The sequence below is a fragment of the Dermacentor variabilis genome, chromosome 8 (genome assembly GCF_050947875.1).
Source record: "Dermacentor variabilis isolate Ectoservices chromosome 8, ASM5094787v1, whole genome shotgun sequence".
NCBI lineage: Eukaryota > Metazoa > Arthropoda > Arachnida > Ixodida > Ixodidae > Dermacentor > Dermacentor variabilis.
In genome coordinates this window covers 9,257,209-9,537,591 of record NC_134575.1, presented here as the reverse complement: position 1 = coordinate 9,537,591, position 280,383 = coordinate 9,257,209, and the positions used below count along the sequence as shown (strand labels likewise).

At 45.3% G+C, this 280,383-nt stretch overlaps 6 protein-coding genes across 17 annotated transcripts; 3 read left to right on the top strand and 3 right to left on the bottom strand.

The window, feature by feature from the left end:
* Nucleotides 1–91,968: 91,968 nt before the first annotated feature.
* Nucleotides 91,969–125,300, bottom strand: LOC142589605 (DNA topoisomerase 2-alpha-like). The gene is made up of 10 exons (XM_075701104.1): nt 124,473–125,300; nt 122,394–122,582; nt 121,042–121,290; nt 118,603–118,797; nt 106,663–107,010; nt 105,810–106,100; nt 101,659–102,201; nt 99,063–99,380; nt 96,017–96,399; nt 91,969–94,925 (listed from the first exon to the last, which is right to left on the bottom strand). The coding sequence occupies exons 1-10, from the start codon at nt 125,076–125,078 to the stop codon at nt 93,206–93,208; spliced, it is 4,842 nt and encodes a 1,613-aa protein (XP_075557219.1). The 5' UTR covers nt 125,079–125,300; the 3' UTR covers nt 91,969–93,205.
* A 275-nt stretch (nt 125,301–125,575) lies between these two features.
* Pop4 (ribonuclease P/MRP subunit POP4) lies at nt 125,576–127,577 on the top strand. Its single transcript, XM_075701103.1, has one exon. It carries the CDS (start codon nt 125,692–125,694, stop codon nt 126,346–126,348), a length of 657 nt encoding a protein of 218 aa, XP_075557218.1. The 5' UTR covers nt 125,576–125,691; the 3' UTR covers nt 126,349–127,577.
* Nucleotides 127,578–132,021: 4,444 nt separating this feature from the next.
* On the bottom strand, nt 132,022–198,132 carry MICAL-like (protein). Of its 6 annotated transcripts, none has more exons than XM_075701098.1 (11): nt 197,862–198,129; nt 161,254–161,588; nt 160,811–160,911; nt 151,082–151,267; nt 149,129–150,529; nt 144,913–145,075; nt 140,619–140,721; nt 138,221–138,294; nt 135,377–135,491; nt 134,402–134,451; nt 132,022–132,453 (listed from the first exon to the last, which is right to left on the bottom strand). In XM_075701098.1, exons 2-11 carry the CDS (start codon nt 161,585–161,587, stop codon nt 132,281–132,283), a joined length of 2,700 nt encoding a protein of 899 aa, XP_075557213.1. In that variant the 5' UTR covers nt 161,588; nt 197,862–198,129; the 3' UTR covers nt 132,022–132,280. The 6 variants fall into 6 exon arrangements, with proteins under 6 accessions (XP_075557213.1, XP_075557214.1, XP_075557212.1 ...); XM_075701099.1 differs by lacking the exon at nt 197,862–198,129 and adding an exon at nt 167,399–167,630; XM_075701097.1 differs by lacking the exon at nt 197,862–198,129 and adding an exon at nt 166,831–167,311.
* A 440-nt stretch (nt 198,133–198,572) lies between these two features.
* Mrm2 (Mitochondrial rRNA methyltransferase 2) lies at nt 198,573–199,866 on the top strand. Its single transcript, XM_075701096.1, has 2 exons — nt 198,573–198,943; nt 199,436–199,866. Exons 1-2 carry the CDS (start codon nt 198,616–198,618, stop codon nt 199,864–199,866), a joined length of 759 nt encoding a protein of 252 aa, XP_075557211.1. The 5' UTR covers nt 198,573–198,615.
* Nucleotides 199,867–199,971: 105 nt separating this feature from the next.
* Nucleotides 199,972–201,125, top strand: LOC142589600 (zinc finger HIT domain-containing protein 2). Its single transcript, XM_075701095.1, has one exon. The coding sequence runs from the start codon at nt 199,972–199,974 to the stop codon at nt 201,046–201,048; it is 1,077 nt and encodes a 358-aa protein (XP_075557210.1). The 3' UTR covers nt 201,049–201,125.
* A 1,041-nt stretch (nt 201,126–202,166) lies between these two features.
* raptor (regulatory associated protein of MTOR complex 1) lies at nt 202,167–271,808 on the bottom strand. Of its 7 annotated transcripts, none has more exons than XM_075701090.1 (28): nt 271,419–271,808; nt 269,459–269,561; nt 267,273–267,433; nt 265,593–265,673; nt 262,341–262,568; nt 258,960–259,457; nt 254,220–254,366; nt 252,835–252,945; nt 252,683–252,757; nt 252,549–252,614; nt 251,499–251,690; nt 251,234–251,377; nt 249,637–249,781; nt 248,457–248,528; nt 246,763–247,028; nt 241,050–241,141; nt 239,974–240,115; nt 237,840–237,950; nt 229,002–229,070; nt 226,815–226,926; nt 222,106–222,223; nt 220,383–220,504; nt 219,219–219,335; nt 216,965–217,071; nt 212,150–212,277; nt 208,204–208,404; nt 206,154–206,283; nt 202,167–206,090 (listed from the first exon to the last, which is right to left on the bottom strand). In XM_075701090.1, the coding sequence occupies exons 1-28, from the start codon at nt 271,563–271,565 to the stop codon at nt 206,025–206,027; spliced, it is 3,951 nt and encodes a 1,316-aa protein (XP_075557205.1). In that variant the 5' UTR covers nt 271,566–271,808; the 3' UTR covers nt 202,167–206,024. The 7 variants fall into 7 exon arrangements, with proteins under 7 accessions (XP_075557205.1, XP_075557203.1, XP_075557204.1 ...); XM_075701088.1 differs by having other exon boundaries at nt 239,974–240,118; nt 271,419–271,805; XM_075701089.1 differs by having other exon boundaries at nt 226,815–226,923; nt 239,974–240,118; nt 271,419–271,805.
* Nucleotides 271,809–280,383: the final 8,575 nt, after the last annotated feature.

Sequence of the window (280,383 nt, the reverse complement as noted above, 5' to 3'; positions counted from 1 at the left end):
GTTGTTTAGTGCCAGTTCAAAACCCGTTGTAATACAGCGAATGTGCATTGCGGTTTTCCTACTTTTCACTTGTTTGCTCTTGGTACTGTCTTCTGGTCCTCGCTGAAATGTCTCTTCTAACAAAAAATCTGCAAAACTACAAAAACTAGCGTCTCGCACCACTCTTATAAACAAACGGGTTTTGTGTTTGAATGGCTCATTTTCTATTTGATCATAACGGAATTTGACGTCATTGTTCATGAAGAACAGTAAGCGTGACGAAAACATTTTGATGTGGTGAGACTCATTTAGTTCTATTGAGCTGTGACATTGAATATCTAGATTTTCTTCTTGCCAACTGCTTGCTCACTGAATCGTGACAGTCTCCTCCGGCATATTTTCCTTACACAGCAAGCGCCTGTAAACGCGAGACCATTAATTTCTTACATCCCACCCTTCACATTGATGACTGGCGTTTGTGGTGATCATAAGTGGCGCGTAACTGAGGCATCAGCCTGAAGTTAAGGTTTCAACATGGTCACTAGTCTTCATCAACGCAACAACGGCTTCCCTTTTTCCTCTATGCCAAAGGTCAGGAGTCGGTGCGATAGAGTAACATGAGGGCTGAGCAAATGAAATGAAAATGTTCAAAAGGAACGCTTAGTTGCGGAATGACTTGTGGCAGCGAGGGAACGTGGGCTACTTGCTAGTTTCTTTTTCCTCCCCCATTTGAGGATTTCCCGTTCCCCTTACCCAGTCCTCACCCTATTATTTCGTACCTGCTAATGTTATTTGCTCCTGGGGGGAGAGTCAGTTACATAGACATGGGCAAGAAAAGCAGTCGTTCCCCTAAAACTATCTCAAAGGGGGACACCTCTGGTCAAAACGTTCACTCCAGGCTGGAACGGCACCCTTTGAACCACTTCTGGGTCAACTTGATTCTTTATCCTCCCGTGCACCGTTTGTCCTGCATAGACGTGCCCGTTGTCCTGATTACCGTAGCATTTGTAAATAAGCATAAGCATGCAATAAGTATACCGGTTGAGCCTTTGATGCTCGTGACGTCTTGTACTTTCCTTTGTCCTTGTGTTTGGCGCGCTACCCAAAGTAGATGAATATCAATAGGTACCAACTCGCTCGGCTTTCAGTCCTTCCGCAGGATTACAGGTTACGAGCCGCAATGGAAGAAGCTCATTGTGCAATGTGCACCACTGTATTCTAATTGATGAAGCAAGAAGTCACTAATTTGCGCTTTAAATATTTTATTTATTTATTGGTTACCTGCACCATAGGACATTACAGTAGGGAGGTTACAGACTTAACTAAGTACTCGAACAAATTATTTCAGTGCGTGGAAAAAAGCACCATTTAATGCGATATGTACAATGCTCGATGGCACGCTGTTCCAGTTTCGAGCAGTTCAAAAAGAAAAGGAATAACACAAGACGTCACCCCTACAAGAAAATTGCCTTACCTTCAGACAGTGGTCTAGTAGCTTTCATATAGTGTGTGGTGCCGGTATATATTGTTGGGAGTTTATGCCTGTTACAGAATAATATATTTTGTAGAAAAATTTTATTCTGACGTGCCTTATACGGTCCTTGAACTCTTGCAATTTAAGTTTACGTTTGCTTTCTGTCATGCTATGCGGCCGGCTATAGTTACCGAGAGCAAATATAATTTCCCTATTTATTTACCTTTTTCGCAATAAAAAAATTTATAATTTATTTGTAAGCTCAGATGTACGAGCGTACATGGGTCCCAACGAGCATAACCATGTTCAAGCATATGTGTACATGAATGAAATATTGCTGCTTCTTTAAGTTCCCCGGTAAATGACTCAAATTCCGCCGCAATAATTCCGAAACTGATGCTACCTTATTTCCAATATAGTTAACATAGTTTTGTTCCATCGTAAGTCAGAAGTGAAAAAGACGCCTACATATTCAAATTCCTTGCTTATGTTTAGAGTAAAATCATGAATTCTATACGAGTACGGATGATTAGCACGTTTTCTTGTGAAGGCGACGTCAACAGTTTAATTCATATTTAATGACATATTCCAACGCACACAGCAATCTTCTATAGTATTTAAATCAGCTTGCAGGACTTGCGAATCATAAATGGCATAACATAATCTACCACTCCGTAAGAAACACAATCATCGGTAAACATCCTAAATGGAGACTGTATAGCAACTGCAATATCATTAATATGCAGCAAAAAACAATAGTGGTCCCAACACTGAGCTTTGGGGAACTCCCGCCATAACTGGTGCATATTGTGAAGATATACGTTCAGAACAATAGCCTGTCTCTGCAATGACAAATATTCGGCAATCAACTCTATTATTTTACCATCGAAGTTATAATATTTTAATTTGGAGAACAGCAGAAAGTGGCGATTACATCAAATGCTTTGCGGAAATCTAAAAAAAAACGCAACTCCACAACTTGCTGCTTATCGATTGCCGAGGTTAAGTCGTGCATAAACTCTACCAACTGTGTATTGCAACATAAACCACGCCTGAAACTGTGTTGGCTGGGGCTTATGAGATTATGTTTGGTTAAATGGGCCATAACGCAACTATATATTACATGCTCCATAATTCTGTAGGTTATACTACTTAAGGAAACGGGTCTGTAATTCTGAACGGAGTTTCGCACGCCACTCTTATGTGAGCACGACTCGCACAAACTTTCAATCGTCACGCATTTCTTTATTTATTTATTTATTTATTTATTTATTTATTTATTTATTTATTTATTTATTTATTTATTTCGCATACCTTCAAGTGTCAACGCATTATAGAGGGGAGTGGGGTACATGCGAAAAAAATAAGCACGATTACTACACGTGTACATAATGCAAGCGACATGTGCAGGGGACGTAATCATTTAGAACTCAAATAACAAGAATGCTATGCACGTGTACATAATGCAAGCGACATGTGCAGGGGACGTAATCATTTAGAACTCAAATAACAAGAATGCTATGACATTCAAATTATATAAGCCTAGCGACATCTGAACTGGACAAAATGAATATAGGGCGTGACAGCGCTTGCGCAAATACAGCGCATGTGGCCACGTGCATGGTCGCAGTTGAAAAGATGCAAACAAGGTTCGGCGCATGACAGATAAGTAGGTGCTAGAATGAGCTCACTGCTAAGGATATGATGATGAAATACTTTATAAAATAGGCATAAGCGAAAAGCCTTTCTGCGCAGTGATAAATATGGTAGACACTAGTTGCTTTTCATAAAAGTTATGCTAGAAGTACGATAGCAGTTTGAGTGAAGGAAAGAAGTGGAATCATTCTGAACCATTTCGAGCGAATTAACAAGAGTAGCCTTGTATGGGTCCGAAATAGTAGCGTATTCCAACTTACATCAAACTATTGTTTTATGCAATATTAGTTTCATTGATGAAGGGGATTTGCTAAAGTTTCACCGCAAGTAGCCTAACATACGATTTGCGTTATTGATTATGGAGTCCATGTGACATTTCAAAGATAATTCAGACGATATAGTTACACTTAAATAACCGTGGCATTAAACTTGTTCTAGCTGGACGTGGTTAAGCACATATGCAGGCACACACATGTCGCGTCTTGTAACAGTCATTAGCTTGCACTTCTTGGGGTTTAGTTCCATGAGCCAGTTTCTACACTGAGCGGCGATGTTATTTAAATCTGTGTGTAGTATTTCCTGGTCCTTATCATCATGAATCTCACGATACAGTACACAGTCAATGGCGTATATATGAACTGAAGATGACGCACAATCGGGCAAGTCGTTAATGTCTATTATAAAAAGTAATGGACCTAAAACAGAGCCCCCGGAACTCCTGATGCTACGCTAATTAAGGGTTAACAAAAAATATTGTCGGCGATGGATTAGGAAGTATTCAAGGCAGATCAGTACATTATGGTCAAGGTTTAAAGAGGAAAGTTTCTGCATAAGCAGCACATGAGTAACCTTATCAAAAGCCTTCGAGAAGTCTAGAAAGGCTCAATAGATTCGGGAATTCTTGTCTGTTATAGAGTGAAAGCGGTGAATAAAAATAAATAATTGAGTTTCACAAGAAAACGAACGCCTGAAGCCGTGTTTGATGACGTAAAGAAATAATTTGATTCCAAAAAGTTAAAGATATGACTGTACAATACGGGCTCCATCAGTTTGCAAGGGATACTTGTTAGCGATATGGGTCGATAATTTAATGGAGAATGTTTGTTGCCGGATTTATGAACAACAACCACCGTCCCAATCTTCCAATCAAAAGGAAACATACCATGATCAAGCGGCTGCTGGAAGAGTTTAGCCAAAAACAAAGATGAGTAATGTTTAGTCTCTTTACAATTTAGAGGCGATATTGTCAGTTCCACAAGACGAAGAAAGCTTTAGCGAGTCGATTTATGTCGATTTCATTGAGGGGGTTTTGGAACAACTGGGTGAAATAAAAGCATAGCGTGTCATAGCGCACAATTCTTTATGAAAGCGGCAGAACCGTGATCAGGGCCTCATGCCTTAGCCTAGTTCACATATTTTCATAATTTACGGATACCATCGATACAAAAGGTGATTTCCGGCATGGAGTCTATTTGAACAGGTAATGCAAAACGGTCAGTATGTGATCTAGACGGCAAGAACACAGACTGAAAAATTACGGCTAGAAATTTCAAGTTTACACTCAATATCATGAATTATGGTTTCAGCATGTTTCAAACCTAGTACTGATCTATTCTCCTTGCCATATCGCTTCACATACCTCCGAAATTCTTTGATATCTCGGCAAGTCTTTCTCCTAGATTCGAAAAATACTGAAGGAGAACGGCATATATGGTGGTTTCCATAATGTTTAAAACAGTGCTAACGATGCTGGACACCAGAAAAGAAGATGGGACACACACAGCGCTGACTTACAACTGCGTTTATTGGAAAAACACGATTGCTCTATGAAGCCTTCCATGAAGCTTGCGCACATGCTCAATGTCAATAAAAGCACTTGTCATTTCCAAAACGTTTCTCTGTTCAATTAAGCCTATTTCTTTCGCAGATAAAGCTACGGAAGGCTGACTAGCATAGCCCCTACCTTTTCCTATTATGTGAAATGCTTCCGCCACTTCACTCGTACTGCTATAGGTAAGGCGTAGCCAGATAGCGAACTGTGTACAAGCCACGCGATGGCAATGGGGCTTTCAGCCTGCCGATCTTCATCGTCACATTACCATTTTGGAACACATCTCTTTAATCGTTTTTCTCACTTCCTCAAAACTTCACTATCTGCCTTATACTGTTACCTATGCCTGCAGCGGATCCGGTCGTATGAATCTCTACCCTGAATCTTTTTCTACCAATACTCTAAACGTTTCTTGCTTATCTCGACTACGGACTGATCGATGCTTCCTTCCACTTTAAATCCAAGCGCTTCTGTAAGGTGTACCTTAGCAACAGGTCTCGCTGGGTGAATTCCTACGCATTCCATTAGGATGGGCTGGATGGACTACCGATTTTGCTGCACACACATGCATCCTCTAGTTCGAGTATTTGCTCCGGCATGTTTTTGTCTTTGGGCAACCACCTGGAGCCTCAAAAGCAAGGCATTTCCCTTCGTGTTATTGTGCATATTCTCTTGTCTAATTTCTTTCTTCTCATACTCGTAAATCTCCATGATCTTTTTTTTTGTTTCTGTGCAGTGTGGGGGGTGTGTCCACTAGTGAGAGACAGTTTCTCCACATCATCTACCGCCTTTTCAGTCCCCAACCTTCGATAGAGCTTCTACCCTCCTTTCCATCTCGGAATTTACGACTTTAGCTTGAGCTGGGGTTGCCGAGCTGTTTGGCGAGGTTAGCTGAGGTTAAAAGAGCTGTACAATGCTCATAAGCACGTCAGAGTTATCATTGCAATGACGCAGCATGCACACACACGATATTTAATTGGCAGCAGGCATGCTCGTAGGCGATGTGAAGGAGTGAACGAAGGAAAACGAAAACACAGCTGCTGGACAGCTGTGAGCCCGCAGCAGCAAAGGTCGTTCAAGGAAGAACGAGCAGAAATGAGCATTCAGAAGGAGCTAAAATATCTCAGTGCGAGTGAAATATAACCAGCTAAAGGCTAGGCCGCTAAAAAAAAAAACCCTAAAAAATATTTTTTCAAAATTTATGTAAACTAGAATTCAGCGTCTTAATTGCAGTAAATGTATTTGTACTAAATGCACGGATCCAAAGACGTGAAACGTAGCGCTGAAAAAATTTTAAGCATCATTAGAGAGAACAAAGTTGTTTTTCTGAGGAACTCATCATAATCAGTGCATTGTGAAGCTTGAATTGTCTTCGTTATTTATTTAACTTGCACACAGGTTGGGTAAATTGTCCGAAGCAAAAAATCGGCGCATCATTGTGAGCTTCAATTCCTTTAAAGAGCGCCAAGTTGTGCTTGCAAAAGCATTCAAGTATATCTGAGAAATTTTCCCGTACTGCCCGTGATAAGCGAAAGAAATTTTAGGCTTAAGCCAAACAAAACACAGGAGAAGGCTCGAAATCAGTTCTGAAATTTGATACGCTTAACTTGGGGAGCAGGCACTTTCAATGGGGCAGTGAAGCCGCGGTATACTGAAGCAATAAAGAAATATTGTTAACACTGCGATGTGCCGGGTCAGTGTTTTGTTAATCAATTGCGGCAATATAAAAATGAAGTTGTGATTTTCACTGTTTTTCTTCGTACCATCCAAACGACCATTGGTTTGGGCACAGAATCTCGTCTTGACCCGACTATCTGAAGCACTGAAATATTTTCTTGCACGTACGAGTGTTTTCATCGAGACCGCTGTGCACGTGGCAGTGGGTTGCTTATTCTTGTCTATAGTAGCATCCGAAGCATCCAAATGGAATTTCCCGATAGTGAAACTGAGTATATGTTTTGTAAAGTAAGGCGGCTGAATGGGAAAGCAATGGTTTTTGAGTCATCTTATAGAGTTCTTGTGCCTTCTGTAGAACCACTAGTTGACGTATCTAATTTTTTTGAAAGTATTAAGAATGAATGCCCTGCTCAGGGGGGGGGGGGGGGGGGGTAGGGGGGATGTGGACTATAATATTCCGGATAATGAGTGGCCAGCTGGGAAGGCAAGAATTTGCTCGAGGGATTCTACACTCAACTTTATTTATATTGTGGATCAGAACACTTTCTATTAGTATGTGTGCGACCGATCGCGCACTGACGGAACAGGCCATGTACTCGACCTTTTGCTCTGTAACGTACCGGATGTTGCATACAACGTATGGGTGTTGCCAGGTTTGAGTGACCACAATGTTGTTCTAGCAGATTTATCAGTTGTGTATGCGAAGGTTGCAAAAACACCTAGCCGAAATATTTATATGCCTACAGCAGAGCCAACTACGAGTCGATTAGCGCTGCCTTCGAGCCGTTATTTGGAACTTTCTATGCACTCGCGGATAATCTAAACATCGAACAACTGCGCAAAACTCTTAAACTCAAGATGTTTAAACTACGTAAACCCCTTGTCACATTACGAGTTATATTAATCGGGAGAGCTCGAGATGAACCCTACTTTAGCATAGTTACGTGCCCTATAGTTCGAAGACAGCGACAAACTTATCAAATTGACAAGGCGTCTAATTCGCCAGAGTATTTGGCGTTGCTGAAAGCAATAAAGATTGATTTTAGACAAAAGTCTGACATTGCTAATTACAGGTTGTGCCAGTCAAAACTTGTAAAAACTGGCATAGTTGCCGGCTGCTTGGGTATGGCAGTCAAGAAGTCTTGTCCTCATAAGACGAACAATATTCTCATGGCTCAAGTACATCGATGCAGGGATGCCGGTTACAAGGACTCAGTCCTTGTCTCATGTGCGGGTAAAATCCTCAGGAAGTTAAAATCCTCCAAAAGCGACTTGGAGCAGCTAATGATTTCCGGTTTAAAGGAGTAAAGAAGTAGCGGCAATGCCCTACGTTCATTCTCTCTCGCACAGATTTAGAAAAGTAGGGATACCAAAAGTAGTGGTGCCAATGTTTTGTTTTCAGCTCCTAATAACATTGGCAAGGTACGAGCAGCTTTCCAAAGAAAGAGAAAAGGAATAGGAAGGAACACACGCTGTAATATAAACCATAGAAAAAAGCCCGTCCCCTGTAGGATTATTGCTGCCTACCGAATCTCTTTGGCCTGCGGCCTTAGGTACATTGGGCAGACAGGCCGATGCTATAATGTGAGGATATCGGAGCACCGGAATTCTTTAGACAAGAAATCAACAAACTTGGCAAAGCACTGTTTCAAATGCGAGTGTAAACCGTTATTTGATGACGCAAAAAATCCTGTCTGTGCACATTTATATACACGGGTGTACGTGCATTTTGATCACATTGAAATGCGACCACCGCGGCCGGAATTTGATTCCGGGACCTCGTGCTTAGCAGCGCAACACAACGAAGCTAAGTCATCGCGGCGGGTTTTGCCCAATGGTGTCGAGGAAGAAATCAGGCGCGTTGAATGAGCTTCGGATAACTATAAACCCCGGCGCACACAATATCACTTAGCACGCTGGAGCAATTCGGTCCAGCGTGTTAAAAATTGCTACGCACGACTACCTTAATAAAAGCTTAGCCATATTTTACGAAACACTACCATGTGCCACGTTTTATGCGCAATGACAAAATAATAGTTGTTGTTTTTCTCTCAACATGCTTGCAGCCAACAGTTATCATGTGCGCGGGCTTTCAGCCGGTGAACCAATCCTTCTTATGAAAAGCATCCCATGGGGTTGACCGTATGCTACACATGACACTTTATTTCCGTGATTATGCGGACTCATTAAAGAGTGCAAAATTCATCATCCTAACACTTTTACCTTCGCTGATTGCAATCTGCAGAGCTTTCGAATAAAATTGCATTACTTTGACGCACTATTGGGCAGTCCATCATAATTAGTGACAGCAGGAGATCTATAACTGTTATCGAACTGGTTCACAGTGTCGATTTAGCTCAACGTTCTCTATGCACAGTGCGCATGGATAAATAAAATAACTTGGAGTGGAATCACCATAAGAAAAGCTGAAGGCCCCACCTTTGAAGAATATCTGTATGACCTTTAAAGAATACCAAACTCCCGTGCTTCAGACTACACGTATTCCTTGCTGACGTGTGAGAGCTCATGATTAACTCCTGATCATGTGAACAAAAAAAAAGAAAAGAACAAGTGCTGCTAGCTTTATACTGGCTCAAACAACTACGTGCGATTTAAAATATCACCACAAAGGTCTGGCTCATAGGCCAGGCTTTCATATCTGAAAGTCGTGCTGACCGCCGGAAAATTCGACGCCCTTTCACTCGCATCCTAAAAGCAAAAGCTCCGACGATACAAATACCTACAGGTGGGTGTAAATAGCCCAGTGAGGATCTTATTTGTTCTCGCACGCAGAAAACGACACCCGCCACCGCATCTACAGAGTTACATAAACATTAGAGCAATATCGGCGATGCGCAACCACGCGTGTGGCGTTCGCATGTGAATGAGAAACAAGAGAGCGGAGAAGCGTCGGTTAAGCTTCTGGAAGAAACTTTCGCGTCGAACTTGCACCTCAGCCATAGTAGTTCTGTCGCCTAGGCTGTGACAAACACATGGTTCTGGCCTCGATTTCAATTTGACATCATGCTCACAGTATCATGTACAAGTAGGTTGAGCTGAATATTAGCAACTGCTATGAACTGCATGTGAGCGCCACAATTTTGACCTCAACATCATGTGTAAATCTCGGGTTAAGTCGGGTCCAATGATCGGGAATATCCAAATTTGAGACCAGATATCTCCGGAGTTGTCTAGGTGCTTATCCGCTTCTCTAGAACAAAGGAGTACATGATATTTAAGATGCCTCGTTCCTATGTAAAGTTTCGTATCATTATTTCCGACATTTAGGTACGTCTGCAAATGTATGTCCTACGAACGTATGCATGCAGATGACTACAAATGTCTACATTTAGAACTTTTTAAAATTAATTCAGCGGTTTTGCGTGCCTAACCCACGATATGATTATGAGGCCCGCTGTAGTGGGGACTGCGGATGCATTCTGACCACGTGGGGTTCCTTAACGCCTACCCAAATAGACGGTATAGAGGCGTTCTTGCATTTCGGTCCTGTCGAAGTGCGGCCGCCGTGGCAGGGCTTGATCCCGCGTCCTCGCGCATTGTCGCGCAACGCCAAAGCCGATACACCACCATGGCGGGTACATTTAGGTATCGCTAGGGGTGCGAGATAGCCATTCATACTGCAATGCAATGCGCTAGAAGACAACGAGTAAGTGACGCACGCTCGCTCCCGTATCGTTGTTTTTGCGTCATTAAATGGTCTTCTCGCTCATCCCGGCACAGCATGAATTACCTGCTGCATAAGGCGCCTTGACTTTGCATGTTCCGCAGCCGAAGCGTACTACTGTTAACACGCTGTTTCTAAAAAAGTATCACATTTAAATTGTATTATGTTTTCTGAGCCATCCGGTATCAGAGGCATCATACAATGTTGCTGAGCAGACCATAAAAATGATCCCTTTCGCGCAAACAAGGAAGGACGGAAGAGAACAACGGAAGCGTCAAGGAACAAGAACGCCAAGGGAACAAGAGGATTCGCCTTCTGTCCTTCCTTCTTTATGATCACGCCAAAGCGTTCATTGTTATGGTCTACTCAGCAATATGAACCGACTAGTCCAGTAACATGTACTTCTGGATCATGCATCGTGTTGGGAAAGCTTATTCGTAAGAACGCAATAAAGTAGGCACGTTAGGCATCGATTGCCCGACCCGACCTCGTATATTGGCCACCTTCAAGACCACACATCACCCTCAATAATGAGGGTGACATGAGATAAGCGTGAGTTCACTCTGGGCCTCTTTAAGTCAAGATGTGTACTCTGAAAGCGCCTCATCCTCTTGGCATGTGGTTCCGGTTGAGTTGTATCGTCAAATGTAATCGAATTCTCCTGAGGTCGTTTTCCCACCTTTGGTGACATAAATTTATTGAAATAGGGTGACTTTATGAGTTCAAATGAATTTCTGGTAACAGAGGACGCAGCGCCCGTAAGAATGCAGAGGCGACACGTCGCGTCGCTGTCCAGTTTAGACAGAGATGGTGATGCCGGCATCGCGACGGCAAGGAGGCTCCTGCAGGTTGGTCTCATCTTACACAGTAATGGCGGCCGTAAAGTGTGTGAATGGGTGATAAGAGCAGGAGTGGGCACTTACCATGGAGGTGGGAATAAACTAGGAGGCAGCACAACGTCACAAAGCCAACTTTGGCAAGCCGACTCTCCGTGGAGCCAATCCTTTCGCATTTTCCCTCAACATGGCGACCGAACACGTGGCCTCTGCGACTCGGCGTGTTGGCCGAGAATGTTTCGTTCCCGGTAAATTTTAATCGATGCTCGCTTGTTCAGCTGGTCTGTCGATGCTCTGCCTGCAAAGGTGGTGCTCTGAGGGGACGATAACGTGTTGGACCGACTCATTTCACTTCTTGCTTGTTGTGCAATTTTGCCTGCTAATTATTTCATTCCTGCATGGCAGTTCAGTTTGCTACCCTACACTGGTCGATGGAGTAAGGGCAGCTACAAAAATAAGAGAAAAGGGGAGGCAGTTACAGGGCACACACACACGACCACAATCGGTAACAATCATCGCACGCAATCACTGCACGTGATCACGTGATGCACATAAGCGCCACAGCGAACATCAGTTAAGGCTAAAACCGTTTTGGTAGGTTTGTTGTTCTTAAGAATTGTGGCCATGTTTTTGTCGCCCACTGCTGCGATGGCCTACGAGGTCGGCATATTTCAAAATGATTTATCCCGATAATGGTCTGCAAGCAACCTCTAGCTAGCATAGTGGCGAGTGATCCTCGCTACAGAGAACAATCATAGTCTGAAAATGTGCAGCGCTGGAAGCAGGTTCAATGGAAAAAAGAAGGACGGTGATTATATCATATCGACAACGGCAGCCGCAGAGCAAGTTGTGGCATGAAGAGTCCATTAAAATCAAAATGCGTGACTGTGTGACTGCGGAAGATTGAAGTGAGTCACCAGTTGTACATTTCCTGCACAAAGTGGGCGTCAATATTAATTTATGTTTTTCTCGCTCTGTTTCCCAACTACTCTTGTAAAATTTGGAGCCCTGAATAACGCTTTGACTTCCACCCGTGAGTTCAACATTTTATTTCTTAGATCCAAGACTTTTTTATGTAAAACAATTCCTCAGTGGCCATGACGCTGTGCTGCTGAGCACGCGTTCTCACGCTCGATTCCCGGACGCACCGGCGGCATCTTGTAGTAGGCGAAATTCAATAACACTCGTGAACCTTGCACGTTGAAGAATTCCGGACGGTCAAAACTAATTCAGGGCGTTCCCCTACGGCGTCTCGAAAAACCCCAGAGTCATCTCAGGCGGCTAAATGAATCCAGTGAATAAATTATTAATGCCAGTTCCCACCGAGCTCAAGCTTTCGTCTTAAATTATCACGACGCTATCATCAGTGCTGAAAGTCACGTAAAATCTATGAGAAAATTAATTAAAGTAAGCGCAGAGAGTTGCGAGAGTCACCACCTTGAAGTTCAAGACAACCCTCCGGACGACATAGACATCCGCGGAGCTTGGTGCTCTTCGCAGTGCACTTCGCATAATTCGAGAGGAACTACCTCTCGCATAATTCGAGAGTAACTATATAAGGCTTCTGTACATTGCTTGCTTTCTGCCTTGTGAAGTGGATGGATGGATGGATGGATTGATCGATGGATGGATGGATAAAAAGCTTTATTAGGGTCCTTTAGGGCGCGCACTAGCACGCAGCGATCCGCTCCGACGTTGAGACAGAGGCCGAGCCTCTCCGCCGCGTCGCGGGCCCGTTGAAGAGCCCATAACTGTTCTTCGAGGTTTGGGCTGTGTAGGTCCGCATCCCAACGTGAAGAAGTGTTGCTTTCATCGCCGCGTAACGCGGGACATCGCCAGAGCATGTGAGGTAAGTTCGCTAAGTCCTTGCATAGTGCACATGTATTTGTTGTCTGAATTTCGGGGTACGGGGGTTTCGAAGAAGTAGGGGGTTTCGGAATGCGCCCGTCTGTAGAAGCCTTAGTGTCAAAGTCTGAGGTCTATTGAGTTTGCAATGTGGGAGGGGGTAGATCCTCCGAGCCAAGTAAAAGTGCTTAGTAATTTCGGTGTTCGAAGAAGGAGAGTCCCGATTATTAGTACCCCCAGCGTCACGCTGCCCGGTAGCTACTCGGTTGATGATCCCTCTCGCGCAGCTCCGTGTGCCGACTCATTGAGGTTGGGCGGGGCACCCTCGATCTGTCCCATGTGGGCTGGAAACCAGATCAATCTGTGTGGCTTGATCTCCTTGCTCCCTATTATCCCTAGGGCCAGCTCGGATATGGTTCTTTTGGCAAATCCCCTAACAGCTGATATCGAGTCACTGTGATTGATGTCCTCTTGTGGTCCAATAAGGCGGTCACTATTGCAGCCTGCTCTGCGATCTCAGAGGGCGTCGTCCGAATCGAGAATGCGTTCGTTATTTGCCTTTCATGAACTGCGCTATCTACAGCGAAGACCTGTCCGTCGGCGTAGCGCGCTGCGTCTACGAAACTGTTCTCCGAAGCCCGTTGACGAGCCTTTTCCAGGAGAGCCTTCGCACGCGCCCGACGTCTTCCCAAGTTGTGTTCTGGATGGACAGTTCGTGGGATCGGGGCGACAGTGATGCGGTCCCGCTGCTCTCGAGGCATGCTGCAGAACTCTGTTTTGATTACTGCGGGGGGAACGCCCAGCTCCTGTAAGATGTGTTTTCCAGCTTGTGTTGTAGATAGACTGAAGAACTGGGCCCTCTCCTGTGCTTCCGCTATTTACTCTAGCGTGTTATGCATGCCAAGTTGAAGTAAGCGTTCCGTGTGAGTGTATATTGGGAGGCCGAGAGCTCTCTTGATTGCCTTCCTGATTAATGCGTTGAGCTTATCCCGCTCCGATCTTTGCCAGTTGTGCATGGCCGCGACGCAAGTGAAAATATACATTACGAAAGCATGTACCAATCTCACGAGGTTATCTTTTCCGAGGCCTTGCTGCCGGTTGGCCACTCTTCTGATTAGTCTGATGGCATTGTCCGTCTTCTTAGTGAGTCGCAGCACTGTCTGGTTGTTTGAACCACTCGACTCTACCATCATGCCGAGAATCCGGATAGCATCCACCCTCGGAGTATAGCCCCCGTCGTTTGTGCGCAGTTTTATGTCATATTCCGCGAGTGGCTTCCATCCCTTTGGTTTCGGGCCTCTGCGCTTGGGTCGATAAAGTGGCAGTTCCGACTTGTGCGGTGCGCACCGAAGGCCCGTGGACTCAAGGTATCTCTCGGTAGCATCAATCGCCTCTTGCAGGGTCTTCTCTACCTGTCCGTCATTACCTCCCGTACATCAGATGGTAACGTTGTCTGCGTATATGGTATGACTAATACCATCGATAGCAGAGAGTGTCCTGGATAGACCAATCATGACGAGATTAAAGAGGGTTGGGGATATGACTGCCCCTTGTGGCGTCCCCTTAGACCCCAGCTTGATCATGTATGAAGTCAGGTCGCCGATCTTAAGGGTGGCTTCTCTGTCTGACAAGAAAGATCTCGTGTAGGAATGAAAGTGCTTCCCCAGGTTAAGGCTCGAGATTGTGTTTAAAACGAACGAATAAAGAATGTTATCAAAGGCCTTTTCCAGATCTATACCTAGTGTGACTGTCGTGTACCGCGTATTACAGTCGATAATGTGATGCGTGATGAGCTTCATCGCGTCCTGCGTCGAGAGTCCGACCCTGAAGCCAATCATGTGTGGGTAAATGTCGTGGTCCTCCAGGTAGCGTGAAAGCCTGTTTAGGATTGCGTGCTCAGCAACCTTCCTCACGCACAATTTGAGCGAAATTGGGCGGAGGTTATCCAGGCTGGGCAGCTTGCCTGGCTTGGGGATGAGAATGCTATTGACCGATTTCCACATTTCCGGAACCTTACCACTGCTCCATGCTTGGTTAATGATGTCCGTTAGGTATTCGATGGACTTCTCGTCCGGGTTCCGTAGAGCTTTTGTTTGTTATCTTGTCCGGACCCGGAGCCGATCTGCCGTTGAGGGCATGGAGCGCCTGTCTGATCTCCTCAATCCCGAATTCTGCGTCGAGCTCGGGGTTCATCGAGCCTTCGTAATCAGGGTAAGGTGGTGTAGGGCCCGATGCGACTGATCGGTGCTTCTTCACGAGTTTGGATAAAATTTCCTTGCTCGAATATTCTCGCTTGGCTGTCTGTAGAGTGCGTGGCAGTGTGTTGCATTGGTTGGTTTTAGTGTTCCTCTCGTCGAGGAGATGCTTTAGGAGGTTCCAGGTGCCCCCGTTGAGCATCTGCCCGTCGATTGAGTTACACACCTCATCCCTTTGCTGTTTAGAGAGGGCTCTGCAGTGTTCCTCTATAGTTCTATTGATTTCCGATATCTTCTTTCTGAGCCTGCGGTTGAGTCGTTGTCCTTTCCATCTGGCGAGGAGGGACTGCTTGGCCTCCAACAGGTGAGCCAGACGGCTGTCGATCTGTTTCACTGGGAGGTCGGTACAAACCTCTTTGGTGGTGGCTTTGATATCGTGTCTAACCTGTACAACCCATTGTTCGAGGCTAGTCTTGTCCTCACTCTCCGTTCGCTATTCCCTAATTTTGCGAAATTTGTCCCAGTCTATGTACTGAAACATGCGCTGTCTCTTCTGCTCGGCTTGGAGGTGCGTGGCCAAGATATAATGGCCGCTACAAAGTCTACCCCAAGGTTCGTCCACTTGACCGCTGCAATGCTCCTGACAAAGGTGAGATCCGGTGTCGTGTCACGGCTCGACGATGTGCCGCATCTGGTGGGGAACGCTGGGTCCGTGACTAGCATCAAGTTTAGGTTTATAGCCTCACGCCAGAAGTCCTCCTCCTTGTTAGTGTTATATGGGTAGCGCCAGGTGTGGTACGGTGCGTTGAAGTCACCAGCTATGATCAAAGGGGAGTCGCGTGCTAGTTGCGTGGCCTTAGTGATTAGGGCATTGAAGCGTTGTCTTGGAGCTTTGGGACTACTGTAGACATTCAGGATGAATATACTTTCGCGGTTCGTTGGGCTAGGGATGATCTTCATCATCATGTATTCGACTTTACTTGCGGTCATCTTAAGGTCGTGAGTGATGTGAGTCAGCTTGTTGCCAACCAGTGGACCCTACGAACAAATAGTTCTACAAATCCGAGAGCTCCTTCACCGCCCCGTTGGACAAAAACACGATGTCATATCTGAGTGGCTCCCCAGCCAATGTGGCGTAATGGAGGACCTGAAGGACCAAATTGGTTGTGTAATAAATGTTCTCCGCAGAACCGCAGGAACGAAGTGGGGTGGAGCAACTCTATCCCTGCTTAACCTTCACGCAGCACTTGTCCGTCACAGAATTGCTTACCCCGCCACTGTATTGCACAAATTATCGGCGACGTCCCTCCACTGTCTACAGGTGTTGCAGACTCGGAGTTTGCGAGTGTGTCTAGGAGTCCTGCAAGCTACATCCAGTCTACTCACTACTGCAGAAGCGCGGGAACCACATTTCACCGTAATTCGCAGTCTGGAAACATGCCGACATCTTTTCAGAATTTCTACCCGGCATTCTGCTCACCCACTTCTCTCTCTGACAGAGAACCATCCGGGTGCACACATACAAGCCATGTTTCAAGAGCATAAATCACGATTTCCACGATCATATTTTCGGCACTCAAACCCCTGCTACCCACCATAGCTCCTGCAGGCGCTGAAAATAGAAACGTCAATCGAAGGGATTAAAATAACAGCGACGCTTCCACATTACCAGCAAAATAATTAGCGTTACGTCACCCATTTAACAAGTGCCAGGAATCTATTCACGTCTACTCGGACGGTCCTGTAATAAAAAAACTGCGAGTGCAGCATATATTATACCATCCTTACCGGTAGAGTACGCTTGTCTACTAGGACGCACGTCGTCACCAACAATAGCGGAAGTAGTGACTATTATTCAGACCACTTACCTTATCAAAACATATGAGGCACCAACAAAGGTAATTTGTACGGACTGCTTATCGGCTTTAGCATCTTTTGAAAATATTGATAACAGACAACCACACGCACGAATACCATACGCAGTACTGAACAGTTTAACTCGGGCTAAGCAAAGAAAACATGAAGTGATATTACAGTGGGCCCCGGCACACGCTGGTATAGAGGGCAACGGACTCGTAGCCGTATTCATCTATGCAGATGACAGGAGCTTATTTTTTACAAGAGCAAACCTAGATTGGTTGATTTAAGTAACTAATGAAACTTTACACAAATTATCCGAATGGTCTTGTCGTAATTCGTTACAAATTAGCTCTAAAACCAAGGCCGTTCTTTTCCGCGCGGAAAGAACGGCTTGCAAGTACTCGCATAAACTGCTACTAAATGATTTTGAAATTGAACTTTCAGAGACTGCCAAAACATTAGGTATTATCTTTCATCAACATATGCTGTGGGATTCTCACATTGAAGAATTGTGTATTAAGCTAAGAAAAGCCCTAGGTATGCTAACGAGGTGTCAGTCGTTTCTGCCGGTTCCCCAAAAACTTCATATTCCTAATGCGCTTTTTAGTTCCCACCTATGCTACTGCCAGTTGGTATGGGCATCTGGAACTCAAACATCAAAGAAAAAGATATATACACTTCAGAAGTGTGCCTTGCGGGCTGTTGCAAATTTAGGCTATAGAGATCATACATCTCACTTATTTATGAAGTTTAAGGTCTTGAAATTCATTGTTGCCTATTAACATCAATTGTTGTTGTCGTTAAGGTCTTAAATTCGCTGAAATAGCCTAAACTTAACAGGTTTGGCGCATTTACAGCCGAACATTTCATTGCGTCCAATCAGAAATTCTGCACACTGGCACACTACCCGAACACGAACGAATCATGGTCTCCAAATGTTAAAATTCACCATTCCACCCGTACTCAATACGTTCAAACTTACAGAAGATCACTTGCATGTCCTTTCAGGCAGGGAGCTATTCAACATGTTCAAATAATCCGCTACAAGCCTAGAAATATTCTGTCGAAATAAAGCACTCCTTTCTGTTTACAGTATGTCTTACTGTTAGGTTACCTTGCAATAATTTTCTTGTCATTGGTTTTTTTTTGTGCGTGAATGATTGATGTACTTTTAGGCACCTAAGGGCGCATATGTCTGTCTATTTGATAATTATCGTACGCGTTTTATTTATTTTTTTGTTTCTTTTTCTGTCATTCTTTACGACTATATGAAGTTTGATGCGTTGTCGTTCTGCTACCTTGTACGGATGGGAGGTGGGGCTAGTCAAGCTGCATCAGCGCAGCTTCTTTCCCACTTTCCACGCCACAGCTGTTCTGTGTACAACACACTGTACTGTAGGTGGTGAAAATAAACTTCAACTTCAGCTTCAATTAGCGGACTCGTTGGCAAAATCGGCCCATGAAGATGCAGAAACTACACTCATTCCTTGTCACCAAAGGCATGAAACGCATATTGAGAGTATTAAGACGAAGCTTTAGCTCGGGCCCAACTCCGACGCGGCCTATTCAAATACATGTAAACAGCAAATGCGTTTTTCTGAGAAAAACCCTCGACCAATTTTAAATAAATTTGATGCATTTGAGAGAGAAAGGCAAATTCTAGTGACAGTTGGATGCGGAATTTCGATTTAGGGCGCGAATTTTGTTACAACAATTTTCAAAACTTTGAAGGATTGAAAAAAATAGAAGCACGAAGTTTACAAATTCATAGCTCCGCATCAAGAACAGGTATCGTGGTTTGTAATCAGCATCCATAAAAACATTGAAAGCGGACAAATTCGATATGTCACTTTAGATCTTACGTGAATTAATTACGTAGTTTACACGGGTTCTGCAAGAGTTGTATTTCCATATTGCTAATTATTTTTTAATTCATGTGTAACATATCAATTTTTTCCGCTTCAAATGCACCATTAGATGCAATTTACAGAATTGTATTATCATCTTTAGTTGCTGAGTTGTTGTAAAGTTGTAAACTTGATAGTTTTGTTTTTTGAAAATTTTCGATTTTACCAATTTTTTAAAAAGAAATTACAATCAATATTAAAAATTCGCAACCAACAGTCACTAGATTTTAAGCTTTTCTTTTAAATGGAGGAAACTTCGTCAAATTTGGTACGGTGGTTGCCGAAGAAAACGAATTGTCCCTTTACATGTATTTAGATACGAGCACCCGAGCTAAAGCTTCCTCTTAAAGGAAGACTTTTCTATGTCAACCTGGTCAAATGAAAATACTAAGGAATCAATTGTTCACGAAGTGGACTTTAAACTCAGGTTCCAGCTGGGTGTAGAACTTTCAAAAAGTACCGAAACAAATTCATCGACTGCGCCTTGGGAGAATCCACATCAAACATTTCCTATATAGCATAAAACAGGCTTCTTCCCCTGCTTGCTTTTGTGGCCACGACGATGAGGATGTTCGCCATCAATTCCTCAAATCCCCCAAATACGCGACGCAATGGCGGCAGCTAGACGATAGCTACACTACATTGTCCATCACCGACCTCTCTCCTCGCAAAATTCGGGTCCATTGCCATCGAAAATAGCACAGCGAAAAGCATTGCACGCAATCCAATATTTTCGTGAAGACGCAGAAGTCCTTAACAAATACTACATATCGAATTGAATAGTCACACAATCTTTCTATAACGTGCATCTATATCTAATTATTAGCACTTTTATATTACGTGTTGTACTGGTTTTTGTATTGTGTGCGTGCATTATTTCCGCTCTCTGTAATTCCTCATTTGTTTTTATGCTCATCGCAGGCAAGATCACGGCCGCGTGTGTGCATTTGTGACTTTGTTCAGAAACTCATTGCGGTGCAACTTGCATTTGCCTCTCATATCTATATGTTCATGAGTTTATAGCACTGTGTGCAGTGGATTGCTGATCCTATGACGTGGTTTCTTTACATTTTCTTATATATGTTCTTTTTAAATATTGTTGTTTCTGCTGCGCGAAACGAAGTAGCCGTCACCATTATAAAGTAACTACGTCTCTTTCTTTTATTTTGGATTCAATGAAAAAAAGCCTGCCATTGAAGCTGCTCAATCTGCTCATGAAGATGGCGTGCAGGAAGCAATCCCGCTGTCAGAAACAGATGCAACAGCGAAACTTGGAGTGCTTGCAAACGACGTCATACAATCGTTGTAGAACACACCTAGTTTCCAGCACCCACGTTTTATCAACTGGACCCCTGTCTTCAACTTCGTCCTCCGCCTGAACTGTCCCGTCGACTCACAATATAGAAGTACGATTATCGGCTTGAACTCTGTCCGCGTCTAGCCCATCAACAGATGCAGTTTCAGAAACTTCGATCTATTGACGATGATATCGTGTTAAAACTTATCTATATCAAATTTCGGCTTCTCGCAACCAGGAAATTTTGGCGTTCTCTCTCATACATAACAAATTTCTTTCAGATTATTCTCTAATAGAAGTATTTATTCGTTTCCAATGAACTTCAGTAGGAAGTATTTGAGATTTGTAAGAGAAATGTCAGCTCTGAACACTTCTGTTCAAACATTTATTAAACGCAGAAATGTCCTGAAGCGATTTGAATGAGAACTGTTGCAGTTAAAACAGGCGTTGCAGTGTTGGCAAACATTCAGTCTGAATATATTATTGAATTTCTTTTCCACAATGTCACATCAAAACCAGATTTTTTTTCTTGGTCCCAGCAGGAAACATTCAACTCCAGATGGCAAGATATCTTGTCTCCTGAATTAGTGCATCTCATTCAATTCTAAAAGTAAGCCAGCAAGCTCCTTCAGGAAAAATGCTCCCTCTGTTTCATGATGTCTGCAAAATTGTTATTCAGGAAGTTGCAGAATGTCGTAGGTCCCCATTAATATCACGATTTTGTCCGCTCATGAATAGCTTTGAGGTCTGCCTTCCACAATAACCATGCTTGCTTTTTTGCTCAGCATTGCAGAGCTGTAGCTGCTCTAAAAGTTTGCTTTCATTTGCAGCTTGCTTAATATTTAGCCTATTAGAAACGGCTGCTCTCATAGTTGAAAAATGTAGTTTTTTTGTGCTTAGATGGAGTAGCATATGCCTGTGGTTATGCTAGCCTTTGCTAATACCATTAACACTTCTCTTTCTGCCCTATGTGGATATGCTATACACCTACACCGTGACAATGGAAATGCGTGACTGAGCGACTGGCAGAAGATTGAAGTGAACGTCACCACTTGTACATTTTCTGCACAAAGTGGGCGTAAAGTTTAATTTTATCTTTTTCTCCCACTGTTTCCCAGCTTTTCTTGCAAAATTTTGAGCCCTGAATAGCGCTTTTGCTTCCGTCCGTGGGTTGAACATATTTCGTAAATGCCACACTTTCTTTATGTAAAGCGATTCAGTGCTTGTCTAACGACAGCCTTCTTACCCGCCCCAGTTGTTCAGTGGCCATGACGCAGTGCTGCTGAGCACGAGGTCTCGCGCTCGATTCCTGGCCATGCCGGCCGCATTTTGCAGGAGGCGAAATTCAGAAACGGTCGTGAACCATGCTCGGTAAAGAATTCCGGTTGGTCGAAATAACCCGAGCCGTCTTAGAAGACTAAATGAATCCAATGAATCAATTATTAATGCCAGTTTTCAGTGTTTCATACGCCTTAGTATGGAGAAATCCCAGTTCCCCCCGAGCTCAAGGTTTCATCTTAAATAGCCACGACGCAATCATCTATGCTGAAATTCACGTAAGACGTATGAGAAAATCAATTAATGTAAGCGCAGAGAGTTCGGACTAATTTTCGCATAACTTTCCTTGCGCTGCCTATAATCAGTGTCTACTAATGTTAACCACGGAGTAGCCTTGCCCCACAACATTTATGACGTCATCTATAGCGGTTCTTTATGCGTATGTACGATAAATCTAAATTGCAATAAACGGTTTTGCAGCAACCCTCAGTTAGGCAGAAAATTTCACGATGTGCGTCACAGCACGAGTTCCAGCAGCTGCCACATTCTGGTCGTCAGAGCGCAAGCTGCTCGTCGCTTTATACTTTCTACAAATGCGTAAGCGTTTCTATGTGACCTATCGAGGAAAATCGCCGCTGACGCATGACGCTCAGAGGCCGAGTGTCCTACCAAACGGGGTGAACACCCACGCTTGCAGAAGGCGAATATATCTGAACCCTATCAATGTGTCGTTCGGCGTTTTCAGCGTTGTCGAGTAGCACAGGCAGATAAGCTGCAAAAGAGTTATTAAGGATGATAAGGAGTTATGAGGGGTTATATTAGTCTGATTGCGGTTGACAATCGTTCGACGCGGATGAATCAGGTGCTAAAGAGCGACAAGGGTTTATAACGGTGAGATCAATTCTGATCAGGTTAGTAAGGAATGATAAGGGTTGAAAGGACCGAATGTAGTCCGGTAAGGTTGATGAGGACCGCTAAGGGTTCATAAGAGTCTGATCATATTCGATAACACTGATAAGGACATATGATAAAGGTCGGGATGATTCCGATAAGGTTGATAACGACGGATAAGCGTTGATAAAGTCCGATCGAGTCCGACAAGGTTGATAATGAATAGAAAGGTCGATAAAGGTTGGATCATGTGCGTTGATGTTGATAAGAACAGATAATTGTACATAAGGGCCAGAGTGGCTCCGATATCTTTGATTCCGACTGATAAAAGTCGATAAGGGTTAATAAGCATTGAATCGAGTCCGATAGGGTTGATCTTCATCAGTCTATATTTAAGTTCATTGCAGGGCGAACGGCTCCCTTTTCGATCTCCAATTACGCCTATCTTGCGCTAGCTCATTCCATCTTGTGCCTGCAAGTTTTCTCATTTCATCATACCACGTAGTTTTTTGTCGTCTTTTACTTCGCTTCCCTTCCCTTGGCAACCATACTGTAACTCTAATGGTACAAACAACGCATTACATTACCTGCCCAGCTAAAGTTGGTGACGAACAACAAAGGTTGATAACGGTTATATCGAGTCCGATCAGGTTTATAACGACCGATAAGAATTAATGAAGGTTTATACTGGTCAGATAAAGTGCCATAACAGATTACACAGCGAATAAAGCGTAGATTTAACAAACCGTGTAATGCCTCGTCAATCGCGGTAAACAACACACGTCGCGTCGTATGCCTGGAGATAAGCAAGGGGCACAACGCTTACACAGATAACTCCAGTGGACTTTCAGCGTAATTGTTTTCTTCTACGAAGCCAAACATGTGTTATCCTGGCGGAATACAGACACGCTACAACTGCATTGGTATGGATGCCATTTTTCTGGCCAAATGCACTATGTAAATATTTGTTAATAGAAGCCGTTTCTGTGTGGACTATCGTCGCCTCAACAAGATTACACGAAAAGATGTCTATCCTCTACGCGCATAGATGACGCCCTGGATTGTCTACATGCTACTGAATTCTGTTCTTCTTTGGACTTGCGATCGGGCTATTGGCAGGTGCCAGTGGATGAATCCGACCGCTCAGACAGCTTTCATTAAGCCTGATGGCCTGTATGAGTTTACAGTAATGCCATTCGGCCTCTGCAATGCACCCGCGACATTCGAAAGGATGATGGATAACATTCTGCGAGGCCTCAAATGGAAGACGCGCCTGTGTTATTTAGACGACGTGGTAGTTTTCTCCCCTGATTTCACCACTCACCTCACCTCGTCTACGCGAAGTCCTTACTTGCCTTGCCACCGACAGCCTTCAACTTAACTTGAAGAAGTGCCGCTTCGGAGCCCGCCAGCTGACCATACTTGGCCATGTAGTTTCCAAAAACGGCGTCCTTCCCGACCCTGACAAACTTCGTGCTGTCGCAGAATTTTCACGGCCGACTACACTGAAAGAGCTCCGAAGTTTGGTCGGCCTCTGCTCTTATTTTTGACGCTTTGTGCGCAATTTTGCCTGCATCATCGCTCCCCTGACGAAGCTGCTGGCTGGCCCTGGTGACCTTCGCGATTGGACTCCGGCATGTGACCAAGCCTTCACCACTTTGCGTCGCCTGCTTACCTCACCGCCTGTTCTACGCCACTATGACCCTACTGCACCGACCGAAGTTCATACGGACACCAGCGGCGTTGGTCTTGGAGCAGTCCTTGCGCAACGCAAGCCTGGCGTTCCGGAATATGTGGTTGCGTATGTGAGTCGTGCCCTCACGAAGGCAGAAACCAATTATTCTGTCACAGAAAAAGAATGTTTGGCTATTGTTTGGGCGTTAAATAAATTTCGCCCTTACTTGTATGGCCATCCGTTCGATGTTGTGACAGACCACGACGCACTCTGCTGGCTTGCGTCACTGTAAGATCCGTCAGGCCGTCTTGGACGTTGGGCTCTTCGGCTCCAAGAATTTGGCATTGGCGTCATCTATCGATCCGGGCGCCAACATTCTGTTGCAGATGCACTCTCCCGATCGCCCATGCGATCCGACGAAACGCCACCCTCATCCATAGAGTGCCCGGTTGCTACACTTGCTGTTACTGACATGCCGTCTGAACAGAGGAAAGATCCGTGGATTGTGTCTCTCATTGATATTCTTCACAGTTCTTCAACGGCTACATGCCCTCGAGCCCTTCGTCGCCAAGCCACCCATTTCGTGCTACGGGACGCCATCTTGTACCGCCGAAACTATCAGCCGGACGGTCGCAAATGGCTGCTAGTCATCCCTCGCCATTTGCGCTCCGACATATGCACGTATTTCCACGCCGACCCACAACAAGCTCATGCTGGCGTCCTGAAAACCTACGAGCGGCTCCGCCAGCGCTACTACTGGCGCGGCATGTATTCTTATGTCCGCAAATACATTCGGTCGTGTGTAGCCTGTCACCGACGCAAGACATCTCCTCATACAACAGGCCCTCTGCAACATTTACCGTGTCCTGCACGTCCTTTTGATCGGATTGGCATTGACCTTTATGGGCCTCTTCCATGCACTGCTAAAGGAAATCATTGGATAATTATCGCAGTAGACCACCTTACAAGATATGCCGAAAGTGCTGCGCTTGCTTCGGCTGCTGCTCGCGACATCACCGCATTCATGTTACGGCATTTCATCTTACGGCATGGCGCACCGCGAGAACTGCTCAGCGACAGAGGCCGTGTCTTCTTGTCCATAGTTATTAATGAGCTGCTCGCCGCTTTCCGCACTATTCACCGCATCACTACGGCGTATCACCCACAGACTAACGGTCTAACGGAACGCTTCAACCACACTCTTGGTGACATGCTCACTATATATGTTGCGTCTAATCATTCCAATTGGGACGATGTCCTCCCTTTTGTGACGTATAATATCGCCGTTCAGGCTACCACAGGCTTCTCACCATTTTTCCTTCTTTATGGACGTGAACCATCCACTACCCTCGACACCGTGCCACCATATCATTCGGATGCCTCTGAATTCACCCCTCTTTCCGAAGTTGCTCGCCATGCTGAAGAGTGCCGCCAACTGGCTCGCTCGTTCACTTCGGCTACCCAAGGAATTCAAAAAGATCGCCACGACAACGGGCAGCCCACACAGTCCTTCGCCGTGGACTCTCGCGTCTGGCTTCAGCTGCCTTTCCGATCTCCAGGCCTTAGCCCAAAGCTTGCTCCGAAATATCAGGGTCCGTACCGGGTCGTCGCGTGTACATCGCCTGTGAATTAGGTGGTCGAACCGGTGACGCCATCTTCGGACAAACGCCGCCGTGGCCGCGAGACGGTTCACGTCAGCCGCCTGAAGCCGCACCACGATCCCCTTATCATGCCATCCCCTTAGGTCGCCAGGATGGCTCCTCTTCGCCGCGGGGGCAATTGTAGTGGGCAATATGCATGTGGCGTTGTGCGGACTGCCACCGCCGCGGCGCGAGACCCGAGCTCGAGCTGCTGATGTGAACGCCTAGGACTCGCGATCATTATGAATATAAAAACCCGCTTGTGTGACAAAAAGTGCCTGTTTCTTTATCACGGTGATCAACTCGAGATGACAGATAAGTCGGTGCTAGAATGAGCTCACTGCTAAGGATATGATGATGAAATATTTTATAAAATAGGCATAAGCGAAAAGGCTTTCTGCGCAGTGATAAAGATGGTAGACACTAGTTGCTTTTCATAAAAGTTATGCTAGAAGTACGATAGCAGTTTGAGTGAACGAAAGAAGTGGAATCATTCTGAACCATTTCAAGCGAATTAACAAGAGTAGCATTGTATGGGTTTGAAATAGCAGCGTATTCCAACTTATATCGAACTATTGTTTTATGCAATATTAGTTTCATTGATGAAGGGGATTTGCTAAAGTTTCGCCGCAAGTAGCCTAGCATACGATTTGCGTTATTGATTTTGGAGTCCATGTGACATTTGCCAGGTAAGTCAGATGATATAGTTACACCTAAATAACGGTGGCATTAATCTTGTTCTAGCTGGACTTGGTTAAGCACATATGCAGGCACACACATGTCGCGTCTTGTAACAGTCATTAGCTTGCATTTCTTGGGGTTTAGTTCCATGAGCCAGTTTCTACACTAAGCGGCGATGTTATTTAAATCTGTCTGTAGTATTTCCTGGTCCTTATCATCATGAATCTCACGATACAGTACACAGTCCACGGCGTATAGGTGAACTGAAGATGACGCACAATCGGGCAAGTCGTTAATGTCTATTAGAAAAAGTGATGGACCTAAAACAGAGCCCCCGGAACCCCTGATGCTACGTTAATTAAAGGTTAACAAAAACATACTGTCGGCGATGGATTAGGAAGTATTCAAGCCAGATCATTACATTATGGTGAAGGTTTAAAGAGGAAAGTTTCTGCATAAGCAGCACTTAAGTAACCTTATCAAAAGCCTTCGAGAAGTCTAGAAAGCCGCAATCGATTATGGAATTCTTGTCTGTTATAGAGTGCAAGCGGTGAGTGAAAAGAAATAATTGAGTTTCACAAGAAAACGAACGCCTGAAGCCGTGTTTGATGACGTAAACAAATAATTTGATGACAAAACGTTAAAGATATGACTGTAGAATACGTGCTCCATCAGTTTCTAAGGGATACTTGTTAGCGAAATGGGTCGATTATTTAATGGAGAATGTTCGTTGCCTGATTTATGAACAGGAATCACTTCCCAATCTTCCAATCAAAAGGAAGGATACCATGATCAAGTGACTGCTAAAGAGTTTCGCCATAAACCAAGATGAGTAATGTTTAGTAATGTTTTTGAAATTTCGAGTTATACTGGGGGGGGGGGGGAGGTCAGTTCCACAAGACCAAGAAAGCTTTAGCGAGTCGATTAATGTCGATTTCATTGAGGAGCTTCTGGAACAACCGGGTGAAATAAAAGCATAACGTGTCATAACGCACAGTTCCTTATGATAATGTCTGCAACGTCATCAGGGCCGCATGCCTTAGCCTAGTTCACATCTTTTCATAATTTACGGATTCCACCGACAGAAATGGTGACTTCCGGCATGGAGCTTATTTCAACAGATAATGCAAAACGGTCAGTACCTGAGCTTGAGGGAAAAAACACAGATAAAAAACAAAGGCTAAAAACTTCCACTTTACACTCATTATGATGAATGTTGGTTTCGTCATGTTTCAAAGCTACAACTGACCGGTTGTACTTGCCATATCGCTTCACATACCTCCGAAATTCTTTGATATCTCTGGCAAGTCTTTCGCCTAGATCCAAAAAATACTGAAGAATGGCAGACTTGGTGGTTTTCCATAATGTTTAGAACAGTGCTAACGACACAGGACAACAGAAAAAAAAAGATGGGGCACACACGGCGCTAACTTACAACTGCGTTTATCGAAAAAACGCGATTGCTTTATGAAGCCTTACATCAAGCGTTCGCGCATGCTCAATGTCAATAAAAGCACTTGTCATTCCCAAGATATTGCTCTGTGCAATAAGCCCATTTCTTTCGAAGATAAGGCTACGGAAGGCTGACTAACACAGCCACTACCTTTTCCTATTATGTGAAATGCTTCCGCCACTTATACTGCTATCACTGTGCAGACAGAATTTTTTCTGTCATAAAATGACAGTTTACATTCGCATTCGAAACAGTGCTTTGCCAGGTTTCTTGATTCCTGTCTGAAGCTTTCTGGTGCTCCGATAGTCTCACATTAATGCATCGGCCTGTCTCCCCAATGTACGTAAGGCCGCAGGACAAAGCGATTTGGTAGGCAGCAACAATCCTACAGGAGACGGGCTTTTTTCCGTTGTATATTTTAAAGCGTCTGTTCTTTCCTATAGATTCTGTCTTTTTTTCGACAGGTGATCCCACCTTGCCAATTTTATTAGGAGCTGAAAACAATACTTTTTCATTGTATTTGGTCCTTACTTTACTAAATCTCTGCGAGAGAGAATGAACGTGGGGCATTACCGTTACTTCTTTACTCCTTTAAACCGTAAATCATACGTTGCTCCAAGCTGCGTTTGGAGGGTTTTAACTTCCTGAGGATTTTACCTGCACTTGAGACAAGGACTGAGTCCTTGAAAACGGCCTCCCTTCATCGATGTACTTGTGCCTCCAGACTACTGCTCATCTTATAACTACAAGACTTCTTGAATGCCATAACCAAGCAGCCGGCAACCACCCCATTTTTTCAAGTTTTGACTGGCACGACCTGGAATTAGCAATGTCAGATGTTGTCTAAAATCAATCCTTACTGCTTTCAGCAACGTCAACTACTTTGGCAGATAATAGGCCTTGTTAATTTGTCAAGTTTGTCGCTGTCTTCGAACTAGGGCACGTAAATCTGTGATAAAGCAGGGTTTATCTCGAGCTCTCCTTTTTCATGTAACTCGAAATGTGACAACAGTTTCACATAGTTCAAACATATTCAGTTTAAAAGTATTCCGCAGTTGTTCGATATTTAGATTATCCGCGAGTACAGCAAAAGTTAGAAACAACGGCTCGAAAACAGTGCTAATCGACTCGTAGTTGGCTCTACTGTAGCCAAAAATCTTTCAGCTAGGTGTTTTTGCAACCTTCGCCTACAGAACTGATAAATCTGCGAGAACAACATTGTGGTTGCTCAAACCTGGCAACACTCATACATTGTATGTAACATCAGGTACATTACAGAACAAATGGCCGAGTACATGACCTGTTCCGTCAGTGCGCCATCGGTCACCCAGACACTAATAGACAAGTGTTCTCATTTACAATATAAAAAAGTTCATTGTAAAGTCCTTCGAGCAATCTCTTGGCTCCCCAGCTGACTAGTCATAATCCGGAAGATTAAAGTCCGCCCCCACCCCCTACAGAAGGCATTCATTTCTAATAGTTTCAAGAAAATTGGGTAAATTAACCAGTCGCTCTACAGAAGGACCAACAAATCTATAACTATGACTTAAATGCCATTGCTTTACCATTTTGCAGCCTTACTTGACAAAACGTATATTCAGTTTCACTATCGGGACATTCCATTTGGATGCTTGGTGGATGCTTGGGATACTAGCATAGACAGCGCTCTCCAAGAAAACACTCCTACGTGTCAGCAAATATCTCACCCCTTGAGGTAGTCTGGTCAAGCCGAGATTCTGTGACCAAACCAATGGACGTTTGGTTGGTAGGAAGAAAGAGAGTGAAAATCACAACTTTATTTTTTTTATATTGCAGCAATTGATTATCAAAACGCTGACCCGGCACATCGCAGCGTTAACAGTATTTTGTCATTGCTTCTGTTCAACGCCGGCTTCGCTGCCCGATTGAAAATGCCTGCTCCCCAATTTGAGCGTACCAAATTTCAGAATTGGTTTCGAGGCTTCTTCGGTGTCCTCTTTGGCTTAAGGCTATACTTCCTTTCGCTTATCACGAACAGTGCTGGAGAAATATTCAGAAATTCTTGAATGCTTTTCCAAGAATAACTTGGCGCTCCTTAAAAGAATTGAAGCTCGCAATGATGGGCCGAGTTTTTTCTTTGGATAATTTACCCAGCCTGTGTGCATGGCAAATAAATACCAGACAATTCAAGCTTCACAGTGCACTTACTTATGATGACTTTTTCAGAAAAACAACTTTGTTCTCTATAAAGATGCTTAAAAAATTTTCAGTGCTACGTTTCACGTCTTTTGATCCCTGCATTTAGTACAAATACATTTACTGGAACTCAGTCGCTGAACTCTAGTTTACATAAATTTTGAAGAAACAATTTTTAGTTTTTTTTCCTTTAACGGGCTAGCCTTTCGATAGTTATATTTCACTCGCACTGAGATATTTTAGCTCCTTCTAAATCCTCATTTCTGTTCGTTCTTCGGTAAAACACCTTTGCTGCCGCGGGCTCACAGTTGCCCAGCAACTGAGTTTTCGTTTTTCTCCTTTCATTCCTTTACGTCGCCTACCAGCATGCCGGCTGCCTATGAAATCTCGTGCGTTTGTATGCTGCGTCACTCCAATGATAACTCAAACTTGCTGATGAGCAATGTACAGCTCTTTCAAAATACTGCGGGCATTCTTCGGGAAGTTATGGGGTGTTTTCATTACGTTCCACCGATAATTTCTGAGCTTTTAGCCCCAACTTCGAGTGCTCTGATGCACAGCAAGAAAACGGAAGGGAACTAGAGGTCTGTTGAAGAGTGGTCACACGGCACCAATTATTTCGATTGTTCGTGCTGCCCCCAGCAGTAACAACTTAGTAAATGCAAACCACATAAAACACATTATCACTTCCTCTGTTTCTGGCGCTCTTTGGCCGTTGTAGCCCTTGGACCATAAAACACTATTAATGAATCACTTCCTCTGTTTGATTTCGTTGTACATGTTCTTTTGTTTCCTCTTGACGTCTGATTGTTGACTAATGCCCCTCTCAAAAAAGTACAGACTCAGCTTCACTTCACCTCTACGGAATGCATGTCATTGTAGATGTAGATGTCATCGTAGATGTCATCTTTTGGTTTAGGGAGGAGGACATTGAAAGCGTTTATCGGTATGTGCGCCACTTTGGGGCCTTCTTTTTTAAACATTCGGCTGAGCACTTCGCTGGTATCTCTGACGTACGGGATGGGCACTCGTTTCTGGGGTTAGCGAGAAGTCAATGGCTGAAGGTCCCACAGTTTTTTTCTTGTATTTTGTTGTCGAGTTGTTTTTCGAATGAAGTCATTTGTGTAGCCATTCCTTTTAAGTTCGTTTTAAGATCCTATTCCGATAAGGAATGAACTTCGTATGTTTTGAATAAAGAATTTACAACAGCCGTTTTGTGATTTGCCGGATGGTCGGATTGAAAGTGAAGGTAGCGGCCCGTGTGGGTTGGTTTTCGGTAGCCTGAAAATTTTAGAATGCCGTCTGTTCGTGTAACTTGTACATCTAAGAATGAGAGCGATCCGTTCTGTTCGCGCTCCTATGTGAACTGTATATCCGGGTGCATGGAGTTTAAGTGTCTCGGGAGGTTTTCGACTTGCCCCATCATCTTGACTTGGCTTTGCAAGCTCCGCAGCCGAAGGGTGCTACTGTTAATAAGCTGTTTCTAAAGAAAGTATCACATTTAAATTGCATTACTTTTTCTCAGCCATCTAGTATCAGACGCATCATTCAACGTTGCTGAGTAGACTATAAAAATGATCGCTTTGGCGAAAGCAAGAGACGACGGAAGAGAACAAGGGAAGCGCGAAGGAAGAGGGACGCCAAGTGACGCCAAGGGAATAAGAGGAGTTCCGTTGTGTCCTTCCCTGTTTGCGCCAAAGAGGTCATTTTTAAGGTCTACTGAGGTATATGAACCGACTGCACCAGCAGCATGTACTTCTGGATCATGTAGCGTGTTTGCAAGGCTTATTCGTAAGAACGCGAAAACATAGGTATGTTAGACATCGAGTGCCCGACCCGATGTCGTATACTGGCCACCTTCAAGACCACAACTCAGCCCCAATAATGAGGTTGAGAAGAGATAAGCGTGAGATGAGATAAGCGTGAGATAAGCGATGTGTACTCTGAAAGCGCCTCGTCGTCTCGGCATGAGGATTAGGTTGGGTAAAATCGGGAAATATAATCGGACGTTGTCGTGAGGTCGATTCTTGTGAGGTGGTTTTCCCACCTTTGGTGACATAAATAAATGGAAATCAGGGGACTGCATGAGTTCAAGTGAATTTGCGGTAACAGAGGACGCAACGCCCATAAGAATTCAAAGGCGGCCCGTCGTGTCGCTGTCCAGTTTAGACAGAGATGGTGATGCCGGCAACTCGACGCCATGGAGGCTCCCGCAGGTTGCTGTCTGCTCACACAGTAATGGCGGCCATAAAGTTTGTGAAGGAGTGATAACAGCAGCAGTGGGCACTTACCATGAAGGAGGGAATAAACTAGGAGGGAGGATAACGTCAGACAGCAAGCCTTGGCAAGCGGACTCTCCTTGGAGCCATTAATTTCGCATTTTCCCTCAAAATGGCGACCGAACGCGTGACCTCTGCGTCTCGGTATTTTTGCCGAGAATGTTTCATTCCTGGCAATTTTTAATCGATGCACGCTTGTTCGGCTGTTCTGTCGTTGCTCTGCCTGCAGAGCTGGAGCGCTAAAGGCTACTGTGTGCTCTAAGGTGACAATCCCGTGTTGGGCCCACTCATTTCACTTCTTTCTTGTTGCGCAATTCTCCCTGCTAATTATTTCCTTCCTCCACGGTAGGGACAGGAGGCTTCAAAGCCAATTTCTTGGTGCAGTCCCGAAAGAGAGAGCAAAAGGAAAGGCAAAGGCATGGTGACTAACCAGACCAGAAAATTCAGTTTGCTACCCTCCACTGGCAGACGGAGCAAAAAGAAGTACAAAAATAAGAGGAAATGAGACACAGTTAGAGGGCACATACACACGACCAAAATCAGTAACAATCATTGCACGCAACCACAGTACGTCATCACGTGCAGCACATGAGCACCACAGCGAACGTAAAATAAGGCTAAACCCGTTTTTGTAGGTTTCTCGTTCTTAAGAACTGCGGCCGTGTTTTCTTCGCCGACTGCTGCGATGGCCTACGAGGTCGGCATATTTCGAAATTGTTTGTCCCGATAAGGGTCTGCAAGCAACCTTGTGCTAGCGTAGTGGCGAGTGATTCTCGATACAGGGAACAGAGCTATAGGCTAAAAATCTGCACCACTGCAAGCAGGTTCAATGCCAAAAAAAGACAGTGATTATATGATATAGACAACGGCAGCCGCTGTGTAACTCGTCGCAGGAAGAGTCCATTAGAATCAAAATGCGTGACTCAGAGACTGCGGGAGATTGAAGTAAGCGTCACCAGTTGTACATATGGTGCATAAAGTGGGCGTCAATTTTAATTTATCGTTTTCTCCCTCTGTTTCCCGACTATTCTTGTAAAATTTGGAGCCCTGAATAAACCTTTTGCATCCATCTGTGGGATGAACATTTTGTTTCTTAGATCCAACACCTTTTCTTATGTAAAACTATTCAGTGCTTATCTAACGAATACCTTTTGACCTGCCCTAGATGTTCAGTTGCCATAATGATATGCTGCGGAGCCCGAGGTCTCGCGCTCGATTCCCAGACGCGCCGGCCGCATATTCTCGGGGGCGAAATTCAAAAACACCCGTGAAATTTGCACGTTGAAGAATTCCGGATGGTTGAATCTAATCCACGGGATTCCCCTACGGCGCCTCGAATAACCCCAGAGTCGTCTCAGAAGGCAAAATGAATCCAATGAATTAATTATTAATTACAGTTTTCGGCGTTTAACACGCCTTTATATGGATAAATCCCATTTCCCCCGGAGCTCAAAACTTTCACCTTGAATAGCCATGACGCTGTCACCTGTGGTGAAATTCACTAAAGACGTATGCGAAAATTAATTAAAGTAAGATCAAAGAGTTCGCGCTAATTTTCGCATAACTTCCCTCGCGCTACCTATAAGCAGTGTCTACTAATGTTATCCACGGAGTAGACTTTCCCCACGACCTTTATGACGTTATACATAGTGGTTCTTTATGCGTATGCCGGATAAATGTAAATTGCAATAAATGTTTTTGCAGCAACCTTCAGTTAGGCAGCAAATGTCACGACGTGTGCCACAGCACTAGTTCCAGCAGCTGCCAGATTCTTGTGGTCAAAGCACATGCTGCTACTCGATTTTGCCTTCTTTAAATGCGTAAGCATTTCTCTGTGCCTTATCGAGGAAAATTTTCGCTTACGTGTGACGCTCAGAGTCCGAGTGTCTTGCCAAACGGGATAAACACCGACGCTTCCACAATACGAATGTATTTGAACCCTATGGAATCTGTCGTGCCGCGTTTTCTGCGTTCTCGCGTAGCACAGGCAGATAAGCAGTCAAAGAGTTATTAAGGATGATAAGGAGTGAGGAGACGGTATATGAGTCTGATCGGGCGTTCACAATCGTTCGATGCGGAAGAAAAAGGTGCTAAAGAGGTAGAATGACTTAACGGGGAAATCAATTCTGATGAGGTTAATAAGAATTGATAACGGTTGAAAGGGTAGTATCAAGTCCGATAAGGTTTATAAGGACCGCTAAGGGTTGATAAGAGTCTGATAATATTCGATAACGTTGATAAGGACAGATAATACGGGTCGGAGCGAGTCCGATAAGGTTGATAACAAATACCAGGGTTGATAATGGTTGGATCGTCTGCGTTAGGGTTGATAAGAACACATAATTGTTGATAAGGGCCAGAGTGATTCCGATAATTTTGATTCCAACCGATAAGCGTCGAATCGAGTCCAATAAGGTGGGTCATCATCAATCTATGTTTAAGTCCAGAAATTCGAAAGAAGGCTAACTCTCATCACCAGCTCTCAAATAACTTTCGCTGCTCTTACTGCAGGAAAAATACAACAATCATACCCATCTGTACATTGATGGTTCAGCCACCGTGGACGGTTGTGCAGGACCAGTGATTTTACCTGCGACTATCACCACCTCGAAGTTCAAGACAACACACCAGGCGACATCGAGAGCCGCGAAGCTTGGCGCCCTTCGCAGTGCATAATTCGAGGGAACTATCTCAAAAATGGGGCATATTGAGTGACTCTAAGACTGCTCTACATTGCTTGTTTTCTGCCTTACAATGTGGACCCTACGAACAACTAGTTCTAGAAATCTGAGCGCTCCTTCACCGCCTCGTTGAGCAAGGACACGACGTCATATCTCAGTGGCTTCCTAGCCACTGTGGCGAAATGAAGTACCTGGAGGACAAAATTGGTTGTGTGATAAATTTTCTTCACAAAATCGCTGGTACGAAGTACGGTGAAACATCTGCATCCCTGCTTCACGTTCGCTCAGCGCTTGTCTGTCAGAGAATCGTTTACTCTACCCCTGTATGGCACAAATAATCTGCGACGTCCCTCCACCGTCTACAGGTGTTGCAGGCTCGGAGTTTACGAGTGTTTAGGAGTCGCGCAAGCTACATCCAGTCACCTCACTATTGCAGAAGCGCGGGAACCACATTTCACCGTAATTCACAGTCTGAAAACATGCCGACATTTATTCAGAATTTCGACCAAACATTCTGCACACACACTTCTCTCTCTGATAAAGAACCGGCCGGGAGCACAGATACACACCATGTTTCAAGTGCATAAATCACGATTTCCATCATCAGATTTCCGACACTCAAACTTCTGCTACCCACCATGGCTCCTGCAGGCGCCGAAAATAGAAACGTCAATCGAAGGAATGAAAATAAAAGCGACGCTTCCACATTAGCAGCAAAATATTTAGCGTTACATCACCTATTTGACAAGTGCCAGGTATCTATTCACGTCCACACGGACGGTCCTGTAACAAAAATAAAGCTGCAACTTCAGCTTACGTTATACCATCCTTAAAGGTAGAGTACGCTTGTCTACTAGGACGCACGCCATCACCAACAATAGCAGAACTGGTGGCTATTCTCCAAGCCACTTGCATTACCAAAACATATGAGGCACCAACAATGTAGGTAATTTGCACGGACTCCTTATCGGCTTTAGCATCTCTTCAAAACATCCATGACAGACAACCACACGCACGTATAACATACGCAGTACTGAACAGTTTAACTCGGGCTAAGAAAAGAAAACATGAAGCCATATTGCAGTATGGGACACGCTGGTATAGCAGGTAACGGACTCTTAGCCGAACTAGCAGACTCGTTCGCAAAATCGGTGAAATGAATTCTTATAAGGCAAATAAGGTGTGATAACGATTGAAAGGGTCGAATAAAGTCCGATATGGTTGATAAGGACCGGTAAGGGTTGATAAGAATCTGGTCATATTCGAGAAAGTTGATAAGGACATATAATCACGATTTCCACGATCAGATTTTTGCACTCAAACCTCTTCTACGCACCATGGCTTCTGTAGTCGGCGAATATAGAAAGGTCTATTGAAGGGCTTCAAATAAAAGAGCCGCTTCAGCATTAGTAACAAAACAATGAGTGTTACATCACCTATTTGACAGTGCCAGGAATCTATTCAGGTCTGCACGGACGGTGCAGACCTGAAAAAACTGCGACTGCAGCTTATGCTATACCAACCTTATAGGTAGAGTACGCTTGTCTACTAGGACGCACGTGGTCACCAACAGTAGCGGAACTGGTGGCAATTCTCCAAGCCACTTAATTTATCAAGACACAAGCGCCAACAATGTAGGCAATTTGTACGGACTGCTTATCGGCTTTAGCATCTCTTGAAGATACTGATGACAGGCAACCACACGCACGAATAACATACGCAGTACTGAACAGTTTAACTCGGGCTAAGAAAAGAAAACATGAAGCCATATTGCAGTATGGGACACGCTGGTATAGCAGGTAACGGACTCTTAGCCGAACTAGCAGACTCGTTCGCAAAATCGGCCCATACGGACGCAGGAACTCAAGTCATCCCTTTATCACCAATGGACACGAAACGCATATTGAGAGTATTAACGAGAGACATGTCTATGTCAACCTGTTTTAATGAAAATACTAAGGAATCAATTCACCACGAAGTGGAACCTCACCTCAGATGCCAGCTGGCAGCAAAACTTTCCAAAAGTACCCAGACACAACTTCATCGACTGCGCCTTGGCACAGTACGCATCAAACATTTAGTACATAGCATAAAACAGGCGTGTTCCCCGGCTAGCTCCCGTGGCCACGACGATGAGAATGTTCGCCATCTACACGTCAAAAGACCCATATACGCGACGCAAAGACGGCAGCTTGAACAAGAGCTTCACTCCATTGACCATCACCGACCTCTCACTCGCAAAATTGGGGCCCATTGCCATCGCGAACAGCACAGCGAAAGGCATTGAACGCACTCGAAAATTTTTACGAAGACGCAGGAATCCTTAACAAATACTATTTATCGCATTGAATAGTCGCACGATCTTACTATACCTAGCTTCTTTTTGTAATTATTAGCGCTTGTATATTACGTGTTATACTTCTTTTGTATTGTGTGCGTGCATTCTTTCAACTCTCTGTAATTCCTCATTTGTTTATAGGCTCATCGCAAGCTCAATCACATCCGCTTGTGTGTGTTTGTGACTTTGCTCAGAAACTTGCATTTGCCTTTCATATTTATATGTTCATGAGTTTATAGCGCTGTGTGCAGTTCATTGCTGACCCTACGTCGTGTTTTCTTTACATTTACTTATATATGTCCTTTTTAAAGATTGTTGTTTCTGCTGATCGAAAATGAGTAGCCGTCACCATTATAAAGTGACTACGTCTCTTTCTCTTATTTTCCCTTCAATACAAAAGAGCGTGCCGGTGAAGTTGCTCGATCTGCTCATGAAGACGGCGTGCAGGAAGCAATCCCGCTGTCAAATACAGATGCAGCAGCGAAACTTGGTGTGCTTGCAAACGACGTCATACAATCGTTGTAGAACACGCCTAGTTTCCCGCACGCACGTCTTCATCGTCTTCAACTTCGTCCTCCGCCTGGACTGTCTCTTCGACTCCCAATATAGATAAATGATTATCGGCTTCAACTCTGTCCGCTTCTAGTCCATCAACAGGTGTAATTTAAGAAACTTCGATCAATCGACGATGATATCATGTTAAAACTTATCTCTATCAAATTTCTGCTTCTCGCAACCAATATAGTGTGGCCTTTCTTCTTATAAATAACAAATTGCTTTCAGATCAATGCAATCGTTCTTTAATAGAAGCATTCCTTCGTTTCCAATGAACTTAAATAGGAAATATTTGAGTTTTGTAAGGGAAACGTCAGCTCTGATCACTTTTGTTCAAACAGTTATTAAACGCAGAAATGTACTGAAGCGATTTGATTGAAATCTGTTCCAGTTAAAACAGGCAGTGCAGTGTTGGCAAGTATTCAGTTTGAATATATTATTCAATTTCTTTTCCACAAGATAACATCAAAACCAGATTTCTTTCTTGGTCCTGGCATAAAACATTCAACCCCGGATGGCAAGAAAACATTTCTCTTCAATTAGTGCATCTCATTCAATTCTAAAAGTAAGCGAGCATGCTCTTCCAGGAAAAATGCTGCCTCTGTTTCATGATGTCTGCAAAATTGTTATTCAGGAAGTTGCAGAATGTCTTAGGTCCCCATCAATATCACGATTTTGTCCGCTCTTGAATAGCTTTGAGGTCTGCTTTGCACAGTAACCATGCTTGCTTTCTTGTTCAGCATTGCAGAGCTGCAGCTCCTCTAAAAGCTTGCTTTCATTTCCAGTTCGCTTAATATTTAACCTATTAGAAACGGCTGCTCTAATAGTTGAAAAATGTAGCTTTTCTTGTGCTTAGATGGAGTAGCATATACCTGTGGCTAGGATAACCTGTGTTAATATCATTAACACTTCTCTTTCTGCCCTGTGAGGATATGCTACACACCTACAATGTGACAATGAAAATGCGTGACAGCGCGACTGGCGGAAGATTGAAGTGAAAGTCGCCGGTTTTACATTTGCTGCACAAAGTGAGCGAAAAGTGTAATTTTCTCTTTTTCTCCCTCTGTTTGCCAGCTCTTCTTGCAAAAATTTGGAGCTCTAAATAGCGCTTTAGTTTCCGTCCGTGGGTTGAACATTTTATTTCTTAAATGCCACACTTTTTTTTATGTAAAGTAATTCAGTGCTTGTCTAATAACAGCCTTCTGACGCGCCACAGTTGTTCGGTGGCCATGACGCAGTACTGCTGAGCACGAGGTCTCGCGCTCGATTCCCACGTGTGCCGGCCGCATCTTGCAGGGGGCGAAATTCAAAAACGATCGTGAACCATGCGCGTTAAAGAACCCCGGATGGTCGAAACTAGTCCAGAGCGGTCCCCTACGGCGTCACAAATAACCCCAGAGTCGCCTTAGAAGGCTAAATGAATCCAATGAATAAATTAACAATGCCAGATTTCGGCGTTTCACACGCCTCTGTATGGAGTAATCCCAGTTCCCCCCGAGCTCAAGGTTCCATCTTAAACAGCCACGACGCTATCATCTGTGCTGAAATTCACGTAAGACGTATGCGAAAATCAATTAAAGTAAGCGCAGAGAGTAGGGACTCATTTTCGCATAACTTTCCTTGCGCTACCAATAAGCAGTGTCTACTAATATTATCCACGGAGTAGCCCTGCCCCACGCCCTTATCACGTCATCTATAGCGGTTCTTTATGCGTACGTACGATAAATGTAAATTGAAATGAACGGTTTTGCAGCAACCGTCAGTTAGGCTGCAAATGTCACGTCGTGCATCACAGCACGAGATCCAGCAGCTGCCAAATTCTGGTCGTCGGAGCACAAACTGCTCCTCGCTTTTTCTTTCTTTAAATGCATAAGCGTTTCTATGTGACTCATCGAGGAAAATCGTCGCTGACCTGTGATGCTCAGAGGCCGAGTGTCTTGCCAAACGGGATAAACTCCGACGCTTGCAGATGACGAATATATCTGAACCCTATCATTGTGTTGTTCCGCGTTGTCAGCGTTGTCGAGTAGCACATGCAGATAAGCTGTAAAAGAGTTATTAAAGATGATAAGGAGTGATGAGGGGTTATATTAGTCTGATTGCGGCTGACAATCGTTCGACGGGTATGAATAAGGTGCTAAAGAGCGACAAGGGTTTATAACGGTGAGATCAATTCCGATCAGGTTAATGAAGACTGATAAGGGTTGAAAGGGCGGAATGTAGTCCAGTAAGGCTGATAAGGCCCAGTAAAGGTTTATAAGAGTCTGATCCTATTCGATAACGTTGATAAGGACATATAATAAAGGTCGGAATTCATTCCGATAAGGTTGATAACGACGGATGAGCGTTGATAAAAGTCCGATCGGGTCCGACAAGGTTGATAATGAATAGAAGGGTTGACAAGGGTTGGATCATGTACGTTAAGGTTGATAAGAACAAATAATTGTACACAAGGGCCAGATTGGTTCCGATAAGTTCGATTCCGACCGATAAGGGTCGATAAGGGTTGATAAGCATTGAATCGAGTGCGATAAGGTTGATCATCATCAGTCTATGTACATACAGGTCGTACATTAAATTGCATTACATTACATACAGTACATTGCAGGGCGAACGCCTCCCCTTTCGATCTCCAATTACGCCTATATTGCGCTAGCTCATTCCAACTTGTGCCTGCAAGTTTTCTAAGTTCATCCTACCACGTAGTTTTCTGTCGTCTTTCACTTCGCCTCCCTTCTCTTGGCAACCATACTGTAACTCTAAGGGTCCAAACAACGCATTACATTACCTTCCCAGCTAAAGTTGATGACGACCGACAAAGGTTGATAAGGGTTATACCGAGTCCGATCAGGTTTATAACGACCGATACGGATAATTAAGGGTTGATACTGGTCAGATCAAGAGCCAAAACGGATTACACAGCGAACAAAGCGTAGATTTAACAAACCGTGTACTGCCTCGTCAATCGCGGTAAACAACACTCGTCGCGTCGTATGCCTGGAGATGAGCAAAGGGCACAACGCTTACACAGACAATTCCAGTGGAGTTTCAGCGTACTTGTTTTCTTCTACGAAGCAAAACATGTGTTATCCTGGTGGAATACAGATAAGCAACAACTGCATTGATAGGAATGCCATTTTTCTGGGCAAACGCACTACGAGAATATTTCTTAATACAAGCCGAAATTATGATGTGTTTTTGCCTCGATATTACTCCGTGCAATACGTGTGCGTACTTAGCACAGAGCGCGCGGGTGCCGCCCACTAAGACGACGATGAACTGATCCTTCTGCTCGGGTTGTCTGCTAGACGGGTCAGCGTACCATTCCTTCTGCAAATATATTTTCTAAGTAGTACTCAGTAAAACTACTCCTTCATTAGCGTAACAGTATTTTCTGAGCATTTCTCTAATTATTGTGACATACAATGCGCCGGAACGTTGTATTTACAGCTTAGCAATTTAGTAGGACAGTTACACATTAGGTTTCTAACAGCTGCCTTTATTTTTCAAAGCGCAGGAAATGACAACATTTATTGTGCTCTAAAAACTTCAATCAGTAACTTGCTTGATTATACCGTTGCAAAACTGGCTACGTATATTTGCTTGAAACGCGTCCTCTTCGAGCACTGCAACAGACGAAGTTTATGAAATTTGAATACTTATTCTCTATAGTAGCGTGTGAATATCCGAAATTTTGCTAACAAAGCAGACACGCTCTGCTATACGATTTGCATAGTCGAATAGCACGAACTATTAAATTCGTACTTGATTCGCGAATTCACTATTCGAACTTGTGGACTCTTCGTTTCTTTCAAATATATGGCGCATAAGAACACTTAATGATGTCTCGAGGGAGGCAATACGATGGACTTACAGACTGATCCATATATACTGCTTTAATATGGCTGTGGTATACAGTGGCGCACGGTCTCCAGTTGATGAGAAAATGCACGGGACAGATAAATTCTGCTCGGTAATTCCCGTTTATTCGATAATAACAGGTCAGTTCTAGGCAGCCTACATACGAATTTGTCCCTATTAATTATTTCCCCAGTCTGACAATGTTTACAATCCTTTAAAACTATTTGTCGTATCATAGTATCACACCTCTCTGCTTCAGCGCAGGCAACACTTTACGTGCTAAGGTCTGAAACCGACCTAGTTGGAGCGTAAACGTCACTAAGAGACACAGTGCAAGAAAATAAAACGACGAATTGCGAACACACACATGGACGGCTTTCTTCCAACTGAATTTATTGCAATGAGATGACTGGTCTGTAAAGCTTTACAACCAGCAGTTCAGCCACTGCACACGCGTACAATTGCTTCAATTATATATGTTTTTTTTTATTTGTGCCAGTTGACATGGCAGTTCTATTCGGGTCGCTTTAATCAAAACAGGAAGGCCAATAAATGAATCTCGGAAGTTGTATAACTACCAGCCTAAAATAAACAATGAGTTGCTCAAAAAATAGTGCTGGTTCTAAGAATAAAATATACCGATCAATTATACGTTCAAAACAAGCTAACGCCAAATTCGATAACCCTGCTTTACGGCACTCTTTCCAAGGAAGTTCAGGATGGCATCAGGGGTTGCGGCGCTATCCGTTTTAGACAACGGCCAACACCTTAGCTGTTAGGCTCATCGAACTGTTATTCTTCTACCTGGCATCTATGGTCTACAAGCATAGTGAGAAGTTCGTACAGAAGGCAGGTATCTGCATTGGGACGTGCCTCGATCGCTCCAGTTCTCAGCGGCCTTCAGATAGCGCTGTACGACATAGACCTCAATGAAGACAGTTGAATGCCTCTGGCGATCATGGTCTTTCAATATGAAGACAATTAACGTATACTTTTCCATCAGACTGCCGACAAGGCTGCGAACAAAGTAGAATAAACCTTTGCCGCTTTCTGCAAACTAAGTTCGCTTCACTAATTGTTAGACTATGGACGTTCCTGCTGACTGGCACAGCCGCTTCCTCGAATTTGATTTGCACTCCATGCTTGCGCACGCCTGCGTCCACGTATGCGTGCCTCTTTCCGAGAAACGCCTTCTGCCTCTCAGCTCGAACCACTACCAGTTTCGTTACGCTGCTAAGCGCCAAGTCGCGACTTCGGTTCCCGGCCGCCGAGACCGCATTTCGAGCAAACTTTTGTGGGCTTAAACTTCTAGAGTTTTAGGCTCTGCTAGGTCGGTCTCTATCAGAGTGCAGACCAGTTCAATATTTTGTTGCCTCCAGGACCGGCCAGCCATAGTCAGCGTGTCGACCCTCGAGACAGCGTCAGAACAAAGGGGGCCGATCCCGGAGACAGCGAGGACACGTACGTGGGTCACGTGGTGGTGGTCTCCGCGCTTTGCTGTCATCACGGGTGGGCACGTAATCGGTATTTTGTCAAGCACGGTGCAGAATGTGGCAGGTTATATAGCATTTCATTAACCATTTATCAAAAGCTTCGCTTCTCACACATTCCAGCATGTGGAATAAGTAAGCGTAATTCTTGTTTTTCGTTCTATCATTATTTTCCCATATCTTGCTTTAAAATATCGTGCCCACGATAAACGTCTACTTCAATCCGTGCTTTAAACGGAGTTTTGTTAAGTTTAACAATTCTCATGTCAATCACTTCAATGGTTGTCGAAATTAGATCATTTCTGCGTTTCACATATATTTGTATGGAGAAAACCGAATTTACCCCGACTTTAAGCATCATATTAAATACTGTCACAACGCCAATATCCCGCACGACATTCATATCAGACACAGAAGATATTTTATTTCTTAAACATCACGAAAACGTTTACTTAATTTCGACATAAAACTCTTTACGCTTCTTCTAGGGAGCCTCTACTAGTGTCATCCAGCAACGTGATGACGTCGCCTTGAGCGGTACATTGTACGAATATCAACTCTACTTGAGTGAGCAGCGCTCACTCAAGCAGTAAATGTCACCACGTCTGTCACAGCACGTGTTTCGTGACTAGCAAACTTCAGATAAACAGAGCACAAGCTGCTTCTTGCTTTTTTTTCTTTCTACGAGCCAAACATCCAATATTCTTGTGGATGCAGCAAAACCTCCCTCAAGCAACAACAGTATTGATGAGGATGAAATTATTGCTCCCAGCTGAACTAAAGCCATAATCGTGAACAGAAAGGGCAAATACCATATACTGGCTTTGGTTTTTCAAAGTATTTCTGTGCGTATGCATGCGATGCAGTGTGTCCGAAAACGTTCAATTTTCAGCTTAGTAGTTTTAGAAGGCGAATGCACGTTAAGCTTCCACTAGCATTATTTAGGTTTCAGGCAGACGAAAAATGACAAAATGCTATGAAAAATGCTCCTTTCATTAGAAGGGCCTTGCTGGTGCCTACTTGAGAAATTTTTAAAGGCGAACAGCACACGGCAAAAAAAGGTAAAAAAAAACTTGCCCTTCAACTCTGCGAAACCATTAAGGGTTCACAGAGTTCACAGTTCACACGCCCCTTAATGGCGAACTGCACCTCCACTGTCGGTCGGCCCGGCATTGCAGTATCTTCGGGATCGGCCCACGTCAAGCCCACGTAGGGCTTGACGCCTGCTTCACCTCCACAGCGGGTTTGACCCTAATTACACTATATCCTGGATCGGCCCACGTGTACGAAGTCTTTCGCTTACCCCGCCAACCAGACGAAAATTTCCTTGGACGGTGAGGTATACAGCTTCGCTGTAACACAGTACACGCCTCTGTTGCGCCTGTCCGGTGTTTTACCTTCGTTTTATGCAGCGTCTTTCTTGCGCTTTAAAAATATTTTCGTAAGATTGAAAGGTGATGCTCCCGTCAACAAGCAGAGAAAACGATAAACGTGGTGGGAAAAGTAGGGATGTTAACAAGAGAATATTTTGGAAAAATAACGTGGTATACTATAAGAAACAGAAAAATAACGTGGTATACTTGTGTCGGCAATTCATCAAATTTTCTATTACTAGAACCGAAGGAAACGAAACTATTTAGTGTATGAGATTGGGTTAGCATATGACCAAGGCAGGTTTTGCATCCAGAAATGCTCGCTTTGTGCACACTAGAATGCCTAGTGGATAATTCATGCTAATGAAGAAAATTTCCCTATATGTCCAGGCTGCACGACTACACTGCGCCGTCTCGTCTTTTCTATGTCGCCTCCAGTATGTGAGTGCTGGAGCATTGAGGCAGCCTTAAGAAAACTTTGGTCTTTCCGGGCACAGCACGTTTCAGTGCTTTCGGACAGCAATTCCATTCTGCAGTTGTTAATGCAAGGACTTCCTCTTGTCAACCGCGCACAAAGTTCCTAACGCGTGTTCAATGAACTGCGCAGCCTTGGATTTACTGCAAAGATTCAGTGACCTCCCTCTCAGCTAATCGTAGTGGCCAGCCACTCCAGTGAGGGCCTTCTTCACGACGTTACAACTTAGATCAACAAAGAAGGTTTCTGTAGACCTTCAACGTCTTGTAAACCAAGGCGTTGACAGTCATTTTCAGTCTTTCTGGTCGTCACGTCACCTGACGTGTCTGATGAAAAGAGTGAGGAGGCCAGAAGCGTCCCTGCTGCATCACCTCCACGCAGGGTCTGTGCATGCTTTGGCACATCGATAGCTGCATGAGTTCATAGCGCGTAGGATAACCGAGGCATTCTCAAACAGGAACAGGAGAAAGTGCTGTTTTTGCTAATATTCATTTATTCTTTCGCACAAGGAAGACGCTAATTTATGCTCCACATGCAACAAGGGAATGTGAATCATTGTGCTGTTTGTGTTAGCCTGTATGTTTGTGGAAGCGATAGCAACAGGACACTCTGACTGTATAATTTATGTATTCCTCAAAATGAACTCGCTTTACTTGTGAGCTCGTCTATTCCCTTTCTTACCACAACTGTGTCCCGTCATATCGAGACGTTTGTATCAATCTATTGGCAATGCCTATGAATATTTGGGTACGCCACCTCAACGTTTTGTGTGACCTGTTGGACCCGCTGCGGCGTTCAGTAGTATATCTCGGAGTGTCCTGAACTCGATGCAGAGCGCGAACCTTTGTTTGACGCTTTTCAGCGTCCAGTCACTACAGACATCAATCGTCCAGACGAGGACATTGAACACGAAGGAGGTAAGTATATTTCACCTTCCCGTGAAGTCAACTGATATGGAATGGTAACTTTCAGCTATCTCATTTCAGATGTATCGGTAGAGCGGGCGGTATGGCTCGGCATCGTGCGGTGGATGTTTCCGACAAGCTGAGGGCTCCCGTCCTGTCTCGTCTTGCTGAGCACGTCGTTTGCTGATCCGCCTCGCTCTTCGCTTCTGTATGATGTTGAAGTGAACGACCTACCTATCAATTTCACTTTTTTAAACTCTCATAAAAGGGGGCATTCGATAGGACAAATAGCTGGAAAGTCTCGCAAGTATAGATCAGCCTGCAGCCAACAACATCCTTCTCGCCATCCTTCATCGCATTACACCGAAATACCATTCATGTAGCACACATTTTCTCACTGCTTTAAATGAGTGTCGGAACGGTTCCTTTATTATACCCTCCTTATCATACCCAAAAGGGGGAACCCAGAAGTAACTAGAATCTTATTTGCTGAACTGGAAGTTTAGCTAATACCGACCCGCGTGTCAAAGCGCACATATTGCACTATCGTCCGCATCAGGTGCCCACAAGCCGTGCCTGTGGAAACTTTCGCCTACTCAGATATTTTCCTTTCTTTTGACCCTGGGTCACCATCTGCGTCGGTTTCGCGATGGCAGACGTCAAAAATCCGCGTGTTTGTCAAAGCAAGTGTGACGAACGCGTATTAAACTGCCTGTGACGTTAAAAAGCAAGGTGTATTTGTTGTCTTGATATTTTTTTATGTCAGTTAGTCCGTACGTCTTAAACTGTATCGCAAATTCAGAAATTTAGCAACCAATTGTTTTTGTTTTTCTCGTTCGAACGGCCATGCAGTTGTGTGACGCACTTCGTATTTAAAACGCCCCAATCATTGGATGTCAGGCTAGCGGCTTGTGCACCATGACATCGCTCCTGCCTAAACACTCAACGTGGGCACTTCCCGATGAATCTTTTATTAAAATAAATTTTGTGGTTTTACGTGCCGAAACCACAATTTTATTATAAGGTACGCCGGACTCGGGTTAACTCCGGACATCTGTGCTTCGTTAATGTGCGGCTGAATAAGAACATAAGTGCTTTTGCATTTCGGCCCCACCGTAATGCACCTTCCGCGACCGGGAACCGAACCCGCGACCTTGTGCTTTGCAGCACAATGCCATGGCCGCTAAACCGCCACGAGGAGTCAACTGTTAGGCCAACACTGCGTTCCACTCGTATTGTTGAGGTCAAACACAGGACAGGCCACTGTCCTGTGCTTGAACTTCTTTGTGTGCTTCGTCATTTTTGCGCTGTAAAACTCCTTTCGTTAGATTTAAAGCTGACGCTCCCATGAACTCGCAATATGTATGATTATAGGCTTGAATTCTGTCCGCTACGTGTACTGCAACAGACATGTTTACGAAACTTTGATCCATCCACGTAGATATGGAGGTAATACTTATATGTACCATAATTTTGCTTCCCGCAATCAGTATAGTTTGATCTGTCTTATACGTAACAAATTTCTTTCAGATCAGTACAGTCGTTCTCTAATTGAAGCCTTTCTGCGTTTTCAATGGATTTTAAGGAGACGACGACGCAGTTATTGTGCTCGGGTATTGGTTTTCTGCTGGTGCTGCAGTTTTTCTCTCTTTAAATTATTTTCGTGCATCAGTAACAGGCAATGACGTTTGTGCTGAACCCAGAAGACTCCTACTCTGCTGGGAGATCCTCCCCGAGGAGCTTGCTATGGAAGATAAGGCCCTGGACTCATCTGGCGGTCAGTATAGACCGCCCGCGGCTCGGAAGCGGCTCATTTCGGCTGTAGGATCCGACGCTGCTGATTCGGAGCTTTCTGACTCAAGATCTGAAGATTCGGATGCTTCCATATCTGTCAAGCACCGCCGTCCAAGACGGACGTCTCCGGCGCCGTCCTCAAGTGGAGCGACTATCATACACAGCACCATCAAGACTACGACAGTAACTTTCATGCCCGTCGGCGCGGTGGTGAGCCTGAATGCTATCTCTCGACAGAAACTTAACGATTTCTTCTTCAAACTTTCCCCTGGACTAATCCAAGAGGTTCACGTGAACCCCTGGAAAAATTTCATTGCGGTTGACAGAACTGATGATAAAATGGTGCAAACTCTACTTGGTTTGTCTGAAATCTGTGGGGTCCGCACGCGTCCCTACATACCACAGGGTACAAATATAGCAGCTGGTTTTGTACCTGATGTGGACTTGGATCTCAAAGACGACGTTTTTAGGAACATGATCGTTTCCACGCCACCATGCAAAATAATTAGCGTTCGAAGGCTGGGCTCGTCAATGTGTATAAAGATACTTTTTTTGCCTCTAGAAAGCTGCCTAGTCATATAAAGGCTGGACTTGTGCGCTATCCTGTTCGACCTTTCGCACCACGGCCTTTGCAATGTCATAAGTGTTTTAGGATTCGTCATGTTCAGCCCTTTTGCACCAGAGATATGGTCTGTGCGAAATGCGGCGGGAATCACCATGTAGATTCCTGTGAGAGTCAGGAATATCGGTGCCCTAACTGTAATGGTGAACATTTGGCAACGCATAAAGGATGTCCCTCATTGAAGAATGAGCTAAAGTAAGTAAAAGAAAAAGCCCAAAAGAAGGCAGCAGGAGATGAAAGCTCCCGTCGCCGTAGTGCTGCCTCAGGGACTGAGAAAGCAGCGCGTTCAAAGAATGACAAAGACACAACGCATCAGAAAGTAGGGGGGCGGACCTTCTGCCTCTCAGACACATCGTGGCCAGCGCTGCCAAGGAAATCGTCGGAACGAGTATATACAAAGACTTCGACCATACTGGAAAGCACTGCAAACACAGGACCCAAACCGGTATCAGCCAACGACGATGTGAAACTTGTCAATCTTCTGGAGATGCTTGTCACGTCATCAGTTCTCTAATCGCCGGTCGCCACACACCAGCAGTGTCAGCAGCAGAGCAACTTCTGGAGGCCCTCGTTCCAGTCCTCGACGGCCTTCACTAGACGTTTTACTGGAAACAACTTTAACAGTTGTCAGGGGCCTCGCCCCTTTGTGCTGCACTGTAATGTCAGGTCGATGCGACCGCGGCACGCTGATCTAGTTCTTTGACTCATCGCTATGACGACTCCACCAGACGTTATAGCGCTTCAGGAAACTAACGTAAGCAAGAACGAATACCAATTGCCAGGCTTCGTGTGTGTTCACAATAACACTCGATGCGCAGAACCAGCGTGTGGCTCTTTCCAGTGTCTGAACGTGGCGCATACGCGCAATGTTTCAAAAGCATCAGTGTACGTGCGTGCTGACTTGGGCTTCGTGGTTCTTGACACAGATGGCATCTGTGACGATCAGTTTGAGTGTGCAGCTGTTACTTTGAGCCCCAGAGGTGTGTCTCCCACGGTGGCCAGCATATACAACAGGCCTGTACGTTCTTCCGATACCTCACTACTTGAGTGCCTAGTGTATCGGTGTGGTGCACCATTGTGTTATGCGGAGATTTTAATGCCCACCATCCACGATGGTGTAGCCGTCCCCAAGACAATCGTGGGTCAGAGATTAGCGAGATCATTATCAAGAACGATCTGCAAATACTGAATGATGGTTAACCTACATATATAGGTAGAGTAAAGGAGCATTCCACTATAGACCTTGCGATATGAACGAGAGATGTGTGCTTAGCCTGGTCTTGTGAACCCGACCCGTGGGGCTCAGATCACATCCCCCTTTGGTTAACACCAACGCATACTGTGGGTCGCTAGGATATCGTTTATAAAGTGTCTAACTGGGATAAATTCCGTTATCTGATATCAGAGGCACCATCTCAAATCAGCCTAGCCTGTTTAAACTTATGAGTGATTGCTTACGAGAAGCTACAGTACAACGTCGACGGAGTATCGGCAAACCAAACCCCGATCTAAAGCTTCTGCGGTTCCGCGCATGTCGACGGCGCGCTTATAGACGGGCACAGCGCTCTAAACGACGCACCGACTGGACTATATATAATCGCATTGATGCAGCCATACGGCGGCATACAAAACAGCTTCGTCGCAAGAGATGGGAAGCTTTGTGTAGTTCGTTGCATAGTGGAAGTGGTTTTGGAAGCGTATGGCGCATACTGAAGGCTCTCCGCACTCCTGAAATCTGCAGGAATCCTACGGCTACATTGAGCATAGCGACTGGCCAGTCGCCAAGATAAACAGCGGAGGCATTTGCAGACATTTTTGTCTCTCCTGCATCCAGTGACACCACAAATGGCGACCTTCCTTCTTTGAGAAGTCACAGCACCATAACCGCTTCCTTCGGTCCAGCCTGCCAGATTTAACACTTGAGGAGCTGCGACACGCGCTGAGCCTCTCCAAACGCCGCACTGCTCCAGGCGAAGATGGTGTGACGTATCAAGCATTGCGGAACGTTGATAAGAGTTTTCATGACCGTATATTGGACGAGCATAATGAAGCATGGAGAACCAGTGTAATACCTACTCAATGGAAATCGTCCGTGGTGATACCAATCTTAAAGCCCGGGCGTCCTGCAAGGCACCTCAAGTCCTACCCGCCAATATCCCTAACTTCAAATGTCATCAAGTTAATGAAGCGAATGGACTTCTTCGCTTAGATGTCAGGTTAGAGGAGCTGAATTTTTTCTCTGATGTCACGAGTGGCTTTCGTCGCCGCCGTTCAGCTCTGGACAGCATATGAGACCTTGTCTCAGCCCTCAAATTTGCTAAAGGAAACAAGCAGTCCGCCTACATGCTCTTCCAAGACAGACAGCAAGCTTTCGGTTCAGTTCTGCATAAGACGATTATTTTTGCTCTTGCAACCGCGGGAATTTCGGGTCGTCTGCTCCACTTTGTGCATAATTTTCTACCAAGCAGCCAGCAACCACCCTATTTTTTACAAGTTTTGACTGGCACGACCTGTAATTAGCAATGTCAGACTTTTGTCTAAAGTCAGTCCTTATCGCTTTCAGCAATGCCAAATACATTGGCAGATTATTGGCTTTGTTAATTTGGTAAGTTTGACGCTGTCTTCGAACTAGGGCACGTACCTCTGTGATAAAGTAGGGTTTATCTCGAGCTCTCCTTTTTCATGTAACTCGTAATGTGACAAAATGTTCACATAGTTCAAACATTTTCAGTTTAGAAGTATTCCGCAGTTGTTCGACATTTAGATTATCCGCGAGTACATCAACAGTTAGAAACAACGGCTCGAAAACAGCGCTAATCAACCCGTAGTTAGCTCTATATATATATACTGCAGGCATACATCTTTCAGCTAGGTGTTTTTGCAACCTTCGCCTACACAACTCATAATTCTGCTAGAACAACATTGTGTTCGCTCAAACCTAGCAACACCCATACATTGTATGCAACATCAGGTATGTTACAGAGCAAAAGGCCGAGTACATGACCAGTTCCGTCAGTGTGCCATCGGTCACACACATACTAATAGAAAGTATTCTGATTTACTATATAAAAAAAGTTGATTGTAGACTCCGTCGAGCAATCTCTTGGCTCCCCAGCTGAACAGTCATAATCTGGAAGATTAAAGTCCGCCTACACCCCCTAGAGCAGGGCATTCATTTTTAATAGTTTAAAGAAAATTGGATAAATCAACTAGCGGTTCTACAGAAGGGCCAAGAAATCTATAACTATGACTCAAAAACCATTGCTTTGCTATTCGGCAGCCTTACTTTACAAAACGTATAATCAGCTTCACTATCGGAACATTACGTTTGGATACACGGTAGATGCTTGGGATACTAGCATAGATAGCACTCTCCACGAAAACACTCCTACGTGTCAGCAAATATTTCATCCCTTGAGGTAGTTGGGTCACGCCAAGATTCTGTGCCCAAACCAATGGACGTTTGGTTGGCAGGAAGAAAGAGAGTGAAAATCACAACTTCATTTTTTTATATTGCAGCAACTGATAATCAAAACGCTGACCCGGCACCCCACAGCGTTAACAGTATTTTGTCATTGCTTCTGTACAAGGCCGGCTTCACTGCCCGATTGAAAATGCCTGCTCCCCAAATTCAGCGTATCAAATTTCAGAATTGGTTTCGAGGCTTCTTCGGTGTCCTCTTTGGCTTAAGCCTATACTTCCTTTCGCTTATCACGAACAGTACTGGAGAAATATTCAGAAATCCTTGAATGCTTTTCCAAGAATAACTTGGCGCTCCTTAAAAGAATTGAAGCTCGCAATGATGGGCCGATTTTTTGCTTTGGATAACTTACCCTGCCTGTGTGCATGTTAAATAAATAACAGACAATTCAAGCTTCCCAATGCACTGATTTATGATGACTTTTTCGGAAAAAGAACTTTGTTCTCTATAAAGATGCTCAAAAAATTTTAACTGCTACGTTTCACGTCTTTTGATCCCTGCATTTAGTACAAATACATTTACTGGAACTGAGTCGCTGAACTCTAGTTTGCATAAATTTTGAAGAAAGAATTTTTAGGTTTTTTTCCTTTAGCGGACTAGCCTTTAGCTAGTTATATTTCACTCGCACTGAGATATTTTAGCTCCTTCTGAACGCTCATTTCTGCTCGTTCTTCGTTGAACGGCCTTTGCTGCCGCGGGCTCACAGCTGTCCAGCAGGTTTGTTTTCGTTTAACTCCGTTCGCTCCTTCACTTCGCCTGCGAGCATGCCGGCTGCCCACGACATCTCGTGCGTGTGTATGCTGCGTCACTCCAATCATAGCTCTAACATGCTTATTACCATTCTACAGCTCTCTAAAATAATAGGGGCATTCTTCGGGAAGTCATGGGGCGTTTTCATTTTGTTCCACCGATCGTTTCTGAGCTTTTAGCCCCAACTTCGAGTGCTCTGATGCACAGTAGGAAAATGGAAGGGCACTAGAGATGTGTTGAAGAGTGCTCACACGGCACCAATTATTTCCATTGTTCGTGCTGTCCCTAGCAGTCACAACTTATTAAGTGCAATCCACATAAAACACATTATCACTTCTTCTGTTTCTGGCGCTTTTTGGCCGTTGTAGCCCTTGCACCATAAAACACAATTAATGAATCACTTCCTCTGTTTTGATTTCTTTGTACATGTTCTTTTGTTTCCTCTTAACGTCTGATTGTTGACTAATGCCCCTCTCAAAAAAGTACAGACTCAGCTTCACTTCACCTCTACGGAATGCATGTCATTGTAGATGTAGATGTCATCGTAGATGTCATCTTTTGGTTTAGGGAGGAGGATATTGGCACGCACTAGTTACGCTAGAGGTCGAGGAAGAAGAAGTGTGCGTGGTAGCTGCTGGTTCAGGACCCGTAGGCATACGATGGATGCGTACCCAGCACCTCCACCAGTTCCACAAATGCTCGACGATGATGTCATTCAACCATCGACAAGTCCTTGGGCTTCACCTGTTGTACTAGTTAAAAAGAAAGACGGTTCACTAAGATTCTGTGTCGATTATCGCAAACTGAACAAGGTCGCGAAAAAAGACGTTTACCCACTTCCTCGAATTGACGACTCCTTGGATCGCCTGCGACATGCCCGTTACTTTTCTTCAATGGATCTACGTAGTGGGTACTGGCAAATTGAAGTTGACGAACGGGACCAGGAAAAAACGGCGTTTATAACACCCGACGGTCTCTATCAATTTAAGGTCCTCCCTTTTGGATTGTGTTCCGCTCCGGCCACATTTCAACGCATGATGGACACAGTTTTATCTGACCTCAAGTGGAACTCGTGTTTAGTCTACTTAGACGATGTAGTTGTTTTTTCCACCACGTTTGAACAACACATCCAGCGGCTTGAGGCGGTTCTTCAACCTATCCGCACCGCCGGCCTCTCCCTGAAGCCCGAAAAATGTCACTTTGGCTACGAGGAGCTCAAATTTCTAGGTCATATTGTCAGCAGCACCGGTGTGCGCCCTGACCCTGACAAAGCCCTGGCAGTTGCTCTGTTCCCGATACCGAAGACAAAACACGATGTCCGCCGATTTTTAGGGCTTTGCGCGTATTACCGCCGTTTTGTACCCAATTTTTGTGAAATTGCCGAACCTTTGCAACGACTCATCAAGAACGACGTCACATTTGTTTGGGGCCCAGCACAATCCGACGCCTTCCACGACCTTCAGCGACGTCTACAGACACCACCGATCCTTGGTCACTTTGACACCGAGGCTGACACAGAAGTGCATACTGATGCTAGTAACGTTGGTATCGGAGCGACACTCGTTCAGTTTCAAGCTGGTGTTGAGCGCGTTATTGCGTATGCCAGCCGAACCTTGTCCGCTGCTGAAAAAAACTACTCAGCAACTGAAAAAGAATGTCTGGCAGTCATATGGGCTATCCAGAAGTTCCGCCCATACCTGTACGGACGCCCCTTCCGTGTCGTCAGCGACCACCACTCTCTCTGCTGGCTGGCGAATCTCAAAGATCCTTCAGGCCGTCTCGCAAGATGGAGCCTTCGGTTACAGGAATTTGATGTGACCATCGTCTATAAGTCTGGCCAGAAACACACTGACGCCGACTGTCTCTCCCGCGCCCCCGTCGAACCCGCACCACTAGATACTGACGACGATTCTGGTTTTCTTTGCACTCTTCCGTCTTTAAACCTTGCTCAACAGCAACGCCAAGATTCCGAGCTCCAGCCCTTGATTGAATACCTTGAAGGACGCCGCCCACAACCCCCACGGCTGTTCGCGCGCCACTTGTCCTCTTTCTGCCTACGTGGCGACATCCTATACAAGCGGAACTTTCACCCTACGGCAGCCGTTTTCCTGCTCGTTGTTCCCGCTACTCTCCGCGACGACGTTCTACGTGCATGCCATGACGAACCAACGTCCGGGCATCTTGGTTTCACGCGTACTCTCGCGAGGATCAAGCAGAAGTACTATTGGCGAAAACTCACAAAAACCGTGAAGCAGTACGTCAGAAGTTGTCGAGATTGCCAGCGCCGCAAAGTTCCACCACTAAAACCAGCCGGTCTGCTTCAGCCTGTCCGACCTCCTTGCTCACCTTTTGAACAAGTCGGGATGGATTTACTTGGCCCATTTCCCAAGTCTTCGGCTGATAACCGCTGGATCGTCGTCGCCACCGATTACCTCACTCGATACTGCGAAACACAAGCCGTTCAGCGAGCTACTGCTTCAGATGTTGCTAACTTCTTTATCAAAAATATCGTCCTTCGACATGGTGCTCCCGCTGTCGTCATCACAGACCGTGGTACGGCCTTCACTGCCCAGTTGGTCCGAGACATTCTGCAGCTGAGCGGAACAACGCACCGTACGGCAACTGCGTATCACCCGCAGACTAACGGTTTAACAGAGCGTCTCAACAAAACGATTGCGGATATGCTTTCCATGTATGTTGCCACGGATCATAAAAATTGGGACGAACTGCTCCCGTATGTGACATTCGCGTACAACACTGCCTTACAAGAAACCACCGGGTTTCCTCCTTTTCGTCTGGTCTACGGACGCGACGTCACCACTATGCTCGACGTAATGCTCCTACCAACTTCGTCTCAACCTACCACAACCTATACAGACGCCTTTGTTCAGCGTGCCGAAGCGGCGCGGCACCTTGCGCGGCAACGAATTCTATCCCGACAAAGTCAAGATGCTCGTCGATACAACATATGCCATCGAGACGTCACATACAACCCGGGAGATCTTGTATGGGTTTGGACCCCTATACGTCACCGAGGCCGGTCAGAAAAATTATTGCGCCGATACTTTGGACCCTACCTAGTTTTGCGTCGTCTAAGTCCTGTCAACTACGAAGTTATTCCAGCCGACACTTCGCACCACTCCCGTAGACCACGTTCCTCTGACATTGTTCATGTTACCAGGATGAAGCCTTACGTTTCGCGCTGACTCTCATCCACAAACTTTGTGATGCGGCCCCTGTCGTCTCGTCCGTTGTCTTTCTCATTTCTTTTATTTTTCCTTGTGGCATTTAACATCTCCCCAACTTTCTTTATTTATTTCTTCTTTTTTTTGGAGGGAGGGGTAATGGCCCGCACTAGTTACGCTAGAGGTCGAGGAAGAAGAAGTGTGCGTGGTAGCTGCTGCAAACACGAACTGTAAACGGCTGTTCGCTTAGAACTGACTGGCTGGCTTTTCCTCTCGTGACAATATTGAAAGCGTTTATCGGTATGTGCGCCACTTTGGGGCCTTCTTTTTTAAACATTCGGCTGAGCGCTTCGCTGGTATCTCTGGCGTACGGGATGGGCACTCGTTTCTGGGGTTGGGGAAAAGTCAATGGCCGAAGGTCCCGCAGTTTTTTTCTTGTGTTTTGTTGTCGAGTTGTTTTTCGAATGAAGTCATTTGTGTAGCCATTCCTTTTAAGTTCGTTGAGAACCGTTCTCTGTTCTTTCTTTTGATCCTATTCCGATAAGGAATGAGCTTCGTATGTTTTGTATAAAGAATTTACAACAGCCGTTTTGTGGTTTACCGGATGGTCGGATTGGAAGGGAAGGTAGCGGCCCGTGTGGGTTCGTTTTCGGTAGGCTGAAAATTTTAGAATGCCGTCTGTTCGTGTAACTTGTACATCTAAGAATGAGAGCGATCCGTTCTGTTCGCGCTCCTATGTGAACTGTATATCCGGGTCTATGGAGTTTAAGTGTCTCTACGTTTTCGACTTGTCCCATCATCACGATGCAGAAGCAATTATCCACTTACCTGAGGAAGACTTTTGGTTTAGGGGATAAAGTAATTAGAGCTTTCTCCTCGATACTCTCAATAGTCAAGTTAGCCATGGCAACAGAAATTGAGGCCGCCATGGGAGTTCGTTTAATCTGTCTGTAGTAGCTGCCGCGGTAGGTGAAATAGGTATTGGACAGGGAGAGTTCCAGAAGGCGGCAGATCTCGTCTACACTCAAGGGGGTACTCTCGCTGATCGTATCGTCGCATTCCAGGGCATCCATAGTTGCGAAAATAGCAAACTGAATGGCTATTCTGGTGAACAGGGAGATCACATCAAAAGAGACCAGACATTCATCATCTTCGACACGTACTTTTGATGTGAGTTTGATGAAATTCTCGGAGTCACGCACGTGGGATGCAGTCCTTCCGCTGAGTGGTGATATAATCTGGTGCAAGTAAGTGGATAGTGATCGCAGTGGGCAACCCGAAAAGTGTACATTTGGTCGTAAGGGGATTCCGGGTTTATGGAGTTTTGACAAGCCGTAGGAAACTGGGGCGGATACGTTCCTACCCATTAAATTTAGGTAGAGATTTCGAGAATTTGGGTGACTGCGGAATATTTCAACTAGCGTCTTATTCAGCACCGATTGGGTTCTCATAGTGGGGTCCTTCTTCAGTTTCTCGTAGTCTTGGCTGTCAAGTAGGGCGGACGCCTTTTTGTCGTTGTCCTGTATGTTCAAAACAATGGTGGAGTTCCCTCGTCAGCCGGTAGGATTACAATTCTTGTATATTCTTTCAGTCTTCTAAGTGCTCTTATTTCGTCGGAAGATAAGTTGCGTTCTCTCCTGCCATCATTGGGCCCTATTATACCGATTGCTTTCAGTCTTACCTGTTCCCACCTTTTGGGGTCTACTTGCTGAATGCCGCTCTCAAGGGCGGCGATTATCTTGTGGAGAAGGGGGTTATCTGTGGTAAAATTGAATTTGTGACCTTTTGCCAGGATTGAAGTTTCTTCGGTCATCGGCTTCCTCGATGATAAATTGGTTACTGTGTGGTTGTTTAACACTCCTGATTTCTCGGTTTCGTTGATTAGGGAAGATAATTGCTTCTCCTGCGTTTGAATGCGCTGCATTTCCTCTGAAGACGCGACGGCCTGTGCAGAATCGATTGAACCCCCCCCCCCCTTCCTGTCTGTGAAGTGTCTCCCCACGTTCCGTACTCTCCTCTCCTTTCTTTACAAAAGACCCTTTAAAACCTGCACACCGCCACCCCCGAAGAACAACCCCTGAAGAAGGAGCCTAATGGGCTCCCAAACGTCGGGCTAATAAAATTAAGTTATTTGGTTGGAGTCAATCTGAAAGTCCTAATCAATTTCCCATCCAGACTGGCAATTCAGTCGAAATCTTTAGCTTGAATTCGTTCTGCATTCGGGATTTTGAGAATGACAGCCCACAAACAAATGTCATGAAAACACTGATAGCGCATGTCTTATGTTAAATGTTCTCAGACTTAAACATTATAAGTGCGAAACAATAAGAGAAATCTTAAAATGATGTAATAACTTTGGCGCGGCTGCGCACTACCTCCGATATCGGCCCGCAGAAGAGGCCGCGTTTCCATCATAAAGCTCGGCTTCGTGCATAGTGTTTGCCGCCAGTCTTGCTCGCTAGAAATTACGTTTACATAAGCTTCAGTTGCTGGGAAGACAGAGAAAGCTTGTATTGTCATTGTATGTCAACTAACAATACAATCAAGAGAACAACGCCTGTGAGCACACGTGTTTCACCATTTGTCCCTACCAGGGGCGTAGCCACGGGGGGGGGGGGCTAATGGGGCTTTAGCCCCCCCCCCCGAAGTTTTTTCGTGCTGTCCATGCACAGCCCACCCATGCAATCCCCGGTGCCGGAAATCATTCTGAATTTTCTCTAGATTGTCTTTTTTCACGCTGCAAAAGACATTTCAGCGCGAACCTTGCGAACTAGGGCTGGATTTCACTGCAGCGCCCATGCACCGGGAGTCACATAACGCCAAGCAGCCCCATCCGAGCACAAAGTTTCAAGGGCGTTTTGATGGCGAACGGGCTCGCATTGGCATCTTCCGGAGGGCGCGGAATCTACGCAGCGCATGGATATCAATACCGAAATTTATGGGTATAAAGTTCTCACACTTTTGATGTGAAAGGTGCATCGACATTTGCAAAGTAGTGCTTTAGATTTTCGGTTGCGGAACTTCTTGGGTTTGATGTCACTATAAATATTGGACGCCAAATGTGCATTTACTTTTCTAAAGTCTTACATCGGACCATACAACGAGACAAGTTAAATCAACACACTATAAGACAAGTTGACAAAGCCAGCAGCGAGGTCGGATGAGATGAAGCGTTGTGGTGGTTCATTTGTGCCGTCATGACACATAAAAAATATCAACATTTTTTTTTCACGTACGCCAAAACATCTGTGTCAAGACAGTAAAGTCAGCCAAGGTAACTACGTTCTTATTTATTTTTTCTACTTCGACTTTTGTTCGCGAGGACACATTGAGCCTCTTCAATTTTTCTGTCCTCGCTACCCTACCCGCGGGCTGCCAGAGGTAGCCAGAGCGAATACGTTTTTTTTTTTTTTCGTCTCGCTCCGACCACTGCGCGGCGCACTTCAGTGTGCGTTCGCTTTTCTCTGGCCGAGTGGATTTTCGCCTGGCAGCATTTTGGGCACTTTCTGGCTAGCAGACGAGAAAAACTATCGTCGCTCGCCGCCATCACTGTGGGGACTCGACGAATTGCACCGCGTTCGCTTGAGCGGAACCTCTCCGGAAAGTCTTGTCTCGCCAGTGTAGAATACCGAGCAGTACGCGTATGGTTCTCGGTGGACCAAGCGTCTCACGTTTTCTTCGATATTCTTTCGGTAGCTACATTAGGTGCCCAAAGTAGGCATTCGATTGTGGCTAACATACTTTGCGCTTTTTCATTTCGATTCCCCGGCCCCACAAAAGAAAAAAAAAGGACATTGTTGTGGCGCAGCGAATTGTCGTATGGTGAAAGTTCGATTTTGTTACTTCTTCTTTTGGGCACGGTAATGGGCCACGGGACGCTTCAGTTGCCGGATAGTCTTATTATATAGTATTGGGATAGCAATTATGTGGACACTCCAGGCGCATTCCTGCCGTCGCCGTCGCCCTTACGTTTCACATAAAGTCCAAGGGCGATAACATCGTAACCGCGCGCCGCATGCTGTATGTGCGAGTGAAAACGTAGGGAGGGGGATGGGGGGCTGGAATGGGTGATACGACGATGGCGGCTCGTGCGCAAAAGAGAAAAGCGGGCTAGCAGCGCGCCGCCTTCCGTCGCTCGCAATACATCGAGGGGAGTGGATGGAATGGGGGTGCGATCTAAGATTCTGGGAATCTCTGATTGCGCAACATGTTTATTTGCCTTGTTTGACGCATTGTATACAGTGAAATTTTTAGATACGTAGATTTATTGGCGACTTATACGTATATTTAAATATCTTGTTGCGGGGATTTGTGTATACGTGCAGTGAACTTTGTTTCCAGTGACACTTTTTTGCCTTTTATCAAGCTGTGTCTTCGCATTTGTATATTCCATTGTATCTTCGCATTTCTAATGCACAAAGGCGAGTAAAATGAAAGTGAGCCAACCCACCCCGCGCAATAATTGTTCGGTCCATTATCTGCGAGGCATGCACGTGACACAGAGGCATCTCTCTATTACAAAAGTGACACGCAGATGTGAGTATCAATATTGTTTAATGCTCTCATACATTGGGTTGAACATGGTTGCGCGACATAATGGACGCTCTAGAAGTTGAGCAGCGTGATACCCTGAGGTTTTTGACAGCTGAAAGTATTTCCCGAAAAGAAATTAGTCACCGTATGGCTGGCTGCCGTGTACGTTGAACATTGCATTTCATTCACTGTGAAACGTTTGAGCAAATCGTTCAAAGAAGGACGTGAAAGTTGCAAAGACGATCCAAGGCCCGGCCAAAGCCATCGTGCAATCACCCCTAACAAAATTGCAAAGGTTGATGAGCTGATGAGACAAGAACGGAGGATAAGCATCGATGAACTGGCAGAGCGTGTGAACATCACTCATGGTTCGGTTCACGCCATAATTCAGGAACATCTCGGTTATCCGCTCTTGTGTGCGCAATGGTTGCCCAAGGTTTTGAACTGTCGCCAGAAGAAGGAGAAGTTCAGCGCTGCCTTGACTCATCTGATCGGGCATCACAATAAGGGTGGCGACTTCTTGTCTCCAATTGAGATTGGGGACGAACCATGATGCCACTTCTACGAGCCTGAAACACGACAGCAAAGCTTACAGTGGAAACATTCGAATTCACCACCCCCAAGAAAGAAAACGCCGTCATTTCCGCCGGAAAGGTGTGGTTGACTTTTTTTTCAATCGACAGGGGCCAGTAGTGATAGAATTTGCTAAATGTTGAGAGACTATCAATTTGTTTCGTTACTGTAAAACCAGATTGCAGCCAGATAGGCTGCGTGACCCAATCAAGAATAAACTACGTGGAAAATTGACGAATGGGGTCATCTTGTTCCACGACAATGCCGTCCCCACGTCGCTGGTGTGGTTAATACAAAACTGGCAATGTTCAAGTGGCAAGCGCTGCAATATCAGCCATACAGCCCAGACCTGTCTCCTTGCGACTTCCACTTTTTTGGAGCATTTGAAAAAAACAGCTCGAACGAACCAGATTCGTGTCGGAGGATGACGTGAAAGAGTCAGTTGCAGGCTTTTTGAAGCAGCAATCCAAGGAATTTTATGAGACCGGAATCACGCGACTCCTTAGTCTATGGGACAAATGTCTAAATGCTCATGGAGACTACTTTTAAATAAGGTACCCCGTTTGTCATATATTCGCATTGGCTGACTTTCATTCGACTCGCCCTCGTTTATTTTGCAGAACTCCTGCTTCTTATACGTGCTCTCTTTTGCGGCTATAATTTCGGTGCAATTACTCACGATACGCGACCGGTGATAGCTGCTCTTGCGTAATACATTGGAACAAATTGAGATTTTCACTGGCCGTTGCATACGTACAAGAATCTAAACAAGGTTCTTGAATGACAAAGTTTCTTTACAATACTTGTCCTCAGCTTGAATTCGTTGCAGAATCTTTGGCAATGACAATGGAGTTATTATTCATGTATTTGATCCCCAGACAACTTCTTTAAGAGGAAGCTATAGCTCGCGCTCAACTTCGGCGCGGCCTATTCAAATACATGTAAAATGCAGAAACGCTTTTCTGTGATGGCCCCCGGATCGCTTTTAATGAAATTTGTTGCATTTGAGAGAGAAAGATATATGCTAGTGTCTGTTCGAAGCGGAATTTCGATTTAGGGCCTGAACATTATTTAAATATATTGAAAAACTCGAAAGTTCAAAAAAAGAAGCATGACGTTTACAAACTAATAGCTCTGCATCAAGCACACATGTCGCTGTTCAGTAAACGGCATCTATTATAACAGTCAAAGCGGACAAATTTGGTTTGTCAATTCGTATCTTACGTGAATTGGTTACGTTGTGTACAAGGATTCTGCGAAAGCCTTATTTCCATAATGCTAAATTTCTTGAGATTTACGTGTAACATAGAAATTTTGTCCGCTGTAAACGTACTATTAGGTGCAATTGACAGAATTGTTATATCATATTTCATTGCTGAGCTACATAGTTTTAAGCTTGATAGTTTAGATTGAGGAAAATTTGCGATTTTGGTGAATTTTTAATAAAGAATCGACAACCTAAATGAAAAATTCGAAACAAACAGTCATTGGAATTGAAGTTTTTCATTTAAATGCAACAAACCTCGTCAAATTTGGTGCATTGGTTGCCGAGAAAAAAGAATTCTGCTTCTACATGTATTTAGATACGAGCACCCGAGCTAAAGCTTCCTCTTAAGAGGAAGCTTTAGCTCGAGTGCTCCTATCTAAATACATGTAAAAGGAGAATTCGTTTTTCTCGGCAACCACTGCACCGAATTTGACGAGGTTTGTTGTATTTAAAAGACAAACTTAAAATCTAGTGACTGTTGGTTTCGAATTTTTGAGTTAGGTCGTCAATTTTTTATTAAAAATTGCCAAAAATCGAAAATTTTCAGAAAACGAAACTATCAAGTTTACAACTCTGTAACTCAACCACTAAAAAAGACACTACAATTCTGTGAATGGCATCTAAAAGTACATCTAAAGCGGACAAAATGGATATGTTACATATGAATATAAAAAAATTTAATCATAGGGAAATACAACTTTTGCAAAACCGTTGTAACCAAAGTAACAAATTCACGTAAGATGTAAAATGACCTACTGAATTTGTCCGCTTTGAATGATCTAATGGATGGCGTTTACAGAACTGCGATATCAGCTCTTGATGCAGAGCTATGAATTTGTAAACTTTGTGCTTCTATTTTTTTCAAACGGTCAAATATTTGAAAATCGTTTTAAGAAAATTCAAGCCCTAAATCGAAATTTCGCTTCCAACAGTCACTAGAATTTAACTTTCTCTTTCAAATGCAACAAATTTCATCAAAATCGATCCAGGAGTTATCTCATAAAAACGTTTTTGCGTTTTACATGTATTTGAATAGGCCGCGTCGGAGTTGGGCCCGAGCTAAAGCTTCCTCTTAAGGAGGAGACCAAGCTGCAACGTGAGCCCTCCCCTCCCTCCCCCCCCGAACGAAATTTCTGGCTACGCCACTGGTCCCAACGTAGGTGTTCTCTGTCGGGATATCCACTGACCCAAGTTAACGTCAACAGGTTCTTCGAAGAGCGCCACATGCCCAGTGGCACATATCTTTAGACTCTTTTACATCTCCGGGATCGGCCCACGACAACGGCAGAAACTGGGTTGATTCCAAGTAGAATGATTCGCATTAAAGAGATGCCTTGACTTTGCAAGCTCCGCAGCCGAAGCGTACTACCGTTAACAAGCTGTTTCTTAAAAAAGTGTCACATTTAAATTCTATTATTTTTTCTGAGCCATCCAGTATTAGAGGCATCATACAACGTTGCTCAGCAGGCCATAAAAATGATCGCTTTGGCGAAAACAAGAGAGGACGGAAGAGAACAAATGAAGCGCCAAGGAGCAGGGACGCCAAGGAAGAGGGACGCCAAATAACGCCAAGGGAACAAGAGGTTTTCCGTTGTGTCCTTCCCTGTTTGCGCCAAAGCGATCATTTTTATGGCCTACTGAGCTATATGAACCGACTACTCCAGCAACATGTACTTCTGGATCATGTAGCGTGTTTGCAAGGCTTATTCGTAGGAACGCAAAAAAAGTAGGTCCATCAGACATCGAGTGCCCGACCCGACCTCGTATTTTGGCCACCTTCAAGACCACACCTCAGCCTCAATAATGAGGTTGAGATGAGATAAGTGTGAGTTCCCTCTCGGCCTCTTAAAGTCGAGATGTGTACTCGGAAAGCACCTCATCGTCTTGGCATGAGGTTTCGGTTGAGTAATATCGTCAAATGTAATCGAAGGTTGTCGTGAGGTCGATTCTTGTGAGGTGGTTTTCCCACCTTTGGTGACATAAATGAATGGAAATCGGGTGTCTACATGAGTTCAAGTGAATTTGCGGTAACAGAGCATGCAGCGCCTGTAAGAATACGGAGGCGCCGCGTCGTGTCGATGTCCAGTTTAGACAGAGATGGTGATGCCGGCAACTCGACGTCATGGAGGCTCCCGCAGGTTGATGTCTGCTTACACAGTAATGGGGGCCATAAGGCTTGTGAAGGCGTGATCAAAGCAGCAGTGGACACTTACCTTGGAGGAGGGAATAAACAAGGAGGGAACACAACGTCACACAGCCTACCTTGGCAAGCCGACTCTCCGTGGAGCCATTCATTTCGTATTTTCCATCAGAATGGCGACCGAACGCGTGACCTATGCGTCTCGGCATAATCGCCGAGAATGTTTCCTTCCCGGAAATTTTTAATCGATGCACGCTTGTTTGGCTGCTCTGTCGTTGCTCTGCCTGCAGAGCTGGAGCGCTAAAGGCTACGGCGCGCTCTGAGGTGACAATCACGCGTTGGGCCGACTCACTATTCTTCCTGCTAATTATTTCCTTCCGGCACAGTAGGGACAGGAGGCTTCAAAGCAAATTTCTTGGTGCAGTCCCGAAAGAGAGAGCTTAGAGAAAGGCAAAGGCATCGTGGTTAACCAGAGGAGAAAATTCAGTGTGCTACCCTACACTGGTTGACGGAGCAAGAAGAAGTACAAAAATAAGAGGAAACGAGAGACAGTTAGAGGGCACATACACACGACTACAATCGGTAACAATCATTGCACGCAACCACAGCACGTCATCACGTGCAGCACATATGAGCACCACAGCGAACGTCAAATAAGGCTAAATCCGTTCTTGCAGGTTTGTTGTTCTTAAGAATTGTGGCCGTGTTTTCTTCGCCCACTGCTGCGATGGCCTACGAGGTCGGCATATTTCAAAATTGTTTGTCCCGATAAGGGTCTGCAAGCAACCTTGTGCCTGCGTAGTGGTGAGTGATCCTCGATACAGGGAACAGAGCTATAGGCTAAAAATCTGCATCACTGCAAGCAGGTTCAATGCCAAAAAAAAAGACAGTGATTATATCATATAGACAACGGCAGCCGCTGTGTAACTCGTCGCAGGAAGAGTCCATCAGAATCAAAATGCGTGACTCAGAGGCTGCGGGAGATTGAAGTAAGCGTCACCAGTTGTACATTTGCTGCATAAAGTGGGCGTCAATTTTAATTTTTCGTTTTCTCCCTCTGTTTCCCGACTATTCTTGTAAAATTTGGAGCCCTGAATAAACCTTTTGCATCCATCTGTGGGATGAACATTTTGTTTCTTAGATCCAACACTGTGGACCTGCCATAGATGTTCAGTTGCCATAATGATGTGCTGCGGAGCCCGAGGTCTCGCGCTCGATTCCCAGACGCGCCGGCCGCATATTCTAGGGGGCGAAATTCAAAAACACCCGTGAACTTTGCACGTTGAAGAATTCCGGATGGTTGAAACTAATCCACGGCATTCCCCTACGGCGTCTCGCCCCAGAGTCGTCACAGAAGGCAAAATGAATCCAATGAATTAATTATTAATTACAGTTTTCGGCGTTTAACATGCCTTTATATGGATAAATACCATTTCCACCGGAGCTCAAAACTTTCACCTTGAATAGCCATGACGCTGTCACCTGTGGTGAAATTCACTAAAGACGTATGCGAAAATTAATTAAAGTAAGATCAAAGAGTTCGCGCTAATTTTCGCATAACTTCCCTCGCGCTACCTATAAGCAGTGTCTACTAATGTTATCCACGGAGTAGACTTTCCCCACGACCTTTATGACGTTATACATAGTGGTTCTTTATGCATATGCCGGATAAATGTAAATTGCAATAAATGTTTCTGCAGCAACCTTCAGTTAGGCAGCAAATGTCACGACGTGTGCCACAGCACTAGTTCCAGCAGCTGCCAGATTATTGTGGTCAAAGCACATGCTGCTACTCGATTTTGCCTTCTTTAAATGCGTAAGCATTTCTCTGTGCCTCATCGAGGAAAATTGTCGCTTACGTGCGACGCTCAGAGGCCGAGTGTCTTGCCAAACAGGATAAACACCGACGCTTGCACAATACGAATGTATTTGAACCCTATGGAATCTGTCGTGCCGCGTTTTCTGCGTTCTCGCCTAGCACAGGCAGATAAGCAGTCAAAGAGTTATTAAGGATGATAAGGAGTGAGGAGACGGTATATGAGTCTGATCGGGTGTTCACAATCGTTCGATGCGGAAGAAAAAGGTGCTAAAGAGGTAGAATGGCTTAACGGTGAAATCAATTCTGATGAGGTTAATAAGGATTGATAACGGTTGAAAGGGTAGTAACAAGTCCGATAAGGTTGATAAGGACCGGTAAGGGTTGATAAGAGTCTGATAATATTAGATAACGTTGATAAGGACAGATAATACGGGTCGGAGCGAGTCCAATAAGGTTGATAACAAATACAAGGGTTGATAATGGTTGGATCGTCTGCGTTAGGGTTGATAAGAACACATAATTGTTGATAAGGGCCAGAGTGATTCCGATAATTTTGATTCCAACCGATAAGCGTAGAATCGAGTCCAATAAGGTGGGTCATCATCAATCTATGTTTAAGTCCAGGAATTCGAAGGAAGGCTAACTCTCATCACCAGCTCTCAAGTAACTTTCGCTGCTCTTAATGCAGGAAAAATGCAACAATCATACCCATCTGTACATCGATGGTTCAGCCACCGTGGACGGTTGTGCAGGACCAGTGATTTTACCTGCGACTATCACCACCTCGAAGTTCAAGACAACACACCAGGCGACATCGAGAGCCGCGGAGCTTGGCGCCCTTCGCAGTGCACTTCGCATAATTCGAGAGGAACTACCTCAAAAATGTAGTGTATTGAGAGGCTCTCAGGCTGCTCTACATTACATTGCTTGTTTTCTGCCTAACAAAGTGGACCCTACGAACAACTAGTTCTAGAAATCTACCAGCTCCTTCACCGCCTCGTTGAGCAAGGACACGACGTCATATCTCAGTGGCTTCCGAGCCACTGTGGCGTAATGGACTACCTAGAGGACTAAATTTGTTGTGTGATAAATGTTCTCCGCAAAATCGCAGATACGAAGTAAGATGGAACAACTGCATCCCTGCTTCACGGTCACTCAGCGCTTGTCTGTCAGAGAATTCTCCGCCCTTGTACTGCACAAATTATCTGCGACGTCCCTCCACCGTCTACAGGTGTTGCAGGCTCGGAGTTTACGAGTGTGCTTAGGAGTCGCGCAAGCTACATCAAGTCACCACACTATTGCAGAAGCGTGGGAACCACATTTCGCCGTAATTCGCAGTCTGAAAACATGCCGACATTTATTCAGAATTTCTACCAAACATTTTGCGCACCCACTTCTCTCTCTGATAAAGAACCGGCCGGGTGCACAGATACACGCCCTGTTTCAAGAGCGTAAATCACTGTTTCTACCATCAGATTTCCGACACTCAAACTTCTGCTACCCACCATGGCTTCTGCAGGCGCCGAAAATAGAAACGTCAATCGAAGAGATTAAAATAAAAGCGACGCTTCCACATTAGCAGCAAAATATTTAGCGTTACATCACCTATTTGACAAGTGCCAGGTATCTATTCACGTCCACACGGACGGTCCTGTAACAAAAATAAAGCTGCAACTTCAGCTTACGTTATACCATCCTTAAAGGTAGAGTACGCTTGTCTACTAGGACGCACGTCATCGCCAACAATAGCAGAACTGGTGGCTATTCTCCAAGCCACTTGCATTACCAAAACATATGAGGCACCAACAATGTAGGTAATTTGCACGGACTCCTTATCGGCTTTAGCATCTCTTCAAAACATTGATGACAGACAACCACACGCACGTATAACATACGCAGTACTGAACAGTTTAACTCGGGCTAAGAAAAGAAAACATGAAGCCATATTGCAGTATGGGACACGCTGGTATAGCAGGTAACGGACTCTTAACCGAACTAGCAGACTCGTTCGCAAAATCGGCCCATACGGACGCAGGAACTCAAGTCATCCCTTTATCACCAATGGACACGAAACGCATATTGAGAGTATTAATGAGAGACATGTCTATGTCAACCTGTTTTAATGAAAATACTAAGGAATCAATTCTCCACGAAGTGCAACCTCAACTCAGATGCCAGCTGGCAGTAAAACTTTCGAAAAGTACCCAGCCAGAACTTCATCTTCTGCGCCTTAGGACAGTACACAGCAAACATTTTCTATATAGCATAAAACAGGCTTCTTCCCCGGCTAGCTCCTGCGGCCACGACGACGAGGATGTTCGCCAACTACTCCTCAAAACACCCATATACGCGACGCAAAGACGGCAGCTAGAACAAGAGCTTCACGCCATTGACCATCATCGACTCCTGTCACTCGCAATATTGTGGCCCATTGCCATCGCGAATAGCACAGCGAAAAGCATTGAACGCACTCGAAAATTTTTACGAAGACGCAGGAATCCTTAACAAATACTATTTATCGCATTGAATAGTCGCACGATCTTTCTATAACTTGCTTCTTTTTGTAATTATTAGCGCTTGTATATTACGTGTTATACTTGTTTTGTATTGTGTGCGTGCATTCTTTCAACTCTCTGTAATTCCTCAGTTGTTTATAGGCTCATCGCAAGCTAAATCACGTCCGCTTGTGTGTGTTTGTGACTTTGTTCAGAAACTCATTGTGGTGCAACTTGCATTTGCCTTTCATATTTATATGTTAATGAGTTTATAGCACTGTGTGCAGTTGATTGCTGACCCTACGTCGTGTTTTCTTTACATTTACTTATATATGTCCTTTTTAAAGATTGTTGTTTCTGCTGCTCGAAAAGGAGTAGCCGTCACCATTATAAAGTGACTACGTCTCTTTCTTTTATTTTCCCTTCAATTTATTTTCCCTTCAATTTTATTTTCCCTTCAACTCTGTCCGCTTCTAGTCCATCAACAGATGTAATTTAAGTAACTTCGATCAATCGACGATGATATCATGTTAAAACTTGTCTCTATCAAATTTCTGCTTCTCGCAACCACTATAGTGTGGCCTTTTTTCTTATAAATAACAAATTGCTTTCAGATCAATGCAATCGTTCTTTAATAGAAGCATTCCTTCGTTTGCAATGAACTTAAATAGGAAACATTTGAGTTTTGTAAGGGAAACGTCAGCTCTGATCACTTTTGTTCAAACAGTTATTAAACGCGGAGATCTCCTGAAGCGATTTGAATGAAATCTGTTGCAGCTAAAACAGGCAGTGCAGTGTTGGCAAGAATTCAGTCCGAATATATTGTTCAATTTCTTTTCCACAATATCACATCAAAAACAGATTTCTTTCTTGGTCCTCGCATGAAACATTCAGCTCCAGATGGCAAGAAAACTTGTCTCCTGAATTACTGCATCTCATTCAATTCTGAAAGTAAGCGAGCATACACTTCCAGGAAAAATGCTGCCTCTGTTTCATGATGTCTGCAAAATTGTTATTCAGGAAGTTGTAGAATGTCTTTGGTCCCCATTAATATCACGATTTTGTCCGCGCTTGAATAGCTTTGAGGTCCGCTTTACACAATAACCATACTTGCTTTTTTGTTGAGCATTGCAGAGCTGCAGCTCCTCTAAAAGCTTGCTTTCATTTCCAGTTCGCTTAATATTTAACCTATTAGAAACGGCTGCTCTAATAGTTGAAAAATGTAGCTTTTCTTGTGCTTAGATGGAGTAGCATATACCTGTGGCTAGGATAACCTGTGCTAATATCATTAACACTTCTCTTTCTGCCCTGTGAGGATATGCTACACACCGACAATGTGACAATGAAAATGCGTGACTTAGCGACTGGCGGAAGATTGAAGTGAAGGTCACCAGTTGTATATTTCCTGCACAAAGTGGGCGTAAAATCTAATTTTACCTTTTGCTCCCTGTGTTTGCCACCTCTACTCCCAAAATTTGGAGCGCAAAATAGAGCTTTTGCTTCCGTCCGTGGGTTGAACATTTTATTTCCAAAATTCCACACTTTCTTTAAGCAAAGCAATTCAGTGCTTGTCTAATAACAGCCTTCTGACGCGCCACAGTTGTTCGGTGGCCATGACGCAGTGCTGCTGAGCACGAGGTCTCGCGCTCGATTCCCACGTGTGCCGGCCGCATTTTGCAGGGGGCGAAATTCAAGAACGCTTGTGAACCATGCGCGTTAAAGAATTTCGGATGGTCGAAACTAATCCACGGCGGTCCCTTACGGCGTCTCAAATAACCCCAGAGTCGTCTGAGAAGGCTAAAAGAATCCAATGAATAAATTAACAATGCCAGTTTGCGGCGTTTCACAGGCCTCTGTATGCAGAAATCCTAGTTCCCCCCGAGCTCAAGCTTCCATCTTAAATAGCCACGACGCTATCATCTGTGCTGAAATTCACGTAAGACGTATGCGAAAATCAATTAAAGTAAGCGCAGAGAGTTCGGACTAATTTTCGCATAACTTTCCTTGCGCTGCCTATAATCAGTGTCTACTAATGTTATCCATGTAGTAGCCTTGCCCAGCGACATTTATGACGTCATCTATAGGGGTTCTTTATGCGTATGTACGATAAATGTAAGTTGAAATAAACGGATTTGCAGCAACCCTCAGTTATGCAGAAAATTTCACGACGTGCGTCACAGCACGAGTTCCAGCAGCTGCCACATTCTGGTCGTCAGAGCACAAACTCCTCGTCGCTTTTTCTTTCTTTAAATGCGTAAGCATTTCTATGTCGACTCAGCGAGGAAAATCGTCGCTGACCTATGATGCTCACAGGCCGAGTGTCCTGCCAAACGGGATAAACACCGACGCTTGCAGATGGCGAATATATCTGAACGCTATCAATGTGTTGTACAGGCAGATAAGCAGCCAAAGAGTATTTTAGAATGATAAGGAGTGATGAGGGGTTATATGAGTTTCATTACTGTTGACAATCGTTCGACACGGATGAATAAAGTGCTAAAGAGCGACAATGGTTTATAACGGTGAGATCAATACTGATCAGGTTAATAAGGACTGATAAGGGTTGAAAGGGCCGAAAGTAGTCCGGTAACTTTGATAAGGACCGGTAAATGTTCATAAGAGTCTGATCATATTCGATAACGTTGATAAGGACATATAATAAAGGTCGGATTGATTCCGATAAGGTTGATAACGACGGATAAGTGTTGATAAAGGTCCGATCGATTCCGACAAGGTTGATAATGAATAGAAGGGTTTAGAAGGGTTGGATCATGTACGTTAAGGTTGATAAGAACAGATAATTGTACATAAGGGCCGGAGTGGCTCAGATAAGTTTGATTCCGACGGATAAGGGTCGATAAGGGATGATAAGCATCGAATCTAGTCAGTCTACGTTTAAGTACATTGCAGGGCGAACGCCTCCCCTTTCGATGGTCAATAACGCCTATCTTGTGCTAGCTCATACCAATTTGTGCCTGCAAGTTTTCTAATTTCATCATACCACGTAGTTTTCTGTAGTCTTTCACTTTGCTTCCCTACTCTTGGCAACCATACTGTAACTCTAATGGTCCAAACAACGCATTACATTACCTGCCAAGCTAAAGTTGATGACGACCGACAAAGGTTGATAAGGGCTATATCAAGTCCGATCAGGTTTATAACGATCGATACGGATAATTAAGGGTTTATACTGGTCACATAAAGAGCCAAGACAGATTACACAGCGAACAAAGCGTAGATTTAACAAACCGTGTAGTGCCTCGTCAATCGCGGTAAACAACACACGTCGCGTCGTATGCCTGGAGATGAGCAAGCGGCACAACGCTTACACAGACAACTCCAGTGGAGTTTCAATTGTTTTCTTCTACGAAGCCAAACATGTGTTATCCTGGCGAAATACAGATAAGCAACAACTGCATTGACAGGAATGCCATTTTTCTGTCCAAATGCACTATGAAATATTTCTTAATAGAAGCCGAAATTATTATGTGTTTTCGCCTCGATATTACTCCGTGGAATATGTGTGCGTACTCAGCACAGAGCGCGCGGACGACCCCGACTAAGACAACGATGAAGTGATCCAACTGCTCGAGGTGTCAGCTACACTGGTCAGCGCTACAATTACTTCTGTAAATATATTTTGTAATTAGTACTAAAAAAATTACTCCTTCATTTGCGTAATAGTATTTTCTGAGCATTTCTCTAAATATTGTGACGTACAATGTGCCGGCACGTTGTATTTACAGCTCAGCAACTTAGAAGGACAGCTACACATTAGGTTTCTAACAGCTGCATATATTTTTCAAAGCGCAGAAAATGACATTTATTGTGCTCTAAAATCTTCAATCACTAACTTGCTTGATTATTCCGTTGCAGAACTGGCTACGTAAATGTATGATTTCTTTGCATGAAACGCGTCCTCTTCGAGCACTGCAACAGACGAACTTTACGAAATTTGGATAATTATTATCTATAGTGTCGTGCGAATACCCGAAATTTTGCTATCAAAGCCGATACGCTCTGCTATACGATTTGTATAATCGAATAGCACGAACTATTACATTCGTAGTCAATTCGCGAATTCACTATCCGAACTTGTGGAGTCTTCGTTTCTTTCAAATATATGGCAGATAAGAACACTTAATGATGTCTCGATGGAGGCAATACGATGGGCTTACAGACTGATCCATATATATTGCTGTAAGATGGCTGTGGTATACAGCGGTGCAGGGTCTCCAGTTCCTGAGAAAATGCACGGGACAGATAAATTCTGCTCAGTAATTCCCACTTATTCGATAAGAACAGGTCAGTTCTAGGCAGCCTACATACGAATTTGTCCCTATTAATTATTTCCCCAGTCTGACAATGTTTACGATCCTTTAAAACGATTTGTCGTATCGTAGTATCACACCTCTCTGCTTCAGCGCAGGCAACATTTTACGTGCTAAGGTCTGAAACGGACCTAGTTGGAGCGTAAACGTCACTAAGAGACATAGTGCAAGAAAATAAAACGACGAATTGCGAACACACACATGGAGGGCAGTCTTCCAACTGAATTTATTGAAATGAGATGACTGGTTTTTAAAGCTTTACAACCAGCAGTTCAGCCACTGAACACGCGTACAATTGCTTCAATTATATATGGTTTTTTTCTTTATTTGTGCCAGTCGACATGACAGCTCTATTCGGGCCGCTTTAATCAAAACAGGAAGGCCAATAAATGAATCTCGGAAGTTGTCGAACTATCAGCCTAAAATAAACAATGAGTTGCTCAAAAAATAGAGTTGGTTTTAAGGATAAAATGTACCAATCATTAAATCGTTCCAAAAAAGCTAACGCCAAATTCGATAACCCTGCTTTACGGCGCTCTTTCCAAGAAAGTTCAGTATAGCATCGGGGGTTACGGCACTATCTGTTTTAGACAACGGCCAACACCTTATCTGTTAGGCTCATCGCACTGTTATTCTTCTATCTGGCATCTACGGTCTACAAGCATAGTGCGAAGTTCGTACAGAAGGCAGGTATCTGCATTGGGACCTATCTCGATGGCTGCAATTCTCAGCGGCCTTCGGATAGCGCTGTATGACATAGACCTCAATGGAGACAGTTGAATGCCTGTGGTGATCAAGGTCTTTCAATATGAAGACAATTTTTTTATTTTTTATTTATTGCCTGTTTTGTACTTCTATATCAAACAACAAATGGCATTTGTGAAAACAAGATAAATTAGCAAGTTTTCAGCACCAAGTGTCAGCATTACAGGGCTGACTATTTTAGAATTAACAGCCCTTAACAGCCACGCAGGTATACGATCTTGTGCTTTCTGAATTTGCACATATCTCGAAGTGCATTCTCGGAAAAGCATTCGTGCAGTCCGGGCATCCGGATCGCAGTGACACCCCGCCATAAGGGCGCGCCATAGCCTGTGAAGGCCAACTAGCATATTAAGGTCAAACGGCAATCCATCATCGTTTTCTATAGATAGATATCTAATACCCTGTGGATCTAAAGGAAATTCATTTTGATAGTCCTCTGAAGTGTATTCCAAAAGAACACAGCCGCCCAACAATCTAGAAATACATGATCTATTGTTTATGGTTTCTTACAGATCAAGCAATGCGAGCCCCAGGGTAAGAAGAAACCACGACCTTCTAAAAAGGTTTTGAGAGTCAACGTACCCGTGTGAAGCTTAAAAAAGAAAGACGGTCTCTGGCGTTATTTGCATTCTTTTCACACGCTTAAGCACGTCTTGCCACTGGCCTCCACTGTATATGGCCCTGTACAGTGGCACAGGCAGAACTACATCGCATACATCCTTGTACAATGTTTTACGCTTCACTGAAAAAAAGTATATTACCTTATACTTTTCCATCAGACTGCCGACAAGGCTGCGAACAATGTAGAATAAATCTTTGCCGCTTTCTACAGAAAAGTTCGCTTCACTAACTGTTAGACTATGGAAGTTCCTGCTAACTGGCACACCCGCTTCCTCGAACTTGATTTGCGCCCCGTGATTACGCGCGCCTGCGTCCACGTATACGTCCCTCTTTCCGAGAAACGCCTTCTGTCTCTCAGCTCGAACCACTACCAGTTGTGTTGCGCCGCTAAGCGCGAGGTCGCGACTTCGATTCCCGGCCGCCGCGACATCTTTTCGAGCAAACGTTTGCGTGCCTAATTTTCTTGAGTTTTCCGCTATCCTAGGTCGGTCTCCGTCAGAGTGAAATCCAGTTCAATATTTAGTTGCCTCCAGGACCGGCCAGCCATAGCCGGCGTGTCGACCCTCGCAACAGCGTCAGAACAAAGGGGGCCGATCCCGGAGATAGCGAGGACACGTACGTGGGTCACGTGGTGGTGGTCTCCGCGCTTTGCTGTCATCACGGACGGGCACGTAGTTTATATTTTGCCAAGCCCGGTGCAGAATATCACAGGTTGTATAGCATTTGATTAATCCTCCATCAAAAACTTCGCTTCTCACATATTCCAAATGTGGAATAAATAAGTGTAATTCTTGTTTTCCTTTCTATCAGTATTTTCCCCAATCTTGCTTTAAAATATCGTGCCCCCGATAAACGTCTGCTTCCATCCGTGGTTTAAACGGCGTTTTGTTAAGTTTTACAATTCTCATGTCAATCACTTCAGTGGTTGCCGAAATGAGATTATTTCTGCGTTTCAGATATATTTGTATGGAGAAAACCGAATTTACCCCGACTTTAAGCGTCACATTAAATACTGTCACAACGTCACAATCTCGCACGACATTCAGATCGGACACAGAGGAAATTTTATTTCTTAAAAGAACGCCTACTTAATTTCAACATAAAACTCCTTACGCTTCTTCTAGGGAGCCTCTACTAATGTCATCTGAGGGATGCAGCAACGTGATGACGTCGCCTAGAGCGATACATTCTACGAATATAAACTGTACTCGAGTGAGCAGCCTTCGTTTGACCTTTCTCGCGCTTTAAAAATATTTTCGTAAAATTGAAAGGTGACGCTCCCGTCAACAGCAAAGAAAACGATAAACGGGGTGGAAAAAGCAGGGGTGTTAACAGGAGAATATATTGGGAAAATAACGTAGTACACTATAATAACGAGAAAAATAACGTGGTATACTTGTGTCGGCAATTCATCAAATTTTCTAATACTAGAACCGACGGAAACGAAACTATTTAGTGCATGAGGTTCGGTTAGCATATGACCAAGGCAGGTTTTCCATCAAGAAACGCTCGCTTTGTGCACACTAGAATGCCTGGTGGACAATTCATGCTGATGAAGAAAATTTTCCGATATGACCAGGCTGCACGACTAGACGGCGCCGTCTCGTCTTTTCTTTGTCGTCTCCAGTATGTGAGAACTGGAGCATTGAGGCAGCCTTAAGAAAACTTTGGTCTTTCCGGGAACAGCATGTTGCAGTGCTTTCGGGCAGCAATTCCGTTCTGCAGTTGTTACAGCAAGGACATCCTCTTGTCAACCGCGCACAATGTTCCCAACGCGTGTTCAATGAACTGCGCAGCCTTGGATTTACTGCAAAGATTCAGTGACCTCCCTCTTAGGTAATCGCAGTGGCCAATCAGTGCAGTGAGGGCCTTCTTCACGATTTTACAACTTAGATCAACAAAGAAGGTTTCTGTAGACATTCAACGTCTTGTAAACCAAGGCGTTGACAGTCCATTTCAGTCTTTCTGGTCGCCACGTCACCAGACGTGTGTGATGAAAAGAGTGAGGAGGCCACAAGCGTCCCTGCTGCATCACCTCCACGCAGGGTCTGTGCATGCTTTGGCACATCGATAGCTGCATGAGTTCATAGCGCGTAGGATAACCGAGGCATTCTCAATCAGGAACAGGAGCAAGTGCTGTTTTTGCTAATATTTATTTATTCTTTCGCACAAGGAATACGCTAATTTATGCTCCACATGCAACAAGCGAATGTGAATCATTCTGTTGTTTACGTTAGCCTGTATCTTTGTGGAAGCCATAACAACAGGACACTCAGACTGTACCGTTTATGTCTTTAAAATAAACTCGCTTTACTTGTGTGCTCGTCTATTCCCTTTCTTAGCGCAACTGTGTCCCGTCACATCGAGAAGTTTGTATCAATGTATTGGAAATGGCTATGAATACTTGGCTACACCACCTCAACGTGTTGTGTGACCTTGTTGGACCCGCTGCGGTGTTGAGTAGTATATCTCGGAGTGTCCTGAACTCGCTACAGAGCGCAAATCTTTGTTTGACGCTTTTCAGCGTCCAGTCGCTTTACACGTATAGTGTGGACGCCATCGTCCTTCAACGAGAACATTGAACACGAAGGAGGTAAGAATATCTCGGCTTCCCGTGAAGTCAACTGATATGGGATGGTAAGTTTTAGCAATCTCATATCATTTCAGATGTATGGGTACACCGGGCGGTATGGCTCGCCCTCGTGCAGTGGATGTGGCCGACAAGCTGAGGGCTCCCGTCCTGTCTCGTCTCACTGAGCTCGTCGTTTGTTCATCCGCCTCGCGCTTCACTTCTGGATGATGTCGAAGTGAACGACCTACCTATAAATTTCACCTTTTTTAAACTCTCATAAAAGGGGACGTTCGATAGGACAAATAGCTGGAAAGTCTCGCCAGTATAGACCAGCCTGCCGCCAACAACATCCTTCACCCCATCCTTCATCGCAATACGACGAAATACCATTTATGTAGGACACATTTTCTCACTGCTTTAAATGAGTGTAGGAATGGTTACCTTATCATGCCTTTTTGTCATACCCAAAGGGGGAACCCAGAAGTTACCAAAATCTTATTTGCTGAACTAGAAGTTTAGCTAATACTGACCCGCGTGTCAAAGCGCACATATTGCACTATCGTCCGCATCAAGTTCCCACAAGCCGTGCCTGTGGAAACTTTTGCCTACTCAGATATTTCCTTTTCTTTGGACCCTGTGTCGCCATCTGCAGATGTCAAATATCTACGTGTCGTCAAAGCAGGTGTCACGAACGCGTATTAAGCTGCCTCTGACGTTAAAAAGAAAGTGTCTTTGTTGTCGTGATATTTTTTATATCACTGAGTCCGTACATCTTAATTTGTATCGCAAATTAAGAAATTTAGCCACCAATTGTTTTTCTTTTTCTCGTTCGAACGGCCATACAGTTGTGTGACGCACTTGGTATTTAAAACGCCCCAATCATTGGATGTCAGGCTAGCGGCTTGTGCACCATGACATCGCTCCTGCCCAAACACTCAACGTGGGCACTTCCCGACGAATCTTTTACTGAAATAAATTTTGTGGTTTTACGTGCCGAAACCACAGTTTTATTATGAGGTACGCCGGACTCGGGATTAACTCCGGCCATCTGTGCTTCGTTATGTGCGGCTGAATAAGTACATGAGTGCTTTTGCATTTCGGCTCCATCGAAATGCGCCTGCCGCGGCCGGGAGCGGAACCCGCGACATTGTGCTTTGCAGCACAATGCCACGGCCGCTAAACCACCACGAGGAGTCAACTGCTAGGCCAACACTGCGTTCCACTTGTTGTATTGTTGAGGTCAAACACAGAGCAGGCGAATGTCCTGTGTTTAATCTTCTTTGTGTGCTTCGCCTTTTTTGCGCTGTAAAATTCCTTTCGTTAGATATAAAGCTGGTGCTCCCATCAACAAGCAATGTATGTGTATGATTATAGGCTTGAATTCTGTCCGCTACTTGTACTGCAACAGACATAGTTTACGAAACTTTGATCTATCTATGAAGATATGGAGATAATACTTTTATGTACCAATATTTTGCTTTCCGCAATCATTAGAGTTTGCTCTGTCCTAGACGTAACAAATTTCTTTCAGATCAATAGAGTCGTTCTCTAACAGAAGCCTTTCTGCGTTTTTAATGGATTTTAAGAAGACGATGACGAAGTTATTGTGCTGGTTGCTGGTTTTCTGCTGGTGCTGCAGTTTTTCTCTATTTAAATTATTTTCGTGCTTCAGTAACAGGCAACAACGTTTCTACTGAACCCAGAAGACTCCTACTCTGCTGGGAGATCCTCCCCGAGGAGCTTGCCATGTAAGATATGGTCTTGGACTCATCTGGCGGTCAGTATAGACCGCCCGCGGCTCGGAAGCGGCTCATTTCGGCTGTAGGATCCGACGCTGCTGATTCGGAGCTTTCTGACTCAAGATCTGAAGATTCGGGTCTTCCATATCTGTCAAGCACCGCCGTCCAATACGGACGTCTCCGGCACCGTCATCAAGTGAAGCGACTATCATGGCGACTCTGGGCGATATGCTCGCCATGTACGTCGCGTCCGACCATTCCAACTGGGACGCTGTGCTTCCGTTCGTCACGTTGGCCTATAATACTGCCACTCAAGTCACCACTGGCTTTTCTCCGTTTTTCTTACTGTACGGCCGCGAGCCTTCCTGCACCATCGAAACCATTCTACCCTACCAGCCTGATTCATCACAATGTCTTCCTGTCTCTCAAGCTGCGCAGCGTGCTGAAAAATGCAGACAACTCGCCCGCTGTCTTACCACCGCAGATCAGACTCACCAGAAGCTTCGTCGTGGTGGCTCTGACCCCCCAAGCTTCCCTTACTATTCCTTGGTTTGGCTGTGGGTTTCACCTTTAGCTCCCGGCCTTTCTTTTAGGCTGCTCCCACGATATCATGGACCTTGCCGTGCTATTGCACAAACTTCCCCCGTGAACTATGTCGTCGAGCCTGTGTCGCCGTCTTTCGATCAGCGCCGTCGCGTTCGCGAAACTGTTCACGTAGATCGGCTCAAGCCCTTCAACGATCCCTCTATGCTACCTTATGCTTAGATTGCCAGGATGGCGGCGATTTCTCCTGGGGACAAGTGCAAGGAAGAAGAAGCGCCGGTTAGCCCGGCACCTCTCGAGCATATGAAATGTAACGAAGAAGTGCCAGTAAGTCAGGCGCATCACCAGTGCTTTACGCACGGGGCCGGTTCTGACTGCTCGCAGGGTTTTGACTACAGCACCGACTTCGACCTCTCACTCCTTGCGTACCCTGTCAATAAACATCTTGACACAGATAAGGTATCACAAAATGAAAGAGTGAGCGACGTTGCGCTAGATGGTATTGCATGCATTTAAAGTGCGAAACAGCGCGGCGCCTGTGTTGTCTACTTTCTGTCAGTCCTGGTCTCGCCGCGCTTCCCGGTTTCCCATTTCAAATCCATAAAAAGAATGTTACCTGCAAGAATGACCAAATTATCGGAAGCGAACTATCACGAAAAAGGAATAAGCGAGAAACTATTTGCCATAGAAAAAGGTGCACTAATCTCAGCCTGCGTTCGGGTGTCGGAACAAAATGCTTTTCGTTCTGGTTTTAGTTTCGTTCCACTCAAATAGTTCCGTTCCAGTTCCGCTCTGGAACAAAATAAAATTATCCGTAACGGTTCATAACGGTTGTGACTCGCATGCAAAAATTTTCCAAGCAACGTAACGATTAAAACATAGTATATTTTTTCTAAATAAGTGAATAAGTGAATTATAAATTCTGAGATCACGCTCAGTGCCTTGAGTCAAGGCACTGAGCTTGATCTCAGCAGCAGCACGTCATCGAGTGCACTCGCCGAAATGTGAGACCGCGTTTACGATAAAAACAAACTTAAACGCACATAAACCAACGATGAAGAATTGCGCCGCATAGTAAGACAAATATCAGCCAGTGGTTGCAAAGTCACATGGTTTGACCAGAACAAGAAATCTTCCGATTTATTTCACATTGACCCATCGCTTCAATTTCAAATCCCGTTCACACTAAATACAGCCAGAACCTTTGAAACGCTGATTCACCGTCTGCGTCTAAGTACCGCGTGCACAAAACACTTTCTGCGTAAAATTTCATGAGCTGATAATGCGGAATGCACTTGTGGCCACGCCGATGAAGATGTACAGCATCTTCTGCTAGAATGTCCGCGACACGACGCACACCGACAACGCTTGGCACTTGACTTAGTGGGCTTGCATCGCAGGCCTTTCAGCCTCAGGAAGATCTTAGGTCCTTGGCCAACATACTCATTGCAAAGACGAGCGTTGCTGGCCCTTCGAAGATTTCTAGAAGCGAGCGGTATTCTCGGAAAATACTGAATAGGGTGTTTAAATGTGATAGCGCATCTACGTTTTTCTTTTACTCGACTTTGGCCAATCCAATGCCTGGTTTTCTGTAACTTCATAACACTTTAATCCGTGATTTCTTACGCACCCTTATTTTAGTCTAGCTAAGTGACCGGACTTTGTCTTTACTTAAGTGCACATATGTGACTGGACTCTGTGTTGCTGTGTTACTGTGTTGACTTTTCTTTTACTGTGGCGTTAGTCTACTTACGTGACTGGATTTTGTGTTTTTATGATTTGGAGTTGTCTTTCAGTTATAGTGGGAGATTAGTGTACTTATGTTACCGGAATTAGTGTTGTTATGACATCACTATTTTTGTTACGATTTATTCGTTTTTTTAATCCCTATATGAAAAGGAGTAACCTGCGCCAATTAAAGGTGACAACATCTCCTAAGTACCATATAATAAAGAAGAAAGCTTCGGTAACAAAGTGTTGTACCTGTAGAAAACGAAACAATAAGCGCTTCACCGCGCAAGCCCCAAGTTTTGCTATGATGCCCGTCTGCTAGCGCACCGAGCGGCAGGCCTTAAATTAGTGGAGCGCTCGAACGACTATCGCTCGCACTATCCCTGCCTGAGATACGCGCTTATGCGGACCCCTGTGACACGCGCTAGTTCTGACGTTGCCGGACGTCGGTTGTTTCGGATTGCCGATTTTCCTCTTGAACCGAAAACCGATCAAAAATATTTCGGTTTCACTCCGAAACAAAATACTAAATGGAGTTTCGGTTACGTTCTCGCTTCGGTCAAAAATATTGTTTTGTTTCGTTTTGTTTCGTTTTTGTTTTTGTTCCGTTCCGACACGCTGGCCCGCGCGCACTGACTGGCCTAAACAGGTTATCAAGTCTCATGGATTTAAAAGTCGGAGATCACATAAAGCTTATGGAAATTCGATGAAAACGTTGCTTCGCGTTTCGATGCCGCGGCTCCTTCAACATTTAACTTGACTTTCTTTTTAAGTTCGCCATGTGCACACAGCAGGCCCCTAATGTCATCTTCCGTTGGTGGCCTGACTGTTCGGGCGGAAAGAGGGAAAAAATTCACGGACGATAACGACCCTCCCTATTGTGAAATTTGAGAGCAGCTCTGTACATGTTTTCATTTTGCGATATACGGGCTGGCGCGGACAATCTATCTCGTGCGGAACGTTGTAAGCAGAGAAAAGTGTAATGAGACTGCCTCGCTAATCAGGAGGTATCGAGAGGCAGCACGTGGGTGACGCGTGGGCGCGATTCACAGCAGCCGCCGCAGACATACATCTGCTCATGCCGCGCTTTGTTTCCATATATGGTATCGGTGGACGCGCTCGCCGTATGCCTTATCGATGACGTCATCGGGGAACAGACGATGCGCGCTACTTCGGCGCCATCTCGTAGCGACCGTCGCCTCAGAACACGTCTTGCGCGGCCCTACGCGTTTCTTCTCACGCCTTCATCATACGCTTTCCTGCGCTTTCCTCCTCGCGCTTTCTTTGCTGTTGCCCTCTTTCATCGACCTCTGCGCCCGCATTCGCTCTTTTACCCTTCGCTGTGCTTGTTCGCTTGGTTACGCCGAGGGACGCCGACACTCAACGCAGGAACGGGCGCCTAAACGCTCAGCTCTAAAACGTGCCGCTTCGAATGGTTGACGCAAGCTCTGATGTCACCAGGCTGCGGCGGCGAAGCGGAGACTGCATACTTACGAGGAGGTACATGATGCGCGAGCGCCATTGGACCTTGGCGGCAGAGTGTACGCGGAAGCTTTGCGAGCGTCAACTGCTCGGCGCTACCTCTGTTGGTGCCATGAAGCACCATGAACACCTGTCATATCCTTTTGGGCGGGGCCGTGCAAATGACACTCTTAGTGACCGACCGCTGTCTTGTTAACTGACGGTTTCTTAAGCCAACGCTCATGCATCGCTTCTCATGCCTCGCACTCCTTGACGTTGTTTTAACTCGTAGAGAAGCACCGCTGACGCGCTAAACCAACAATAAGGCACTTCTATAGTCTTCCTGAAAGCTACAGATCTCAACATTCTCGACGAAGTTTAAATGTGTGCGCGCGCTTACGAGTGTATTTATACCAGTCGTATGTTCACGGCTTGTACTGTGTCATCTTTCACCCCGCATCTCAACCGAGTAGCATAGTAGGACGTCCGTAAAACGGAGACGTTAAAGCCAGCGTGTCTATAATTCTCCTCTGAATCTATTACAAGCTTATAGCGACCATTCTCACGTCACTCTTGCTGCACTTTACTATTATTTGTTAGACTGTCTTGAATTCGATAAGTTTTACCAGATGGAGCAACATGCGTTGAATGACCCCGTACACAAGCACAAGAGACATTTTGTTTTCGCGGAATTCTTGGATATTGGAGAATTGTGTGTTCAAGCTCCTCCTCAAATCTTTCAGTAATGCAAATTGAGAAACTCCGCTTTGAACTCTGGTCATACTCCGGGCATGAATACGTGGGACTTAAAGGGACATTAAATAAACAAGCTATTCGGTTATATTTATTGTAGCTGTATTAGTAATTTAGGCTTCTTGACTACCGAAGCTGCTACTTTTCTGTGAGAGGGGGACTGGGTAAGCCATAAAGAACGCGAAAACAAAAGAACGGGGCGGAAGGCGCTACCTTGAAGTTACCCCACCAGTTTGTAAACGAGAAGAAAGGGGGTTAACTGAAAAGCCCGATTTTCATTAGTCATATCATAAGAAGCCAGCAAACACTGACACCAAGGACAACATAGGAAAAATTACTTGTGCTTAATACATGAAATAAAGAAACGATAAATAAATGGAAATGAAAGTGGATGAAAAAACAACTTGCCGTAGGTGGGGACAATCCCACAACCTTAGCGTTTCGCGTGCGATGCTCTACCAATTGAGCTACCGCGGCGACGTTTCCCGATCCACTTTCTTGGGTATTTATGTTTCGTTGTAGAACCTTGGGAGTGTTAGCCAGCGCCACCACTCACAGACCTTGGCGGCGGAAGTGGAACATCCTTTCTGCCGCAGGCGTCACGAGAACGTGTTTTTGGGTGAAGGCAACCGGTCAATAAACCCACACATGCTGCCTGAAGGCATCAATGTTGAAGGCATCAATGTGAAGATTGTGGGATCGTTCGCCACCTGCGGCTAGTTGTTTTTTCATCCACATTCATTTCCATTTATTTCTCGTTTCTTTATTTCATCTGCTAAGCACAAGTAATTTCTCCTATGTTGTCCTTGGTGTCATTGTTTGCTGGCTTATTATGGTACCACTAGTTTGTCGTGACTTCATCTATTTTGACAGTGTCTGCATTGGCCTTGTTAATTTCTTATTGCTAGAGATAAATTACATTCCATTCTACAGAAGCCAAAGCTTGTACTTAGCGTTTAGATAAATTATACTCCACCATTATGGCCAAATGGCCCTTCCATCTTTGTCATGGCGCATTGCAGGTCAGCGCATTTATTAGAAAATGCGAATTAGAAAAAGTAGAAAAATGAATTCTCTTTTTACATGTATTTAGATAGGAGCACCCGAGTTAAAGCTTCCTCTTAAACGCATGTTTCCGAGATTATACCCTGATGCGAAATACAAATTATGTAATGATAGAGGAGCCACCCTAGAACATATACTTTGGGACTGCGAAATAGTTCAGAGGAGAATTGCAGTCCACCCGGATGAACTACGAGCCGCACTGACCATAGCTCAGATCACCAGGACCAACTTTGGGTCACCTGCAGCGAGCCCACGAAGCTACCGAGAGTCAGGGCCTCTCTGCTGCCCCCCGGCGCGGCCTGAACCCAGGCCATCAATTTGCAGGATATTAAATAAAGTTGCCACACACACACACTTTGCATCGCGCCGCCCATCTAAATGCGACCGCCGCTACCGGGAACCGAACCCGCGCCCTCGTTCTCGGCAACGCAAACGCCAAGGCCGCTAAACCACCGTGACGAGCCAATTATTGTGCCAACTTCTGTTCCCCTCGTTGTATTGTTGAGCGGACGACAATTCACCGGCGATTACGAAACCCCCAAATGCTAAATTTGAGCACAGGTTACACAGATCAGGTTAGAGGTCAGGTTACACACCTGCGGCAAGACTTTCCATTCCTCCATGGTGTGTGCGCCGTACTCAAGTAAACCTTACAATCCCAGGACTTCAGAAAAAGTCGGACTTGCCGTCATCAGCATTCAAGCAACTAACTTTATATATTTCGTACGAGAAATACAGCGACTGCACACACATCTATACTGATGGATCAACTACATCAACCAGTTCCGGTGGCACTGTAATTACACCAACAATGAGAATAACCCAGCGGTTCTAGACTTCCCATGTCACAGCGTCTACAGCTGCAGAGCTCGCGGCTCTCCGCGACGCGCTTCATATGTGATAAGTGCTGAAAATGCTAGGAAATGGCCAGTCTTCTGCGATTCAAGGCCAGCCTTGGAATGTGTGCAGTCGTTTCTCCGAAATGGAACTCATGATCAGCTCAAGTGCAAAATCGTGGAACTTGTCCATCATTTAGGAGAAAAAGGACATGATATATCTTTTGAGTGGATACCATGTCATTGCGGTATCATAGGAAATGATGAGGCAGATAAGGCAGCTCGGATGTCGAACCAAGAAGACCGCTGCGTCCCCATTCCTCTCTCAAGAACTGACGCCGCGAGACAACTTCGTAATCTAGCTCGCAAGATCTCCTTAGCAGAGAGAAATACCGCACATACAAGGCGCACAAGACTGCACAGACAAACCCATCACTTCAACTCAGACCTCCGGCCGGTCTGCACAGACGCGAAGCGTCGCTTCTCGCTTCTGTGTCGGTTGTGGCTTGGAGTTGCCTTCACGAATGCCTACTCAGCACTAATTGGAACGGCTGATAGTCCTACATTTGATGTTTGCGGATGCGAGGAGAACATATTGACCACTTATTGTGCCATTGTCCTCAATTTCAAACACAAGGACAATCTTTTCCAACGCATTCAGGAAATTAGATGATCGTCCTCTGAGTTAACAGACAGTACTAGAGCACCCTCCCCATCGATCATCGGCTCAGAAGGCAGTGAAGGCACTTTTGTGCTTTCTCAGAACGTCTGGTTTGCGAGGGCGGCTTTAACGCAAGTACTGCCCGTACACGTATCTACACCTTCTCTCTCCCTTCTCTCTCTTCCCCTTCTCTCTTCCCCCAGCGTAGGGTAACCAACCAGACCCTTGACTGTTCAACATCCCTGCCTTCCTATATTCCTCTCTCTCTCTCTGAGCGCACCTCTATACGCGTTTTCATTTCGCGATATATTGGCTGGCGCGGACAATCTGTCTCGTGCGGCACGTCACAAACGCAGCGAGTGTGGCACGACAGCGACCGCCGCACATAGACCTCCCAGACGACGCGCGCTACTCTGGCGTCATCTCCAAGCCATCGCTGCCTCACAGAGAGATTGTCGTTGCGAAGAGGAAGAAGCGCCGCAGAGCCCGTCTTTCGCGGCACTGCGCTTTCCTTCTCCCGTTTTCGCCATAGCCTTCTCCTCCGCTTTCCGCCTCATGGTTCCGCTGCACACTCCTTCTCGCGCTCTCTTCGATACCACCGTCTTTCATCTGCCGCTGCGCTCCGCGTTCGCTTTCATCCTTTGCTGTGCTTGTTCGCTCGATTAGGCCGACACAGGAACGGGCGCCTAAGGGTTGCGCTCTAAAAAATTCACCGACGATTACGATACTGCCTAATGTGTAATTTGAGCGCAGCTCTATACGTGTTTTCATTATGATTATACAGGGTGTCCCACCTAACTTGGACCAAGATTTTAAAAATACCCAAGAACTCTAGAGAAATCGAACCGACTGCATAGTAGCCGTAGCCGTATGTACTTACGCCCAGTATTTTTTTCATTACGAAATATTACTCAATTTATTACTTTTAATTAGTGAACTCTTTATTTATCGCTTGAATCGCAAACATATTCATTACAAAGTTGTTGGGCACCTCAAATAACCTCTGAATACGTGGCGCATTTCCCGTCTGTGCGCGTGAACTTTCTATTGCACTGCACCGAACTTTCTATTGCGATCGCAATTATGCGAACCGGGCAGCTCGGTTCGTCGTTGGCGCGTACCCTACATGTACACAATGTTCGCCCCCGACGCTACCAGTGTACTTCACCCCAATACACCAAATACTTCACAGCACGGCACACCTTGCGTGTTCTTCCGTAGAACACGGCAGACGCGAGTGTCCGATTGTAGATGCGTGACACCTTGCTTAGTGCGGGTGAATGAGCTAGACCCACGTGTTCTTTCTTTCACTCCCCCATTCCCGTCGCTCGTGTAGAGAGCGTAATTTTCCTCTCCCAAATCACGAAGAAGAAGAAAGTGGACAGCCCTTTAATAACGACACACATAAATACCAAAAAAAAATGCTTGTGTTCTATCTAAACGTGCCAAAACATATAGAATAAGCATAATCAATGAAAACGAGGAATATTATACTCCCCAATGCAAAATTTGAGCGCAGCTCAATAGTTGTTTTCATTTCGCGATATATTGGCTGGCGTGGAAAATTTTGGTGTTAACAGCGCAAAACGTAGACGAGACGAGAAGACGACACCACAAGCGCCGACTTTCAACAAGTCAGCGCTTGTGGTGTCATCTTCTCGTCCCGTCTACGTTTTACGCTGTTAACAGCAGGGTGGAAAACCAACAAGCCCAAGCTGCTATTCTAGCGGACAATCATGCCTCATGCGGCGTGACTGCCTCGCTAATCGGGAGATCGCGAGAGGCAGCGCGTGGGCGATGCGTGGGCGTGATTTACAGCAGCCGCCGTAGACACCTCCGCTCAGGCAGCGCTTTGTTTCCATGCGTGGCAAAGGTGGCGTCAGCGGTGAAAAGACGACCCGCGCTACTCTGGCACAATGTCGTAGCCATCGTCGCCGCAGAGCCAGTCCTGCGCGGCACTACGCCTTTCTTCTCAGGCTTTCGCCATACCCTCCTCCGCTTTCCCATTCGTTCTCGCCGTCTTTCATCCCCCGCTGCCCTCCGCGTTCGCTCGGTTACTCGGGACGCCGACGCAGGAACGGGGGCGTAAGAGCTGCGCTGTAATATTTTGCTGAAAATTTTTCAGTGATTTTACCAGGCCGAAAACTGGAAGTGGGCTTCACCCCAAGCCAAGAATGGCTTTGGAATTTGCAGACCGTTCTCGTCATATCTGAACCAGAAGTGTATATTTTACAGTTGAACTCGGATATATCGAATCTAAAGGGGATCACAAGAACAGCTCGGTATATAGGCAATTCGATATGTAAAATAAAAATACAAAAATTTTCGAGGGCATTTTGCAGCTGTTCGTTCTACAGGATGCTATATGTGGGTTCGACATATCCAGGTTCAACTGTATTTGGTTTACATCATGCGAGGGACATCACTGCAGCCGGAGATTTTGCGTTAGTCTGTCTGTGCACCCGCTTTCGAGAGAGAGTCGCATGCCAAATTTCCTCCTCATCCCATGTTCCTGCTCTAAACCACCAAATGACGCTTGTTGCCTGCCACCAAGTGTTGGCCAAAAGCATCTAGCCAGAAAGATCGTACTCAGTACCGAAACTCGGCAAGAAAACATTTTTTTTTATATACAGAGATAACCTCCCTGCCTTTCCTCCCTTCCCTTTCTCTTGCGTGCAAACGTGGCCAACAGTACAATGCCATGTTGTTGACGTACATGTCATTGGGGAACAATGCGCACACTCACCAAGCAGTCAGCCTCATGCCAGAATGAATGAATTCTATACAGAAGGAATTATTCTTGCGTAGACTTGAGGGTGCTTCAAAAAGCCTCAAAGATTAGCAAGGCAACTGACCTGCAGGTATTTGTAACTTTGTCAGTTTACCTGGTCACACCCCTTTCAAATCAGTCATTTAAACGTTTTTCTCCTACATTTCCATATTTCAGGTGCTTACACATTCTCTGGCATTTCCCAGTCTTACAGATTGCTATGGGCGTCTTGCGCTGGAGTTTGAGGTATAGTAGCGGCGCCTGGTGGCGGCACGCGAAGCGTTATCTGGGTAGTACCGGCTTGGGTAGTATTGAGCCCTGCCTGTGGCGAAGCACGTTTCTAGCCCGAGTTTTGCGTCGATACGCACATTTTTCTGCCCTGTTGCGACTGTGAAAAGGCTCGTCACTTCTCACAGACCACGCCGACCACGCTGCGAGCTAGCTGCAGCCCATAGTTTAACGAGAACGGACTCTCCGTGAGACGTAATGCTGGAAGCAGAAGGAATCGGCGACGGCGATCCGGAGAGACCTAGCTCAGCCTCGAAAAAGCGTCACCGTCGTTACTTCTGCGTCGTGGGCTGCCATAAACAAGAAGGCCTGAATCCCAACATCAGATTCTGCCGCTTTCCTTCAAGGCCTCACGAAGCGGAGCGCCGATCGGGCGCGCTGGGTAAGCGAAACTTCGCGCCATGCTGACTGCTTCGCCTGTCTTGAAGCTTGCTTATCTGCGTTCTGAAATTTGGTCTCTTGCACCACAGTCCCGACGGCAGACCGACATAGCAGCAGGCATGGCTAGTGATTCGGTGATTCACGATTCGAGACCTGGCCACAGCGACAATTAACAATTCAACTGGTGCGAAGTGGTGAAGTGACCCAGGGTGTGTGCAAATGACCACAAATGGTCGGGCTGATTCGGTGACAATTCACTACCCCACTACGAGCAGCACAGGTTAGAGAGTTAAATGTACTCATCGTTGACCTCAAGCCAGCACATTGAGGCAGCGCAGCAAGGTAGTATTGATTGCAGCACACCGATGTTCGAGCGCTGTCATTAAAAGCTACATCAAGCGAGCAGCGCACGAACGAGCTCGCGCTGCAGCGCGATTCGCACGTACGTTACTACGAGCTCATATGCATTGCATCAGTTATTTATCAGTTGCTAAAGGGACAGATGGCCGCTACTACAGTGCAGCCATAACTACTTGTCTAGCCGCATGTAGTCAACAAAGATTGCAGGAGGCCCGCCGTTTCGCGGCATGTCGACAGACCGTTGCCGTCGCGGCCCGTACCGTCGTGCGCTCGAGCAGTTCCGTACACATGATGTCTGCTTATCGCTGCTGTAAATTAATTTGTAGCAAGCATTTCTTCGCGTTTGTGCGCCTGAATCTAGTAGCGTGCAAGCATTACCTGAAGTTAAACTTCGTAAGCGACTCGCTTCACTTGCGACTGACACCGCGCTAAAAGTTCGCCGCTTATTTCTTGAACGGCGGACACGTATCCGGCGTTGCATAATTTCTTGCCTTTACGCAGCGTGCCGCCCCTGAAAAAATCTTCGGCGCCCGATATTCGCTGCAAACCGTGGTACAACAAAACCGAAAGTGGCGGGTCCATATTCTAAACGTGTTTTCCGAAGCAGACGATCGAGCTTGGTACTACCCAGTTCAGGACAGAGGGCGCTTTTTAGCACCATTTTCGCAGCGCCCCCTGGGGCAATGCAAGAGCCCCATAGACAGCCTGAATAAGGAAGGCCGTAAGAAATCAGCTGGGGCCCATAAGTCTTTTGTTTTTGTGCATGAAACCGGGAGGGTGGCAGAATTCCCTTGAGTTGTGATGCAACATGGTAAAAGAAAACGCCAACCACAAGACATTCAGTGAGGTTAACGTTTCGGCATCCACATGGGAGCCTCAGAACAATAATGGTAACACAAAGAAACATTAACCTAAATCTTTTGCAGTCTGTGTATGGCTGCTTCGTGTGCGCATTAATGCCAAATTCGCTCGCTTACCTGAAATTATAGCTATATAACTTTCAGCAGTTTAATGTATACAGGAACAATGCTTCCTAGAAAGCTTTGTAGTAGCAGCCAAAATATAATCCAAATGCAAGTTTCAAGTAAAATACCAGCAGCATAATCAAAATTCAGGATGTTCAACAAGCTCTATGTAAAAAAAAAGAAACAAATCAATGCAAAGCTTTCAGTAGTCTTTCACATCTAAATACAACGATTCTAATTGGGATGGGAAGAAACAGCATTTGGACAGGAGGAAGTCAGGGCGACAGACTTGATGTACTAACCAGCCCAGACCAGCACACACCTACGATTCTAATGTGTCGCACCTCAATACAACAAACGTGGATACCGTATTTACTCGCGTAATGATCGCACTTATTTGTCAAAAAAAAAAAATTGACGCGAATTCAGGGGTGCGATCGTTACGAGTTAAATTTCCCGCAAAAAGAACAAAATTTTGCATCTCGCATTTGCTGCGGGATGACAACAGGTCAACAAATAGGCGGCCGCCGCTGTATGTAGTGCGGGACACCAAAACAAAAATGGCGGCCGGCCGAACGCAATATTGTTTTTTCTTCTCTTCTCGTGAGTACATTGCGTGCATTGAAACAGTTTCTTCCGCATCAGTAATGTATAATATTGTTAATATCGGCAAGTTTGCGGCAATAACGTAGCCATGTCCACTTTGAGGGGACAGAAACAGATGGGCGCGCTTCGCTGCCAGTGGCATAGGAACACGTGGCATGCACGCTGCGGAAACTGCGGCATTTGTCTTCACTATCATCCTAATACGGCGCGTTTCCGCTAAGGGTGGGCGAATATCTTGGCTGTGTTACATGCGTCGGCGTATGAATAGGGTACACTTCTAACGTATCAGTGTAAACGTGGCTGCTATCGTTGTCGCTCGCGATTTGTTGCGTACCCACGAGTGCATGAGAAGAATCGAAAGGCATTGTTGACCACAACCATTATAAACCCTTCACATAGTAACATCAAGTTTGGTTGTAGCCATTTTTTCTGTCATGGAAGTGCGGAAAGTGATGAAAGGAATGAAATGGAGCATCTGCTTAAGAATGTTTGGTGCGTGCAGACCGCTTGGTTTGTCTCGGAGGCGTTCGCGTAGCATTCGACAGATGGTAAGCGCGATCATCATTAGCTAGACTTGGCACACGACATATCGCTGCGGCAAGTTTTGGGTGCAATCATTACACGGGAAATTTAAAAAAAATCAAATTTTGACGACAAAATTTAGGGGTGCGATCATTATGCGAGTAAATACGGTACTACAACCAATTAACAGAACAAAGCATATATAAAATTCACACATTTTCCCCTGACCACATCAATATGTATGTTTAGAACAAATATTGAATTTGACAAGTTATTTTCAAGTGCCATGCAACTTCGTGATTACAAGGTTTGAATCAACAGCTTGCTCAAGAGACAAAGGGAGCACACAGTCTGCACGAAACATTTATTGTTTTATACACTTAAAAACATTAAAAACACATCAGAAATGAATGCATTTCTCATGGAAAAAGCCATGAGTAACACCGTCTTAAATAAGTGTACAGACCTCCTAAATGCTCACTTTGAACTGTAGTGATAGAATACGAAGCAAAATACAATGTCTAATGCGTATCAACATAAAAAAATAGCCAAGTGACCGTCACCAGTATATGCCTCATTTCTAAGAATTCTAGTGCTTCGCACAGTAGCACATCGGCAGAATAAAGGAAAATGGCATGGTGTGGTCAACAATGTGGAAAATGCTGGACAGGGGAACGTGTAGGGAGGTACAGTGTGCTAGAAAGCTTCAGAGGCCAAATAGTAAAATTATACCGCCATTCAGTGAGCAGCCATTAGCTAAAAACATCACGCAGCACAAACCCTCTCACATACACTCTGACAGGGCAGAGTTCTATACACAGGGCCTAAACCAAAGCAATTCTGAAGTCCCAGCATCCTTTGAAGCACAATGTGCATTCTTTGTGGATCGGAGTTTGTTGGTAAGGGGAGGAGCAAGTAACACTTACCTAAAACAATGAGTTATGGTTTGCATTAGATGCTATATTTACACTGTGATAGTATAGGATGCACATCGGTCAAAGTTTGTTGTCAGCACCGCAATTAAGAAATGTGAAATAGCAACAAAAGTCACTTTCACCTATGTTTCGATATATGACGATAGTGAATTTTGCAGTTTTTCAGTTCAAAACCGTCTTCAGTCAACAGAAACAATTGAGAATAATTGTTTGAATATGAATGGTCCTGCACCAGCGCCAAGAAATAGAGGATGCAAGTTGCAGATGAAATGTCCACAGTTCAGTGAGAAACAATAAAACAATGAAGCTGGCTGTCAATTTTACACACCAGTATTACAAAATGCACCACGATGAATACTCCCACAAAGCCCCCTCCTCTCCCTCCACAAAGCCTTTCTAGTACACCTTACCTACAGATGAATGCTAAACAGGTTAGCCGCACAAAGTGGAGAAAGAAAAAAAAGAATGGTACAAAGTGGAGTCGTCCTGCTCCATCTGGCAAGGGGTAATAGGTGGAATGTAACAGGACAAACGACAATGCAAGGAAATGAGAGATAAGACTGTGCAACACACCTAAAAGCAAAGGCTTAAAAATGCTTAGCGTGGGAGACAGAACAAAGAAAGTGGAGGTACAAGTCAAAGACATAATTTAAAAGTCATCTTCACTGCTGTCAGTGCCAAAGTTGTATTTGACCGGCGCCTTGGCACGGCCAGTTGTCATACGTGGTGCCACTGACCCTGCAACGTCTTTATCTGACATTTTGTCATCGTCATCCGAAGATGTGGCCTTCTTTGATTTCTTTGCTGGCTTTGACTTCTTGCGTGCCCCATCGGAATCAGAGTCTGTGGCCTTCTTCTTCCGGCTTTTGGGAGCTGTTGGTTTTCGCGCAGGAGCTGCCTTTTTGGGCTTAAAATCATCGTCGTCCAGGTCAGACGCGTCGGAACCACTCATGGCTGGTTTCTTCTTTGATGCTGCGGGCTTGCGAGCTGCAGGAGCCTTCTTCGGCTTAAATTCCTCTTCGTCAACATCGGATGCATCGGAGTCGCTCTGCGCCGGTGGCTTCCTCTTTGGTGGGGCCTTCTTGGGAGCAGGTGCCGATTTTGGTGCAGCACGTGGTGGCTCACTGTCTGACCCACTGCCCACACTTTTATGCGAGCCAGGAGCCTTTGAGCCGCTTGCCGAACCACTTCCACCAAAGAGAGAGTCAAACGCCGTCTCAGAGTTGTCCTTCCCACCTTGGCTGAGCCTCTTTGTCAGGGGTTCTAGGTTGCTATCACTGTCACTGTCAAATGTGCCGCGGACACGGCCATTCTCTTGGCCATCCTCTGTTGATGCTGCTGGTTCTGATGGCCGAGACTCCTCCACGTCTTCGAGCACACCTTCGTTGGCCTTTGCTTCACCCATGTCATCATCATCATCATCCTCATCACTGTCGTCAATCTTGTACTTTGGCCGTGCCAGTGCCGCTCGCCGTGAAGTCTGGCGCTCGGGAGGTATCTTCGGCCTCTCCTCATCATCGGAGCCGAAGCTCTTTGCTGACTGGTCAGACGTGTCTGATCCTGACCAGCTTCTGCGCCGTTTCTTCGGCGTCCTTTTCTTTTCGCCCGTGCCCTTAGAAGCACGCTTGCGCACTGGCTTTGGTGCAGAACCTTCGCCATCATCTCCTCCTCCTGCCCCACTTTCACTCTTCCCTTCGTCAAACGACTTCTTTGGTTTGCGCCCAGGCCCAGTGCCTTTCTCAGATTTCTTTTTGGCCTCCCAGTCTACTTTAGGTTCAACGCGTTCTGCAAACGGTGACGGTTGCGTTTCGGTCTCCATTTTCTTGGAGCCACCCTTCGGCCGGCCACCTTTGCCGGACGCCATCTTGAGACCCACCGCTTTGGTCCCCGTGGAATTTTCGTCGTCTCGCTCAACCTGCTCCACTTCGTCCAACTTCGTTGTGAATGCATTCAGGTCTTCGTCCCATAGGTTCTCGGGAGTCTTGCGGCGGAGTGTCTCCACCTCTTCTCGCTTCTGGTCTCGCTTGGCCAGCAGGTCTTCCTTGCGTTCCCGTGTCAGGCTCCACATTGGCATGCCCAAAAGGTAGTTGTAGCTCGCACTGCCACCGTCCTTGTCCTCGTCTTTCTCGTCTTCCTCATCGTCCTGTGAATCCTGCTTGTCCTCCTGCTGTGCCTGTTGCTTCTTCCACTCGACTATTGGATCCGGGTCATATCCACGCTCACGCAGCGTCAGGATCATCTCCTTGCGGCGCCTGTTCTCTATCTTGATCTGGTTGTCAATCTTCTCGAGGATGAAGCGTGCCTGGTTCTCTAGCTTCTTGGCCTCAGCTGACAAAAGGCCCATCATGTATGCCTTACGCTTCTTGTACCTGCGGCCAATAAAAGGCAAAGAATGTCGTGAGAACAGACATGCAACACCCAATTGCAGAGCTACCCAGATTAGATACGAGTCATAGTCCACAGCCCCACAAAAACAAGTCAGCACAAAGCATCCGCTAAGCATAACTAGGCTTGTGCAAATATCAATCTTTTTTCGTTCAATGCGAACTCAATGCAAATGGTAATTAGAACCACATAATTCCGAAGCGAATAGTTTGAATAGGTATGGTATTTGCATAGAACCTTGACATTCAGAGCCAGATGTTCACAACTCTAAGAAACATTGGTTCTTTGCTAGCTTTGGTGCATCTCGGAGACATTAAGTCAGTGTGTGTGTTTGTGCAGCTTTGCATCTGTGTAATCGGCACCAGTGTTTGTGCAGCTTTGCATTTGTGTGATCGGCACCACCTCCTGTGCCTTTGCCAGAACCAAGTGGCACGAAGAAACGTGGTTCCTTTGTTCGTGTCTCGGAAACATTGCCGCATCTTTGTGCATGTTGTGCGGCTTGGCGTTTGTGTGATCAGTGTCACCTCCTGTGCCTTTGCGAGAGCCAAGTGGTGCGAAGAAACATGGCTCAATTCCTTTATCTCCATGATGAACTCCGTTGGTGGAGATCGCCAACGTGGCGACGCCATTGTCGACTGTGTACCAAGATGTCACTCTTGCGCAAATCTAAGCAAATCTGATTGCCTCCATGCAATGCCCTGCCCTCGACGGCAAGGTATTATTAGGGATTTTTTTAAGTCGCTCTAAAACTTATAAATTTCATTTTTCTGACTGTTCGATTTTTCGGATGATTTTTCAGTTCCCGCGAGTTCCAAAAAATTGGTCAGCTACTGTATGCTACAAAAGGTAGGCCAGCAGCTGTCTTAATGTTATTTTTGAATATATTTTGCCATAAACTCAACGCAAATTAAAAAACAAAGGAACCTGAAAATTTAATTGCTGTCGATATGACAAGTGTAAACAAGCTCGAAAAATTGGGCACTTTTCAATAGAATCATAAAGGTTGGTAGGTATACAAAGAGCCTGTTCCGTCAGACCTTCCTGCGATGCTGCCCCTGCGAGCCCTCCCACTCACCCTTCAAGGCGTGTCTCGTAGAAGTCCTTGAGTATCTCCTCAGGTGTGCGGAATGTGGTTAGAACACCCTTGGAGTCGAACAGCACCATGGACGAAGTGGTGAACGAAGTTTGCAACTTGAACACCTTGTGCAGACCCTCGTCACGGGCCTTGGACAGCTTCTCTTCACTCATGGTGACAACAAAACGCACGGTGGTGTCCGTGTGGTACTCCTTGTAGTCAGTGATCAAGGGCGGCACCTTTTCGCTGCCGTGCAGCATGGCCTCGAGCACCGACTCCTTGTACGCTTGCGTCCACGTGCGGACGGGCAGCTCGGTGATCTCAATTGTGGTCGAGCTCAAGATGGCCACCTCGCCACTGATCAGGAAACGCTGGGGCTCAACCTGCATGCATGGCAGCACTTGCGTCAGCACAAGGTCCTGGACCGCTCGCAGGCACAGACAACCTGTACCCCTACAGCAACAGTGCCAGCCTTCACAGAATGTTATGCATGGCCTGCTGAACCACAACCATAGTTTCCAACAAAATCACTACAAGGAACTTAGTCATTCACAGTAGCGATTTTAACAATGCATTACAACAGTGGTTCACGGCCCTAGATGTGTCCGGGACTCCTTGTGGACTGGTGGAAGTGATGGGATACCCTTTGCAGTGATGGGGCTAGGGGTCAAAGTTTCTTTTCTATGAACAAAAGTGGCAACAAACATTGTGATATGTTTCTTTTCTTTTTTTGTTATTGTGCGGATTGCTGCTGCAGTTCTGGAAGCAGGTCCCGGAACCGGGAATGAGTTAAGGCTAAACTGGACTCCGAACAACACAATTAAATGAATTTTTAGGGTCTTGTGAATATCAAAATTTTCAAATACGAATATTGAGTAATGATATGCATGTGCGTTTATTAGCAAGTTGGGTTAATTTGATGTTAGAACATTGCAATTACATTTCCAATGTTACAAAACTAAAGTAGTAAGCCATTACACAAAAACATCATGCATTTGGCTCATTTTACTTGGAAAATTTAGTAATTCCCCACTAGGTGTGCTCGGCAACCTGTGCCTTAACTCTTTCCATACCACGCCCATTGGGCATTGTTAGCCCGCTAATGATGGTATGTCGCTTTCGAGCCACTCACGTTCACACTGCACTATCAGAAGTGAAGGAGAACTTTTTCTCTAAACAGTTCGATTTTTTTTCTGTCAGGCGATGATTTATGTATGTTCTTGTTCACCTCAATATTCTTGCCTGCTAAGTTGAATGTCATAACTTGTGACGATCACTGTACTTAGAGCATACTGTACAATACAGCATAGTTCGAGCTGTTCTTTTTCACAAGCCTGTTTGCAGTGTTTATGCAAATTTGTGTGTTGTTCTTAACTCGATGTACTGAAAATACAGTCGACTCTCATTATAATGGACCCTGATAATCCAACAAAAACGGTCCGTTTTATCCGAAGTCCGTAATTTCCAAAACGCCTCACTTCCCAAACATTCGTCGCAATGTCTAACAACTGTATTGCAAAGAGTGAGCGACAAACATCAAAAGTAAGAAACAAACAAAAAAGTTGCAGTTTCGCCTGAAAGGCGATGCATTAATTGCGATAGCAAATTAAGCAAGTGCAGCAGCAGCAGCAAGCGAATTGACCTTCATGTTGTCCACAAACCATGGAGTAAGACATATAGGAGGTGTAACTCCAGTCAGTGCGAGCGAGCGCGGGCGACCAGATAAAGTCACAATTGTATGCGCCGACGGGGCCATATACAGTGGCGGCGCCATGCGGCGCATCGTAGAAGCCGCAGCGAAAAAAAAAATGCAGCGCCCGGGCAGGCGGCTCCGGCCACTCCGGCGCGCTCTCAACAGCGGTAATTTCTTTCCAGGCCGCCAGCACGATAACGGCTCCGCGGGCTTGTGACTTTTTCTGGTCGCCGCAAACAGCGGAGTTTCCACTCCTAAATATTTCTTGCTCCGTGCCACAAACTAAACGTCAAAAGCACAGCGCATACGAAGCCACAGGTACTGGGCACACTTTATTCACATCGCAGATCGTTATCAAGATAGGATGGCGGAGTGGGCGCGCACTTTGTCCCCATTGCAAACCGCTTGCAAGATAAGGCGCTTGCACAGTAAGCAGCCGCCGAAGTAGACCCCTTTCTCTCGCCTCCCCCGCCCCCATGCCTTGCGAGTGAAAGAAAGACTGTGTATTCCCGTCCCGCCTTCCTGCCTCATGCGCGCAATAATGAGCTGCGATCGTCGGCTGTCCCTCACAAGTCAGTTGTTAGCCCACGTCGACACGGCAAAAGTACGTTTTATACACCCGATTTTGAAAAAAATTGACAATAATTTCATCCGCTGTAGCTGATAGTTGTAGTGCAGTCCATTAAAAGTGAACTTCGTTGCACTAATCAAATAGGTAGAACAAACTAAGGCTGAAATATGGTAGAATAAGGTGTGGTGGAATAAGAACTTGTACATTTTCCCTCCCCACTTCATATCTAAACGACGTGATCACGAGCTGAAAGTTATTGAAATGCGCTGTCGTACTGGTGTCTACCGTAATTCATTTCTTACGCATGCTTCCGCACACTGGAATAGGCTTCCCAAGAGCATTGGTGAATGTAAAACGTGTTCAGAGTTTCTGTCTTTATTGTCTCGCAGTCTGCCGTAGTATAATATCATCCTGTTTATATCATTGGCTGGCATTGTGCTGCATGCGATAGTGTACCCTTTCCATTTCTGTGTTGAAATCTTGCACTGCAGTTCCCTGAAGACCGTTTTGCCATCGAGCTGACTCATCGATGTTACGTATTTTGTTACTTTTACCACCTGTGCTTAGCTGTTTTAAGTTTTTGTCACATGTTCATTTTCCTCCAACTGACCCCCCCTGCAATAATGCCCTTGTGGTGCTGCAGGTACTTGTATAAATGTTGTATAAATGGTCAGTTATATCCGAAAGGCTGTTGTATGTGGGTCCATTCTAACAAGCGTACTCTCTATACCCCTCCTGCTCAGGCCAATTGGCCTGCAGCTTCTTAAAATAATGGCTCTCACCTGATCCACAGATCCTCGGAAGTTTTTGAACCAGGGCTTCATGGGCTTGGGTTCCTCGCCAGCGATCATCCTGCGCAGGTTGGCCACAATCTCACGTGGGTTGTAGTTGGGGATTTTGGTGCTCCAGCCAGTGCCGATACCCTCAGCGCCGTTCACCAGGACCATAGGAAGCACGGGGATGTAGTACTCTGGCTCTATGCGTTGGTTGTCGTCAAATAGATAGTCCAGAACGGGGTCGTCTGATGCCGGCATGATTAGGCGTGCCAGTGGAGATAGCATTGTGAAGATGTATCGAGGGCTGGCTGCATCCTTGCCACCCTACAAAGGACACCAGCAAGGAATAGTCATGCAAACTGCAAACCGAAAGACAGCTGTGTTGCCATTCTAAAAGAAATCCTGTCCGCTGGTATCGGCAGTTTCTATGACTGTGGTAACTGTAACCAACACCCTCGAGCTGCAATATTTAGCCACAATTATCAATGTGACCTTCACATTGATTTTTAACGCGATAGCGTTAAGGAGCTCGTGTCGCAGAAAAGCCGGTGTCGTCGGTGTCGGTGTCCGCGGCGTTGGCCGTGAGCGATAAATCACGGCAGGCACTTCATAAATAAAAAGCAACTTCCAAGATGGGCTGGGTGGGAATCGAACCAGGGTCTCCGGAGTGTGAGACGGAGACGTTACCACTGAGCCACGAGTTCGATGCATCAAAGCGGTACAAAAGCGCCTCTAGTGAACACGGTGTTGCCTTAGAAACGAGCTGTTTCTAAGGCTCAGGCGTGCGTCGCTTGCTCAGGCGCACATTTCGTTGTCGCGCCGAACGCTGCGTTGCTCGACGCTCACCGCGTCCGATGCGGGGCGCGTAGTCGCTGCGCCGTAGCCCATTGTCTTACACCCCTTGGCGGGTCAACGGGAACGCTGTCGCGTTCCACTCTTGAAAGCGAAGCTTAAGCGTCCTCCAATTTTTTTTCTCAATGCACTTAAGTTTAGTTTAGGTGATTGAGTGAGATGTGTTCATGTTTGCTTGTGTGCGCATGACACCATGCTTGTTAATTTAGTTAGTAAGCGAATGTTTAAAAGTGTATACGGCCGATAAAACTACTATCTTTACTTTCTGTACGGCTGTTTCCTAATATGCTATTGTAATCGATGCTTCGCTTTTCGGGCAAAACTGACTTTTTTTATTTATCGCAACTTTAGCACATTGGGAGCAAATCTTTTGTTTTCTCCAAATGAGAGAAAGTTTTATTTCTGTATGAAAGAATGAGGTGCACGGTACTGTAAAGGACTTTTCTTCTTTTAGGTCACGGCAAACAGGTGCGTGTTACAACTGAGAGCAGCTTTCTTTTCCTTTTTTTGGTCACAAAAAACGGGTGTGCATTACAATCGAGGGCGGATTAGAATCAAGTAACTACGGTATGTAGCTAACACTCAGGCATGGATGGCCTGGGCCATTTTCGGAGAGTGGGTCGACGCCTTCGACCGGAACCTGGGCAGGCAAGGCCAAAAGGTTTGTCTACTTTTAGACAATTGTTCCACCCACATCATAGAGGACGTCGAGCTGGAAAACATGCAGTTAAATTCTCCCACCGAACTGCACCTCTATCATTCAACACCTCAACCCAGGGGTCACTCAAAGCGTCAAGCGAGCTTACTGTGAGCGCCTTATTCAAAGGCTGCTTCTGAACACGCAGTTGGGCCGCAACACAAAAGTGGACCTCTTTATGTCGCTCCAAATGATTGCAGCTTCGTGGTGCACAACAAGAAGCGCCATAACCTGCAACTGCTTCCACCATGCTGGGTTCATTGCGCAGGCTGCTGAGACTTTGGACTCTGATAATAAAGGCAGCAACGGAGACGGGTCACCATCTAATGAAGCCACAACTGCGTGGGGCAGCCCTGCAGGAAAGTGGAGATGCGCCCGCCGATGTACACTCAAACAGGTACATCCAAGCCGACTCGTGCATGGTGGTGCGCGAAGAATTGACAGACCAAAAAATCCTGAAGAGCATCCGGGAAGACTATGTTTCATCAGACGAAGATGAAACAGCCACACAACGCGAGGCCAGACCACCGACTACATCGCAGGTCATGGATACATTTGATACAATCAGGCATTGCATCGGGTCCCAGGATGACGATAAGACAATGGCTCTGCTGGCGGCATGCGAGAGTTGCGTTGTGTCATCGCTTGACAAAAAGCGCAAACAAGCTAAGCTGACCGATCTTTTAAATTAAAGCTTGCTTTTTGCGTCAGTAAGCCACGAGTCGCTTACGTATTTGATAATATCACGACAACGAATTTCCGCGACAAAATTTTTCGCCTGCCCTGTCAATTTTGTTGTAGCAGGATTCAACTGTATTTTGTAACACAGAAGTATCAGACCTAATGCTACACCAAATTACACGATGCATATCTATAATCTTTCCTTCATATTGTGACATGCCTATTGTTTCTTGTCACGAATATGGGAAGTGAAAGAAATCTCTCTAGCCTACGTAGGTGCTGCTCGCTGTGTATAAATGTAGTGTAGTCAGCTACATGAGTAATTTGACTGCTGCATTAAATTTACTCAAGCTGCAGAAAGGGACCGTTTACCTGGAGGCGCGTGCCAAACTGGCCAATGGGCTGCAGCAGGTTGATGTTGTTGCTGCCCACGAAGTTCTGCGCCAGGTTGATGATTGTGGACATGAGGGACACCTCGCCGTGATGGTAGGCAGAGTGCTCGGCCACAGAACCCGCCAACTGCGCCACCTTGATTTCACGCTTGTCGTTGCGCTTGAAGCACGTGTAGAGGACCTTACGCTGGCCCGGTTTGAGCCCGTCAACGAGCGATGGGATGGAACGCTCATTGTCCATATTGCTGAACAGGATAAGTTCCTTGTTGACAAAGTCCTCGTAGGTGATGTTACGTGTGTCCTTGCCATACAGGTAGACCTCTGGAAGGCCCAGCTCGCGGCGTTGCTTGCGTTCCTCCATGCCATTGCGCAACCACTCCTTGCGCTGCTCGATCATCTTTTTACTGAAGGCCAGCTCAATGGCGCGATCGTCCTCGCCACCCTGGTACTTGAACTTTATTCGGTGCCTAGCCATGTCAATGAAGTACTCTTTCGCCTCCTTGGCCGTGCTGGTGCCAAGACCCTGTCATTTTGCAAAGGAGAAACAAAATGCTTTAATGGCAGAACACAAAACCTCTGATTACTCATCTTGTGGTTATGCCACCACAACATGCAATCATCTAGTACTACAGAAAATTATGCCGGCCTATGTGTTCTAACATGGCTAGGTCAGTCACTTTTCCCGGACAGCATGTTCCACTGCCACTCACACTTGGGTTTTTGTGACCTCACACTTCAAAACACCAAAATGCTTCATAACACACTTGAAAATTCAAAATAGGATTTATAAAACCAAGATCAGCATAACATCATTTGTGGTATTCATTTGCAACGAGGATGAGGATAACAACACAGTGTGACCACACCAAGACAATGCACGTTCGTTTCATTGTCAGAGGCATTCCAATTCTGGTCGGCTTTTTCCTATTCTGCCTGACCACTGATGCATTCAGGAATGTACCAGCAAATATGAATAGAATGCATCTAGTGTGGTTTCCATACCAGAACATGACACAGCATGATGTTCCATCCCCTATTCAATAATCTGTATTTCTGGCTGCTTGCCGACATGTTTGCAGACGAAAAGGAGTTGTAAAATGATGACTTCTGAGTTGGGCAATCTGTTTCTTTTCGTCTGCTCGCCTCAAAGCTTCAAGTACATACATGCAATGCATGTGGACTTATAAATCTGTACTGCAAAACAAAATTACATTGTTAAATTATAAAAATGCACATAGGTTTAAATGCACACAGATTAATTAGAAATAAGAACATGGAATGAAAACGATTTGTAACCTTGTGAATTTCTTTAAACTGAAGTTCATTAAATCAAGGTTCAACTTTAAGTTGCCAATCGCATAACTTCTGGAATGCCAAACAGCCAGGGTATACTTACCTATACCCAGTGCTGGTCTAGCCAGTTTAGGATTTGGAGCAATTTTTGGAACAGGAAAAATGTTGTTCTAGAGCAGTTTAGGACCAGCCATATCAGCATTTTGGAGCAGCTTCGAAGATGACAAATTGGTCTTTTTTGAACACTTGGAGTAGTACAGCAATAATCTACAGCCATATGGCAAAGCTTGTTATTACTGTGCAATCAGTAAGTGCTGCTCAACAGTGAAGCAAGACACAAAGCCAACAACGACCAATTAAGCTTCCCTTCCCACACACGGCATACCATGTACAGTATGTTGCAAACATTTTTATTTGGGTAGGCAACGAACTTAATTTTGTAAACAATTACATAAAATTTTGTAAGATAACGAGAACAAATATATGCACCTGGGGTGCAAGACAGACATAAAATTACAAATGGACTAGAACAATTCGTGTTGTCAGGCACAAGACAAAAAGTGATGGCAAATGTCTCATGTGCATTCCAAATGACAGATATGCTCTACCACACTGGACAAAATGTGTATTGCCCCCAATAACAAAGCTAGAAGCTCAACGAGAGACTATGCGTCTATGAATGGCGCCTTCATATGATCTGTCGCAAAGATGGTGATGGCGAAGAACAATGTTCGTACCATCTCATACACTCGCTTTCGTTGTGAGGCACTTTGTCAGCTTCCCGTGTGTCATGTGGCCTCTACAAATGGATATTGTCACGTAGCAGTTCACCGCCTAACAAATGTTAGGCGGTGAAACGTGTCACCTAATAAAGACAAACAAGTACACGTGTCAATATTGAGTCGATTTGGCGTAAAACCGTACCTTTTGTCGCCGACACACAACCGACCTTTCGAAGCACTACCTTTAGTGGCCCCAAGGGCTCAAATCACCACAGGCACGTCAGGCTCTAATGGCAGGCTCTGTAAGCCTGCCATTACAATTACTAGGTGTATCGGTGCTCGTAATGTGACAGAAGATGGCAGGTGCACGCGTCTATAACCAAGGAATGCATACTGTGTCCAGTGACAATTGCCTCTACCCACTCTTGGTGTGCTTCACTGCAATACTTCGTGTATGCTTCACTGCACAACTGTATTGAGGCAAAGCTGACTTTTGGGAACTGGCATCATGCAACGCATTGTGCTTTCCGAGCTTCAAAGCCATTGGGGAGGATTGCAAAGTCGGAGTCTGCGCCATTGCTACCAGCGGCTAATTGTTTTTATGAAAAGCACCGAACAGCAAGGAATTTGGTAGCGAACGTCGAAGTAGCTAGGCCTAGTGTTGCCGCAGTGGCGGCTGCAGCTGTCAGCGGATCTTCCGTGCAAGAGTACCTGCTCGAGGCGGCAAGATAACCGAAACAGCAGTGGTGGTGGCTTCGATCAATACCATTTCAGATCTGCGGTCATAGCAAGAAGTCGAGAGAATCAGACAGTGAAGGGTTTTTGCATCCAAAATTTCATACATTCTAATAAACTCGCGTCTGACATGACGCAATTTTCAGCCAGCGACACAGCGAATTGTCGCTCAGCGACCGCTGCGACGTTGTGGGCTCTCCGCGACTGGATTCCAACAAGTTGGTCGCGCCGTTGCTGAGTCGTGGCGATCGGCGCGATGTGGGAGGGCCAATGTGTGACGAAACAAAGCGCCGTCAAAATAGGCGCTTTCCTGTTTTGCCGCACGGTGGTAGCTCTTTGGAGCAATGTCGCGCGCCAGGTTTAGTTATGTTTTAATAGGGCATACCCACCAGCGCCTGCAGCTTAGGAGCTTCAAAAACATTTTTTTTTCTTCCGCTAGCACAATTCGTTTAAAAGGAGAAGCTGCAGGCTATCCAGATCGGGAGAAAGACGCCGCTTCAACATAAGGCACGAACCCACTCGATTGCCGCTGTCGTCAACCTCTTCATCACTACAAATTGTGCCAGCTGCGTATACATGCACACTCAACAGTAGCTTGTTCTTCTGCAAAAGCAAATACTCATCTAGGAAAAAAGTTGTGGCTTCCATAATAACAACGAAACTAGAGTGTACTAAATGGAGCCACCCCACTGACGCTGCACAAGCCACACGCTCATACTTGCGGTGTTGTGCAGCAGCGTCTCCCTCACCGCATCTGCAAGCTGTCGTAATGTTTCCACACTTTTAAACGTCAAAAAATGGCGCACTTATCTATTATCCTGAATGGGCAGCGTGTTCCTGCCTTCTGTCTTCGTCATAGTGCACTGCCCCTTCAAAATGTTCAACCAGTAGCAACTCGCCCAAATGTCAATCTTTCTACTTATCTATTATCGAATAATAATAGGGAAATTCGAATATTTGACTAGTTTCCATGTTGTTTTTATTTAACGATGCAGGCAGCAACCTTACGCATCACAGTGACGAAAATCGCGCTGCCGCAAACGCATGTGAAAGCTGCTAGTGAAAATCGCTTTGCGATGTACGCAGCAGAACGATTTTTTTTCGCGTCATGTGAAACAGCCTTATGAGGTACTGCGGCTGTGCCGTGAAGGCATCCAAAAAAACCAATTGTTGACAATAGCTGCATAACCCTACAGAAAACGTTGCATTGCCATCAAAACACAAAAATACCGCACTTTTGCGAGGCTGGCGCAAATGGCACTTGAGTGGGCACAGAGAGAAGTAGGCAAGTCGCATTACAAAGGAAATAAGCTCTGATCATTACTGCTTCAGTGAGTCCTACTTAAAGGTTGACTAAGTAAACCGTGACAAAGTAGCACACCTTATAGTACTTGACTTTCCAGCGTTGCCAGTCATCAGTGTTTGCCTTCCACTCCTCAAACTCTGGCAAGGAGTAGAACGACAGCTCAGTCTTGCCCTTGGTGGCCTTAACAATGGGAGTAATGAACTCCTCGAGGAATGGCAGTTTCAGCAGGGACGGCCAGTTGTGATGGATAAAGTTGATCAACAGGCCCTTGATGTGCGAGCCGTCCTGATCCTGATCAGTCATGATCATCAGGCGGCCATAGCGCAGAGTCTTCAGGTCCTCCACGGACTCATACTTTTTCTTGTACTGCGCACCAGGAAAGAAAGTGGGGTAAGCGGATCTGTGCTCTTGAATAGAAAGAATGTTGCTGAATACAGTATACTTCCAGTAATTCGACAGCATTTGATTTGTTTGTTCGGTTAATTCGTTCCCGACCGGCGCGTATGCATTTCTGTAGGCCCAAAGTTTCGTTATTTCGATCCTAAAATTGGACTTCGTCAGATAATTCAAACTTGGCCAGTTAGCATGCATGCGTCTTACACCTATGGTAACCAAAACTGGATGCTTGTATGCTTTACCACGTAACACAAACGTACTGCGAGATGAAGCCAACTTTAAAGAAAAAAAAACATGAGGCCGAACACATACTGTGTAACATGTATTTTTTTTTTGCTAAAAAATTGGGTGCGCATAAATATTGGGCCCTCATTTGATTCAGGGGTGTGTTAAAGTCTGGCAAATATGGCCAAATGAATTGAAAAAATAGTTTCGAGGAACATCTTCCCTTAAAAAGGGCTGAATCAATGACATTTCATGGCAACTTGGTACTTCTAGCACAAGTGACCTAATCAGGATTATGCAAATGTACCTGCAGGCCCATTATCTTGATGACATTGTTGATCTCAGCATTCTCAAGGATCTGCTTGTGGGTGGCCTCGCGGACGTTGAGGATCTTGCCTTTGAGCGGAAACACGCCGAACTTGTCCCGGCCGACCACTGCCAGTCCTGACACGGCCAAGCTCTTAGCCGAGTCTCCCTCAGTCAGAATGAGGGTGCAGTCGACGGAATTGCGGGTGCCCGCGTCATTGGCATCCTCTAGTTTGGGGATGCCTTTGAGCTTGGAGTGCTTCTTGGCCGAGCACTTCTGTCCAAGCTGCTTCTGGGCCTTGAATTGGACCCACGACATGACGGCCTCCACCACACCACACTTGAGCACCTGCAAGCCATACACAGCACCTCTGTGGTAAAGACTACTGGTGAAGCACCAGGGGCAATGGACAATGATGTCTTGTCTACGTCCTCCTCACTTACTAAGAACTATGCCAGTAAGGCCCTGGGCTGAGGGCTTAAAATGTATTTTTATTTGATAAATAAAGCATCCTCTCTCTATCATAGACATCGTACAGTCGATTCTTGTTACAACGGACCCTGATAATCTGACAAAAACACCCATTTTATCCTAAGTCCGTAATATCAGAAGCGCCTCACTTCTCAAACGTTCATCGCAATGTCTCACAGCTGTATTGCAAAGAGTGAGTGACAAACATCCAAAGTAAAAAACAAACGAAAAAAGTTGCAGTATCGATTGTGATAGCAAATTAATCAAGATAAGCGAAGCAGCAACAGCGAGCGGAATGACCTTTGTGCTGTTTCTCGCTTCAACGCGAACTAAATGTCGAAAGCACAGCCCATACGAAGCTACAGACACTGGACGCACTTTGTACGCATCGCAAATTGCTTTCAAGATATGGCGCCCGCATGGGTGAGCACCTGTCCACACCACAGATCGCGCTCAAGATACAACACCGTAAGTGGCAGCCGCCGAAGTAGAAACTGCCCCCCACCGCCCCACGCGCGATAGAAGACGGCATGTTTCCACCCCACCTCCCTCGCACGTGCGATATTGAGCCGCGATCGTTGGCTGACCTTCACAAGTCAGTTGTCAGCCTGTGTTGACACCGCAAAAGTGTGTTCTATACGCCTGATTTTGAAAAAAAATTGCCGCTAATCTCATTGTTGTAGCGCGGTCCATTAAAAGTGAACTTCGTTGCAGCATTAAAATAGGTATGACAAACTAAGGCTGCAATGTGATCCATTATATCCGAAAGTCTGTTGTACGCGGGTCCCTAGTAACGAGCGTAGACTACACTTTACTGAAAATACACTTTTGCCATGTTGAGACATTTATACTCACTGGTGTTCTTTTGTTGTGTTTGTCTGGTTCTTTTGTTTGTATCGTGAACTGAGATATTCCTGATGCCCTGCCATAAGACCTGAACGGTGCTTCCCTCCACCAAAGGCTTCCCCATACCCCGAGACTCTCCTCAAATTTACGACTTTGGTTGGGCTTGCCGGAGGTGGATGTCTCAGCGGTGGAAGCGGGGCTATGGGAAACTGGGAGAGCGGACAGAGGCAGAACGACTCAGAGAAGCTGGTGCGAAAGCACCTTATATAGCCGCTCTGACGAGATCTTCAGATGTTAAGGGGGGTCGCGGGTCTTTAAGATAGAGAAATCGCGAAAAAAAAAAATCGTTTTTAAATTTTGTCATATTCGTAATTGTCGTGTCCCTTCCACCCATAGCCGAAGTTTTGGCCTTTGAGACAAGTAGTTTTAAAGAAATTATCAAATAAACGAGCAACTCAGCATGGTTTCTCGTGAAAACAGCGAAAAAAACACCCATATTCGGCGGCGCCGCATTTCGTAGCCGTCCGCTATTACGCGGCCATCTTGGCCTCATTTGAAAGAGCAATCCTTCAGCTCTTTTTCCCGCCATAGATGAGCCTCATGCGTCGCGTCAATGCAGACAAAAGAGCAAAAAAGTAAAAAAAAAAGAATGCGAGCCCGTCATTGGCTGTTTGTGATCATGTGGCGAAATGGAGGCTTCTCATTGGCCCACGCAGCGCGCGTGAAGTTCAGCCGCATGGCCGCCCGCATATTGTTCGCGCGTGCTGCCATTTTGCAAGCGGATAAAGAAGCGCGCGAACATGTGTATATGCCATCGTATCAGAAGTACCGCACCATCCACAAGTTCGGGAAAAAGCGCAGGAAATGCATTAAAATGCTAGTGGACTCCTTCGTTTCACCAACGATAACATCGGGCAACGGTGCACTATTGGAAGGCGAATCAGTGGAGGCGCCAACGGCCAGCTCAATGACATCGGGCGAATCCGCGATACCCGCTGTCGGCTCCCTTGGAAGTGGCGGCCAAGAACAGCGACGGAAAATTGACGCAATGTTCCTCAGCCAGGACACATCGGGCAACAGTGCGCTATCGGAAAACGAATTGGCGCACGAGACGACGACGTCGGGAGAGTCCGCGATACCTGCTGCCAGCTCCCTTGGAAGTCGCAGCCAGGAACAGTGACAGAGAACTGGCGCAACGTTCCTCAGCAAGGATGATCGCGATCAGCTCCAACAAAAGGCGGACGAAAAAACTGCGGATTTATCACCTCTCTCGGCGGCCCAGCGGAAGCTGCGGACGCTCGCAACGACGCACTACAACACAGGCCCGTCGACATTGGCTGCGACGTACACGGTCATCGACATCGATGTTGTCAACGAACTGCTTCGCAAGACTGTGTGCCAAAAGTGCGGAGGTAATAGTGTTTCGACTTCCAGATGTGCAAATGTATCGCGGTGCAACTGAGCCTGGAATGCAACTTTTGCGGTTGTTTGGAAACGAAATGGAGGTCAAGGCACCATGTCGGGAGCAGCAAAATCTAACCCGTTTGAGATAAACATTCTCGTGGCCCATGCCATTAAATGTACCGGGAACAGGAAAACAGCACTGAACGACAAATGTCCAGCTATGGGGATATGCCACAGAGGCCTGCACCACAAGACGTACCAAGGACACTTGAAGGGAAGACTGAACCCAGCTGCAATGAAGGCTTGTGCAAAGATGCTTTCTAACTCTGCTTCAGCAGTGAAGGAACTTTACAAAGTGCTGGTTTTCGGAAATACTGGAAACATTGCAGTTTGTTGCAATGGCACTTGGATGACTAGGGGGCACCTGTCCCATATTGGTGTGGGTGCAGTAACACAGTTGCGTTCAGGATATGTGCTAGATTTCAAGGTACAGTAGAACCCCGCTGTTACGTTCCTCACTGCTGCGTTTTCCCGGCTGCTACGTCGTTTTCATCTGGTCCCGGCAGAGCTTCCATAGGATCCAATGTATAAGGAACCCCGCTGTTACGTAGTAGCTGTGAAAACGTTCCCGCATGATGCGTCGCAACCCGAACCCGCCTGGGCTAAAGTAGGCAACGCGCTCCAACCGCCATTCTGGTTTTTGACGAGTTTTGACCAAGCTTGGCTATGGAACTGGCTGAAAGAAGCCGCACGCCAGTTCGAGAGGCCGCCAATAGATGGCCATACGTGAAAAATGCTCTCACTATCACTGTGATTACGGTCACCGCATGGTTTGTTGGACGGGTCGACTCACGGAGGAAGGAAACTCAGGAGAGGCCCTGACGTCACTCTTGGTGAAGCTATAGCTAAAGGGAAGCCAGAAGTTGGCGTTGCTTATGGCGTTGCTCCGCCTATCGGGCCAGCTCTCCTCTCTTGTTGACATTTCTCACGAAACCACGCCGCGCTGCGTGCAACCGGGCTGCTCGGACGCGCGCGCTCCGCAGCAATACTAAACAATCAGCACGTTAGCATAATTACGCCAAAGAGGGCAAAATTTCCATTTCTCACGAAACCACGCTGCGCTGTGCGCAACCGGGCTGCTCAGACGCGCACGCTCCGCAGCAATACTAAACAATCGTTAGCACGTTAGCATGATTACGCCAAAGAGGGCAAAATTTCCCGCGGATATTCCTTTGTCCGTTGCCATTGTCGTGGCGCGGTGACGACGAGGAGCACGAGCCGCATGATGCCGGGGAGTTGCCAAATCCTAGCTTTGGAGAAACCGTCGCGGCTCTGGACCTCCTCCGCAGGTACGTCGCACCTCACAGCGACGCCGACAGCAATGCGGCCTTCCAGGCTATTGAGAAACGTGCGGCGATTTCTAGCGAGGGGAAGAAACGGCAAGCCACCATTCTGGACTTCTTTAAGGTCTAAGCGCACTCTGTGGAAATAAATTGTCTATAGTTGAAGCTGCACTTTTTTCATTCATTTTCGGAACTTTCCTCACTGTTGCGTTTTCCCGGCTGTTACGTTTTTTTTCCTCGGTCCAGTGAAAAACGTATGAACGGGGTTCCATTGTACTACCAATCTTCTGTCTTGGCTGCGAACATGCACCATGAAAGGAAGATCCTGGGTACAGTGCCTGGAAAGAAAATCACATGTGCCAGAAAAATACTGATAGTAAATCTGGCCGGATGGAACAAGAGGCACCTGTTGCCCTCTTTGAGTGCGCCTTATTGCGCCATGGCTTGCGCTACACCACAATGCTTTGCGATGGAGACAGCAGGTCTTTCCGTGCACTCGAAGAGCCCGAAGTTTATGGTTACATAAATGTAGAGAAGGAAGACTGCATTAAACATGTGCAGAAGTGGATGGGCACTGCTCTTCGCAACCTCATCCACAAGCACAAAACAGAGCATGGTGAGAGTCTGAGTGGCAAAGGTTGACTGACAGGTGACCTGATTACTAAGCTCGCCAATTATTACGGCTGGGCACTGAAGTGTAATGTGGGCAACATAGATGGTATGCACGAAGCGGTAATGGCAACCTATCATCACGTATGTTCGACTGATCAACACCCAAATGACAGCCTGTGCCCAAGTGGTGCCAACTCATGATGCAAACAGTATGCTGCTACTGCTAGAGGAGAACCACTTCCAAAGCACTGGAGCTTGCCAGAGCATTGTGAGTAAGGCACTCCTGTCTGTCTATGAACGACTTGCTGACAGAAAACTCTTGCAGCGCTGCCACAGGAGCAAGACACACAATGCAAACGAATCACTGCATTCTGTGATCTGGTCCCTCATGCCAAAGACCAAACATGCCTCCCTATTTGCAGTAGAAACTGCGGTTGCAGAAGCAGTAATGAGGTACAATGCAGGGATGAAAGAAGCCTGGTCTTGTATTCTACGGGAAATGAAAATACAACAAATACAACAAATGAAATACAACAAGCAGAAGAGAAAGACGGTCACCGTCTCAATAGTGCAGAGTGAGAGCGGGCAGCTTCAGCCGCCTTCCTTCACGCAGCAAAGCGGCGACACCATGAAAAACCATGCACCGATTATTCAGCCGGGGCATATTAATGTGTTAGCTATTAAATAAAGACATTTTATTGGTTGCAAAACTCTTGAAAGCAATGCCTTGCGTTTTTTGCAATTTCCTCAGTTTCAATTTTTCAGCCTGTGTGCAATCTTCTGATCAGGTTTTCTCAGCTTCCACAGGTCAAATTTTAATCATTCTTCTTTCATTTGAAACCTTGGGGCTCAATAAGTGGCGTAAAACTACCAAATAATGCAAGGTAAAGCTATAAATTGAAGTAAATGACAATTTTGATCTACGTAATTATGCCTGTATTGCTAACATGAAGTTCAAATGCTTACAACTTTTGTTTTGGAGAAGCTAGAATGACAAAACTTGTCTTATGGCACTCCCTAATTAGTGTAGGTTGTAATGGTAAGAGTACAACAAAATATATGCAGTACATTTTTTTAGAAACATGACAAAACATATTTAGCATTGCCGTTTGTTGGGCGTGTTGGCAAACTGAAAGCACATTTAGCATCAGCAAACAAGGACGGAAGGGAGACGACACCACAATTGCCAAAATGTGAAAAATAAGCAATACGGGCATCTTTCAACCCACTGTCAGGAATGCGGCTGTGCACCGGTGTATGGATCTTGCCGGGTTCTTGTGAGGCACAAAGATAAAGACGTGCGAGAGATTATTGATGCTCAGGCTAAATGGCGGAATAGTGACATGTGTGTTAGTGCCCCTTCAGTCGAGTTGTTAGATAAGGAGACGGCTTTGTTGGATGGGTAAGAATTGTATAAGGTGGCGCCACTGTGCATGGGTTATATAGGTGTATTTCCTGAAAATCAAGTTGTTGAAGTAGCGCATTGTGGTGTCGTCTCCCTTCCGTCCTTGTTTGCTGGCGCTAAATATGCTTTCAAAACATTTTTACCAAGATGTGTCTGTTCAGAAAGAATGGCATGAAATACATTAAAATAAGTTTTATATTTAAGACCTGTACATGAAACTACATAAAACTAGAAATTTTCATCATTCTAGCTCAAATATTAAAGAAAATAAGTCAAAACCCCCCATATCCTCTTAAAGGAAGAGCTCTTATTTGTACTATAACTGTAACTTGAAAAATAAACGACAGTGTATACACCAAACAGCAGTGCCTTCCTGAACGTTCATCAACGACAACGATTAAGTATTACAACATGCCACATATACATTTTGCTACACATGCGTCTTGCAGAATGTGATGACCATTGCTATATAATTTATTTTATCTTTGTTTTGCCACATGCACGCATTGATCTAGTTATCTCACTTGCTTTATCTTTTACTTGGTTGCAGTGGGGTTGATGTATCCCCGGCCACAAGCTTGATATCTTTTTTTGTCTTTTCTTGTAAAATAAAGATATACAGCAAAACCTCGTTAAACCGTACCCACTTAAACAGTAGTTTCGTTTTAAAGGTAGTAAAGTCAAATCGCCGACTCAGCAGCCATTGAATATAATGTATTTTGTATCCGCATAAACTGTACCAGCTTACGCATCGTACGCATCGGTTAAAACGTAGCGTTTCCACTTTTCGTCGCGCAAACACGTCGGTGCGTCGTCTCCATAGGGCGGCCCGGCAGAACAACAAGCCTCAGAGATCGGAACAATGGTCTCCAAGCGCCCTGTGCGTTTGCGCAGGAAGCCACATCAACATCATTTCGACACCGTGCCAGAGAGCATTATGGTGTCGTGCTAGGTAGGACTCGCGTCATGCCGAAGCTCGGATAAAAAAGACACCAGGTGCTCAGCATAGAAGAAAAATTAGACATTGTCCATGCTATCGAATGTGACACGAAGAAGTCGGCACTGGCATGCGACAGGGATCTGCTGTTGACTACGGTGAGTGGCATTTGGAATGCGAAGAAGGTGCTCCGCAGAGCTGCTGCGACTGCAAAGAGATGTCGGCTACGAGGTTCGACTTTTCGCCATCGTTGCCTGTGTTGTTGCCGAAGTGTCGACTAGCGACAGCACAGGCGATTCAGGCCCGACAGTGGCAGAAGCTGCGCGTTACGTGCACCTTATGAATGCAATTGTCGCGACGGGAACAGGGGCGCGACAACGTTAACTCTATTCCAAACGAAAAGTATTCTGGCACCCGGCAATGAAAAAGGCACTCTGGGACTTCTGCAGCACTACTGCACGCGTGCACGGAGAATACGTAACGCCAACGAGGAATCTGTCATGCGAGCGTTTTCCGAAAAGAGGGGGCTGGCTGAAAAGCTGGCATGCAGCTTCAGTAAGTTTGAGGCCGCTGTCATCGTGCTAGGCCGCCGCAGCGTCAAACGAAAATAACACTCTTGTCGCGCAAAGTGAATAAACACTGCATGTTTTTTTCCCCTTTCATCGCACTCTCTCTTAGTTCTGTTTTCGACAGGGAAGTGGGCAAGCTCACGTTATTTCAGTTAAACAGTACTACCGTTTAGTACATAGTTTTTCCAAGCTCCGGCCAACCACGGTTTAACGAGGCCTCACTGTACCATATTTATTCGAATCTAGGCCGATCGTTTTTTTCAATAATCATATACAGTCAAACCTTGATATATCAAACACGGATATATTGAACACTTTCTATATCTCCTAAATAATTGCATGCACTTTTAATTTTTTATTTCATACGGGTCGGACATAAAATGGGCATATCGAGCTCTGCAACCCCAGACCACATGTGCTCTGTTGACAGGCGGCGAGCTTTCCCGCAACACGTTCGAAGAGAGAGGTGGCACAATGAGCGTTCCCAACTGCTCCGCACTATAGCTGCACACATCGATTGCGCCAAGGGCACCATCTGAGCGTAGCGGCACGCGGCTGCTTGGCGAGTTTGACGTCAACGATGCATTGCATTTGCCACACTGACTCCTCCTCGGTGCCGCGCTCTGCGCCTGCCATGCCTTGCAAGAACTGGCAGTTTGCATCCACAAAGACGCGCGCTAAGTGAGTATTATATGTGCAATATTCATACTATGGTTCGACGACTTTGCGATTGTGGCTCGATCAAGAATCGGTATGCGTGCTCCATGCTAGTGTTGACATAAAGATATTAGGCAGTTTTAGCACCGCCGTGTGGTAAACACGATAACTGCAACCGTACGTCGAATGTGACTAGGCAAGCCTATACTCCATTTCATACCTCAGGTGCAACGCTGTGGAAGCTACACACGAAGTACGGTCACCAAAATCTATTACTGCGCGCGTTTCCGTCTATGCTTCGCAGCGTGCCAGCGGCGTTTGCTCGCGCGAGCATGCACGTGAAGCTGCCACGACGGGCTGCAATTAAAAAATACCAAACAGAAAATTGATTTAAAAGAACGTGTTAGCAGCCGTATAAGTACACGGATTGTTTCTATGGGTAAATTTCTTTTTTCTTTCAGAACTGAGTTTATATATGGAAAATTTTCTCAAAAATCGGGTCAACAAACACCGAATTTTTTCTAAGTGCAAACGCAGCCACTGCAAGAAGTATCTCAAGCTTCCACAACGTTGCACCTGATGTATGAAACGGAGTATAGCAACGCTAGCAACAATGTGTTTCCGCATTTGTCGTAAGGCTATCCAGCTACGCTAAAACTGTGTTACCAGACGTTAATGGCTGCTAATGGTCACCTGTGTTCGCGTAGCGGAATGCTGCACAGAACGAGGGCATGTTGGGCGCCCTTGGCTGTAGGCACTCACGCAGCACAGAAGGAAAGAACAGTTTACGAAAATCGCAAAAGGAAACAAACGTGAGCGGCATGGGCGGCAGATCTCTCGTAGCGTCGTTCAGTAAAGCGCAGGACGGAAAGAGGCATGCCAGCACATGCCAGCACGCCGGTCCGGCAGCTCGGTCCCCGCGAATGACGTCACTCTCGCCGGTTCTCTCCTCTGGCAACCACCTCACCCGGCGCTCCGGGAAGCGATGGGGGCGTGTCCGTGGGGGTGATTTAGAAAGCAATTTCCGCCGCTTATATTAACAAAACGAAGAAAGAATTTCGGAACCGTAAATTATTAGGTCTGTTCTTCCCAATCCCAGCAATTCATGGAAATTGAAAACCGTTTCAGCTTCCATTTAAGGGGGGAGGCTACCCTGGAGACCGAACTTTCTTATTTTTTAAGATATCCAGATGAAACTTTCAGGGTACGTTCACACCACCGAACTATAAGAAACTGAAATGTTTCATGAAGATATGTTCATTAGTTTCAGAGTTATTGAGGTCTAACTAGGTGATTCATGTATATGCCTGAGGAAGAGCCTGGAGAAATGCCAGGACATCGTAGGAAGCTGAAATTCACTGTGATGACCCTTGATAGATATCCCAGGGGGCTAAAGAGCCCTTTCTTTTAATTTCCCCTCTAAAAAATTTTAAGACAACTTTGAATTTGATGTAGCCAGTAATGACCACATTCATCAAAAATTAATTGCTTATTATAAATTAACTGCACCAGCGTTCAAGAAAAGAAGCCTGTTACCCCCTGGTAAGGTCATTCAGGAACAGAATAAAAAAAAACGGCATACAAATCTGAAGAGCGGTTCTTGAGATATCGCCTTCCCCAGCACCACTACTAGCGAAAAAATCCATTCCGAGAAAACAGGCCTTAAATTTGAACACGTGTTTTTTTATTAGAAAGCTCCTGCGGAGCTTCTAATTAGCTCTTGCGGCTCCAGGCACACTCAGTGTGTCGGATTTTCGACCGGCGACAGCCGAAAGCACAGTTCCGCCGCTGAAAGGCGTCTACGCAGTCGGCACTCGCTGCGGAAGATCGGAAGTTCGATGCACGTACAAGACGCATATCGCGCTCCCGTGCACCGAACATCTGCACTGATGCTTTGCCGGCATCGCGTACAGCGAAGAGCTAGCGAAATAAAAGAAAAAGGCGATGAGCAGCTCGCAAGCTCATATTGAGGCGGACGGAGCAAGGGGCAACAACGACGTGAGCGCGACATCAAAGGGAGCCGCCGCCGCCGCCGCCCACGCAGCAGCCAATGGCAGGCGCGCTTTAGCCCGCGGGATTTGAACGCGCTGCTCCAGCCAATCGGCGCTCCGCATCACATCGCGGGAAAATGCCAAATAGCGCCTCAACCGCGCCGACGATGCCATTTTGCAAGGCGGCAAAATAGAGACAAGGAATCCACGCTCAAAACGACACCAAGATGGCGCGGGCAGGCCGCATGGGCCGTTGTAGGAAACTCTATGGGGCCGGGAATGGCGCGCGCGCCAAGTTTGACTTCATTTCGGCATTTGTGCGTGTTTTGTGGGCCGCGGTGGCCTCAAAAGTAGAGTTTTTTTGGTACTTTACGGTTGAATTAGGTGCTGATAATTACAGAACAGGTAGTTTATGAGACATACGACCCAAAAATGTGGTTTTTCGAAAATCGACTTTTTCGCAATTTTTCGTTTTTCAAGGGCCGCGTCCCGTCTTTATAGCACGCGGCACAACCAAACGCACGCTCCGGACAACGAGCCCCGATCGAGCCCATGGTTCATTTAATAATTTGCAGAAGCTTTTTACATGTTTCTTACGTGACTTTATATATCGAATTCTGGCTATATAAAACTATTTCGCGATCACCGTGCTGTTCGATATAGTATCGAGGTTCGGCTGTACAAACTCTTGGGTCAGCTTAGATTTGAGGATATTAAAAAACGGGCCGGTTTGTAATTGAAAATGATAAATATGGTGCATAGCTAGCACGATCTAGAAAAGTCAGTATCGCAGCCACTAAAAGCCACATCAGTAGCCAACCGAAGTACACGAGCGACATCACCATTTTGACCTGTGTCATATATGGGTATGGTGGCTAAGTACCAGCGTGCGGCGTGATGTTACCATAATGGCACCAAATAGGCGATACCACAAACGAAAAGTTGTGCTAGCCGCAGAGGCACTGTCAAACGTTCAAGCCGGGCGGGATATCAGCACCGATGAGAAAAACGTCCATCGTATGAGGGGGCAACGGGAGACTCTTTTTACGTGTGCCGCAGCAAGTAGATGATAGCGATAAGGAAGATAAGCGCGCAATAACAGAGAAGAGCTGATTGCCGCATTTCGACGCGTTTGAGTAGTGCCGCACTGTCTGTGCATGCGTGGGCGCGCGCACGCGAGCTTGGGCGCGACAGCAAGCTTACGAGGCTAGCAGCGACGATGAGTGAGCTCGGCATGTTCATATTAAATATACTGTTTTCATTTCGTGAGTGCTGTCCTCACTTTTTTGTTCGGCTTATATTCGAGGTAAGTTTCTTTTTTATTTTTTCTGGCTTCGGACATTCGGGGGCCTGCTTACAATCAGGGCCAGCCTAGACTCGAGTAAATACGGTAATTGCAGAATATTGCGAAATGAAGGTGCCTCGCAAGTCTTGCAATAACTGGTGGTTTCTCCCAGTGTCTACGCACCTTCTTCCTTCATGGTCGCCCGAAGGCAGCGAAAGTGACAAGGAGCCAGCAGCAGAGCGCTGCATAATTCCATACAAGTAAAGGTGATGCACGCGCTGTGCATGGTTTCCATGTGCATCTCTGTGCACCGAATTGCTATTCGTACAATCTAATGAGCTGCCGTGACTCATCACGGTGCAACAAAAGTGAAGAAAATGAGCACCAATAACTGCAAGGTGCTTTCATCCTCAGACCCACCTGGTTGTTAAACTTGTCGCTGAGATCACATTTGGAGCCAAACTTCTTGATCTGGAGGGTCATGTTCTCCTTCGTCTGGGAGTCAAACGTGGGATTCTCGATCAGGCAGTTGACAAACACCCACAGGTGGTCCTTGATCTGCTTGTTCTGGATCTTGACACCAGCCTTGTTCTTCTTCTTGACACTCTCGAGCACCTGGACGGAGAGGCAAGGCACTCTGTCACCACTGGGATGCACTGGCAACACAACTGCCACGCAGCCAAGTCCAAACAAAAGATTAAAGGGATACCATATTTACTGGCATAATGATCACACTTTAGTGTAAAAGAATTGGCGTAAATTAAGGGGTGCGATCATTACGCGGGTTAAATTTCCCGCAAAAATATATATATATTTTTTATCCCGCATTTCCCGCAGGATGACAACAGTGCTGTAACAGTGCAGAACGCAAAAACAAATATGGGGGCCGGCAGAGCAAGCCAAACGCGCCGAATGAGATTTTTGTTCTTGTGAGTACATTACTCGCATTGAAACAGTTTCTTCCGTATCAGTAATGAATAATATTGTTAATATCACCAAGTTTGCAACAATAACATAGCCATGTCTACTTTGAGGGGACAGAAACAGAGATGGGCACGCGTAGCTGCCAGTGACATAGAAACACATGGCAGGCATGCTGCGGAAACTGCGGCATTTGTCTTGACTGCTATCCTAATATGGCATGTTTCCGCTAAGGGTGAGTGAATATGTTAGCTGTGTTACAAGCGTCGGCGTATGAATAGGGTACACGTCTAACGTATCAGTGTAAATGTGGCCACTATAGTTGTTGCTCATGATTTGTTGCGTGCCCACAAGCACAGATGAGAAGAATCGAAAGGTGCCTTTTTGTTGTTGTTGGCCAAAACCATTATAAAGCCTACAAGTTTTAAAGCCAAGGCAAGTTTCGTTGTATTATTATTATTATTTTTTTTTTTCATGGAAGTGCGGAAAGTGACGAAAGGAATGAAATGGGGCATCTGCTTAAGAATGTTTGGTGCGTGCAGACCGCTTGGTATGTCTTCAAGAGTCATTCACATAGCATTTGAAAGCCTTCGACAGATGGTAAGCGTGATCATCATTAGCTAGACCTGGCACACGACATATCGCTGCAACAAGTTTGGGGTGCGATAATTACACGGGAAAGAAAAACATCTCATTTTGACAACAAAATTCAGGTCTAGAATCATTACGTGAGAGTGATCATTATGCGAGTAAATACGGTACTAAAGAGAAAATTAACTTGAGTTGTAGCCACCGGACGCAGAGCAACAACGCTACAAGCAAACAGCAGCATCTTTCCAGCGTCGCTTTCGTCCGTAGGTGCCGACACGTCCGGTGTCGAGCGTGGAAGTGATCGTATCTCGCATACCCAAAGGTAGTCAATTGAGATACCAGCCCCTTTGCGCAAATCTATGTCCGGCACCAATCCGCATGCGATGACTGTCAGGTGGCACTAAACCTAGCGTTTCTGAAGCAAGGAATGTGTACACTTTTAGAATGTTTGCGCCCTTTGGGGTGTATATTTGTCCAACAACAATAATCGTCACCTGCCTTGCTTGTGTTTCTTTTCTTGGAAACTCAGCGCTCGCTGCTTTCCGGTTGAGAATGGTGTGTCACGCTGATAACGTTCAAGCTGTTCGTGACTTGGAAGTACCGGGCTCACAGTGTTAAAGAAAGGAAATGCAAGCAAGACAGATGACGACTACTGTTGCGGGACAAGATAAGCCCTAAATAGTGTTAAGTTTTTTTAAGAGTATATTCCCGGATGATCGCTCAATCACGGCCTGATGCATGGCACTCCATGCTTCGACCGCCATCTCAAGCACCATAAACAATTCCACGTCGGTGGGACGTGAATTTCGTTGTTTTCGCTGCATTTTTCTCACCGAGGCGCACATTACACACTGCACTTGGTGAGTAAAAACTATTGTCACATGTCAATAACAGCACACTGCCAGTTCAAACGGGCTAACAAGAAACAAGATGGCGGCCATGATGCGTTTCCGGCACGATCACTTCTGATGCTTGGTTGTTTTTGTAAACAAAAACGGCGGCACTTAAGCAAGTGTAATGTGGTGGTATTTTACACAATTTTAGTGCAAAGCAATCGCATTTGAGCACATTTTGGAGCCTGCTAGCCTTGCTTGAGTAGGCAATACGCGGGGTTACATTCCAGAAAATTTAGTTGATGCGGGATTGTAGTACAGCGACATTTCCCTGTCGAGAGGTACGAAATGCATTAAATATTATGGGCATTCGCCCAGGATACGAAAATATTTCGCAGTAGCGGGATTTCGTTATCGCGGGTTTAGACTGTATAAATGGTACTTGTAGATCATGCAAGTCATATGGCCTTGATTCTACGCTACTATCTAAGCACTCCAAGTGGTAAAGGCTAACCTTCTTGACAATCTGATCTGCCACGTAGTCGACATGGCTGCCGCCTTTTGTTGTGGCGATGCTGTTGACAAAGCTCATCTGGCGGAACTCCCCAGCCTCGCTGAGCGTGACGGCCACCTCCCAGCGGTCGTTAGCGCTCTCGTAGACCACCGTCAGCGGGTTGCCTGCCTCGTCCTCCTTGTCCTTCAGGAAGAGCTGCACGTAGTCCTTGAAGCCCTTCACGGGCAGCCGCTTGCCATTCAGGTAGACCTGAACATGACCATGTCACACTGCTTATTCACTTGGGGTCATAGCTTCACTACAATGTGCCAAAGAACTTCACTAGACAATTCTGTAATGTGTACATGCATGACGAAATTGCGCACTCAAAGACGAGGGAAAAGCATGTAGAGCACAGGAAAACAACATGAAATACACAATACCATAAAGTCTTTCTTTCTACACTATGGCCCTGCACTTTTTGACGTCATACAAGCCATGCCAAAACTGCAGTTGTTGCTAGTGAGAGGGGCTTAGAGGCAGTGATTTCAAATTGAAGTTTCAGGTTAAATGTGCGCCGAGAGAACCAGTCTTTCTTTTTTGTGCGTTTGCATATGTGTGTGATTAACCATAATGGCCAGAGTACTCTGCTCTCCGTTATAATGATAAACTGAGAATGGTTTAATGACCACGTTACAGCCCCTACTGACCAATTTAAGACAATTTTTGTTAAACATTTGAAATCCGCAATCAATATTCTGCTTCCAACAGTCAGTGGAATTCAACTTGCTCAAACACAATTGTATGGAGATCAGATCAGCACTTGTGTAATGAGAGTGTTTCTTGATTTCACATGCATTTGAATAGGAGACTTGGAGCTGGTCTGTGGTTAAGCACTTCTTATACCGGACAACTGGGGAGCTCATAAATGAGAAGCAACTGACTGGTGATCGTATCAGCCATAGTGCGACAATTGACAGAAATGAAACAATGGAACAGGTCACTAGATGCATGAAGAGCGAAGTGTAATAAATACAGCACCAGAAATTTATTTGGCTAAATTAGGAAAACAAATACTTAGGCTGCCAAAAGGCAAGACATCCTTACTGAATGGCTGGAAGTTATCGAGCACAAGTTAGCTACCTCATATGTTCTCCTTTCCGAAACAATTGCAGCTCCCCAAGAGCAGATTTATTCTAAATAGTCACCCCTTTCATCTGGATTTCTCCCCGTAGACTCCAAAAAGTGTTGTTATCACTTATATTCGAACCAAAATGAATATGAATCGAACAGCATAGACTATTCGATTTGCATTCGAATATTCACACTAATGTTGACTTGTGCTTACAGTGCAATAAAGAGAGAGCAACTACCTTGACCCCACGTGTGCAACCAGCCACATCATAAGCACGGCGGGAGAGAAGTGCGACTGTGTCAGCATCCAGTTTCTCCATCTTGAACTTCGCCAGATCTGGTTGGAAGGTAATCTTGGTGAAGTCATCGCCCTTTGGCTCTGTCCGGATCTTGGGATCTGTGGTCTTCTTCATGTTGTCCTCCCATACCTGCACAGAAAGGAGGCATGTAGTTGCAAGTGCGTAATAAAAAATCAACTGATTAGCTTTTTCAAAGCACTTCAGGCAATCATATACAGGGCACCTTACTAGAAGTGGGTAAAATATGAAAAACTTCTGCCTATACAAGGTCGAGAATACTGAAACATAGGCATTAACTGTGCACATGCTCTGACAAATACAGCATGTGGCCCTGGGAATGAATAGCTTGAAGAAAAAAAAAACCTGATCTAGACTTTCAGCAAGTTCCTTAATATTCCTAGAAAGCACAAATCAAATGCTATTAATGGTGCTACTTTTGTGCAGTTAAGCTCTTTTCCTCTAAACATAGGCTAAATTCAACATGTGGAAGTGGTCTTATGAAGCTTTCTTTTTCAGGGTGTGTAAAAAGGAACTAGCAAAAGAACTGCTGCATAGGCTGCTACTTGGGACATGTTATTTCAATGGCAACTGTGCTAATGTTTATTCCAATCAACTACTGTTGATTAGGATAAAAAACAAGCAGCGATACATTTGGCTCCTTTCATGCGGAGTCTGCCTTCAAGTGCACACACTAAAAAGCAACAGTAAATAAGATTCAACTGATATTCATTCAAAAATACACCTCTTTCTTTTGTGTGTGTGGGGGGGGGGGGGGTCTTTTGCTTTTACAGAATTGTAATTTACTAATACAGTTGAACTTAATATAATTCTTCAGAGCCCCTTTAGTTTGGGATTTTTGCAGCATAAAACATTACTAGCACAAACTACCTGCACTACTTGGCATTGCATACTGACCGAATGGCAAAAAGCAAAAAAGTTTCATATACATGTTTGTACAGAACATGGTGTGCCATCATGTGCTAAACAGAAAATGCTTACAGCAGCAAAAGCCCAGTGTCAAGCCAGCCTTGGCACCAAGATGGTTTCACCAAAACGCTGCTGCCCATGACAAAAGCATTTGCAAAACTCAGCTCATCAAAACAATCATGCCTTGAACAGCAAATTAAAAAGGAGCAAGCTTAACATTTAAAGGACCACTTAATATTTTTTAGACATGTCAGCCATGTACAGACTGGATTGTTTTCTTTCATATCCAAATCCTATCCAATGGTTTCTCGCCTTTTACGAGTACATGGTAGCTTGCATGACCACTCACCTGTGTGCATATACATTCAACAACACAGCGACAGTAATGACTATGTATACTAGAAACCCCATACATCACACAAGGAGTAAAAGAAGACATGTCACACGCCAATGCAATGCTGCAAGTCTTACTGTTACACACTTTTGCCTTCCATAACCTCATCTCATTAGGGGCCCCTTGACCAGACGTAGGGTTTCAATTTGACCTGGTTAGCAAACGCTGAATTATGTTTGAGAAAATACCAATACACTTTTATAGTCAGTAACACTGCAGATGATAGTACTTCTCATCCACGTAGAATGGCAAGGGTGGGGCGCTTCAGAAATAGCGTTTATCTTGTGTACGTCTTTGACATTTCGCAAAGCTGCAGGCACTTTCGCGACTACTAAGTACACAGCAACTCGCCACACGTGGTGCTGCTTACACCAAATTTTCATGGTCACATATTATAACATATAAACAACTAAACCAATAAGTCAAAGCGCATACTCAATTTAACAACGCAGCTCACGCGCCAAACGAGATGCACTTGGTCATGCACTGATTTGGCTGTTTACTGCTTAAAAACGATAACATTTCTCTGCTGACACTTCCTGTAAGAGTCCATTGCACCTACAGTCATTTCTTCATTTCAGGGTTTGTTGCTTGACTGCTATTCACTTGGTGTTCTAAAACGCTTCGGTCCCACTTTCAGCTTGGCGCCCTAGTTTAATCACGGTGCTATTGGCACGTCTTAAATACCTAGCCCTCACCTGCTTGAAGGTCTTCTTTTCGCTTCGCGAGTAAGTCTCCACGATGAACTTGGTGCTGAATATGTTGCACAGCTTGGCGCCGTAGCCGTTGCGGCCGCCGGTGACTTTTTTCTCCTCGTCGTTGTAGTTGGACGAGGTGAGCAAGTGGCCGAAGATGAGCGTCGGCACGAACATCTTCTCCACCTTGTGCTCGACGACAGGGATGCCCTTGCCGTTGTTCCACACGGAGATGCGGTTCTGATCGGCGTCGATTTCGATCTTGATACAGTCCATGGTTTTGTCCCGCTGCTTGTTGTCCGCGGCGTTCACCAGTATCTCGTCGAATATCTTGTACAGGCCGGGCACGAACGTGATGCTGCGGTTCTTCATGCCGCCGTTTTCTTCGCCATCGTAGACCCACATGTTCTGCGTCACTGGCTCGACCGAGCCGATGTAAGTGTCCGGCCGGAGCAGTATATGCTCCAGCTGACTCTTCTTCTGGTAGATGCGCTCCACCGAGAGCCTCGCCTTGGCTCCTTTGTTCGCGCCGCCGCCGGCTTCGCCATTCTGCTGGATGTCTGCCGCCGCCGGCAAACCGTCCAAGTCGTCGAGCGCGTCCGAAGACATGGCGCCGTTCCCCGCCGCCGTAGACGACGTCCGAAGGTGCGCTGAAGATGGGGAGACGAGCTGCGCAAGCCTGATCGGGGTTACAGCGTTTACCGCGCTAGCTAGCCGCTGAATGATGAAGCCCGCGCAGAGAGGCCTAACGCAACAGACATTTTTTGAGCGACGGCAACGGCGGCACGGCGGTCGGTTGCGCGCCCGCCAACGAACAGGACCAACAGTTTTACCGAAGTTGTGAAAGCGTCGGTAGCGGCGGCGCGGCAGTCTCCGCACCGCTAAAGCTCGGAGGCTGTGCTTCGTGCGAGTTGCCTGCTCCGTGTAGAAGCGGCAGTGGTATCTCAAAACGTTGACGCAAAGTCCACTAAAAATATAAGCTGTTTGTTTTGCAAAAATTTATGTGTTAAATATGTTCGTTGCTTACATTACCTAAAATTAAAGATAAAATATTTTAGCTGCGTCTAGCGCCCCTAGCAGAGAAATATCAAATCATCATGGCCACAATGTTTTAAATATTGTGATTGTTTTGGTTCTTTATTCTGTGGTGCGGTGCACGCACGTGCCTCCACAAATGTAACACTAAGTTCAGCGTTGCCGTGACCGCTACCCTGCTTCAAAAATGACAGACCCTACGTCCGCCAGCGACGTGCAGAACGTCTACCTGACGTCGAAAGACATAAAATACGACCCGCCATTGCCGGCGCAAGCTGTGAATTACGTCCGCGATTTCATCAAGAAACATGCCGGCCAGCGTCCCGGCGAGCTGGCGGATCTTGCGCGCTACACGGCGGTGCTCGAGCCTGATGTCGCACGGAAGAAGCGTGGCAGCGACCAAAAGGGAAGGAAGGGCAAGCTGCTCACTTGTCGAGAGAAACGCAAGTTGGGCATCTTCAACGTGCACAAGGACAAACTGTCGTACGCATCGTTCGTGCCCATCCACCTGATGTGGAAGGATTACTTCCGGGGTCTCGTACGCGACCAAGTGACTGAACATTCGCGGCTCCTGAAAGCCGAGTACACGGGCTGCTTTCTAACGGTCGCCGAGTCCCGCTGCCCGTCGTACGTGGGCGCCAGAGGCATCGTCGTCCAGGAAACCAAGAACGTGTTTCGCCTGATCACCGAACAGAGCGTGGTGCGTACGGTGCCCAAGGCGCACACTGCGTTTGCCTTCGAGCTTGACGGGAGGATCTACAAGATCTACGGCAGCCACTTCCGTGTCCACAGCTTCGAGAGAATGAAGGCGAAGTTCAAGGCGCGCGGTGTTATCGGCCTGTGATTACAGCAGAGATTGCATTATAGCATGTCCCCTTCAGTCACGAATTACATTCGACATTCGATAAATGTGTGAAATTTACATAACTCTATGCCAAAACTCTATGCCAAGGTGCTGGAGACTCCATAGAAAGCAAGTCAAGGTGGGATGCGAATGACTGCATTTCATAGAGAGCCACCATAATTGCATAGTAATTGAATATTCATTTATTGTAGAGTCAGCCATGCTACGTTTCTTCATTAAGTATATAGGATCACTCGCTCAAATTACATGTAGATGTTAATTATCGGGCACAAGCATTGCAACAAGGGAAAAACATCTTTCGAAATTACTATCGAACCCCCCCGCTTGAAATGTCCCGTCAAACACGGTAGTGCCTTCATCAAAGCGGTCGTCTGAAGCGATCAATTTTGCTCAGAAGTGAAATGGGTGTATTTTAAGAAAGCAGAATGTTTAATTTACTCAAAGCTTAATGTTCGTTGTCTATTCCTTGCAACCACGGCCCTGTAATGGCAAAAATAAGTCGCGTCCACAAATGTGTACGCCGTGACTGACAGGGATATATTTTCGTGCCAAAATTACTAGAGGGAACTCTGGCGCTGCAATCGCCCGGCAGGTATTAGTACATGGATGTGGTCTATTCCTAATGCTTGTCGCTTCAGACGTCCTTGTGGCTTTACTTATAACGCATTATCTGAGTTTGGGGGGTCTAAATTTTTAAGCAGTACTGTTTATTTTAATACAGAAGGCTGTATCACTACAGAAGGCTGTATTAATAAGGCTCTGCGCACATGTGTGGAATTGCAAGTTGCATTTATAACATGATATTTAGCTGAAACTGATCACTGAACTGTGCAATCGCACAAAGCCATCTGAAGCCAGAAGGACAAAGTTTACGCAAATCCATGTACAAACCATCATTCCCTTGCTGGTTGAACAGCCACGCCTGCAGCTCCTGTACACACTTGCACCAGAGTTCCCTCTAGCAATCTTTGTAGGAACCTCTATGTATGATGGACCTCTGGGTGTCACAGGTATATGCACATCTGACCACAGTGCTCTTACTACACGACGGGACTGAACAATTGAGCAGTCTCCAAATGGCGACGGAACATTCTTTATTGTATTGCAAGAAGCACACCCTTCAATCTTGACGGAGGATCTAAAAGACCTGTGGTGACCACTTCTGTGTACACAGCTTCGAAAGAAACAGCCAAATTCAAGGCTCTTGATGTTGTTGGCCTGTGTTGGGTCTCTGGGCATCACAGGTGTTCATACGCTTGATTGCAGTGCTGTTATGGTATGGTAGGACAGCAAGTTTGAGCAGTCACCATATGGCGACAAAATGTTCTTTATTGTATTGTAAGAAGCACAGACAATTGACATATCAAGCACTTGAAACCAAATTTAACAGAACTGCCTTTGTCTTATTTAACCCTCTAAAAAAAAAATGAAAAGCTATACAATGTTTGCACAGCGTATCGTACATGTTTGGCAAAGCTCCAATGATAATGGACACATATTGGTGAAAGCCTGGCCACAGTTCAAAAAAGAAATGATGTTTAACAAGGTGCAAAAAATATATGAAAGGCGCATGAAAAAATGATTTCGTTGTATATTAGTTAACATGTGTATCCCTTTAACTTGTTTCGTGAGAGTACCAAGCCCGGTGTAACATAGTTGAAGCTTCCGACATGGTGTTGAATGTGGTGCACTTCCCTGTGTGACAATATTTCCCCTTCACTTAGTATGCCAGAAACAAACGTAAAAGATGCCACAGTGGCATTTGGCAAAAAGCTAAAAGTTTATTGACAAATGGCTGTGTTGCATTCATAATCTAATGAAAAAAAAAACAAAGCTTTTCCAGGAATTGACTGCACACACAAAGAGAAAAATTGCAAAATCTATGGTCAATTTAGAGTCAGTGCCATGGATCATGAATAAAATGAAAAAAAAAAAAAGTTTGGTTGCTTTCAAATAACTATGCATATATATTTTTTTTTGCCAAACAAGTGAAGAGAGTAATATGCCAGCTGTTGCCAGCTTCAATTGTTGGTCATTAGCTCTGGCCTTACTGCAGTGTCACTCATTCACCAGTAGTTACCTCCATTGTTGCACACAAAATACACCACTGCAGAAGCTCATTTGATCTGGCTTGAACAATGCTGGAAACATTTCACACACTCGAGTGCATGTCGCAGATTAGGCACTCACTGCTTGGAAATCATGGAGGTGCAGTAGTTCACCCACAAATGAACAGTGTGCTCTACCTAGAGCCAGGGAGCCAGGGGCGAAATCGATCCACAGATCTCCTGATTGTTGAGTGCCACAGTTTTTCCACGGGAGTCCTTACTATGCCTTGGCGATGCAAGTCCCAGCGGCAGGGGTACCATTCTGGACATTGTCGAATTCCACCATATCATAAAATTCTGTAATGGCGGCATTTTCGAGCCAATTGGAGAGGGTGTAACAGCCCTCTGGGTCAACCAGAGCTGACAAGATGGCGAATTCAACAATATGACAAAATTTGACAATCACCAGTATAGTATCCCAGATAAAGTTCTCTAGAATATTCTAGGGACCATATCTCAGTGTGGAACACCTGCAGCCATGGTTGTGAGCAGGCCTAGGCCAGTCTCTCCACATACACAAATAACCCCTCACCCCCCCCCCCCCCTTCCCAAAAAGAAAAAATAAAGGAGAGAATGGCAGGGTGACCTCCATGATTGGTAAAAACTCTGCACTCATCAAGTACAAAATATGGGATCGGCTCCCATATTCTGCTTTTCTGTCTACTTTCATTTCCTCTTCTTATTTTTACATTTCAGTATAATTAATTTTCCCTATGCTTTCTGAGGCCTCATGGTCTCTTTCAATCACATCAACAGACAAAAATTTGTCCACTCAGATCCCCTTATCCTTCTCACTCAAGCCAAAATTTTCTCAAAAGGTTACGACAGCTGCATTTGTTCCATAAGAGGCTGCGCTGTAGGAATATGGGCTTAAACAATTAAAGGCTAGGCAAAGGGTTTCCAGCATGAGAACAAAGGCACATCATATCATCAACTTTAATGGATAAGCTGCAGAAATTAGCCTTCATTCCAAATATAGGATTGGCACAGCACTTTACAGATATTGTGTGGCAAGACACGGTGCTGAACTGAAAGGTACTAATAAATTACGTGTAATTACAATTGAGAGATAAGCAAGCAATGCTGCGATAAAGTTGCAAGCCAAAGAAGTTGGTGAATGACACTACAAAACTTCATGGTGTGCAGAAGAAAAAGATTAAAACCTTGTAGCAAAATGTATATGTGCAAGCTCAAGCCATTGTGTTTAGCAAGGCTGCTGAAATAGGTGCTGGCATGAACACCAGTAACAAATAGAAATGGTTGACAAAAAGGTGTCAATAGTGATCATTTATCATTGAGTTAAAAGTGTTCAGTGCTGTGGAACTTTCCCACAAGAAAATATTCAGGAAAAGTAGCTCCCTTCACAGCAATTTCTTCAGAGAACGGAGAAGTTGGAAAGTAAACTTGCCACTGACGAAAGAGCACTGTACTAAGATTGTGAAGATGTTTTTGCAATGCATCACATTCAGCTACAAAAAAAGAAGGGCTTCGACACTCTGCTCGACAAATCTTGCACACATTTGGAGTATTTTGCGTGGCTATCTGCAGGATTCAAATTCCCCCTGTAGGAAGCATCAGTACAAGAGCTTAGCAGTTCTTTATGCAAGGTGGAACATTTACGTAGACATCCAATTTCGTAAATGCATCTTGAGAGGGCCTACACAGCTCTCAGCAGTAAGAATGAACCACGACGCCTACTGGAGGAGCCCAGAGGAGAGTTCTGACCTCTGTTCGAGCATCAGTCGTCAAGCGGTATTTTCGACTGTGAAGGTGCACACTTCGCTTCGTACTTACCAGGCAACACTGCAGAAGCTATGCAGTTAGTGCAGTCACAACATTACAGCTACACGCGTTTCACAGTGCACCTGCCTTTGATCTGCAAAGCTTTCTACATAACTACTGCTTCATACATATAACTAAAGCTTGTGGACATAACAGTACGTCAAATTATGTACTATTATTGGTGCTCCTTTGTGCTTCCGGTATGTGACATATACACTGTGCATTTGTTGCAAGCACAAGCAGTGTGCTGTGGCCGTTTTCCACAGAAACATGATCTGCAACTCCTTCTATATATAAATAAATGTCATATTCACATAGAATTAGTTACATTGAATTACGTGACGTATCTGTATGTATTTCTGTCATATGTGATGCACTATTCTTTGGTTGTGAATGCAAGCAGGGAGAAAAATCTCTAGCCTTTGCAGTGTTCCCTGCTATGTACGAAATCAAGTATATTTGCTGACAGAGAAAGATCTGCACACATACATCAGAAGTTTGCTTATTGTAGCAGAAGGTAAATGTAGAAAGATGAGGCTTCCTAGGGCTGATGTGTAGAGCTGCCATCTGCTTTTGTTCTTGGCACTAGAAGCAACTGTCAAGACCTAGATGCTGTTTACTTTCACCTTTGGTGAAAATGACATTCTACATAATTGCAACTAACACCCATCAACTCGAACTTGCATATTTCAAAATATTGACTAAGACGAAATATTTTTATGGGGCACAACAAGCTCTATAAATGCCACATATGCCACGGCAATCTTTTTATCACCGTCGATTTATATAATTTTTTCTTTCACATGAAACAAGAAAATGGGAACCAACAGATAAGCACATCTAGATGGCACAGATGCCATCTTCTAAAGATGTTGACCCCCCCTTCTTGCCATGTTTCCTTTTATTAGCAGTGGTGGCAACAGGTGACATGCTGCAAGGAGACTCGATGCCTGAATGCAGCAGCCCAGCAGTATTTTTTAACAGTAAGAGAAAAAAAAAAGTTCCACAGCCAATTTTAGAACACTTATGGTGGCTAAAACTTGTCAGTAAGAACTGATCAATGAAGGACCTAAAAAACTCACCTGACAATTTATAAATCAAGCACACCAGTCATAATTTTTCATGTGAGCACAAGCACATGTAGAAGCTGCCTCATGAGCTGCGTCTAGTGGTCACTGTTGGATGGCAGAGACAGACTGTCGCCACATGTGTTTTTTACTTGTCGCAAAGTCCTAGTGTGCGCGTGGTGTACAAGGAGCTTGTTAAACAGAAACTCCAGTGCAAAATTACTTGCTTAGATCACAGTCATCAATAAAGTTAAAATTTAATAAAACCATTGTTTCTTTTTCAAACCTTATTAAATTGGTGGTTTTATTGGCTGTACTCCATAGTTATCACAATATCCTTCACTGCTGTCATGATCACTGGCTGAATCTGGCAAATACATTAAAAAATGAAATGAAACCACACATAGAACTGTTGACTCCACACCAACATCAAGCATTATCAAAAGTGCAGTATAATCACAGATTGCAGGAGTCGTTTAGAAAGTCGAGTAAGGATGGTTTGCAATCGTGGCCTTTGTATAGCTAAAAGGGTTGCAATGCTGACCAAGGTTTTTATGTAAATCTCTCACAAGTTGCCTCGAGGAACATATGTGGGCCAGTCTCTAACGCTGACATTTACACAGGCAACAATCTACCAACAGATTTCGGCAAACTTGCATGCTGCGCCTACCTTATCTAGTAAAGAAGAAGAGACAGAGAGTTCACATTTTTACTCTGTGAGCTGCATGGGAGACATTCTTTCCAAGACCACCATATGCACCTGCAACAAACACTTGCTCAATGCAAAAACAAAGATAAATCACACCTTACAGCTGCCAACAATTCACCACTGTTATGACGATATGTACAACTTACTGAGAACAACACATCCCAGTAAACATGCACTGTCCTTGCCACAAGTTCCAAGCTTGCTGTTGACACATGCTCGGCCAGCACCACAGGTGGAGTGCCGTGTCACTTGGACAGCACAAGCTTCTCCTTGAAGATCTTTTTCAGTGACTTGCGCTTCTCCTCATCCCCCACCTCATCACGCTTCTTATCCGACTTCGACTTCTTGTGCTTTTCCTTTTTCTTGTGCTTCTTTTCAGGTGTGGGCTCGGGTGTGACCATCTTTTCTTTGATCTCACCTAAGAAAAATAAAGAGTACACTGTGGTTGCTTACCATTCAGGCATTACTGTCTCTATGATTTTGAATTTCCTGACCCCGCATTACGGACAATCCTACAAGGTATGTCACATATTACTTTTTTCTGGTCAGTACATTAAAGAAGCTGCTTTTACTGCATCACAGTCGCCAGAGTGAGATAATAAATAATTAAAGTTAGCAATCATTAAAAACAAGACAGGGTCAAGAATATGCATTGCCTTGAAGTATAAAAAAAATAACCAGCTCTTCCCCTACCAGAAAATGGGGGTAAGCGAAGCTTGTCCTGCATGCACCTGAGCTCCGTCAGAGTTGGGTAACCCACAGGTAATGGTGCAGGATTGCTTTGACCTCCCGCTCCCTCATCTCAGGATCTTCTCGTTGCTGTCGGATTGCCTGGGCTAGGGCAGCTCTAAGGGCACGTTTATAGACCAACATTATCAGCGCACAGTCGAGCGTCGCTCGATGCCAGGCGCATCGGAGTGCATTGGCAGCGTCCGGTTACGTTGGCTGTGCCACTGCGTCGAACCATCAGTCGAACTACAGATGCTGTTATTCTCGCCAACACGACAGACCGTGCGCACATGCTCACGCTACGTCGGACTATATTTAGCCCTTGATGGCTGGATCAAGGGCTACATCAAGATCGTACGGCCGCGCCGTTAACAGCAGCCACCAGAGTAGACCCCCCCCCCCCGTACCTCATGCACAAAAGACAGTGCGTTTCCGCCCTGCCTTCCTTCCTTCCTTGCGCGTGCGATATAGAGCCGTGATCGTCTCGGCCGACCCTCACAAGTCAGTTGTCAGCCCGTGTCGATACGGCAAAAGTATGTTTTATACGCCCAATTTCGAAAAAAATTGCCACTAATTTTGTCCGCTGTCGCCGAAAGTCTGTTATAGCATCGTCCGTTAAAAGTGAACTTTGTTGCATTAATAAAACAGGTAGAACTAACTAAGGCTGAAATATGGCCAGTTATATCCAAAAGTATTTTGTACCCGGGTCCATTGTAACGAGAGCACAGTGTATTCTCCTATCTGGCATTCCTGATCAGAGTTCTTGCATTCTTGCATAGAGTCCACATTCTGTAAACACAATAAGCTTACTGAAAAACTGAAAATTTTTAATCCGTTCAGCAGCCGTACGCTTCTGATGATTCTGAAGATTTGAGAAATGCAATGAAACTAAATTGTCAATAGACATAATTATTCAGCGCTCAAAGTAAATACAGAGCTCCAGAACTGCTAACAGCAACACTTGACAAAAGCAGTGCCTCAAAATTACAAAACCTGTAACGATCGTGAAATGGAAAAAAGAAAGAATAAACTGAATGGAAGTTGGATCTTCTGACAACTGCCTAATGCTCCCTTGCAGTTACTTATGGTGCAGCATACCATGACATCTGAATGTGTTGCAGGGTGTGTGACAAGGATGTTATGTATATAAAGTTGCTGACTTATCTTGATAAGGATTGTATTCTCAAGAGGAACTCCACTTTCATGAAAAATGTTGTAGAGCGCTGGAATGAGTCTTGGCACTTGCTTGAGTTCATCTGGTCAGTTGTCTACTATGCTGCTACGTTGTGCCATGCAACAAGCAGCAGTAAGCAGACAACCAAGCAAGCCAAAGTGCCAAGACGTAGCATTCTGCTCCCAGGTGACCGCCTTCTGTGTCATGGTTTCCTGACAACGTACACCTCCTGGGAAACTAAACCAACACTTATTCATAAGAAAGCTATTATAGTAAGCTATTTAGAGTGTTCTGAGGCCGCTTAGAAATGGAGGACCATCATTTAAAGCAACAAATGAAATCGAAAATGTCATATCAGTACCCCTTTAAAGAGAGGCTACACTAGCCAACTGATACTTCAATGTGGAAGTTGTGTTCCATATGACACAGGTGGAAATGCTGTGCTTGGCAGCACCACACTCACTCTGCTTCTGTGCCATCTGCTCCTGTATGCTCCAGTCCTCCTGCATCACCCTGCAACAAGGAGGTGCATTTGTTTATGTGTCTCTGCACTGATTAATTTTTCAAACGAGCAGCATAACAAACACTCTAAAAACAAACAATTAAAGCAAACTCCCTTAAGGTTAGCTACAGCCAGCTGCATTTTTTAACTGGATGAATAGCTCGGGAGCCTTCATTTAGCTTTCTTAAAACTCTGTGCAGTTCTGTTTAGTTTAACTGCTAAAACGGTCAACAAGTTTCAGTCTACACAATCAACAGTGAGCCAGCTACAGTTGTGAGATGGAAATGCTCTTGGCAACAGAGAAAATGACACATATATGAATGCAATTGAATGGAACCAGCAGACAATAAAGTCAAGAAAAAGGAAATTGTGTTCTTTAATTGAAATGTGGAAATAACAATGAAGACAAGAAATGAAAGTAGAATAAAAGACAACTTGGCCAAAAGATAACTTACTACCAGAGGGAAAGTTGTTTATTCCACTTCCATTTCCTGTCCACTCTGGCAGACCACTGTTTGCTGTTGCCAGACACCAATTGATAGAATGCCGCATTGCACATAGGAGAAGTTAATTAAGTTTAACCAATTTGATTTTTTGTTAATAACAATGACTATATGGAGAAAACAGACAATGTAGTCAGAAAAAGCACAGGATAAATTAATTGTTATGTGTAACTGACATGTAGAGGAGGGGCACATTTTGCGTGGGAAAATCTAGGCAAGCTGTAATAGAAGTTTCTGGAGATTGGACTTGGCAACTGCAAGCCAATACGTGCGAGCTGGACATGAAATGCAAAAATTCACTCAACCTCCACAAAAACTACGCACAGCCTCACACAGGCACTCTACTGATACAACTGAGATATGAACATTGGGACTACACCATTATGCCGTGACAGGTAGGCAAGAAGTAAATAAAAAAAAATTAAATGCCCACCTCCGCCGATCCATTTCCTGGCTGTCGACTATCTCATTGCGTGCCTCGACAACCTCAAGCAGGCGTTGGAGCAGTTCCTCCTCTCGTTTGGCATCATCTTCACACTTTTGATTCACTGCAAGGAAAAGGCACGAATAATGAAATGACCACAATCCTCCTGCTGGATTTCTAGCATGAAATTTATTCCCATATAAAACCAAGCATGACTAGTGCTTCTGACGATAATCATCACTCTCATGCCACCGATTAGCACCTGCATTCATGAGAGGCAACCAGCTGAGTGCATTCACTAGGGAGCAGCTCAACCAAAGTAGTGCACTGTGTGTAGTGTTAAAGAGGCCTTCAAGGCAGGTCTCCTTAAAGGGCCCCTCACCAGGCCCCACAGCAAATTTTGGTTATACACTGGAAGTTGTTACATGTCCTCTAGGGAGCGTTCTGCTGCAAAAATGTTTCAAATCGGCTCATTAATAGCCGAGATAGAAATATTTAAGTGCCGCGAACCCATGATTTCAGCAGGCGAGCTCCACTGCAAAGCGACACACTCTCTCCACTCACCCTGTCTAGACTTCAGAAGCGAAATTCCTTCCCTCCGTTCTCCTATACCGGACCTCGAGGATCACGTGATGCATATGTCATGGGCCCTGCCTTAATTTTTTTTCTCCTTGCTATATATATATATATATATATATATATATTTCTTTTTTTTTTTTTTTTCCCCGGCACTAGGCACTTCTGCTGATGGCGTTGTGCGCAGGCTGTTGTGATTGTCTCGTTTCGCACAGCGCACAATTTTGCGTGCTGTGCACAAGGACACATGACTAGCGGTATAATTAAGTGCTACACGAATACTGAGGCAGAACAAGTGGATTGCAGAGCATGATCACACGCTGGAACACAGTAGAAAATGGCACAGTTTCGGTACCCATGCACGTGACTGTGGGAACAAGCAAACAAAGCGGAAGTACAACTCTCTTGCTTCGGCGCGAAGTAAAACAAAATATGTGCAGACATTCCGTTTGTGTGTTTTATTATTTATCTAAACTTCAATTCATCAATTCAAGCAATAGATCACACAAATAACAGATCTTGCCTTGAATAATTCTCAAAGTCGCATGTAACCACGAGCGACATTGTCACACTGCGGGCACGACTGCATAGGCGTAGGGACACGACTACGTCACCATGCGGCTTGGAGCACGGTCGTTGGGAGGGAAAGGGAAAACTGTGTTTGCATTGAAATTTCAGACCTTTCTGTGGTGCGTAGCGATGTAGTTCTTTGCAAACACGATCATTAGCATGCATTGTATGCTCTGCGCTTATGGCCAGATCTGGTGAGGGGTCCTTTAAAGGGGCCCTGAACCACTTTTTACAGAAATGCATTTGAAGTTAAATTAGACTATTTCAGAAATACTTTGCCGCAAGAAGTTCTTCAATGCATTCAGCAGAAGCAGAGTTATTGGCAATCGAACAATTCGTTTGTTGTGTTTCCGCTCCTTCTTGAATGATTTGCACTGCGAAGGCTATGGAAGAGCGGCGTTGGCCCACAGCGCTCCGCCTGGTGTACGTCATCGTGGTGCACAGTTCAAGTTTGATTTTGGACGTTCACACAGATGCAATATTTCCGATTTTGGCACCTATGAAGTGCCAAACAGGGCTTTAGTCAGACACGGTTGTCGTCGGCGAGCTGCAGTATCTGCGGTACGTATCAGACAGCAGCTACATGCAACTGCAGTGTTTGCATTGTGCATAACAGGGCTAGAGGGCACGCTCATGCTCATATGCTCCTGTCTGGCTCTAGCTATGCTGCATGGTGCAGACCAGCTTTGTCCTGCACCAGCTTGACCGATGGATAGTAGCCACATCCAACTTTCGTATTTTGAAGCATTCTCATTACGAAGCGAAGTTTGCCAACTCATCTAACCAGGAGCGGTCAGGAGTGAGTGTACACTGGCAAGCGTGCATGTGGTCTGAGTGGTTCAAGGCTAGTTTAGTGTTTAAATCTAGCCGAAATCAGCGAGACCCAATGGCTACGACTCCAATAAGCAGGGTGGCCAAAGTTTAATTCCTACATGGATGGCTGTGGCCGAGCATGAGCTGACGATAGTCCACTTCCTCCCGAAGTACGTAATTATTATCGAAATTGGAAAGCAGGTTCTCGCTTACTTCAACCCGTTTATTAAACTACGTCAATAAATATACACAGTAACAATAAGACAAAGCACACTGATCCAAACATCCTGCTTGATTGAAGTCCACTATTGGCCAATAGCAGCCGCGTATGGGAATCTGTTGTATTATGAAATAAAATGTCTAGGAAAAAGTCAGGAGCAGGCTTCTGTTGAAAAGAGAGCGTATGAGAGAAATGTGACTTCACCCTCTAGTTGCGACATCCACATGCCACGCACGACTGCAAAATTAGGCTCGGATCTGCACTGCAGCATATTCTATCCGCGGGCTGTGCTTTTTCACCAAGTCTTAGGAGTGGTTCAGGGCCCCATTAAGCATGCACAACCGCAGCAGCAGATTTTCACTTTTACAACGAAAAAATCAATACCTGTGGCAGATCACACATTTTCTGATGCAGTCAACTTTTACTTTGGCAAAACAGGAAATTGGGCGAGTTGGTATAGGCTGACCATATTTAACTGTAGTGCAGTTAAATATAGTTAAAATAATTAAAATCCTTCTTGCTCCTGCTCAGTCTTTTTGCAGAGCTGTTCAACAAGGACAGTTCAACAAGTACGGTGCCACTAAGTAAACATAAGGATTGGTATGTGCTAAATTACACTGCCTTTAACTTTGTTGGGCCATCAGTGTGACAAAGAAAACCAGTGCAACACTTACAGGGCTTTGTCATTATGCAGCGTATCTGGTACTCAAGCTCAACTTGTTCTTCTTCAAGTCTCTGGGAACGTTTTCTGCAAAAGTATAGAACATGAATCAAGAAAGCAAAAAATTTTATAGTCAAGGGCAACACTAGCCACCCAAATATGTGTCATCAATCTTGAAATGTCCGGATGTGACCATGATTGAAACAGCATCCATTTCTTAAATGTTAAAACACTGCAGCTGCTCACATAACATAAAGCTTCTAGAAAACCTCTTGAAGTTACTGTAAAGGTGCACAGACATCTTGGTATGTTATTGAACACTGAATAAACGATTGTGGCAAGGGATCTTTTAAGATCTCCTTGAAACATCCATGTTGAGAGCATATTTACATATTATTATTCTTGGCTAAATTATCAGTTTGCCTACAATACGGATTCTAGTTAAAAGGGCCCTGAACCACTTTTTATCTAAGTGGAGAAAGGCATCTGAAGGGAAAATAAGCTATTTCAGAACTAATTTGCCACGAGAATTACTTCAGTGCGTTCAGCAGAAGGAGAGTTATTGGTAATCAAGCACTGCCTCCATGGTGCTTCCACTCTTTCTTCAATGCCTTGCACTTCGAAGGCTACGGCGGAGTGGGATGTGCCCACAACGCTCCACCTTCTAATTGTCACCATGGCGCGAAGTTGAAATTTCATTTTGGATGTTAATGTAGACCCCACAACTTCCGATTTGGTGCCTATGACACGCTAAACGTAAGCCAAACATCGTCCTCAGCGAGCTGCAGTGTGCTTAGCCAGTGGACTCATGGCGGCATCCCGTGGCGGCCATGCATTATAGCATCCCGTATCTGCATTACATAGCACGCCGCAGCTACCAATAGCAACCGCACATAGGAATCCACTTTATTATGAAATAAAGCGCCCAGAAGAGAATGAGGAGCAGGCTTCTGTTGAAAAGAGCTCCATACACTGCGTACGACAGCAAAACTTGGCTGAGATGTTCGTAGCAGCGTACGCTACCCGTGGACTAGGTTATTTCACCAAGCCCGAGGGGTGGTTCAGGGCCCCTTTAAGGCCTTACGATTTAATGCTGCTGTCTACCTGTAGTTTTGGTCACCTTACATCAATATGTCTGGTTTTCTTCCGTTGACATCACACTGTGACACTGTTTTGCCACCTTCACGTCAGCTAAACAAGCTTCACACTCAGATGTGCCTGCACTCAAAACGACAAGATTTTGCAGTCCACATACCAGCCAGTAGACCAAACATGCTCCATGCTTACATCAGTCCAGTGTTACTGCTCAGACTTCTGTCGCGTACTTCTCTATGTAACACCACTTTGCAATTCTCTTTCCCTACTCTGTACCCTTTACCCACCTCACCTCATCAGCTACTCCACCAAGGCCAAACCTCCAAATGTTGCCAAAGTCCAGGTTTTAATATGTACAATGCTATCAGATTTGTCATTTTTGAGTGGGAACAATGGGTACAGGCAATCGTTGAGGGGGACCCAGGTAACTTCTGGTAAATACATTCACACAAGCACTTAAAAATGTGTTCATGTTGTTTACAATCTACCAACACTATTATGATGTGCAGAGACTGCTCATACACTGACATTTCCTCAGACAAGTGCTCAATGTTTATTATTCATCAAGCAAAAAAATCTTGCTATACATGCGAAGAAATCACTGTTTTCACCTGTCATGCACAACATTCTAAAGCTTGCAACACCGTGTTTTACTCCTCTCCAAAGCAAGCACAATGTGGTGTGCCTCACTGCTCTCTGCAAGTATGTCAAACTGCATAAACACTCCTCTTGTTCCGTTACTTCAATGAAACTACCACTCAAAGCACACCTCACTGCACTACCAATTACCGCTGTCCTGCAAACATTCTGGTGATAAGAACACAAACACAGAATCGACATGGGCTCATGGCAAAGGCAATCTCACAGTTAATAACAAACTATCACAGAACATTCTATCTGATGCAGGGCATTGTGCAGAGCATCTTACATGGCATTTGTGTCACACCATAGAGTTTTCTACAAAAATTACAAGAGGGAACTCTGACGCTAGAGTCTATGAGAGCTCCAACTATGGTGGTTCAACTGGCAGAGAAATGGTAAGTAGTATGTGGATCTGCCAGTACTTCATCTTTCTGGCTTCAAATGACCTTGGGACTTTGCAAATTGATCATATTCAACTAAATATTACGTTATAATTTAAACAATTCACAATAATTACACATGTGTGCACGAATTTTTTGCCTTCATGCATTTCAAAAAATATTTCTAAGAAAATTAAAAGGGTGCACTGGTAATAAGTAATGCCATGAGCACAAGCTTTTGTTTGGTAACACACTGCAAGAAAAAAAAACAATAATCAAAACTTCAGAACTTACATGTACATGAGTTCTGCCTGCCGCCTGAACAGGTTGTTCTTTTCATTGACAAGCTCAAAAAGATGCATAATCATCTCCTCCTCTTCAACTGTTGGCTCGGCATCTGCATTAGGCAGAAAACAGAAGGATATTCCTTATGCTGTTGCCCCAAAATACATCATGGAGCAGCGCAAACAATATAGAATGAGTGAAAACATGTGTGAGCTCTTACACATCGCTGTCACTACACTTCGCACTAAAATGGTGTGTACAAGACTCCAGCGAGCAGCCATCCTAACCTCTTGCTACCTCTGCTCACAGGGTTCCAGTGTCCCCACCGTTTACATGTTTGCCCACAAACACATGACACTGTAACCTGTCAACATCAATGAATGAATTGCAATGATTTCAGGTATGATCATTTACAGGAACCTTTTTGGGAGCCTCCATTCGTTTTACTTCAACAAGAGGCTAGTTTAAATAGCCGATACCGAGAAGGCTTATGAATAAGGATCAACGACGAATGCCTTGGCAACCGCTGTGTTTGCCGATGACATTGCTCTATTCAGCAACACTGCAGATGAGTTACAAGAAACGATTGAGGACCCTAACAGAGAGAGTGTAAAAGTGGGGTTGAAGATTAATATGCAGAAGACAAAGATAATGATGAATAACCGGGCAAAGGAACAAGAGTTCAGGATCACCAGTCAGCCTCTAGAGTCTGTGAAGGAGTACGTTTACTTAGGCCAATTAGTCACAGGGAACCCTTATCATGAGAAGGAAATTCATAGAAAAATAAAAATGAGTTGGATTGCATACGGGAGACATTGTCAGCTCCTCAATGGAAGCTTACCATTATCATTGAAAAGGAAGGTGTATAATCAGTGCATTTTACCGGTGCTGACATATGGGGCAGAGACTTGGAGACTGACAAAGAAGCTTGAGAACAAGTTAAGGACCGCACGAAGAGCCATGGAACGAAGAATGCTAGGCATAATCTTGAGAGACAGAAAGAGAGCGGTTTGGATCAGAGAGCAAACAGGTGTAGCTGATATTATAATTCATAGTAAGAGAAAAAAAATGGTGCTGGGCAGGTCCTGTAATGCGCAGGTTAGATAACCATTGGACCATCAGGGCTACAGAATGGGCACCAAGAGAAGGGAAGCGCAGTAGAGGAAGGAAGAGGACTAGGTGGTGCGATGAAATTAGGAAATTCGTGGGTGCTAGTTGGAATCGGTTGGCGCAGAACAGGGGTAATTGGAGATCGCAGGGAGAGGCCTTCGTCCTGCAGTGGACATAATATAGGTTGATAATGATGATGATGATGATCCTTGTGTGAAAAAATCGTAGGGCACATCTGTATCACCCTCAAGTGTTGTAGGTTTATAAATCAATGCAGGCACTTCCGCAATGTTTGTAATCGATTGGCCTAAGTGACAGATTGTAGGCGTGATGGACCGCCCCAAGTGCATCCTGTTAAATACCAGTTAGTGTCTTCCTCACTCTTTCCCTCTCCCTTCTTTTTTCCTTCCTCCTGTGTAGCATAGCAAATCAACCGTGCCTCCATCTGGTTAACCTCCCTACCTCTCCTTTCTCTTTTCACTTCAAGCTTGGTTTGATATGCTCAGATAAGCTCCCTTGTACAGGGCTGCTGATGAAAACTTTCTAGCTATGCCCTGGCCATAACTTGTAACAATATAGTTTGAAGGGTTTTCTAGAAAAGATGCTGCATTAGAAGGTTGCAGGGCATTTTCAGTTTACTCTAACCCATTTTATCTCAAAGTTTTTATCAGTACTAAAGTGTAAAACTCCCACAAGGCCATCTTAAGCAGAAAGAGCACTGGGAGGAAATTTCTCTTTGCAGAAGGAAGGTCTGCAAATCTTTCTTCTCCAACAGGAAAAAGTGGTGGTTCACTTGTCAGCCCCCAGTGTGCTCAGTGGCTTGTATGTCAAGATCAACCAGTGTGAAGACAAACAGACCACCTGCAAAAAACAAGCGTGCCACGTAGTACACTGCATGCAAAGAGGTGTTGCATTGGGTATTTCACTTTTGTGTGGTCGTAGTTGCATGGGGTGTTTAGGCAAGTCTTCCACTTAGTGATTATGGAAGCACACCTACAGAACAAAGTCACCTAGCCAACCACAGCTACAAGTGTGGTGGTACAGCACACTTCTAACAGAGCCGTATTGTGCACCATTTTACAAGTGGCAGAAAACTTGCAAATTTTGCGAGGATTCCCTGTCAATTAAACAGCGGACAACTGGGCAAGCACACATCATTATTAGACCAAAAGAAGTGTCTATCGCATGGTGAGCAATGATCTTCTTTGTCAGCTGGCAGCAAATAAATATCCTGCATAAACAGCAAAACCTTGAATAACTTTTGCTAGGCTAGTTAGCAATTAATCTTGGTAAAAGCTAGGAGCTCAAAACACACACACACACAAACAGTCAAGAAAGGCCCCTCCATGCCCAAGTGCTCTGTGCACTTGTGTGCGGGGGGGCCTTTCTAGGGTGTTTCTGTGCGAGAGTGTGTGTTCATGTGAGTGCTTCTTTAGTAAAGAAAGAACTACGGTTGTTAGTAAATGATGCTGCACCCTGTAGGTTGCTCGGAAACATTTACTATTTATTCTTTGAGTGTATACAAATGAGGGAAAAATGATGTGCACTTTATGATATCATACCTGCAAATAACTATCTTCCCAATTCTGCCACCACCAAAAGCCAGTAAATGCTAGAAATGCATTTTTTTAGTGAATGCAGAGGGAAGAGCCTCAGAGAAAATGGAAGGCAGTGCAGTTACTGCCCTGCAGTTTGGTCTGCAGCAGAGTGTTAATTGAGCAGAGCAAGGCAAGGACGGGCAACTGCTGGTTCCAACACCAATGTGCTGAGAAACCTTAGTGGCACTGATTTCTGCAGGTAGCAAAACAGCCCCAACCTTTACTGACACCTTTGCAATTCTTGTTCAACTGCCAATTCAAGAGATCAGCAATGCAGATTTCAACAGCACAGCTCACCTTTGTTTTTCCTCTTAAGCTAAGAAGCAAGCACTGTTGCACTGTGCTGCTACAGGCCAGTTAGTGATTCCATAAACACAGACTGACCATTTACAGAAGCACTTACTTCCGACTAATGTTTTATTTCATGCGTGTGAAATAGACACACATCTGTAACAGCACTGACACATCACAGACATACAAGCAGTGAAAAACTAAAAAGCAGAAACTAAATTTTGCATAAAAATGCCTTCTTTCTTCCTTGAAGACAAAAGATCATATAGAGCATAAACTTTTTAGTTGCAACAGTGGATTTCCAATTGTTCTTTTTTTTGTAATTTACTCTTTGTTCTTTCCATCCCCACTAGTCAAACCAGGATATAAAGATCACGAATATAACGAGTTGGATATAACAAAGTAAATCTGACATTTTTCTTGCTGATATCAGCAAGTAACAAATATATGCTTATAATGAATATCGGATATAGTGAAGGTATTTTTATATTGGCTGCAACTTCACTATAACAAGTTTCAACTGTACTCTTACATCTATCATATTGTAACCAAAGGCAGCACTTTTCGCCGTTTTTCCACTTGGACTGTCCTATGGTCTCGTCTCTACTGCAAGGACTGTCATTTAAATATCTCTGTGGTTTTGTGTCTCCGGCAAGCCACCTGGCTGACACTGCGCAGCCGAAGCCATGCCGACCAAGCACGGGCCGCCCCTTCACTTGGACACATGTAAACACACCCATGGTCTTGCATCTCCAGCATGCCGACTGGCCGACACTACGTGTCAGGCACTCTCCTATTACTCGGAAAGTAAAGTATTTTTGCCGAGAGCAGTAGTGCATTTTTCTTGCTCTCCCAAGTATGCGAGGCGCCCATGACCAGGCACCGCTGGCATTGAGCAAGTGTGCGTATATTCTTCCTACAAGTACTGTGTGCCTGGTGAAGTGTGGCATATTCGCAGCCATTTTCGCCAAGTCCGCGTTAATGGCCGTTCTGGTCCAACTATTATAGTTAATTTACTATTTCTTTTACAATATAGTGTCAGTACCGTGATATATATATTATTATTTGGTTTGAAAACATATATACACTTGTGAGAATGCTAGATAGATGTGTGTATGCTTCACACATGAAATAAACATCAGATGGGAAGTCAGCTATTCTGTGAACTGTTCTGTGACTTTCATTTTTCACGTCTGAAGACTCAGTCAGCATTTTATTAACACTCACCAGTTGCCAAGAACAGCTTGTTATCACCAGCGCCAGTGACAGAAAGAAAGAGCATGGAGAAGGTGGAGCCCGCAAACCTGAAGCAGCAGCAGCGGTGGCAACATGTCCATCTCTCAGGTACTTGCCGTTGCGGTCTCGAATTTGCATCTCAATCTCACGACCTTGCCTCTCCAGTTCCTCCTGCTTGACTGCAATCTCCTCCATTTCCGCTTGAATCTCCTTGAGTGGGATCCGCTTGATCTGTGACCAAACATGCCCGAGATGGGGAGGAGATTTTAATGAAGAGAAAGAAGGAGAGGTCAGCCTGGAGAGCATGCCTCTAACCTGCTACTGCTTATAAGGGTAAGGGTATATACAGGGAAAGAGAAAGGTATAGACGGCAGGTAACTATGCACTAGTAGAATGAGTGACTATACACACATTGTCAAACAGGCAGCATTCTGGTATACAGAAATTTTTTTGGGGGAAGGGGCAATGCATTCCTGGCATACCACCCCCCTTGACTACTCCTGCGTTCCACATCAAATGTTCTGGTGAATATATATTTCACACAGTCTTCACACCACACATGTTCTAAAGATGGGTGTCTGAGCTCATCTCACATAGAAAGCTAAGTATGAATTTTATGGTGTGTTGCACATAGTCAGCCAGCCTGCATGCACTCAAAATCTACAACAGCAAAATGCAACTAAGACATGGCAGTTGTTGCAATACAATAACACGTCAAGCAGGGCCATTCCACATCAACGAAAATGGTGAGCTCGGCCATCCTGATTTTTTTTTAGCCCTGTAATGCCCACAGACAGTTTTGGACAAAACAAATTTGGAACAAACTGTTAACGACTTTTGGCCATGGAGTGTGCATTTGTACAGGAAAAAAAAAACACTTAAATGCTATTTGAGATACAACTTTATTAATATAACAATTATTTAATAAGTAATTCATTTGTTGAACTATACATGGCTGCAACTTCATTACAGCATATCAAAATTGCAGCTATGTGCTTCACATTCAGTTTCCCTTGATTAAATCAGCATTTTGAGGCATTAAACACAGAGTAGCATATGATACATTGGGCATTACAGGGTTAAATACAAAATAATTGGTATGACAGAACAATATTTTTCCAAAAATATTTCAAGCAAAGAAAAATATTTTTGCACATTCTAGGGCCATTAGAATTTTCACAAACAATGCCAAATGAGGGACAATAAATTTGTCAAAAATTCTGCATTTTCTTTGTTGTCATACGACTTGCATCAAAATACTTGGTAGCCATTGTTCTTTTATTAGAAAACAATTGAGGCACTATATTATTGTCTTGCGACCTGTCATTTGCTCTTAAAAACGACAAAAAATGTAGCGTTTTCTGGAAGTCAGTTATAAAAAAGTATCAGGTATGAAAGCCCAAAAATACTTTCAAACAAATGTCCACAAAATATATTATCTGCAGAAATTTTATTTGTCTGCCTCAGTGTTACACAACACTCCCCAAAAGCTATGCTGAAATCTAAAAAAAAAACAGCATTAAGGCTGGTTGCTCATTAACAGAACACTGAAACAGCCTTTGTGAAAACTCGGAGGACATCAGAGAGAAGGACATCAAGTATTTGTAAAGAAAGCTTAGGGCGGGCTTTTTTTTTTTTTTTTTTTGTGAGGAAGAAAAAAGTTGCAGTTGTACCCGAGATGCGTAGAGTGGCATTGATAGCAGTAGCAAAGTATTATACAACTACACGAAGTAACGTTCACAGTGTTACCGGCGGTATAGATTGCAGTAAGCATTCGCTTAATAATTAAGAAGCATGGTGTGACGGCAACCCAGGCAAACGTGAGCAGATCCTACCCGATGAAGGCGCGAAAACTCGCTGTCACAACGTTGCTGTGATGAAAAGAGCAAACGGCGGAGAGCGAACGCTTCTGCTTCATCTCGCTTCAACGCGTCTCCGAAACTCGACCCTCAGTACTAGGCGCGCGGGAAGACAGCACACAGCCACCTCGGCTTGATGAATCTTCGCCCACCCCCCTCCCCCGGACATTACTTCCAAGGCGGGGCGCGGGCGGGGTACGTGCTCAGCCAACACCAACCACCTAGATTAGCTGGCGTTGGCTCAGCCGTACGGAAAGCCATGCGCAGCCACGGCCGGGCTAGAGGAGGAGAGGCTCGCTCACCTGCTCCCCCCACTCGGCCTTGCGCGCGCTTTATCACGTGGCATCGAACCTTCGGGAGCGTACCAAACCACCATCCTCCTAGGCTGACACACGCGTGCTTTCCATCGCACCCACAGCATAGGGCACGCGGGGCGCGATAGGATCTTATCGCACTTTGTATACGGAACCTCACGGTGACGCCGACGGTGAAAATTTACCTGGATTGTCCATATAATTGCTATTGCTATAACAAAATTTGAAGCCGATACCAAACACCGCCAAATTTGTTTGTATGCCGGGCTTCGCCGCACGGCTTAATGGCGAGAAATGCCAACCGGACTGACGCACACGGTACTGAAATTCTGGCGCTCGGTTCAGTGCGACCGAAATAAAAACAATAGACGCGGCTGAGCAGCACATTATGCGGTTAGGCTTAAAATTCCCGTTTCCAGTGAGATTTTTCACATACAGGGTGTTTCAGAAAATGCGCTCAAAATTCTTTTAAAATTTCTGAAAATAGGTAATATGTGACAAGGCAGCTGATTCCGACTTTTTCGAAAAGCCGCAAATATTACACTCTAACAGTAGTTTGCGCCCTTTGGGGCTTATCTTATCGCATAACGATTAATCGTCATCTACCTTGATTGCGTTTCCTTTCTCGAAAACTCTTGAGCTCGCTACTTCCCTGTCAAGAATGCCATGTCACGCTGGTGGCGCGCATGCTGTTCATGACCTGGAAGTACCGGGCGCACAAGATAGATGATGATTAGCAGAAACATTGGATATGACTGCGAACCATCCCTTAATAAAGACATTTTTATCGTCATCATTGCTGCGGGACAAAGATATCTCAAAGTGCATATCAATTCCTCCTTCAAGTGAATACTGACATGTTATGCTGCGGCATCGAGTCGCGCAGTAAGTAGCAGCATAAAAGACAACCGAGCGGACCGAAGCGAGCGCCGAAACACCACGATGTCCAGCTCTCACTCGACCACCTATCGCGTCACGTTCGAAAAAGAAAGAAAGAAAGAAAGAAAGAAAGAAAGAAAGAAAGAAAGAAAGAAAGAAAGAAAGAAAGAAAAACTTAGGCGTGCAGACACGGACACAGGAAGAAGGTCTGTTTCCCTCTTCTTGTGTCCGTGTCTGCACGCCTAACATTCTTATAACATCAATCCTTCCAACTGGCTCAACTTCCTGTCGTTTCAAGTTTCGCGTCGCGAGACATGCACTTCCAGGAAAACGAAACTGGTTCATAGAAAACCTATTACAGTAAATTATTCAGGACACCCCGAGGTTTTCCAGTATTTTTTTTTTTCTAGTGTTAAGAGCTCCAAGACCCATATATAACGCAAAAAGTGAAGTCGGAAATGTTCTGCGAGTACTCCTTTAACAGATGTGCCATAGGCAATCGCTGCCCCTCTGCATGACGCCTAAGGTTGCGTCAGTGACGCATATGTTCACTTAGAACATTGCGAGAACAGGTTGCTTACGAGCAGGAGTGTAGCTGAGGGGGGGAGGCACACAAGACACCGTGCCCCCCGCCCTCCCGATATGTATCTGTACCAGGTTTACCTGGCATAAAACGACGTGCTACAACACCCGCCTGTCCCACCACCTCCCCCGATCAAGCGCGAGACCCTCTCGAAAAAATTTTCTTGGCTACCTCACTAAAAGGGTTTGTATGGCAAAGTCTTTAATTTAGTAATCAACCGGGTCCGTTTGTACGTTCTTCTAGAGTTACTCTATATGCTACCAAATGCTACCTTTGGTAGCATATACAGTAACTCTACGTTCTTCAAGCGCTGCTGGACCCCTGGTGACGTTCGTTTTCCGCGCACGCGCAAGCCATGAATTGGTTTTACTTCCTCCTGAAATTTGGAGAAGCTGGTGCACATAATGGCCCCGGCCTCTTATTTGGTTCTCCGTGGATGCTGCTCACGGGCATTGTTAAACTCCGCCATTTTGTCAAATTTGCCATTTAACCAGTTCTGATTGCTCATAGGGCTGCTCCGCGGACTTTCTATGCGGTTCAATATGTTTAAAGAAACAGAAGAAAATAAAACAAGGACGGTATTCGGATAGTGTCCAGAGTAGCAGAACCCCCAATATATCGCTTCAACTCGAGGATGCACTTCACCAACCTCTCTGCGAACTGGAACAGGCACAGACGGCGCCGGCCGCTTCTTTCGCTTCCAGTACGCGAACGTGCTCTTGGAGGGCGCGTCCTGTATCGACTTGTTCACTTGGTCCTTTTCTTGCTTGTCCTTGGCGCTATCCTTAGCACTGTCCTTGGCGTTGCCCGTATCGCTCTTCTTGACTGGGGGAGGCGGGGCGGCCTGCTTCTTCCTCGCCCTCGGGGAAGGCCTCCGAGGCGATGCCGTGCTCGAGAGGGACGCGTCGTCCCCTTCGGAGAACGGGTTCAAGGAATCGTCGTACAGGCTCAGGCTCACGTTCCGCGCACTGTCGTCGTCTTCGTCCCCGAACGGGTTTAGGGACTCTGGGTACTCCTCCTCCACCTCCTCCTCGTCCTCACCGAACGGGTTGAGGTCTGTAGGATACGCCGAGACCGGGAGCTCCAAGGAAGGCAGCTGCGGTGCTACTGGGCTTTCGCTTACCGCCACGCCTAGTTTGCCGTCTCCGCTGGGGGTCTCTGTTTGCTCGGACACGTTGTTTACGTCGGACTTTTGGTCGGGACTGTCTTCGCCGCTTGGAGCGAGATCTTCGTCGCAGGGCGTGAGCTTTATTTCTAAACTCGGAGCATCCTGAGCTAATTTCGATTCGTGCAACGTTTCTTCCGGGGACTCATCGTCGCAAGTCAAAGATGGCGGTGGTTCTGATGGCAAAGGTGGTGGAGTTTCCGACAACGCGTCAGGCTGATCGTCTGATCCACAACTCACGGAGGCTGATGGCAAGCTTACTACACCGTGCTCCAGTTTTAACGTTCTAGTTCGCGGGGCTGGCCTCGGAATCGCATCGACACCCACGGGGACGTCGGACTTGATGACCGGCAAGTCCAATGGGGTAGTTTTGCGCGGCGAAGCACTCTGGCCTCGAGGTAGACGCGCTGACAAACTGTCGGGCGGCGTGGAATCCGCGAGGCGCCGGTCCGGAGTGGACCGCTCCTCGGCCTGCACGCTCCGTGGACCACTCCGAGGACTAACCCAAGCGGCGGGTTTGTTCTCGTTGGCCTGCGAGAAGCGCTTGATGTTCTCGCGTACCGTCGACGTTTTCGGTGGCTCGTCACGGCGCCTCAGAAACTCCGGCAGCTCCGGCTTCTGCATCGACTTCCACTTGGCCACGGGGCTCTCGGAGCCCTCGCCGTTTCTGTCCAACGAGTCGGCCGCCGTCGTCGAGTCCGTCGATGTGTCGGCGGCCACCATGGCGCTCTGGAAGAGCTTGCGAGCCACGCGAACACTCTCCGTGAGCTCGAGCTTCTTTTCCGGTATCTCCGGCTTGGTCACCGCCGTCGCCGGTGAACCTTTCGATGGGGACTTTGGTGATGGCTCGTCGCTCTGTGCGAGCGCGAATTCGGGCCCTTCGTCCTGCAATGCGGAAAAGCGACGTGTAAGGTCATCGCACCGTGCTGTGCGTTGCCAGCTGAGCCGCTGGTTGATTTCAGCTCAAATTTCGCACACAAGCGTATCTTGCAGTGAGTTCGGTTTGGTACCACGTCTTCGGGATTTACTTGCCAGTTCCGTCCACGATAAACGCAAAGAAGGTGTCGCCTGTGGCAGACGCCATGCATACAAAACGTGTCGATTCCGCTGCAACGGAACGGTGACGCCATCTGACACGGCTTAAGTGAACATCGTGTTTTTGACAAAGCGGTAACCGATGGCGCCGCCGTTTTGCTGGAGCGGAATAAAAAATAAAGAAAAAAAAACTGAGTGGCGGCGCCGCAGGCGACATTCACACCGGATACACACTGAACAAAACTGGTAAGTAACGTTAAAAAGAACCGTATTAAACTAAACTCCCTGCTTAATAATACGTACCGATGTGCGAAATTTGAGCACGAACGAGCCGGCGCTTTATAGCGGGAAGTGTCGCGTATACCTGGCGCTCCTGTTTACGCAACGAACGCGCGCGCATACCTTCGGGCAGACGGTGCACTCGTAGGTGCCGGGCGCGTTGTCGCACTCGTTGTAGGCGCCCGGGCTGAGCACCGCGTCGCAGCGACTGCAGCGGAAGCACGACCTGTGGTACAGCCGGCCGTCCACCATGAGTCGCTCCAGCAGGAACACCCGGTTACGGCACGTGTGGCACGAGTCGCCGGCGACCTGCGCGAAACGCACGCCGCGTTGGAATTCCCTCGTTCGGGGTTTCATAACCGGCAGCCATTCTTTTCGTGTGTGTGTTTGTATAAACAGAGGACCCGCGATTTCACTTCGAGAGCTGCATGCATCACGATCGGCAGCTAAGTACAAAGTGCAGACAGAGTCAGTCGACATGGTCGCCTAGAAATCTGCGCAAAAAATGCGGCGAGGAGAAAACAGAGCAAGAGGTTCAATTTAAACAGCATCAGGGAAACGTATACGAAAGCGCGATAAAATGGCAGTCAAAAACAGCGCATACGCTCGCAAAAGTTGGTACACGCTTTACGCGCGCGAAAGTGCACCAGGCTCGACACTATATACTGTGGTCGCAATTCGTTCACATCTCCGGCAACATGTGCTTGCATTTGTGCTTTCGCACTTTTCACATCGTGAAAGCGTAAATTTCACGCAGCTAAATATTTTAGCAGGAATCTACAGCTTGGAATTCCTATCGGAGACGTCAGTTACAATGTGCTGGAAAGAAACACTAACGACAATGCGGCGGAGAGATCAAAGCTCACACTGTTACACGTTTACGTGCTTCGCCCCCTTTCATCGCACAATATTAAGCAAGCTGTCCTACACAGGATCACACAATTTATTCATGCGTCGTATGAATATACCCACACATGCACGCTCTGTCGCTTCGCCTGCCTCCCGCCATGCCTTTTTTTTTTTTTTTTTTTCGTGCCTGCTGTTCATTTGATAACTGTACCAGCAAGACGTTCAATTGGCGCGTAACGCTTTGGGGGTTTTCTTCCTGCACGACTATCTCGAACTGATAACAGCACTCTGCGACTGTGAACAACAAAAACGGAAACGAAATCGTGACAAACAGCGCACGAGCTTCCCCGCAGAAGCCCCCCGAACGTGACCGATGTAGGTCGCGACACGAGGAGAAGGAAACGCGATCTTCCAGCCGTGCCTCATCCGCTCATCACGCGCACCACGCGTAGGCTTGTTTTACACCGGCGAGCCGCCGTCGAGTGGACAATTTCAGAGGGGCAAAAAAATAAGAAAAATTGCAACGGAGCTGTACGCTATAAACCCAACTGATCCAGAATGCATATCCTAGTGCTTACATAAAATGAAAATACAAGGGGAAGAATCGAACTAAACTCTGACGGAGGTGCACTGAACAGTGCTGATTGGGGCATGTTTTGAAGGCAATCGAACAGCGCATGCGTAATCGCTTAAGGGTTCAGTGGCTAGTCATTTGGCAAAAACATTCCAAAAAAAAAAATGGCTGCGAGTCAAATCTTGAAAAGTGCACGTTCTTAGGACGCTACAGTGGTCAACGTGTCCGTGCGATCAGCGAAGCTTTTCACACATAGCGACGCGGTGGTTTTTGTGCTTTAGCGTACCATTCTATGTACCTACCCTGTAGTGAAACACGCTACTAATCTAATGCTGATACCCCACCAATAACAACAGTCGGGGACGAATTGGTGTACTTATCTCTACGAAGATTCTCTTTCCTGTCTATTGCAGTTGGTCACGCAATAAACTCCTGTTTGGTTGTTAGTCACGCGTCTGACGTCTTCACTAAGTCTCGTCTTTTGCGCTGTTCGATTCCCTTCGAAATTCCGTGTTGTTGAAGTGCCAGATCCACGATATGACCATGAGCCACGTTGTGCCGGGGGACTCCGGATTAACTTCGACCGCCTCGGGTTCTGTAACGCGCACCAAAATCTAAGTACACGAGCGCTTCTGCATTTCGCCCTCGTCCAGGACAAGCGCTGGCTGCCGACTGATGTAGTTCGTTGTGAACGGCACGTTTAAGATCAAACAAGGGTAAAAAAAAAGAAAGCAAGTATCATGATGGGTATCATTACACCTATCATTCCGCACGCATGCTCACGCTTTTCGAAAACATGAGCTCTTTGTCTGAAAGAGCGACGATTGATGGGTTTCTGACGCATGCGGTATTTCCTCTAGTGCTATCCGTGTAACTTCATGCAACGCGTGTGCAGTCTTCAGCGTGCTTGCCCGTCGCAGACGAGTGCTCTAATTGAGCTTGCTAAGTTGCACGATCTCCAGATTAAGCACGAGTACGGTTCTACCGTAACGCGCCAAAACGGGAATATTATATATATATATATATATATATATATATATATATATATATATATATATATATATATATATATATATTACACACGCAATGAGCGGCTCCTGCAGGCACGGACTGCGTAACTCAGGCCAGCTCTGGGAAAGTCCCAGAAACTTGAATGCTTGTTTATCTTTTCTTTTTTACTTTCAACTTATTTATTACTACCCGCTGCCGGTGTGACAGACGAGTACGTGGACTCGTCTGTCTACACAGGATCACCGTGAGAACAGTTTTCATTTTGACCGATCACGGATATTTGGTGCGTGTCGGCGGGTACAGTGTGCGGTCGGTTAATTTGGCTCCTTGTCCGGGCTTTCAGGTCGGTGCCCTTAGATCTTTCAAGCAATATATAAGAGCTCATTCTGCTGGTAGTCCTTACCCTTTCCAGCGAGACTGACCGTAAAAGCTCGATCACCGCCGTTATGGTGTTTTGACCCCTTCGAGGACTCGCGGTTGGATTTTATATATTCTTGCGTGGTTAACTCTGCCTAGGGACATTCCCATCTTGGTATTGCTCTAGGCAAAATGAACCATGCGAAAATACAAAGTTCAACAGCGAATCGTCGAAGGGGCCGAACATCCTCAAGTGGCATCTCGTGCACATCTATCATCTAGGGCAATCGCAAAATTTGGATTGCCCTAGATGAGCGGGGCTTGCTGGGAGGACAGGTAACTCTCACATTTGTCGGGTTTTTCCATTAAATGTTGCGTCGAAAATGTTTGTCTCCGCCTTCTTATATATATATATATATATATATATATATATATATATATATATATATATATATATATATATATATATATACATGGCAACAACTTTTCTCTCAGTTCTCTATAGGGTAACGTTTTGTTGACGCTACTCCATGGGCTTTCTACCCGCCGTGGTTGCTCAGTGGCTATGGTGTTAGGCTGCTGAGCACAAGGTCGCGGGATCGAATCGCGGCCATGGCTGTCGCATTATGATGGGGGCGAAATGCGAAAACACCCATGTACTTAAATTTAGGTGCACGTTAAAGAACACCGGGTGGTCTAAATTTCTGGAGTCCTCCACTACAGCGTGCCTCATAATCAGAAAGTGGTTTTGGCACGTAAAACCACATAATTTAATTAATTTCCATGGGTTTTCTGCTATCTATCTTGTTTGCCGTGTCATGGTATCTGCGCCTGAGCTCACGTGGAAACGCAACACCGAAATGCTCTCCCATGTGACTTGGAACCCCTCGCCACGCATGTCAGCCGGCTTTGTCCGCTCTGACCGCGACGTTTTCGTGCACTGGGACTGCACACTGTACAGCCCCAGTGCAACCCCTATGCAGTCCGATCTTGGCCGAAAGTCGTTTGGCGAGAAATCATTTCGCGCAGCCGGTAGAACGCAAGAATCACCTCACTGAAGTTAGTGCTGGTCCGACAGGCGCTGGATCACGCACTCGGCGACCCCGCTGTCGCTGGCGAATCCTTTGTCGAGGCGCCTTTGTATTTTGTACGTGCCCAATAATTGCTCCCTTTCGTAGTGAGCGAGGAAGAGCTCGAACCATGTGAAGCAAAAAAAGGCAACTGTGTTACCCTTCACTCACTAATTGCGATGCTTTGTCAATAAATGTATGAGTCAGATAATTTTACTCCAAGGGTCTGCAGACTCTTCAAAAGAAGCAAAGATGGTAGGAAGATACTTTCTGCATTTTTCTGGTTAGCGTACAGTCAGTGATGTCGCATTTTTTTTTTTTTCATAAAAAAGTACTGGCTCACCGGCTCCAGTCTCACGTACAAGTTATTATATTAGCCGCAGCCGTATGCAGATGAAGGAGAAAACTATTGCTTCACCATTGCTGACGAAAAGAGGCACGTCCATTATCCCGTGAAGCACGGCATAGTGACTTTAGCAAAGTGGTCATGCAGCATTACTCTGCAGCCTTAAGTAAACAGGACCAACACTAGATGTAAGCTAACGCTACCGATTTAGCCACAGCTCAATATCCATGGTTTTTTTTTTCTTTCCTTGCCACTACTGGACATAATTGGCAAGAATTGACGTCCGCAAATGTCGGCGCCATGACTAAAGGTAGTCAAACGAAATGTAGAATTAATACACACGGTTTGCACATATGTGTTCATGTGGTATTAATATGACCTTCATACGCGGCGTACACATTTGTGTGCTTGACTTGTTTCTGGCAGTACTGCCCATCGGAAGCAGAAAAAAAAAAACGACACGGATATTGCTCAGTAGGTAAACCCCTGCATACTCGATGTGGCTCTATTTTACTTCACATAAATTGGATATGACACGAGCATATTTCCGAAGGGCCATGTTTGATGGGATGGCCATGTTTTATGGGATAGTCAATGTGCTGCGTTCCATTAGCGATAGTGGAGGAACATTTCTTTTTCTCCCTCGTAATACATGGAGCGAATGATTAACTTGTGCCCGTGGTTCGAGCCATTAATTCATCACGTTTAATTAAAAAGCGCGGCACTGCAGGACTGACTGTAATAAGTGAATGTTTACTTCCAATAATCTGCAACGCCTAGGAATAAAATTGCGTAACTTTGACGCATTCACTGACAGTCCACTATCAACCGCGACTAAAAGGGGACATAGGAAATGAAAGCGGTAGGTGGTGCAAGCCGAACCCACAACCTATGCATTAAGTGTGCGATGTCTGTCAATTAAGCTACGCGGTGGCTGTTACCTGCTCCAAAGTTCACGTAATGTACATTGACGCCAGCAGCGGAAGGATTTTCGAAATTTGCTGCCATCGTCGCGAGCGGCTCTCTCTCGCAAGGCTAGGCCTACTGCACAAAAACCCGAGTGGACAGACGCCGCAGCTCAATTAGTAGAGAATCACTAAACACAATAACACCGTCTGGGGGTGCATAAAGGGTGTTTGGTTTGTCCCAGGGCTAGCACCTCCAACCTTGAGGGGTGAAATCGTATCGGCGATGGGGACAATTTAATTTAATTCTTTGGCGATATTTCGAGGCAAGTAGACATGGTACCTACGAGAGAAACACGAAAGTTGCACGAAATAAGCTTTAATAGCTGCCAGTGTAGAACTCTCGTGTCAGATATTTCGTTGCGCACTAGGTTGTCAGAACTTGTTCAGAGAAGAACAAATTTCAGAATACGCGCAGTCAGAATTCGTTAACTTTTACACTACGGCTTTTTCTCATCGCAGGCGCAGTTTGAAATCGCCATCGTGTGCAATAGAGCATTTCATAGCATTAAAAGCAAGGGTGTCAGACATGAGAGAAACCAGTACCTGCAAGGATGTAAGAACGGTCTAGACTGCATATATCGTGCAGAGGTGTTCGGTTCTCATCGGCAATGTTTTGACACTTTCATTTCTCTTACTAACTTTACATTCTAACTTTTAAAAAAAGTTAATTTCTCCTATGCTATCGTTGGCTTCATATATATGGTTGTCTCGTTCCGTTTTGCGTTACTCCTCATAGACGGACGGCATGCCCGCGTCATCTTTTCACGGAGGAGAGGTTGTGGGGGGGTCCTTACATTTCGCATGTTCGCGCTGCCCTGGCCGACTTGAAACTGGCATTAGTTGTCCCGGTCCTTTCCAGTCTGCTCTTGGGATTCCACGCGTTCGCCAATGCTCTCGGATTGGTAGGACACCGGCTGTTCGTCCGTGTCGTGCTGCTCGTATCGTTGCAAGTCGTCAATATGCGATTTGAACTCCTTTATTCCGTGTTTTCGTTACTAGCGTATAGGGCATGCGTAACATTATTTGGCACCGAAAAGGCTACGGAGCATTTTGTTCGTTTGGTGTACTCACGACGAACTTGTATTTTGGGCGTTTTCTTTGTAGGCGTGCCTAATTTGTATCTTGGGTTTTTTTTTTTAGGCGTATCTTCAGCTGTCTTGTTCTCTGAAATATTCATATGTGCCGGTTTTTCAATCTTCTTGGGGTTCGATGATTTTAATTTTTTTCCTTCTGTGCGAGTTGACTAATTGCGTAGGCCGTCCTTGTCCTTGTCCGCCTTTCTTGTTCCCGTGTTTTTATTCGCGCTAAGTTACTACTTCAAATATGGCCGTGTATGGCTTCTTCCCCATTTTCATATCATGCTTTGGTGTGAGCGAACAGTGGCCAAGATTATGGCGTTTGAAGCCGTCCTTCCGTTGAAATATCGAACGACTTTAAACAGCCAAGATCAGCGAGTCATAGTGTGACTGGCCCATTTGGAGGTGCCCTACAGATGAAGTGTTCTCTTTGGTACAGACTGCACAGTCAACAGCCTTCTGTGGAACTGATTGTTCTTTTCTATGCATCGCAGAAGACAGCCGTTTTGAGTTGAAGGATAGACGTCATCACAATTGAGACTGAGCTGCCGTGGCACTCCGGCCCCGCATTTGGACCCCGAGAGCCCAGTCCCGCCGCCATTTGAAAAGAAAAGTAATCAACCACAAGACTGGAAGCCCTGGTGCCTTCTTCGCTTGCGACAGAATCACAAGAAGTGCAGCACGAGGTATTTCTTACCGACGCCGCATCGTGATGCTGACGCTAAGCTGACCACCGTCCAGACGAGGAATGATGTACGCGGTCATTCTGGGGAGTGGAAAGTGGATCAGAGCACTGAAGACAGCAGAGATCGAATTACCAGACCAGTGTCCCCTTGTTGACAAAGTTTTTCTTGCCTCCGTGAAGAGATTGCCGCACCAGGCAATTCGATCTACTTTTCCGCTCAATGACTCGTCGGTGCACAACTTTTTTTAACAAGTGGGTCATTCGTGGGCAGCGCCTCGCTGACATGACCGCGTGCTCAAGACTTGGCGTTCGAAAAATGTTCTCGCTCATCTTTTGCTTTAACGCAGTCACAAAGGAGAGAATTGTCCGTGAAGTGCCGAAGGCCGCCCCGTGTGCCCTCTGGTCGCTAATTCCAACGCATTTTCGAAGGCATATATATCCGTCTATCTTCCGGAACGTCACTTGAAGCCCCTCACCGATATGTCGCTGATTGCATCGTCTCTTCGGCCCCGGCCGGTCTCTGCCCATGGCCGCGGAGCTAATAGCGATTCTCAGATTAGATCTAGACACATGCAGTTGTAGACAGATTGCAACTTCAAAAATGGCGTACATATGCGCTTCCAAACGGTCCACTTTGTATACCGTAAACCGGCGCGTTCAAGTCAGACTCCTTACTCCAAAGGTCTTTGCGGCCAAGTTACCTAGACTCGGTTCACTAATGCGCTTCGCCACTATGCTGCCCGCGTGCTTGATTTCCACGGATGTTTCCTCCGCGAAACTGGTTGGCTCTGTAGTAGTAAACATCACTGTATATAAATATTCCTACCAGTTTGTGGGTATGTTTGTAAAGAGCTACGACATACTTGATAGCCAGGCGTTCTGTATATTTAGATAACTGTTTGCGCTCGTGGATTTCTGTACGCAAGTGCCATGCAGGGACTCAGGCTCAGCTTTGGGCCTTTCCGGGACGGGAATTCAGTTTTCTACAGATACGGTGCACGTGGTTGTTATATGACGAAAGCACACTGGCGAGCGCTTGCTGTCGGGTGTTGCGCGCGAGAGTGAAAGTGCGCACGAAGGCAGAGGAGGCCCCGCACTAGTGTTGTGGGATTTCGTGAGCTCAGGCGGCCAACTGATGAAATAGACACGTGATACAAAAAGCTCAACACCCCCTTGACGGCGAGGAACGTTAAGATGGTGCACCGCCGTCAACACCTGAAGGGGTATTCTGTAAGTGGCCACCTCGTGGACATGTCCATTTCGTCTGCTGCTGAAGTTCTGATTGACTAAGCCGGGGTAAGCGGCAGAAGGAGACAGGCGCCCCAAGCCAATCAGCACTTCAGCAGCAGACGGGACATGTATAAGTGGACAGTTGCAGAATACACCGCCCCCCCCCCCCACCCCCCACCCCGCCGCAAGCAGCTGTAAATATGACACCGAAACAGGCGTTCTACATCGCGTTTTAAAGGCCAACTGCAAAGGAATGTTACTTTCGCTATAGTGGTTACGATAATTATATACTATTTAAGAAACCCTGGCAACGCTGCATGGCTGATAAAGGTCTGATGTTCTTGTTACAAGATTTTGGCACCTGAGCAGACGACGCGTGCACCTGGTTGTTAACATGTAGTGATGACGCAAATCACAGAGCATGTCCTGAAGAGAATTTTCAGGCGCCATGGGGGCCGCCCGATGTCGGAGGTCCGTGCCCAGGCGCCGCACTGCTTTTTATCGTTCCGTGTTCGGCGACACTTCCGGCGAGCGGTATAAGAGGCGTATTCTTGCCAGAGCTTCCGTTAACAAAAACAATTATTTTTGCAAGCTATTCGTGACGCATTCACCCATATTTAAAACACAATTTAGCAGGAGAGTCTTTCTTACGCAGTACAAAATTTAGCTGAGATTGGATTTCAACACTAACGATCTCCTGCTGCGGGCAGCACGCAATCAGTTTAGGGCGATCATCTTTCAGTCCTCGATTGGCAGTACACAAACAAACGCGCCTTCTTGAAAAAACAAGGTGCACATCAATCTATCGCTGCTCAGAATGCCGGCCACTCCAAAGGAGCTGGCAGACGCGACCCTAATGCTAAGATCGTTGAATACTCACACATGCAATTTCCACAACACATGCGTTGCGGCACTTGCACGCGTGAGCCACGTCTTCCTAACATCCTCATAATATACTGAAGAGAAAATGCCTCGGCACGTGAGTTCACGGAGGCATATCGTATCAGCGCTACATCTTGGACACTGCGCAGTGGTGGGCACCAACTCCTACCTCTGTTATGATAAGCATGTATTTTTGACAATGTGGGTTTTCGCTGTTATCGTGTCTTATTTCGGCGTGCAATGTGTGTGTGTGCGCGTGCACGCTGACATTTTCTTTGCAAAGGAACGCATTCTGCTGTGAATAAACATAGTTGCACGCGGCGCTCCTTCCCCGTCACGTCGATTTCTTTTGATGCACGAAGACACAAAGTACACGAACAAAGCCCCGCCAGCAACACAGACGGGAGGACGGCAGCGCCCATCTGCAAGAGAGTCGCTTACCGCCATATCCGGTGTTCTCCGTTTCCTCTGCAACCCCCTTGCACAACAACGGAACGAAGAAGCACATAAGCGGGATCGATGAACAGCCGTTTTTTTTTTTATTGCCTTTGCACTGTACACAAAGAACACTTGAGCAACAACAGTCCTGTTGTGAAACGGCATGACAAGAAGGGTCACACGACACGTGTGTACAGGACGACACTGACTCGAAAGCTTTGGTATACCATTTTGCGGAAGACGGCGCAGCTTGGCGGGACCTCGCGGAAAAGAGCCCTGTGCTCCGGGTGGGAGGAGGAAATGGAGATCACGATGCTCGACGGGCTATAAAGCTAATGAGGGACCGGCGTCCAGGAGGCGTCATACCTTGGTCGGGGGCCCGATGCTCAGCGGCGGCGGTGGAGACGAGGACGCGGGCCTCTTGAGCGCGGACGCGGCTGTCGCCGCTCTTCGTCGGGAGCCGATGCCTGCGCGGGAAAGTGAACGAGACAGCGAACATTACACTTACGCGTGGGCCGCCGTTTTGTTTATTTATTACTGCCTAAAAACAATATATTAGGCCTTGCGACGACAACCTCTCGGTGCCGTTCATCTACAATTTCTCTGCAATGGCTTCACCATTCACAAAATTGTCCCGCACTGCCCCAGAGACGCTGCAAGCCAGCGTTCATCGTCTGAAAGCTGCGCCTCGGGCAGTTTGGGAAGCAGTCCCAGAACTGCCCGACGCGCAGCTCCCGGGCAGTCCGCGGGACGACAATTCGAAGGGACTACAACCCGGCGATTATTGACAGTCTGCTGCAGCGACTCACTGCCTTCGAAGTACTGGTAGAACTGGGACACGTAGGTGGCCACGCTGAGCCGGTCCGGCTCGCGGTGGGCCAGCATGTCCTCGGCGTCCAGTAATGCCGGGATGCCCAGCTGCGACTCGGCGACGCTGAAGGCGAGCCGGTTGTTGGCCAGCACGTCGCCCTTGCGCAGCGAGTCGAACTCGATCAGGTCGGGCCGGAAGTGGTGGATGAGCGCGCAGAAGGCGAGCCCGTCGCGCCACGACGAGCTCATGTCGACCACGTGGACGTCGCGGTAGCCCTCGGTCACCCGCCGGCACCACAGCTCGAGCGCCTTCAGCCCGCGACGCTCGCCCATGCTGCAGCAGCACGACAAGTTGCGGACCACCACCGCTGTAGCGGGCGGCATTTCGGCAGGCAATGTGCATTACATAAATTGCGAGATAATCGAGCCTAGGGGTACTTTGTAATGCCCCAGCATTTGTTTGGCTACCTCTAAGGCAACAAATTCGTCGTCTCGCAAACAAACGAAGGAGCAACGGAGGGAAAAAAGTGGACAGTGTCAAGGTTGGCGTCTCATTGACGCCACGGTAAATCCCAGATGAAGGCGAAAGGACATGAGGGAAAAAGGGAGTTGATTTCCAGGGAGAAAGGAAACGCACAGTGCGTTTGGCTGCAAAAATCGACGAAAGCCAAGCGGACACAGCGTCACGCTCTGCTCAATCGGCTAGGCAGCGGAGCCATGCAGGGCAGCCTTCCGTCGCTGCCTATAAGAGCGTTGTGCGCACAAACTTTACAGCGGGCTTGCATGTGCAGCCGTGTGCGTATCTGAGCGGGACGTATACTCTTCCATCCAAGGAGCTTCGGCGAAACACTAATCGCTTTCAATGCTTCGTCCTTCGGGCGAAACTGGCCGCCTCCCCCTTTCTTTTTAACGACGCTGAGAGGGACATTCGACGACCAATACATTTGAGGTGTTAGCTTTGTTCCGAAGGTCCAATCCTTAATTTAATGGACAGTTGCTTGGTCTCTGAAAGCGAACTCTAAGAGATGGGGGCGCATACATATAGCAAATCGGCCTTACACACACACACACACTACCCCTACAAATGTGCCGATGGCAGGCTCCGTTCATTGCTAAATTTCGCAAAGGAACAACAAACGGCATCTAAGTAGCCGCCCTGCAGCAGATATGCTCCTTCAAGCGCGGAATAGCTTCACTCAAGCGCAGCTTTCTTTGCCTTCTTCAACGGGCTCTGGCGTGTTCGCTCCTTCGCTTTCTCGCACAGCCAAGTGGGCCGATTCCGGAGACCGTGTAACAAGTAAACTGGGCCGACGCCGGAGATGGTGTAACGAAAACTGGGCCGATCTCGGAGACCGTGAAATCCACAGTAGCGCGTCTCACAATGGTGGAGGCACTGCGCGTCTCGCGCCACTCTCTTCAAGAAGCTGACGCAGGCTTTGAAAATCGTTATCAATCGTTTCTACTGGAATTTTTACTCCACGCAAGCTACGCTCGCATTTGGTCGAACATTAGCAGACGTCAAAATTTCCCCGCTGGATTTAGCTGCAATGACTTGCGAAGCAGCGTGCCGCCATGGAGCTTACGCTGCTATCGCGTACTCGAGCCTTTTTTGCCTAATTTCGATAGGTTTAGTTTCGTTACTTTCGATGTAAAGTTCCCTTATTTCTAAACGATCAACTCGCTGTCAAACCCAATGAAGTTCCATTTTCGCCAGAATTTTCCTAAACTGACAAACTTTCTAAAAATTCGAAGTTTCTCCTGAGAATAGACGCCAATCACCAGAGTGTCTTCTACCCTCTGGTGATTAGCGATCAGATTTGCTGTAACTTGCACTACGCCAACAACACAAGCTTGGCATCTTATACGCCGTAGAAGCGCTGACAGGATCACCCACATTTGTCAAGTCAAGAGAGGAGTAGGGTAGCCCTGCAACGGCCTATACAGTCTGAAGTCTATAACGACTCGACCTGCAACAAACGAGGACGCCTCTTTTGTAAGGCTTCAGACATATAAAGAACATCGCGATGCCTCGTTCGACGGGTTTCGAGTGCGATGACTCAAATGGTAGGAGCAGCAGCAGCTGCTGCTGTTTTTTAGCCTTTGGCCAAGTTAACGGGTAACTGGTCTGGAGTGTTCCCGGAGTATGCTTGACAGGTAAAATAAAGGTGATTCGGGCTAGATTGAAAAAAAGAGCGCTCCCTGTACAGGCGCAAGTCGCTTTTTCGGGACAGTCAGCGCGCAGAATACACTGGGTGCTTCAGCGGACACTCAAAGCTTTTTTAAACGTTGCCTATGGCAGATAGCACAATTGTAGTTCATGAACTGGTCTACTCAAAGAGGCGGGCATTACTTGCACAAAAAATTGAAACGCATAATCAACGAATTACCAAAAAAATTGGTAATTAACTTTGAAACTAATGACCTTATGGCCCATACTGCAATTTACAAATTCTAGACGTGGATTTCGCAAGGCGGATCCACTTGGAACGAATTCTCAGGATGACACCCGCTTCGAGATAGTAATTCCCGAACTTTGCGGAGAAATGCATTGGCGTTCAGGTTAATTTCTTAACGAAACGTCGTTTTACGCATTCAAGCACAAAAGTAACTGGAACGCCAATGCATTTCTCCGCAAAGTTCGGTAATTAATATCTCGAAACTGGTGTCATACTGAGAATTCGTTCCAAGTGTATCCGCCTTGCGAACTCCACCGCTAGATTTCGTAAATTGCAATATGGGCAATACGGTCATTAGTTAAAAAGTTAATTAGCGATGTTTTGTTAATTTGTCGATTATAAATTTCATTTCTTCTTGTGCAAGTAGCGTCCGCCGCATCAAGCAGACCTCCTCATGAAAGATAATTGTGCTGTCTGCTACAGGCAACATTCAAGAATTTTTCAGTGTTCGCTGAAACAACCTGTATATCTCTACAGTGTCCTAACACTATTTCAAAAGGAAAAACAAAAGAGGCAACTTGTTTGTATTTGCTGCTGGAATGTAGAACACGTTCGTACGAAAAAAAAAATGCTATTTGAATAACAAAGTAAACGTTCTTATCTTTCCCGTAAACTTCTTGTCGTTCACAGATTAACGGAGCCGTCGATGACGGTAGCAAAGTGACAACTTGCGGCACTTTTCCCAATAACAATGCGTTTGAAAAATTTGCCAAGTGTGTTCTCGTCGAAGGAAAATCATAAAAGGGCTTCACGTTGACTTTGCACCAGCAGCCATTGCATCATTATATTTGTGTGAGCTCCGATCAAGCTTTGCGTGAAAGGATACCGCTAGCAGCATTACCTCTCCTGTAAACCAGTTTCACGCAAACGCTAACACGTTTACAAACTATATTAACCTAGTAATTAATAATCCGTAATTGGTTTGCTGATCTATCCCCCACTCAAACTTCGCTTCGGTGTGTCAACGCCGATTCGAGTTTTTCGTTAAGCCTCACGTCGTTTATGCCAGCATTTTGAGGCTTGTAAGGCGTGTAAAAAGTGATACGTCGGGCGTAGTGGGAACAAACATACGCTGATGTGTCAAGTCAATTAACGCGCAGATTACATACAGTGCCAGCAGTGTCCATAGCTCTGGTTCGGATCCCTCGGCGTAGTTCAGCGTTTTACAATACTCTATCATTCACACCGAAAACACCGGAAGCTGTACGACTGCGACGGCAAGAATAGCGATGGCGGGTTCCCCTGTAACGGCAAACTGGTGGCACAACGAATGCCTTCCGCATACACGTAGGAGGAGGAGACCGTTGAACATAATGCCCGCCCCAATTAGCCCCTTCAAGCGCGTGCGTGTGCTGGCCGATGGCCACAGGCATAATACGACTTATTCGAAAGGAAACTTTGCAAGAACCAAGCAGCTCTTGTACTGGCGGGAGCTCAATTAAGAGTACCTCCAAAGCCCCGTAATTATCGAGGCTCCGATGAACGTCGGTGAAGCGGGTGGTGTTTTTCACGGAGAGCGTCCGCAATGCTGTTCGACGTTTTTATCCATGACGACTCCACGCAGCATCGGCCAAGGAATACTTGGCAGGCAACGTTCGCGGCGAGCGCAGAAACGCCGAGCGCTTCGCTGACGGAAGCATGACAATCACGTACACGACCATCGATTACGCAAGGAATCATCGAGGGCTTTTTAGGGGAACGTCTCCTTCCAGCAGAAGACCGCGCCAGCGCCACACTATAGGGGTGACGAAGAAGGAAGCTCTTGTAGCCCGTCTAAACCACGCCCTACAGTCCTGGAAATTCGCAATCGCGCACTGGGAGGTTCCTGGTGGAGAAATTTCGATGTTGCAGGCGTTTTGGAGTCGTCCGCAAAGATAAGTTTCTGGCGATCAATCAATTTTTGGGCGTCGCTGTAAGGCACAACATTTCTACCTGCCACTTTGCACTGTATACGTAGGAGACGCTTATAATCAACCGTTGAAAGTATCCATAAATTAAATTGAGCGCAGGCGGTAGCGCGTTTGTAGTTCATAGCGTTCGTCGCCCGAGCTGCGAGAGGGGTTCGTACGAGTGCTTCGAATGAGTTCCACAAATTTAACAGGGATAAGCGGGCTAGTTGGTGGTCGTTATTGGAACGCATCATGTAACCGCACAAAAACAAGGGACAATGAAGGAACACACGCCTGTCTTGTGTGTTCCTTCTTTGTCCCTTGTTTTTGTGCGGTTACATGATGCATTCCAATGAGTTCCACAAAAGCTGCACACAGCTATAACTTGGCTTCGGTGTGTGCTTCATGCCCTCTGTTTACCCGACCGTCTTCGCCGTTTTTTTTTTTTGTTGTTGTTGTTCACAATAACTCACCTATACAAACCAGCCCCAAGAGAACACGATCCTGTAATTTGTCTCACAAGGTCACACCAATATGCCGTCATTTCTTACTCAGATGCAGAAGACAGTCGTTACTCGAATAAACGAATACGGACCAGAAAGGGGGAAGACACATTTGGGCACGGTAGCTCCCTTCGCTTACCAGTTGCTCTATAATTCGCGGCACAAAAGTTGACCCAAAAAAAATTTTTTTCGCTCGCTGGCCACAAAAGCGTCGGCGTCCACGGCCCCCGCACATCCGTGCCTCGTCTGCCCGCAGATTGAGACATAAAAGCAGACGCTCACCACGGTCACGTGATCACCCACGAGTGCGAGTCCAAACACGGCACGGGCTCTCAAAGTTCAATTTCAGGTGTCACAGTTGTTGAGAAGTTAATTTTTCTTACCAGGCAAGTTAACTCGCTTTGTTTTTAATTTTCGTTTCCTTTCCCTCCAGTATAAGCAAAAGTGTTTTTCTAGCAGGATACATCAGAAGCGGTAAACTGCACAACTTTTTACCGAGCCATTACATATAAAGCAGGCTCTTCACAGGTTTCACATAAACATACTTTTCTAGGGCAACACGCGACCACTTGTAATACTCTTACTTCACGTGGTACTTCGTCTTCCAGAAATCTGTTAACTCGGAAAACGGCCTCACGCGATGGCAATTTCTTTTCCCTCTGAAATATTTTGGGAAGAACGGCACTGCAAGAAAGGCACGCTATTAAAAGGAAAACCTGCGAACGCACGCAGCCTAGGCAGCCACGGCGAAGACGCCCACCGTCGCTGACTGACGTCGGGAAAAACGGCTGCTCCCAGAAAAGAGGTCCAGCGGCGGGTCGTTAGCCGCCAACCAGGTCCGCTGACACCAATGCTCTCTCTGTGCCGAGCACCACCAGTGGCCGTTAATCACGCGCAATGATGACGGCAGGTTGCTCCGAAGAAGGCGTGGACGTATGAAGCTGCTGCACAGCTTGAAGACGCGTCCAAACTTACGCACTGCTCAGCAGGGCAGCGATTAACGTTCCTCGCGCCGCAAAGTAAGTTAAGGTCCTTGCCCTTTGCCCAATGGAACGTTTTCTTCGGGCGGAAAACGATCATGCCACACTCGTTATCAGATAGCAGCTACGCTAAATCTATAAGAGCCGCCGTCAGTTGCACGAGACGCGCACACGTCGCATCGGCGCACGCCCAAAACATGGCCTCTTTGGGGCGCAGCCGCAACTTCATTCGCGCGAAACGTCAACAGCGCGCGCGCGCGCATGCAGCGCCGCCATCGGAGAGCGACGAAACGAGGGTTCACGCAACACTACTCACCTGTGCCCGCTAGACGAGGGAACCCGCACGGCGTCAGCGACTCGCACCGAATGGGCCGTAGTAGTCACGGCAAAAGGAAAACCGGCGCGAAACCAGGTCACGGCGGCCGCAGCCGTGCCGCCGCCGCGTCACGTAGCGGGTGAAAACGGCTGCCGCCAGGTGGCGCGGCGTGAAAACAGCTGACAGTGGCCCAAGAGGAGACCGAAAAAACAAAGAAGCGCCGTTCGAGTCCGCGACGTAACCAATGCGGGGACGTGCGTTGTCGAGCGAGTTACTACGCGTGCTTGCAAGATGTAAAACTTTACTACAAGGACGTGTTCGCGCCATTTGAGGCTTATCTTGTCCCTAGGCAATATTCGTAATCTATCTTATCTCGCGTGCCTTTTCCCTTTCTTTAAGGCTGCGCGCTTGGTACTTCCAGGCCCCGAACGACACGCGCGATACCAGCGATTCCCGACAGGAAAGCAGCGAGCGTGGCTTTCACGAGAGGAAACGAATCAAGGCAGACGATTATTAGGTGTGGGGACAAGATACGCCCGAAAAGGTCCAAACTTTTTTGAGGGGCAGGGCCGGTGGTCGCTCACGGCAGATGTTTATTGAAACCATCACGCCATTATACACCTTACTCCAGGTTGTCAGACATGCACAAGGTGAAGACGAAGCAGGTGCAATCAGTGAATGAATCGCTTATCAAGCATCTCCGTACTTTCTCTAAGGAAAACTGAGGCGTCACTACTGTAACGGCGGTATGGTTGCACGCGTATTAATAGCACATCAACTTTCCTTAGAAGAAGTGAAGATCGATCAGTGAGGAATCAGCGGAGTCCGACATATAAGCTTCAGTGTTGCATCTGGTTCATCTTCACTGTGCGTATGTCTGACAACCTGGGGTAGGTGTATATGTATAACAACTTCTTGATTTCAATAAATGTCAGTTGTGAGCGGCGGTCCCGTAAAACTAAGATGCGGAATGCACTACGACCAAACGTGCCTCCTTTCATTCCGCCCAGAATTATAGGGCTCATTTAGAAACAAACGTGCGCTTTTTTGTAGAAATTTTTAGCGGATATCGGATGACTCTATGCTGATATGTAGACGCTTTCATCCAAATACGTATGCCCATGGCGGATGTTTAGCAAACTGCCTGCCTGGATTTAACGCGTCGCTAGCTGGTTCAAATTGTGAAGCTGACACGCTGTGGATCCCGACCTCACTAAAGAACAACGCACAATGCAAGAAAATATTGGCTGCTTATCAATAGCGCTTAACTTCATCCGCATTAAAAACTGCAGTTAGGCACCATCGTGCATGTTCGCTGACGATCCAGCCACTGACTGAGCAGGTGCGCTGAGGCGCGCAAATTTCACTGACGGTCGACGCAGGCCGCTGCTGGGCCGCTGTCTGTCGACGCTCGGCGGGTTACTCTGTGTGCATCCGTCACAAATCACGCGCGCTTCCTAACATCTTACTGCAAATTACGCAAACCTTCGCTTGGGCCAGATATGCCCAAACAAACCTGAAATTTTCAAAGAAATACATGGCTCGGATTTTATCAGCGACAGTTATCGCGTATCACCGATACAGGGACATACGATACGCCGTGCAGTTAAGGGCATATTTTGTGAACATACGGACATGCATTTGAATTGCAGAAAACCTGCAACGATATCAAAGCCATTAAATGTTACTTGGAACTGTAAAAATAAAGAAAGAAAATTAAGGGTATTTCTCGCAGCTCCAGCCAGTACATGTTTTTTTTATTTGATTTAACGGTAGGCCACAAACAATATAAACACCATCTGGAACTTTCCTATTTAACATATTCAGGATAATAATGACGCTATGAAACAGCATAGCCTGAGAAACATTACATACCACGTGCCAAAACAGTTCTAGAAATAATTTTTTTTAACATCCAAACTAAATAAATGAATTTAATCTAGTTGCTTTACAAGTGTTCAAAGTAGACATAGCCTTGAAAGAGTTTTCATGTAAAGTCACCAGGCGACATAGCAGTGTTTCGCAACTAAGTGTTCGGCTTGTTGCCGCGTTTAGTTGAACATACAGTACTTTGAGCTATAATAGAGCATACTTACCTTTCGGCCCTGGTGGTGTCAATTGACAACTTTACAGAAAACGTCCACGAAACAAAGTGAACAGATAAAGTTAAGCTTTTAAAGTGAAGCCAGCATAGTCACGAGTGACGTGATGGGCACAAATCCTGAGAAAATAGACAACTTCTGCGTTAGGCGAGGAAAACACCTAGTAGAACGCGATTCCTGAAGTATCTGCTGACAAAGAATTATCGTCTTCGAATGGCGCCAAAGCTTTCGGGGGGGGGGGGGGTGAAAATTGGTGCAAGACGATCCGATCCCATGGTCGGCCGTCCGTGAACTTCAAATACCGCTGCAAATATGGAACGTGCGAAACCGTTACAGTACGCATGACGCAACAATTCGGAAAACAAAACTGAAAGTAAGAATTGTCCCTCGCAGACTTGCAAACAGAGAGAAACCAGACGAGCTTTTGCTCCTGAACTTTTGGAAGTAATCCCACATTTGTGTTACGCATCATCTCTGGATATGAGAGCTGTTGCTACAAATCACACCTTCAAATGAAGCGACAAAGCACCATTCACACACACACACGCACACACACTTGCTACGGAACTTTTGGAAAGGGCAAGAAGTTATCCCTCATTCGTATTATGCATCACTGCCAAAGATGAAAGTGGGTGCTACCAGTTGTACCCCCAAATGAAGTGACAAAGTGTCATTCGTACAATGACAAAACAACACACAGACACAAAAACGGACTTCGCTGCTGAACTATTGGAAGTAATCCCACATTTGCGTGATGCATCACTACTGGAGATGAAAGCTGGTGCTACCAATTAGACCCTCAAATGAAGCGACAGTGTCATTCGTACAATGACAAACCAACAAAGAAACCAGATGAGCATTTGCTGCTTAACTTTTGGAAAGGGCCTGAAGCGATCCCACATTTGTGTTATGCATCAATGCTGGAGAGCGAGACACAAAAACTAAAGGAGGGCACTTCCAGCTAGTACAAGTTTTCTTAAATTTTTATCACGCCATCTTCACTGGCTAATGGATAGCCTCACTTGAGGTCGGAATAGAGCATTCCCTTTGAAGGACATTCTTGCTTTGCGTAATCTTTAGAAGCTTGACGCTACCCAGAATTTCTTTCTCTACCTTCGAGTGCTCTTTGAGGCTGCTTTTGTCGTTAGCTCTTGGAACACGCCGGAGATGAAAGCAGGTGCTACCAGTAAGACACTCAAACGAAGCTACAAGTGTCATTCGCTCACCGACAGACTAATACAAAGACATCACAGTCATTTACTGCTCAATTTTTGCTACGGGCCACAACTGATCACACAGTTGTGTTATGCATTACTGCGAGACATGAAAGCTTGTGCTACCAATAAGACCCTTAAAGGAAGCTACAAGCTTCATTCGCAAACTGAGAGTAGCAGAAAGACACTAGACACACATTTCCTCCTGAACATTTGAGAGTGCCAGTCATCTCACATTTGTGTTCCTTTCATTTCATTTATTATACCCTCAAGACTACAAGGTATTACAGAGGTATTACGCATCATTGCCGTAGATGAAAGCAGGTGCTACCAGTGAGATCCTCAAACAAGCTACAAGTGGCTTTCGCGCACTGATACTAACACAAAGAAGCCAAACAAACATTTGAAACTGAGCTTTTGGAAAGGGCCAGAATCATCCCACATTGTCGTTATGCGCCACTGCCAACGATGAAAACAGGTGCAGTAAGACCCCCAAATGCAGCCACAAGTTACACACTCGCACTGATACTAACACAAAAAACCACACAAGCATTTGCTACTAAACTTTTTTGTTAAGGACCAGAAATAATATCAAGTCTATGTTGCGCATGACTGCCGAATATGAAAGCTTGTGCTACCAGTAAGGCCCTCAAACGAATCCATGATAGAATGTGTAAGCGCGCCCGAACGACGACGTAGAAAGAAACAGACACACAGAGACAGCGCTACTTTCAAATATAGATTTTGATTTACGAACAAACCGATAAATATAAACGTCGTTCAGTCGCGTCTACACATTTTACCACGGATTCTAACCAACAAGCCCGCCAACGTGTTTTGGCCTTAAACGAAGCTACAAATGCAATTCGCACACTGAAAAACACGAAGAAACCAAACAAACATTTGCTGTTGAACTTCTAGAAAGGGCCGGAGTCAGCCCACAGTTCTGTTATGCACCATTCCCGGAGATGAAAGAAGGTGGCACCAGTAAGACACTCAAACGAAGCTACAATTGCCATTCGCGCACTGACGCACTAACACAAAGAAACCAGACAAACATTTGGTTCTTGTTGAACGACAACGCGATGCTTCACACTTCGGTTTCATTCCAAGAATATCAGGCCAAACACCACATTTCTGCTCTACCACATCTCCCATATTCAGCCAATTTGTCGCCGTGTCTTTTTTTTTTTTCTAGTGAAATTTAGTTATTTACTTAAACATATTGTCGATACCTCATGGAGTTACAGCAGGAAAGGCAAGTACAATGGTAGGATTTGTGAACAAATCAAATATAGATACTGCATATACTCATAAGACTGAATGCAAATGTTTTGCAAAGTTATACAGGGTGTCCCAACTATCATGCACCAAGATTTAAAACTACGCAAGTGCCCGTAGCTGGACAGAATCAAGGTAATGTTGTTTGCCGTCGCTTGGAGATAGATTATTTTTTGCATTCCGCCTAATTAGACTGTTAACATTAATTAATCAACTTCTCAATTATCAGATGAAAAGTGTCGATGAGAAAATTGGAGCAACGTGAAAAAAAAAACAGGATTATCGTAGTTGGATTGTCGGGCCGAAATCCAGTCATCGGTTTCGTGTAATCGGTAGCGCGTCGAGAAGAGCGAGTGAAGGAGACATGTTCGGTGAATTCACTTGAGAAGATGCATGTAAACGCGGTCGGGTCGGGATGGTCAGTTCGACTTCTGGCTCGATCCGATTGCGTCGAGTCAAGCGAAGCTCGTCCATCCAATTTCGCGCCGCTCTACTGATAGCCAAGAGAGGTAAGTGTTACATGGAGAGCATAGTCCGTGCTATGCTGCCCCCTTTGAGCACACGCGGTGCGTTGCACGAAGGAAATGTCCAACACCGGATGAAATGTGAAGCCGTTTTTACCTGTCCAGAGAAAGCACTCCTGCCATTGGTATTTTCTTTAATCATCCGCCGGAGAGCGATGACAGCCGTGACACTCACAGCATTGCTTTCTGAGATGGTACAGGCTACATGAGCGGGGATTTTAACCGTGACAGACTTCGATTGGACTGTCGAGAACGTACAGACCAAACAGCTAGACAGCGGGCTCACACCGTGTTTAGAGAATTACTGATGTCTTTATCTCGATTTTACCAGTATTTAAGATATCTTGCAATATATGTAATATCCATCTTGGACTTATTTCTATGCCATGACCCGAACATTGCATCCACATTGTTCGCTAGCTCAGGTACGTGACCATAGCGGCGTTGCGGCATAACTAACCATATCAGGAGTGCAAATTACGGTGACATACTTCGACCATAAATATTGATGTATGCGCAAAGAGACTATATGTCTGCATAAATAGTACCTGCAATCATTACGTTATCATAATGACGTACAGGTTGTTCTTTGACATTGCGGTCTGATTTGTGTGTGCGTGTGTGTGTGCGTGTGTGTGTGCGCGCGTGTGTGTGCGCGCGTGTGCGTGCGCGCGTGTGCGTGTGCGTGCGCGTGTGCGTGTGCGTGCGCGTGCGTGTGAGAAAGAGAGAATAAGCGTTTATTGTAGTAGAGGCTGTTTGGTTATGGTGGGTGGAGCCCGTCTTCCAGGGCCCCACTGGTTACAGCGGCTCGCCGGGCCTGTTCAAGGGCCCACGACCAGTTATGGTGAGTGTTGTCTAAGAGCGACGAGATGGCACCCGCCGGGCGTAACGTGCACTGGAATGTTGTGTATTCCTATGTCGGTGTTTCTTAGCACCACGGGCATTTATTGCTGTATTTGCCTGGGTTCATTTTGTGCAGCCTGTATAAATGTGGGAAAGTGTTTGCGCCAGTCGTGTGCTTGCATCCTGTTTAGGTCTAAGTGGGGAGGGGCTTTGGTTCGCATACGTAGTCGTAATTCGAGGATTTCTTTTAGCGCACCGGGTATCGAGGTGTTCTCATGAGCGGCGTGGCCCGCTGCTCGGCATGTCGTGCCTCGAGCCATGCGCTACGCCCGTTCGTTCCCCGCTATCCCTGTCTGCGCCGGGCACCAGGTCACGCAATGATCCATAGCGAGTTCCGTTCCTAGGATGCGGAAGGCGCCGCCCGGTAAAGCCGAAGGAAGAGGCGGCAGGTTTGTGAGAATCGGTTATTTGAAACAGTTGAGCATTCTGTGTAGTAGAGAATCTCAAACTAAGAAACAAATAAATGGCTGGTAAAAAAAATTGGGCGTTCATTAAAATTGTTTAATAACTGTACTCTACCTATAACCAGCAGGAACTACGAAAAGCTAAATATGTTTGTCAAAGCTGCAATAAAAATTAAAAGTTCATTTTTTTTTTTCAGCTGAATGTTAAGTTTTAGGGGTGGGTGAATATTAAAGATCATGTACTCGTGACGCCTGCGGCAGAAAGGATGTTCCACATCTGCCGCCAAGGTTTGTGAGTGGTGGCGCTGGCTAACACTCCCAGGTTTAGTTCTAGTAGTAACACATATATACCCAAGAAAGTGGATGGGGAAACGGCGCCGCGGTAGCTCAATTGGTTAGAGCATCTCACGCGTAATGCGAAGGCATGGGATCGTTTCCCACCAGCGGCAATTAGTTTTTTCGTCCACTTTCATTGCCATTAATTATTTCTTTAATTCAATTAGTAAGTACAAGTATGTCGTCCTTGGTGTTTTTGTTTGTTGGCTTCTCATGATACGATCAATAAAAATCGGGCCCCTCAGTTAATCCTTTCCTTCTCGTACTGTTTTTGTAAGCCTCCGTTGCTTGTGGTTGCCCTACTTTTCTGCCAACAAACCTCCAATCGCCTCTTACTCATCTTTATTGCGGACATGTTTACTTTTCCCCTGCTATCGCTGAACCTAAGGGCAGCAAGGAGGCCAGAGAAGCCTGAACCAACAGCCGGGTAGATATCTTCACATTCTAATAAAACATGTTCCATCGTTTCCCTAGCTTTACCGCAGCAAGCACATGCTTCTTCCTTCTCATACCTCGCTTTATAACGACGTTATATATAAGCGTTCTAAGGCTTCCCGACATCGCTTCGAGAAGTAAGGAGCTTCCCTTTGAGTTATCATAAATTGTTTCTTTCCCGATTTCGTTTTTCCTCTGAAGTAGTTCCTCATGGCAGGTTTTTTTTTTTTTTTCCACTGCCGCCGCACATGGCATTATTCCAGCCTCTCTGACATTCCGCTTGACGCTCTTTGTTGCTGTGTTGCTCACCCTACAGGCCGCATACTTGCTAATAAGCTGCCTAGTTATTTTCCTCCACTGTGAATCAATATTTTTCCTGTACAAATACCTGAACACTCTCCCAGCCCATTTGCCTTCTTCCATATTTCTCAGTCGTTCTTCATAATCAATTTTACTGTGAGCTTCACTCACTGCAAAACAAGTCCAGCCCATATCACCCTGCACAGCTTCTTTTGTAGCCTTCTCGTGAGCGCCCGATGCGAGGCGTCCCACTGTCCTTTGGTTCCCATCGAGTCCTGATTGTACCCCTGATTTAAAGCAAACAACCGCATTTCCTAAAGTAAGTCCTGGAACCATTACACCTTTCCACATATCCCGGAGCATCTCGTACCTATTGTATCTCCATAGCGCCCTGTGTTCCATTGCGGACTGATTTCCCTTCCCCTTTGCTGTTGTTGTTCTTTTCCTGTGTTTCCTTATATCTATTGCCTTCGTTTACCCATGAACCAATATATTTATGTTCTTGTACCCGAGGTATTTCCTGGCCCTGTATTGCCACTGTCATTTCACTGTTTTCACTGATTACCACAACATCTGATTTTGCAACGCTAACTTTCAAACCTAAGTTCTCGCCTTCCTGTAGACATATATTAACCAGACGTCGGAGATTACTTTGCTTGTTAGCTAGCAACACAACGTCGTCCGCATACAATACGCGGATGCGCGAAGGCGAGCGCCATCTGGTGGTGGTGCAAGGAACCCAACGACGCACGTCTTCCGCTGTGACTCGTTGGCCTATTCGACTAGAGAACAGCCACGCAGTACCCACGGTGACTAAAACCCGGCGAAATCCGCAAAGCTTCGCTTTGAAAAGTTGATATTCGCCGACCTCTACGTTAACCGAAAGGAATTACCCAAAAAAAGTTTTGGAGGTAAGGAGTACAGGAAAGACCCCATGGGCGTGCATGCCTTGACCGTGCAGGTGATAAAATTTACAGATTACAAAAAGCAGACACTTTCAAGGACTATTTCGTCAGTCTTCTTTCATAGCGTGTCTAAAGCCGAGACCGCACGTACGCTTGCGGACGCGCGTAAGCTCGCGTCCGCGCGCCTAGCGCCTGCCGCGCCTCGCGAGTAATGGCGGTTTGCATCCACAAAGACGCGCAACAGCGCGCGCTCACTCACAGACGCCTTGGTAGGCACCGCTTCGTACTTTGTTATCGAGAGTGTTTCAAAATGCTTCAATTTATATAAACGTAATTGTAATATTTTTATAGCTGTTAGAGCAGCGAAAAAAGGAAAGAAGAACCACTTTCTTGCGCGATATAAATCTGCTTCACCGAGAGTTGAACGTTTCGCGCCGTAGCTGCGTAGCTAGGCGCGCTGACGCGAGTCAACCGAAGCGCTCGACAACAGAGCGGAGCTGTTCCCCGAGATCACGCCGCGTTTCGACGCGTACGAGCCATGCCGCACCGCCTGCGCATGCGTGGGCGCGTGAACGCGAGCTTGCGCGCGTCCGCAAGCGTACGTGTGGTCAGGGCTTAACACTTACCGTTACAGTATTACAGCAAAACGTTTGCGAATTACATTGGCAATCACATTTAGTACAGCAACTGATTATCGTGGCTGGTCGCAAATGTAGTTCGGCCGTACATACATCAGGGGGACAAAAAGCTTCGTTGACAACGTGCAGGCAAACCCAGTTAAAAGCATGCAATTTGCTGCAAGTTGTCTGAACATATTTTTACATCGATATGGTCAAGAACGTTTATTTAGTCGGCTTCTTCGCGCCTTCAGAAGAGATATCTCAAAAATGGATACTCAAGTATTAAGCAGCTTGCTGAATTTCAGCGTTAGATTTCACGTGATTTATTTATTTATTTATTTATTTATTTATTTATTTATTTATATTACCCTCAAAGCCCGGGGGCATTGCAGAGGGGAGTGATATGAACAGTTTCAAAAAGTTACAAGAATGCAATATGTTGCAATAAAAAGAAGAAATAATCATTGCTGATATTATACAATGTCAGCTAAGGTACAAGTGAAATGAACATAAAGTCAGGTTAGGAAAACTAGACAGTAATAATCTTTGGTGAGTACAAAATAGCTGCTACTTATACAGTATTCGCTAGTGCTAGTTTAAAGGCATTGTTATCAGTAATAGTTACGATGTCTGAAGGAAGGTGGTTCCATTCCCGAGATGTTCGCGGAAGAATTGACAGAAAAAAAAAAAAAAACTTTTGGTATGGCACAATACAAACCCTACTTTGAGGGAATAGTCAATACGATGAGAAACACATTGGTGGCGTAATTAAATCATTTCGTCGCACAGGCTGATAGTATAATTTATGAAACAGAGCTAGTCGAGATATTTTTCGACAAGAAGCCAATGGCGGTAAGTTGAGGTTACTTTTCACAGTGCTTATGCTTGCAGTTCTATTATAGATAGAAAGAATGAAACAAACCGAATTATTTTGAACAAGTTCAAGAGAATTAATTAGGTTAACTAGGCATGAATCCCAAACAGCCGATGCATATTCTAGTTTTGGGCACATTAATGTCGTATACAGCAGTAGTTTTAAAGTTGGCGGAGCGGAACGAAAATTTCGGTGCAAATAACCTAACGTCCGGTTAGCATTGTTAATTATGTAATTAGTATGAACAGCCATTGACAGGTTAGTCGTAATATGAATTCCAACGTACTTATAGTTGTCAACGGATTCAAGGGCAATGTTATCCAGGTACTACTTAGGTAAGGCATAAGCCACTCGAGATATTACTTTGAATTTATTAATATTAAGTTCCATTAGCCATTTCTTACACCAGCTAGAAATAATGTTTAGATCGGCCTACAGTGCAGTTATGTCATAGGAGTTACTTGTTTTGCGAAAAACAGCGCACTCATCGGCAAAAAGGTGAATATTTTAGGATATTTCGAATGGAAGGTCGTTAATATAGATGAGAAATAAAACAGGACCTAGTACAGAACCTTGTGGTACACCTGAACATACTTTAGTGAAAGAAGAGTTATGGTCGTTAGCAATGACGAACTGAAAACGATTGGTTAGAAAACATTCTATCCATTTTGAGAGGTTACAACGAAGATTAAGAAGGTTTAGTTTGCATAGTGATAGCTCGTGACATACTTTATCAAATGCTTTAGAGAAATCTAGGAAAATGCAGTCGGCAAAGGAGGATTGATCTAGAATGCATCGTAACTTGTGCGTAAACAAGATGAGCTGTGTTTCGCACGAATATGTTCTCCAGAAACCATGCTGCGCTGACGTGAAAAATGAGTTTCGAGAAAATTAACCAGATGACTATATATGATGTGCTCCAGCATTTTGCCGCAGATGCTGGTGAGAGATATTGATCTATAATTAGAGGGAGGAGATCTAACACCTAACATGATTTAACACCTGTTTGCTCTTTTTCGCAAATTACAATCCCCCGAAAGAAACAGACGACGATAAGAGCACGCGCACAATGCGGAGGATGTGGGTTCGGCAGGTTGTCTGCGGCAGGTTGTCTTTTCATATACTTCCATAACGCTTGTCCTTACTATTGCGATATCATTAGAGGCGGACTTCACCCACATTGGAGGTATACCCAACAGAAAACTCGAGGTGTGTCAAGCGCACACGCGAGCGCGTCACAATGTGCACGAAATCACAGGTTTGTGAGAGATCACGAAACGTCACAATTGATAAACGAGTGTGCAAGCTATAGGTCGCACGTGGCGCACAAGCGCGCAGCTGCCGAGACGCCACAATCGTTAAATTGAATTCTGGGGTCTCACGCGCCATATGAGGCACGCCGTCGGGGGGGGGGGGGGGGGGGGGCTCCGGATTAATGCTTACCTCCTGGGTTTGTTCAACGTGCACCCAATGTACGGTGCACGGCTGCTCTTGCGCGCAACTCATCGCATGTTATCGCATATACGAGAGTTAGCCATGGCCAGTTCTGGCAGTTTTTTTTTTTACGTTTATACATTTTAATACTTCAGACATAACTTTTAATTTCCTTTTGTTCTCTGGCTTCAGTGTCTGTGTTTCACATGGCTGTCTCTAACAAAAGGAACTGAGCCCGTCTACTACTCTCATTTTTTCTCGTTAATTGAATTTCATAAGGCTTTCGACACATTGAAGCTTATTACAATTTGTACTGAGCCTTTTACGAAGAAATTTTATAAAAATATTAACTAGATAAATATGTATACAACCGGTCGCAAACGAAGCGTAGCTCCGCGATAAGCTATATAGGCTTGTATTTGACGAGGTTCACGTTTAAGGGCGCTGCAAGCACTCCGGTGCCGGACGCGTTTTCGAGTGCCTTTTTTTTTTTTTTGTAGGAAGAAAGGTCCACACAAGACCTAGGCTGATTTAAAACTGTTATCGGTCGTTTCTTTACATTATCCACAATTTTAGCATTCACGCCTTGTCGATTTGGTAAACTAGATAATTTTTTTTTATATTTATTGAACTTACTGAAATGTTTATGTCTGCAATAGGAAAGAAAAGATGGTCATGAAAAGCAGCCAATAAAACTTGTTACCGCGCCTATAGAAATCGATCAACTTCATAAAAAGTATTCTGTATACGCGCTGTTAATCATTTCCGTTGGAATTACTAGCAACGTCATGCACCGTCTGAAATGACGACTGAACTTTAGCTACTTGTCCGATTTGGACATTTGTGGCAAAATGGACTTTCTGCCGAAGTTTTATTGCCAATAAAACTTCGACTGGAGGAATTGTCGAAGCTAGCCTCCGGTGCTCCTAGCACTGCAATAAAACGACCCAATAATTTGTGCTTTGGTCGACTCGCCAACACAATTTTTAAATTACAGCAGCAGCGGAGCACGGAAGCTTGTCTAACTTTTCAATGCGGCATACCCCTGTCACACGGGCACCCGCAAACTCCTTTAACTCCGTCATCTTCACTCGGTGTCACACGGTCGCCCTTCCGCTCAGGGAGCATAATGGAGCTTTTGCTCAAAGGAGATCGGCGATCTCTATCGGCGGCTGAAGGGAAAACTCTTGTGCCCGTACCTTTTGTTGTAAAAGTGATAATTTAATTATTGTGTGCATTAAAAGTAATGTAGCGCGTGTTTAGAATGTTTTTTTATTGAATTAAATGTCCAGGCACAATTCAGCAACAGTTATGCTTGCTGCTGCGCAATATTTCTACTATAGACCGCTTGGCGCCACGTTTTTTCTCGTCTTCAGGGCGTTTACACGAACCCGACAGAAACGGGTCGAGGCGCCTCGTCGGGCTTGAACATGCCTGTCGAGTTCACGTAGAAGCTAGCCGGTCGGACTGAACAAGCGTCGAGTCGGGCTGAATTAACCCGACCCGTTTGCAGCGCGCACGTAAATGCGGACGGGTCGGGCCCGCCCGCGCCGAGACTTGCGCGGGAACCCCGGGACGTCGCGATTTATGCAGCGGATGCAATATCTGGGCAAGGTCGAGACAAGGCACCGTGCAGTGCAACGTCACCGTAGAGATAAGAACCAGGAAATCGAGATGTTGCACACAGCAGCCGGAACCGGAAGCCCGCTTTCAACGCGTTGATGTCTCGGCTCGACGCGAGAGAAGAGAGTTCATTTTATTTATTTGGGAATACTGCAGGCCTTAGAAGGCCCAGGCAGGAGGGGAAAGATACATACAAAAATGAAAACAATAGATTGACGAAGGAGTAGAAAAACGCTCCTGAAAAATGTAATAAAAATTAGGAATGCATGATGAGTAAAGCACCTAAATAATGCATCATTATTATCATCATCATAATCAGCCTGGTTACGCCCACTGCAGGGCAAGGGCCTCTCCCATACTTCTCGAACTACCCCGGTCATGTACTAATTGTGGCCATGTTGTATCTGCAAACTTCTTAATATCATCCGCCCACCTAACTTTCTGCCGCCCCCTGCTACGCTTCCCTTCCCTTGGAATCCAGTCCGTAACTCTTAATGAACATCGGTTATCTTCCCTCCTCATTACATGTCCTGCCCATGCCCCACCCCATTTCTTTTTCTTGATTTCAACTAAGATGTCATTAACTCGCGTTTGTTCCCTCTCCCAATCTGCTCTTTTCTTATCCCTTAACGTTACACCCATCATTCTTCTTTCCATAGCTCGTTGCGTCGTCCTCGATTTAAGTAGAACCCTTTTCGTAAGCCTCCAGGTTTCTGTCCCGTAGGTGAGTACTGGTAAGACACAGCTATTATACACTTTTCTTTTGAGGGATAATGGCAACCTGCTGTTCATGATCTGAGAATGCCTGCCAAACGCACACCAGCCCATTCTCATTCTTACGATTATTTCAATCTCATGATCCGGATCCGCCGTCACTACCTGTCCAAAGTAGATGATTCCTTTACCACTTCCAGTGTCTCGCTACCTATCGTAAACTGCTGTTCTCTTCCGAGACTGTTAAACATTACTTTAGTTTTCTGCACATTAATTTTTATACCCACGCTTCTGCTTTGCCTCTCCAGGTCAGTGAGCATGCATTGCAGTTGGTCCCGAGTTACTAAGCAAGGCAATATCATCATCGAATCGCAAGTTACTAAGGTATCCTCCATTAACTCTTATCCCCAATTCTTCCCAGTCCAGGTCTCTGAATACCTCCTGTAAACACGCTGTGAATAGCATTGGAGAGCTCGTATCTCCCTGCCTGACGCCTTTCTTTATTGGGATTTTGTTGCTTTCTTTATAGACGACTACGGTGGCTGTGGAGCCGCTATAGATATCTTTCAGTATTTTTACATACGGCTCGTCTACACCCTGATTCCGTAATGCCTCCATGACTGCTGAGGTTTTACTGAATCAAACGCTTTCTCGTAATCAATTAAAGCTATATATAAGGGTTGGTTATATTCCGCACATTTCTCTATCACCTGATTGATAGTGTGAATATGGTCTATTGTTGAGCAGCCTTTACGGAATCCTGCCTGCTCCTTTGGTTGACAGAAGTCTAAGGTGTTCCTGATTCTATTTGCGATTACCTTAGTAAATAGTTTGTAGGCAACGGACAGTAAGCTGATCGGTCTATAATTTTTCAAGTCTTTGGCGTCCCCTTTCTTATGGATTAGGATTATGTTAGCGTTCTTCCAAGATTCCGGTACGCTCGAGGTCATGAGACATTGCGTATACAGGGTGGCCAGTTTTTCTAGAACAATCTGTCCACCATCTTTCAACAAATCTGCTGTTACCTGATCCTCCCCAGCTGCCTTCCCTCTCTATATAGCTCCCAAGGCTTTCTTTACTTCTTCCGGCGTTACTTGTGGGATGTCAAATTCCTCTAGACTATTCTCTCTTCCATTATCGTCGTGGGTCCCCCACTGGTACTGTATAAATCTCTATAGAACTCCTCAGCCACTTGAACTATCTCATCCATATTAGTAATGATAATGCCGACTTTGTCTCTTAACGCATACATCTGATTCTTGCCTATTCTAGTTTCTTCTTCATTGCTTTTAGGTTTCCTCCGTTCTTGAGAGCATGTTCAATTCTATTTATATTATACTTCCTTATGTCAGCTGTCTTACGCTTGTTGATTAACTTGGAAAGTTCTGCCAGTTCTACTCTAGCTGTAGGGTTACAAGCTTTCATACATTGGCGTTTCTTGATCAGATCTTTCGTCTCCTGCAATAGCTTACTGGTATCCTGTCTAACGGAGTTACCAGCGACTTCTATTGCACACTCCTTAATGATGCCCATAAGATTGTCGTTCATTGCTTCAACACTAAGGTCTTCTTCCTGAGTTAAAGCGCCGAGTAGCCGAATAATGCATAGAGTGTGGCAAATACAAATTGAAACACTCTTTCATAAGCACAATTTCAAAGCACTGGAAATGTAATAGGGAAGAAGAGGAGTGTATAATTCAAAATTATTACAACGCGTAAATCAATAAATATTGCATAACGATACAAATTGAAACAATATTTCGTAACAACAACCACTCATTTTAGATAGTAATAGACGCTATTGAGTCAGTGCTGAGAAGTTTGCTATAAGGTAAGCTGTTCCATTCTGTTACTTTGCGAGGGAAAAAGGAATACATAAAGACGTTGGTTCTACCATTATAAGGCGTTAATGAGGTAGCGTGGCGATGTCTTGTTTGGCGGGCAGTAAGGGGTGTTATATAAGGTTCGGGAGAAAGAGATAGTTTATTTTTACTCAGTAAGAAGAGAAGTTTAAGCCTGTGAATTTCTCTTAATTGCAAAGATTGAATATTGTGTTAAGCCATTAACTGACTTGGGGAATCACTTGAGCGATATTTAGAGAAGGCGAACCTTACTGCTTCACGTTGTATCATTTCTAGCGCATCGATGTTAGTGTTAGTATAGGGATCCCATACAATAGCTGCGTATTTGAATTTAGGACGGACAAGAGACGTTAGGCGATAAGACGGGTTTCAGAAGGAGCGTGTTTTAATTTATGCCTGAGGAAGCAAACCTTTTTAAAAGCTGAGTCGCAAAGATGAGAGATGTGCGCGTTCCAACTAAGGTTACTGGCTATTGTAACACCGAGGTACTTATGTTCATTCACCTCCGTAAGAGGTTTGGATACTAGCCTATAGGCAAACGACAATTTATTAATTTTTCTAGTGATCTTCATAAATACTGTTTCATCAATATTAAGCTGCATATCCCAGCGTGAACACCAAGCTAATACGTCTTGAGGGTTATAGTTTAGAGTAACTTGATCTTGTTCGCAGATGATTTCATTAAAGAGGAGACTCATCAGCAAATAGTTTCATTTGTACGGGCTGAGTAACAGTGTCTACACTGTCATTAATATATATAATATAATGCGGAAAGGTCGGGCTCGGTAAGCCCGTATTCCGACTCGATCCACTCGCGTAGGGCTCATATATAAACGTGGCCTTTGTTGTGCTAGTCGTGCAGTGGTCGCTGTGGTCCCTCATGACTGACACCGGCACAGTAGACGAAATAAAAGAACAGCCCAAGAGATCACCGTGCGCGAAATGTTGCGTTTTAGTACAGTTCGCAGCAGTTCGGGTAACAGAACCCAGATCCAACTTGCCGCGGCCGCAAAGGGAAACACAGATAAGCACAGGGTGGCTAGCGTCGCTGTCAACACTGCTGTGTTTAACAAGCGCCCTTCGATAATTAACAAGACGTCTTTCGCATCAAACATGGTGAATAATATTTTTTATGCAAAGAGCGTTAATTTAGCTACGAGCGTAATTAGAAGTTACACTCCTGTACAAAACCCAAACACCGCTGAGTGCGCCTCTGGCGGCTGCCTCTAAAAAAGTCCTTATTGGCCGTGTGACACGACCACGACTTCCTTACGGTCGAACTCCCTTGGGAAAAGTCTCGCGCTTCCTTATCATAAACAATTTCATGGGTGCCCGTGTGGCACGGGCATTAACGATCTCTCAAACGGTAGAGGCCCATGAGTGTGTGTTACTTTGATAATCCTGTTCGCCTAACATCAAGTGCATCATTATTGTTCCCACCGTGGAATGCTTTTGCCCATCAGTGCTTCGACAGCGCTTGCACAAATCATTGCGAGCAACCCTTCGCGTCCTCTCGGGCTTCCACCCACACAAGAGCGCGCAGTGGATTTGAGCCACTCCTGGCTGAGCAACGTTGGGCTGTCCAGCAGGCCCACGATGCGGCTGGCAGGCTAGGCCTGTCGGTCCCGACGTGGGAGCGGCCCGCAACGTGCTAATACGCGTTCTGCAGGACTGTAAAATTAAAGTTACTCAATCAATCAATCAATCCGTACTTATACTAAAAATATCAAATTATTCATCATCATCAACATCATCCTATATTTTATGTCCGGTGCAGGACGAAGGCCTCTCCCTGCGATCTCCCATTACTCCTGCCCTGCGCCAACCGAGTCCAGCTAGCGCCTGCGAAATTCTTAATTTATTCACCCCACCTATAGTCTTCTGCCGTCCTCGACTGCGCTTTCCTTCTCTTGGCACCCATTCTGTAACCCTAATGGTCCACCGGTTATCTAACCTATGCATTACATGACCTGGCCAGCTCCATTTCTTTCTCTAAATGGCAATTAGAATATCGGCTATACCCGTTCGGTCTAATCCACACCGTTCTCTTCCTGTGTCTTAACGTTACGCCTAACATCCTTCGTTCCATCGCTCTTTGCGCGGTCCTTAACTTGTTTTCGAGCTTCTTTGTCGGTCTCCAAGTTTCTGCACCATATGTCAGCACCGGTAGAATGTACTGATTGTACACCTTTCTTTTTAATGATAATGGTAAGCTTCCAGTCAGGATCTGACAATGTATGCCGTATGCGCTCCAACCCATTTTTATTCTGTAATATTCCTTCTCATGGTCAGGGTTCCATGTGATTAATTGACCTTGGTAACCTTACTCCTTCACAGACTCTAGAGGCCGACTGTCGATCCGAAACTCTTGTTCCTTTCCCCGGCCATTTATCATTACCTTTGTCTTCTGCATATTACTCTTCAACCCCACTCTTACACTCTCTCTGTTAACGTCCTCAATCATTTGTTACAACTCGTCAGCAGTGTTGCTGAATAGAACAATGTCATCGGCAAACCGAAGGTCGTTGAGATATTCGCCGTTAATCCTTACACCTAAGCCTTCCCAGTTTAATAGCTTGAATACTTCTTCCAAGCGTGCAGTGAATAGCATTGAAGAGATTGTGTCTCCCTGTCTGACCCCTTTATAGGTCTCTTCCTATTTTTCTTGTGTAGAATTAAGGTAGCTGTGGAATATGTGAAGATATTTTCGGAGATATTTACGTAAGCGCCCTGTACTCGTTGATTACGTAATGCCTCTGACTGCTGGTATCTCTGCTGAATCAAATGCCTTTTCCTAATCTATGAAAGCCATATAGAGAGGTTGATTGTACTCTGCGGATTTCTCGGTTACCCGATTGATGACATGGATGTGATCCATAGTACAGTACCCCTTCCTGAAGCCAGCCTGTTCCCTTGATTGACTGAAGTCCGGTGCTGCTCTTATTTTATTGGCGATTATCTTTGCGAATATTTTATATAATAATGGAGGTAAGGTAATGGGCTGATAATTTTTCAATTCTTTAACGTCTCCCTTTTTGTGGGTTAGATAATGTCGGCATTCTTCCAGTTCTCTGGCACATTTGAAGTCGATAGACAGTTCGTATAAAGTGCCGCCAGTTTTTCAAGCCGTATGTCTGCTGCATCTTTGATTAAATCGACTAGTAGTCCCATTTTCTCCTGCCGCTTTTCTCCGTTTCATGTCTTGCAAGGCGCCTCTAACTTCATCACTAGTTATAGAAGGAGCCTCTATAACCTGTTCATTACTACTTCGAATGGAGGTGTCGTGGCTGCTCTGGGCACTGTACAGGTCAGTATAGAATTCTTCCGCTGCTTTTACTACATCTTCAAAATTGCTGATATTACTCTGCTGAACTTTCAGTGCATACAAATTATTACTTTCATTCATGTTCCTTGGGATGCTTCTTTGAAGTTTCACATATACGAATTCTCAAACGTGAGAGCAATTATTACTGCTTTATATCCATTCAAAACACCAGTGATCAGGCTACAATTTTATGTACCGTGGTACACACGGCGAATGAACTAAAATGCTAACAAATAAGATAACATAAAATGAGCACATTTCTTGCGGTATGTAAGATGTCCCAGCTAAAGTTAGCCAAGCTGCTTCAAGAAAGAAAATGCGATTAACACTTCATTTCATCGCCATAAAGGCCCCAATAAATGGGGTGTCACATAAGGGATGGCAAGAATAAAAATACATAATCACAATACCAGGAAGTTTTTCTTTTTTAACATTTTCAACGAATTGCGATGGGCACATGACGACAGCGACCTCGTTAGGAAGGCCGTTCCAGTCTGCAGCTGTGCGAGAAAAAAATAGGGAAACCTACGGTGTTCATTCGTCAGACTTCTCACGACCGGACACCGTAGGTCTGATAATCGTATTGTGCACCGTTGATTTTTATTATTTTTTAGCAGCTTGGCTAACGTTAGCTAAGACACACGGTATAACAAAAGAGTTTACAGCAAGCGCTCTAAGTCCCTCCGCTATATATATTATTACTATTGGCGACTTTGCCCAAGGGGCAACCGATAATATATATATATATATATATATATATATATATAGAATGTGCGTGTGTGTGTAACCCACACACGCATGTGTGAATTCATGCTGTATAGGGCTCACAACCTCAAGTTTGCAGACAGACGCCACTCGTGGTGGAGAGCGGCGTTGTTGTTTACACGGCTTTATCACATTTTTGCCCTGAAAGGGCTGCGGTGAATTGGCTTGGGGAGTGGCGGGAGTGAGAAGGTAAGGGAAATAATTGGAGACTTAATTATCTACATCATGGCGTCTGATGCTTTCGCTGGTACGCTCGAGATGAAGAAGCCTGGTCCCAGTGGCTGGAGCCTCGGGATCATCCAGGAATTCGTACAGTAACCGCCAGAGCTCGTTGGCGGTCGCAGCACTGCAGTGTCTCGCTAGCGCCCAGGTCTGTAGGGAGGTTGGTCGCCATTCCGTTGGGAGCGAAGCAAGGGCCCTTTGCCTGGGGCCAGAATACAGTGGGCAGTCCCAGATTAAGTGTTCGAGGTCCGCCCTGGTGTTGCAGGGGCTGCAGGTACCCGCACGCGAACATTCCAGGCCACGAGGGTCCTCCTTTCTGCGAAAACGCTGCACGAGGAAGGGAGTAAGGAGGGTGCCAGTCTGTACCTGCCGGAGCAGAACCTGCTGCCGACGAGTAACAGCCTGGGAGGGAAGGGGAGGAATGTCCATGGGATTGGACGTAGTGAAGAGATAGCTGCGTCGGTGGCGCTTGGCTTCGGCTATTGCTTCCATGGGATCGTACCACTGACTGTGTATTTCCGTGTCTTCAGGTACGTTGTTCAGTAATTGTTCGGGCGGTTTTGACAGCCCGGATAGTAGCGTGGCGCGCGCTAGTCGATGGGCCCGTCCATTTCCTGGTATACCCGTGTGCCCCGGGATCCAGTGTAACTTAATATCATGACCTTGGTCACGCAGACGACGCACGTGGAAGCGGAGTTGTTGGACCACAGCAGTGGTTGTGCGAGTGTCCTGGCAAGCTCTAAAGGCATTTTCAGAGTCCGTAAACACAAAGTGGTAGTGGTGCTTAGCATCTCTTGGAAATTTGCTGGCAGTGTGTTCAGCATGCTTGGCAAAATCTAGGATGGCATACAGTTCTGCCGTAGAGCTCTGAACGACATGTTCTGTGAGGTGGAGTTTACTGCCCCATTCGGTTGCTTCCATATTTTGTCCATGCCGTAGTGAACATTGGCTCCTCCTCTGGTCCAGGCTATTGACTGGTTAACATCCCTGCCTTCCTGTATTCTCTTTCTCTCTCTCTCTCTCATCTGGTCCTCCGATAGAAGCATCCACATAGACTATATGGCACCTGCCAGAGTTGTCGTTGCCCCACTCACGTAGTTGTTGCGTATATTTCTTATGGCGTTTGGCGTGGGCCTGTCTTCTTGCCAATTGATCTTGTCCCACGTTCTTCGGCAGTGGCTTGGGATCCGCAATTGGTACGTGCTCCCAAGGGGGAGATATCCGTGGAAGCGCCGGAAGGTTAGAGATGTCATGCCCAATTTTAACCAATGTGGCCCTTCCTGCGTTTGTGGACTTGAGGCGTGTCACATGAGTATGCTCGTGCATTGAAATAAGATCAGCGATGTCACCCAAAGCGCTGCAGCTCTTGAGTGCAGGGAGTGGCGTGTACTTTGGCAATCCTGTCATTACTCTCCTTGCCTCGTTGTTGAGGCGTTCCAGAGAATGTAGCTGTGTTCGAGTGATGGGGTGAAAAGGGGCGCCATGCAGTATGCGAGAATGCAGGAAAGCCTGCACCAAGTGTCTAATTTCTTTTTCTTTAACGCCCCTTGTACGCTTGGAAATCCTGCGGAGGATTTGAGTGACCTGCTTGGTGACCTTTACTGTTTTTGTACCATGTTATAGATATACACTGCTCGTCTAAAAACACTCCGAGTATGCGGATGACCCGCTTCCTTAGAATGGGTGTCTGTCCGATCGAGAGATGGACGCTGGCTTTCTCCTCGTCCTTTGACTGACCTTTTCCCACCATGGATAACGACAAACTCTGTTTTCTCCGGTGCTACTGTAAGCCCTATCTCCATCGTGAAGCTCTCGATGGTATCCAACGCCGTCTGCAGGGCCTCTTCTTCTTCTCCTAGAGAACCTCGCGTAGTCCACAGCGTCACATCATCTGCGTAGATAGCGTGCTCAATACTTGTGATTGTCTCTAGTTTTGCAGGAAGAGCTGCTAAGACGAAGTTGAATAATGTTGGAGAGATTAAGGCTCCCTGTGGGACTCCAACCCCGTTATGATGATAGGAGCTGAGGTCGCTGCCTACTTGAACTTGAAACGTACTGTCTTGCAGGAACGCAGCAATAAAGTTATGCATGTTGCCTTTGATGCACATTTCTTGTATCGCCTGCATGATAGAGGCGTGGGGAAGGCTATTGAAAGTTTTCCTGATGTCCACCCCAACGACTATGCGAGGACACGAGGACGAGACATCGAGCACGTCCTCTTTTAGGCGGATCATAATATCCTGAGTAGGAAGACCAGGCCGGAAACCGTACTGAGTGTGAGGCAGAAGACAATTTACCTCCACCCACCATATTAACCTTGCGTTCACCATGCTCTCCAAAAGTTCGCACAGACATGACGTGAGCGAAACTGGTCTTAAGTTTCCCAGGCAGTTCAGTGGTTTGCTCGGTTTCGGAATAGGCTTGACAATAGAGTGGCGCCATTCTCGTGGGAGAGTTCCTTCTTTTCATATACGGTTAAACTCCGCCAGAAGAGTAATTTAGCATCCTTCGGTAAGGTTTTGGATGTGCGCTGCCGTGATTCCATCAACCCCTGGTGCGCGACGGGTGTTCATTCTGCGTATGGAGTTTTCGAGCTCGATGGCCGTGAAAGGCTGGTTTAAACCATCGTGTCTGTCTTGGTCATCGTCCCTCGCATAGGTTCTATTTATGGTACTATTTGACTGGGGAAAAAATATATCTGCCGCTTTTTCTGCGAGTTCGGCATTGGTGATGCCTTCTTTCAAGGCAACACGTGCTGCGGCGTCTGAGGTTTTACGTTGCCCAAGAAGAGATCTCAGTATAGCACACGCCCTGCTTGAATTAGTCGATCCGTTGAGTTGCTCGTACACCTGCATCCAATGCTGGGAAGCTAGCTCTCCCGTATACTTCTCGATTTCCTCTTGTAAAGAGCGTAGTTTAGTTCGTAATGTCCGGGGGCGCCCCTTCGCTCGATAAGAAGACAGAAGACTGAGCCTGCGGTTCCATAGATGCAGGAGGTGCCTATCCGGATCAGGTTGGTCCGGAGAAACCCGCAGCGTCTTAGTTGCTGTGCGCTTGGCACGCGTCATAGCTTGCGTTAAGCAGTCAAGATTGTTAACTGGGCCGTTTTTTTCTAGCAGCATCCGATATTTGTCCCAGTGCGTAATCGTACAATCCCGTTTGTAAGACGACGGGCGGCACTAGGAACCATTTGTTCTCACTGTGATGGTAATTGGAAGATGGTCACTGCCAAGAGGGTCCTCTAGAAGTTTCCATTGGCAGGTTCTGGGTCTCGAGGACCATGTTAAGTCTGGCGTCGTGTCTGCTTGCCTTGTGTCCTGTCCGAGCCTTGTATGGGATTGCGGCCGATTAAGGAGCGATAGTCCATAATGGTCAAACTCTTCCATGATACGACGACCGCGTGGGCTGCACTTATTATAGTTCCAGGCTACGTGTTGAGCATTGAAGTCTCCACAGATTAGAATTGTATCCTTGGGATAGATCTTCCGAAAATGTTGTAGGTAGCTAAAGTCTACAGAGGCGCGCTTAGTCTTCCTTCGTGCATTTTATGGACGTATGTACACGGAAAAAACAATAATTATTTTTTCGGGCTTGAGTTGAATCCGGCATCCGGTAACATTAGCAATATTCGAACACCAAGGCTCAGTGTCGAGCTTTGTGCGGGTGAGTCTTCGATCCACATACACAGCTGTGCACACAGGTGTGACGGTGTCTTCGGGGAAGCCATAGCCCTCGTAGTATGGTAAGCGTGGCATGAAGCAGTTCACCTCCTGCAATGCCATTGCATTGCAACGCCTGCAATGCCAGATCAATTGCAAAATAGCTCCTTGGGTCGGTTAATCCGTTCGCTATGGTTTGGCGGTCGGATAGCCAAGCTGCCCGGTACTGTTGCGTGGTGAACTTAGTTAAAGGGACTGACAACTGGCCAGAATGTGTTGCGAGACGTTGATGGAAGTGAAATAACTGTGATTTATAGTGATAGAATTTAAGTAGGAATTATAATTTTAAATTGGCAAAAGAAGTGAAAAACCAGTAAGTGGCGAGACTTGGCGGTGAAGCCTTGGTACTTCGGATGTAGTCTATGAAATTACAGTACGTAAGTCGACTGTTATTAAGTACAACATAATTATTGATTAGAATTGCAGTTGCTATATTGTTACACACTTGCGCTTTATTCTATGCTTCGGAAATCAAAAGCGCACGCATGGCTACGACAACAAGCTCAACTGCGTATCACGTGTAAAAATGTCGTTTCGTTTTCCATCCAACTGATTTTGTGACTGGTTGAATACCAAACCGGTTGGACAGGAAACCACGAAAACACGGAGCTATAATCGCACAAATACTTTCTCTTCGGAAAGCATGAATCGCATAACATCGACTTGAATAATACTTCAGAAGAGAATAACAGAATAATACTCCCTCACAGTTACGGCCGCACTTGCCTGCCTCCCACTTATGCCGGCGTATAATCGCTATCGCGCTCACCTATCACCGTTTTCAGCATGCTTCCAGTGAATTACTGCAGATCGAAAAATTCTGATAAAAAAATATTCCACGCCTTTTTCCGCGTTACCACTTCATGATTAGACACTCTGACCGGTAAGCTTTCCATAACATTAAAGAAAATAGTTACTATGAAAATTGGTTGTCAGTCCCTTTAAGAATCTAACTACCCAGAAAGATAAGTAGCACTCGCAACAATTTATAACGGCAAGCACGGTCGTCGAGCTCATCATTCAATTGGCACTCCGCTATTTGTGTGTCCCGGTCACCGTATGCACTCGCTAGTAATCTCTAGTGCTCACGTTTACGTTCGAAAATGTGCAGCACCGCTCGCGTCGCAATCGCAAGAGACAAGTATGTCTTTCGGCACAGAATTGGGGACAAGAAATTTTCAAAAGGCAGGCGTTGTAGTGCCGAACGATAACACAACACCGATAAACCGGCGAAAAATGCGATCAACGTACGCGCGGCAACATTTAGGTATACGCTTATGTGTCGTCTGCGGCATTATCTCCGCTTTTGTTCCGCGGCCATTCACAGGCGATTGCAGCTGCGGAAGCGACGATGGACCGCCATCAATATTTTTTTGCAACTGTGGAAACGGTTATGAACTCCTCGGATGACGGGCTAATCGTCTTGCAATTAGTCGTACGGCTCTTTCGATTACCAAGTTACTCTTATTTGCACTTACACTGGTGTAATTACTGCCTCGAGTAAGATTAAAATGTGCGCCTACATGACAAACACAATCCCGAGGCAATTGCCTGTCAAATCTCCCCTATAATTTGAAACGCTTGACGTCAAGTGTTCGAGATTGTCAGCAAGGCAAGACACCACCACCAAGGCCAGCAGGACTGCTACAGCCAATCGAGCCTCCTTGTCGACCGTTCCAGTAAATCGGGATGCACTGAGGCTTGGGGGGGGGGGGGGGGGGGGGGGGGGGGCTTTCCGACGTCAACACATCCGTGAATAAGTGGATCGTCGCGGCTACCGACTACCTTACCCGCTATACGCCGAAACGAAAGCCTTGCCTAAAGGTGGTGCGGACGAAGTGGCGAAACTCTTCGTCGAAAATATCCTGTTACAACGCGGTGCTCCGGAAAGTGCTCATCGCAGACCGAAGATTCGCCACCCAAGCGATTCTGCAACACGGCCGTACAAGCCATAAGCGAACAGCTACCTACCACCCACCGACAAATAGTCTTACGGAATGGCTGAAGAATACGTTCGCCGGCATGTTGGCGATGTACATCGACGCCGAACACAAGAGCTGGGATGCGGTCCTTCCATACGTAACCTTCGCTCACAACACGGCGGTGAAGGCAACAATGCACGTGACGCCGTTCAAGCTGGTTTATGGAAAAAAATCCGGCTATGGTGGCTAGAGTCTAGCCACCATAATCCGGCGACGACGCTAGACGCCATGCTACCGCACGTCACCGCCGAAGACAACCTCGATGTGGCTTGCCTATCTCCAGCGTGCTGAAGAAGCCCGACAGTTCGGCCGCCTGCGCATCAAGAAACAGCCACGACGCTACATCGAGTACCTGCCCGGCGACAGTGAGTTTGGACCCCAGTACGCTATTTAGGACCCTACAAGAACACCCGACGTACTGAAGCACTGGACTATGAGGTCGTGCCTAGGGTTACTGTATATGCTACCCTTTGGTAGCATATACAGTAACTCTAGTCGTGCCATCACAGCGGCGCCGCTCGCGGCCTGAAGTAGTCCGTGTTGTGAGCCCTTCCACCAGCGCTAACGAGCTCTGGGACTTTGTTTCTTTGTTTGCTACTTTTTTTGTTTATTACTCTCGCGTGTGTAGCATCAGGACGATGCTTTTTAAGAGCCGGCGTTGACATGTCTTCTCTTGTTTATCCTTTTTCCGGGAACTGCATTTCATCCGCTAACAAATTAAAGCTATCGCTCAGTGCAGGACGCGCCTGCATGATTCGGAACTTACTCGAATGTTATCGTTGTTCCTACCTGTGGTGTATGTTCTCGCCGAACCTTGCATCGTCAGATTGTACGCGCGGCACGAATTGAGTAGCAGCTTCCGGAAGGCACCTAACGAGCGCAGGGAGAAGTGTTTGCGACCAGCAGCCATAGCGCACCGTTTGCTTTCACGATCAAACATGGTACGTAGTAGAAGGGCAATGGTGCACAAATAACTTGTTCATCATCATCATCCTATTTACGTCCACTGCAGGACGAAGGCATCTCCCCGCGATCTCCAATTACCCCTGTCCCGCGCCAACCGACTCCAACCAGCATTCGCAAATTTCCTACTTTCGTCGCACCATCTAGCCTTCTGTTGTCCTCTACTGCACTTCCCTTCTCTTGGCACCCATTCTGTCGCCCTAATGGTCCAACGGTTATCTACTCTATGCGTTACATGACCTGCCCAGCGCCATTTTTTTCTTTATGTCAATTAAAATGTCGTCTATACCCATTTGCTCTGATCCAAACCGCTCTCTTTCTGTCTCTTAAAGTAATGCCTAGCATTCCTCGTTCCATCGCTCTTTGCGCAGTCCTTATCTTGTTCTCAAGTTTCTTTGTCAGTCTCCAAGTCTCTGCCCCATGTCAGTACCGGTAAAATGCACTGATTGTACGCCTTCCTTTTCAATGATAACGGTAGGCTTCCAGTCAGGAGCTCACGATGTCTGCCGTATGTGATCCAACCCATTTTTATTCTACGAATTTCCTTGTCATGGTCAGGGTTCTCTGATGAGTTGGCCTAGGTAAACGTACTCCTTCACAGGCTCTAAAGGCTGACTGGCGATCCTGAATTCTTGTTCCCTTTCCCGTTTATTTATCATTACCTTTGTCTTCTGCATATTGCCACGTGGTGGTGACGCTGAAGAACACAGTAGCAATACTGTGAACGATAAAACTAACTATTATTGGGCGAACCTGTGCCCACAAAACAGGCTAGATTTATAGCACAACGATAGCGGCGAACACGGTCGGCGATCGTCGAAACCTGATCAACGGGTCAAGCGCGTCGGCTTTTATACATCAACCGTCGAATGTTCCAGACTAATCGTTGGGACCCGCGTGCTTTCCACAAAGTTCTACACCATTCGCGTCAGGCGATGAAATCAGATAACATAAGGTTCGGCGACAACAGACAGCGAATAAAAGCATTGATAACTTTCCAGAAACTTCGGATACATGCAGGCGCGTCCCGCGCTGTGCGATAACATTTGCTAGGTGCGAAACGTCGTCGCCGATAAAGTACACGGGTCAAATCTTCAGCCCCAGTGTTACTCTCTCTGTTAAGGTCTTCAATCATTTGTTGTAACTCGTTTAAGTGTTGCTGAATAGAACAATGTCATCGGCAAACCAAAGGTTGCCGAGTTATTCGCCGTCGATCCTTACTCCGAAACCTTCCCAGTTTAATAGCTTGAATATTATGCTTGAATAATATTTCTTCCAAGCACACCGAACTTGTTATTTGGCATATATTTGTGTCCATAAGTTGGAATATATGAATTTTAGAAAATGTGAACTCAGTAGAAAACGTCGCTGATCAAAAACAACTGCGCTGGAAAAAGCACCCAGTGAGACGCCTGTTTAGGTTTCGTGGAAGGCACTAGCGTGAAAAATGGTTGTGAAGTGCAGTTAGGAACAGTTACCGTGTTTTTTGTTGCTACAACTATTTGCAGGGAGACCGTGGTACGTGTAGTGACCTTCGTCAGAAGACGGCGGCGCTGCCTGCATGAGATGTATACCTTTCTACGTTAAACATGAGAAGGCTACTGAGTTACCGTGACAACGGCGGAACTTCGCCACTGCGACATCGACCATTCTATCATGCCTTAAGCCCACAACGTAGTTAAGCCTGATATGGAACTACGTCCAATTGAAGCTGACAGCCAGATAATGAAGCTAAGGAAAGCATAGGTGAAGTTATTTTAGTTTTAATTGAAATGTAGAAATGACAAATTAAAGGGAGATTAACGTCACGGCACAGTATGTGGCAGCAGGACATTGCGATGTTTCGGTACTCACTTCGTATGCTGCTACTCATTTTAGTGGCCGGCGTAGCTGCATAACGGGACTCAAAGTCACAATGCCCACACAAACGGCCGTGTCGTCGTTTAGTGTTTCCTTCCCCTGTCTTCGTCTTCATTATCGGTCAATGTGATATGCAGTAAACACCAACTAGGCCAAACTCAAGTTCTTTTGAAACAAATGCTAGACATACACAAACACAGTAGTCAACCTGGTAACGCTGTGCGGAAGCCCAGACAATGGACTTTCAGCGTGTCCGCTATTCCGGCAAACGGGGGTGGTTAGGGCGGACTGCCGGATGGTCTGGGCGTAAACATGAGCAGTGCAGCCGCCTGGTGGCGTAGAACTCAACCAGACACAGAGCTAAAATTGCAGTAATTTACTATATTCTGATTTGCTGCTGGTGCAAATTTTTGGCAGCGGCGTGATTGTGAACACGATTACGCCACTGTCGAAAATGTACGCCAGCAGCCAAGAAGAATATAGTAATTTGCTCTGTGTTTATGTGGTTGAGCTTTTGCACCACCAGCTGGCACCACCAACCTGGCTGCTCACGTTTCCGCCCCCGCACTTGCCAGAATAACGCAAAACGCCGCCAAAGCGGCCTGCAAAACGCCTCGCATAACGTCGATTCCCACAGTGCATGGGATCCGCACAATTTTGCCGCTGCAGACACCAGCGGCACACAAAGCAGTTAATTAAATGCTATAAAACTACTGCACCGAGTTTTCCAGCATAAGCTGAATAGCGATTAGTGTCTGTCCGGCAAAGCGCTGAGACCACGCCACCGCGGACCACATTGTATCCTGGGTCGGCTCAGTTTACGCTACGCCATCTCGGAGATCAGGGGACACATTCTCGGACGGTCACTTTCGGCGATATCACTTTCACTGCTCACCTACAAGGCTCGCTGAGCACTGCTGCGTCACGCGACAGTGAGCGTCCCCAGGCATTGTCTCTGGGGTCGGCCCACTTGGTGAGAAACTGACTGAGCAGACACGCGAATCCCGGGGCATAGAAATATTTGCACTAATAAAAGAATTATGCGCTGTCGCAGTGACGATATCTGGGTGCCGTTTGTTGTTTCATTGCGTAATTCCGAAGATAGCACGGCCGGTCAACGGCGCAAACGGGTAGCACATACGACTATAATAAGCCGGCTCATTATATGTGTGCTGTCATGTGTGAAAGCTGTTGGCATGAAGGCAGCAGCAGCCACTGTCGGCACAAAGAAAGGTTCGCCTTAAAAAGCTCACTGAATTTCAACGGAGCGCTTATCAAAACCACTGAAGCAAACACTGAATGCATCAGGGAAGAGACACGCCCGCGCCGACCTAAACGAGATAGCCAGGTCGTGTCGACAGCTGCCCGATTTCTCACCGAGATAAATTCGAAGAATTTGCCACAAAGTATGCTAATAATAACAATAAAGAAGTACGTGCCTTGCATGTCACGCATCCCGAAGGCACGTGACAGCTGCAGGGACACCCGCCGAAGAGTTAACATCCTTCTTTCATAGTTTACACACTCGGCTGCAGAGACGAGGATCACATACGCCCTTTCGTGCCGCTGGCTCAGTCACCGTCCATTTAAACGGACGCGCGCATGTTCTTGCCTGACAAGCTGGTCGCCACGAATGGGCTCCCAATGCAGTCATCGGCCAGAGAAACACCGCCCTGCCATGCACACATGCCTTTAGCATAACGCCCAGGGGCGTCAGGTAAATAAATCTGCGTACAGTGCATTTCATGCACGATGTCAAATGCAGCGCACGGCTGACAGTTTGCGTAGGCGCACAGCAAGGCTCCGCCGACCGCTGATGAAAAAACCGGAACGCGCATCGACGGGAATGCGTGTTGCCCTGTTCCGGTTAAAAGCCGCAGGCTCAGGACACTAAGCGCGCAAGAGACGCCCCATAAGGCTTCTCGTGTGGCATTAGCCTGCTCACCGCTCTAGAGAGCGACGAGCCAAACAAGCGCGATCACAGTCTAGCTCGGCTGCAGGCCGCTTAGAATGGAAACATCGCCGAAGCGAACTCTTTTTCTTTTTTTTTTTTTTTTTTCATTGGCAGCGCCAGTAACACAAACAAAACTCGCTTACATTGCTGCCGTCGGCCGGAGCCTCGTTCCACGACTCACATGCACAGCACACAACACCGGCGTTGTCCACACTCGGTGGTCATGTCTGTTGGCAGCCACACACTGCGGCACGGGCTCGATGGTCACACATCAACACTGCCACACTGAAACACACGGCGAGCACGTAGAACCGTAAAACAAGCAACGCACACGCCGACTTTCAACAGACGCATCAGACCAACATACTGCGCTACTACAGTGGTGCCACTCGGCGAACCCACCGTGCACCATAACAAAAATGGCCGAAACAGCGATGCTAGCGCCACTCTTGTAATGTCCTCGAGTGCATAGAGCACACGATATGGAGCATAGAGTTTCATATTAGTATCTATGGCATAGAGTTTCCTAATTTTTGTCAATTCTTGTAGGAAACTCTATGATTTTTGTAGGAAACTCTATGCTCGAGCGTAGCGAAGCAGATGGCAAGACGGCGTTAAAAATTTATCAACTTGCAGATACGTAAGCAATTTTGAAATAATCGTAGGAAAGTTAAAAATAAAATTCTGTAATAATTAATTTTATTTTTTTATATTTTTTCGCACCCTGATGACATGTTCAACATGGTGAATGTATATCTCGGAGGTCATTTTCTTGTATACTGCAGGTTCAGTGTTTTACGCGGTTCCTTCTCTACTACACCATAACTGCACGTTCTAATAGCTTCTGAGCCAAGACAATCCGCCCTGCAATCCGTACGTCCGTGCTTCCAGACTTCCATGGAAGCTCTGATGCGTTTTACAGGGCAGCATGCTTCGCAGAGTTTGCGGCGTATTATACATACGAGCGCCGCGCAGTTGAAACTTCAGCCACAAAACTTGAAAGGCAAGAGCAAAGCTTCGCAGGACTGGCTGACGAGACATCTTAATGACCCCTATGTGAAACAGTCGCGGTACGACAACTACAGAGCGAGGAGCGCTTATAAGCTTGTGGAGATCGACGACAAATACCGTATCCTGAAACCTGGCTGCACCGTCTTGGAATGCGGAGCAGCGCCTGGAGCTTGGACACAAGTTATCGTGGAAAGGATCAACGCTAACGGAAAAGGTTACGACAGTGTTTGAACGACAGGTTCAAGCGAGCTTCGGCCGTAGCACCCTTGTAAACACGCTAGAGAGTTACGACATAAAATACCAACAAAAACGTCATATTCGAGCGAAAAGATTTACAGCTTCTGTGTTTTGACTGACGTTGCTATTTGGACTTCTTGGTGCGCCGTTGAAGCAGATAACGTAGCTTGGGACGGGGCAAACGAAGCGGTGCGCTCATGGCGCCGTGCATTTAGCTTTTATCTTGTCTGCGACGTGCTGCTTTTTCTGTTGCGTGTTTCGATTCAATCTTTCGTGACGCTAGCTTCTTCGTATGTCCGACGTACTACTACGCATATTATGCCAGATTAAACTGAACGCTCCACATCTGCGTGTCTGATTCAAGTATTCATAATCGCAAGAAATTGTAACTATCCCAAGTTGCCTAACGAATAGTGAACATGAATTGCTTATTGCAGTGAGATCTTTGAACACGCTCCATTCCTTTCAGACCACACCACCACAAGAGGAACGGTCATTGGCCTAGACCTTCTGCCTATTGATCCTGTCCCAGGTGCTACCTTCCTCCCCAACACCGACATATTGAAGCCCGAGTCCACAACAAAGGTTTTGCAATGCCTCAGTGGCAAATCTGCGGACGTTGTACTGAGCGACTTGGCACCAAATGCCAGTGGTGTGAAATCTCTTGACCACGAGGCCATTGTCACACTTACATATGCAGCTCTCATACTCTCCTTCAATGTTCTCAGCATTGGTGGTTCTTTCTTATGCAAAATCTGGAACGGCAGTGAGGCAGTCAAGCTATCAGATGACATCAGAAGGTTTTTCCAGTTTGTCAACTACGTGAAGCCACCAGCAAGCCGAAAGGAGTCTGCCGAGATGTACATCTTGGGTCGTGAATTCAAGGGAGCCGAGAAATAACTGGGCAGTGTAGCCAAGGAGATCGAGTGCTGCCCAAGTGTTGCTCCTATTGTACGCTCTAGCTGTAGATATTTGTGCTGTGCTGACAGCAAGCAACCAGTGCCAATGCAGGAGTGTGCACCAAGACCTTGCAAGTTCTGCGAGTCCGCACTCGCCAGGTACACATGCCCAAGGTGCAATTGCGGATATTGCTCCATCAAGTGCTACAAGGATGCCAGACACCAAGACTGCAGCGAGGACTTCTACAAAGACTGGGTCCAAACTTACTTGCGCATGGAACAGGCCAACCCTGAAACCCAGCGAAAGATGGTGGGCATACTTAAGGCCGTCCAGAAAGATGAAGAAGAAGAAGATGATGACCAGGAAACAAACGAAGTGGCTGCTCTTGTCCAGCGTCTAGAACAGACTGATATCGACGCTGAAACTGCCTGGAGCTATCTCACCCCAGACGAGAGGCAAGAGTTTGAACGTATGGTCGAGACGGGCGACGTTGCAAAGCTCGTTCCACTATGGAAGCCATGGTGGGAAGAAACGGTCCTTGTCACTGAAGTGACTGCAGAAGAGAGCTCCAAGCAGACTGTCCAGCCTCTCAGCATGTTGACAAGCAAGCCCCCTGCAGCATGTGTTGTGAATAGTGTGGTGAACATTTTGTGTAGCTACGTCCATGTTATACGGCTGTACAATGGGGAGATGGTTCCGCAGAGTACAGAAGAGTTCCTTAGCATCAGCTCGGTTTTGACAGATGACGCTGCGTATGGCACCTCGGCTGAAGCTGTTCAGGCTGTGCTGCAAAAAGTCGTCATGAGCCAAAGTGTGACGGCTACCGAAGAGCTCCCATCTTTGCTGAGAGCCTTTCGGAAGTTTCTGGGAAGTCCGCAAGTGAAGGCCAATGCACTGAGAGCTTTGGATGAAACTCGTAGTGCATTTGATGCAGCAACAAGAGAGCCTGAATGCCAGCGGGAACTGAAACTAAAGCTTCGACGGGCTATCAAGAAGGTTGAGTACATGATGTCATGGACAGTAGAGCATGGAGAAAAGCTGCTGTCATGCCTAAATGACATTGACGTTGAAGCACTTGCAGTTGCTGAGAACGTGTCAACATTTCAGGAGGCATGCAAAGTTGTTGAGGAAGAGAGGAACAAGACCTCAAAGCCAAGAGTACTGATTGAAGAGCTCAACTGATTGCCATGTGGCACTAATGATGTCGTCGTCATATAGGCATTTTCGGTCAATAAAGCTTGTGAATTTAAGCCACACGACTTGCTGTGCGAGATTTATTGCAGCACCCCTTTTTTTGCCTCCATTTTTATTTTTTATTTCGTACATACTGCAGGGTCCAAGCATGAGAAGCATGTTATGATCATGTATATGGAACTTTAACTTTTTTAAATGTAGAAGCAATAATATGACCCGTAAACTACTGAAAAAGACATTACTAGTGGGAATGCAATAAATGTGGCTTTAAGATGCTTCCGTTCATTCACAGTGTATGGAAAGAAAGGACTTCTATGTATCAGTTTTTGAAAACGAAGGCCCATACGGGTGCCATAAATGTTTTAGACCTACAGAAGAGTCTAGCGCTAACTCCCAGTGAATGATTAGGCAAAAAAATTCAAGCCTGGACTTCTTCCTGTGGAACAAAAGTGATTCAAACATTGTTTTCCATCCTAACCTGTGTTATGAAATAAACCATTTCTTATTTTGAATAAATCTAAATGACATTCACAGTGTTAGCAAAAACTCACTGTCAGAGCCAGTGCCATTGCTGTTTTAATCAAAATGGCACTGGAAGAAGTTTTTGTACAGGTAGGTGAAAACGACATGCGACCTTCAGGCGTTAATTACCAAGGCTCACAAAGTCATTTTACGTGCTATGCTTCGCAACTGTAGCGCTCTGGGTCAAGAAATAGAGACTGTCAAATGTGATCAACTCTAGGGAAGGTAATGTGGTCTGCATACTGTGATAAAACCTGGGACTGATAACGATAAACATTAAGTGTAAATAAATTTACATTCTGTGAAGGTAAACTGTACTGAAATCCGCAACATTTACTGTTATAACATTAGGTGCATGTTATATTTGGGGGAACACAGTTTTGACCCCATCAAAAACTGGGTGTTAGATCCAGGAGATTTCTAGAACCGTGTTGGTAGTGAAAAAAAATTACTCTTAATTCAACCTGTCGGGTAACTACATCATTTCCGTCGATACCGTCAAGGTTGAAAGGCAGTTTAAGCTCTTTACTGCCCCTGCAAAGGAGCAGATGCACAAATTTAAGCGCAGCAGAAATGGCACCAGATGGTGAACAAAACAACTCTTTATATGATGAGTGTTAACATTACAGTGAAATAACAAAATGATCGAAGTACATAAAATACGTCGCAAAGATTGAGATCTTGATGATGTAAGGAGCTTGTGATAGCGCACTTGCATTCAACATTGCTGCACACTCATCACAAAGCAGTTTAACCCCTTAACCGCCGTGACAAATTCCCCCAAAAGACCCAATTTTTTCAAAAGAATTTTGCAAATCTTTCGGCAATCGTTTTGCAAAAATTCACGAGTGAACTCATCATTGGCACCAGAGGATGCTCCTTGTGATAATGAGTTATTATCAACGGTTAAGAGGTTAAACCTAATGATGCCTTTTTTTTTCTAAACTGTATAAGGACACAAATGAAAGCGCTCTACTCAATTTTTTTTCTCGGTCTCTCTTTTTTTTTTTTTCGCTAAGCAAGGGTTCAAGAGCAATGAAAAATAACTTGAAGCAGCATTAAGACAAGGACCGCAATTGAAAAGAAACAGGACGAGTGCTGAACTGCCAAATGAAAATTTTATTGAAGGAACAACCAGCTTTATACCATGTCAGAAAAAAAAAATACTAACAAGAACCAAAAGGTTGAAGGGCATGCACACTGCCTTCAAGCAGAGATAAACACCTCTACTTTGTAGGCAGTACACATGCCCTTCAACCTTTTGGTTTTTGTCGGAGTTCTTTTTTTTTTTTTGACATGGTATAAAGCTGGTTGTTCATTCAATAAAATTTTCCATTGGTCGTTTAGCACTCATCCTGTTGTGTGTGTGTGTGTTTTTCGGTTCCTGTGCTAGTCTTCACGCTGCTTCAAGTTATACTAGAGATGAGCCAATGCGACTGAATGAAGTTGTTGCTAAGGTACGAATCAGAGGTGTACATATTAGACATTGCACTATGTCTCTGGCTGCATTTACACACTGATTTGTACATTCAAAGCTTCACCATAACACAGTACTTTAACCAGTGCCTACCTGACATTAATAATTTTCTTTGTCTTTTGTTCACATAGCTAGAGTCTGCCTCGTATTTCAAGATTTCTTTAAAACCATGAAATCACTCCCCAGTTAAAGCCAATACTATTCTGATCCAAGATTACTTTTTTAATGACTAGCTAGGACGAGGACTGCAGAGGTAGTGGCCATTTTTTTTTTCATTTCTTTTTCCAGCACCCCAGTTGTGAGAGTGCAACTACCGTTCTGACCAATGCTGTTCTTGCATGTGTAGCCAAGATACCATTGCATTCAATATCAGCTGCAACGCACAAGCTGTGGCCGCAGTGACGTGCTTGAGAGGAAAGTGGCAAGGGTCTCGTCGTTACAGCAATGAACATACCCCTGTGCTTTCCATTGTCTGCTTTCTTTGCGGATAATACACTGGCCCGTTAGCCAGTGCGGATGCCCTTAGCACAGCATGCTTGGTCACGGTAGACTGGTGCTGTAGCTTCGTAACCATTTCTTTCCTCTTCTTTTTTTTTTTTTCATGGTGGAGTGACAGCTGCTTGGTAGCCCAGTCTAGTATCACTCCACAAAGAAAGCAGACAACAGAAAGCAGGGAATATGTGCACATTGCTGGAATGAGGAAACCCTCTCAACTTTTTTCTTGAGAGCCTTACACTGATCATGGCGGCTTCTGGCAGCTCATTTTGAATGTTATAGTCCAAGCATACAGGTCCTTGGACAATGCTCCGTTGATATTGGCTGACTTGTCATTTCCCTGCTCCGCTGATTCATGCTTGTTGCAAGGCCATGTTAGCCACTACAGTGAGTGCAAACCGTAAAAACGCTGGTAGACTGTGTTTTTTGAATGCATGTTAAATATACCTGTGTGTTCAAAATTAGCTTCAAGCCTTCAGAGTAAGTTTTGGATCTAAAACCGTGTCAATGAACCAACCATATGCTGTCACATGCTACATGGCAGCACCATAATGGCAGCGACAGTTCGTCTGACCTGCAGACAGCAGTGATTGCTCCTGCCCATCTGCATGCCAAAGATAATGACCACATTTTGCCTACGCAGAGAACCCAGGCTTCTCAGGCATTTATCGCAATGTGTCAGTTGCCACATAATGCCATGGTTAAGTCTAAGGTTCAATTGTAGACTGTCTGGTCAAGATGAAACATTCCAAAGGGTAAAAGATGCGCACTATACTGACCAAAGTTTTTCATGAAAAGACTGTTTCAGCCCGTGCTCAGGAGCCTTGCTCACAAATGTCTTGTCCACTTGTTAAAAACTTTGCTTGGTGTAGTGCGCATTTTTTACCCATTAGAATGTTTCATCCTAACTGATGGGCTTCTGTTGAACCTAGGACTTCAACAGGGCCCCCATGTGGAGGTCGGAACAATGTGTCTTTGTGTTTAAGACTTTGGTCACTACAGTGCACATTTTTGCCCTTTTGGTGCTGTGGTTGTTCTTATGTGTGACATGCCAGATGGGAAGAATGTGTGCGCTTAATGGTTTTTTCATTGCAGTCCTCATAAATAATCTGCAAGAGAAAGTCCACACACAAAATACTATGCGCTAAATGGATGAGCAATTCTTCAGTGGGTGCCCCCATCTCTGACATGACAGCTAGCTCATGTCACTTGGCTCTTGGATAAATTATATAACAATAAAGGCTGTCATTAAGCCATTTTTTCACTCATGTTAACACAATTTTGTGCAACGCACAGCAACTTATGTACAAAACAAAGCACATGCAAAAGGTATTACTAGATAAATTCAACAAATGGTTTGTATACCTTTTCTACATTATTCCAAGTGCTGTCCACATTTTACACCCAGGATGGCTACACTATAGTAAAAGATGCAGTCGGTTTAATGAAGACAAGTCGCTTGAACAGACCAACACTGCTATGTCACAGAAAAAAGTTTGAACAGAAACTTTCACTGAACAGAAAAACGTGGGACTTCTTCAGTTCATCCACAATGTCTAAAGCAGGTAAGTTTGAAAGTACAAAATGACAGTTTTAGATGAACACTATGACACATGATGAATGTTTCCCAAGCAACAAAAAAAGCTGCCTCCTAACATGCCTTCTATAAGAAAAGAAAAGATATATATATATATATATGCGCAATAACTAAAACAGCCAGCTCTACTAGCTTCAAGAAACACAAAAGCATCAACTTTTGTCACATTCCCTGTACACAATTTCTAGTCAGCTTTCCGCACAGCAACAAGCACAATCAAAACAACCTTAACAGTTGGCAAACAGCTTCCACACTTTGACTAGGCACATCCGTGACAGGTACTTCATGACACTCCTGGTTGCTTGCACAAAACTCCCAATTTCCATTTCTTTTCTCCTAAGCACTTCTAGCAGGCACCAACATTTCACGGCTATTCTGTGAGACTGCAGCCACTGTAAAAAAGGCCACATTTACCAAACTTTCAGTGACAGTGTCAGACAAGTTGAGTCAGCTAGACTCACAGTGCCGGAGTGGCAAGCCTTGTGACAATCTCCTGCAAGCACTAGTTTACAAGCAGAATGGATCCGAACCACAGTGATGAGATGGCACTAGCCGCGTGGCTAACTACAACGCTAGCCTCAAAAACAGGGTGCCCAACAAAGAAAGATTGCTGGGGCAGCTACAAGCAATAAACTCAATGAGAGGCACAGAACTGATCAAGAGTGGAGACACAGGGCATCATTTCCAATTCCCCGATCAGAAAGAGCAGTTGACGCTGGTGAACAGGCATCAAGCACTACCAATGCCACTGCTTGACCCCATTTGACATTTACAAAGAATGGCACGGTAGACTCAGGAGCGCCTGCCGACGTGCACTGAGTGCAGTGGTCATCTCTTTTCCTCATCCTGTAAGGCACGGTCTGCTTGGCTCCATCAGTGCTTGCGGTCAGTGGTGTAGACCCCAATGATGGAGTCTGTGCTTCCTGACGCCAGGCACATCTGCGGGTTGGACAGAACAGTGGGTTAGGCAGCCAAGGGGCTGGCAGAGCCAAAGGCATTCACCTTGTACGGGTGGAAGGCCAGGCAGGAGACGGGACCAACACGCTGGTTGATGAACCAGTCATGGTGACGAATGGAGCCCATGTTGTCCCCCTCCTTGTTGAACACACTGATCTGCTGGCTGGCCGACCCACTGCACACCATTGCACTGCCATCACTTGATGCTTGATTGATATCATGGACAGGGCTCTTAAAACAGTAATACAGTCAAAGCTTGCTATGACAAAGTTGTATTAGACATGAAAGTACATTCATTATATCCAGTATTCTTTATAAGCATATATGTTCATTACCCACTTAGAAAGCTTAAATTTACTTCGTTATATTTGATAGGTCCTTACGTCAGCATTTCTTTTTTAAACAAGGTTCGACAGAATATTATTATTTTCAAAGGATGGCAATTGTGCTATAGAGTTCCTGCCTCCTAACCATAAAATCTAGAACATCTTGCATGGCTTATTTGATGCAAGTCTGCTTTTGCAAGTAAAAAGAAATGTCTATATTCCAGCAGGTTTTTCCACAGAGTGTCACCATGCACACAACAAAGGCAGAAGCAGCATTACCGAGAGGCCACTATGCTCTCACTGTTCTTTCGCGTGGGCAGCAGGAAAAAAAATAATGGCCATTCAATGTCCACAACAGAGACTGTAGCTACCATTGCCCTCCTCAGAGTGACATTCATGGCTGCGAAGTAGTACTGATGCATCTTATTGTTTTAAAAGCAATGCACCTGCGATACATAAACGAACACCAAAAAAAGATAAAATGCTTAACTGCAATACGTTTTAGAAGAACTTGCTGTTAATCTTCACAAACATTATTTTTTTTTAGCTGCACGAACTGATGACCACAAAGAGAGCATGAAACAAGAACAGGCACAGTCCTTGTTTTGTGCTCTCTTTGTGGTCATCAGTTTGCACAGTTAAAAAACGAATGTTTGCTAAGGGGTTTAGTTGCAATTTATCAAAGTTTCACTAAGTGGAATGCACTACATAGATAACGAGACTGTGGAGGTCAGCAATGATAGTTACAGTCCCAGGAAGCGGCAACTAAATGTGGCCGCTCACACCAGGCACACTAGCATGTTCTTGTGTGCCAATGTGCATGTGGCATTCCTCTTCCTTAACAGTGCTATAGCCACCTGCCATGCCATTACAAGAATAAAATGAAATCTGCATGAAACCAAAATAAAAAAGCAAGATTGGAATAAAACTGCAAAAATATTGGAGACATTGCAAAGTATTTTTGGGGGAGAAATTTCAAGCATTTCAGTCAATTAGGGGAGGTCAAAGACATTAACAACATACTGCAGAGCTTGCTAAATTGCTGCACAAGAGCTCAAAATTATATTAGTAAAAAGATATAGTCAGAAGTAGGAAAATAAAAAATTTTGAACTGGAACTTTGCATAGGTATAGCGGAATCCCACAACATTCTGATAGTGGCATTCAAGATTGCTTTATGAAATTGAAAACATTTAACAAATAGGGGTACATTTATCAGAGGGGTACATTGAGCAGTGGTGGTGGAGAGATATGAGCAGCAAGTGTTACGGAAATTAATGTGTCTAGGGGCACAATAATTTTAACTTGTCCGTAAAAATATTACCACTAATGAAATAAAGCGTTACTGGAGCTGTAGATGGTAGAAGGAATGCTGGTGTAGTAACATCCTGTAACGCTTTGTCAACAACGCACTAAAAATGTTTCTCTTGTATAAAGGAAAAAGATTTTGGATTTTTACACTAGAAGCTACATAGGAGGTGATTGAACACTACAATAATAGTTCTGTTTTCTCTGTAGTTATATTCTGCGCCACAGGATGGCACTGTCAACATGGCTGCTCACGCAAGCATATCTAGTAACCTAGTATTCCATAACTGCAATATGTTTATGGATCTGTTAAAACTGTCGATTGTGCTGCATTGGCATGATCCTGCTCAGAATTATTATCCAAGAGCTACATTTGTCTTTGATTACGAAGCTTCATAAGCCTGTCAAGAGAGTCTCACATGTGGTTCACTTCCATCTTAGAGACGCATGTAAGAAACAGACCATGCAAAGACGTCAAAGACCGGGTGGACAGCCATGGCGGTCATGTCAACATGTGTGGAGACCGTGTGCGTTGAGCAGCTCTGACCCAGCTCCCAGAAGCGCACATCACCGGTCACGCAGCCACTGGTGATGCGGCGCTCCCTAACATTTAGATGCACGTTCACAATCCAGCTGTTGTGTTCCCGAAGTGTCATGATGCGGCTGCAAAGTGAGTAACAGAAAATACAGTTGTATTGCATAACATTTTAACCTTTAGTACTAAACGGGTGAATGAAAACATGCTACTTTCGAGCTTTCAAGCAAATGCTGACAAGCCCTGTAATAGAGAAGGTGCTTCACAGGGATTATCATGGGGAATGGCAGAAAAATCATCTGCCGCTATTTTAAGTTCATGATGTCTTAAGTCCTACTCAATGCCATATTTACTTCATTCACTGCTCATATATCATGGTTTCGTAGATTCATATGGTGCATTTTGTGGGTCCAAAATGAAGGCACAAACCTATCGCTGTCACAGTCCACATAGCTGTGTAGATCCATCATTCATTTCACATACACTGCGGCTGGTAAATGTGTGTCCAACATTCATCCCTGGTGCATAGATGTGGCTCAGTGTATGTCATGCACCTCCCTTTCTTGGCCCGAAACATTGTGAAGGTGAGTCACAATACAGTCAATGATCAATTTTTCTGACATGCCCAATAATTTGGATGCCTTTACGGCACCGACACATACCCCATAGAGCCAATGTATGGGACGTCTGAAATTTCAAACCCTTTGCCATCCAATTTTACAGACTTTTTGCCGTGATCGCAGGTCCAAAATGGCAATAATCAAAGCTACTGCTGCCGCCATCTTAATTATCTCGCACTGAACCAGTGCTCTCGCACGGCCATTTGCTAGCAGCCATATCCACTATGGCAACACTAGGCTAAGTTGCTTCGACGTTTGCTGCCAAGCTTCCTGCTGTTCAGTACCACATTTTTCATTGAAAGAATTCACCACTGCCAGCAATGAAACTGACTCCACCTTTTTCATTCTCACCTATGGCTTTGAAGAATGGAAAGTATGACAAGGATCAAACGTTGCATAATGCTGGTTCCCGAAAGTCAGCTTCGCCGCAATGCAGCGATATTACGCGGTCAAGCATATATATGGTACTGCGGTGAAGCACACCCAGAGTGGAAAAGGGCCACTGTCATGGGACACTGTATGTACAGTTAAACCTCAATATAACGAAATTCTCGATATTACGAAGTGCCGTGTATTTAGAACCTCAATATAATAAAGTAAGTTTGTATGAAATTTAAATATAACGACATTTTGCTTCCGCCGCAAAGGAATGCCAAGAAAATAAATGGAAACTTTCGCAGACGCAGATGGTCAAATGATTAAATTACAAGCGGCTGCTTGCAAACACACCTCTCAAATCGCGTGCGGTGCGACAAAAGCGACTGCCGATGTGGAGCCGCATCATGTTCCCTATAAGTCCAAGTGCGATAAGATCATATCACGGCCCGCGTACTTTGTGCTGTAGGTGCGAATGAAAGTGTGCGAGGGTGAGACAAGAAAAATTGAGGCTTCACGAGTGCCGCCTTCCCGCGCGAGCAGAGGGAAAGAGGGAGAGGGGAGCTAATTCACGTTAACACGATCAAGCGCGCGCAAGAGCCTGGGGGGGGGGGGGGGGGTAAGCTGGCAGATTTGATGTTTTACCAGCAAATAAAGTATATTTATGGACACTGGCACAGTGAATATATAAACAGAAACTCCACAGTATTTACACACCTGTCTTGGCGCAATATGACATCCGTAACCCCAACCGCAGAAATAAAAAAGTCAGAACAAATTATGGAAAACAGGATCTGGAATATCAGGTAATAGACATGTTAAATAACTGTGCTTCTATTCTGGATTTCTGCCTACCCAGAAAAACGTTCAAACGTGAACTGCGGTTCATTTTGTTTTCCGTCGACTCTGTTTTTGGTTGAAATTGTTAAGTTACAATGACAAATGTAAATTTCCGTTTCAATTGTTTACTTCCTTTTAAGTATTTTTGTGATATGAGCGAATCTTCAATGTGATATTTAAAAAATAAACTGTCCATAGTGTTTAAGTACACCCATATTGTATAGAATGTATGATGTAGGTTGTATGCGTGTACTATTTGTAACGCCGCCTCTCTTTTGTTACCAGCTCTCTGCTGTACTGCTGTAGACTGCTCCTTTTGTTACGGGGGCAGAGACCTCGTCAGGCAATCATGCCTTTAGTCTCTGCCACCCGCAGGATGATGTGATTTTCCTGCAAATACAGACAGACAGACAGACAGACAGACAGACAGACAGACAGACACAGACAGACAGACAGACAGACACAGACAGACACAGACAGACAGACAGACACAGACAGACAGACAGACAGACAGACTGACTGTGACTGACTGACTGTGACTGACTGAGTGACTGTGACTGACTGACTGTGACTGACTGACTGTGACTGACTGACTGTGACTGACTGACTGTGACTGACTGACTGACTGTGACTGACTGACTGTGACTGACTGACTGACTGTGACTGACTGACTGACTGACTGTGACTGACTGACTGTGACTGACTGACTGACTGTGACTGACTGACTGACTGTGACTGACTGACTGACTGTGACTGACTGACTGTGACTGACTGACTGTGACTGACTGACTGTGACTGACTGACTCACTGTGACTGACTGACTGACTGTGACTGACTGACTGACTGACTCACTGTGACTGACTGACTGACTGTGACTGACTGTGACTGACTGACTGACTGACTGACTGACTGACTGACTGTGACTGACTGACTGACTGACTACGGCTCAACCCATTCCAGGCTTGTGAAGAATGGGGTAGTCATTTCGTGTTTCCGGTCAGCGTTGTTGAAGTCATGTCACCACACTGCAAAGATTGCATTTTTTGAGCAAGTTGATAGGTTGAGAAAGGCTCGCTGTGATGCTGGCGTCGTGCGCTAGACTAATGAAAGAACTTAAAAAGGATAAAGGACAATGCACAAAGAATCAAAGGCAGAAGGATGTAGCTTCCAAGGTTTCAGGGATTCCGTATGTGCACGGCCTTTCACACAGATTTAAAAAGGTGGCTGGTAGTTATGCAGTAAAAGTGGTATTTTTGGCAAAAAACAATAGGTAGCGTGTGTTCTAAGGTTAGAAAGAAGTTCGAAAGTAAGGATGATGTAAAGAAAGAATGTAGTGTTAAACATCCGCGCAAGAACCAATTTGTTGATTGTGCGAAGAACGTTGTGTATCAGATTCCTATGACGTGTGGTCATGTGTACGTAGGGCAGACTGCGAGATGCATTAACACGAGGTTAAGGGAGCACTTGTCTAGTCTGAAAGGTCGCCCTAGTACGCATTTGGCAATGCATTGCCAAGAACATGATTGCTCCCCTTGTCTTACTAGCACAGACATTTTGTATAGGCATAGGAATCAAACCGCTAGGGAAATTGTGGAAGCACACTGGATTGAAAAACAAAAAGAAAAATGCACCAGCCATCCTTCTGTTTCATTGTTAGATAAAGAAAATTCGCTTGTATCATCACATCTATAACGCATCTTATTGTAAGTGGTTGTTTTATGCACCTTGCTGTTTTTAGTTTGACTGGGTGGCTTTTGTCCACGTCTTTTTTTTATCATAAGTGTTATATGTAATATTGACATGCTCTTTTGACTTGATCGCGCAGATCTGCGGGTATCATATGCGCTATAGGTGTGCTTTGTTGACTAGATCGCGCAGATCTGTGGGTATTTAAGCAGGTAGTTCTTCAAAAATAAAACCAGTTGTTAGAAAGCGCTCATCCTTGTGTTGCCCCTATTCTTCGTCCCTGTTTGTTTGCGCACAAAAAGTTTTAAGATGCTTTGGGAGATTGTCTGGGCTCACAAATTGTGGCACTGACCAGTCTGCAGGTGGTAGCCGCCGGTCATAGACCCGGATGGTTCCATCACCACATCCAGCAACTAGCAGGGAGCCCTCGTGGTCAATGGAGAGACTTGTGATGGGATAGTCTGCGCCAGTCGGCATATCCTGCAACACAGTATGCAGGACATGTCAGAGGCAGCTGCCAGTACAAGCGATGTATCTCTGCGACAGGCTGTGGTGCCTGAGGACAGTCAGAGCAGACACAACCTGGCAGACGTTACTCATAACCAGTCACTAATATATAAGTAAGGTGTCATTGTAAGTTCTGAATGAAATGGCGGCAATCATGAGAGTTCTACAATTATGGGCCCATGAGGCTAGGAGTAACGACACCTGCAATGTAAATAACCTAACACAACTGACACCTCGAGTGCCTTAGCTATGTCAGAGGCGAAGTTTAATAACAAGGACAGCATGCAGCACAACAAAGTGCATGTGACAGATGGAAGGCAGATGCCTGAACACACAAGATAACACATAAATTTCTTAATTTCACCACCCAAACTAATTTTCTGACATCCTCAACTATGCTTCCCTTCCCTTAGCAACCATTCTTTAACTCTAATGGACCATTAATTATCTGCCCTATGCATTATGTAGTCTGCCCAGCTCCAATTTTTTCGCTTAATGTCAGCAAGAATATTGGCTACCCCAGTTTTCTCTCTGATCCACACCACATACTTCCTATCTGCTAACGTTATGCCCAACACTTGGCTTCAATCAACCAATAGAACAGGCTGGCTGCAGGAACGGATATTTTACAATGGATCATGTCCATGTCATCAATCATGTAAGTTAGAAATATGCAGAGTACAATCAACCTCTCTATATGGATTTCATGGATTCGGTGGAGATACCAGGCATCATGGAGGCATTGCATAATCAAAAAGTACAGGGGGCATGCGTGAACATATTGGGAAATATCTAGTGATTCCACAGCTAACTTGCTTCTCCACAAGAAAACTAAAAAATTGTCTATCAAGAAAGGGTTCAGGCAAAGAGACACAATCTCTCCAATGCTATTCCTTGCATGCTTACAAAAAGTATTCAAATGTTGGACTGAGAAGGCTTAGGAGCGGGAATCAGCAGTGAATATCTCAATAACCTTTGGTTTGCAGATGGCACTATCCTGTTCAACAACAGTGGGGATGAATTGCAACATATGATTGAGGACCTTAACCAAGAAAGTGCAGGAGTAGTGTTGAAGAATAATATGTAGAAGACAATGAAGGGAACAAGGATTCATGATCACCAGTCAGCCTCTAGAGTCTCTGCAGGAGTACGTTTATCTAAGTCAATTACTCACAGGGGACTCTTATCAAGAGAGGGAAATTTACAGAAGAATAAAAAAAAGGGGGGGGGGGGTCTGGAGTGTACACGGCAGGCATAACCAAATCCTGACTGGGAGCTTACCACTGTCACTGAAAAGAAAATCATTATATTCAATCGGTGCTAACATATGGGGCAGAAACTTGGAGGTTAACAAAAAGGCTCAAGAACACGTTAAGTACTGTACTAGAGCGACGGAACGAAAAATGTTAGGCATAACTTTAGGACAGGAAGAGAGAGGTGTGGATCAAAGAGCAAGTGGGGATAGAGGATATTCTGGTTGATATCAAGAGACATAAATGAAGCTGGGCAGGCCAAGTAGTGCATAGGACAGATAAACCCTGGACCATTAGAGTTACAGAATGGGTGCCAAGTGAAGGGAAGTGCAGTCGAGGACGGTAGAGAATTAGGTGGGGCGATGAAATTAGGAAATTTGCAGGCACAAACTGGAATCAGCTAGCGCAAGACAGGGGTAATTGGAGATCGCTGGGTGAGGCGCATGAGCGCTGGCTGGGACCTTTGGACCGGATTGAAATAACCGAAAAATCAAATGAACTAAAGTCGAATTAATGAAACTCTAGTGTACCTTCAGGGCATGCAACTCACATCAGGCTAAGTGATAAGTGAAGTGCCTCTGCGGCATCAACCATCGTGAAATTTCAAGTAGACATTATTCCACTGATGTAAGACACTGCAAAAAGGTCTTAAAGGGAAGCTGAAACGGTTTTCAATTTCCATGAATTGCTGGGATTGGGAAGAACAGACCTAATAATTTACGGTTCCGAAATATTTTTCTTCGTTTTGTTAATATACGAGGCGGAAAACGCTTTCTAAATCACCCCCGCGGACACGCCCCCATCGCTTCCCGGAGCGCCGGGTGAGGTGGTTGCCAGAGGAGAGAACCGGCGAGAGTGACGTCACGCGCGGGGACCGAGCTGCCGGACCGGCGTGCTGACATGTGTTGGCGTGCCTCTTTCCGTCCTGCGCTTTACTGAACGACGCTACGAGAGATTTGCCACCGCCGCCGCCGCTCACGTTTGTTTTCTTTTGCGATTTTCGTAAACTGTTCTTTCCTTCGGTGCTGCGTGAGTGCCTACAGCCAAGGGCGCCCAACATGCCCTCGTTCTGTGCAGCATTCGGCTGCGCGAACACAGGCGGGCGAGACGATGTGGTGTTTCACAGGTTCCCGAAGGACAAGAAGCTTGCAGCGTAGTGCGGTGAGGAGAGATAAGTTCGTGCCGACGAAATCAACTGTGCTGTGCTCGGACCATTTCCGCGATAGCCGGATAGCCTTACGACAAATGCGGAAACGCGTTGTTGCTAGCTTTGCTATACTCCGTTTCATACATCAGGTGCAACGCTGTGGAGGCTGTTGCGTACTCCAGGGTAGCGTACCGTACTGCTGCCGAGAAGTAGCGACGCCTGCCTATCGAAGCTCGACCGACATTACTTATTGGGTGGCGTGGCGTTGTCGGCGGGCTGCAGGCATCCGGTAGATCATGGCGACCAAGCAGGGGCGAGACGATTTGCTAGTGCGAAACTTGCACTATTTATTCAAAGGTAGTTGAAAGAAAATAAGAAAAGCATGAAGTATGAAGTCTCTCAAAGTACATTTCGGAGCCCCTTAAATAGGCTCTCTACAAGTGTGGGCGGGATCTTGCTTCCGCCGATGACACGTGACAGGCACGGAGAGAGGGCCCCTCCTCCTGCAATACCGAGCACGGGTAGGAGAAGTCGATCCTCTTTTCGACGAATCCGGGGAGAAGGTCGGGTGAATGACCTCTCCGGCGCCGTGGGGTCCGGCCAAGAGAAGGTGAAGGGAATGAGGTAAGCACACACGATGCCACGACCATGAGAGGAGGGGAAGGGGATGAGGCCGCCCGTGGGCTCCGGCTCAGAGGTAGGGTGAATGACCTCTCCGGCGCCGTGGGGTCCGGCCAAGATAAGGTGAAGGGGATGAGGTCACCCGTGGGCTCCGGCTCAGGCGGTAGGGCGAATAACCTGTCGCCACGTGGTGTCAGACGCCAACCCTAACAAGGCTTGAGATACTTCTCGCAGTGGCTGCGTTCGCACTGAGAAAAAGTTCGGTGTTTCTTGACCCGATTTTGAGAAAATTTTTCATATATAAGCTCAGTTCTGAATGAAAAAAAAAGAATTTACCCATAGAAACACTACGGCTGCTAACACGTTCTTTTAAATCAATTTTTTTTTCGGCATCTTTTAATTGCAGCCCGTCGCGGCAGCTTCATGTGCAATGTCGCGCGAGGAAACGCCGCTGGCACGCTGCGAAGCATAGACGGAAACGCGCGCAGTAATAAATTTTGGTGACCGGACTTCGTGCGTAGCTTCCACAGCGTTGCACCTGAGGTATGAAATGGAGTATAGACTTGCCTAGTGACATTCGACGTACGCTTGCAGTTATCGTGTTTACCACACGGCGGTGCTAAAACTGCCTAATATCTTTATGTCGACACTAGCATGGAGCACGCATACCGATTCTTGATTGAGCCACAATCGCAAAGTCGTCGAACCATAGTATGAATATTGCACATATAATACCTCTGGCCATCTCTGGATGTGTATGATAAGCAACTTCCATGGCTGTACCTCGCAGCACTGCATGTGCGCGCTTTGAAACGCGGCACTTATGTTCGCGATCGTGTATCAACACTCAAAAAACCACGGGACATTAGACAAGCAGCGGCAAGGTGCTCGACATCGCGGAATTGCACCCGTGTTTACAATACAATGAGAAGTTAGTGCTTCGGCATTCTTCCAGCAGCAAGTTCCCAGTGACACATTAGCGCATTTTTTCTACCGTCATTGGAACGTGCAGCTACATGAAAAAAACAACAACATACATACCAGCTAAGATTTCCAACGCGCGAGAAGGTGCACACATCGCTCTCGCTTTTGGCACACCCAACATCGTCGTTGCCGCCGTTGCCACCATCGTTTTCCGTATCGGCTGTCGGTTCGAACATGTACGGCGAAAATACAAGCTGTCCGAGACAGCGAGAACGTTCCATAATGCTTACAACTCAGCTATGAAGCCAGAACAGAACAGCATGCTTACGCTCTGAAACGGCGGCGCCGACCGGCGACTGCCGCGAGTGACGTCACAGCGGCCCCGACCAATCACGGGCAATAGCGGCGTTCGCACGATACCCTGAGGCGCTGGTGCGCGTTTTCACGAAAAAACAGCCGCTTGCGCTTGTGTCCGGCCTTTTTGAACCAGATATTCGTGTTCAGGGGACTCAAAACTGTAGAATGCCGTAGAGAACTCATTTTTTTTAAAAAGTGTTTCAGCTTCCCTTTAAAGGTGGCAAGTGTTCTTTAGTGCTGGTGTCGTATCAACGATGGAGTAATTCAGTCACATTGAGTAACCTTCCACACTGTGCACTGTTTTGCGTGCGGCCAAACTACATGTGCACACAGTCATGTCTCAAGCTTAAGAACTCACCAGCACTTTTTTCTCCTGGTTGGTATCCCAGACACGAATGACCTTGACATCACCAGATGTGATCAGCGTTGTTGTCTCTTGATCCCAATCCAGCACCATGCCAGATCCTGCAGAGAAACGCTTGTCTGTGGTGCAAAGCAAACATCGTAGTCATGGTTCAAACTGGTGGAAATGTGAACTGCCTTTGCGGTTACATCACAATGGCATGCATTTCAATGGAGAGGAACTGCTGGTAACATTAGCATATGGAAACAATGGCTAACTTAAACCATAATCATTCTTACATACCACTGCAAGTGCTGAATCCTTGTGTATGCATGCAGGACATGCATGCTGCATGACTGTGACAACTGAACATCACCTTGGCATGTCCAGTGTCTTCCGCATGGGCTCTATAGTTGCCCTGTTGGCTATCAATGCTGCTCTAGCTGTTCAGATCACGAAATGTTCAAAATTTGCCTTTTAAATTATGAATGAGGATTTTGTACATTCATGTGTGTGCCGTTCTTGACAAAAGCAGAGGGCTGCACCATTCATGACTGCTGCACACTATTATTATTATTATTATTATTATTATTATTATTTCTAAACATGCAAGCACACAAAGGAAACAGGGAGGGAGCAAGCTGACAATTGCCACTGAGAGGGGCACGACGCCTGCCTACTCTTTCGGGAAGAGGGAATGAAAAGAGGAGAAGAGGAGAAGAAGATAGGAAACAAAGAAATGGGAAAGAAAAATAGGAATAAACACTGTCAAGGCAATCAGGGTTCAGCCATGGGTGCTTCTATCATGACTGCACTGGCAAGAAGTACAGAACTACATTAACATTTACGACTGTACAAATAAACGCACAAGGAGACCTGGCTCAAACAAAGGTAAACTGTCAACTGAGTATAATGTTTGTTATTACTAAGTCTGTTGTCACCAAATACTTACCGTTACACTGCGCTGACACTTGCTTAATCACAGTGATAACGTATCGCAAGTTTTGTACCCACATACTGTCACATTTGAATATTCTTTATCCATACCACCAAATATTGCAATTCTGTATTTAATGACATTGTGTGGATTAGCGATACACTGTTATTCAAAGAACGGTCGTCACATTTGGAAATGGCGTAAGCTTTTTTCTTAATTTCCTTTTTTTTTTCTTTTTACTCACAGATAAAAGTAGAGTTCTGAATTTCTATTTTCTTTCTAAGGCTGGGTATGCCTTGCATAAAAAAAACTGTTGTCAGTGGTACAAAAAATATTCAGTGTAGTCAGTTTTCTAAAAGTGCTTTGAGTTTTGGAAGTGCCTTCTGGGCATTGTTTGAGTCATTTTTATTTTAAGACTGTAACTCTGCCTATTATGTAGGTGGAGTTACGCATTTCCCTTACTTTTGAGGTCAATAAAACAAAATAGAAAAGCTGCAAGGAGAGGCAAACTCACATGACATTTTCAAATTCTCATTTTTTGCTTTAAACAAAGGTCCTTGGGACTTGAAAACCTAGAAAAAATACTGGCAAGCCTCAGAATGCCTTAAATAATTTACTGCAGTCAAGCTCACTTGTAACAATCCCAGATAAAATGAATTATCAGTTATGACAACCATATTTCACTGCATCTGCGATTTCCCAACCCTGTCTATTTAAACTGCGTCCAGATACAGCAAACATTTTCAAAAGTGCCATGCTGTTACAGTGAACACTTCAAACCCGGTCGTGGTAAAATGAGGGTGCATATGAAGGTCCGAAGCATGGAAGCGTTACCGTTGCTCCAGTCCAATCACAACGAGGATACGACCGTCATATAGCGTACGACAGTACTATAGCACAGGCACAGGCACCAATGCCATCTCAGAGGCTACGGCGGTGGCATTGTTCTGTCACGTCGCTAAAAAAAGTCACCAATCACTAAATTGAAAGATTTGTCACTATGCAGACAAATCGCTAAATCTAGCCACAAATTCACTAAAATGGCAACACTGCTACTTTGTGATCAACTTCTGCAGCATAGATTAACAATACGTACAACAACTGGGAAACAAAATTGAAACTAATTCATAGAAAAGATATTACATGAAATTATTCAAGGCACTTTGAGGCTTACCAATAGTTTTCTTAATATTTCAAGATCCAGGGGAAAAAAATTTAAAAAATGAATAGTCGAATATGTCATTGAGTACATTTTTAAGTGAGTTAGCACAGACAACCGATGCCTCCCTTGGAGTAGGGAGCAGCATGGCAGAGGTGAGCGGACGTGCTCACCTCTTGCTGTCATCGGAACGTCTCCAAGGGCTTGGAAGGCTGCCACCAATTCACGGTTGGACAGGCTGTAGTTTCGCCATACACGAACGGCTCCGTCATCTGTCAAGTCAAGGTGAACTGCACTGTCAAAGCAGGTAGTACATCACTGGAACGCAAATAACAGGATCAATTCCAGCTGTTTGCGCTGTTTTCCCATTTTTCTTTAAGCAGATCCTGCAAAACCTTTTGAATATGCCGCGTAACCATACTAGATGCGAGGCAATGCTGCCATGAGCATCTGTGCAAAATTTTAGTCACTTGCACACAGCAGGAAACATTCGCTTATGATATCTTGCAGCTTCTTCGAGCCTCCACAAAAGCACACAAAAAATACACCAAGAGAAACAAGGAAATGGCAAGCAATGCCATCATTCATACTAGTTCACTGTTTATGAAAGCCAAAAAACAAATGCCTCAAAATGTGCAATAAAGGATTCAAATTTAGCACTTCTGGTCTTTAGCTATCGCTGTCTGGTTCCAGTGATGCCACCTCCTTCATGGTGCAAGATTATGTTGCTAGTGCTTAAGTCACACTCCCTGCCTTGTGTACTGTTCTTGCGCGCTTTGGTCTGCATTTTCAAATCCTTCGTAAGCGGCTGGAATCATGTGAAGGCAGGCACAAGTGCTATCGTTGGTTAATCTAGGTTTGCTGTTTGAAGACATGCAGTGTGAATGCTGCGCTTGTCTTGTTGTGGCTGCAATACAAATTTAGTGGGACATGCTCCAATAGTTGTAGTGCTCAACATAAATGCAACTATGATGCACCTGTGCATTTCTTGGCTGCAAAGATGATGACATTGATACGGAATTCTAAACCGGGTACCACAACGTGCCAAGCTCCAGAAAGTGTGTGAAATATAAACTGCGTTGCCAGTAAAGCGAAGTCAGCACAAATAAAGGTCATGCAACAGTCAAGCGAACAAGCTGGTGGCAAGAAAACAATACCACAGATAGGCTGCTTTGGCCACTACAGGTTTCTGATGAACATGCAGACTATGTTTTCTGATAACTTTCTGACAGTTTCTTCGGTTATTCCTTCAACACAGAGCGAAATGCTTAGGCCCATACAAGATTTCATGCTATTTGCTTTAAGTTAATAACGATGATCATAAAAAGCCAGCATACCTGATCCCAGAAGTAGGAGTGGTACATCATGTGCATTTAGGTAGGTGAGAGCCGTGATGCGCGTCTGTGCGGGATTCTCGTTCATGTGGCAGCTTTGAAGGTTCCCATGATCATCCCAGAGACTGCACAAAGGAAGCACAAGTTATCTGAGGGGGCCCAATGATCACTCACTGGATGTCCAAAAGCTACATCTAGGCTATGCACAGTGCAAAAGGCAAAGGACTACACTATTTGGGAAAGGTTCTTTCCCAGCAATTCTATGTATCTATTGGAACAAGTGCCCAATGGCAGGTCCAACAGGGGTACGGTGGCTGGCAAACCAGTGATGAAAGGCAAAAAAGATGGGAAAAATAAAAGAATGGTTATAAAGCATGGTCCAGTTTACTTTTGCTTGCTTAAGGCCCTTTAACTTGAACTGCAATTTCAATATACAGGCTAGAATTCGGTTGTTGCAACTGTGACTCAACCATGCGATACCATGCTGAGCAGCTGACAGTCGTGGTACCATAGTCACAACAAAAGCTGCGAAAGAATTTGCAGATTCCTTGACATTCCTGGGAAATGAGGCTGCAGGCGACAAGATGTGAACAGGAGACCACAACGCTGGGCTGCAATTGCTATGCTGGGGTTGCAATGCAGGTTTTGTCAGTCTAGAGCGTGGTTCGGCCATGTGTAACTTTCATGTGAAAAGCAAAACACTGTAATCTTGGCACGTGCAGTATAACATGTACAGCAAACGTATAACAGCCACTTGTATGGAACTCCTGAAAGGAGATTTAGGAATAAAGTGTAGCGATTGTGCAAATACGAGCCACAATTTAAAAACAGAAGAATAGCGCACAAGATTGAACATGAAGCAAGACGGCTTAATTGTTGAAGAGGGAGTAATGCTGTCACTGGGTGACTAGAGCTAAATCACGCCATCCATTGCCCTTTCTTAGAAGAAATGCCACTTCCTTCACAGAGAAAATGCATTCAAAAGTTTTGTTCCAGCTTAAATGACATTATTTTATGTTATGTTTACATTGCTATGCATTCTTCTGTCTTACCCGTTTCTATTTAAACTGCAATAGTGTTGTAAAGGTTCAAAAGTAGTTTAATCCCCACCTGAGGTTCCTTTGTTGAGGACAGATTGGGAGGGATATATTTTTTTTTTAATTATGGGGTTTTACGTGCCATAACCACTTTCTGATTATGAGGCGCGCCGTAGTGGAGGACTCCGGAAATTTTGACCACCTGGGGTTCTTTAACGTGTACCTAAATATAAGTACCACGGGTGTTTTTGCATTTCGCCCCCATCGAAATGCGGCCGCCGTGGCCAGGATTGAATCCCGCGACCTCGTACTCGGGAGCCTAACAACGTAGACACTGAGCAACCATAGCGACTGAGGGAGAAAATTAAGGAATTTAGATGGTGGCCACGCAGGAAAAAAGTTGTGCTTTGCCTGGGATCTGTAGTAAAGACGCAGGGTTTTTCAGAAGAAAGAGCAGGCATAGTCATAGGGGACGGACAAGGCCTTCGGAGCCAGAGACACAGCATGTGAGCTCATCTTCTGCTTTACTCCTTTTTTTGTGTGCATGTTCTGTGGCAAAGTACGTGCCTCTCAATCTCTTCTTTCTTCGCTTCCAATGCCACCCCTAGTAGCAGACGATGCTACTTTACTTGAAACAAGCACTTCAACTGGGTCTTCAACGGAATGGGTTCTCAGAATGAGATGCCTACCTATAGGAATCCCTGTTGGCAACACAGAGCTCTGCCTCATGCGGGTGAAAGGCTAGGCAGGTAGGAACGCTGGGGCACCGGCTGTAGAACACCTGCTCGTCCAGGCGTGCTCCAGTTGCTGCACACGCACACACCTTAAAGTTAGCCATTGTGTACCTTGGATGGAATTTTGGTCATGTGCGTGATAGAACTCTACATAGAAATCACTCTCGAACTGTGACTAACTGTGCCAGATCTGGTGAAAAGCAACACCATTTTTGTGATCCAGGATTCAGCCACCAACTAATTTTGCAAATGTGCTTGAATACCTCAATTTCTTAACAGCCTCATCATATGTGCCACAAAGACAACACACACAAAGTAGGTAAAATTTCTCAAGGAATTGCATATTCTGTTTCATTGTATGAAGTCAATCTTCTTTATGTATCATATTACTGCTGGGGTGTCTTATTGTGCTCTACACCAAACTATAACTTTGATCTGACTCACCATGTGAAGTAGCAAAGGCCCCAGAAAGTGCATCTGTTACATTCTTGCTTTGCAAACTAGAAGCAAAGCAGGCATATCTGTAAAGGGTTCAAAAACTGGGCCCTGCCAAATTTTACAAATTTACAAATTCTTGAAATGTAAGCTGTAAAATGTGTGACCCTACATTGTGAAGTACGAGCTGTAGCTTTCCAGGTGATTGGCATTAGGAGTGCCTCTCACTCAAGTGTCCGCGTTCTTCTATGGCATATTCTTGGTTGGCATCTACTCCTCCACCTAATAGACTCAACAATACGTAAAGCGTCGTTAATTCAACCCTCATTGATTTAGAAAATAAGATGATACAGACTGATTCTCTGGTTTTGGAAGGCGTACGCAACATTTAATGGCACCAAACGCTCGTTAATTTCGACAAGCCTCGGACCTTCGGAGTGTGGAGCACTGCAAGTGCGCAGTGTGAAAGAGCGAAATCAGCGCTAGTGTCCAACCAAAATGAAGCTGTGGAGTCCGCATCGCCACTCATCAGCGGAAAATGACAGGAACGCCGGAACGTTTCATGTTTATTTGTGTTTATAGTCCTTATTTTTGCATTTGCTGCTGCGCATGATACTTCGTTGGGTATGTGAATTTAGAACTGGTTAGTCGTGATCCATGATCGCGTCAAAAGCGACCACGGTTCTGCCTGCAGCGGCTGCACCTAACAGTGATTTCATTTGGTCGGTGCATGCGTTGTCCACATGCTTTTCAGAACCAAGCAGTCACCATCCGTGATCGGCTTTTCTCAATTAAGCAACATGTGCAGGTGTAATTGGCCCTGGCGTATAGCTAATTCCACAGATCAATTCTCATGGAACATGTTTTTTAGCAAAAGTCTATAGCTTCTCCATGATCACTTGAGATCCATCACAAAAAACAATCAGTTATAAATCATTAGAGCAGACCAATGTGTGCTTCCCTATAGACAAAAGTCTGTTAGAAACAACAGACGTCTACATCAATTCGTTTTAAAAAGAAAAGAGCTCTTTCAGGCTAAGAAAGAGCGGAATAGATTATTACTAAAATTACTTTTGAGAGTCAGCATCAACTACAGTTAAACCTCAACATAACGAAGTCAATAAAATGGGTACTTCTTTACATCAAAATTTCATATTACTGAAGTTCGACCTTTTATGCAAATAAGTAAAGTCACTGATGGATTTTCCTTGCATGGAATAGGCTACAAAATTTCGTGAATTATTGCACAGTTGGAAAAAGCAAGCTTGAATGAGGAAGAAATTCATTTTATTGAACTTAAGAGTTGGCAACGAGAGATACGATTTCATGCTGTGTCGACAATATCTTCACATTGGTGGTATGGGGCGACCCCAACCACACTTTGGTGTCCACTCTGCCCCCGTGGCTGATAGTGTCAGGTGGGTGACACTATCAAGTGGGGCCACACTAGCATGAAAAGCATTCGCAGTGGAGGCCGTTGTGTGCCTCTCACTTCAACGTGTCCCCGAAACCCGAGATTACACAACCTCAAATACTAAATGTTCGGGAAGACAGCATGCATGATGCATGCCACGCAATCTCGGCACACTTTGCACACGCCCCAGAAGACCTCTAAAATAGGGCACACGGGCTGCATACATGCTCAGCCATGCTCAGCAATGTGCAGCCATGGAAATGTTAAATAACGAGACCCTCGCACGCTTTCATTCACACCTAAAGCATACAAAATGCGGAACGCAATAGGACCTTATCGCACTTAGAAATTATATGGAACATGACGCTGCTCCGCTTCAGCAGTCGCTCATGGTCATGTGGCGTGTGATTTGAGAAGCAGCCACTTATAATTCAACCATGTGAACATCTGCGTCTGCGGAAGTTCAAATTTATTGTTTTGGTAATCCTTCGCGGTAGCAGTTAAATTTTGTTATACTACTGAAATCGTGTATAAGCACACTTCTTCGTATTGATGTTCTAAATACATGGTGATCTAGGGACAAGAAGTCATAATTTAAATACTTCATTATATTGAGAATTTTGTTATACTGAATTTCGTTATAGCGAGGTTTAGCTGTATTCACAATGCAGAAAAGTAGCTGAATTGAGTGAGCCATTCAGCTTGCACGTTACAGTTAGCAGTTACATGTGAAAGAGCAATACTTCTGAACTTTGCTTGTAAACAGCTAGAATAAAGCTTTTGTTTGGGCTAGTTGGTTTATCATGTAAGTATAGACAGGGAAACATGCAAAAAAACACAGACAGAGAAGGGACATGTAAACAGGACCCCCCACGTGCAGGCTTTCAACTATATTTCAGAAACACAACACAGGTGCAATATACCGTAAAGACCCGCATATAATCCGAGGTTTTTTTCTTATTATTAGCGTCCCAAATTTTTGCCTCGTACTATATGCGGATCCAAACAAAAATTTCAGTCAGAACTTTGGGCTTGGAAGTTTTGGTTTCGTTATTGCTGCGTGGCTATGGCTTGACTTCGTTATTGCTGTGTGACTACAGCATCGTTTCTTTATTGTTGAGTGCGCACCTTGGCAGCACACGTGCAAACCACGCTTCGCAAAGTACATCTTTTTTATTCCGCATTGAAGGACCAAGATGTTCAGATCACCAAAACAGTACTTGGCTGCTTTCAAGAAAAAGGTTATTTTAGCCGCACAGGACATTGGCAACAGTGTGGCCTGGAGGCAGTTTGTCGTCAACAAGGGAAGCATTCGCAGATGGCGCCGACAGAAGGAAGCCCTTTTCGCGTGCAGCGGAACATGACTAAGCTTTCGCGGCCCGAAGAGTGGGAATTCTCGGAAATCGAACTCGCCCTGACGGAGTTTGTAAGCCAACAGCGAGCCGCGCATCTAGCTGTGAGAATGGAGCTTATGCAGGCAAAAGCTAAGGAGCTTGCAATAGAAAAAGGGCTACCGAGCTCAGCCTTCAAAGCGAGCAAGCACTGGATTTATCGCTACATGTGCCATGCTGGTTTTTCCTTACGCTGCTGAACTTCGATTTCACAAAAGCTGCCTGAATCATTCAAAGAGCTGCTTGTGGCTTTCCAGCTATGGCAAATCGGCAATGCTGATCAAACACTGGTTTATCTGGACATGCCATTGCCCCACACCATGCACGAAAAGGGCTCAAACAAGTTTATGTCCAGTCCACTGGCAACCTGAAAACGTGAGTTACCGTCATGTTGTCCTGCTCGGCAGACGGACGCAAGCTTCCGCCCTATGTCATGTTCAAGCGCAAGACAGTGCCTAAAGGTGAGGAGCTGCCAAAAAATGTGGTTGTGAGATGCCATGAGAAAGGCTGGATGAACGAGAATCTTGTGCTCGACTGAATAAAGTCTGTCTGGTGTAGGCGGCCCGGCGCACTGTTGTCGTTCCTGTCAATCCTCGTGCTGGACGCATTTTGTTGCAATTTGGCCAACTCAGTGAAGATCCTGTTGCGTGAATCTGGCACTGGGCTCATCGTTATCCCGGGTGGGATGATGTCTCAGTTGCAGCCTTTAGATGTTTACGTGAACAAGCCGTTCAAGGACGTGGTCAAGCGATGTTACGCAGATTGGATGCGCTCAGGCGAGCCTGCAGTGACGCTGACCGGGCGGCTGAAGCGGGTTTCGCCAGCCGCGCTATGCAAGTGGATTGTGGACGCATGGGCCAGCATACCAGAGGACCTTGTGTGAGTCACGTATTCAAGAAGTATGGCACCTCAAACGCACTCGATGGCACAGAGGATGAGCACCTCTGGGAAGATATGTCCAACAAAGAACCATCCAAAGAGAGAGTAGCTGAGGAAGACAGTGATTGAAGTGCGGGGTGCAATTTAAATAAATGTTTTCCTCGAGTTTTTTTACTTCATACTATACGCGGATAAAACTTTTTTTTTTCTATTTCGCGTCCCAAAAATTTCACCTTGTACTATATGCGGGCTCGTATTATACGCGGGTTTTTACGGTAAACATATACCTAATGTTACACACAAATGTTGGTAAAGGTGGAAGGAAAACGTAATCAAAGCTATGGATACATCACATTTTAAACTCTGTCATCAGTACTTATAGTCAAAGTACTTATAGCTAAGTACAAAGGTAAAACACACAGTTGTCTTCTTCCAGATGCCAATCGTCAGACAACAATTGTCACAATTGTCAGATATCAACCAATTGTGGGACACTGCATGCATCCTGCAACACCCACACAAGCACCTGCATGAACAGTGCTCACCGGTTTTCCGACGTTCAGCCTGCGCAGCCAACCTTATCCGTGCATTACGCAGAAACCTCCACTCCCGCTGCTGGTGCTCCATGCTTTCGGAGTCTGAGGCCTGTGTAACCTGCTTTCATTGCAAGGGAGAAATCAGTGTGCAATCAGAACCCAGACCAAGCCTTGTCTTCACTCGATTACCAAGTGATGTCAGTACACAACTACAAATCCTAACTATTTGTACCTCAAATTGGGCTTGGAGAAATTTTCTGTTAGACCTTGTGCTAAAACATTATGGTCAAACCTGTTTCCAGCTTAAAGGATAAATCACGAGCGCAGTTAAATGTGAACATTCAGATGGAGTGGACTTTCTTAGAAAGTTGGAAAGTATACGTTGCATGTATGAGAAGACAATTCCAATTCTTTAAATTAAAAACATGACATCGTTTTAAAAAGTTCTCTGTGATGCCTATCTGTACACTTGCATCGTGTCTATATTACTGATTACATTAGGTTCTAGGTTTTTACACGTCAAAACCACAACCTGATTATGAGGCATGCTTTAGAGAAGACTCACGGTTAGTTTTGATTTGACCACACAAGGTTCTTTAAAGTGCACGTAAGTATAAGTCCACGAGTGTTATTGCACTTCGCCCCCATTGAAATATGGCTGCCGCAGTAGGGATCGAACCGCAACCTCAAGATCAGCTGCACCACGCCATGGCCACTAAGCTATCACAGGGGGTACTGTCTCTATATCCACACTATGAAAAACAGAATCTAAACTGACTTCTATTCAACTTGCAGATGAGCAACTGCTGTGATGCCCCGAATCATAGACTGCCACCTCATAATGTATGAGGTTCAAAGTTTAGTTCTTTCTTCTTCACAAAAAGGAAGCTTGGTCTCATTGCAATTAGAAAGCCTGGGCTGAAAACGAGCCTGGGCTGATAATCAGCACAGGCTGATTGCGAACTCCAATATTCATGAAACATGCGCGTGCATGTGAGGACCAATGTTAAGCAGCTGAGGTACTACTATAGCCAATGTGGCCACTTTGCTGGGCCCTGTGACAAACAGGCATGCATCATTCCTGTTGGTTGATCGGCTTATTTTGGCAAGCCAGCACAGGTAGCTTCTTTAAAGGGCCCCTCACCAGGCCACATAAAAAATTTCCGCTATACATTGGAAGTTGTTACGTGCCATCTATGAAGCGTTCTGCCGCAAGAATTTTTCAAATGGATTGATTATCAGCTGAGATAGATATATTTCAGTGCCACGAACCCATAATTTTAGGAGGCGAGGACTACAACTAAGAGAGAGACTCTCTCCACTTGCCCCGTCTAGCCTCCACAAACGAAATTCCTTCCCTGTATTTTCTCAGACCAGAGATCGAGGATCGCGTGTCACATACATCACAGGCCCCGCCTTCATTTTTCTTCCCTTTCATCTTTTGCTGCGCAGTGCACTTCCACTGGCAGCGTTGCGTGCGGGCTATTGCATCTGTTTCATTTCACGCAGCACACGATTTTCGACGCTGTGCACGAGGACACCTGACTACTGGTATAAGTCAGTGCTACATGAATACTGAGGCACACACAAGCGGATCACAGAGCATGATCTCGCGCTGGAACACGGTAGAAAATGACAGTTTCGGTGTCTGCGCGCGCGACAGCATGACGTGGGAACAAGCAGACGAAACGGAAGTAAATCTTTCTTGCTGTGGTGCAAAGTAAAACAGGAACATGCAGACATTCAGTTTGTGTTTTATTATTTCACTAAGCTTTAATTCGTCTGTTCTAGCAACACATTACACAAGTAACAGACGTTTCCTTGAATAATTCTCGAAGTTGCATGTCACTATGAGCAACGTCACAGCAGCACGATATACGCAGGCACACTTGTGCGATATATGTCAACTCTCCGGCTGGGAGCGCGGCGCTTGCAAAGAGAAGGGCAAACAACGTTCAGTTTGAAATTTCAGCTCTTTCCGCAGCCGTAGCAACGTTCTACTTAGCAGACACCATTATTGTTAGCGCGCAATGTAGGTACGGCGCTTGTTTGCTCAAAATGTCCAGACCTGGTGAGGGGCCCTTTAAAACAGAAGGTGCATTCTTGAGAAGAAGAAGGAAGCTTTGCGACAGCAACTGCACAACATGCAGAGAGACAGGCAAGCAGAAAAGAGAGAGAAAGAGATAGAGGCAGTACCACTTGGCACCAGGGGGACTCCCTGGCGGTCAAGGAGTCCCCTGCTCCCAGCTGGGGCACATCCAAAATCTGCACAGAGAGCAACAACAGCTGTTCCCACCACACTGCAGCACTCCGGCCATGCTCTACACAAGAGGTCAGGATGTTTGCACACTGTTCAAACCAATGTTACTAGCAACAGCTCGGTTTCACAGCTCCCTATCCCTTCCAGCGGAGGAGTGTGTCCTGAGTGGCACTCGCTGCAACGACGTCAGTGCTGCAGTCCCAACCTGATTCACAGCTCAAGCATTGTCTGCTACACCACAAGCAGGAAGCATAGGTCAGCAGACTGCTGACCAGCCAAACAAGCAGAACACAATGATGCATTTGTATAGCTAAATTCTTTCACACCCAAATTGACAGCACGGCCCTCCCATTTTTGTGATAAGTGCCTATAGGAAACATATAATTGATGTCTGTACAATGTTACTGGGTTGGTCTTGTGGAATGCTTGAATATGCAAACTGTGAGCGGTGTAAAGTGTTACATGTGGAGCCAAAACTATCTTGTCATCAGCTGTCATCACATCACTCCACTCCCTTTGAAGCTTGGATGCGCGCAGTTGCATCTAGGCGTCCTCAATTGTTACTCGTAACAGCTGCTACTACCTACTCTCAGCAGCAAATGTCACTGCCATAGACAGCTAGCTACGATAAACAGTAATTTACTTGCATGCAAACATAGCTGACCGCTAACAGGAGGGGTGCTTGGGAGCAGTGGCCATTACTTATTCTTTATGGTGCACATATCGCTCCTGAGAGTACTTGCAAGTTGCCACCCTGCAGTATTGAAGAATGGAAATCTATTTGAGATTAAATGTACTTTCGCAGATCGAACCGCTTGCTTTCTGTATAGCAGACAACACAGGAGCTGTGAATCAAGTTGCAACATCATCGCTGCTAGTTCCAATGACTGCCACTTGGGACAAGTTTTCTGGTAGAGCTGTGAAACTAAGCTGGTTCTAGTAATGTTGGCTCAAACTAAAGGTCTACTGCCGCGGCACAGCCTGGCTACCCACACCTGTTGCGTCCACCCAGCAGCAGTAGCAAGTGAAACAACATTCATCACAAACCTATTGTGCCATGAAAAATGTTCACATCAAGCAGATTCTCCAAATATCCAGAAGAAAGCTCAGGAAAGAAAGTGCAGAACAATGTTGCACGAGCACATGCAATGCAGTTATTTCAGAAGCTCCTTGTAGTGGACCATACATTCCAGAAGGCTGCAGCACGTAGAGTCATAGTCTTGACAGACTTTAACCCCTCATGCAGCATTTTGGCATTGCCACTGCTGCACTTGAGAAGGCTGGCCATCCCATGCAATGCCCACCACACCACACAACTAATATTGACCGAACAATGTGACAGACTGAGCTAATTTGTATTCCATGATTAAACTTTCTTTAGCAGACAGAGGTGACAGACCGAAAATGGACAAAACAGGAACAATCGCTTCTGCATATCTTATTAGTTTTGTGTTCATCACTTCTGTGTGCTAAAATTGGTAATACTGGCCATTGTTATATCGTAAGCACCTGTACTGACAACCCTGTGCGATTCTGTGCCCATCATGCCATGCCTCCTGTTGAAACATGTCCCTTTAAGCAATTTCACAGCTGTTTTGCCGGCAGTGTTTGTTGTTAACCAATGGCATTTATTATGGCTTTCACATTTTTCTATTCTGATATGTACCAAAGGCTGAATAGATGGCTCATATGCACTGCAGCAACCCTTCTCAGTGCAATGGGCCAAGCAGCGCAGAGAAGGATGCCACACCACTTTTGCCATGGTAACAGCCTGCCAAAACCTTAATGCTCCAATTTGCATTGAGATAGCTGGCAAGTATAGCCATCAGGGTTGAGCAAGTATAGTCAAATCTTATAGCTTTGGACACCACAAATTAGAATACTGGTGCCAAGAAATCCCAGCACATTGCACTCACTCTGGACACCAGAGTGAGCTGATTCATTTGTTTGTGTAAGAGCACACCGGCTGTTAAAGTTATTTGTAAAATTTTGCATGAGAGAATACAAGACCTCAGATTTTATGAAACAATCTGAAAGTGAATAAAGTGACTATAGATTACATGGCTTTTACTGTACTGCGAGCAAATGTGCCTAAACAATACAAACCACTTCTGCTTAGCAAGTGGCTGTTGTGATTCGAGAATGGACACCAGAGTTATTATGATACTTTTTAAGACAACATATGTAGCAAAAGCTGATGAAACATAGGTGTGTATCACTATACTTTTCAATTTGTGGCTGTACCAAAGGCTCCTAAGTGAGATAGTAGTGTCAATGAGATGTGAGGATACCACCAGAGTAGTTGGGTGCTGCTGGAATTTTTAAAACAAAATAAGCATGAAACTATGTTGGCTTACTTCACATATGGCATGTTAAGAATCGGCACTACAGTCAACGGCAGGCTGCAAAAATGTGAGAAAAATCGGGCAGTCAGAAAAAAAAATGAATGCATGCTCTTTACGGTCCCAAAGGGACCAAATCTCTGCAGACAAATCCAAAGTAGCTCCGAAAGCCTACCAAAATACTTATTATTGTGACAGCAATTATATGGACACTCCAGGTGAATTTTTGCCATCATAGGAGTCGCCGTGATGTTCTGTACAAAGTCCAAAAGCGATAACACTGTCGCCACACGAGATATGCTCTATGTGCGAGGGGAGCCAACAATTGCAGCTCAATCTTGGGCACACAAAGGAGGAAAGCGGGGAGGGAGTGCACCGTCCTCCGTCGTGCTCAATGCATTGGGGGGAGGGGAGGGAGGGGGCAGCGTTATTATCTGGCAGCAACTGCATATTAAGCAGCCGCACATGGTCAGGCAGACCATATCTTGACAGTTATCTGCGTTGGGGGCAGAGTCTAGGTGTGCTGACGGCTGATACCTTTGTGCGTGCTGTTATCACTGCTCAGTTTGCGTTAAAGCGATAGACAGCACGAAGGTCACTTCGCTCGCTGCTGCTGCTGCGCTTCCTCACGCCAGCGTATTGACAGCGAGTGTCTGCGGTCATCGAGTGTGATGTGTTCATGTTTGCCTGCACATGTCAACACCATGCTTGTTAAGTTAGTTAATAAGCAAATGCTTAGAAGTTTACATGGATGACAAAACTAATATCCCTACTTTGTATAGCTGCCTACTAATTTGCTATCGCAATCGATGCTTCCCCTTTTAGGTGAAACTGACCTTCTTAAGCATATCTGTGCTTGCACTGTGACTGGAGACGGAGCGTGCACGCGTCTACAATTACTGTAGTGTCCCCGAACAGTGGCCCTCCCATTCTTGCTATGTTTCACCGAAATACACTGCATATGCTTCACTGCATAGTACTGCTGTCTTGTGGCAAAAGTGACTTTTAAAGAACCGGCATTATGCAATGCTTGACCTTTGTTGTGCTTTCTGCACTTAGAAGACATGGATGACAAAGGCAGAGTGGGCCCCATTGCCGACGGCAAACTTTTTTCAATAAAAAACACAACTCCGAGTCGCAGAAAGCTTGGCGGAGACTGTCGAAACAGCTAGGCCTAGCATTGCAGCGGTGGCAATGGCTGCTAGCGGATCGTCATGCAAGAGCGCAGGTTCAATGTGATAATCAAGATGGCGGCGGTGGTGGCTTCAATAATACTATCTTGCAGACTATAGACGGATGCAACTTAAGTCTGCAGTGAAGCCCCGCCCAAGCCCTCACTACCGCCAGCCACTATTCCTGTGCGAGGTTGCAAATAGTTCGTACTTCAAACTTTCCCTGTTACCTAAATTAGGCGGTAACAACAAAAGTAATATTATTAGCACGTAATTTTATACGTTTTCACTCATATATTATAGCAGAATGACAAAAGCCTAATTCTTTATTGAACTGGAATAAGACGCTTGCTTCACAGCAAATATTTATTGTCAAGTTTCACTTCAGTTGGCAGTGAAGTTTCATGAGTAAAATGGGCTCAGCAATGAAATGAACTGTACTGCAAACATTTAAGAGTGAAATGCTCAGACTCAATACACTTTGTCCAAGTTTGTTGCACACCTTATCACTTCCACCGTTGAAAAGACTATTCAAGAACAGCAGACGCTCCGAAGGTATGAAGTATGACACCATTTTGAAAATGTCCCATAATGACGATTTTGTTTGCTTCTGTGATTGGCTGGCGGACTAACACAACCCCGCAATTTGTGTGCGTTGGTTGCCAACTGCTGTTTTTCTTTAAATTGTGTCGTGTTGTTGTTGTTTAAGTTGTTTTTTTAAGTTGTATCCATACTTGAATGATTAACTTGCTGTGAAAGATGCACTTGTACTGTCCTCACTTTCTTTTCTTGTGCATCTTTCACAGCCTGTTAATAATTCAAGTGGTGCCTTCAATTATTGCTATTTAGGACCTGTGGTCACGTAAAATGTCTGGAAAATCGGACGGCGAAGGGTTTTAGCATCCGAAATTTCAGACATTCTTATACACATGGCGGTGTCATGAAGGCATCGGAATAATCGTGCACGTCTAAACAATCAAGCATCCGAAAAATAAGTCAACTGTATTTAGATTCTGCAAGTAATTAACCATACATTACATTTGTAACAACAAGAAATTCTGGCATTTTGACACTCAGTCTGGTACAAACCATCTGCTATTGCTGCTACATCGGATCACACAATGAGAAGCATAGCAGATGACCTATCGAGCAAGAGTGGGCGCCAAAATATCACAACGTTCTGATCCCACGTGATCACCTTTTGTGTCATGACATTCTGACACATACCTCTCCTGAGAAGAGGCTGTAACTGGTTCATAGAAAAGCTATTATATATACAGGTGTGTGAATACTTGAATACTAATTCTGTACGCGAATCGAATATCTCATATATTTGATTTCTCTAATATTCAATCTTTAGAATATTGGTACCTTCTGTGAATGACATGGCTGTGTGAGCACGCACGGCATTCCCACAATGTGTAATCTTTATCGGTACAAGGTTCAACTAGGCCAACCAAGCCAACGATCCAGACTATTAACGTTACGTGAACAGAAGGAGCAACAAACGCAGCACGTGTGGAAAGAACAGAATCATGTGTGAAGATCGGGCTGTTTAGTCCCCAGAAGTCATGCTGGTTGCACCGAATACACGAGTACAAAGTTCACACATGCAGGTTCGTGCAGTTTGGAGCTTTCTACTCACAAACGAGCACGTAGACGAACTTGGCACGCACGCTCGCGAGTTGCCGGCTGGTTGACCACGGACTCGAACGCCGCTTTAACAGCCGTCAATCTAACCTATATATGTGACCTCGCAACTGATAATGGATGAGCCACCCATAGGAACATATTAGCACCTAGCTTTCTGCTATTGTTTGTGGCTCGTTATCACATTGGCTGGCGGCAAATTTTTGTCACGGCCACACTGTCTAGCAAGTTAGGCCTAATCGGAGCTGCGCCGTTGGGTCTTGTTGACTAAAGTTACAGTTACCGAATCGACACAGATCATCAGTGGTCGCATAAACCTCAGAAAGTCCAACTCTTTACTCTTGGTGCCGACGGCAGTCGATGCTTGCGACGCCGGCGATGCGTGGTAATGCATATTCCCCGCTTGGCTGTTGCGCAGATTGGCCTTAACGAGCTAACAAAGACCACAGAAACCACCTGCCATAAAGTTACAAAACACTTGCTCCTCTTTCCTGGAAGAAAACTGGAAAGCAGTACTTTCTAAGCAACAGAAGATTGCCATTAGGCATAGTATGGCCCACTATTAAACTGAAAACCCCATTGGTATTTAGGGCAACTTTGCTATTTCTTTATCTTCAGAGGGGAAAGTATACTTAATTCTATTTGACAGACATCCTATCGATAAATATTTTCCAGATCTTCGTTTATGAACTGAGTTGAAATCAGTGCTGGCATACTAATTGGGTGTTCCCTTTGATAAAAGTTGAGCATACTATGCAGCTCATTTTATAGGTTACCAAATTACTGATAGCTAGCAAAATCCTTGTTAAATAATGCGATTAGCCACCTGTGCATGAGCAGCACTGTTTATTGCAGAAAATTTGGAAGCATAAACGTTTGTGTCACATTTTCTGAACTCAATTTGATATTCAGCATTTCTTTTTCTTGATTCGATTCAAAATCTACTATTTGGTATTCGCACACCCCTAATTATATTAGTCATTTATTTAGGGTGCCCTGAGGGTTGCCAGCATTTTGTCTAGGATTCTGAGATCGAAAACAAATGTCAAAAATGCCAAATGTCATGTCAAAAATGTCAAAAATATCATGTCAATACCACTCCTTTAAATGCTTAATAAGACAGTTCGCATGAAATAATTCTTGAACAACTGTTTACAACAGCTGTCATGACAACATGGGAATAAGCTGTATAATTTGAGCACTAATAGTTCAACACAGAAACTTTAAACTTTTTCACTTTTTCCATTTTATATAGTCATTTCTTGCATGCGCTGAAGAAAACCACAATTTCAGTGAAGCGGCCTCGCCACGTTTAGTTCTTGCTGCTAAATTACAAAATATTACTCAAATTTATGTCACAAAGATAGCCCGAAGAGAAATCCCAGCAGTATGACAGTTTGCAAAATAAACACTCCTGCATTTCCTGAGCAGCTGCTTGCAACAGTGCTGGCAGTGCCAGTATTGCTCATGCTCTGTTGTCGCTAGCGGGAGCCTGTTGCAGCGCCAGCGCCCTCTAGCTGGAAATCATCCGCATGTCTAGTGACAGGTTAGGCGAGGACATAGAGTTTTGCAATTGACTTTGCTTCTATAAACAGTGCAGGGTACAACTTGAAGGGCATTGTCTACACGGCCGCCATTCTTAACGTTATCACACTCAAAAGATGTCCGAAAAATAAAGCCAGACACCTTACAGCATCTGAAACTTCAGTTAAGGTTATACATTGTTTCAATAGAGGTGGTGCTGCAGAATTGGTTCTTGAATAACCTAGTGGGTGCAAAGATCAGTAGGTGATCGTGAACTAATTTGTCTTTGTTTTTTACCGGCTATGAGCTAAGTGATGCAACTCGCTCATCGAAAGTGATATTGTTGATTATGCGTGCTTATTTTTGCTTGTATAACCCACACCAAAAGCTTTAAAATTTTAACACTAAAATTGGGGTGCAGCTTATATGCGATTTTGCCTTGAGGTGTGGCGTGAGGGAAGCTCTAATTTCACCTGGAAGTGCGATTTAACGGCTGCATGGCCGCACTGCCGTAAAGCCACATCTTTGGTCACCCATTAACCTCCTATTGTCGGGTTGCCATTTTGAATTTTGGCTGTATTAGTAGTTAGCGAATACTGCGTGTGGCGCCAGCATACCAGGAGCAGAATTGTCGAGCAATCAATTTCACATATTTTATAAGACTCAGAACTGTACTCGTTGAAGTAGACAGCTTACAGTGCTCTTGTCCCCTGTGCAAAGATAGAGACCTTGGCACAGCACATGAAATGCTCTCTGCCATGTGCGCAGATGCATCCGGTGCCGAGTCACATAAAATCTCACAAGAGTGACTCCGAGAGCGGTCACCTGGGAATATCAACCCTGAATGCAGATTACAATGAGCTGCGCTTGACAGAAGTTAGTGACAGCACAGCAGAAGCTGAAGGCTATCAGCATCACAGAATATATGGGGAACCGCATATTTTGTGGGCACTGCACCATTTCCTATACGTACCACCTATTTGTTACCCTTTCTCTCGAAGTATTTTTTGGGCCAAACTGCGGATATCTCGAAATCTTGACTCAGAGTGGAACAAAAATTCTGGCGCCGGACTGTTTCACAAGATTCACGTGATGCTGCCAAAACTAAAATCGCTCGATTTTTTTTCTCCTTTAGCCGCACCTACCACAAAGCAGATTCTTTTCCCAAACCTGAAGTCGGAGCCTAGTGGCATATCAACTTTCTCAAGTAACCCTGTGACACGTCACGTGACGGTAGAGACATACGCGGAGGCAGGCCCTGTAATAGCAGGCTTGGCGCAGTTTGTCTCGTCTGAAATCATTCAAATGGCTACAAATGGAAGGGACGGCGAAGATTATGGCGACGATGATGAACCACCTCGAGAGATGCCGACATCTGCTGAAACGAGGAGTTTGCTGCACTTGCTGCAAAATAAGGTTGAGTGCAGCAACGGGGAAGATTGGCTCATTCGATGTGTCAAGTAGCTAGAGGACGCCTTCCTAGGCCCGAGTGCAACCACAAAGCAGACCAGCATTATGCAGTTTTTTTCTGCTAAACAAGATGGCAGCGCCACAAAATACAGCTGGTTAACATCTCTTATAAGCTATTTTTTTTTTCTCTATCAAACCTTTACGAAAAGCAAGATTAGAAGCTGCTGTTGAAGAGCTGGTAAGTAGCAATTTTTTTTGGAAAGAATTTGATTTTTCACAGCAATTTGCACAACCTTGCTTATCACAAAAATCGCTTATCTCAACATTTTCCCCGGTTTTTACTACTTTGAGTTACGAGGTATTACTGTATCTGCAGGTTATACATACGGATCTTTTTTCTTCCTTCTCTTTAGAGGCCCTGAAATATGGGAGGTGCAGTCTTTACGTGGAATGATATGTATATTATTTGTTTGTTTCTTCTGCTTTAGAAAAATTGGATAACGAAATTTGAGATGAAACAAACATCAAATAGTTCAATATTCAATCAAATACTAAAAAATGTTGAATATTCACATAAGCCTAAATGTAATGCATGCTGCTTCTCAACACGTGATGGATCATGTTACGATTGTGCAAATAAGGTAGTTATTCAAGTTGCAAAGGGAACACACCGTACCTTGTTTAGTGGACGGGTGAAGTATTGGGAGCACCAGTCCACAAAGCCTGTTGTCACCAAGGGTGATGAGCTGCGTGCATTGAGGTGCTCTTCCGTGTCGTCCTCTGCCACCTGCCAACAGCAAGGCAAAAAGAAATTCAATGAGTGGTTGTTTGAGTATGGTCACTCCCAATGCTGTTTATTCCTTCTATCATAAAAATTGGCAGTTTCACCCAAAAGTTAAGTACTGAAATTTGAAAGCAACAGCAAGATTTAGCATAGCGCTGAAGAAGTTTCAGAATGCTGGCGTGGTGAGGCGTGCCTCCAGTGGCATTGCACATTAATGGTGCATGAGATTACACTGAACACATACCATCGAAATTTGTCAGTGCCCAAAGAAAGGATTGGATAGATTTAGCTTGACGACTGTTCTTTGTTCTGCTCAAACCTCCTTTGTTCTTCTCAGGTCTCTGTTCTGCTCAGACAAGTTTATGCACCACGATGTGGTATGCACACAGCCGCTCAGCAGGAACACTAATGTTTTTGCACAATGTTCATGCCAGCAACAGAAGCTAGAACGCCGCCCTGGCTCCGGCACAGCCCATCGAGTGAAGCATGACTATATGTCCACTTGACTTCGTCACATTTGCAGCCAAACACACCACGTGTCTTTGGAAACTTTGGAACCCTCTATGTTGTGGAAATGCTCGACCCACACACGTCCCCTGATATGTTGTTTTCCCCGCATGTCTTGCATCTCCTGTAATCTGGCTTCGCCGCGTTGCTTGATGCCGGCGGCGGTCGGTCTGGTTGCAGCGCATTACGAGAGATGGCACAAGTGTGGCGCTGCTAGCACCACCTGACAACGGGGTTGGTCGGGCGCGACAGGGAGCAGGCTCTTTGGCTCCGGGTCAGCAAGCGGCACGTGTGTTCTGCACGTGCGCCAATACATGCTTCTGCGAGACCGTCTCGTGAGGCCTCGTTCGAACATGCCATCGTTCGCATGACCATATGCGCGAATGACTAGGCGTTGGTGTCCAGCATGGGGCGAACATATTCGCTCGCTATCCGGTTGCGGTGAACCGAGCTTCCTCGATTTCTCACGCGCACATCGGCACGTTTTGCGGATAGCAATTCGGCTAGCAAGCATTAGTGTATAAAATGCACAATAAATGCCCTTGCACTACTGTGTTGTCGTTCCTTTGTCCCAAGAGTACGGGTGAAATCCCCACAATGTGCAAGCCATGCATGTGTAAATACTGTGACAGCACAACAGTGGCGGCGCAAATTTACCTCAAACGTCCGTATAATTGCAAATGCAAAAATAATCCTCTAACACTAACTACAGTAGCTTACATTAGAGGCAAAAGTACATGATTCCCACATGATGCATCCCTCACATTTTACTCCCATAAAAACCAACTGCAATAAAATTTTGGACCATGCAAAAAGCCTAGGTTATAGTGCAGATATAGAGAAGCCTTCATGCAAAATTTGGCACTTGAAATACAAGTGGAAGCATCACAAAAAGCTTGTAAAAATAGCCACTGAAACTGATAAAGAAGCCACCGTTACCACTCACTAGTAGCGATGCATGACCTTGAGCATGCGGCTTCACAGCATGAACTCAAAAGATAAAGCGATGCACATGGCTGCCTGTGGCGCGCTAAAAAAATATGTTGGAAGCGGTGTGCTGGGACTTGCATCATAGCGGCAACCATGAGGTGCACGTGTCATCTGCTTAGGTGATGTTCAGAGGCTGCTAACAGGAAAACTATGCACTTACCAGCCCTGCAGTTTTGCCAAGGTTGCATTAATGGTATATGCTACTAATTTATAACAAATTTAGCCAAAGTAAAATTTCATTGCAGTTGGCCTTTAAGAGGTGTCAGGAACAGCATTGGCTGAAAGGGGCATGGATAGAGACTAAGATACAACATATGTCTAGTATCAATCCACCACAGCCTCAGATCATATTTGTTCTGTTTTGTTCTTTCGGGCTGTTTTCCACATCTCCTAAGGTGAACCGATAAGCCCCAACCACTGGAGCCCAATCTTAACAATATGTTTTGTTGGAGTTTTATTTTTCAAGGCTCCCCAAACATCTACAGATTGACAAACTTGTCTGGGCAACCAAACTTAGCTGATAGCTTACCGGTGCAGGCACATCGGGGCCTCGGTCGAAGATCTTACGTGACCGGCTGAAGTGAGCTGTATGCTGGAACTGGTGGCTTCGAGTGGGCGTCTGCACCGGTGGTCGTAGGCTCAGGTTCATAGACGTCGGTGGAGGGGACTCACTTCTGGGCACCGAGTGGGAACAGAGCCTTAGACAACAGTGGCAGCCAGTCTGTATTCACTGGGCACAGGCTCACACCAGCTGAGATGGTCAGCAGTTTCTACCGGCTCCTTTTCATGATTCAAGACCCGCACTATTTACAGTTCACACTTAACAGGTACCGAAGGCCTAGGTGGTAATCCACGATTTGGTTAAGCAGTACACTTGAGAAAACACTTGAGCAATAAACTAATCTTTCGTGTTTGTGTGACTGTGTTTTCTCAAGTACACTGCTTAACCAAATCGCAGTTCACACCCCCTAAAATGCAACCAGAAAGCAGGTGCATGGTATGCACCTTCTTTCCGGATATAGCATGATGGTGCTCAGTCTCTTGTTTACCCTACCAACATCACCATAATCAGCCTGCCCTCTCCCAGCTATCTCCACGTCCCCTTGTCTTGTGCTAGCAGATTCCAAGTTACGCCTGCACTTCATCACATTTCCCAATTTTTTGCTGTCCTCGACGGCCCTTCCCTTTCCATGGCACCCATTCTGTAACTTTAATAGACAACCTGTTATCTGCCCTAAGCATTATATTGCCTGCGCAGCTTCATTATTCCTCTCTTAATGTCAACTAGAATATTGGCTATGTCCATGCGCTATCTAATTTAAATCACTGTCTTCTTGTCTCTTAACGTTACCCCCTCATTGAACTCAATGCATACGAATACCACTTAAGTCCAGCTATGCAACGCAAAGTACCCGCTATAATTCGGCTACCAGAAAATTCCATAGTCAAACAGGGAGCAGGTGTACTTGTAATGACATGAGTCATTGAGAAGCCAGTAACATGTCTCCGACTTATGAAACTGCTCCAAGACGGGATGCATGAAGATTCTATGGTTGCAAGTGATGGTTATAGGCATCAGGTCATTACGCACATATGAAAACTTACGACAGGTAGCTGATCTTTCCAGAAGGGGATGATGGCTCCGAGTGGCACACAGAGCCTTTCCGGCACTTCTTGGCCTCAAAGCTTGACTGAGCCTGGAAAGGCAAGCATGTAAACCTATTACTGTAACAATGTTTCATATATGTTTTTTGCATAACTGAAATTTTGGCAACTCGATAGAGAGTCGTGTTACTCAAGGCAAGCAAGATGCCTGCCTTGAGCAACATATGTGTTCCTTACGTCATGTGCTTAGCAAGCTGGATTAAGCAAGCCTTTTTTTTTTTTTCGGTGCATTCCGTAGTGAACTTTGTAGAAACATGTATATTATACTTTTGTTTTATATGGGCTCTGTCTTACTTTTTTTTTTTTGCCATACTGCTGTTACTGTATGGGTGGCATGACCAAGTCAGGCAAATGTTTGCCTTTAGCCAAGTCCGCTAATCGGTAATACTGTTTAAATTACAGAGGTAAAGAAAAACAAAGAAAGAATGCCCAGGACAAATGTCTATCATGGAAAGTTTATTCCTACCATGCTGGTGGCGTTTTGATGCATGACAACCTGCGCACTGTGACAAATACAACCTAGGCCACATTATGGCATACTGCTTTGAACGCATGTGGTCTCCAATGCCTGAAGAATCAGAATCAGATGTGCTGTAAGAATCTTCTTTCGCTCCCTGCCAAAAGCAGTCTAATTACTGTTAATGAAATAATTGAAAAGAAGAAAGTCTGCGGAATGAAAATAGTCTCGCACTAGTCCTGCAGGCCCAGGTGACACGGTAACAATACAAACATTTTGACTTGGAACAACAACAAGTTGCACCACTCTTCTCCCACTACCTGCTTTCCTCAATTTTACACACTTTGCTCGAAAATGCCACAAATGTAGTTTTACCTCACAACTTAAGAAAGTAACAGCTTTCCAAGTGTGGTTGTCACAAGGCCTATATGCACATGGCAGGATCTTGAAAACAGTAATAAAAAAGAACGGAAACCAAGACGGTATTTGCCAGGATGAAGCTAATGCTCAAGTTGGCGAGCTTCCAATGACCAAATTATTAAATTGATACCACATGGAGATGGTGCAGCTGACAAGGTGTACATTTGGGAAACAGTGCAGCCCATGCGTGGACAATTATAAATATGTTTAGTCCCCGAAATATTTAGGCCCAAATTTAGCAGTGCAGCCTTCAAGCAGAATATACGGAAACAAACTGTAATGTAATGAAACATTGATGCAATGAAGTAGACTGCCAATTTTTATTACTTCATTATACAGTCAAACCCGGCTATATCGAACTCGCAAGAAAACGCCCATCAGTTCGATATAGAGCATAATTCGATATAAGCCTGCTAAATAATTGGATGTCATAAAAGCACATACCATTTATAAAATCACTTTATTGAAGAAACTAGCTTAGTTTCGCATAAATTAGTCCTGCATTTTCTTCTGCTCGGGCAATTCCGCTGCCTGCGACGCACGTACTACCTCACGTTGTCTAAGGAGTCGGAGCAGCTGAGGCCGCAACCTTCCGCATTCGCACAGAAGCACCGGACTAATGCGAGTGCACCAATCACTTCGGAGGATGTGGGCAAAGGACCGTAGTTGCTTTCCTCAACGTGCCTACTTTCATTTGTGCTCGGTACGATGTCAGCAATGTAGTCTTCGTTTCCGGGCTCTCCCGTGGTCGCGACACCATCATCTGCACTGACAAACTCGTCCGCCGTTGATTCGAATGTCCCGGAAATTTTGACAGCTCGCTCCAAACTTCGGCAACACCGGCAACGGCTTTGTCGCATTCATCAGAATTTACAGTCATCACCGAGCACGCTGAAACCGGCACGTATGAAGAACCCCTCGTACACGGCCGTGCTTACGCGTCGGGCGCCACGGGCACCGGGTTGCGAGTCGGGTCACTTTAGCCCACCCGTGCCGAGAGTGCTCCTCGGAATCTTGCACGCTGCGGGGCCATCCAACTTCTCATCGCCTTCGACGCGATTTATGATTTCGAGCTTCACGACGAAAGGCGAATTCTGCTTCTTCATCACGGCTACACTGCGGGAGAAGTCCCACAAGGCGCAAACACGATTAACCAGAAATCCAGCCTGACAACTCGCACTTTCGCCATCTTGCACGAAGAGAGCGCAAGAGCCTCTGATTGGCTGTCTGAGCAAGCGCTGTAGGCAGGCCAGGATCATTTTTTTTTGACGGGGAGTGTTGATAGATAGTGATCAAAAGAAAGGAAGGACGCTTGATTCTACAACCCGTGAGGGAACACGGCGAAGCGTCGTCAGGGGAGAGAGAGTGGGAAGTGAAAGATGAGAGAGAGAAAGAGGGAGGATGTGGCCTAATAGACTCCACTATGCGCGACAGGGGGAGTGTCGACGGCTCGCCCGAACAGCCCGAGGCAGCGCGGTCGCGGTAGGGAGAGCGGTTGGATGGAGCCGCGCCGCCGGGTTTCCCCGCTACCGCGAGGGAAAGCCAACTTCTGGGGGCACTTTTCCGCCGCTTGACGGTTCGATATATCGGGAGTCACTCCAATATTTGTTCGATGTAAGCGTAATTTTTGCTATATATACTCATTGTAACTATACCGTGACCAGAAATTGTTCGATATACGGAATAATTCGATGTAAACGGGTTCGATGTAGTCGGGTTCGACTGTATTGGGCGTCAACCATATTAATCGAAGGTAAATCTCGGCATAAAAAGCTCTTCTGCAATGACTGCCTGGCAACATATGTGGGGGAGACAAAAAAGAAACCTTCCAGAATAACTGAGACCACATGAAAATGACCTCCGCCACCTGAACAATGAATGCAGTGCTGTGGCTGAACACTGCGAGATTGGCATGGAAAGGTATGATCATGCTCAATATGTGTTACAAAAAGGGGTGTGTGATATTAAAATTTTTAAATACAAATTGAACACAGATACTTTGCTTCGAATGCCAAATAACGATGTGCACATGCATTTATTAGCAAGCTGGGTTATTTTAACATATTGTAACATCACAGTTAAATTGTCAATAGTAAACAATTCGACTAGCAAGCCAGTATATTAAAGGAATGTGTATTTGGCTCACATTAACTTAGCAAATTGAGTAATTCCCAGTGTCTGTTCTCGCCAATATTTAGATAGAAGGAAAGGCTAAGACCCATGTCTGCTCCAGCACAGCCAGCAATATGTTCAATTTGTGTTGAATATTTGTATACAATTGAATATTTAAAAATTTACGATTACCTACAGGGTTTGACCATAAGGTAATAGACTGGGTCTGGTAAAAATAATTTATTGATCCAATAGCTATATCACTAAAATCCTTCAATGTAGTCTCCTTCGGTGTCGATACACTGCTCCCAACACAATTCCCACACTGCAAAGGCTCCCTGGAAGTCAGCTGTCATAACCTCTTTCAGAGATTCTGTGACAGCCCGTTGGATGGCAGGAACATCGTCAAAACGGTTACCTATCAGGCTTTTCTTGAGCTTTGGGAACAAGAAAAGTTTGATGGGCTCATACTGGGGCTGTACATTGGCTGCAACAAGGTTGCAACCCATATCCGGGCCAAGTAGGCAGTCACAACGAAGGTGGTGCGGGCTGGAGCATTGTCACGGTGGAGCTTCCAGCGATTTGGCAATCTACGGCCATTTCTGTTTGACAGCTTTGTGAAGGCCTTCAAGGACTTCTTTGTAGAACACGGCATTGGTGGTTCATCTCGGAGGCACAAATTCTTTGAGGACCACCCCATGCTTCCCAACAAAGACAATGAACATTGTCTTTATCTTGGACTTCGACATTCTCACATTCTTGGGGTGCAGGGAGCTTGCAGTGTGCCACTCCGAACTTTGATGCTTGGTTTCAGGGTCATATTGGAACACCCATGATCCATGGCCTGTTATTATACCGTCTAAAAAGTCCCATTCACGTTTTAACTGCACCAACATCTCACATGAAACATCAACTTGTCGTCGTTCTTGTCCATCACTCAATGCTATTGGCAACAATTTCGAACGATGCTTCCACATGTTCAAATTTTCAGAAATAAATTTGTGAACTGTTGTTTTGCACATGTTGAGGTCTTTGGTGATTAACATGATACCCAAACGACAGTCGGAGTCCAGGAGATTTTTTCACCTTGGCCACATTTTCGTCCAAACCACTCGCTGAAGGGCATCCAGATCGCTCAATGTCTTCAATGGTCTCCCGTCCACCCGTCCACCTGTGCCGTGCCCGTCCCCGTCCCGTCACCGTCCTGTCCCCCCCAACTCACTGAACCACCGGAAAACCTGGGCCCTTGATGAGTCGTCATCATTGTAAACCTCCTTAACAAAGGTATGAGTCTCGAAATTGGTTTTGCCCAGGTGAAAGCAAAATGTAGTGATGTACCACTACTCCAGCAAATGCTCCATTTTTTACGTTTTCCGCCGTGACAAAAACTCGAAAACGGCTTTTGCGCCACTTCAGATCCTCACTGTGTCAGAGGTCAGACGTGACTGCCGCCTGATTACTTAGCTGAGAAACCCCACCACAAATCCCACCTCCGGGAAGCGCGCTACTGGCGAGTGCAGCGCCACGCAGCAGGCAGTCTCATTACTTTACGGACAAGCCCTGTAGTTTTCAAATCGAATACAAACATTAAAAATATACTATTCGATAACATTCAAAACTTTTGAATATCCGCACACCCCTAGTTACACCACAAAAGCCTGTTACCGAAGGAGTTCCAAAGCTGTATGGCAGTGCCAACACATGAAAAATTGGTGAACTAATCGTCATTCCAGTTACTCCATGTATAGCCCCCAGTTCAAGAATAATTAATTGTTGAGCTGGTTAGTTTTTTATTGCTGAGGAAAATCGGCGCAACAAAAAGACAATGCACACAGAAAGAAAACACAGACAAGTGCTTCCTGTGAGGGTTGTCTTTTTAATGCGCTAATTTTCCTCATCAGCAGCGCCCAGTTTACAAGAAAAATGGCATGTGTCATTTTTCTTAGTGAAAGAAAGAAGTAGCAGGTCTATACTGCATTGTAACAAATACTGAGCCTAATAGTACATAACACTTGAGACCAAGAAAAACCTATAGAAGCAGCTGCATGTTGAATATGGTGCATTCAGGCTAATGTCAGGACAATACACAGGTTGCTGGGAACTTTGTCATCAACTTACATACACAAAGTCTTGCAAGCTCAGTGCTCTGGCTTCCCGATCTAAATGAAGGAGTCAAAACGACTTCAAAATGTTTCGCTCTGCAGTAACCGTAGTATTCTTCTTATAATTTCTTGGCTCAACTGAAGCGGACAACTATACATGTCATTCTGGCTTCCTATCTTATGTTTCCCTCACCTTGGTTCTCTTCCTCTCCTTCCTGCACCCATCTTTATTTTGCAACACGAACTGAAAATAAACGCCCACTCTTCTAGCTTGTCAGCTTGCATCTACTTCGCCTTCGTCCAGCGCAGTGTCTGACTAACGATATAACAAGCTCATTAACAAAGGAATCCGTTCACGGGCTAGTCAGTACATTCTTTTAGAATACAGAGCATTCAAGAACGGGACATGAAAGAATTGTTTGTGTGCCTTCATGTCCTCTTCACTCAGTTTTCAAGATGAATTTGGATTTTATAAATGCAGCAACATAGAGTGATAGATTAATTGATTGAAATTAATGAATGAACAAATGAATTTAAATAAAGCCCGGCTGCCTGGTCTGACCTTATCACGGTAGGCCTTGAGCAGCAGGCGGGCCATGGTGGCCACCTCGGGGTGTGGGTCGTTGCCCAGGGTGACCAGTGCGCGCCACACCTGGCTGTAGACGCTGCCATAGCTGCCCAGAATGCTGCCCAGGCTGCAGATGGACGTGCTGGAAGACACACGCCGCATCTTCTCTTGTACGGGCGCCTGCTGCTGCTGCTGCTGCTGGGCCAGTAACACAGGTGGGGGCTCTGGCAGGCCCTCCACCACGGCAGCACCCGACAGCACTGCAAGCAATAGTCCCTGTCAGGTGTGGCATTTCATGCTTACAGGTATACTTTTAAATATTCTGGACATAGGGTGTTTTTCTGGAGTGCAACAAATTCAATTTCTGTCTAGGTAACACATTATATCAGGCTTTAAATTCAAATGTTATTTAATGGCAATATGTTGCTGAACACTTACAATCTTTAAATCTGAAAACTCAAATAAAAATTAAGACATGCTAATTATTACATTAATAAAATTTGTTTTCCTTGGGCAATGTAGCCCCTTCGTCCCTATCACTGTCTCTTGATGACACCTTGCAAGCAACATCGAAGTCCCTGAATCAGAGTTCCCAAAGAGTACTCGAATTTCTGCATTGTTTGAAGTGCCCACATTAATGTATCATATTGGTTCGCAATGTCGGAAAACAAGAGACACAAGCACCACCAACAATCATTAAGCTTTGTCGCACCATCTGTTGTATAAAAACAACAACTACCATAAAATTTTAGTCTAACCAACTTCCGAGCAGATGATGCAGCCAGTCTACAGATGTTGCAGGTTCACGGATTATCTCGGGCATAGCCAGGTGCATGTATAGGCAGCCAGGCAGGTATACGCAGGCACAGCACTTAAAGGGTTAAATTTTGTTTGCGCACAATTATTGACCCACATTTACCTCAGTACTACCACAACTTTAGTATCACGTTGATGTGCTCATTTCTCTAACAAAATTCATGCAACCTCTCATAGCCAATATATGGGTTGAATTTATTATGTTGCCACGTAACATGCCCTCAGAAATATCAGTTTGGTGGATATGCAAGGAAGCTTCCAAAGGAGTAATTTTTCATATTCAGTGTTCCTGCCTGTTGAGTTGCTGATTAATTTTGCCTTCCTCTGCAATTTGCTAGCCTCCTGATTAGCACAAATGGTGTGACCAGCTCGGAAAGGCTTTGTCCAATGTTTGATCCCCAGACCAGGATAAATGTTCCTTTGACTGAAAAGCTTTCTCTCCAAGCAACCCGTATTGGGTTTGTACTGCTCTTGGGTGGATGACATTTCCCTTTTATTACATGCTTTTTATGTGCCTGCTTCCCTCATCATTTTGTTTGCACTGCTATGCAATTAATTAAAAGGTACAGAAAAACCAGCAGGACCAACGATTTTCTGTTCCTACAGAAACCAAGCTTGCAAATAAATGCTGCACTTTGGTTTGTTGAGTGAGACGACAACGAGAAAAACGTCAGTGACTGCAATTGTATTCTTTCAAAATCAGTTCCACCCTAAAGCAGACACAAATAAAAAAAATATTTAATATTTTTGGTGTCAATACAATTGTAAAGAAGCTCTCCAAAAATCGGGCATTCTACTATGTTCCACTACATTCTGCTATGAGGTTGGCATGTATGAGACTCAAGCGACCCACAACCCCTCAAAACACTCACGGTTTCCAGTGATGGGCAGCAGCTTGAGCCGGTCTCGTGATGCCACCTTCTTCATGCCAAGTGGTGTGATCTCTGAAAAACACCAAGAGTCATTTAGGCTTGCTGCAACAAGTTAGACAAGGCTTAGGTTACCACAGCTTTCGGTTACTGCACTTCAAAAAACAATGTCTGTGTGTTCAGGTGCCTTTCAAAGCCACTGGGCTTTGTAAAGGAAATGAAATTGAATGGGCTGTAAGGGATATGTAAAAGTGAGGGTCTCGACTGTGGCAGCCTTCATACCTTCAGGTAGCATATGAGGATTTCTTGAGCAGTTTTCCTGCTCCTAAGTTCATATACTATGCCACCCCTGCAGTTACATCCACCACCATGGTCATGAGTAGCACTGGCTAACACTCTCAGGGCCAGATCTTGTAAAAATACATAAATACCCAAGCATGTGGACGTGGGAACAATCATAGCTCGATTGCTAGAGCACTGTACGCAAAATGCAGATGTGGGTCCGGCTCCCACCATTGGTAAGTTGTTTATTTTATCCACTTTCATTTCCATTTACCTTATCACTTCTACATTTCAATTATTACCACAGGTTATTTCCAGTTTGCTATTCTTGGTTTCATTGTCTGTGGGCTTCACATCGTTGCATCTAAGAAAAAATCAAGCCCCTCGATTCCCCTCCTTATTCAGCAAGCACAGAGTCGCACATTCTTAGCCAGTCGTACCACTGGCTAACAAAGAATTTGGTCCAAGGGCTCGAACAAACATTATTTATGCCCAATGCACACTTCTGCAAGTCTCCACATTAAACAATGTGTAACACACAATGGGCACATGGGAAATGCATAACCAGAGGGGAATTTTAGCTATGTATTACTGTATTAAAATAATGCAAGTTCAAGCAAAGATGTGCCCAGGAGCTGCTGTTCATGATGATGGTAAAGCAAAACACAATAATGGCTTTTTATAATTCGCTAAGCGTAAAAAAAAACCTCAACTGCAAAAACCTTACAGCCTTTTACACATTTCACAGCGCGGCTGCTATCTGGCATGGAGTACTGCAATGCTAGCCTGCTCCCTCAGTTGGTTGAAATCTATCGTCGCACCGATTTCACGAGGAACTACTTTAGAGGAGTTCAAGCACAGTACAGCCAGTAAGCTGGTTGCCCCATAGTTTGAGTCCTACCTGCACTGGCAGGACTCAGTAGGTTGCCCAAGTTGTTAGCATGGACAGCCTCCTTGGAGGTTTCTTCCTCCAGGTACTGGTATGCTACAGCCACAAACTGGGTCTCGAACACGAAGAGAAGCCACTGCAATGCCACCACGAGCTCCTGGATAGGGCCAGTTGAGAAAGGCAGGACTAAGCACAAAGCTGTTGGAATGCTGGATGACAGTTTTGATTTGAGACAACCTATGTTCGAACTTAATATTAAGTGTGGGCCTAATATGCATTTTGACTGCTAAAGTAGGCCATGCACTTTTTTCAGAGCAATGCTACTGTAGATGTAGCAAATTTGAACTTGTCAACATGCAAGTGCTTGAAAGAACACTGGACTCGAAATTCCAGTAATACACGGTGAAATTTGTAGAGCGCACAATAGATAAGGACGCAGAGAAGGACGTAGAGAAGCGCTCACGTGTCCACCTTATCTGTGTCCTTGTCTATTGTGCGCGCTACAAATTTCACTGCGAGTAGTATACACTAACTCGCCCAACTGTCAGTTCTGCTCCAATAATACAGTTTGATGCATTCATCATGGGACTTCAATTTTGCCTAGTCTTGACGCAGGAGCAGCAATAACACATCAGCAAGGTCTCCAAGATTCTCAAGCTCCGTTGAAATTAAAAACTCTCGCATCGCCATTCATAAAGTCTCATCATCCATGAAACGTTGAAAACCTTAGGATGCAGCATCAGAACAGCAAAATTAAGGAAGAAAACTGAACTTGGTGTTCTGCGAAAACATAAAATTTCAGATAATCCTTGGCCTCGATAATGTGTCATAATTCAGTCTATCCCTTAATTTGGAATGCAACATTCTTTTCCAACAAGGAGGATTCCGGGCCAACACAGCCAACTAACTGACTGAGATGGGCCAGAAGAGATCAGAAGAGATCAGAAGAGATCAGAAGAGATCAGAAGAGATCAGAAGAGATCAGAAGAGATAATTTGTCGGTGCTCCAACAAGTGACTATGGAGGCACTGTGAATATGTACGAAGCAATTTTCTTTAAATACCAAATCTGTTGCACAACCAGTATGAACCACTGAAATACTCACTAGTAACGATCCAATCTCTAGACAATCCCACGAGTGTTTCTAAGCCAACAGGGACAAACCTGAGAAACAGATCAATGCCTTTCCAAAGCAAAGTGTTGTAATGACCTCTTTGTCTTTCTATGCTACACCTATAATTATAGCAGAAGACAAAGAAGACCGCACCCTCTTTATGCCTTGAATGGCGCATAGTGAACCCATAACAGTGTTGGCCTACAATCTGATGCCACGCAAAGATGATCTATTGGACTATCTTGGACATTCCAATTTCTTAGCACACCTGGACTTGGAGTACTGACATTCAGATGACATTCATATGACCATCTTTGTAACAATGAGTGCACACTAATTGAGAGTCATGCCTTTTGGTTTGCAGAGCCCAGTGTCATTTCAAGGAACTGTGAAATCCATTATGATTCATTGACATGAGAATACTGAAGTTCAATGATGTGCATATAGTATCTTAATTGCTCACAACACGACTGGAATAGTGAACTGAAGCTTCACCTTGCGGACCATTGGGCTGCCATCATTGGCCACTGATGAGATGAGGGTCATGCCGATGTTGTGGTCTATGGTATCAGCATGGTCAGTGCGCTTGGCAGGGCAGTTGAGTATGGTGCCGAGTGCAAACACTGCAGCAGCTCGGACCTGCCGGGGCGTGCCAAAACAGATGCACTACATCAGAGCACACAGGATAACCAGAGCAGTGCAAGCACGGCAGCTGAAGCCATTCATGGCTCCCTCTTGCACCAGCAATACACCCACTTGCCTCTGGCACAGGGTCTGCAAGTAGAGTACTAAGTTTCTCGTGAGCACTGTCCCGGATGCCACACCAACGAGCAGCTGTGTAGCCATTCCAAGTGCGGCCAAGACAGATGGCAAGCCACTGGCGAAGCCGAGGGTGGCTGTCTGTCAGCTGCTCCGTGCAGAGGGCTATGACATTGCCTTTCAAAGCTGCTTCCTGCAGAGCACAACACGGCCAGCTAGAGTACATAAAATCCACAAATGCAGTCAGCACTAAATCAATTAGTGTAACATCCTTTATAGCTGCCCTAAATCCGACTGTAACGGTAATGATTTGATATGTACACTGGTTCCATGATAAGCAAGACAAACAGAATCAACAGCAGGTTTGGAAGTGCAAAACTGCATCTTAAACACCTTTTAAGACCAGGAAAAGCTGCTTCCCTGAGTGCTACAGAAGCTGCTTGAGCACTGCTATTGAGCAGCCCAAGAACTTCTTTTTGAGCAGGTGGGAAGCACATTGAAGTTGATCCCCTATGCGCTCCTGCAACACCTTTTTAACTGCACTTAGAGATACACTTCACAGACACCTATCCATGCACACGTCACAAAGAATGAACGGGGACAGGTAAGCACAAAAGCACTATAAGATAGAAACACAGTGCACAATGAGAATAACCAAATGCCACTGCACGAGGGTAGAACACCTTCCAATAAGGCACACACACTCTTTATTTTTCCAGTTCACAAAGAAGTTCATGGAGGATTAACTTCAGCAGTGATGAAAATACTGCATTTGTCGCTTTACGAGTGTTTCCTCCCCCTTTCCACCCACCACCCCATGGCATCTGCACACTGCTGAACCACTGGCACATCGGTTGAACACATTAAGCTTGAGAAGGAACGCAACACTTTTATTCCAGTCATCACTATTACACAAATAAAAGACTTATATGCAAATGCCGGCACTGCAAGAAAGTTGTTAGATTTACTTTGTCATATTCAATACTTTGTTATAGCCAGGTTCCCTACGATGAGGTTCAAGTGTAGTATGGTATGAGAAGAGCAACAGTACCTGTCCGCTGGGGTAGTTGGCCACGATGCACGACATGACAAAGGCAGCCATGGTTCGATGCTCCGGCTGCATGAGAGATACAGACAGCATCAGAAAACATGTCTGCTTCCAAAGATATCTCAGCCAGAACTTACCGGCATGGACAGGTCTGACAGTACACTCAGGAAGTAGCGATGGCCATTGTCTCGAACGAGGTCTACTTGACACGACTTGCGAGCAACAATGCAATAATAGGTTAGATGTATGGCAATTCATGACATTTGGGACGCTATAGAAAGGACCTCACCTGGTCGACAGCCAGTATCTTGGCCCAGATGGAAACGAGCAGTGGTCGAAGGTCCCGGGCACAGCTCTGAAGCAGCTTCAGTATGTACGGGAAAATCCCCACTGACAGAGCCTGCAAGAGAGTTTCATTCTAGCTCCCTGTTCCAGTACATAAAAAACTGTACTGAAGAAAACAACTAGAATGCTCTACATTCCAAGTAATCATCATATTTTCCCGGCACTTTGTGCACACACTTTGTGCAAAATTTCCAAGACAAGACAAGCCTAAACTCCAGAAGTTGGATGTAAACAATTGACAGTGCCTTTAACAATAAGCTTGAGGACCTGTTACGGTGATACTACACGAGCAAACCGACTAAAGGAGAGCACCATATAAACACAACCAGCAGCACCAACAGTGCATTGCCAAAATAAGCTGGATAGGGTGCAGGCCTGATAAGCTCACCTTCCAACCCTTTCAAAAGTGTTGCCTTTAAATGCACTAAATGCAAGTAAGGAAAGTGCCAATCACAACAGCACCCATCACAAGAATGAACCACTATGTCATAAAAGCATGTACAAACCTCGAATGTGGATACATTGAATTACAGGAGATAATGTAGTAGTACTAAATGTAATATTTGGTAAGCGATGCTTTATTTCAATGAGTACTATGTATACTGCTAAAATGGAACTGAAAGTATGCAATCAGATGCAGTATTGGTTATGTTTGCACATGATTCAAAATAATATGCAAGAAAGCAGCAAAAAGCTGAAGCACCTGCAAAAGTAACTTCAAGTGCACTACTCGGTAGTTTTAAATTAATAGGCAAAAAAAAATATATGCTTTGGTCCTTAGCACTATAAGTGAAGAGCAGAAGGAGCTCATCACAAGCAGGGCTCACCTTAGTGCTGTTTGCATTTGTAATTCTGTTGCACAGCCCCAATTGAGGATTTGTTTGTGCCAATTTCTTTTCCACTCTTTTATAATGAAGATTTGATACGAAGAGAAAACTATGCTACATACAAATGCAACCTGGTTGTATTTATGTAGACGCATAACAAGTTTGCCATTATAATCATCAATGAAGAAACACTTAACTGCTATATTTCTTCCAGTCTCCTTACATTTAGAGCAAACGTTAATTCGAATTTTCAACATAGTACTGCTGCTGGCTTGGATCTAAAGCCAGCTTAGATTTGTGTGAGAGAGTGATTACAATTAAATATCTACCACGTAAATGGTGAAAAAATAAGAATATTAGCATCTGTATTCAAATTAGAATGATTTCAGAGTTTCCCCAAGACCTTTGCGAGCAAGAAAACATGAAGGCTAAGTTCAAATTTCTACAGAACATTTCTGAGAAGTGCCATGTGAGACAAAAGACCTTTCCAAGAACAACTGACCAAGTTGACTGCCCAGGGGCCCAGATCAAGGAACCTGCCTAGGAGGTCGAGTGCTCGAACCCGATGGATCTGGCTCAGCAGCACCTGCAGGACGATGGGCAACTGTTCCGGCGGAGCCGACTGCTCCGAGCCAAAGGTTAGCCACACCTGTACACAATGACAGCTTTTTATTAGGACTTGATTTGTCACAATCGATGCCTTGTAATCTTTGGAACTGGCCTTCGTGTTTTGATGTTGTGCATAATAGTGCTCATCACTCCAGCATTACTAAATCTGTTTCATGCAGGTTTTTTCTCCTCATGCAACAGTCGAATGACCAGCGCAATGAAAATAGTTCTGTTCTAGTTTAAATATCTGTACACAAAGGTAGTCTTTCTAAGACACTGTTTGTCTGGCAAATTACCAATTTTACATATAATAATTCACTGAGACATTGCTAAAATATATATATATGTATATGCACCCAAATCAGATAGCAAGGACCTATGTGCTAAAACAAAAGTTCATTTAAGGCAATCTTCACACAACAACATTCACTTGCTGCTGAAACCAAAATGTACAAAAATACCATATGACAAAAAGTGCTGATTAGGAATAGGTACTTTCTTCGTATGATGTGAGCAATAATGCCCACAACGTATGTATTCTTGCGAAAGAACAGACGGCATGTGCGTACTCTGATCATATTATGCATGCAAATGGCGCCCAACGTGGGGCTCTTGGGGCATCGGACGATAGATTTAACAGTTTTGCTCCGTTCGAGACCTTTGTTTGAACCGAAGCGTAGGGTTAGCGTGGATTTCGATCGCTAGCGTTGGCGGCGTGCTTTCTTGAGCGAGGCGACGGTGGCTGTAGTGTGTTTGAACATGTCAACATGCTAAGCCTTTTTGCAAGTGTTTTTTTAATGACATTCGTCGGTACGAGAGCCACGTGGTCTGCATCCTGGGAGAGCGAGGCTTAGCGCCCGCGGAGAATTGGCAAGCCTGAAGCGAGTGAGTATGGAAGCCTCGTGGGTGGTCCGAATTTCTTATGTAAATAGCTTCTTCTATCTCTTTGACTCTGATGAAGTCGCGGCTCTGGGAGCCGGGTGGCCGCGGGCCACGGGTGCCGCTGCGGGCTGACTGGTATTGCGGCCTGGCACCGGGCGCTCCAACACCATCTGGGACAGTGGGCGCCGTCAACTCGGATACTGTGTGCACCGAGCGGAGTAGGACCACCTAACAGAGCTGACGTCTCCTCGCAGCAGCCTGTTTTGCGCCCATTTTGGGTGTTGTTTTTTGGATGCCGGTTGTTGTCAGGGTAGCGACGCTTTAGGCCTAAGGCTTTACGAAGCTGCCTGTCGCACGTGGAGGGACACAACCTGGTGGACCGTGGCGTTGAGGTGTTGCACTTTGCTTCCCTCATTCTAGTTAGCCTCGTAAGAACTGAAATTACTCGTTCGACTCAAGGAAGCAAGCTTCGTTCACGTGAACTTAGCATCTGAGTAGCTGCCCGATCTTTTGCTAGCCGAGTTGAACATCGTACCACGTGGGCGATGAGCATGCAGAATTCCTCTCCCTTGCACTACTGTAGTGTTTGCCGAGTGTGTTGAGTGTACACAGCGTGATTGGAGTCACCCCTGGTTTGCCGTCACCTGCACATCGTCTGCGCTGCTGCCCCGGACTACGATTGAGTCACTCCGGGCAATGGTGATGCTGTGGCCAGTTCGGCGCAGCGACTTCGGCGGCCTCCTGTATCCAGCTCACAACCCTCGGCGGTGGAGGAAAGAGCCGGTGGTCACTGACAGCTACGGCGGCTCTTGCCAGCAGGGCGCGTCAGCGCGAGCGACGCTTGCTCGTACTGAATACTGCGTCGCCATTTCCGGAGTCCTGGCCTGGAATCATGCCGTCGAGTCTGCAAAGCTGCTGCTGTGACCGGCAGACGCCAGCGGTGTACCCAAGGACAATGTCGGCTCGCATGCTATGGACAGCGTGTGGACATTTCCTCAGCGCGGCCACTGTTGCATGTACTACCTTTTTCGCGAAGCACGCGTTGCTGTTAGACCGTGTGACGTGTTTTGCTGGAATATGTAGTGATTTAAGGTTGGGGGGATGCGGGTATGCGCGACTCTCGTGCGTCCCCCGATATGTTTTTCCCGCATAGCACGTCTCCTGTAATCCGGCTTCGCCGCGTGGCCTGGCGCCCGCGGCAGTCAGAGTGGTTGAGGCGCAGTACGAGAGATGGCGCGAGTGTTGCGCTGCTAACGCCACTGACAGGCGGGGCGCCAAAAGACAAGGCGCTTGCTCTCTTGGGTTCAGGACAGCAAGCAGTGCAGTCGTGCCGTGCCGCGCGTGCGCAGAGTACGGGTGTGAGAGATCCCACATCTGGCTGCCCAACGTGGACCTTTTGGGGCGGTGGGCCGGCAAACGCGGTGGACGTCCCGCGCGTGCGCCGATCCATGCTTCTGTGAGACCGTCTCGCGTGGCCGCCTTCGAATGCGCCACCGTTCGCGTGACTGTACGCGCGAACGACCAGGCGTTGGGATCCAGCATGGGGCGAACATATTCGCTCGCTATCCGGTCGCGGTTAGTCGGACTTCTAGATTTGTCGCGCGCCCATCGGCATGTTTTGTGGATAGCAACTCGGCTAGCAGGCATCGATCTAAGAAAGGTGCAATAAGTACCCTTGCGATTGTTTGCACTACTGTGTTGTCGTTCCTGTGTTCCAAGAGCACGGAGGAGAACCCCACAGCAGATATAGCCTCACTGCATTAATATACTATGCATTGTCACATTGTAGTGACGGTGGAGAAGCAGACAGTGGCACAACTAATGAAAGTCAGGAAAGAGTCTTGATTTAACACTTTATTGGATGAGCCTGCACCATGAAAACAAGTAATACTAAAGCACACAATTATAGAGGCAAACACCGTCATCAACAGTTGAAATTTGTTTCATGGGTCAAACGCGTTGGCTATTTATACGTGACTCATTAGACGTTTGCATGTAATTGGTGGTGCCCGCATAAGTTGCAGAATGTACACTATTCACATCGCACATGCCGTATGATTACAGACAAGATTCTTTTGCTATAGGATCGATGGCAATACTCGAGAAAGTTCCGATGCATTAAGGTATGGATTGTGCCGAGCAGTAACTTTGTAACAGACAGTCAGCAAAAAAACAAACAATATACTCGCGTCAGTATGTGCAGCACTTCATTGCTGTGCTGTTAGGCATCTCTGAAAGCAATGACAATGACACGCTTCAGTGTTCATGCTTACAGGCATCAAGATAGGAGTTGTTCTTTGTTTGGTACTTCTGGATTTGGAAATTTGGGGCTTGTCATCCAGCAGTAACATGAGAAGACGTAGATGAACAGTAGATAGAATTATCGGTGCTGCAAGACAATGCAGCCATAGGGCAAGGCTTATCTTTGTGCAAAAAGCCTCACTAGTCAATGCCCACACAATTACGGCATCATGTGATTAAAAGAGCTCATAGAAACACCCAAAACATGCTGGGAAAAACACTTTTTTCATATTATTTCTTGCCAAATTACGAAACAGGTGAATGTTCAGACTGAAGGAACATAGCTGTTCAACCTTCTCCAACTGATTTTGCTTAGAAGCCCTGCTGCAACAGCACACAGCAAGTACTTGAACATATTCTGCATACACATAAATTAACGTTCGTGTTGTCCACTTCTCTTGTGTCTGCATGCCTCACCCTCTTTTGCATAATCAATTAACAATTTTATGGGCCACCATCAGTGACAAAAACATATTTTTCATTACGTTAGTGCTCGAACTTTATCAATTTTTGTAGAAGATAACAGAGGAATGATACATTAAACATTTGTTGAAACAGAAAATTTGGCTTGAATCTCTCCTCAAGTACTGCACTTTGGCCCGCTTTGCCAAACAGTGGCCAAAGCCCTCATTTAAGTGCTTTCTTCCATGAGTACCAACAACCTGCCCTCCATTTAGGCATTTGCTCCTCACGTTAACTGCAGATATACTAACAGCACAAATAAACGAAAGAGGATATAGGAAATACACAAATGCTTTGCTTCAGTGTTTGTACTCCTAAAGCGAAGCTTTCTTTGCCTCTTCAACTTCTGCACTACTGCTGCTGTTGTTGTTATGCACGTCACATCACGAGGAGGTTCAGAGCATGTATATATACATGGCAGGAGTGCAGCAGAGAGGTAAAGCAACGTGAGAAACTTGATTGGACCTTTTCATTGCATTGCCACAATTCCCTCTGGAACTTTCTAGGCACTGCCACAATACCCTCTAGATAGCTGTAATTATATGTATTGCACTGCATCTGTGCCCACAGACCTTATCAACATGCTTCCTTTGACAAGCATCATACATGGCCTTCATCCTCATGACACAGACAGCTAAAAGCTACAGGCAACGAAGCTGCGCTCACATCATCCACTATTGCTGCTACCTCACTAACTCAAACAAGCTGCGTATCATTCAGGTTCTAACATTGCGTTGGATCTGAATATTCTTTGAATCACTTTTAAACGAGGCTGAGAAGGTGGGTGTGCACCTGATGCAGAAGTACCAGCTTCCATCCAACTGCATGTGCGGCCAAGTTTAGCATTCCAAGCAACGAATCAGAATACACTGGTGGCAGGTCAATGAATGACATTATTCAGCAAAGCAGCTTTTGGACAGGCCTCACTTCTGTACATGCGACATGCCAACACTGTTTTAGGTGCTTTGGGTCATGAAAGAGGCCCCACCTGGAAAGCTGTCAGCTGCTGGGCGAAAAAGGGCGAGTGCTGAAATGGATGCCCCTGCTGGACTCGTGCCAGCTGAGCCAGGCACAAGTCCAGTGCCAGGTCCCAGGCTTGCCACATGGGGTGCTGGAAGGTTGGCGGCAGTGCGGGCTGTGACACAGGCTGGCAGTCATATGCACGCATCACCCGTTCGGCCAGCAAGAAGTTGCGAAACAAGCTCGCAACTAGCAGGTCCTGTCGGAACAGGCGTTGGAACAGTGCCTTGGGCAACACGTTCCACGCGATGGTGTCTGTGATGGCTGTAAAGATCCAGTTCAGTTCACCCAGCATAGTGCGCCGGTCATGCAGCTGGCCTGGAACTCGCTCCAGCAACTCAAGTGTCACACTGGGTACTAGCCGGCTTGCCTTCTGCAGCACAAACCACCTGAGAGCCATCTGCACGGGCGTTGTCAGGCATGATGTGAACAAGTCCGCTGGCAACTCTGGGTTCATCGGCAGTACCTGTAAACGGACACAGCAGCCACTTGTCACAGAAAGACCAAGACAGACTGCTACTGGAAGGGCACTATGAAGCTGCAAGAAAAAGACAAGAAGAAAAAGGAAAGGAAGCGGGGCTTCTGTTCATAGAGATAATATAATCAACTCTAGAGGAAAGACTCCCTATAGTGCCCATGTGTTGAAATTGGTAAATGCAAGGGCGCTGCTGTGATGCTACTATGTGCAGGCGCGCAGGCACAGATGATGAGATACGATTCAGATGAGAAGCACAATCAACACGATTTCAATCTTGCCTTAGGATCATGATGCCATCTAGTTTAACCGCCTTTAAACACATTCTTTAGTGCACCGTAAATTTTACATAAGAAATGTATAAATAACCATCAAATCTTTCTGAAAAATATATGCGATGAACTTTATACATTGTCCATACATACATGCTACATGTAAACGCTTGTTTATGCATCATATTTTGAATATTTTTAGCACTACAAAAATGAGAAGTAGCAACAAGGTAGCGCTTATGTGGTTACCATTTCTTTTTGCCCAGCTTTTCGTCTAGGATTGGTACACTGAATTTATGCTTCTCACATAAACATGAAACAATCCCTGGGCTCCTGTATGGGACAAAGCAGGGAAGGAATGTTGATTGCAGAAGCTAGTCATCAAGGGAGACAAAGAAAGCTCGCCTCCTGGCATCATGGCATTGAGACAGTTAAATTTTCATATCTCTATTAACGAAACAAAACATTTCGAAAAACCTTTATATAGAATGCTTTCTAGACAGCATGTTACAAATGTCGCTGCATAACCAAAGCTTCCTATGGGGCCTGGCGAGGGTCCTTTAAGATGTGAGGAGAGAGTTGTGATGTAAGCAGACTGAGAGCTCCAAGTGAGGCGAGGCAAAGCCCAGTTCTCGGATGCCATGCACACGATTGACTGTAGTCGCCAGGGGAAGCACCAGGTGGCACGAATCAGCAGCGAGAGAGGAAGGAGACAGGGGTAGTGCAAAATATGTGGTGTGGTATGTGCGGTTGGACAGCATAGGGCAGCGTGGAGGAAAGGTAGTGGAGTACTGGTAATAAAGTGAATGTTTGCAGTGAACGTGTTGGCCTGTCGCCATTCGTAACAAAAATAAGAAATACGGAAATAAAGACATGCTGGGAGAGAGGATGTAAATAGAAACAGGTGCAAACAGGCGAACATTTCGCTCAATGTAGCATGAAGAGCCCCCAATTTTCTTGCTGTACTTTGCATTGAACATCTAGAAGTAAAGGTCCCATTGAATTGGCGAAGAAAACGGTTGCATGAAGAACTGCAGCCTTGCGTTCGTGCCTTGCCTGCACTAGATATTCAACGAGATACTGGTGAATGCTGCAGACAACAAGCAGCAGGACAAGAGCATGGACTGTGTCGAGATCGAGACCGACGCCAATCAGAACCGCGTGTCCGTGTGGAACAACGACAAGGGCATCCCCATTGGCAGCACTGCATGCTGCAGTCATACCTGCCAGCCTGTGAACCTTAAAGGGACACTAAAGACAAATATTAAGTAATGCTAAAGTGATAGATTAGTGCTCGAGAATTTCTAGGGCATCAATATTATCAAGAAGAGAGCCTTAATAATCGAGAAATTGAGATAAATGCAGGACATGTATGAGACTCCCCCGGGACATTCAAGTCTTGCCCGATGATGAAAGCATTGCTCAGTTAAATTCTGTCCTTGGTACTGAACCATCCGTAGTGGAAAAACATCCTGGTATTATAAGACAAAACAAAATGCTACTTGTCCAGTTCTATTTCATCTTTAGAAAAAGGAACTCATTGAAATTACCCTTAACAACGACGTGGGCAGTGGAGAGGTTTCGTTTTCACTCGACTCCGCGCCCCCCACACTTTCGCGTTTCAGTAGCTTTGTTATCACATAGTGCTGCACTGGTTTTGCTCGCTCGCAAAACTTTCACGAACTGAAAGAAGCAGAGAATTTAACTTCCATGTGATGTCGCGGGATGCCCCAACAGTCTATGCCATTTGACAAAAAAGCAGCTGCAGCGCCGAATCCATAACTTTGTCTTGGCTCGGTACCACCACCTGTCGGGTGCCGTTTTAATCACCGACGGCAGCAAAGGGTGGTGATGGTGTATGCAACGTCACCACTACCCCGGTTAGGTGGCAGGAGATTCGAATTTTGAAAAAAGGCATTCAGACCTTTCAGAGGCAATTTTCTCGTAAACTAAGTCTTTTTCTGGCATGAAACAAGCATTGCGAGGTTTGTGGAATGGTATTTCAACAGTCCACGTCAACGTAGTATTTGCCTTTAGTGTCCCTTTAAAATTTGTAAAAATGAAAACATTCCATAGACATGACATCGAAGAGGAAAGAAATGGTGAAGGGAGCGGGAGCAGAACTAATTTTTTGCTTTAGAACTTGCTCTAAGCACACACTTCTTATGACATACATACACACTTTTTTTAACAATGATTTACCATTACATGTAGCACAGAAGCAGCAGCAAACTTGGAACAGCATAAATTTACAAGCAACAGACTGCAACTTTTTTTAAACACACTGCAATTGCTGATATCGCCTGCTTCAAGAGCCTGTCTGAAAAAACTTGCTCGAAGAAAGTACCCCTCTTTCATCGTTTCACCATCAGAAGACTCCCAATGGAAGGTTCAGAGACTGGCAAGTTTGACTGTTTCACGAAGAGAATTCAGTTTTCATAAAGCTTAACAGAATGTTAAAAAGAATTGTAAAACAAGCCCAAATGTAAAACTTTACGGAAACTTCCGTAATTAGAAAACCATAATTACGGACAGAGTTGGCAGATATGTGTGCTGCACAGTCAAGGCAGTCTTTTCATAGAGGAGGAAGAAAGCAGTATACCTGGTGCTGGCGGCAAGCAGCAAGCTGGATGCAGCTCCGGTAGCAGGGTGGTGCCTGCCCCTTGACGCTTCCCAGCGAGATCTCGAACTCACGTTCATGCTGGATGGCAAACTTGTTGAATGACTCGAGGATAAGGCCCGCAGAAGAGCAGTCATACACATAAATGGACGGAGCACCCATCCACTGCTGCAGGTCATACATGGACAATGGGATGTACTGTGTGTATGTCTGAAAAAAATGACAGAATAGGCTGGTAAGACAAGAGCTCGGCACCTGTGCTGGCTTAATTGTGGATACCACTACAAGGATCATCTGGTTGCTAAACAGCCTGGTTCAGGCTGTCAAGTGGCCACAGCTTTCTATCTGCGTTTCTTACATTCTGATCTGGTATAGTTCTTATATGTACAAGGGCGAATCAGAAAGTCTTGGCCCCTATTTTTTATTAGCCAAAATAAACATACAAAATAAGTACATACAGGCAATTACAGATATACGCACTATTCTATGTACGTTACACTACTTTTCCACATAGTCCCCACACCGGTTTAGACATTTGTCCTATCCCAGCACTAAATTTGAGATGCCGTTTTTATCAGTCAGTGACGCAGGCAGCCTCCCCAAATGCTCATTGTCATGCAAGTCTTCTCGGCCTTTTGCGAACTCACCGTACCAACCCCTCACACTTTTCAAAGTGAGACACCTTTCCCCATACGTGGGCTGCAGTTCCTTGTGGATTTCGATGGGTGTTCATCCCTTGATCCGTAGAAAACGAATCATACTTTGTTACTCGTACGCCGTGAACGTGTGAAGCACAACTGCCACCTTCAACAAATGACAGCAGCAACGTGCCGCGGAGCTACCGGCAGATAAGGATGGGCCAGTCCAAGAAAGGTCCACTGCTGGGAATGAATATGCTGACTTCGCATTTACAGCCGTAGTTCGGCTAAAAAAATTGGGCAAAGACTCTCTGATTTGCCCTCATATTATAAGCAACGGCCCAGGCTTCAGTAACAAACCAAACACATAAATTGTAAGAACATTAGCATTTCTCATTTAGAAGTAAACAACGTAATTCACATTCGACAACAGCTTTTCAAATTGACTTTCCAACCATACTGAAGCTTGCTTCACCGTGACATGTAAAGCTGCCAGGTTCACCAAAGATGATTGTTGCAGTATTCTATTCATGATGTTTGTGTTAATTTAAAATCTGTTCAAAATATCAGAAAAGGTTTCGGGCCCTCTGAAAGAAACTGTACATCTTTTCTAACATGACTGATTTAAAATACCACACTATTATTGTGTGCATGACCCTTTTAATAACTTTAACACTGTCCTGTCTGCCCCTATTAGCCACTTACACATACTCCACGAAATTTTTCTCGACAAAGACAGCGACAGATGTCCATGGTGCGACTCCACCCCGACACTCAAACACATAACTTCCTTTGTAGCAATTGCTACGAACGGGTGGATGTCTGATTTTCCCTTATTAATAACTTACCAATGCATGCAGGGTCCGGCAGATGCTGTCTCGCCCCTACTTAATGATACACTCAACAATTGATCGTGGCAACTCTCCAAACGGGACTTGGGAAGCCGATTGGCAACCTTCAACCAAGCCCGGCAAGTCGCAACGGCCAGGGCAGCCCTGGAAGTGGGGCTTCACCCACAGGAACCAAACACTATCTTTATTTCAATAAAGTTGTTTCTCTCTCTCTCCCATGGATAGCCCACTATCAACGGTCGTAAATTTGTATTTTGCCACTTTCTGAGTACTCTTGGACAGCTAGCACCATTTATTGGGTAATTTAGTAACTGTATTTAGTTAGTATCGGTATTTTTGTTCTTCTACCATGTGTGCATTTTTAGAGCACCTCCAGAGAAGGGGCACGGTTGGCGCGACAAGCGCTCGTAGTCTCCAAGATGGCCATTGGCGTCTTACGCTGCTGATGCAAGGAACGACGCATTTCTACGAATTCCAATGTCCCTGCGCACGAGTTTTTGGACTTTGGAAGCAGCACTGACGTGAAACACAACTTCAGTTCATCAGATTTCAGAACGAAGTTCCGCTTTCTTCATTTAATCATCTCAAAGCTGCTGCATGCTGATATAAAGATATACTGCATGTTGTAAAGGTCACTGTTCATATCTGTAGGGCGTTAACATCCTTCCGTCAGGATCATTTAACGACAGCCACGCTAAGAGTCGAGTTTTATGCGGAAAGTCGGCCGAGAGTCAACCATGGCACCATGCTAGGGCTAGTCACTAAAGTTAACATTTTGCCTTACATTTTTTTTTCACAGAAAGATAATAGTTGCTGGAATATTGGAAAGGTCTTTTGCGTTGAAAACGTATATTCTGAAATTTTTTAAAGGTCTTTCTGTGCAAAGCAGCAATGGCGTTTTTATATAACCTTTTGTTTTTAGAAGATTTTTGCTTATCTATTCCTTTTTTCAAGTTCTTTTTAATAGACAAATTGTTTGGGACTAGTACCATCAGAAAGAGAACTGCTTTCTCTTTAATTTTATGCTATATACTTCAGTATTAAGCATGCTCTGTGATAGGAAAGAAAGTATTTACGAGACTAACCAAAAACTGCTGCTTTTCCCACAGGCAGGAAAGTGTTAAGAAGCAATTGTAATGAAGTAATGAAGCCTAAGTATACACATAAGGTGCTTGTAGCTTGTAGATCATATCACAAGAAGCCAATAAACAAAGACACCAAGGACAACATAGGGGAAATTACTTGTACTTAGGTACTAATTGAATTAGAGAAATGATAAATTAATGGAAATGAAAGTGGATGAAGAAACAACTGGCCGCAGGTGGGATACAAGCCCACATCTTCGCATCATGCATGCTATCCCCTTACCAAATGAGTCACCTTGACGCCTTTCTCCCATGCACTTTCCGGGTTATTTATGTTTTACTACTAGAACTAACCCTGGGAGTGTTAGCCAGCACCACCACTCACAAACCTAGGCAGTGGATGTGGCAAGGCCTTTCAGCCAGAGGCATCATGAGTACGTGATCTATTTGGGTAAATTTGTAAGCAATTTTCACTTGTTGTTCTTGGTGTCTGTTTGTTGGCTTCTCATGATATGATTAATAAAAATAAGGCTCCTCGGTTTCCTTTCTTTTCTTTCACTGTAGCTTGTAAATTACAGTATCTTTAACAAAGAAATAAGCTCATCCTACAAGCACTCTGTGCTACTTCCTATTGGGACACCGCAGTCGATGAAGCCTCACCCTGTTGAAGACCCAGATTTCGCCATTGATGGTTGGCTTTGGCACACCATGGCCATTGTAGTGGAAGAGGACACGATCCTCCTGAAACACAAATCATTTTGCTCAAACAGGGCACCACATCACTAGTCTAATTAGCCCATCCCCTAACAATTGAAGGCCAACTGAAACAGTACTTCACTTTGGCTAATTTGACTATAAATGAGTGGTAGAGCTGTTCTGCAAGTTTTCAGCCGGGGCCTGTTGCTTGCATCAGAAGCCTAGCTGAGTCCTACATAAAAATTTGAGGCCAGAGCCCCGCTCAGCCACCACTGTCAGAGCTTTGTTGCTGTAACAAAATTGTTTTTATAATAAATTGCATATATTTACCATGTTGAATTAAAAGCTAATTAAACATAGAAAGCCTACGATGTTCACCAAACAAACACACATCACAAGTCATCATGCAAAAACAGCAAGTTCTTTAATGTCCAGGGCTTCAAAAAAAGATATTTCAAATTCTTCGAACAAATTCTGCTTGTTGCGCTCGAGGACAGCTCCGCTGCATAGAATCCATGTTCCAGGATCAAGCTGGGCTCTGTATGTGGCTCGGCTTGCCCAACAAAAGAATACAGTGCAAATCAACATGGCATCAGGCTACCCAAGTCCAGCATGCGGACTGAGTACGGGCTTCCGAGTCACCCAGAGCCCATGCACAGCTCTAGCATGTGTACTATGGCTGCAATCTTCAATTCAAGCAACATCAATCCATATTTCAAACATAAATTTTGCACGAAAACTGCTCTATACCTGAACTATCTGAAGGTGGGCTTTTTGCGCAGTCCAGTTTCATTGCAGTTGGCCTTTAAAAGGATAGGTTAAAATGCCATGTGACTGCTTTCAGTTTCTTGGGAACGTCTGTAACATTCATTGGTTGTCCTGTTTTACTGATGTGCTGTTTAAGGCAGAATTCAGCGTTTTTACTTTTTGTTTCATTTTAAAAGTGTTTGTAAGTCTCAGACCTGGGACTCAAGAGCAGGCTTTTATGGCATGGTACATTGAGGGTTTACTTTGCATACACTAACATGTCCTTTAAAGTTTCTGTTGCGGTGATGGGTGACCTTTGGTACATCCAAGCACATTATTCTAAGGCACACATTGCTTGATAATATTGAACTATTTCCTTAGAATATTGTTTATGTATGTTTATGCATTTTAACCTGCAAAGTCACCACTTCGACGAACTTAAGCGTCATAACCTAAAGTCAAATGTGCAGAGACAGACAATATGATCATACATCATTTATAAGTTCACTACACTCCAAGAATGCTTCAAAGGGAGCTCTTAAATCCATTTGTTGCACCAATGGCACTAATATAACAAGCAACCTTTAACATTGAGCAGTCTTACACCTGGTCAGACCAGAGCTGATTGTATCCCCCCTATCCAATTAATTTTATTCTGTCATTGTCATTCTGTGTCAGATTATCGAAACATTTTAATGGCCATTGTGTTTGCCATGTACTTAGCAGCGACACAACTTCTTTAAGTTCGACAAAGTGTGAGAATCTGAAAGGCCATCAACTCAATAGCCTTTGAAAAGTGTCCATTAGACATGGGTTTAAGTACTGTACAAAAGAACACAAAGAACTGAAATACTTAGATATGGCATGACAACAGTTGTGGGGAATCTCTATACTTGCCTTGGAGTTGCGCCTGAGTGAGGAGCAAAGCTTCTTGACCTCCTCCACGGTGGGATCAAGGCTGAGCTTGTAGCGAGCACGCGACTGCCACCGCTCGTACTGCTTCTGCAGTGCCGCTCCGATGCTCTCCAGAGCCTTCTGTGGGGGCGACTGGAGTGGGTCTGAAAGCATCCACAATATTTATGATGATGGCATCCCACAGAGAGCCACAGCCACCTCTAGCAAAAAAGTGTGACACGAGAACAACACTGCCAACTTATCAACAAGGACGCCCTAACTTATGCCAGGAGAGTGCTGGAGTTACTGTGTCACTGTCATCTGATACAGTTCAGTTCAGCAATTCCATCTTGTTTAGTGATTCCCTTCTGTCCATGATGAAAAAAATATACCAGAGTAGCACTAAAGGGACACTAAAGGCCAATATTAATTCAAACTAAAGCGATAGACGAGTTCCCGAGAATCTGTAAGGCGTCAATATTATCGCGAACAGAGGCGTAACAATACAGAAATTGAAGCAAATGCAGGACATGATTGGAGACTCCCTTGGGACACTCAAGTACTCGCCCAGTCACGAAAGCTTTCCTCAATTAAGTTATGTCACTCATACTGAAGTACTCGCTGCAAAAAAAAAAAAAAAGATCCTCGTATTGTACTATAAGATGAAATAAAATGCTACTTGTCCAGTTCTATTCCATTTTTATAAAAACAACTAATTGAAATTGCTCTTTACAAAAGCGTGGGCGGTCGAAAGGTTTCATTTTCGTTAGACTTCGCACCGCACATGCTTTTGTGTCTCAGTAGTTTCATTATCGCCTAGTGATGCGCTGGTTTCGCTGGCTCGCGAAACTCGCACAAACTGCAAGTAGCAGAGAATTCAACTTCCATGTGATGTCACAGGATGCCCGGAACGCCTACGCCACTTGACCAAAACGCAGCTGCTGCAGTGAATCCACCGCTCTTTCTTGACTCAATACCACCATCTGTCAGGCGCCGTTCAACTCACCGACAGCAGCAAAGGATTATGATGGCGTATGCAACATCACCCCTCCCCTGGTTGGTTGGCAGAAGATTTGAATTACGAAAGAGGTATTCAGACCCTTCAGATGCAATATTCTCGCAAACTAAGTCCTTTCTTGGCACGAAACAAGCATTGCGAGATTTCTGGAATGGTATTTAAGGAGTCCACGTCGGCTTAGTATTTGCTTTTAGTGTCCCTTTAAATCTAATGATTTCAAAATATTCATACTCTTCAATACCTGCATGACTTCTGACACAGATTTCAATGAAAAGGAAAGGTAGCAAGGTTACAAGTCACTTTCAAGTGTCTTAATTAGAGCTAATCAAGAAACATTGCAAGCAGTTTCTGGCAATAAGAAACTTCATATTCTTGACCTCGCATACTGATGAAACAAGACAAAAGCTAGTTTTATTTAAGAGACATCCTGCAGCATTTATTAAAAAACCGGGCAGCAGCATCAGAGCCATAGCTGTGCTGGGTTACACCTTTCTGCTTGCTACAGCAAGCAAACAAAATTATGCTCTAGCCATGGGTAGAGTTATGGGTAGAGCATCGAACTGTTACCCTGGTTCAAATCCCAACATCTGATTTTTAAAAATATTATTGAAGAGGCCTGAAACAAGGCAAGACAGGAATCTGAGAACCAATGTCTGAAACTCTGACTTCGGAGTTTCAGACCTGATCTTACAGAACCCAGCAACTTTAACAACATGTAAAGAAGATTTATTGCTAAATGGTAGGTGAGAAGTGAGCACTCGGCAACAGTTTTTGTGCAAATAATTTGTAGACGCTCATACCGTAACAATGAGAGCAAAGAAAACCTTGGTTTAAAATTGTCAGTGCGAGCTGGATAACAGGTTACGAGCAGAAAACAGTGCTAAATGACAGGACGAAGAGAAGTACACAGACCACAGCGCTGACTAACAACCAAGAATCTTTATTCTTTCAGTCAGCATACATATACTCTCCCACTATAGTAAAGAAAAAAAAAAAGAAAAAACAGAACTGTTTTCTGCTCGTAATCATGAGCCAACCAGCCCAAATGTGTACCCTTCTGTATAACAGTTTACCCTCCTAAACATAACTGTGCAAGAGAACTGTATGTCACTTTCTGCTCAATCTCATTCTTGGCTTGAAGCAATGTCTAGATCAACAAAAATGGACTCACCAAGCCAGCACTCAAGTCGTGCGCACGGTTGTGTCTTGACCACATCTGGTGGATCCACACCAATGTTTAGGCACATCACAAGAGCCACACTGACCGTTTTCATCTGGATCAGAGAGGGACAGTGGCACACTCCTCAGTGAGAATCACAGGATGAGGCACTGCAGGCAGCGATAGTGCCTCATCAAAAAAAAAAAAAAAAAAAAAAAAAGCAACCCGGCAGTAGCCTTTGAAATGCAACACAGCTGTCAGCCAAAGACATTTTCATGCAGCAGTCAGCATGCACCTTCTCAGCATGGTGCCCATGTGGTTAGGAAGGTTTCAGAGCAAGCAACACTGCAGCTGACCCGCAGTTCTTGACATCACAAGCCATGCCAAAATGGCAGCTGCTGTCTGTGGGAAGGGCACAGGAGCAGACTTCAAATTGACATTTCGGGTTAAAATGTGTGCTGAGAGTCCCCATTCTGCCCCCCCCCCTTTTTTTTTGGTTTTTTGGTATGTGTGTAACCATCTTTGCCTCTCTATTCTCAGTTACAATGATGAAGTGAAAACAGTTTGGAGATGGTGTCATGGCACCTTTAAGCATGCCACCTAGTATGATGAGTTTTCGCACCTCATACCAAAAAATTGGCAGCACATCCATACTTTGACTTTGAAGATGATTGGTGGTGTTAATGCAATTAGCAATCTGTATTATGATGGGTCCGCAAGTGGTGACATGTTTCATTGGTTATGATGATTATTATGAAGAGCAGCACATATCTAATGATCCACGTCCACATCAAGGAGGTTCACTGAACAGTAACACATACCCATTGACCCAAGTTGGTGTCAAAAAGGTTCATCAAGAGTGGCACATACCCAGCAGCACCCAAGTTAGCGTGAAAGGAAAATGATTAGATCGGGGCACAGATAGGTACTGAAAAGTGCATGAATATCGTGAAATGCGATTTGCAGTCAAACACTTGTGCGTTATGGAGGCTTGCTAATGAAAATTTATTTTTGACTAATTAAAACGACACACACTCTGCCACTTGACCAGTTATCATAACGTAAATGGCAAAATTCATGCCACACTTGCAATTTACATGAAAGACACATTGTGCATCGGTGCCTCACCACTGTCACATTTTGCAAAAGAGACCGACTACCGGAACAGTTAATCCTGCCAATGTTGCCCTTGCACTGGTCTCTTCCGATTTATTGTGGTGATGAATTAAATTACCTTCAGTTGCTAGTAGCGCTCCAGTTATCTGTGTCTTTCGTTCGTCCCGTTTTCCCGCACCACCTTTCCCGAAAAGACATTTTAAGTGTTGACGAAAGACCTCTTCCGAAACATAGCTAGTTTCAGCCATGATGATTGCTGCACTTGAGATGAAAAGGTCCCAAATGTTGGTAGTGATGGTTTCGAAAGTCACAGTTAATCTTTTCTGACGCATGGTTACGAATGAACATATTTGATGTTTTCCCATCCTATGAGGTACAACAAATATTTGAACGACCAAGCTGCACAGATTAAGCTACAGCGCGCAATCGTCCATAGAAGACACCGTAACAACAATTTATCTTGAATACAAACGCCTGGCAAAGACGCTTGTTTGAGTGAAACATTGATGTTCCGTATCATTTTGTAGAGTTACATCGTGGTTATATTCCATTAACAAAACTGAAAACTAGAAAACACACCCCCTATTCGTAGTCAAAGGCAACGCGGGCGTAACACCTTAAGTTTCTCGACATCCTGACTACACACACACACACACTAGGCTGACGTGAACCAAGAAACAACTGATCACGAGAATATGCTAGAAATGAGTGTGTTCGCCATAAAGGGGCTGTTTGTAGCGGAGGAACACGCGGACGTATCGCTGCCCGATTAGCGCCGCTGTGATCTTGATGCGCACGAGAAACACTGCGGCTTTCGTAGCGTGCATCGCTCGAAAAATGACGCTGAGAAACTCACCCGTTCTTTCATCCGCCACGTCTGTGTGGGAATGCTTTCGCAGGGCTCAGACGCGTGTCGAGCATTGCTGAACGCCAGCGGCAACTTCCAGTCCGGTAGATGACTGGAGTCATCGTCCAGCTCAGGCTCACGCATGGCTGCAACCATTGGCGACAGTCTGCGTTAACATAAGCTCGTCGCCGACATCATTGCACGGCCGCTTCGCGCCGGGCACAGGATCCTGACACACGCCGAAGCGAGACGAGTTCCATTTTTTCAAACGAAACAGAGATGAAGAACATAGAATCACTGAGCACCCCACGGTAAAAGTGTGCCGTAAACTGTGTAAATATTGGGCGAAAGGCGAAAGAGTAACCCTCTGTTGCCAACTCTAAACCAAACACGTGCTATGCTGCTTTCGCCATGGCTTTTATATATACGCATATACGTGCCGACGGCTAGCGTATGTGCTCACTGCATTCGTTTCATTTACGATATTTAGTAATATTAAAAGTAAACATCCTAGCACAAAATACTTGTCTGCTGCAGCAGCAGTAGGTTCTCTGACGAGGCACTTTCGAGCAGGATCGAATTACTCGATCGCGATTGGCTCATTTGCGCTAGCTGTGGAATTGCGGGTGATAAATTCCGATCGGGCTCGATCGCGATCGGAAGTGCTCCTTGAGATGGCAGGACGCTTTGAGAATTGTCGGCACAATGGCGCGAAAAGTGTTTCGCGTTCAAAGTCATCGTGATTTTCAGAATCAGGGTGAGTTGGTTCATTTCATTATTGACATATAATATAGGGTCTTATGAAGCTCAGTCCACATGCAAGGACTGAGACAGCAACAGCCACACTGGCGCTGTACTTCCAACTGAATTTATTTCGAGAGATGCCGCACATAAGCCTTATTTACACGAATGCGAAAGAAGCGTATCGTATTATTTTTCGAGCCGATCGCACTTCATGTAAACGAAGCAAATCGCTAGGAAGGCGTATCGCATTCAGTGGGCCAAACGAGGTGGTTTGAGATTACGGATGCGCATTTAATGATAACATGTAAACAGAATGGTCTAATTTATGATCAGCATACTAATTCAAAATGTCGAACCGAAACTTCTTGTTTTCGTTCCGATTTTTGTTTCGGTTCGCGAAAAACGGTTAAGTTCTGGTTTAAGTCCAAAGTGAAAAAATAACGGTTGGAACTGGTTCAAGTCGATTTGCATAACTGAATAATAATTGCAAGAAAACAGCACAAATTAATTTTGTACAAAAACTCCACGCTGCTGCTAAGCTGCACTGAAATATTGGGCCTGTTTGTTCAGAAGTACCGCACGTAGTTACATAGAAATTATGCAGATCCAACACGAATGCTAAAATCCATGTGAAGCAAAGTTTTATTTGTGGATAGAGAGGGAGAGATAGAGAGTAGACGCAGAGATGTACGTCTTCCAACCTGCTATTCTGCTCAGGCGGAAAGGGAAGAGGAGAAAAATAGGGGGCTGAGGATCGAGTAATGATGAGTATACAGGCAGTAGGGATGCGATTATGTGCACGTGAATGGTCAAAGACCCATTCACAGCCATGAATCGAGGCTTGTGTTAAAAAAAAAAATATTTCGAGACTCTTGATGGCTCGCTTCGTTTAATTATAAGTCCAGTCAGTGGCCCAGTAACAGTTTTTCACTGAACAGCCTGTTGTTAATTATATTGGCGCTAACGAAGAAATTGATACCTGCCGTTCAAAGTCATATTGGAGACAAGCAACAAATATACGTGTTCCACGTCTCAGATTCATGCATAGCATTCTGGCGAGTCCGCGCGTCGGATGCGATGCAAATATTGTCGCGTTAACTGCAAATAATACACTGAAAATTATAATAATGCAAATAAATACGCTGAAAACCGTACTAACGGTGCTGCCAATTTTAAAATTTATAGGAAGATTGTGTTGAGTAAACGGCAACAAGCTAAAAGCGGGAGCCAACGTTTCGACACGTGGACTTGTTTTTTTCAAGACAAGTCTACTTGTAGAAACGTTGGCTCCTGCTTTCACCTTGTTCTTGTTCTTGTTTTGACCATCTTTTTGAATTTCCGTATTCCGCCTTCTCTGTATTTTCCCAGGAAGATAGTGTGTATTTCAAATGAGGTAGCATACTGCAGTTAAGCCACGAGTGCAGGCAATGTACGAATGAAATGGTGGCCAACTTGAACAGAAAACCGTTACTTTTTCCCAAGGAGATTATATACTATAGATAACTTCCTTGCATTTCTCTTTCGGTTACGCTCCGCAACGAAAAAAAAAAAAAAAACCCTAACGTTTCTGTTCAGGTCTATAGCTCTACCCAAAATAACGTTTTTTTTTTTTTTTGTTTTGGTTTTAGTTATTTTTTGGGAGGGGGGGAATTCGCTTTTTGGTTCAGTTCCGGTTCGAAACCATGCATACTCAAAGCATTGTGCGCGCATTGTCGTTTCACGGCGTTTACCATTTAATCGACTTGGTGCAAGACACGCCTATCGAAATTCCTTGGAAGGTGCGTGTATAAATTGTATGCGTATGCATTCGCCAATGCACGCGAGCACCACACAGCCTCGGAGATTATGTATAATATGGAACGTATATAATATATCGGATAGGAAGAAAAGGACAGGAATGACGAGTAGGTTAGGTAGTGTAAGCACCAGCTGGCGACCCTATGTTGGGGAATGGGGTAAGGGAACAAATGGTGATAGAAGGAAAGAAGAGATGAAATAATATACGATGAGATGTGCGTAAATAGCGGACGAGCTCACCCATAAGATCAGGTCGAACGACTGACTATTGCGCTCGCCGCTATCACTGCGATTTGAGAGTTCTCAGCTGTTTTTCGGGGCACAAGTTTGCCACACAAAGGATTAAGTTCCTGATTCATATTTTTGGCAGTGTTTCGGTTCTTCAGCATGAGTACGACCACAACCGAGCAATAGTGTTGCCATCACTATTCGGAACTATAGTTACTGCGTACGTATATACACGTACGTAGTTGTGCTGCAGTGTTTGACATGGAGGCATATGACAGAATTGCTTTAAGAAAATGGAATGTCGTCAAAATGCTGTAACGACAAGATCTAATTGCTCAAAAAAAAAAAAAAAAGGAAAGCTCGTCACAGTATTAGAAAAAGATGTCGTGGACGTTCATTAAAAATGGATAACAGTTTCGCAACTTTCCATTGAAACACAGATTTTTGCCCGTGCATCCAGAGACGTGTTCGGGGGCATTACTTCCTTGCTGATATCCACATAAGACAAAGAATATAGAGAACTGGGCTAGTTTGTAAGTATTGATTACGAGTACGGCAGCGCGAAACACGATGGAGATGAGGAAGTCTTGTTTACTTCCTCGTCATTGTGTTTTGCGCTGCCGTACCCGCGATGGATCGATCCATATATATCCCGTCCATAAATGCCCAACATACATCGTAATGGTTGGGGTCGGGCATGAAATAGATGGTAGCTGGCCCATTCCGTCGTCCAACTTATCCACGCTGAGGACGTCGTTGAAGGGAGAGACTTGTTCTCACCGAGAACGAGGAATATGGGATTTATTTACAGTATCTACATGAGAACGTTACAGTTCATCAGTCTAACATGACTGAAAGAGGAATGCACACTGAGGAGCCGCCAAAGGCTCCTTAAATACACTCTGTCCTCCCTAAATCCCTAGGTGAGGAAAAACGGACGCGTTCAACCTGCTACCAATTCGGAGCGTTCAGTCATCGTAGCCGACCCGCCTTTGAGGGGGCGGGTTTACACACTCACTTCCGCACAGGTTTCACTGACCACGCCGAGGTGAGTGTATTCACGCAGACAGGTCTTGCCCCGAGCAGGCGCCTCTTCATCCTAGTGTTGACTCCGCAGACAATGGCTGCCGCGTCAGTCCATGACTTCTAAGCCCCGTGAGACGGCCGCTAAACATCTTCTCCCAGGAGTTTCACCGCTTCAAACAATCCATGACTGTGACGGCGAATCTACTAACAATACTTGGTCCGCCGACCGCGTTTAATCATAGCGGCGCCGAGGGGGTGTTGATGCGGCACATCGTCGTCCCTACAAAACGAGTCGCCTCAGCAGGTGGGAAAGGGTTCCAAGGCCGCTTCTGGGAAGTTCGCCACCCTCGCAGCTGCGACTGGCTGGGAAAATTTTGTAGGTCGGTACCCTTGCAGGCCATTCGTAACAACATACAGAGGATATGTTAAGTGCTAATTAAATGCTCACCTGAAACACATACCGAGGATGTACCGTGGATGACGCTCCTATAAATTCTAGGGATCTTCATGGACATTGACCACATCGTCCAGAACAATTAGCTCCTAGACGTGCCATGCTATACGTACTGTGTACAGTATACCGTCTAGGGTAACCCGCCAAGCCCGACGCCGAGTAAACAAATGCTCCGGAATTTTTACATGGTTTTTAATGAGAAGCATTCTTTGCCTCATTTCTGGCACTTTGCGGTAGGCATAGTGGGTATAGGTTCCTATCTCGCCTCGCTTTCATAAACAAAAATAGTGCGTCTGATGGTGGAATCCAACCTCTGCCATCGAGCACAGCAGCCTCATCATTAGGCTACGATTTTTTTTCTTCATTGTACCATTAGGCCACGATCGCACGCATACATCTCTCGTTCCAAAGCCAGCTAGCTCTTTGAAACACACGGCGGCGCCTGTTTGGCAACGCGACGTTCAACACCGACGCAGTACTAGTGTCCACGTGAGAAGTACGAGGCGAGGAGGAGAGAGCGCCTGTGGGATAGAGTAAAAAGAAATTTCAGAACGTTACACGTAGGATTTGTTTTTCATATATATAAGCGATAAATACCTGATGATATTCGCTTTTATTAAAGGAATGATGCGCTTGGAGCGTCATATCTGCTGTAGTGACTGTATTTAGGCAGCGTTTGCTTCGTGGCGTAAATGAGTAAAGAAAAGCCGGTCACCAGCACACCTGCGCGCGCCGCAGCTGTATGGGTGATGTAGGTGGCTGTGCGTGCGTGCGCGCGCGCGCCCATGTGCGTGTGTGTGTGTGTGTGTGTGTGTGTGTCTGTGTGTGTGTGTGTGTGTGTGTGTGTGTGTGTGTGTGTTGCGTTGCTCCAGCGGCGAGACAGTGCGGTTGTGAAGAGGACGAGGCGCTATTTAGGAGCACGACTCAGCGCAAGCGGGGACGTGTAACGCGGCTGACCTGCTCTCCCGGCCATCCTCTTCCGCAGCCGTCAGAGCGGGTGAGGAGGAGGGTTGTCGCCAGCGCTTACGCGTTGTGCGTAGTAGCCAAAGAAAGCTACAAAGTTTTCAAGTGCTTCGCACTATTACGTCTGCTCTTGGGATTAAGTGAAACAGGAGCGAAAGGGTTTTCTGCCACATTCGAAACGAGTGAAAATACGTCAGCAGGTGCAACTGTATGAATCAGCATATGCCTGACCAAGGATGAGGAGCAAAAGAAGGAAGGAAAGGTAGGGACGTTGACCACACGCACGTCCGGTTTGCTACTCTACACTGGAGAAGGAGATTAAGGGAAGAAAAGAAAGGAGAGAGAGGTAAGAAGGTACTATCAGTGTGAGCGGTTGTCCATAACTTCACGCCTACAATCGGTCACTGAGGCCATTCCATTTCATGAAACCTAGCAGTGTCCGCGTCACGTTGTAAGCCTGCTGCGCGTGGGACCATGGTCCGCGAACCTTAGTCTCTGAAAATGGTCTGCTATCTAATCGGTTTAACACCTCCCGAAGAATGTCGCGTTCGATCTCACAGAGTACAAAAACACAACACGTGCTCGATCGTCTCTTCACATTTGCACGAGTTACAAATTGGTGTGTCGGACATTCCAATAAGGAATGAGTAGGCTTTCGTAAAAGCCAACCCTAACCAGAGGCGTCACAGTAACGTTGCATCACGGCGGGAGAAGTTCGATGGGATCTGCAGCTTCAATGTACATATCCAGCCGGTGGAGACGGTAGTTGGAGAAAATCGGGCCGTTGCACAAAGTTTCAGTCATTATTTGAACAAGTAAATGAAGACCCCTCGCGACGTCTGTCCTTGATAAGGCTATAGGAAGTGTAAGGGTTTCTTTGTCGGCTGGCCGGGCGGCATCATCAGCCTGACCAAAGAAAACGTAGACAAATAACGTAACTTTAGCCAAACATTAAAAAAATGCGAATGCCACGTAGCTGGACAGAACCAAGATGTTTACCGTCGCTTGGAGACACCCGAATTATTTTTACATCCCGCCTAATTACTTATTTAGTATTAATTAATTAATTAATTACTCTTAAAATATTATAATTTGATGAAAAGTGTCAATGAGAAAAATGTAGAGCGACATGAAAAACCCACGTTACAGCTTTCTTTTGCCCGATACGTGCTACATAAAAGTGTTTTTCCGAGCGCGAAAGAAGCCCGCGAATACACGCAAAGTGCCTCGAGCGGCCAGTCGAGCGGCAAGTCGCGTGGCTGAAAACCCGTCCTGAAATATCAGGGACCACAAAAAGCAAACAAGGGAAATTCTTGAAGCAATAGAAATTTATTGTCAGATGGAAAGACAGGTGTACCATGTTGTCCCTCGGCATCATTCTCTGACAAGGCGCGCCGCTGTCTTGGACTGATTATTTCTTTGAGTGGGAATAAAAAAAAAAAAAAGAATGCCATCTTTGTTTTTTGTGTTTTACTCTGGGCGTTGTTCACGACTCACTGCCGTCAGAGCACGTGCGCTTCTCGAAGGACGCGTCAAAAGGCAGGTCTTTGAGCAACAAAGCCGTAGTTGCCGTCCAGCGCCTGTGTGCGTCCTTTCCTTTTTTATTGAAATGAAAACAAAATAAAGAGACGTAGTCACCTTATAATGATGACGGCTACTCCTTTTCACATACCGGGAACAATATAAAAATATATGTAAGAAAATGAAAAGAAACCACGTCATAGGGTCAGAAATGCTCAGCACACAGTCCCATACACCCATGATATACCAATACAACAGGCAAATGCAAGTTGCACCACAGTGAGTTTTTAAACAGAGTCGCAAACACACACAAGCGGCTATGTGCGCGTGTACGTGTGAGATGTAAGTGTGCTGCTTCAATATCACGATAAAATACTTTGAAATTTGTGACGTCACACTGACGCGCCGGCGCTGTAGGATATTGGCGCGAAAATTTGACCTTTGATTTCACTTTTTGTATAACCTCTGATCCCCCCAAAATAAAAGTTTATTTTAAGGGATGCTCCATTAATCTAACTGGTTTGGTATTGACTAATTCAACGATCCGTCTTGCTGAAACCACTAGCTCCTTCATACAACCTTTCAACCGTCTTCTATTGGTTTCCACCATAGATATATAGTTGCCCTTTCTGCCGCTGCCGTAAAATACATGGCAGGGCTATGTCCGTATATGCACGTAGTAATTAATACCTGACACTTCGAACATTTTAATGAGTTAATTTTGGGCCGCACGTTGGCGTTGAAGAGATGTACATTTACTATGGCATCCTGAAACTAGCATCATTCGTCAATATTAACTCTTAAAGTACGCCCCGAAATATGTTAGCGTTTCTCACAGTGTGCCCGGCCCAGAGGTGCGCAGAAAAGGATTTCTCTTCAAACTGGAGCACGCAACGTCAATGCAGTTTTCAGCAAGTCTGCGGCGAAGGAATTACCTATAGAACCTGGTGATGTACTCTCGGGACTTTTCCACAAAGTGAACCTGGCTTCATCACTGACCGGCGCCAGTTCTGCACATGTAACATGTAACCTAAAGTAATTAAAAAAATGTCAGGTACAGTCAGTGAGGAATTAAGAATGACCAAGAAGCTACTCCCACCTACTAAAAAAATTAAATAAAAAAAATGCGGTGCGCCTCCGCAATCCCGCTCAACGACTGTTCATCATCATCAGCCTATTCATGTCCATTACAGGACGAAGGCCTCTCCCTGCGATCTCCAATTACCCTTGTCCTGCGCCAACCGATTCCCACTAGTATACCGCAAATTTCCTAATTTTGTCGCCCCATCTATAGTCTTCTGCCGTCCACTACTGCGCTTCCCTACTCTTGGTACCCATTTGTCACCCTAATGGTCCAACGGTTATCTATAGTCTGCGCATTACATGACCTGCCCAGCGCCAATTTTTTCTGTTAATGTCTATTAGAATATCGTCTATAGCCGTTTGCTCTCTGATCCAGATCGCTCTCTTTCTGTCTCTTAAAGATATGCCTAGCATTCTTCGTTCCATCGCTCTTTGTGCTGCCCTTAACTTGTTCTCAAGCTTCTTTGTCAGCCTACAAGTCTCTGCGCCGTATGTCAGCGCCGGTAAATGCACTGATTGTATACTTTCCTTTTCATTGATAACGGTAAGCTCACAGTCAGGAGCTCAGGATGTCTCCCGTATGCGATCCAACCCATTTTTATTCTTCTGTGAGTTTACTTCTCATGGTGAGGGTTCCCTGTGATTAGTTTTCCTAGGTAAACGTATTCCTCCACAGACTCTATAGGCTGACTTGCGATCTTGAACTGTTGTTCCCTTGCCAGGTTATTTATCATTATCTTTGTCTTCTGCATATTAATCTTCAGCCCCACTCTTACACTCTCCCTGCTAAGGTCCTCAATAATTTGTTGTAACTCGTCTGCATTATTGCTGAATGGAACAATGTCATCGGCAAACCGAAGGTTGTTGAGGTATTCGCCGTCGATCTTTACTCCTAAGCCTTCCCAGTTTAATATCTTGAATACTTCTAAGCACGCAGTGAATAGCATTAAAGAGATTGTATCTCCTTGTCTGGCCCCTTTCTTTATAGACATCTTTCTCCTTTTCTTCTGAAGAATTAAGGTGAGTGTGGAATCTCTGTAGATATATACTTTCCAAGATATTTACGTAAGCGTCCTGTACTCCTTGATTATGCAACAACTGTTATGCGAGTGCTAAAGGGCGCTATTCAACATGAAGAAACAGCCCTTAGGAATCAGA

Excerpts from the sequence above, each read along its gene's own strand:
- Mrm2 (XM_075701096.1), top strand. The coding sequence starts at position 198,616 with ATGGAAGCTCTGATGCGTTTTACAGGGCAGCATGCTTCGCAGAGTTTG. Across the intron at positions 198,944-199,435 it reads GATCAACGCTAACGGAAAAG|ACCACACCACCACAAGAGGA; the intron begins GTTACGACAGTG and ends CATTCCTTTCAG.
- LOC142589600 (XM_075701095.1), top strand. The coding sequence starts at position 199,972 with ATGCAGGAGTGTGCACCAAGACCTTGCAAGTTCTGCGAGTCCGCACTC.
- Pop4 (XM_075701103.1), top strand. The coding sequence starts at position 125,692 with ATGACAGACCCTACGTCCGCCAGCGACGTGCAGAACGTCTACCTGACG.
- LOC142589605 (XM_075701104.1), bottom strand. The coding sequence starts at position 125,078 with ATGTCTTCGGACGCGCTCGACGACTTGGACGGTTTGCCGGCGGCGGCA. Across the intron at positions 107,011-118,602 it reads GCGACAAGTTTAACAACCAG|GTGCTCAAGTGTGGTGTGGT; the intron begins GTGGGTCTGAGG and ends TATGGCTTGCAG. Across the intron at positions 96,400-99,062 it reads TCCGAGGATCTGTGGATCAG|GTTGAGCCCCAGCGTTTCCT; the intron begins GTGAGAGCCATT and ends CCATGCATGCAG.
- MICAL-like (XM_075701098.1), bottom strand. The coding sequence starts at position 161,587 with ATGGGCGAGCGTCGCGGGCTGAAGGCGCTCGAGCTGTGGTGCCGGCGG. Across the intron at positions 160,912-161,253 it reads CTACCAGTACTTCGAAGGCA|GCATCGGCTCCCGACGAAGA; the intron begins GTGAGTCGCTGC and ends TTTCCCGCGCAG. Across the intron at positions 132,454-134,401 it reads GCAGATGGCACAGAAGCAGA|GTGAGATCAAAGAAAAGATG; the intron begins GTGAGTGTGGTG and ends TATTTTTCTTAG.
- raptor (XM_075701088.1), bottom strand. The coding sequence starts at position 271,565 with ATGGTTGCAGCCATGCGTGAGCCTGAGCTGGACGATGACTCCAGTCAT. Across the intron at positions 249,782-251,233 it reads GCAGCCCAATGGTCCGCAAG|GAGCTCGTGGTGGCATTGCA; the intron begins GTGAAGCTTCAG and ends GGCCCTATCCAG. Across the intron at positions 241,142-246,762 it reads TCAAGGCCTACCGTGATAAG|GCTCAGTCAAGCTTTGAGGC; the intron begins GTCAGACCAGGC and ends TTGCCTTTCCAG.